The sequence below is a fragment of the Ursus arctos genome, chromosome X, assembly GCF_023065955.2.
Source record: "Ursus arctos isolate Adak ecotype North America chromosome X, UrsArc2.0, whole genome shotgun sequence".
NCBI lineage: Eukaryota > Metazoa > Chordata > Mammalia > Carnivora > Ursidae > Ursus > Ursus arctos.
The window spans coordinates 14,633,200-14,921,557 of record NC_079873.1 but is presented as its reverse complement, the minus strand read 5'-3'; the positions used below and the strand labels follow the sequence as shown (position 1 = coordinate 14,921,557).

Sequence of the window (288,358 nt, the reverse complement as noted above, 5' to 3'; positions counted from 1 at the left end):
TTTTAGAAAACTGGATTTCTGAGTATGGTAGGAAAAATAATGGCTCCTCAAAGACGTCCCTGTCCTAATGCCTACTATCTGCAAATACGTTACCTTATGTAACAAAAGGGACTTTGCAGGTGTGATGGAAGTTAAGGACTGTGAGATGGGGAGATTATCATGGAATACCTGGGTGAGCCCAGTCTAATCCTGGGAGTTCTAAAAAGTGTTAAGAGGAAGGCAGAAGAGTGAGTGAGAAGGATGCCCCAGGTGAAGGAGTCCCCCCTCCCACCCCATCCCACCGTTGCTATCTTTGAAGATGGAAGAATGAGGCATGAACGAAGAAATGTGGGTAGCTTCTAGAATCTGGCAATGGCTCTCAATTTATAGCCAGCAAGTAAACGAGTACCTTGGTCCTACAACTGCAAGGAACTGAATTCTGTAGTAACCCAGATCAGCAGGACACAGATTCTCCCCTAGAGCCTCCAGAAAGGAATGCAGCCTGTTGACACCTTGATTTTGGTCTGGTGAGGCCCATATTGGACTCCTGACCTACAGAACTCTAACATCACACATTTGTGTTGTCTTAAACCACTAAGTTCATAGTAATATGTTACAGCAGCAACAGGAAGCTAATACACTGAAATTTCCATCTTAAATTATTTGACTGCTGTTACCAGCAACACCACCAAATTTGGCAACTCAGCGGTATAAAAATGATGTGGGGTGATGAGGGAGGAGTACTGGGATATACGGAGTTGGAGAGGCAAAGACAGTAAGGCGTTCACATGGCAGTGCTCAGACCACACTTGGCCTCGTGGGATTGGGGTTGAGGAGGTGGTGGCAATAGCTGAGAAAGAAAGTGCCAGGGAGGTGACGGAGGGTAAGAGACTGTTGAGGAGGCGGGTTTCTTGAGTTTCCAGTTTCTGTTTGGCTTTCATTGTAAGCATATGCATGCCAACTTCCTACTCTTTGTAATTGGAATATGTGCACTTTGTTTAAAAAAAAAAATCATTAGAGTCATATTGAGTGAACTTTATAGACAGATCATAATAATTTTATTTATTTATTTATTTATTTATTTATTTATTAAAAGATCTATTTATTTTAGAGAGAGAGAGAGGGAGCATGGTAGGGAGGAGCAGAGGGCAAGGGGGAGAGAAACTCAGGCAGACTCCCTGTTGTGCATGGAGCCCCAAGTTGGGGCTCGATTCCACAACCCTGAGATCATGACCTGAGCAGACACCAAGAGTTGGACGCTCGACTGACTGAGCCACCCAGGCGCCCCCAATAATTTTATTTATTGACTTAAATTGAGACTTTAATAAATGAATAATGCTTTAAAATGTGCTCTTTGTAGGTTTCCAAAGGAAAATCTGAAAAATTTAAATGTTTTTCCTTTCTTTGTTTATGAATCCTTGTAACAATGGAAATGTTTTGTCTCCTAAGAATGGCATGGAGCTCAAATGTATGACTCAGTGGAAATGACGACCACCTCTGTGGTTGTAACAAATGGGAAGTGAGTTCGGAGAGAGCCCAAGAGAAACAGGCAGATAGGAAAATGCAAGGCCTATGGGGACATCTCTATTTTGGACCAGGAGGAGTGATGGGGAGGACTGTAATGAGAGACAGAAAAAAATGAATAAAATGTTAGTCACTAAGCAATCAGGCCCCCAGAAGAAAAAAAATGCCAAGAGGAAAAAAAGTGGACAATAACGATTTAAAAATCTCTGGCTTTTATTAGCCGGATTTCCTCCCTTCATCAGTGTAGATCGTTGCTGGGAGCCCTGCAAGATTCTGAGATGGAAGAGGCCAGCTCTGCCTACGGGTCAGTGGATTTGGCAGTGGAGGAGGTTTGAACCACTGGTGGCTATGGTCAGCCCCTGGGCAAAATTGTAGAGGCAGCAGTATAAGCCTCTGTTGGACTTAAACATCACTCTCTACCCCTCTTTGCTGGTATTGAACTCTTCCTCAGTGCCTTCGTGCTCTTCCATGCCTGTGCCACATTCCCGGCCCACTCCACCTCACCTACCCACACTGATAAGTGTCATTCTCAGAGTAGCCCATATTGAATGTTGATTCTTCCCATTACTTTTCAACATGACCCAGTATGGTAGGTCTTTACTACATGATGGGAAGAATTTGGCCAATTGGAGGTAATTCATACTAAGGTGTGAATGACTGATTTTCCCTTAGTGCTCCCAAGAGTATTTTAAGTAATTAAGCTCCCGTTAATAGACTCTTTAATTGGTGGAATATTAAAGTAGCCTGAGGGAGATATTGAAGGACAGAGATTAAGAGGGGGCAATTCCAATTAAATTGGGGCATCGAGGCGCTAACTACTCTGCATACATTTGCCTTGTTGTCTGCAATTGGGAACTTGTGCAATCATTCAGTCTTGCTTTCAAGCTGAATTGCGTTTTAATGATCCCAGAAAATAATCATTACCCTACCACTTCAGGAAAACAGGCTTCTGGAGCCTACCAGGTATGTTTCACTGTGCAATTTTAGTTTCCAAACATACATACTCTTTTTTGTTAAAGATCAATTTATTTATTTTAGAGAGAGAGAGAAAGAGAGCACTTGAGAGAGGGGCAGGGGGAGGAGAGAGAATCTCAAGCAGTCTCCCCACTGAGCAGGGAGCCCGACACGGGGCTCGATCCCACAACCCCAAGATCATGACCTGAGGCGAAATCAAGAGTCAGATGACCAAACGACTGAGCCACCCAGGCGCCCCCAAACTTATTATTTTTTAAATTGTATTTCAAGATACCACTATAGAAATAATCTTTCCTTTGTAATTAAAAAAAAATTAAAAATTTTAAGATAATACTCCACATGGGTGAGAGTTTGGGGAAGTAACACTCATGTGCTGTAGAGGGTTGCATAAATTGGTTTGTTTTCTGTAGGGCATTTTTGGCAATCAAAATCATGGAATTTCTGACGGAAGCAGCCAAGTACGTATTGCAAAAATTTAGCCAAAGATATTTATTACAACATTGTTTATAATCATGAAAAATTGTGCCACTAAAATGAAATTGGTTGTGTAAATTAATGGTACATCCAGTCAATGAAATGCTATACAGTGATCACAAGTTAGGTATCGTGGAAAATTGTTTAATAATATAGAAGAATATTCGGGATATAGTGCCATGAGAAAAATCAGGATACAAATAGTTTATGTGATATGATCTTTCTCACACACATAAATACATATATACATATATATTCATATATCTATATATATATGGATAGGAAAATGAAGAGATAGAGAAAGCAAAGCATATATGCCAAAATGTTAATGTCATTTATATCTGGGTGGTGAAATCATAGATGGTTTTAATTTACTTTTTTGTGTATTTGTAATTTATCTGAAGTTGTTCGACGAAGTGCATATTGTTTTTTGGAGAGAAAAAAAATAGAATTTCTTTTAAGGACTCTGAGCATCCTCTGAAAGAGAGTGACAGCAGTTCTTGTAGTTTATAAACCCAGAGGCATCAGATGTGGTTTAACTCCTAAGAATGAAGTAGCGGCTTACTAGGTATAATACGAAGGCTGTGCTAATAGATACACAAAGAAGCAGAGTTCATGGAAGTTTCATTTACGCAGATCTATACCTTTACTTTTACAAATTCTTTTCTTTTTTTACAAGATTTTTACTTAGAGAGAGGGAGAGCACAAGTGGGGGGAGGGGCCAAGGGAGAGAGAATCTCAAGCTGACTCCCTGCTGAGGGGGTGGGGCTCGATCCCACCACCCTGAGATCATGACCTCAGTGGAAACCTAGTCCGATGCTTCACCAGCTAAGCCACCCAGGCGCCCCTTTCCTTTTACAAATTTTATTGAATACTAGCCAACAATTGAAGTTTTCAGTCATCATTTTAAGTTTCAAGTATACTAAATCATTGTATAACAGAATAGAGAGAGTACCATCACCAGTTAAATTGGAAGAATTGCTTCACCGGAGATGTGACTAGAGAATTGAGTCGAGAAGTACTGATGAGGCTGTTGAAAATAATTGTAAATTAATACACTGCCCTCTTTTGGTAGCTATTTGCAATTCATTTTACATTCGCTCCTGTTAAAGATGTTCATCTACAAATTCATGCACAAACTAAACTAACTTTAAATCACCTTTTTCCTCAACAGAGAATGCCGATAATTCCAGTTTGTTATCACCATCTGGTAAGACTGTTATTTCATGGCTTTGGGGAATTTCAGGACAGTATTCCAGAAGTTCTCCATGCAGTACAGCATGTAGTCAGATATAGCAAAATTGCTTTTCTCCACACAGGTTGATTCAGTTGTGTCATTAAACCTACACCTGCAAAGTCAATAAACAAGAGGACAGGCAAATTGGTCCCCCCACATTTATGGACAAAGCTGAAGAATAAAGTGTGGGTTTTCATCTGGGGGACTGCTTAGGTTCTTCACCATTATTTTTAGTACTCTAGTTCGTAGGTCTCCTGTAGAGTATTGAGAACACAAACCTGCTGAATGTTCCTATATATTTGAGGCATTAGATGCTCTCTTCAATATACTTCCTCAGTCACTTTGTAAATTTTATTTATTTATTTTTATTTTTTTAAAGATTTTATTCATTTATTTGGCACAGAAACAGCCAGTGAGAGAGACAGCCAGTGAGAGAGAGACCAGCAGGGGAATGGGAGAGGAAGAAGCAGGCTCACAGCGGAAGAGCCTGATGTGGGGCTCGATCCCAGAACGCCGGGATCACGCCCTGAGCCGAGGGCAGACGCTTAAGGACTAAGCCACGCAGGCCCCCCCTCCTCAGTCACTTCTAAACAAATACTTTTCCAAGGACTTCTGAGGGCTTAGCCCTCTTGAGAACGGGAAGGCAAATAAAGAGACGTTTTTAACTAAGACCCTCTTGGCAGGAACCAGGAATAGAACCCACATTCGAGACTGCTAGCTGGAACCGGAACTGGAACTCAGGGATAAAGTGGTCCAGCCCCATATGGTGCGACTTGATGAGATAGTGAAGCCTGAGTAACTTACCTAAGGTCGCACAGCTCCCTGCCCCCATTATGCACAGGTGGCACGTGGCTTTTCTGCCTCCTCCTTCTGCGTTCTTTCTGGTATACCATATGTTGTAGAACAATCTTTTATGGTAAGGAGTGAGTCAACTCACATCCTATCCTTAGCTGTATCAAAATGAGCTGCTGCTGTCAATTCATTTAAATAAAATTAATAACGATAGCTATAACTTCTTGTGCACATACTACATGCTTAGGAGTCTCTAGACATCCCACTCAGCTTCCAGTCTTGCAGTATGGGAATTATTATATTCACGTTCTAGACGAGGAAACTGAGGGTCAGCGAGGATAAAACTTGCTCATGTTCACACGTTCTGTGGACCCAGACTCCTTGTGTTTGAACTGGGCCACTACCCTTCCACCCTGTTGCTAGCTGTGTGACTTTGGGCAAGTTTCTTCACCTTTCTGTGCCTCAGTTCCTTCATCTGTAAATCGGGGAATAAAATAGTACCTGCTTCATAGAGTAGTTGGGAAGATGAAATGAGATAACATATGCACCTGACCCAGAGTAAACCCTCAATAAGTAATAATGATCATTATTATGAGTAATTAAGTAATGGGGCAAAGATTCAAACCAGAACTGCAAGCCTCCAAAGCCCAAGCTTCTTTGTGCCAATTTGCCCCCTTGCTGTTAAGCTCCTAGGGTAAAATGAACCACTGTATTTGTCTCCTAGTACAGTAGCCATCATCTGACTTAATCATGGTGATATCTTAGCAAAATCCTGTTTGCATGGAAATAGGGGGCATGGACATTTGGAGGCACGCACTGGTTCCAGTCTAAGCCTGAGTTCTGGGTGCCCTGGGGGAGAGTGGCACTAACTGTGCACATCCAGGGACCGGCAGGGGGGTGTGCACTCAGGCCTCTCTCACCGTTCATCACCTTTCAGAAAAATTAATATTTGCTAATTAAAAACCAGCTTTTGCCAATGATTTTGTTTTGCCCCAACAGCAAAGGATTCCATATCCACACTTTGAATCTTATTGCTCAGGAACTGTCTTATTTCTCAAGAAATATCCTTGGTGGGGCGCCCGGGTGGCTCAGTCGTTAGGCGTCTGCCTTCGGCTCAGGGCGTGATCCCGGCGTTCTGGGATCGAGCCCCACATCAGGCTCCTCCGCTGTGAGCCTGCTTCTTCCTCTCCTACTCCCCCTGTTTGTGTTCCCTCTCTCGCTGGCTGTCTCTCTCTGTCAAAATAAATAAATAAAAATCTTTAAAAAAAAAAAAAAGAAATATCCTTGGTAATTAAAAAAAATGTAGTAAATGATAAAATATGGAAGCAATAATGTAGGACAGACAGGGTGTGTGTGTTTCAGCCAGCGCATGAGCAGTCTAAAACAGACAGGCCTGCCAAGCGCCTTGACACACCCAAGTGTTGTCCTTACCCACTGAATATCAGTCTGCCTACTGTGAAGCTTGTGTTACTTGTAAAATGTTTGTGTTAACTTTTCCTGTGTATACGTAGAAGTCAAGCCATAGGATCTTTTTAATATTTAAACATGCAAAATGTGTGTAGTAGCTTGACCTCTTAGTGTAAGTGGATTTACTCCATGGAAAATTTATAACTTGATTGATTGTCTTAATAGCAGCCATATTTTAAAATAACTTACCAGGAAATTGTGTTAGGTGGTACTGTACTGAGTGATAGCAAAGTTGTCGGTTTTTTTGTTTTTTGTTTTTGTTTTGGTTAAATCCTCAATTCACGATGGTAAGAGTTGCGGGCGTTATTATAACAGAATGGAGCCAATGTGCTGATATGTTTCATAATTGTAGTTTGACAATTATTCAAAGTATAAAATGTTTTCTAGAATTCTCTGGCTGAAAAAATTTGAAAGTGGTATGTCACATATTTTGCTGTGGTTTCTGAACTTATTTCCATAATATTTCATAGGTAGGAACAGGCTTTGAGGGATGAGTCTCAGATTCTTCGTCTGTAAAATGAGACAACTGCACTCTTTTTATTTCTTGAGTTCTTTCTCTGTAATTGTCTGGTTAAGTGTATATTCTCTGAGTGATTATGGGGCTTGCAGATTCATATTGGTCTGATAGCATGTTGTCTACTTCTTTCCATAATTCTATCTCAAAAGTCTTAACTTCTTAGAATTCAATAAATAATTGTTTCAAAATATTAATTTGAAAATTTTGTTGTTTTTTTCCTCTTACAGTTGAATCATCTTTTGTTGGTTTTGTCCCCTACACCAATGGTACTCCAGGCAAGATTTTGAAAAAATTCAAACCTAGATTTAGCCCAATTTGTTAAATTTTGGATTTAATTATACCTTTCTATTGTTTTTTTTTCCCCCTCGGGACAAAAGAGGTTGAAACTACAAGCCTAAATGGTAAGAATTTTTCTGAAGCGAGTGAAAATTGATAACCCTTAATATGAATATAAGTGTAGTGAGTGGTGTTGAAGGTTTTCATATTCAAATAACACAAAAGAAAAAACACCCCAAATCAAACAGAGCCTCAGAACTGTCGACCCTAGAGAACACCCTCAACTTTCCGGTTAAGTGAAAACATTCTTATTATCATGGAGGGAGGCCAGCCCCCCACCACGCTAACTATTCTGTGAAAAAGAAGAAATATTGATGACACTTTGAGCATTCCGTTTCTTTTGCTTTCCAACACAATGCCAGCACATTTTATATGACAGATTCTTTAAATGTGGAAAACACATCCAGTGACTTCAATACGATTCAGCATGGATTTGGAGGCACAGAGTGTTCAAAGACAGCCTTTTTACAGATGATTTTATCAATTTTTAAGGAGCACGCCATGAAGGAAAAAACCTGGCTTCTTTATCCTGCCGGAGAAGTGGGCTGTGTTTGAGGGAGGTGGACAGGGCACATTCTGTGCCTTCCACTCTGTGGGTAGACAGCCTCCATCTTTGTGCAGCCCAAAACCAATGCTTTTCACAGTCCTTCACTTGGTTAAAATAAAAATCTCACCATGTTGTTGGTGGTTAAGGAACTAAAGAATCCTAGATGGAATTCACACTGATCGAAACGGGTTTAAATTCATATTTGGTCCAATGGGAAAGGCTAGATATTATCGTTTTTATGTTTAATTACTTTTTCAAGTGAAAGAACATCTTCAAAATAGCTTTGGCATTAGTTTTTGGATCCATTGTATGTGGGTTTTTAAGTGTGATAATATGTGCCTTTTCCCCCTAAGGTTTCATCCAGAATAATAAATTACAGAATGATTTTTATTTAAAGAAATAACAGAATAGATTTTCAATTGAATGTTAAGGGAAACGAGATAAAAATGAGATTTTTTTTTCTAAAAGGTAGTGAAATATAATGTTCAAGAAGTTTAATTTTAAGCTAGAACTGCTTAAAGATTGCTTTATAAGAGTGTACCATTAAGCATCCACAGGGCTATATATTAAAGTTGGTATTAACTGGAAATATATCCCTTAGGGGCTTGCATTATAATGGAGTATAAAAGGGACAAAATATTAAACAACATAAATGGGTTTATTTAAATCTAATATTATAGAAGTGTTGCTATGTTTTAGACACATCACCTGTGTTCAGGAAACACATTTTATTTTATTTTATTTTTTTAAGATTTTATTTATTTATTTGACAGAGATAGAGACAGCCAGCGAGAGAGGGAACACAAGCAGGGGGAGTGGGAGAGGAAGAAGCAGGCTCATAGCGAAGGAGCCCGATGTGGGGCTCGATCCCATAACGCCGGGATCACGCCCTGAGCCGAAGGCAGACGCTTAACCGCTGTGCCACCCAGGCGCCCCAGGAAACACATTTTAAAAGCACGAATACTTGCTCAGGAATTGTGTCTGGGGTTTGGAGCATGGTTAGTGTGTGGCTGGGTGGGCAGCACATACATTTGACAGTGTCAGTTGGCTTTTGCAGAACTCTCTAGCTTCTCTAGGACTTGGGGAAAAGTGAAATATTTAAGGAAGCTAGAAGATGCATGTGTTTGTTAAGCATATCAATAATTAGGCTAAATTTTCGTTACTTTATTTCAGATGCTACTTCGAGTGTATTATCCACTTTAAACAAAACAGGTAATATCAAGTTCTTTCTAAATATAATAGCTCGTCTTCTGTGCCTTGCTGGGTTTCTCACTGTGTGGTCAGTCTTCTGGGTTGCTAAAGGTTATCTCCTTGCCTACTTCCTGTGCCTTCAATTGTTGATTTACTGCTCATTTCACTTTGACCTTGTCATTCTGGAGTTATCATATTCCTGAACTTCCAAACTGTTGTGACCATAGCTCTGCATTTAAAATTACATTTAAAAAATTGTAATAGTAATATATCTTAGCTCATAACAAATGGATAATATAGAAAAATAAAATGAAAAAATACAAATCATCTCTAATGTTACTTTTCTAAGACTATTACTGTTAATAATTTGATATATTTCCATTCAGGATCATATATACATATACACTGTGTGTGTGTGTGTGTGTGTGTGTGTCTTTTACACAATAGTCGTAGTGTATATAGATTTTTATGTCTTGCCCTTTTGACTTCATATTAAATTATAAGTATTTTCCACTGTTCATTAATATTAATGACTTGATAATATTCCATTGTGTACCGTATGTTGAACATTCTTAAAGCTGTTTCTATTTTTTAATAGAAATTGTTGCAATGAACATCCTTGTGCCAGCATTTTGCATTCATTCCTGATTTCTGTAGGATGCATTCTAAGGATTGGACTTAATGGGTTAGCAGTATGAATATTGTAAGGTCCTTGATATACCTACTGCTCAGTTACTTTCTTGAAAGCTTGTCCCCAGTAACATCCTGTCAGCAGTGATTGAGGATGTCCGTGTCACACTGTACCTTCGCTGAGAGCTGAGACTATATCATATATTACTAGATCTTTCAATTCCATAGGTTTTGTTTTACATTCTTGATTAGTGAGGTTGAACGGTTTTCCCCAAAAGCACTTTTGTTACTAGAACCGGAAGTTCATTTCACAGATGTGTTTTGTTTGCTCTGGGAAAGAAAGTAACAGGGCAAACCAAATAATATATTTAGAAGATTCTTAATGATAATGCAAAATACTGTCAGCCTCTATAATTACCACCAACCATTGCCCATGAGTCAGTCATACATTGAAACGGGAACTCATCAATAACACCTGACACAAATGAGGTTTCAGAAACTGTTGGTATAATGTCATCATTCTTAAGTGCTTCTCCAAGATCTGAGCTTTGTGTTTTCTTCAGAATTTGCCACTCACCCTAGCAGACAGAACTTTGCAAGTCTGTGCCCCAAACGTAGCCTCTTCTAGTTGTCCATCCCTAAAGCAAGGATTTCTGAACCTGGTTCTCCATTATTTGAGAAATGAACCACGGGCTCTGTCCCCAGAGTGTGTTGGGAAGATATTTCTAAGGTTTGCTTCTTCAGAGTGTGTTCGTATTTGCCTGTGGTTTGAACTGTTCTGTCCAGATTCTGCTGTGAGCTTATTGTACAACTGTAATTGAGTGTTTCCAACCTTTTTGAGAATAATTTTATCTACTGACATAATAGCGATAATATTATGTTAGCTCTTAGAGAAAATAGCAGGACACTTTCTTGATTATAGAGCATGCGGTATTTTAGATCTTGTGTTTCCATTAAGTTTTATTCTGAATCACCTTTTCTTTATAACCTGTCATCTGAAGGTCCTGATAGTGACTCAATTCTACATTAATTTGTCCCCTAGCAGCAGCGCGTGGAAACTGCAGTAGGATGATACAAACAGTGGGGTGCGTGGTGGGTGTGAGATAACTGGGTAAACATGGGAATACAAATCCCAGACTCACCCTATTCCAATGATACATGATCTGGGTATGCGATTCCCATTTATTCAGCTGCTGGGATGACCAGTAGTGTCTGAAAGGTGTCAATAGTATGATTTTCTTAGCACTTCACTAAAATGATACTCGTGGCAAATTGTTTTTTAAAAAGCAACAATTCTGCTCTAATATTTAAATTGCTTCTTTGCAGAAAAAACTAAAATCACTATAGTAAAAACCTTCAATGCATCAGGTATGACTTACTATCAATATCCAGACTTTCTTTTTTATAACTAAAGTAAAATGAAACAAATGGCTGGTTTCTATGTTTTCTTTCTCTTTTTTCCTACTTTTCAAAAATGAAATCTGGTCTTAATGAATAGATGTTTGTGCACTGGGTAACTGAAGTTGTGCTAAGTGTTTGGGGCTATATAGTCATGATGAGACACAATGCCCACTCTCAAGAATGTTCTAGTTCGGGGGAGAGACAAGGCAAACAAAGAAATAACTAACATGAACATGTATGCAGATAAAGGCAAATGATTACACAAGTGTTTCTGACATGGTTAAGAAGCATGGGAGATAAAAGGGCTGGTGCTAGTGGTTATCAATGGGATTAAATTTACGAGGGAAAGATTCTTAGAGGAGTCAACCTCAAACTCTTTTGAAATCAAAAAAAGGGATGTACTTTTAAGTACCTGGTGCAAGACTAGGAATACGTGATATGCTTAACAAAGGCTTCTGGTTGATTTAAAGCAGGGGTTGACAAACTGGCCTGCAGGGCAAATATGGCCCACTACCTATTTTTGTAAATAAAGTTTTATTGGAACACTGCCATGCCCATCTGTTTACATGTTATCTATGGCTACTTTTCTTGTACAACGAACAGGAGAGTTGAGTAGTTGTGACAGAGACTGTATGGCCCACAAAGCCTAAAATATTTATTATTTCACCCTTTACAAAATTTTCTCACTCATGACTTAAAGGATGACCTGTGGCCATGTACTTGGGGGAAATTACAGATAACAGCCCTAGCAACGGGAAAGAAAATTCTCAGGGTTAATGAGCAGCAAAAGACACACATCACTGGAAACAAAAGTGCCACTAAAATTTAGAGAAAAATGAGAGATGATGGAATGTAATACTTAGTGAACAGTAGACTGATGGTTGTAGAGAACATTTAAAGCATTACTACCCACCATCTAAAACACGTGTATTTAAGATGAAATCTCTCTTTTGGTGTGGGTAACATTGCTGTGAAACAATATAGAATTCTGCATGTTGGGTAACTTTTGGCACCTAAATTCAGTTTGCTCACAGAATCAAAACTCTTTGTTGAAGCATGATGCCCATTCAGCAAATGTCACCCAGATCATTCTGGCAGAAACCATTTCACATGCGCTAACACAAGTCCTAATTTGAGTTTGTGTCCGAACTTGTTCTCTTAAGAAAAAAAATTAAGCACTCATAAAGTACTATGGAAATAAAATAGCAATTAGGCATTGCATACATAATTCTAAACAAGCCAGACCTAACAAGGACAGCAAAATATTCCTTAATATAACAATCTTTTCCCCTTGGCCCTTTGCTTAAGACATTATCAGCATTTGCCCCTGACATTTATTATAGATTTCTTATACTTCGCCAAAAGGATGAAATTTATGAAGGCGAGATTTTTAGGGGAGTAAACCTTGAGCTCTCTTCAAATCAAAGAAGAGATGTACTTCTCCTTTCACCAAAGGAGCAAGTGTTTTTTAGATGAATATGTGTGAAGTTTTTTGTTCTAACATGGCTTGTTTTATCCCCCATTTGTCTCTCCCTCCTTTGTATGCCTGTGTAGTCTGTTTTGCTGGCCGTCACTCCATTTTGCCCTCACTATAACTTTTTATTTACTGGCCACTATCACTAGATTGCACGCTCGTTGAGGGCAGTGTCTGTATCTGGAACCTTCTAAAACCTGTAGAATATGGTAGTTGTTCAGCAAAAAGTTTTTGAATTTTGTGGGTTTTGCCTAGGTGCGATGACATCATGACATTGATGTTATTTCTTAACATATATTTGCATAAGGAAATCAGACCAGCATTAGAGCGTTCATGAATGCTCAGGACAGGAAAGAGCATCTATGAGTAAGGGCTATTGCACTTAAAGTCTCTATGCTCGATTTGCATTCACTCTGTTCTTTTTGTGTTAGACAAGAGAGGGATTAATTGGGAACAGGACAACAAAAATTTTGAGGGAGGAGTAGGGGATTAGACAGTGACATACTAAAGAATAGTAAAGAATCAAGTTCTATAGCTGACCAGCTAAGAAATGAAACCTCTCTCATTCCTTTAGTCTTTGTGGAATTCATCCAGCCAGTTATATCCAACTTACAATATTTTTGGTCCACGTTTGATGCCTAAATCTGTGAATTCTCTTGACAATGTAGGATATAAATGTAGGTGTTGACATGTTTAACCAGCTGGGTTGTTTCCTTTGCAGGAGTCAAACCCCAGAGAAATATCTGCAATTTGTCATCTATTTGCAATGACTCAGGTTAGTTCTTCTGTACATTACACATTAGCAGATAAATGAGCTCCAGAGAGAGAAAAGGTTTGTTTTTCTCCTGTTGAATATGTGATGTGTATCTCTCTGATCTGTCTCTTTTCATATCGCCTGGCTACTAAGAAGTCCCAAATGAAAACAAAAACAAATTTTAGATCTGCCTGAAATTATCTTCCCGTTGCTTAGTGAGATGATGGATTAACTTCCTTAATATGAGAACACGAAGCTCTACACCAAATATTTTTCGCCATAGCTTTAAATCCGTAAGGAATACCCTTAGAGTTGGTCCATGAATATAACTAGTAATGAACTTAACTATCGAAAGCCACTTCTGATATACAGATCCCTCAAGCTTTTCCATAGGATCTTAAGTATTATAGACATAGGGTGTCATCTTTTGCTAAAAGTAAAATAAACCGCTCTACTAGAATGTTGAAAACCTCACGTACACCTAGTTTAATTGGATGCTAATTCCAGTAGTGCCCAGAGTGTATTTTGCCATCTTTAACCCAGACTGTCCACTATTTTTTAAATTGAAGATGGAAATCTCTTGAGAACACGCTATTTTTGAAAAGGGAATATTTTTGCTGCCAGAAGGAATGAAACAACCATTTTTCTCACGTTGGTTTGGCTCTCTGGGTTCCCTTCCTTATTAAAACCAATGAAAGCAGATGTGAAAAACATAAAAACATGGTGTGGCAGGTCAGAATTGGATCACAGGAAGAGAGAGGAGGAAGGTAATGAAGTATTTTGTCATTTTAAAGTCTTAAAAAAGAATCCTTATAGGAATGTTTTCCGTTTCTTCTGTGCCTTTTGTTCTGTTTCTTTTAATAATTTGTTTTAAAAACATAGGAAACAACTTCAAGTAAAAAAAGTTAAGGTTGAAAGGTATTAGAAAACAAGAAAACTTTGTATTCAAAGAATGGTCCACAAACATTTTCTACTTGTGTGAATGTGAGATTTACATATATGAGCATTCTGCTGATAGCATGCGCCAGGTAGAGTATAGTAGGCAAATATTAGCTGGCTTTGATTAAAGGGAAAAAAGACTTGTTAGATACATTTCACTTTCACATATTGTGTAACTCGTCCTTCTTCTTCTCTCCCTCTTCTCTTACCCTTCTCTTACTGAATTCTCCATAATTTCATTATTTTTACGCTTCATCTGTGTTTTGAACTGGTGACTAATGTCTAGTTTAGTGTTATGTCTACATGATGTTTGATAACTTTGAAAATTGAACATTTAGTTAAAAAAAAAAAACAAAAAAAACTATGGTCATCTTGAATAACAGATGCCAGGAAGCTAGTTGCAGTAATGTTTTCCCCAATTAAGTGACTGAATTGACCATTTGTTTTAGTGTCTGGTGAAAACAACCTCATCAGGGAACCAAGTCTTTTGGCACCAGAAATTCCACAGTATCCTGCCAGAAACTAGAAACCTTCATTGCTCGCAGGTTCCAATCTGAGTTCATTAAGGGAAACGGAGGCTGGTGAAAAAACTGGGAGCTGACCAGGCAGTGTTAGGCTGCGGGTCAAAAGCTTCCCTGTTGCTCTTCTACTATTATGCTCCCAGCACATTTATGAAATGCAACGTGCATTCCACAAGACTGAAGGATGAACTTGGAGAACAGACTGGTGAGGGAGAGAAGCTGTGGGTGTCGGCATGTGCACACACGCGTGTGCATGCTAAATACATTTTTAATAGCTAAGGGTTTTTTTCCAAAATGGATAAGTAGTTCTATGCATATATCAAGTATCTTTACTTTTAATAATTGTGTACTGCATTAATTGAGATTTCAGTATCGATATGCAGAAGTTGACGTTCTCGTGCTCGCTTCGGCAGCACATATACTAGAAGTTGACGTTCTCAGTAGCAAAGTTGCTAAAATAGATAAATCCTGTTAGTCACTGGGCCAGTGGCTTTGTCGGCCATTTTAAGTGAAAGTGGACCATTGGGTACTTGGCTGTGGGCATCAGTTGTACTTTAGGTTGCTATAAAAGATGAGCTTAAAAGGCATTCAACCCTCTAGTTCAGGAGTTGACAAACTACTGCCCATCGTCTAAATAATGCCTGCCACGTGTTTTTGTAAATAAAGTTTTATTGGAATATAGCCATACCATTCGCGTACATATTGTTTGGCTGCTTTCCTGCTACAAATGCAAATTTGAGTAGTTCTGACAGAACATGTGGTCCACAAAACCTCAAATATCAGATCTGATACCAAAAAATGGCTGACACCTGCTCTAGTTTGTATGACCTCTTTGCCTTCTGCCCAAGAGGCCGGTTTTCTATCTCTGCAGATTATGAAGTGCACACAGTGTACTTCTGTTAAGCAGTGTCTATTTTCTTTTTTTCTGATCGAGTCGGAGCCCCTCCAAGTGTATACCCTGTAGGAAACAGGTTGACTGAAATTGAGTTCTGTATTTCCTGAAGTGAGCATTTTAAGAACAGAGTTTTCTGGCATTTCTGAGATGAAAGCCACAATGAGTTGTTCAACTGAAGAAAGGATTCTCCCTGCATACTAGTCAGGTTTCAAAAGCAAAATCTTAACTTTGTTCCTAGGGGAGAGATTGCACTTGGTAGCTATATTAAAAAAAACAAAAACAAAAACAAAAACAAATGGCCAGGAATAAATAGACTCTCATAAGGCTGCTTAATTTCTGAGAAACACTTTTTCTCTCCCTCCTTTATGTATGTAACTGCAACTAGAAAATCCAAAAAGTTTTTTTTTAAAGATTTTATTTTATTCATTTGAGAGAGAGAAACAGAGAGAGCATGAGCACAAGCTGGGGCAGAGGGAGAGGGAGAAGCAGGCTCCCCGCCGAACAGGGAGCCCAATGCGGGGCTCAATCCCAGGACCCTGGGATCATGACCTGAGCCGAAGACAGGCGCTTAACTGACTGAGCCATTCAGGCATCCCCCAAAAAGATTTTTAATGTTAGAGCTGGTTCCCCAAGTTAGCATCTTCATGAGAAACAAAGCTCTGATGAGCAGCATGTAGTATTAAAATTTCTTGACAAGGAGGCAAGTTTTTTCTCTTTCCACATTTCCACACAGAGTTTATGGTTCGCATTTTCTGAAAGTTGTATTGATGGTCATTGAGTACCGTTCTAATAGAAAAGACAGTAAATGTGAGTAATTGCAAAGAATTTGATGAAACCATTTATTTTATTAATTTGATTGTTCACTATTAATCTGATAATCTTTTCTTGTGTTGTATTAATCCTTAAGTTCTAAGGATGCAAGTCTCAAATTTTGTTTTGCAAATTTATTTTTAGCATTTTTTAGAGGTGAGATAATGTTTCCATATGAAGAAAGCAATGTTACCCAGGTAGGTTTTAAAGATTTTTTTTATTGCAGTCTTAGAAGAAAGCAAGTGCTTGTGCATTTAAAGATTTGTTTAAGGTTCAGATTATTCATGGTATTTGGCATATTTGCTTTTATGACCAAATTTAAATAAAATATCTGTTGTTGAAGTACTAGCTTTGTCAAGAAGGTTTGCCTTCATAATAATCATGGTACTTTGTTAATAAGCATATTTCAGTTTTCACTAAGCTTGCCTGCTAAATGTTTATATGATGGAATCCTATGGTTAAAAATTTTTTTTAAAGATTTTATTTATTTATTCGACAGAGATAGAGACAGCCAGCGAGAGAGGGAACACAAGCAGGGGGAGTGGGAGAGGAAGAAGCAGGCTCATAGCGGAGGAGCCTGATGTGGGGCTCGATCCCAGAACTCCGGATCACGCCCTGAGCCGAAGGCAGACGCTCAACCACTGTGCCACCCAGGCGCCCTGCTTTAAAAATTTTTAAATTATATTAGAAACTTGTAGCAATAAGAAATATCTTGAATCTAACAATAGTCTTATGAATGTGATCCTGTTCCGCCCCATGGGGTTTTCAGATGCAGTAGTCTCACACTTCCCATGACTTATATTGGTTCAGAGGATCCCAGCTAAATGTGGTTTGTTCATTCACTATTTCCTGAGCACCTACTATGTGCCTGGCGAAGAGCGAGGTGCTAGAAATGCAGTGAAGTCTGCTACCAAGTTCCCTCTTTACACTGGGATCTTTGCTTAAGTCTGGGACCTTTCACGTGGAGAGCTTTAATTGTATTCTTTTGGGGGAACCCTTGGAATAATGGAATTAACTAGCACATTAGACTTGCTGATTCAGAGTATTTTTGAAAGGAAATATAAAGACCAAAACTAGCTCAGTCAATATGGATTTGATCGTTGGCTGGGTAATACTCCATGCCTTCAGTCTTTGGGCTGTAGTTCTTTGGGTGGCCAATGAAACTGAAGACCAACTTCTTGTTAGAGAGTGTAAAAAACCACACAGTATTTGTTATATTCTTAATGATTTTGTGCTCCTAACAGAACCAAAATACGGCTAATGGCACCTTATCTGGAGTCCTGTCTCTAAGGGAATCGAAGTGAGTAATCTGCTGCTTGATGTAAAAGTTAAGACATCAACTATGGAAAGATACTTGTTGAGCTATCTTTACTTTTGGAAACTGAGAATAGGAAATAGACCCAAAGCTTATAAAGAATTGGTTCTTGAGTTCTTAGCAAATAGACCCGTCAACTAATAGCCCCATGAGGCTGTTCTCTTTGATGCTCTGTAGCTATGTAAGGGGTCAATTTGAATTGGTATTTGAGCTTTAATATGATTTGGTAGCCAGAAAGGTTGGAAGAGAGTTCAAGGTGGGATGCCATGTATTCCGTTCGTTCATGCTTTCATGAAGAGTCAGTCATTCAAAAGTCAGAGAGAGGTCTTCGTGAAGTAGGTACCAGCTTCCAGGGACAAGCACAGACAATGAGAAATGCATTACAAAAAATAGATGCTCCCAGTCAGACACAAGGTCAAAATGTCAGTCTAGGCCCACAGACAGTCTTACCTGAGTGTCCCTGGGAGGGGAAATGTCAGGTCTTCTTCACCCTCAGGCCGGGAAACAGCATGGGAGATAAAATCCATCTACTCTCAACCTGGCTACTACCCCTCAAAGGAGATTTTCATCAGCTTTTGAACCAAATCCAAAAGCTCCAGCGAGTATCTGTGATGACATTGAAGAAAAAAAAACCTTTCCTAGGTCAAAACAAAACAAAACAAAACAAAAGAAAACTCCTCTTAAGGGTCATTCTTTCAATTAGCATTTTGACCTCCCACTGAGTCAGCACTGCCATAGATGGAGGGGAATTTTCGAGGGGAATCTTCGGATTCCTCCTGGGGGCTATCACACATCTCTAGGGCTCCCTGGAGTGTGTAGCGCAAACAGTTAAACTAGTGAGAACTGGGATGGACAGGAGTGGTATTTCTGTCCTTGAGGCCTATTTTTTGAACTCCTGATAAAAATGTAGCTTTCCTAGCTATTCAAAGTATATGTGTGAAATAAAAAGCAGAAGATATCAATGTCCTAGAAGTATCTTAAACTTTAGATGGGAAACAATATTGATAAGATACATTTTTAAATTTTTTTACATTTTTAAAAAAGATTTTATTTATTTGAGAGACAGAGAGCCCGAGAGGGAGGAAATCAGAGGGAGAAGCCGACTCCCTGATGAGCAGGGAGCCCGATGCAGGGCTCGATCCTGGGACTCCAGGATCATGACCTGAGCCAAAGGCAGACACTTAACTTGAGCCACCCAGTGCCCCAAGATAAAATTTTTTAAACTCACAAATTTATAAACAGAAAACAAATTCATATGCTTGTAGTTCATCTTAATTACTAGACTTGAAATATAGAGGAGTTCATTTAAAGCCACGAAGCATTTGTTGAGCACCTTAATATGTGTTTGGCCTTGGGGATAAACCCAACTCTCAGGAAGGAAAACTGGTTCTAGAACAATGGTTCTCTACCCTGGCTGCATGTTAAAATCACCTGGGGAGCTTTTAAAAATCCTGATGTCCAGGCACACTCTATAACAATTAGATCAGTATTTGGGCCTGGGACACAGACGTTGGTATTTTTGAATGCCCCCCAGGTGGTTCCATCATGAGGCCAATTTCTAGAACCAGTAGTCCAGGGTCTGGTAGGATAGACCTAGGATGCAAACAAATAACAATACAGTACAATCCCTACAATGAATGTGATGTATCCAGGGCACCAAAGATGTTCTACATATCTAAATATAGAGCAGGCAGAGTGGTTGGACTTGAACCCAGGGGCCAGGGAGACCCCCGGAAAGGTAGCCTCTGAGCACAGTTGAGGAGGAGCGGCTTCTGCCAGCTAGAAAAGCTAGCTGACTGCTTAGTGTTGCCATAGTCCTTCTCTTCTTTCCTCCAGACCTTCCCTGGAACCACCTAGAATTATTGCCCATTCCGTGGAGCTGGGTTTCTCAGCCTCCGCACTATTGACATTTTGGACCTGATAGTTCTCTATTATGCTGGGCTGTGTTTACACTGTAGCATGTGTAACAGATCCCTGATCTCTATCCACTAGATGCCAGTAACACCCAGCCCCCAATTGTGACAATCAAAAACATCTCCAGATATTGCCCAATGTCCCTTGGGGGGTAGAGTCCATCCCCTCCCACCCCAGTTGAGAACAACTGCCTTAGAGTGAATTCTTCTCCTCCTCCTTCTCTTCCTCCTCCTCCTTCCCCTTCTCCTCTTCCTCCTCCTCCTCCTCCTCCTTCTCCTTCTCCTCCTCCTCTTCCTCCTCCCCCCCCTTCTCCTCCTTCTTCTCCTCCTCCTTCTTTTTTAAAGATTTTATTTATTTGAGAGACAGGGGCAGAGGGAGAAAGAAGCAGTCTCCCCACTGAACAGGGAGCCTGACAGAGCCTATCCCAGGACCCCCCGATCATGACCCTAGCTGAAAGGCAGATGCTTAACCGACTGAGCCACGCAGGTGCCCCTAGAGTGAATTCTTTAACTAGATTTCTTTTATCCTAACTTCCCATGAAGCTCTTCCACACTGAAGAAATAAAAGTGTTGTTTGAGTGGGGTTGGAGGAGAGGAGTGAGGGAAATCCTGGAAGAGAAGTGGTGAGGAGGGGAAGGGGGGCTGGAGAGTGCTAGAGGGCAGGTGGGATCAGGTGGAGAGGGAGTGAGGAAGAAATCAGGGGTGCGGGGCCCCATGGTGAGTGGTGGGCCCCTCTCAGAAATTTTGCCTCGGGCCATCTCTTCTTTAGGCCCTCTGCCAGGAGAAGCTGTCTGGGAACCCAGGAGCCTAATGAATGACAAGAGTGTTCAACCATAATTTATATCTGGCTGTTGGCTAGAACTGATACACTTCTGTCTGGTTAGTTTCCCTTGTCATATAAATAATTTATTTTTCTCACATAGGAATCTCTTAGTATACCCAGTGTTTCTTCAAAGTGAACACTGGAAGCAATAAATACCACAGGCTTAATTTAATTGCTAAAAATCTAACTTGTTTTGAATTTAACATCACCAGTGATCTCCTTCATGTCAATTTCTCTCGTTTTTTTAACAGACGATCAGAGCTAAACAAAACCCTGCAAACCTTAAGTGAGGTAATCATAGTACATCCTATACCTTGTTTATAATTACTGTTTCTTTTTGGGGGGAAAGCATGGAGTTCTGTGTTCCTGAGGAGAAATGTATTCGAACTTCCCCAAATCTGTCATATGAAAGATTGACTAGCCTAGTTCCATTACTCCAGAAATCAGAACTGCATGGATCCAGAGTCAGAACTGGAAATCACAGTGGATGGCTGTTACAAGGGGATAGATTTTCCTTCATGAAAACCAAAAGTTTCTTAAAATGAGGGCTCCAGAATGAGCTCCCTTGTGTGGTAGTGAGTTCTTGACAGTAGCAGGATGCAAGCAGAGCCTGTTTGCCCTGAGTAGCTTTGATGATACGTCAGGAATCTGATAGCAATGTGAATTGAATGATCCCTAGGGGTTATTGTGACTCTAAGATTCTGTGGTGCTGTGGTAAGTCCTGGGTTGTTTTGTCTGACATTCTCAACTGTCATATATAATCTGTTTGTTTGTTTCAGACTTATTTTATAGTGTGTGCTACAGCAGAGGCCCAAAGGTCAGTCACTTTTAATACTTTTATCCATATTATTTCTCTACTCATGAAAAATAAAGTATTGAGGGGTATTAGGTTGTAAATTCAAATGTGTTCCTCTAAAATAAATACATATTCCTGCCATTGTGGATACACATTTTTATTCTCTGAAACACTCATCACTCTGTTACATCCATCTTCCCATTTCTTTATGAATCACAGAGGGGTGGTTGGGACTGAGCCATTTGCCTCTGGTGCGGTGATGCGAGGGACTAGCAGTGTCCTTAGCCCCGAGGACCACCAGTATAACCAAGAAATGGCTCCCAGCGGTCCAGTCTAGTGAAGGCCAGACAGAGAAGAAGGAATATAATACAGTGCTTGGGAGAAGAAGGAGAGGGGGGAAGAAAAGATTGGAAAGAAAGAGAAAAGAAGATAAGAAGTGTGCAGGGATGAGTCAGAGATTGCCCGACAATTATTTGAGGTTGCGCAGATGATCATGTTAAATTGTATCCATCAGCTGTCTTGGCTGCAGAAGCTAATGGCTTACATAGGTCAGTAATCTCGCCACCTGAATCCTGAGCATTCTGTGAGAGTACAAGTCCTCAAAAATGACAGTTTCTGCTCGTCAAGCTATTCACTGGTGCACATAATGGCAATTCTTCATGAAATCGTAGATTGAATCCCTGTCCACTATATATATTTAGTTCATTTCACTTATCCCTTTGGGTTGTTTGCAACATTAATATTTTTTCATGTAAATCAAGACTAAAGTAAAAAAAAATGTCTTAAGTTGCTAGTTATCTGATAATCTAGATTGAATTGCCAGAGAGGTTTTGGATTTAAGAGACCTCGATGTTCTTCCAGTATGTGACAGGGCTCCCATGATGGAAATTCAAATGCCTACAGATACCAGGCAAGTAGCCAGCTGGGGGTAAGACTCTGGATGTTAAGATGCTTGTCTTTGCAAACAAGTTGCACCCCAGCCAGTTCATAGTTCCCGCAGGCAAAATGAATCAGCAGTTGTGTGTGGTCACAAGGTCTCTGGTTTGCAACCTCGCCGACTGTCAACCTCTATCACTGTCTCATCGTCAAAAGTCGTGGGTGTTCACAGGCTTATTGCGCTGTCATTCCAAGTTCACAGTACCAGTGTCTCCTTTCCTCACTCCCAAGTTTGAAAAAGCATTTACAAATATGTAGGCAGGTTTCCAGTTTAATAACATTCTGATTATATATATTTCTCTTTACAGCACATTAAATTGTACATTCACAATAAAAATGAATAAAACGATGAACATATGTGCTGTAATGGTTGCTTTGAAAAAAGTAAAGATTCAACCGATGGGTAAGTTGTCTCTCTCTTTATTGCTGTGTTCTTTTGCACATGACTTTGATGTGTTCTTTTTAAAACTGAAAATAAAATCAATAAATTTAAGTATGTTATAGCTTTCTGTTTTGACTCTTGGACAGTTTTTAGAAAGCTCTAAAAGGTGATTTTTTTCCCCCGCTGCTTTCTCAATAAAGTTCCAGTATACTATATTTGAAAACAAGATAGGAAAAAACCCTACTGAGAGAGGGGGACTACTATTTGGAGTGTTAGATCCATTGCTGCTGGATGTATTTCCTTCAGAATTCTAGGGAGCTGCTGAAGAGCAATTGATATAGCGTGCATATAACCTCCCCCAAATTATTCACTCAGTAGATACTTCTGAGCATATTATGTATGTATGATTGTCAGTATAATAGTATCCAGTTGTATTTTATCACGTGTTTTAGATACATGCTCTTTAAAATGCAGCCAGTGTAGGAACCGTAATACTTGATGCATCTGAGCTTCTGCCTTGCCTTATTCTTGACCATGTATTCTCTTCTTTCTTTTCTCTTGTCTCCAGAGCAGTGCTGCTGTTCTGTCGGGATCCCGTGCCCTTCCTCCCCGGAAGAGTTAGGAAAACTGCAGTGGTATGTAGCAAACATGTTGACCTTTTCCCTAAAAGTAATAATGATAATGATAATAATAATAATATTTAATCGCCATGCTGGCTAAGGAATTTTGGGATTTTGACAGTGAAGAAGGGCTTTCAATTTTAGGGGAAATATGGTTTTCTCTTGTATCAAGTTTCCATTTGGACCGTTGCCTTGAAATAATGGTTTGCAATCTTGGCTACACATTAAAATCACCTCGGGAGTATTGCAAATATAAATATTCTGGCCACCCCCCCCAGCCTCACCAACTGAATGCCATCATATTTTTAAATTTTTCTAGTGTGGTAGTTGAGAAAATGTATCTCAGTGGTATTTTAATTTGCACTTCTCTTATGAGGACTGTTTGAACATTTTTCATGTATTTGGGGGTCATTTTTATATCTTTCTTGTTAATTGTACATTCATGTTCTTCCCACTTTTTCTGTTGGATATCTAATCAGTTGGGTTTTTTTCTTTAAGATTTTATTTATTTATTAGACAGAGAAGCGCGCGCGCACACACACAAGTGGGCAGAGCGGCAGGCAGAGGAAGGGAGAGGGAGAAGCAGGCTTCCCGTGGAGCGGGGAGCCCGATGCGGGGCTTGATCCCAGGACTCTGGGATCATGACCTGAGCCAAAGGCAGAAACTTAACCGACTGAGTCACCCAGGTGCCCCGATCAGTTTTTTTTTTTTTTAAAGATTTTATTTATTTGAGAGAGACAGAGAGAGAGCAGGGGGAGGAGCAGAGGGCGAGGCAGAGAGAGACTCTCCAGCAGACTCCCCGCTGGGCACAGAGCCCAATACAGGGCTCCATCTCACCACCCTGGGATCCTGACCTGAGCCGAAATCAAGAGTTGAATGCTTAACTGACTGCACCACCCAGGCACCCCTGTTTATCTGATCAGTTTTTAAGAGTCTTTATATAGTGGGGATATTAACTCTCTGTGGTATATATGTTGCAAATATTTTCTCCTAGTTTGTCAGTTATCTTTTGACTTCATGTTTTTGTCACGCAAATTAAATTTTTTAAAAATGTAGTTAAGGGGCACCTGGGTGGCTTAGTCGGTTTAGCGTCTGCCTTCGCTCAGGTCATGATCTTGGGATCCTGGGATCCAGCCCCACGCCGGGCTCCCTGACCAGTGGGAAGTCTGCCTCTCCCTCTGCCCACCCCTCATGCATGAGCATGCGTGTGCACACACACGCTCTCTCGCTCAGATAAATAAATAAAACCTTTTTTAAAAATGTAGTTAAATTTGCCAGTCTTTTCTTTATTGCCTGTGGATTTGAAGCCTTAGTTAGAAAGCCTTTTCCTATGCCTAGGTATTATAAGGGAATTCACCCTTGAGTTTTTCTGGTATTTATATGGTTTCTTTCTCTCTTTTTTTAAATATTAAATCCACTTGGAATTTATTCTTGTGTGTGAGGTGAGGTATGGATCTAATTTAATCTTTTCCAAAATGTCTAGCCAGGGGCTGTGTATCATTTATTGAAAAGTCTGTCTTTTCCTGGGGCACCTGGGTGGCTCAATTGTTAAGTGTCTGCCTTTGGCTCAGGTCATGTTCCCGGGGTCCTGGGATTGAGCTCCCTGCTCGGCGGGAAGCCTACTTCTCCTTCTCGCACTCCCCTTGCTTGTGTTTCCTCTCTTCGCTGTCTCTCTCTGTCAAATAAATAAATAAAACCTTAAAAAAAAAAGTCTGTCTTTTCCTCAGTGATTTGAGATGCCATCTTTGGAATGTGTTAAATGTTGATAGCTGTTTGGTCCCAGTTCCAGACTTTAGATGTTAACATTGAGGGAAGCTGAGTGCGGGGTATAGGGAACTCTGTATTATTTTTCCAGGGTTTCTGTAAGCCTAAAATTAATTCAAAAATCCTGATTTCCAGTCTTCTACCCTCAGCAATTCTGATTTAATTGGTCTGGAACATAGCCTAGGCATTAAGGGTTTTAAAAGCCCTCTTGGTGATTTTAATGTGCAACCAATGTTGAGAATGACTGCCTCAAACTCACCACCACAATGGAGGGAAGCTGGGAGGCAGATGACCCCAAAGTCATGGATGATGTGATCACAGGTGTATACAAATATAACATAGAAAAAACTAGGAAGTGAATGAATGAAAATACTCACAGGGGTTCCCAGTGATTGGCCTGCCTACTGTCATCATAGGTGATATTTTGATTACTATTCCTTTTTTTTTTTTGCAGCATTTTCTATACTTTATTATGATCAGATAAAATTTGTATTTGAACAAAAGGACATATATTTGTCAATGTAGAGCTTCTCATATAGGAACAAAAGGGTAACTGTAGCCTGTCTGCCCTGTGTGGGCCATATTTCTGGGATATATTAAAACATTGGACCTTGAGGAATTGCTAAAGGACTTTAGTTTGGGATTTATAGCATATTCTGTAATAAAAAGTAAAGAATATTTAAGTTTTAAGCTTAACATGCCCCATTAAGCTGGAGGGTTGAGGCCCATTTGAGAGATGGAATTTCTAGAAGTACCAGGATCAGATGAAGAGATCATAGCTCTTTTGAGGCAGCCCCACAGACCTCTGGCTGCCCATTCAAAGAGCTGTTAGGATGAAGTAGCAGGACACAGAAAAGCGGGTAGAATATTAGCTCATTGTCTGGCTAGAGCTCTGTCATCAGCTCGCTGTGTATCCGAATGTTGCTTCTTTATCAATAGAAATAAGTCTCCGGTTCCTCCTCTGTAAAATGAGGAAGTGAGCCCCATCAGCACTTCTCCAAGGTTACTGTGCATGTCAGTCACAGAGGATCTTGTTAAAATTCTGACCCAGTAGGTCTGGGAAAGACCTGAGATTCTGCATTCCTAACAAGTTACTGGGTGAAGCCAGTGCGGCTGGTTCATGGACCTCACTTTAGGTAGTGGGGTCTAGTCCATAGAGCAGTGGTTCTCAACCCTGGGTGCATGTTGGAATCATCTGGGGAGGTTTAAAAATGCCAGTGCCTGTCTCCCACCCTCAGAAATGTTGATGTCATTGGTCTGGGGAGCAGCCCAGGCTTCTGGATTTTTCAGGATTCTTGGGTGGGGTGATTCTTCTTCTTCTTCTTCTTCTTCTTCTTCTTCTTCTTCTTCTTTTTCTTCTTCTTCTTCTTCTTCTATTTAAGATTTTATTTGAGAGAGAGTGAGAACATGAGCAGAGTGGGGGCAGGGAGGGGCAGAAGCAGACTCCCTGCTGAACGCAGAGCCTGACGTAGGACTTGATCTCACAGCCCTGAGATCATGACCCAAGCCAAAGGCATACACTTAACTGAGCCCCCCAGGTGCCCTATTTTTTATTTTTTAAAAAGATTTTGTTTATTTATTTGAGAGTGAGAGCACGAGCAGGGGGGAGGGGTAGAGGGAGAGGGAGAAGCAGACTCCCCTCTGAGTGGGGAGCTTGTCATGGGGCTCGATCCCAGGATCCCAAGATCACGACCTGAGCCAAAGGCAGACCCTAAACTGACTGAGCCACCCAGACGTCCGCTTCAGGCCCTTCTAAAACCTACTGACTTGTCAAAGTGGCTTTCTGGGGTGCTGGAAATACTCTATTTTGATCTGGGTGGTGATGATATAGGTGTATACAAGTATCAAAATTCTTCAAGCTCTAAATGTAAGATTAGTACAGTCTACCGTATGGAGGCCGCACCTCAGTGAAGAAGCCTAGTAGGACAAATATGGACGCCTGCGCCCACCCCAGAGATTCTAGTTGAGTGGCTTTGGGATGGGAGCCCTGCACCGGAGCTGAAGCGCTCGGAGGGTTCTGATATATAGTTGGCCTTGCCCACCACTGTTCTGCCTCTCCCGGTGGGCCTCTCCCAACGGATGGAGGGCTCCGTGTGGCAGAAGTGCCCAGAGCATTAGAGAGAGGGTAGCCTCTTCACGGCGGAGCCCAGTGAATGGGAGCCTTCATGCTGGGGGATTTGGTGGCTGCAGACCCCCAGATGTAAGAAGGAGATTTAATTTATACTTTGCAAAGCACCTTTGCGGTGACTTGGCCTGAGGCGTTGCTGCAGCATACAGTTCAGAGAACTGAGTCTCCGAGAACGGGGGTGGATTGCCTAGAAGACTAATGAGAGCAGGAGCCTCAGCCACGGCTTCTCGACTCATCAGTTTTCTGACTGTCTGGTGCCCCTTCGTCCACACTGCCACCCTGAACCTCAGGCCGTGTAGAGAGGCCTCTGGCGGGTGTCTGGCCAGACTAGACTGAGCCAGCATTTCTTTTTTGTGGGTATGACCCGCCTCGGGTTCCTCAACCTAATATACTTGCCTCCTCTCACCCAAGAGAAGCTCTAAAGACATATTATAGTTGGTGCTCTTAAGTCACCATCTAAAACTGGATCCATCAGAGGCTTCTCTAGGTAATAGTTTGTTGCCCCCTCTGGTTGCTCTTCCCCCTCACCCCAAGACTGGTAGATCTTGATAGCAGGTGAGTTCCTCTCAATCTTCCATGCCGTGAAAATATATGGGCCGGGGGGCCTCACCCCTGCACCAAGACCAACTGAAACAGATGCTGAGGAGTAGGCCACAGAAATCTCTCTATATTTTTTAAAAGTCCTCTGGGTTTTCTCATGCACGGCCTAGGTTGAGAACCACCGGGCTAAAGCAACACTGAGGTCGTAGCTGATTTACAAGCTGGGAACCCCTATGGCCCCAGCTTAATTTGTTTTTTCATTCAATAAACATTTCCTGGTCACTTACAATGTGCCACTTAGCATCGTGCTGTGCTATAGTGGTATAAAATTGATTCAGACAGATTCCTATGTTCATCAGTTTCAGAAAAATTTATGTATTATTAATTTCAGTTCAAGATTTTCTTGAAACAAAATTCAGTAAGTCAAAGAAAAAAAAGGCAGTGTTATTTACCTATCCCAGCCAATATCACACTGCATGTGAGTGAGCTAAATTTGAGGTTTCATGGAAAGGAAAGGCTTACTTGTAACTCACTAAGACCAGTATGAGAATATGCTGAAAAAAAATTCCCTTATCCAAATCAATAATAATGATTTTTGCACATTTTTCTAATGCGGATCAATACACAGAAGATTGTAAATGTAGTTGACAGAATTATTTACTTTGCAAAAACTACGGGAAAAATCTGAAGAACATTTTATGGTCATTGGTAAATTTAGAGCTGCCTTTCAATTTTTGCCATAGCCCCATGTTAATACTGAGTTGACATAAAAGTTTGTGAATCCATTATGGACAGATATAGTTTTGAAATGGATATACTTTAGCTTCAAAGTAAAATCAATTGTTCTAAAAATGATGAACCAGTTTTGTTAATGTAGATTCGAATATTCAAAGAAGATGATATTTTGGTATCCAAGTTTTAAGAAAAATTTTTTTAAAAAAATTTTATTTATTTGATTGAAGGAGAGAGAGAGAGAAAGAGCACAAGCAGGGGGAGCAGCAGAGGCAGAGGGAGAAACAGGCTCCTTGCTGAGCAGGGAGCCCGATGAGGGGCTCAATCCCAGGACCCTGGGATCAGGACCTGAGCTGAAGGCAGGTGCTTCACCCACTGAGCCACCCAGGCACCCAATTTTTAGAAAACTTTACAGTACATTAGGAACAGTTTGGGCATGTGATTCTACTTTTTTTGAGAATACATTTTGTAAAATCTAAAAAAAAAATAAGACGGATTCCTAATATATGAAAACCAACTAGGTGGGTAACAGCATGTAACAGCTCCCCCTTCCCCCAAAAGCACATAGAAGTGTTACAGGATCTCTTCAACTGAGTGATAAGTGATAAAGCACAAGAGCCTGAGAGCAGTGGTGAGTGAGTGACCCAGAACTGGTAATTTATCAAAGAGTGTCCCTTCTGGCTAATTCCTCTCCCAGGGAGGAAGTGGTGGAAGTGGGCAGGGGGCCAGTGGCAAGGGCACAGAAGGTGTGCAGGGGCAGAGGCTGGGAGTGGCAGGTCCCTGATGAAGCCAAGTTACCTTGGTGGTGTTGGATGGTTGCTAGAGGAAATCAGCCTCTCTGTAACTCCTTCGTGTCTCACGTACATCTCTGATTCTTTCCTTTAGTGACCTGCAGGATCCTGTTGTATGTCTTGCTGGTCATTCAGATGGCTCACTATTTTCTTCTAGCAATTCCATCCCAGTTGTTCCTCGGGCCACCATTCTGTCCCAGGTCTCCAGTGCCATCTCTTTTGCTGAACCTCTAAATCATCCACCTGTAACCCAGAGCCCTCCCTCTCCAACACGAATGATTCACCTTCCTTCTCCCCAGCCTTCAGCTCCCCTAGCTTCCAGCTCTGCCATTGATATGCCCCCTAGTTCTGGAACTTTCTCTTCCCCTATGCCCCAAACTGATCTTTCGCACACACTGCCACCTGTGAAATCCTCACTTTCCTCTCCCACCGCGTCTGCCCCTGTGAATGTCATCAAGACCAGCACGCCTCCTGACAAGACAGGTAAGTTGAGGAGCCACGCTGCTGCTGTTCGTTAACAATCTGGCTTCCTGAAACGCAGGTGCTAGCCTGCCAAATCAAGATATCTGTAATAAGACCGTGTTGAACCTTTCTTTTTATGATGTCTGCTTGATTTCGAGAGCTTTCCTCGAGACATTCATAGAACATAGATATGGCTGAGTTGAGTATGATTGTTTTCACCAAGACAGTGGAGAAATAGCTCTGAGGCAAACAGATCTCATTTTATCAAGATGAGTTATTTTACAGGTTTCTTTCTCCCACAAAAGGTTATTAGGTCATTGTTTTCAACATTCTGAAGAGGAAACTTCTGAGCTTTTTTTTTCAAAGATTCATTTATTTATTTTAGAGAGAGAGAAGGGGGAGAGAGAGAGAGAGAGCGTGGCGGGGGGAGGGACAAAGGGAGAGGGCAAGAGAATCTCAAACAGACTCCCTGCTGAGATCGGAGCCCCATGCTGGGCTGGATCCCATCACCCTGAGATCGTGACCTGAGCCGAAACCAAGAGTCGGATGCTTAACCGACTGAGCCGCCCAGGCACCCCAAGAAAACTTTTGTACTGTTAAACACAGTAATTCCATTTAGGAAGATGACAAATGAAAAATTTAGCCTTCTTGAAAAAAAGTCACGGAGTGACAGAGATGGGACTGAGCCAAGGTTGCCTTGAGGAAGGGACAAACGTTCAGAAGACTTAGGTGTGGGTCTGCAGGGGTCCTCACCCGCGGTGTGATCTGGGATAAGCCATTTAACTCCTCCTGACTTCAGCCTGTGTGACTTGAAGATGGAAATAATCACACTAGCTGCACTAGGTTTGGAACTGTGGTTTACAGGAGAATGCCATGGAACCTGCAGAGGGCTCCCTACACACAAAGCAGGCTTAGGGATAAAGACAAGAGCAGAAGATGCAAGAGAGAATTCTGGATGCTTTGAAAGTTTGATTCAGCGAGTAAGAAGCAGACCTTCCTCTAGATTTTGGGGGAGTGGGAGGCAAAACCAAGTTCTTGGTGATGTAAGATTAGAGCTCAGGTGTGGTCTCCGCCGCTTCTGCTCCCTCACCATGTGAGTGTCCCCAGGAGATTGGAGCAGCTGCCAAATGACTTGATATTTCTTTCTTCTTTTTTCTTTGTTTTTTTTTTTTAAGATTTTATTTATTTGAGAGAGTGAGAGAGAGCACAAACAGGGGGAGCAGCAGAGGGAGAGGGAGAAGCAGACTCCCCGCTGAGCAGGGAGTCTGACACAGGGCTCCATCCCAGGACCCTGCGATCGTGACCTGAGCCGAAGGCAGACGTTTAACTGACTAAGCCACCGAGGCACCCCGTGACTTGTTATTTCTTTGAATTTGCACTGCTCTCTCAATTTTTTTTTAAATAAATACGGACATTTTAAGCCACATCATAAAACCATTGGGACTTCAGTTTAGAGAAGGTTCAATGGCTGATGAAGAATAAAGTAAAATTGAAGTTTGTTGACCTGGGCTTAAAATGCCCACCTTTGCAGAGCTATCCCCATTGACCATTACAATCAACCTGAGCAGCTCCCCAGAAAGGCCAGCAACATGGCCCCCTGCATCTGCGTTTCCATTTCTGGGACTCCAGTTCCAGCCAACGACACAACAGGAGCGAAGTGACATACACATAATAGCTGTGTTGGAGTATTACCTGGTAGCTTAAAAGGACATACAACCTAACAGTTCCACAACAGAGGAGTAATGAAATACAATAAAACCACGTCAGCACAATGACTGTTTGCAGCCCTACATGAGAACAGCTAGACGAAACTCGGGGCATCTTTCAAGTCTTGAGTGAAGTGAAAATCACACAACAATAAATAGTTCGTACACTGCGTTTACAACAGTATGTGACAACACATGGATGAAGATTAGAAGGGAATATGCAAAATAAACAATAGGATGTTTGGTGGTGGAATTACGAGACTTTTTCGTTGCTAGACAGGTTTGTATCATTGTTTTCCAATTTAAAAACATTATTGAAAACCAGTTTACAGCTGGTTATCTAGCTATTAATTTCATAATGTTCTCTTTTTCACAAAAAGAATTTCTTGTTACCATGTAAAATCCTGTACACATGATAAAAATTAGATAAGTATATTTATACTTAGACAAATATACACTAACTACACTGATGCGCTTTTACATTTTTTTTCAGTTAGGTTTCTTTTATTATTTTAAAGATTTTATGTAAGCTCTACACCCAGTGTGGGGTTTGAACTCATTACCCTGAAATTAAGAGTCGCATGCTCGGGGCGCCTGGGTGGCACAGCAGTTAAGCATCTGCCTTCGGCTCAGGGCGTGATCCCGGCGTTATGGGATCGAGCCCCACATCAGGCTCCTCTGCTATGAGCCTGCTTCTTCCTCTCCCACTCCCTGCTTGTGTTCCCTCTCTCGCTGGCTGTCTCTATCTCTGTCGAATGAATAAATAAATAAAACCTTTAAAAAAAAAAAAAAAGTCGCATGCTCTTTTAGACTGAGACAGCTAGGTGCCCCAGTTGGCTTTCTTGAAGTATAATTTACGTCTTGTAAAATTAATCCAGATCTGTGGGTAGATGAAATTTTTATAGTTCCATGAGGTTGGATTACACACCCATAGCCACATAATCACCATCACGATATATAACATTCTCACCACCCCCAAAGTTCCTTCGTGTTCCTTTGTAGTCAATGCCTATCCGCTACCCCCAGCCCCTGGCCACCACTGACTGATCTTTTTGTTTTCCTATACTTCTGATTTTTCTAAAATGTCATATGAAGAGAATCATACAATATGCAGCCTTTCGAGTCTGGCTTCTTTCAGTTAACATAATACATTGGAGAATTGGAGATCCATCCATGTTGTTGCGATTATCAGTGTCTCCTACCTTTTAATTACTGAATAATAGTCGGTTGTACAGAGGAATCACAGTTTGTTTATCCGTTCTTCAGTTGACAGACAGTTGGGTTGTTTCCAGTTTGGGAGTATAATAAAAAGCCTCTATAAACATTCACGAACAAGTCTTCTTGAGACATGTTCTTATTTCCCCGGGGCAAATACCTAGGAGTAGGTTCGCCAGGTCATAGAATCTATGTGTGTTTCTTTATTAGTGATTTCTCCATTATGTGTTCATAAAATGATTTGGCTCTGTGTTACAGAAATTGTTTATACCAGCAGCGTCAGTGGTTCTGATCTTGAGAACCAAGTGTCCCAGATGGAAAAGGCTCTGTCCTTGGGCAGCTTGGAGCCTAACCTCGCGGGAGAAATGATAAACCATGTCAGCAAACTCCTTCATTCCCCACCTGCCTTGCTGGCTCCTCTGGCCCAAAGGTATGACTTGGGAAACTGATGTGGTCAGGAGAGGGGAGCCTCTAATGAGAGCGATACTTCTTATCAGAATTAATTACAGCCAAGTATTTTTCTCCCACAGAAGAGGTTCATAATGACTTGTTAAATTGCTACTGCATATTCTGCTTCGGATGGGGAAGACAAAGTGGGAGTGCTGAATTTGAACTACCACTTGTCTTTACAGATTGCTAAAAATAGTGGATGACATTGGCTTACAGTTGAATTTTTCAACCAAGACCATAACTCTAACCTCCCCTTCTTTGGCTCTGGCCGTGATCAGGGTGAATGCTAGTAATTTCGACACAACCACCTTTGCTGCCCAAGACCCTGCAAATCTTCAGGTACATCCTAATATATCGTGGGAAAACCTTTTCTTGTCTATGGTTGTAGTGTCCATGTACTTCGTGATGGAGGCAATTCCTGCTTATAGTCAGGGGTGATACTCAGAATATTTAACATCTAGAACAGTGAGGCACCACAGAATCAGAAACAGGACATTGATCTTGGCTGGAGCAGGATCTGAGAGGTCCTTGTGTCCAGTGTTAACCCTCTAGCAGCTAGGTTGTGGAAGTTTTGCAGGGAGGTGGGGTGCTCAGGTGGGGAGAAGTGTCCAGTGGTGGGTTCTAGGCAGTTGCAAGCGAGCAGGGACATCAGCTACTTAACCCATTTCAGTATTTTAACAAGTGTTTCGTCTGTACTGGTGTCAGTAGTGGTGCTGAGTATCAATCCTGCTTCCAGTGTTTTCTATCCACCTAATGGAGGGATTAGGGGCTGGAAATACCCAAGTCAGAACAAGTCTTGCCCTTTTTGCCTTTTAATTTCATGTGTATGGTCTTCCCTTTACAAGTTTAGTGCATGTGGTTCTACGAAGACTTTGCCCTAACAGGTGGTTGAGCTGGTGTGTCTGCAGTTACCCTTTCTGCACTTCCCCCCCAGTTTTGTTGAGCTATAATTGACATATAGCATCCTACACTTTCTGAAGGTTGCTGTGTATCTTTCAAATGTTCCCTTTCCTGCTCTGAGGCCTTGTCTCTCTATTATACATCCTCTCCAATTTCATAGTGATCAGAGAAACAAGAACAACCGATTTGACAGAGGTTACCACAAATAAATGCCTTTACAAGATCCTCCATCTTAATTAGCTCTTGTGTTTTCCATCTCTTCATTATCCTAGCCCCAGGCATTTTTATTATCTTTTACTTGATTTTCAGGTTTCTCTGGAAACACGGGCTCCTGAGAACAGTATTGGTGTTATTACTTTGCCTTCATCACTGATGAGTAATTTACCAGCTAATGATGTGGAGCTTGCTTCCAGGGTTCAGTTCAACTTCTTTGAAACACCTGCCCTATTTCAGGTAAGGTTAATGCTAACTGCTTTTGGTTTAGGTTTGATTTTGGAGTGGGGCTGTTTTGTTTCTTTTAACTCTCACATGAAAGCTGCAGTTTATTTTGATTTATTTGTTTGTGGGTTTTTTGCAGTTTATTTTGATTTATTTGTTTTAAGATTTATTTATTTAATAGAGAGAGAGAGCATGCAGTGGGGAGGGGCAGAGGGGGAGGGAGAGAGAAATTCTTAAGTAGACTCCCCACTGAGCACAGAGTCCACCGCAGGGCTGGATCTCATGACTCTGAGATCAGGACCTGACCGGAAACCAAGAGGCAGGTGCTTAACCGCCTGCATCACCCAGGTGCCCCTCAGCTTATTTTTAAATAGGATCTAGGGATACTGGTAATGATAAATAACAATAACTGACATTTGTATATAGCATTTACCAATTGCCGAGCGCTCTACTAAGCACTTAGAAATGTTTAACCCTCTCAACAACCCCGTGAGGGAGGAACTGTTCAACTATTATCCCAATTTTCCAGATGGGGCTAGGAGGTGCAGAGAGGTTAACTTGCTCAAGAACACACAGTCTAAGCGGCTTAATGCTCTATTCTCTTTTCGGTTCCTGAGGGTCCTGTTGTGTCGGTCTGTGAAATTTCAGTCAGTAGTTAGAGAATAGTATAGTGGAGCCGGCTGTTTCTAATCGTGGTCCTTGGGAAAGTCACTTAATCCCTGACCCTCAATTTCTCACCTAGATTATAACCTCAACAGTGTGGACTTACTGTTCTTTAGGGTCCCTGCGAGCTCTAAAATCCATCTTGTTGATTCTTTGGTGTGCTAGGACCCTGCGCTGGAGAACCTCTCTCTGATCAGCTACGTCATATCGTCCAGCGTTGCAAACCTGACTGTCAAGAACCTGACAAGAAATGTGACGGTTACCTTAAAGCACATCAACCCGAGCCAGGTACGAGTGGCCTGTCTGGTCTGTTCATGGACCAAATACGCTTGCGCAAACCACGTCTGTCAGACTTGGCCTGAAAGAAGGAGAACCAGCAGAACCTCGAACTCGGTTAAGGCCGTGTGTGAGGCCAGGATCATAGAGTCACTCTGTCGGGTTTTAGCATGCCTAATCACTGACCACCTAACTCCCGAGAAGGTGAAGCGCAGAAGGCCAGCTATTCTCAATTGCCCAGTTTTAGTGCATTTAGATCTGGCTACAGGTCTGTTTCTCACTCCCAAAGAGAAACCACCTCTCCGTTCAGTTCAGGTTGAGCGTTACCTGTGACCATACTACTCCAAGTCTGGTCTGCAGACCTGTACCTTCAGCATCACCTGGGAGCTTGTGAGAAATGCCCATTTTTAGGCCCTGCGCTGACCCCCGGAATCAGAATGTGCATTTTAACAAGGCCTCAAGGTGATTCCTGTGCACAACTGCTGAGTTTAAGGAGTGCTGAGCTATGTAAGACTCACTTGCTTCTAGGGACTGGAGGAAAATAAGAATTCTCCCAATATCAAGAATGAGATTCTGAAATTTAAAAAACTCATATATTTTTTCCAATTGCTTTTCAGTTTTTTCAGTCCCATAAATTGATTATTTGTCACTTATTTTCCACTGCAGGATGACTTAACAGTGAGATGTGTATTTTGGGACTTGGGCAGAAATGGTAGGTTCCAGTCGTACCTTTTTCAGTTTTGAGTGGGCAGGGGCGGGGATAAGGGAGGAAGGGGCAATCATTGAGACGGCCTTGCTGATGGGACAGATACTCTTCCCAACACCAACAGGTGGCAGGGGCGGCTGGTCATCGGATGGCTGCTCTGTTCAAGACAGGAAGCCCAATGAAACCACCTGTGCCTGCAGCCACCTTACAAGCTTTGGCGTCCTACTGGTAATAACCCCACACCACGTGGCTTTACAGTCTGCATCACACCATGATGTCTAATGTGATGGATGACTTTGATCAGCAGATAGGATGTTGTGGCAAAGTTACAGACCAATGAAATTACTCTTCCAATGAGTAAATGCACTTGAAAGACAATACTGGAACATGGAAAGTTTTTTTCCCCCCAGTCTATTTTTACACATAAGTTTTCTACTTTTAAATAGCAAGGCTTAGGGAATTCAGATTAAAATGGGTAAGAAAAATTGGTTAGTTTGCATTGTACTTTAAAATCTTTTTTTTTTTTAAGATTTTATTTATTTGAGAAAGAGAGAGAGCACGAGCGGGAGCAGGGCAGGGGCAGAGGGAGAAGCAGACGCCCCGCTGAGCAGGGAGCCTGACATGGGGCTGGATCCCAGGACCCCGGGATCATGACCTGAGCCTGAGGCAGATGCTTAACTGACTGAGTCACCTAGGCGCCCCACATTTTAAAATTTTCATAAAATGCTCTGTCATAAGTTATCTTATGTAATCTCTCCAATAAGATAGGTGGAATGGGGTGTTGTTACTGTCATTTTTAGAAGTTAGAATGAAGACTCATTTGTTAGGCCATTGTCCACAGTCATAGAACTAAGAAGTATAAGAGCCAAATTCAGGTTTTTAGGCTCCTAGCCCAGTGCTTTTCCAGTGCACCAGAATGCAACAGCCTTGCTGTTGAGATGGATACTCTTCCCAACACCAACACGTGGCAGAGGCGGCTGGTCATCGGATGGCTGCTCTGTTCAAGACAGGAAGCCCAATGCAACCATCTGTACTGATCATGTACGTGGGCTTTGGAGTCAGCCAGACCAGAATTTAGATCCTGGCTCCTCCATTTCATACTGTGTGACCTTGGGCAAATTATTTAACCTCTCTGGGCCTCAGTTTCATTATTTTTACTTGATGATAATAATTGTGTCTACCTTGTAGGTTTGTTGAATGAACAATGGATGGGCACTTAGAACACTCCATAAATGTAAACCGTAGCTCTTTTGTTTATTTAAAATATTTGGTCTTGAAAGCAGTATTTTATTTTCCAGGACCTATCTCGAACATCCTTGCCACCTTCTCAGATGATGGCTCTGACGTTTATCACATATATTGGTTGTGGGCTTTCATCAATTTTCCTGTCAGTTACTCTGGTAACCTACTTAGCCTTTGAGTGAGTATCTACACTGGAAACTTGGATTATAGGACGCAGTGCTCACCTCCACTGCCAAAATAGATTAAGTGTGCTCGTTGGCCTCCGTTATCCTGTACACCATCTAGTGGTGCCACCTATATGCAAAACTTCATGGGACTTTTTGGTTAACATACCCATTTCCTTCTACTCGTTTGTATACTCACTGAAGGCAGGGGTTGTGTCTTAATCATCTTTTTACCCTAGAATGATGCCTGCTATGTAGCCGACAGTAAGTGTGAAATGAAAGATGGGTGCAGACCTTGAAACCTAAGAGCTTATGATGTGATGTAGACCATAGCTTCACGTACAGTATGAGAGCTATGTTTAATTTATTAAGTTTCTAAGTCACACCGAGCAAACACAAAAGATTAAAAACAGTAGCAGGTATGGGGATGAAGGAGAATAGAAGGTGTAAAGCCTCACTGAAAAAGATATTTCATGAGTGCAGCTTTGTAAACCAAAGCAAGAATGACATTTGAAATAATAGCATCTCCTTCTTGGCTTACCCTTTGGTCATTGGGGCGGGGGGGTGGATTCCAACAAATTCTGTTGGAAAAAAAAGAAAATAGGCACTTTTATTACATTAACTAAATTAAACAGTATGTAAGTTCTGGGATTTAGATTTTGGACACTGCTCAGGAAATGCACAAATTTACTTGCAGTGCCAAAAGTAGGGTCCAGTTGTGACTACAGATCTTCTAGTGGACCTTTGGAAATATGATTAATGAGACTAAATTACCATCAGGCCAGCCATTACTCAGAATGATTTCACCAGGTCTAATTTCACACATGTAGACATGCACATGTCATCAATTAGCTCTAATTTCCTCTGCCTGTTTCATTCGGCTATAGTTAAAACTCTTGTTTCCATGATCTCATTTTAACTAATAACATAATAGGGGATCTGGCTAGGTTTTGAAGATCTGAATATAGGAGCCTATTGTATGAGAAACAAGAGCAATGCTTCTCGAAGTCGTTGGGGAGAAATGAGGGTGGGTGCTCGGTAGATTCTACTACAAATTATTTAAAAGGACGGGTCAGTCGGCAGCATGTAAAAGGTTCCGCAGAAATGCGAATACAGATTTTCCGTATTGTTATGACAGAGGATATTCTGTTTTGATTTTTTTAAAAGATTTTATTTATTTATTTGACGGAGAGAGAGACAGCCAGCGAGAGAGGGAACACAAGCAGGGGGAGTGGGAGAGGAAGAAGCAGGCTCCTAGTGAGGAGCCTGATGTGGGGCTCGATCCCAGGACGCTGGGATCACGCCCTGAACCGAAGGCAGATGCTTAACGACTGCGCCACCCAGGCGCCCCCGTTTTGATTTTTCCTTTGTTGTTGTTTTGGTTGTTGATTTTTAATGCCTGACCTCACCCCCACCCCCGGCACACACACACAGAGAAGAAATTGATGCATATAGACATTTACCAAAGAATACAAATAAATTCCTTAGATATGCTCACATACGGGTTGTCAGAATGTGATGCTAATTCTTGTCTCGTCCTTTCCTTTTAGAAAGATTCGGAGGGATTACCCTTCCAAAATCCTCATCCAGCTCTGTACAGCTCTGCTCCTGCTGAACCTGGTATTCCTCCTGGACTCGTGGATAGCTCTGTATGACATGCGAGGCCTCTGCATCTCGGTGGCTGTATTTCTGCATTATTTCCTGTTGGTTTCATTCACATGGATGGGCCTGGAAGCATTCCATATGTACCTGGCCCTTGTGAAAGTGTTTAATACTTATATACGGAAGTACATCCTTAAATTCTGCATTGTTGGTTGGGGTATGTATAATTTTGCTTGCACATGGCCTGGGCTTTCTCCAAAAGTTTTCTCCAGTATTTTGGTTTTTCATCAGGTAGAGACGATGATAAAGCAGGTCATACTTGGCAGGTTTCCAAGACAGCTGTATGTCCTCACATGTTGCACTGCCCAAAGGGCAACCTTGTCCAGTCTCTCTTTTTTTTTAAGATTTGTTTATTTGTTTTAGAGAGGGAGAGGGAGAGAGAATCTTAGGTAGACTCCGTGCTGAGTGCGGAGCCTGACGCGGGGCTCGATCTCATAACCCTGAGATCATGACCTGAGCCGAAACCAAGAGTTGGATGCTTCACCGCCTGTGTCACCCAGGCACCACAACCTTGTCCAGTCTTTTTCTAGAACACCTGTATATTGGTTATGGACATAAAACCCTTGATGTTAGGGCTATGAATACTCTCTGTGTCTCCAGTACCCAGAGTTAGGGCTGGCACAGAGAAGATGCTCAATACATTGAAGAGGTGAGCTTGCTGATAATGAGGTCAAGCTCTCCGTCCCCGACCTCCCAGGTAGCCTCACTCTGTTCTAGATCTCCTAGATATCACACACACGCACGACACTATGCTCAGAAGGGCAGAGTGAGGTGAACATACAGGTGAGACCCGATGTAACTTCATTGCCACACTGACAGAATTTTCAGATCATGCCACCTGTTGGTGGTGGTCACAGAGTCTTAGACACCGCGCATATCTTGAAGGTTCCTCCATTCAGCTCTCCATCAAATGTAGGAGCCTCATCAACCTGACTGGACTTATCTTTGACTAAAGGTAATCTAACCTCTGCTTGAACTTCTATTATTAGGGAGCTCATTATCTTTATCAAAAAAAAAAAAAAAAACCAAAATTCAACTGACTTAATTTTAAAGATCTTATTGGCTCTATTCAGTGATTCGTGAATCAGCAACATCCAGTCTAGCAGATAGAAAGGAGCTGTACAAAATGAAAGATACTGATAGGCAGAAGAGAACAGGATTAAGCAAGTTACGCTAGGCAAAACCGGTTCGTTATTGCAAGGTTACTCTCCTTTAGGGGATGACAGAAGTGTCTATCGGGCAGATTACCTCACTAGTGCTAATAATGTGATTCCTGAATGACTGGTGTAAGATTCCATTTCTGGGAGAGCTGAAATTGTAATTAAGTCAAGTCTCAGTTTCGTGACCTGGGGCTTTCCATAAGTGACTCAATTTTAGGTCTGTTGTCTTGGTTTTAATACCTTACAAGGCAGCCAATAACCATTTTCTAAAGCCCTACAGCTCTGATTTCCCATTAAGTTCACTGGGCTCTCTGGTGGCACTTACCCAGTGGTCTTCTTTTTGCTTTCTAAGGCAAAAAAATAATAAGCTGACACCTCTCTGCCAAAGAGCTCTTTAAATAATCTGCAAGTAATATATAACATTATGAAAAATGCCATGTTTTCCCATGTATTTTCACACAAGTGACCCCATGAAAGACAAGCCGGTGAGGTTAGCACAAGGCCGTTATTGCTAACACCAGGTGAAGAAACCAGCTCAAAGACATGACATGATTTACCCAATTCACACAATTTGAGAACAGCCCAGCCTGGCTTTCTGATTTCTCATGCCTGTCCCTCCCACTGAATTACAGCCACCATCCCTCTCTATCCTCTTTTTCAGGCTAAATATTCCTTCAGATATTCCCTACACAACAGTACTGCAGACCCTTTACCACCCTTGTCACCCCACCTGTCATTATATCTCTGTCAAGAATAACAGAACACCTTTCCAGAGAGATGAGTCACTTCTTCCTAGAAAGATAAACCACCGCTACTGACATTGAGCATGGATTCTGTCTTTGTGGAATACCAAAAGGTCACATTCTGTGTCCTGGACGAGCGCCACAACCCCAATATTTTATTTTTAGGAAAGTGTTTCACTTAGGAAGTCATCATATGGCATCATATGTCAGTGTCTCTGGAAGGTACAAATATAAAAGAATTAAATGAAATATTACGTTAGATTGTACCAGGCATCCCAGCCTGTGAAGAACAATTGTTTTTTATTTACCAGAGACTTGAGATTGGAAGTCAGGCTGGTCTTTGTGTACAGAGTGTGAGTTGTCTGCTTGGAGTGGGGTGAGGGGTGACGGGATGGGGGCTAAGAGGGACTCTCTCCCAGCCAAATGCCATTTTAAGCTGGGAAGAGCCTTCTCATTGCGCTGCTTCTTAGTGGAAGTGCCAGTAAGCCCTTGAGAGAGCCAGTATAGTGGCAGTCAGCACCCCCAGATCAACCAGGTCCGCTCCTCCATCCATCAATGGGTTCCAGCTAATCAGTTGAGGATTTGGGGTTCATAATGAAAGATTTGCCAGGGGTTGCTGATAACCCTACCGTGATGATTATTTGGTCTACATTTTGAAGTCCTTCACTTTGCCTGCCACCTGAGCCTCAAAATTACTTTCCAGATGTGTATAAGTTAAGGGTAACTCTGGCTGCTGTAGCCGACAAAAAAAATCCCAGGAGAAGATAATTTCTCACGCACAGTCCAGTCAGCAGGAATAGAGAGGTCTGGGGTCTTGCCATTATTCAAGATCCAAGCTGTTGGAAACTCTGCCTCAAGACAGGACTTCCAAAATTGCCCTGAATTTGGGAGAAAAAAAGAGTAGAGGATCTCATAGGAAGTTTTTATGGGACAAGCCTAGAGGTAGAGCAAATCGCTTTTTTTTCTTTCAAGAGTTTATTTATTTATTTGACAGAGAAAGAGGCAGCGAGAGAGGGAACACAAGCAGGGGGAGTGGGAGAGGGAGAAGCAGGCTTCCTGTCGAGCAGGGAGCCCGATGCGGGGCTCAATCCCAGAACCCTGGGATCATGACTTTGAGCCGAAGGCAGACGCTTAACGACTGAGCCACCCAGGCGCCCCAGAGCAAATCACTTCTGTCCATATCTCATTGACCAAGACCTAGTTACGTGGCCACACCCAGCTAGCTGCAAAGCAGGCTGGGAGAGGTCTAGCCGTGTGCCAAGGAGAAGGAGAAACAGGGTTTGGTGAACAGCTCAGCAATCTTCTACCAAAGAAAATAGAATGTGATCTCTAGTCTTTCTTCTCACCACCATGGTTATTAGAACTCCGTGTGACTGATGTTTCCCATCTTCCAGGGGTACCAGCTGTGGTCGTGACCATCGTCCTGGCTATATCCCCGAATAACTATGGCCTTGGATCCTATGGGAAATTCCCCAATGGCTCACCTGACGACTTGTGAGTACAAAGCCCCCGAGGGAATGTTAAGTGAACAGGAAAACAATTCTCCAAGAAAGTGGAGTATGTAATCAGCATATCGACTGTGGCTCTCATTCTAATAAAATCCAGTCACATTTATAGCAGTCTTCTCAGTTACGTATGTGGTGAGATAAACTAGTCGGAAATGCTGCACTACTACTTAAGTATTCAAAAAAAGGAATTGGAAGTATTTTGAAAATACTTTTCTAAGCCTCTGATAAAAATGAAATACCAGCTACATTATATTAGTAAAGACTCATGGATAGAGTTACTAAGATTTAAAGGGGGTAAAATCCTGAATGTTTTCAAAGAATAGTTTTTAAATACTTCTAATCACCAAGTGTCCTAAAATAAACTCTTCGGTTTTTTTTTTTTCCTTTGAGCCTTAAGTAGTTGTTGGAGAACAGCCGATTTTATCTTTTTTATTTCTCTTATATTTTTAGGAGATGTTTCAGTAAAATGATATAGATTCATTGTATCACTTTGAACCGTATTTCAGCACTGTAATATGTTCCCCATTGTTTTTCCCCCCAAATTCCAGTTGCTGGATCAACAGCAATGCTGTATTCTATATTACAGTTGTGGGATATTTCTGTGTGATATTTTTGCTGAATATCAGTATGTTCATTGTGGTCCTGGTTCAGCTCTGTCGAATTAAAAAGAAGAAACAACTGGGAGCCCAGCGGAAAACCAGTATTCAAGACCTCAGGAGCGTTGCCGGCCTTACATTTTTACTGGGCATTACTTGGGGTTTTGCCTTCTTTGCCTGGGGACCAGTTAACGTCACTTTCATGTATCTCTTCGCAATCTTTAACACCTTACAAGGTAAGCTGTACAGCACTAACTACACATGAATGATCCCAGGCGAACTAAAAATGTCTCATATTTAGAGTGTCTGCCAAGTAGCTTATTTCGTAGCTTGAAACTTACTTGTTGAAAAACAGATTCATCTTTGAAAAGGGGTGCTTGGAGATCCTTGGAAGAAACGGGTCCTTTTGTCCTCCTTATCCATACTGTCTCCTCAGAGAGAACATATTGAGGGGAACCCGCCAGGAACTCATAATGGGAGTCACTCTCCTTCACTTGGTTCCTTGCCCTTTTTTTTGTTTGTTTTTCATCTTTTTACGGAGGTAGAACATGCATAAAGCAAAGTGCGCATGACCATAAATGTCCTGGTGACGTCTTGCCGCGCCCACCTTCTAGGTCTGTTTGATGTGAAGACGATGAGAAATGTGAAGTCAATACGTAGAGCCGAGTGTCCACGGCCCGGCCCAGGGGCTTTTTGTGAGAAGTGGTGGTGACCGAGGCGGGAAAGGGGCAGGCTCTGCTTCCTTCCTCTTCACTCCTTTCCATTTGTTCCTGAAGCCCAGCTGCAGTCATTTCCCAACCCATCAAGTTGTGGTGTTCAGAAAAGCAAATTACTAACTCTTTTCGGATCAGCATTATAAAGGACTTGTCAGCTGTAATTAATTTTTAATGGACGTACTTTGGCATTAAATGCCAAGCAGGCTAATAGGTTTACATAACAGTAACAATAATTCATGTCCCTTGGTTTCCTTCTATTCCAAATCCTCTGTTGGGGTACCTTTTAATTTGTTCTCCTCTGCCCGTTTTCATCGTTCCCTTCCTGTTGCTTTCAGCTCCCATAGCGTCCTCCCATAGTTCTGTCAGGCAGCAGATCATTTTGCTGGTTTTCCAAGAAATCCCAGCCTGAGGTTGAATTCAGATGCCTGATTTAGCTATCCGTTCTTATTTGGAGGAAGCCAGTTAATATACTTGTTGGTTACATAGTTTGTTAAATGTTTTAAAAAAGATTTTATGTATTTAGAGATTGATTTCTTTATTATTTGCAGGGGGAGGCAGAGGGAGAGGGAGGAGAGAAGTGGAGCCCAATGCGGGGGTTTGATCACAGGACCCTGAGATTGTGACCTGAGCCAAAATCAAGCGTTGACGCTTATCCGACTGAGCCACCCAGGCGCCCCTGTTAATTTTAACTTACAATGTACTAGTTCCTGAATTGGTATATCCAGGTGTTACACCACATAGTATTAAACAGAAGTTTTATTTGCCTTAATGGCATGCTAAAAGAAAAAAAAATATGCCCAAATCACACTAATCACAAACACGAAAGCAGGTTACCTATCCTCATATATTTAATGTGGGAACTGAACCTTCCTCTGTCTTCATTTCCCCCAGGATGTCTTCTCATTAGAATGTGAATAGATGAAAGGAACACATCATTTCATTTACAAAAGGGAACTAATGCTTAATTCACAGGGCTTTGGGGTTGATTAAAGTAAAGCTGAGTTGGGACTTTGGCAGGCCCATTTTGATCTCTCTCGTACATGCTGTTTCTCCTCTTATGCAACCAAGGGGAGCCACCCAAGGGTGGCAGATAAACAAAGGTGTGCAGTAGTCAAGATGGCAGTTTTTAGGATGGGCATGTGTACAGTACTAGAAATAATCCTGATTTGTAAAAGGAAGATTTTAAAGATCCACTGGGGTTTCCAGAGAGGGAGACTTCAGAAGTCTCATTGATTCAGCAAATATTCATTGGCAAAAGCCTTGAGGCGTGGTAGCAGCGTGGAGCCCCATGCCTGCAGGACCAGGAAGAAGATGGGTGGCAGGCAGAACCCCAGCGCCTCTTCAGGTCTGTAGTGTTGCTCTCTTCGTGGCCAGGACGCCAGTGGAGAATTTCCTTGAATAGATTAGAGGAAGGCTGGAAGGCAGACAAGGACAGCAGTGTGTGGGGGGGTGCGGGGCGGGGCAGCGCAGGCTTGGGAGGAAGAGGGAGGGGCCCAGGCAAGGGACTCTGCCACGGGCTGGAGAGGAGGGGGAGCGAGGGATTTGAGACAGAGGAGGATGTGACACTTGACAGAACATGACGATGGATCGTAACTATGGAAGGGTGGGGAAGTAGGAGCCTAGGTCTGAGCTGGCATCCTGAGTGGAGTGGATGGCTTATACGTCCAAAGACAGGGAATGCCAAGGATGGGATGTGAGAGGAGAGACAGTTTAATTTTGGAAATAGGGAGTTATCATTCCTCTTGTAAGTATTTTTTATCTTACAAAGAGTCCCTTCAGGCTGCCTTTCAATAGCAGACTTTCTTAGGACTTTGGAATTTTTATTTTCCCATTTGCAAAATTTCACTTTGCCTGTAGCTGCCAAAGATTTTATCTTTTGCAAAGGAAGCTCATGACATTCAGGTCTCAGTTTGGAATTATGTTACAGGTTTTTTTTTTTTTCTCCATAGGATTTTTCATATTCATCTTTTACTGTGTAGCAAAAGAGAACGTCAGAAAACAATGGAGGCGGTATCTTTGTTGTGGAAAGTTACGGCTGGCTGAAAATTCTGGTAAAGATTGACCTTTTTCTCCTCTTAAATCTTGAGGAAAAGACATAAGTTAATATCTAAAGCAATCAATGCCAAAAGGCTGTCAGATCTGGAAATCAATGAACGGATCCCAATTATGAACGTTAGGGGAAAAAAACCGTAGTGAATTAAAAAATAATTGCTCATACCTGGGAATTTCGTGAACAATAGGACTAATGGGCTCATTGCTTCTTAAATGAAACAAGAGTGCCATTTTTCCTTTTGAGCTCAGGTTTTCCATTTGTCCGAAGTAATTTTTCATATTTACCTTCATAACTTGTTAAGTCTTGGCTCAACCTGGGGGATGGGGGCAGGGGTGAAACAGGTGATCGGGACTTGGGAGGGCACGTGTCGTGATGAGCATTCAGCACGTGTGGAAGGGCTGAGTCACTACGTGTACACCTGAAACTAATAGTACACTATATGTAAACTAACTGGACTTCAAATAAAAACATTAAAAGAATTCTATAATTCTTTAATAAAGCATATTATTTTCTTATTAAAAAAAAGCCTTGGCTCAACCTTTTTTCCACAGGTCCTGGTTGTCTGTTGCTTAATTTGTTAGTGGGCCAGATGTTGTATATAAGCTTTAGCATACCTTCGGTTATTTTGAAGTTGTTTTCAGGTGTGCCCTGCTGTGTTGCAGAGCAAATGGCTCCTTTTCAAGAAAATAAGAAAACTGAAGTACTGTTTGGAAACCTAAATTCCTTTTACATGAATACCACCTATGAATACCACCTTTGCAGTATGGCAGACACCTGTGTGCATGACATCTGTACTCAGAAATGGCAGTACATATAGTTTGGTCATTTTAAGTCATTTAAGAGCCACCCGTCACCACAACGCGGTTCTCTTGTGTTTTTGTTTAAAGATTTTATTTATTTATTTGAGAGAGAGCACAAGCAGGGGGAGCAGCAGGCAGAGGGAGAAGCAGACTCCCCGGCTGAGCAGGGAGCCTAATGTGGGGCTCGATCCCAGGACCCTGAGATCATGACGTGAGTCAAAGGCAGACGCTTAACCATTTGAGCCACCCAGGTGTCCCATCTTGTGTTCTTGTTAAGACAGTCCTTGGCTCTGGAGTACTGCCTAATTCGGTGGATATCTATAGACACAATCAAATGAGCAGGGCCTTTAGTCCAAGAGAATATAGGTTACTTTTAACCAGGTGGTCCTTTAAAGGACAAAAGGCAAATAATCTTAAATGAAAATACATTTTATCACACCAGCTTATGAAATCTGTGCCTTCTTTGTAAGAAGTGGAAGTGGGATCTGGAAGTGAGATCAGTTGCTAGAACAAGTTCCACTGTGATCTGTCTCTTGCATTTGAGCTTCAACATTCTGCCCTGTTTTTCTGAAATGCTCATTCTGCTGTAGATTGGAGTAAAACTGCTACTAATGGTTTAAAGAAGCAGACTGTAAACCAAGGAGTGTCCAGCTCTTCAAATTCCTTACAGTCAAACAGTAACTCCACGCACTCCACCACGCTGCTGGTGAATAACGATTGCTCAGGCCTTGCGAGTGGGAATGGTACGTATCACTAAACATAGTACTTCTCAAGCTGGTGTTTGTTTTATTAAAGTAGCTTTATCCTTTAATGGCATTTTTGCTAAGCAAAGAGAGGAAGTACATATGACTAGTGGATCAAAATGTGGCTCCCTTATGGAAGAGAAAGTTTATTAATCCAAATGTATTCAGTTCAGAGCAAATACCAGAAAAACATTTTTTTGTTTTTGAGGTTTAGTTTTTCATGATGGGACTTAATGATGACCTAAAAGGTTTCACGTTGCAAACCCTGATTTAAGGACTGCCCAAAGACCTCAGTGCTGTGCTCCTGCTGTGTAAGCTGTACCAAAAATAGTTAAGACCATAACGATTTTTTTAGTACATCTATAATCATACATATTTTCAACACTTTTAAACCTTCCTATTTTTTGCCTGTCGTATTTGTTCCTTCTTTTCCACAGCATGGTGGCCTTGTGGCAGTGCCCAGATCCCCATTTATATATCAAATACTGCCGAGATGAATTGTGACCAGTACTGGTGACCATGTGTGTCACCAGTATATGAATAGATTATTGCTGTAACGCCTCCTTATTACTAATTCTGACATTTCTAGCTAAAACTTCCGTTACGTTTTCTTTCTTTCATACACTTGGGCTGTCCATTACTCGTAAAAGCTTATGTATTTCATTCTTCTTTGGCTTCTTAATACATCTTTTGCATTTTCATAAAAATTTATATTTCTGTTTGGATACTTTCTCTTTCCCTGGAGAATTTGCCTTTATTCATCGTTTTAGGATATTAATTATTTTCATGATGAATTCAAATAAATATGTGAGAAGGTTCATAAACCTGTCAATTTTCCAACATCCTAAAGATGGGAGGTCCTGCTGGTTTACATAGAATTTAAAAATACAATAGAATGCCTCTAAGTCAAGGTTTCTCAACCTTGGCACAATTGACATTTGGAGCTAGGTAACTCTTTGTTGGGGTGGGGGAGGCTGTCCTATACAGTTGGGGACGTTTAGCAATATCCCTTGTTTCCACCCACTCACCCCCAGTTGTGACAACCAAAAATGTCCTCATTGTGGAATGTCCCCTAAGGGGTAAAATCACCCACCTCCCCTTCATTGAGAACCATTGCTGTAGAAGATGAAAAACACCTACCATCTGGCCTTAGCTCCTTACCCTAGTTGCCAAGGTAAGAGCTCTGGGTTCTAGGACAAATGGCTCTATCAGGAATGACTCAATGTAAGTAAAGAGAATAGAGACAGGAGCAGTCGAGACGGACTGATAAGTTAGTGTAAAAAAGCAAGTTCAAAGCAGAGAAGTCAGAGGTGTGAGGTAAGTCTTCTTGAATCCTCAGAATCACAACACATCAGAAAGCCTGTTGGCTTGGACAGAACGGTTTGGAGCTCTTAAAGCCAGATTTTTCCATGTTCTAGAAACAACTCACAGATGAAGCCTCACTTGCCTAGCCTGTGTTGCCACGCTTAGGGAAATCAGATTTGACTGAAGCAACACGTTTTGCACAGCTGTTTGACATGGCTGATTTGACACAGCTGTTTTTGATGGCCGACAGTGGGGGGGGGGGGGTACATTTTAGGCCACCCGAACGGCCAAGTTTTTAATACCACGCAACATGCTCATCAGATGGACATCCCTGACTCCTCAGGCTGCACACCAGGATCTGGGGTGGATGAGGGATGGGATGGGCAATTCCAAAAAAAGAAGCTGGAAGTTTAATGGTTTATTATACTAGGTCAAATTGTCCCTGCACCAAAATGTCCTCAAACTAAAATGCCTAAATCAAGACAGCTGCCTCAGATGGGCACGTGCCCTATTTGGGCTGTGTTGACCGTATCCATCACCTAGTTTGTGTGAATGCTACATATTTGGTTACGCTTTAGAGGCTTGGGCACCAGCAGCCATCTCACTCAATATATGGGGGGGCCACAAGCTCACAGTCTGAAAGAAACATCACATGTTGACTCCATCAGTTCTGAGCTGCATAACCTTGTACAAAGCACTTGATTTCTGAAACCTTAGTCTCATCATCTGTGAAATGGGGATGATAATAGCACTCAATATGTAGTATAATAAATGAGATAATACTTATAAAGTTCTCAGCACTGTTAATCGTTATGATGATGATTATAGCATGAACTAAAAAATGGGCATATTATTTAGCTTTATTTTTTTTTTAAGATTTATTCATTTATTTATTTTAGAGAGAGAGAGGGAGAGTGCACAAGTGAAAGGGACAGAGCTAGAGGGACAGAGAATTTCAAGCAGACTCTGCACTGAGCGCAGAGTCCGGCACGGGGCTCGATCTTAGGACCCTGAGATCACGGCCTGAGCTGAAGCCAAGAGTTGGTCACTCGACTGACTACACCACCCAGGCACCCCGTTATTTGACTTTCTATATTGTCTTCCAGTAGTAAAATGGTCAGGGTGGTACCAGGTAGCCAGAGGGTCTCAGCTGCTGTGGCTCCGTACTGCCTACACACACAGTTGAGGGCCTGCTTGCGGGGTGGGAGGACCAGATCCAAACTACGATGTCTCTAGAATGCCCAGCTGCACCCTGGCCTGGACTCTGAGGCCGTAATTAATCGGCGCTTTCCTCATGGGAATCAGTGGTGTCCTGATTTAGTCAGAGGGGCCGGTTTAATCTACCAGAGATGGTTTGTTCTTGGCCATGACTATCGTTGCTCTGGTTTTCTCTGGTACCAAGTTTTATTTTATAGGAATCTTAAGGAACCAAGAACCTTGTAAGGGCACATAGGGGGATCTCTGCTAACCTTAATCTTTTGGGGGAGACCAGAATATTACATTAGGTCATACTACACAGAAGCTACTTCTCGATAACATGATCAACCAGAGGTAGGAAATGGGCCTTTTCAAATCAAATATATTGCTTTGCTTCATATTTTGACCGTTTCATTGAAGAAAAAATTGCCACAGAGCACTGGTTTCTGACGCATTCTCGTTTGTTTTGCTTACTTTGAGTGGTCTCAGGGAAGGAACAAAAAGTAAAACATGACAATGTATCATAACTGTATTTAAAAACAATCCATGTACTACCTGCGTCTACTTCAGAACAAAGTCATGTTTACCTGTGTTTATTTTTTAATTGCTTTCTGTGGAAACTTCATGACCCCAATTTTGTTTTTCCTTATATAGGGAATGCTTCTACGGAGAAGAATGGTGTTTCTTTCAGTGTTCAGAATGGAGATGTGTGCCTTCATGATTTCACTGGAAAGCAGCACATGTTTACCGAGAAAGAAGATTCGTGCAATGGTAAAAGCCGGATCGCTCTCAGAAGGACTTCAAAGCGGGGGAGCTTACACTTCATTGAGCAAATGTGATTCCTTTTTCTAAAATCAAAGCATGATGCTTGAAAGTGAAAATGTCCAATTTTACCTTTTACACAATGTGAGATGTATGAAAATCAACTAATTTTATACTCAGCAACCTCTGGAGGAACATATGCTAATTGAGGGCAATGGTTATTGGAAGAGGAAACCCAAGACATTATACGTGGTTTTTAGACATTTGCCATTTGGTTTTTTATCCTTCATTTTAAAAGAAGATTGGGTTTAAACAACACAGTAAGAATAAAGACTCGTTTAAAATCAAAGTAGTTCATTTCTAGCCGCATTTTAAAGAGGCTAAGTCATCTATGATGAGGTCCTATAAAGCAGCTGTTGGCTTCAGCCTGTTGGTGAGTTTAGTTGTGCATGCCTTTGTTGTAAATAAGCTAAATTCTAGGGACCCACATGTCAAATATCTTCTACATTTTTTTGTATTTATTTTCTACTGTGTAAATTAATTTCTTTGTAGAACCGTGGTTGTGTTATTGTGTCTAATGTGATAATTCAGAAAATCCTTGCTGGCTCAGTGAATTCTAAAGCTCCTTTTGGAGATTATATGGGATGTGAAATACAGAAGCTTCACTGAAATCAAGAAATAATGGTGCCAGCCAGACTGGAAAAAATGTACGCAGACAGTGCCACAATTAGCTCATAGAGTGCCTTTGAGCGAGCCGGCAAAAGGTGCCCCCACTGGGCAGACACAGCCCGAGAACTCATGGTTTGGCAAACAGAGTGGAGGCCCTATGTTAGCCCCACTCATCCTCTTGGGTGTACCCTCGTGCGGGGCCCGATGTGTACAACCATATGCGGCATCCAGTCCCAATATCCATCTCTTGACCTCATCCCTAATCACCAGATTATGGAATCTGCACCAAGATGTTTCGCTTAGTACGTTGGCCACGGAGAGGGATGGAACTGTAATCTAGACCATCTGTCAGGAAAATTGTGAATGTGGAGGAGATACAAACACTGCCACTTCTCAAATCCCCAGAGCCTTTCCGAAAAGGGGAGTAGAGTAGGATTCCTTTTTAAAGGAGATGCATATGAGGGAAAAGAATCATATTGCTGTTCTTTAAAAGGTGACTGCATAGTACTTTCGTTGTTATGACTGGTACACTCTGGCCCAGCCAGAGCTATAATTATTTTTAAAAGGTGTCAAGTCTTGAAGAATGTATAGTGACAAGGGGGAGCAGCTGTTGGGAACGTGAACTATCCCACAATGCTATTGTTTCCATATATATCAAACCCTGATTGCTCCTAGTTATAGAGGGCTTATCTTGCTTCCCACCTAAGCTGCCTGAGCGATGCCTCAAGTGTGTCCTGATTAGGAACCTCGCAAAACCCTGTAGTTAGGTCCTTCACTACGGTTCCCTTGCATATATTTCAAGTGAATGTTGTATCCCCGACTAACCACAGTAATAATGTAATACACCTCTGTGAGTGCTGATTTGCCTTCGCAATATTTCTTCTCCGATCTATTTAATTGTCTTGTATTTATGTTAAAATTGACAAAAATGTTAAGATCGCCGAAATAAATTTGTAGTTCAGTCCTTTGAGTTTGAAAGCTTTCACTGAGAGAAGGCACCTGCGATCTCTTTCCCTGGCGGTGTGACATGTGAGTGGCCCGATTAAGAGGAAAGTGACGGTAACATCTTTTGGCAAACAGCAGACACACAGTGACTGTGAGGTTAGAGCAAGGTTCCTCCCCACGAGATCAGTTTCTGAGGTCTCTTCTTCATTTTCCCCTTATACTCTTTCAAGATTCCCTCTTGAACACATGTTGGCATTGGCCTGCACAGCCCCAGATTTGGATCCCCCCTCCATCTCTCTGCATCCTCAGCATTGAACAGTAGGATTTCAAGAAGGTGAGGACAGGATTAGGGATTTCTGGGGAGCTGATTAGTCCAGGAGAGCCACAAATGAGGGAAGCTGGCCTTGGTTCTAGTAGAGGGCTTTGAGCAATCTCTCCCGTGATGCTCCACTGCCTCCAAGAGGTTGAGGATTGAATTGAGGAGGAGGGTGGTGAGATACCTGAGATCCGCGTGTGAGATCTCCGAGACCAGATCTCCTGGAGACGATGTAATCAAAGTGTACACCAAAGGGTGCACCGTGTCCCGTGTTCTTAGAGCCTGTCCGTTGCCCCCTCATTTTCCTTACTGTGTTTTGTGTCTGGGCTGTGGTTCTTAAGCCAAATTCTCTTGTCTATTTTTTTTTTTTACTTCCCACAGATAAGGGGCAGGACAGAGAGAATGTTCCCGAGAAGCATCCTTCTTTGAGTTTAAAATTGGTCTCACAATCTGAGACTCCACTGAAGGAGACAGAGGAAGTGCTAGGATGAGGAGGCAAGGAGCATCACAGCAATTTTTTTTTGAAGAAGAATTTTCTCAGGACATTCGAGAAGTTTTTCCCCAAAACACACTGCAATCATTAATCCCACAGAGTAACTCTTAACTTCAGGGAGCAGCATCAGGACTAGTTTCAGCAAAAATGGTGAAATGGCTTCATTCGTATCTAATGAGGTCACCCAGGGAGCAGGTTAGTTTGAAGGCCATTTTGACAAAGGGCTACTTCACTAAACGAACAATTTACTGAATGGACTAGTGTGTTCTCATTTTTCTCCATAACAGCATTTTAGGGACTATTCAGTTTCTCTCTGCCTCAGCTCCAACTGATGCAGTTGGAGTCTGAAGGACAGGAAAAAGGAAAGACTGGGTGGACATAAAAACATAATTTGAATGGGCAGAATTCTCGTCAGATTCTTTTTTCTTTTCTCTAGGTACAGCATCAAAATGTTGGGGCAGTCAAAAATTGAACCCATTCTTCCAGAATATATTCTTTTATACATATCTGTATATTCTTCATTGAGAAGAAATCTTACACTCCCTGATGTTTCTACTCTTTACCTCTTAGTCTCAAACTAGCTACAGGAATCTGGAACAGAGACAAATTGTACATTCTTTAAAATATTGCAATGAAAATGATCTCCAGTCAACAAAGATTTAATTGTTATAGAAATAACAAAATTTGGCAAATTGCCTCTTTTCAGAAAATTCATTCAGAATGGACCCTCTCTTTTGTGTCAAAGATGGGGTGCTTTTCCTTAGGGTCAAAAATTTGAGCCTTCCAGAAGAAACACTGGATGGTTTCTATCTTGGTTGCTGACATGGGGCTCTCTGGGAACTTCGTTGACCTGAGCCCCTATGGCAGGACCTTGAGGCAGACCCTCTGGATGAGATCAGAGAAGTCCTGTGTGGACCCTAGAGTCCAGTTTTGGCCTTTCATATCTACAAAGATCATGAATCAGCTTCAGAAACAACAACATACCCCATCATGTTCCATATCTGACTCTTGACAAATATTTGAGAAATGACTTGGGGACAGGTTTCTGTCTATTGGATCATTAGCCAGAGAAAGGCTTCTTGGATATAGAAACCAAGATATGGAAGTTTTGTATCTTAGGGACATAGGGATACTAAGATACAAGTCTGATTTTTATATTGCACAGCTTAGGTCCAAAATATGCATGGAAATTTAGAAGCTAAAAAGTAATAGCTTTCCTTCTTGGTTTTATCCTTGAATTTCAAGCTTATGGAAAAATATAGCTGATACGATAATATTCATTAAAGCATAGACCAAAGCTTAAGAATGTAGGCTAGCTATACACCAAAAGGGGTATATGTGTGCATAGAAGAATTTACTAAGAATGAGATAAACTGAGAATGTTTCTATACTGGATGGAAATGACAGGTAATGAGCAAAGGTTATCACTTATTTCCCTCTATGGCTGCAAAATAGACTCTTGAAGAAGCATTCAGTGTGAACAATAACAGTAAAGAAGCAATGATCCCATCCCAGCTTTTTGATGCAGAATATGAGTTCTAGTAAGAGTACATATCCCGATTCCAGAAGAGATTGAATGGTGATAACTTAATGTCTAATTTTATTTACCCCTTGACCATTGCAAATTCTGCATGGAGGCACATCACATGGATTGCTGCATAATTTAAGAGCCAATAGTAAGAAAAAATGTGACATGATGTGGGGTTTGGTGCTTTAGTTGAGTGACATAGATTTGTGGTATGGAATTTCTAAAGTGAATTCAGTTAAGGGGACCCAGTTAGCGGGACTGATTTTCTTTCATTCATTCGACACTCAGCTACAACTACATGCTCAGCACTGTTCCAGACATGGCAGGAGATTTCAAAGACTTTTTAAAAAAAAATTATTTATTTGGGAGAGAGAACACAGGCAGAGTGGCAGGCAGAGGCAGAGGCAGAGGCAGAGGGAGAAGCAACCTTCCCACCAAGCAGAGAGCCCAACACAGGGCTGATTCCAGGGCCCTGGGGCCATGACCTGAGCAGAAGGCAGACGCTAAACCAACTGAGCCACCCAGGTGCCCCAAAACTTTTTTTTTTTTTAATTTTTATGAGAGAGGGCGGCAGTGGAGGGGGAGGAAGAGACCGTCCTAAGCCGACTGTGAGCTGAGCTCCGAACCCTACGGAGGGGGGGGAAGGGCTGGATCTCACCACCCTGAGATCACCACTGGAGCGGAAAACCAAGAGTCAGCCCTTAACCTACTGAGCTACCCAGGCGCCCCTCAAAGGCTGTTTGAATGAGTATCTTACAATCCAGTTAGAAAAGCATGCCTCATCTGAAAACGAAAACACGAGGCAATACATTGTCAAATGATAGATGAAAACAGCTGTGATTTATGAAGTACTTTTCTGTGAGCTAGGCATGGTGGTAAGTGCTTTACATTCCTCCCCTTGATGTTAGCCACCCTAGGAAGTAGGTGCTATTATCCCCATTTTACAGATGAGAACCTTGAATTTCAAACTGCTGCAATGGCATGCTAAAGTTCACAGCACTTGTCAATGGCAGAACCGGAATTTGAATTTGCATTGACTCCAAAACCTAAGTTCTTACAAAGAAATTACATGGCAATTCAGAGAATGGGGAGGGCTTTTAGGAGGGAGGAACTGAGTTGGCTCTTAAAGGATAGGCTTCAGGGGCGGCTGGATGGCTCAATTCGTTAAGCTGCTGCCTTCAGTTCAGGTCATGATCACGGGGTTACTGCATCCCCCTGGCTCAATCTCTCTCTCAGATAAACAAATAAAATCTTAAAAGAAAAAAAGAGGCTTCAGATAGGCGAGGAGGAGGAGTGGCCTACTAGGTCAATCATACAGTAAATGCATGGAGACTAGCAGAGGCCTTTTGAAAATTACATTAGCCGAGCTGTCCAGTGGAACAGATTTTGTTGAAAAATGAACACTGGGTCGAAGACTGTGAACTGTAGGTAATCAGCCGCTTTGAAAATGCCAATTTCAAGTTGTAGGCCTGTAGGAGGTGGACTGTAGGCCTGACTTACAGAGGGGTGATCAGGGCAGGGGCTACAGGAGCCGAAGGGCGGATGGGGGGGTGCGGCTGGGGGACCATGCCCCGACCGCCCCCTTTCCTTCTCTGAGGGGCGCCACTACTCGGCTTCTGCTCGGCGGTGGAGACGCAGCCAGGTACAGAATTCTGATCCTGGCCAGCGGCCAGCCCAGGCGGCCGCGGTGGGCGGGCCTACTTCTCCCGCCTCCGGTGAGGCTGGCTGCCCAACCCCGGGGCCTCATGGCAACTCGGGGAGGAGCCCTGGAACCCGTTCTTTATCTCCCTGACTCCGGGGTTCCGCTCCGATGCGGGGGCGGGGCTGGAGGGCGGGGTCACGGACGCGGTCGTGAGCTCATCTCAGGACCTGGCAGGGCCACAAGCGACCGTACTAGGGACGTTCTGGGCGTCTGGCGAAGCGGTCCCCTTAACCTTGTTCCTCAGGCCCGGCTCCGCGGGTTCCGCTCTGCAGCGGGGGCGGAGCCGGAGGCGGGTCCAGAGGTGGGGCCTGGGGCGGGCCCAGGGCGTCCAGGTGGTCACCGCGGAAGGGCCTGTTTCCCAGCCTCCCCTGGGGTCGGCGGCCGGCGGCGAGGTAAGGGGCTCAGGGAGGCAATTTGGTTCCCACCCGGAGCCAGGTGGTCCGCTACTCCCGTGGGCCACCCCCTTTTCTTTCCCCCTCGAGCCACGACTCGGAGGGTTCGTTCCTCGGCAGGGCCGGGGGCGGGTCCGGGGGCGGGGCGGCCAGTTGGCTGCGGCAGGAGCGTAGGCTGGGGTTGGCGGGCCGCCCCGGGGCCTCCTCCAGACCGCTCGAAGACAAAAAGGCCCGACGGGGTCGTCGCGGTCTCACGTCCTGAACCGAGTTCCCGGCTTCTTGCGCGGGGCTGCCCGGGACCAGCGGCTGTCGAGAGTGCGGCGAGCCTGGTCAAGGAGGGGCCGCCTTAGCGCCAGCCCCCATCACCGCCCCCGCGCCCTGCAGAGGAGGGAAACTCTGGTTGCCTTGCTTTCCAATCACACTTTGGTTCTTTCATTTTAAAAAGTCTCGACCTCCCAGCGCCGGGCACTGTCCCGAGAACTCGCTGGGGCTGTGAGTGTTTGGGAACCAGGCCCGCTCGGCAGCCGCAGTTCGGGCGTCCCGCCTCTGCACAGCCCGTCGGGCGCTGCGGCCCCGGCAGCACGCGGAGATGAGGAGCAGGAGCAATTCCGGGGTCCGCTTGGATGGCTACGCACGGCTGGTCCAGCAAACCATCCTCTGCTACCAGGTAAGGAAGGACCACCCGAGCTGCCGTCTTGTGCACTTATTCTCCTCCTCAGTCCCCTCCCGGTCCTGGGACTTGGCATTTAGGAGGTTTTCTCTTTAAATTCAGTGCTTGCTGCCCAGTGATTACCCCCAGCCCCATTCCACCCCGTCCTCTTTCAGGGGACCGAAGGGCTGTGCGGCCACTCTTCGCAGAATTCTTTAACCTCTGTTTGGGATCGAAGACAGAACCCCCCCCCCCGCCCTGGGTACCGAAATGCGTCTTTTTGCATCGACTGTTCTTTTTTGGGGTGAGAGAGGATGTGTGTAGAGGTTGGACAGAGCACACTGAATGGGGACGGTGAACTCAGGACTGCCAGGGCAGTAGACAGGAATGAAGAACGTCCTGAGGTTTGTATCCTGCTCCTCCAGAGTGTGGGGCAACTGCTGCTGCCCCTCCCATGAGTTACCTTGTTAGAGACGCACCTGCGAGGGCCTTAGGGGTTACTCTGGTTGATATTTTACAGATGAGAAAACTACAGGCCAAAAAGGTTACCACATGTAGCAGGGTCAGAGCCAAATGCAGGTCTTCTCCCAAGTTCAGGGAGAACCTGTGAGGCTGCCCGTGTGGTCTGAGGTATGAATATGCCTGCTGTTCTGTATTACTGGGCTAAAGTTGTATGTGGGCCCATCATGTAAGACCACTGGACTATTTTTATTCCTAGCGAAGACAGCAGCTATGTCCCTTTCCCTCAATCAGCAGCAACTATTAATAGGACTTCCATGTCCGAGAAGGAAGTAGCATTCCATGGTTAGAGGCTCAGCCTAAAGTCAGGAACCATAGTCATTCCCAAGCCGCTGACCATTTTCCCTTCTTAGCCAATTTCTCAGTCTTATTTCTTCATTCATGAAATATTTGTGTCCCTATTATGTGGAAGACACTCTGTCAAGAGCTGGGCTTACAAAGAAGAATAAATGCTTGTAGTGCAATGAGATTTATGCTTTAGGGTATAGTTCTGGAGTCCTTTGAGATCCTTGGGGCCAGATGTGGTTTGCAAGTCAGAAATGTTTGGATTTTAGAAAGGTGTAATATGCATATGTATTCTATAATAACTGCAATGGGCAGCGTCCCTTAATCAAACACATTTTTCTCACATCTGAACGTGAATATTCACACTGAGTAGGAAAAGCAAAGACTTAAAATAGTTTCATGTCAGTTCAGGTCACCTTTTGTCACCAAGCTTGCTGCAAACTTAACGAAAACACTTTAGATTTTCAGAACTTACTGGCTTTTAAAATTGCACATGAAGAACTGTGGTCCTTATTTGGGGAGCTTAACCCAGTTTGGGGAGCAGGGGTGGAATCCTGGAAGAGTTGACATTAAGTTGAGAATTAAAGAAGAAGTAGGCAGGCAAATGGTGGTTGCTTTTTGCCTTCCTGTTGGGAGTATATTATAATTACATCTACAAATTGTTTTAAAATTCAAGTCGAAATGTTTTTCCCTTCCTTACTGTGAGGGAAGGGCTGTAAGGAGAACTGATGAAGCTTGGTTCTTGTGTCACACCTGTGTTTGTGCCCAGCTCTGCCTTGAATGACATGTTAGCCTTTACTCAACCTCTCTTAAGTCCATGGCCTCATCTGTAAAATGGGAACAATAACACCTACCTCCACTGAGGTATTGAGAAGAAAAAATTAGTGCCTAGTACATTGCCTGGCACCCAGTAGGCAATCAGTAAACAGTGCTGTTGGTGGTGTTGTGACTTTGACATAAACCACACATACCTAGGCCACGCGTCGTCACCTCACCACCGTGGGCCATGTTACTCCCTTTCCTGAAGGCCTTGGTACAACCACCAATTGCTTTCTGGTCTATAAACATAATTATGTCTCCCCATTGATGCAGTGAGGTCCTTAAGCACAGAGGCCTCATTAGTTTGTTCCTTTTGTGTTAAGCAGTGTTCCTGGCACGTGAAAGGTACCGTTAGGTCCTTGTTGATAAAATACTTCCAGCAGGCTCTGAGCCATCCTAATGACCCAGCCATTGATCCAGGCTTGTCTTCTCTCAGGAGTAAAAGGACTGTCTTATTAAAGCAAATTTGCAGTGTTGGACTTTCCTCTCCAACATTTTAATGATTAAAAAAAAAGGTGTCCCAGCCTTTAGTTGGTATTTATTTTGGGGGTAGTTGGTGAGAAGCTCTCATATTTGCCCTCTTTACTCTTGTGGCTAACCAGAATCCTCCAAGGACAGTCCTGCTGGGAAATCCCATGAGTCTGCATTTGTGGACTCGCACTCCTTACCCCCTTCCCCCACCCATTCTGCCCCAACAGCTAGTCTTCACAGTTGTAGATCCTTAATCAATTTAGGGTCTCATCATCTTTCTGAGTGATCTTAGGTCACCTAACCACTCTAAAAATGAATGGGCAATTTTATGCATATTCTACCATAAAAAAGTGAATGAGCTGGACTAGTGATTTCTAAAATTTATGCTGTGTCTCCCCATCTCCTGTAGATGTATGCAGATGTTTATGAGGTATTTTTCAGTGTCAGCTGGTACAAGCTCTGAACTGTTTCTGATTTGCTTTTTATTTTTATTTTTTTAAAGATTATTTGTTTATTTGAGAGCAAGAGCAGGAGGGAGGGAGAGGGAGCATGAGCACGAGGGGCATGAGCGGGGAGAGGGGCAGAGGGAAAGGGAGAAACAGACTCCCTGCGGAGCAGGAGGGGCTCGATCCCAGGACCCTGAGATCTTGACCGGAGCCAAAGTCAGACGCTTAACTGAATGAGCCACCCAGGTGCCCCTGATTTGCTTTTTAAATTGATTTCACTTGTTAGAAATCGTTCAGTCTTAAATATGTCAAACTCATAATTATTCTTCAGTTAGAGACAATAGCGTGTCAGTTCCTTTTCTTATATCTGTGCAAGAGAACTTTTTCCATTAGTCACTTGCCAAATATATTTGCTACTAAATATTACTTAAATTTTTAAGGCAAAGACGAAAAGAGCTATGTTTACAAAAGGGTCCTTTTGCAGATATGATTTTGCGTGTACAGAGAATATAATTATACACTCCATGGATTACCTTCAAATAATTATTGACTGAAAAAAAAATTCCTAGATTTACTTTGGTCCAGATAATACTAACTTTGTACATTTTTTGAATGTCAGTTCTGTTTGAAAGCTCATAAAAGTGTGAAGTACAAAGTAGCGATAAGAGAATATGGATCAGAAATGGTGATCAAGGCAGTAATTGTAACTAAAGATTATTTGGTATAAAAAACAGATAATAAAGACACCAGAACAGTAAGTAAGTAAATATTGCTTGTTTAGTGGCAATGGAATTTAAAATGAAAAGGATGGGATAATTAAAACATGGAGTAGGGAACAAATAGTAATAATAAAGACTGATTTAGGGCAAGTTTAAAAAAGATATAATTAAATACTGTGAAATAACATGGAAGGAGAATGGGAGGTGGGTTAAAGCATTCTTAGGCCTTTAGCACGTTGAGGGGAGAGGTATTATATATTTAAATCAAGAATTTATATGTAATGCTTGAACACGAAGGGCATATATAGCTTTAAAAAAATTTTAAGCATAACTTTTTTTTTTTTACAGTATTATGTTAGTTTCAGGTGTACAATACAGTGATACAACGCTTCTACACATCACCTGGTGCTCACCGTGACAAGTGCACTCCCTAATCCCTATCACCTATTTCATCCTCCCCCTACCCAGGAATATATAACTTTTAAAACAGTGGAGGAATAAAGAAAATTTTATCACTGCTAGAGAAGGAAGGAAAAAAGTGCTTAGGGAGAGAGGGAAAAAAAAAAAAGTAAGCAAAGGGTACAACAAGGAGATGCAAATAAGTCCATTTATGTTAGTAATCACAATAAATGTAAATGCTTAAATTAGCCAGGTAATAGAAATTATTAAAAACATTTTTAAAAGCTATGTGGTTTTTATAAATTTTAATTGTTAGAGAGCTTGTGCACGAGTGGGGGCAGAAGGAGAGGGAGAAGCCCACTCTCCACTGAGCAGGGAGCCGGACATGGGGCTCCATCCCAGGACCCTGAGATCATGACCTGAGCCAAAGGCTGACACTTAACCAACTGAGCCACCGAGGCACCCTAAGATATATGTGGTTGATAAGAGACACAACCTGGGCCAGCTGAGTGGCTCAGTTGGTTAAGCAGTGGAGTCTTGGTTTCAGCTCAGATCATAATCTCTGGGTCGTGAAATTGAGCCCTGCATCAGGCTCAATCTCTCTCTCTCTCTCTCTCTCTTTTTTTTTTCTTTTAAGCGAGAGATACAACCTTAAACAGAATACTCAAAGGTTGGAAGTAGTTTATTTTTTTTAAAAGATTTATTTATTTATTTAGAGAGCGAGCGAGCAAGCAGGGGTCGGGGCTGAGGGAGAGAATCCCACGCAGACTCCCCACTGAGTGTGGAGCCTGTGGTGGGGCTCGATCTCACCACCCTGAGATCATGACCTGGGCGGAAATCAGGAGTTGGACAGTTAACTGGCTGAGCCACCCAGGCGCCCCCAAAGGTTGAAAGTAGTTTAGTTAGACAAGATATATAGGCAGATTCTGAGCAAGAAGAAATTGGTGTGAGCATACTAATGTCAAGCAGTAGATCTTGAAGTTTATTTATTTAAAAAATTTTTTTAGATCTTGAAATTAAAAAAAAAATTCATTATTACGGATAAAAAAATGTTATTACTAAATGATAAAAGGATAATTCACCAAACAAATAAAGCAATTTTAAATCAGCAGAGTACAACAGTTTCCAAATGTATGAAGCAAAATTTGACCTAACTGTAGAAGTTAACAAATCCATAATCATACTAAGAACTTTTGTACTCCCCTAAGATACTAATAGAATAAGCAGAGAAATAATTAGGACATAGAAAATTTGAGCACCGTAAGAAACAAACTCAATCAAGTGTACATACATAGAACTGTGCACCCCACCAATAGAAAATACGTATTTGTTTCAACCTTGCAAAGTCTTTCAAAAATTGATGACAAATTAGGGTATAAAGAAAGTCTCAAAAATACTGAAGAATCAACTTTATGAACACTGGAGTTTTTGCCAAAATGCAAGAAAGTTAGCAATAACAAACAGCTGCTAAATCTCCTCCAAGTATGTTTGGAAAATCTTACTAAGCCCACTTCTAAATACATCTAAATAGATCATGGATATATATGTCATGGATGTGTGTGTATCTCTAAGAAGAAATTACAGTGGAAATTATGAAATATCTAGAACCGAATGACAACACAAGCATTCCAAATACAAATGAGCTGCAGCTAAAGTGGGATTTGAAATTTATATTCTGAAATAAATATTAGAAAAGAAGAAAGATTTGAAAATTAATGAACTCATTGAGAAAAGGGTAAGAGTGTAGCCAAGAAAACAGAAGAAAGGAAATAATACAGGAGCAAAAATTAGCATAAGATAGCACAATAAGGATTGACAAAACCAAAAGCTGTTATTTATTTATTTTTAAAGATTTTATTTACTTATTTGAGAGAGCAAGCGTGAGTATGAGCAGGGGGAGGGGTAGAGGGAGAAGCAGACTCCCTGCTGAGCAGGGAGCCCAATGTGGGTCCCAATCCCAGGTTTCTGGGATCATGACCCAAGCTGAAGGCAGCTGACCAACCGACTGAGCCACCCAGGTGCCCCAAAAGCTGTTTTTTAGAAAAGACTAACAAATAGGTAAACTTCTGGAAGGGCTGATGGGAGCCGGGGAGGAGGGACAAATAAACAATATTAGGAGAAAATGGAAAAATACCATCAGTACTTTTTGGCAGTACATTTGGAAATGTTAACTGGACAGTTTTCTAGATTAATGTTAGCAGTGTTAAGAAAAAATTAAATCCTAATTCGACCTGTAACTATTGAAGAAATAGACTGAGTCACAAAAAAATCTTAGTCCAAAGTGGGTTTACAGACAAGGAACAAGGAACATTCAGAGGTTTATTTACTCATTCATCTTCGAAGGTGAAGGAATTTGGCTTTTATTCTCAGTGGGAAGGGAAGCCATGGAAGGGTTTTGAGCAAATGAGTGACATCTGAATAATGTTGGAAAAGAATCACTCCATCAGCTGCATAGAATTTTGTCTGTAAGGGGTCACGAAGCAACGCGGGGTGACCAATTAGGAAGCTTCTGCAGCGAGAGCTTGGTGGCTCAGACAAGGGTGGTTGCAGTGGACACTGCTGGGAGTGGTGGAATTCGGGGGAAGTTTTGTAGGGACAACAGGATTTACTGGTGGATTGGGTATAAGGTGTGTGGAAAAAAGAGAAGTCAAGAATGACTCCAGGATTTTGGCTTGAGCACCTGGTAGGATGGAATTGCCATTTGCTGAGATGGGGAAGATTGTGGAGGAACAAATTTGGGGAGAAAGATAAGGAGTTTTTATTAAGTTTGAGGTGCCCATGAGGCATCCAAGTAGAAACGGTAAGTAGGCAATTGAATATATGAGTCTTGAAGTAAGGGAGAGGTCTGAGCTGGAGAGAAAAATCTGGGAGTTATATTGGTATATATGTGGTATTTAAAAGGTCATGAGGCTGGATGAGATCACAGGAGTGAGTGTAGACAGAGAAAAGATAATGTTCAAAGAGGAGCTTTAAAAAAATGGAGAGATCCAGAAGATCAGGAGCAGCTGCCAAGGAAGACTGAGGAGAGGCGGCGTGAGAGTCATTGGAGCGAAGTCCTTGAGTGAGAGGGATGGAGTGTAGCGTGCACGCATGTGGTACGTGACTTTAAAGAGGAGCACAGATAGTTTATCCATCCAAACGAGAAGGAAAGCTGGGTACATGGGCGCCATGTTCTCTTTTGATTATTTCTACTTTTTCAGTGAAACGTAAGGCACAGTCATCAGCTGAGAGTACAGATAGGAGTTACTGGAGTTTTAAAGAGAGAGGAGTGGTATACAGTAGTCCTTCTTTCTAAAAGAAACCAAAGATTTCTAATATGATTCTTGGACAGCACTGGGGGCCAGTAATTTCCAGTGAGGTCCATCAGCATGACTGTTTTTCTCCAGCCCCAGGTAGCTGCACAGGTGCACCCCCAGAGTAGGCAAAGAGTCAGATTTTTTTAAAAAGATTTATTTATTTATTTGACAGAGAGGCAGCACGAGAGGGAACACAAGCAGGGGGAGTGGGAGCAGAAGAGGGAGAAGCAGGCTTCCTGCTGAGCAGGGAACTGGATGCTGGGCTCCATCCCAGAACACCGGGATCATGACCCAAGCCAAAGGCAGACACTCAACGACTGAGCCACCCAGGCGTGCTGGCAAAGAGTCAGATTTAACCAGAGCTGGGGCTTTGCCCAGTGAATACAGTGGAGTGGGGGGGGGGTGTTTTAAAAGATTAACAGATAACCCTTATCTTAAACTGTTTCAGATAAAAGATAAAGAGGGATAACTCTTAACTGCTTTTATATGGCCAAGATAACCATAGGCAAACAAGATATAATGAGAAATAATATTTGTGGAGGAAATTTACTTACGAATATTGATGTGAAATATGAAGTAAAATGCTAATAAAATGAATCCAGCAATGTCTAAAAAAATGCATCATAATCAAATGGAGTTTACCCAGGAATACAAGGAAATTTGCTATAAGAAAATCTAATGCAATTTATCACGTTAATAAAGGAGAAAATAGTGTGATCATCTCAATAGGTGTAGAAAAGCATTTGATAAAATTCAGCATCTAGAATGATTTTTTAAAAACACCTCTTAGCAAACTAGGCATTCTAGGGAGTTGCATTACCTTGATAAAGGATAATGTTTAAAAAAAAAATCTACAAACGGGGTGCCTGGGTGCTGCAGTTAGTTAAGCGTCCGACTCTTGGTTTTGGCTTGGGTCATGATCTCAGAGTTGTGAGATTGAGCCGCTTGTGGGGTTCCATGCTCAGCATGGGGTCCGCTTGGGACTCTCCCTCCCTCGCTGACTCTCTCTCTCTCAAATAAATCAATAAATCTTTTTTAAAAAATCTACAAACATAACTAATGTATTGTCAAAAGATCAGAAACAGTATCTTTAAAGTCAGGGACCTCAAGGGTCGCCGCTATCACTCCTTCTATTCTGCATTGTAATTGTGACCCGCATAAAAGACCTGAAAAAAAAAATGAGCAGGATAGAGAATATTTGGAGAAAGAAATACCATAGAAAACCCAAAACTCCTGTAACTAGGTTCTTACTTTTTAGAGTAAGTTTTGGGGTGATAAATAAATGGCAAATACAGAAGCTTAATCCTAAGAGTCTTTGGAGAAACCCCACTTACAGTTGATTGGATTTAAGTTTCAATTTTACTGGAGAGTTTGTTTCTGTTTGATTAGATAGCAGGTGATGTCATTGTTTAGCTTCTGGGTTTGTAAATATTCTCTTTTCATTGCTTCTCTTCATAGCAAAGAGAAGTGCCAGGGTAACCAAGGAACAGTTTCAGTCCAAGTGTCCTACTTCATTGTTTCCCGTTAGGTGACTCCCTTTCTCATTTATAGTAATTTTATATGTTATATTTCTGTGATTGTATTCTACAATATAAACAAGCAGTCCACAGATGAGGAAGTTCATAAGCATGTAAAATGATGGCTTAACCTCACTAGTAACCCGAGAAAGTAAAGCAGATCAAAACAATGAATTCAGACTGACAACTGGGCAGCAGTTTCAAAGCATAATTCTAAGTGTTGACGAGGTTGTAGAAAAGAGGCAGATCTCACAAACTATTCATGGGAAGAGGTATTAGTTAAGAAGGCTAACTGCTGTAGCTAAGTCCAAAATTTCCTTGAATAAACACACAAGTTTATTTCTCACGCCTACAACAGCAGTGTGTGGGTCCAGGTCAATAAAGGTGTCATCTAGGGATCTGGGCTACCAGTGGCTCTGCCATCTTCGGTGTGCAGCTTCTGAGATCACCCTGGATGTCGACATCCAGCTGATGGAGCAGGAAAGAGTACAGAAGATTGTTTATGGGAGAGTTTTATGGCCCAGGCATGGAAATTGGGTACTTCACTTTCATTCACATCCTTTGGCTAGAACTCAAACACATGGTCACATCTGACTGCAAGGGAGGATGGGAAATGTAGTGTAGCTGAAGGTCTAAGAAGAAAATGAAATTCAATTAGTGATTAGCTAGTAGTCTATGCCATAGAATGTAAGTTACAGACTATTAACTGGTACAGTCACCTTGGAAAACAATTGGGAGATAGTGGTGAAGCTGAAGCTCTGCGTACCGTATGACCCAGGAGGTTTCTATGTAGTTATATATACTAATGATGTGCTCTTACCCATTACCCAAGGAGACAAGTACAAGGACATTTGTTTGTAAAAGAGAAAAATTAGAAACAATGGAAATGTTCATCACTTCGGGAATGGACAAATAGAGATCTGACCACACAATGAATACTATATAGCAGTTAAAATGAGCGACCTAGACTTACATGTATCAAATTGGATAGCACTCAGAAATTTAACGTTGAGAGAAAAAAGCAAGTTATAGAAGAATAAGTACAGTATGCTACTAAATGTGTAGAATTTTATTTATTTATTTTAAAGATTTTATTTATTTATTTGACACAGAGAGAAAGCACACGAGCAAGGGGAGAGGCAGAGGAAGAGGGAGAAGCAGGCTCCCCACTGAGCAGGGAGCCCTACGCAGAGCTTGATCCCAGGACCCTGAGATCATGACCCGAGCCGAAGGCAGACGCTTAACCAACTGAGCCACCCAGGCGTCCTGAAGTGCATAGAACTTTAAGAACACCCCAAATAATATTCTTCCTTGCTTGGAGACACCCACTTGTAAGGATTTAAACGCATGGACAGGAAAAATACATTCCAGCTTTGAAGTAGTGTAGCAGTTCTCAGGAGTGTGGTCCCCAGACCCCTTAGGATCCCTGAGCCCTTTTGTGGCTGAGAGATGGTTGTCTGCTCTGTGTGTTGATTGGAGAAGGCAAGCGCTGAAACGATAACATTTTTTCCTTCCTGATACACTTCAGTGCCCTGCCTTTTGCCACCTTCTACTTCAACTCTTTTAGGTGCCAGGAGGAGGGCTTTTGCTCTGCCCGTCTCAGGACAGCTTTTAAATATTTTAGTGCCAGATAGAAACATTTGAGTAATTGAATGAAAAAAGTCCTTGAATCTTCTGCTTACAAATAGAGGACTGTAATAAGCCATACAAGGGAGAGATTTAGAATTGTTTCAAGTTTTGCAGGGATCCAACAGATCGTCTGGTTAGGTCACCTCATTTCCTTTTACAGTTAAAGAATTCAGCCAAGAGAGTTGAGGGGACCTTTTACAAGGTCATCCTTCTGGTGAGCTGACAGCGCTGTGATAAGCACTGTGTCTTGTTGGAAACAGGCCAGAGCAGTGGAGAGAAATACTTTAGATACACCAGATTGCTGTGAACACCAAATAAACTTGTATTTTTGTCTGTTAAAATAGTGAAACTTTAATAAGCCCTTTCTTTAAATACTGTGAGGCAGATGTGATGTTGATTTCACTCTATTAGTAAAAGTCACAGAGTGAAATCAATATCACATCTGCCTTACAGTGGATAGGGAGAACATAATTTATATTCGTAAGATACACGTAGAGTAGTGGTTCTTAATCAAATGAGTTACAGACCCATTTGAGAATTTGATGAAAGCTGAGTGTTTTATTGTCTCCCGAGAAAAATGCTCACACCGAAATTCCAGGAGTCTCACCTCCCTCCCCACCCCCACCCCCACCCCCACCCCCACCAAAGCCCATCGGTGGACTCTTAGTAGATCTCCTAGTGACAGTCCGGATTCGGAGTGACATGTGTGGTCCTTCCGTGCTCTGACCCTGAACCTAATAGAGTAAAAGACAGTCTTAGAGTTGAAAATAAATAGTGATGCCCACAGCTCTCCTGTTTGGGGGAGACATTACTAGTGCGGCTGTCAGTAATCCCTCAGACTTGAGGTGCTGGCCAGAGGATCCTAGCAACCCCACTGAGTTTGTGTTCTGTCGGTTTTCACAACCCCAGGCTAAGGGCAAACATCTCAGTAATCCCCCACCTTGCAACAGGGATTGGCGAGAGAGGCAAAGAGATAAAATGTCTTAAGAGAGTGGTGAAGTCATTTGTATGTTTGATGGTAGCTAAGGGGCCCACATAGTTTCTGTAAGTTTCAAAAGTGAAAGGTGAGCGCTGGGTCCTGGGGTGAAGCTGGAACACAGCTGGACTGGAGTGGATACCTGCAGTACTTTCCTCCTGACCCACTTTATTTCGCTGTAAGCCATCCTTCAGTCATATGAGATGGTGCAAACACCTAGGCCCAGGGCACCTTGTAATTTGTGCATTATTTATAAATCCAGAGGGGGAAAATCGGATAAGCAGGAGTTTAGCAAAAGACATCATTCGAAAGTGAAAGTTGTACACCTGTGATCTGCTTAGGTAAAAGACGTAAGGCTGCTGCATGTTGGAGCTGAAGTCTTCAACAGCATTCTCTGAATGCCCAAGGGTTACATATCAAATAATACAAAGCCTATCTTTTAAACTAATAGAAAAAGAAAGTGTTACTCACATAGCCCCTAGTTGAGATTACAGATGTAATTGTTTAATTTTTTTAACATTAAAAAAATTTTTATTTTAAGTAGGTTCCCCACCTGATGTGGGGCTTGAACTCACAACTGGGAGATTGAGTCATGCTGTACTGACTGAGCCAGCCAGGCACCCCAGGTGTAATCATTTTAAAACAAAGGCTAGGGGTGCCTGGGTGGCTCAGTCGGTTAGGTGTCTGCCTTTGGCTTAGGTCATGATCCTGGAGTTCTGGGATCTTTTTTTTTTTCTTTTTTTTAAGATTTTATTTATTTATTTGACAGAGCGAGAGAGCACAAGCAGGGGGAGCATGAGAGGGAGAAGCAGGCTCCCCACTGCGCTGGGAGCCCAACTTGGGGCTCGATCCCAGGACCTTGGGATCATGACCCAAGCTGAAGGCAGATGCTCAACCGAGTGAGCCACCCAGGCACCCTAAATAAAATCTTAAAAAAAAAAAACTCAAGTTCAAGGCATTGCCCTTCCCCATCCCCTTTAATACTTTAAGTGGTAGCTGCTAGAATAAAATTTCAGCACAACAAATGAATTTAACCAGTTTTTGGAGTTTTTATAATAGAATTTTCCACTTTGTTTTTTGCTTTACCAACATGGGGGTGGAGGGAGGTGATGGTGAGTAATCCTCTATTTTCAACATTTGTCCTAGTCTATCTTGTAGGTATGTCATTTGGTCGATTGAGTTGTACGTTCCTCCCTGGGAGCTGAGCAAGGCAGTGAGTGTACTTAGGTGTTCTTAATCTAAAGGAGAAAGGGCGGAGGGTAAGGGTCAGCTGGAGGCCTCTGACCTCTGTATCCTGGAGTATAGGAGAAAGGAAGCCAGGGGAAGCTTCACAGAGGAGCAAGCGTGTGGAGAGGCATTTGCCACGAGGGCACTACAGGCACACAGGCTCGGAAGTGCGAGAGCAGAGCCTGTGCAGGAAACTTGAGTTGAGGTTTTGGGGCAGGGGCTGAGGAGGGTGTGTGTGTCAGGTGATGCGGCTGGATGTGCACCTGCTGAACCTTGTACGGCGATCTAAGGACTCAGATTTTGTTATATAGGATTTGAGAATTCTGAGCAGGGCAGTGAAGTCTTGAGGCTTCCTTTGTGGAGGATGGATTGGAAGGAACCCGTATTTTTTTTTTTTTAAAGATTTTATTTATTTGACAGAGAGAGAGAGACAGAGCATAAACAGCGGGGAGGAGGCTGAAGGAGAGGGAGAAGTAGACTCCCTACTGAGCAGAGAGCCCCATGCAGGGCTCGATCCCAGGATTCTGAATCTCACAACCAAAACACTGAGCAAAAGCCAGACACAAAAGAATATAGTTGTGATGTCATTTATATTAAGAAATATATATTTTGGGTGCCTGGGTGGCTTGGTCGGTTAAGTGTCTACCTTTGGCTCAGGTCATGATCCCAGGTCCTGCAATGGTTTCCCTGCTCAGTGGGGAGTCTGCTTCTCCCTCTCCCCTGCTTCAACCCCCTGCTTATACGCTTGTGCTTTCTCTCTCCCCCACTCCTTCTCCCCCCCTCAAATAAATAAATAAATCTTAAAAAAAAAAACCACACACACACACCTTGCAATCAGTGTTGTACAATTGAAATTTCTTGTACCTAAGTGTTGGGACCAGATATGGCAGGGCCACAGGATAGCTGCTGGGGTTAGGGAGAAGGGGGTGATTTGGAAAAAAGAGAAAAGTTCTGTTTAAAGATGTGTTGTGGCCCTGGGGGTGGGAGTGTATGTGTGAAGGGAACTGAGTCAACTGAAATGTGTGGAAGTGTTGGCTAGTAAAATTAGTTCGGCAAACATTTATTAAACATATGAGCCTAATAAATAAATTTTTGTTTAATTCTGTCTAGTTTGGTTCGACCTACTGTCCAAGTCTGTAAGCATTCTGCTGTTCCAGTATTGGCTCAGCATCCACTTTGCAGCTCTTACCTCCCATTCCTGTTCCCCACACATACCCTCTAAGGAGCAGTGGATATCACCATTTCAATATCTCTGCTCTCTACTGTTAAAATCTGCTCCATCTCCTGCTTGCTCTGAGAGTCATCTTTGTACTGCCACCAGCCAAGAAGATTGTGTAGGTGTTCTTTCTTGAGTTTGTATGAAGGCTTTAGCTTATATCTTTTTCATTTTTCGGGTAGATAATTAAAATGTTGAGTATGTTTTTTAAACTACACACACACCACCCTAGGGAGTCAAGTATACTATTTTTCTGGTCACCCTCCACCACTGTACCCCTTTCCCCACTGAAATTCACTGCCCTGACTTCTGCCGCCTTAACTTCACCTCTATCCTGTGAGGTTAGTATTCTTAGTTTTACCCATTTCATCTGTGAGTCTAGCAATAAGCTATTTCCTATGCTTGAAGGAGCTCCCCTATTTTACCCACTTTCCTACTTTTAAAGCAAATATAAGGCTTTACTTTCTGTTTGAATCATTACCAAATTTCCTGCTGTGCATAGCTGAGTTGCTTCTTCAGTTTCCTAAAGAAAGACTAAACAGAAGAATGTGTGTAATAATCAAACAAGCTTTCTTAAGAGGAAAATTACTTACATTAGCTATGCATAATACAAATGTATATAAATAGATAATATCTACAGTCTTAACTATCTTTGAAAAGATATTTTAGGCTATAAATCAGTAAAAATATAATCTTTATTGTACATTCATTCATTTATTTATCTAAGTAGGACCTTTAGTTAGAGAGGTGAACAAAAAAGACAGACTTTGCCCTTAGGAAGCTTAAAGCATAGGAACAATTCTTAAGATTGTTCCAGGAAGATATCCCATGTTCATGGATTGGAAGACAATATAATTGAGATGGCAGTACTCTCCAAACTGATCTACAGATTCAATGCAATTCTATCAAAATCTCAGGCGCTTTTTTGCATAAATTGACAAGCTGATCCTAAAATTCGTTTGGAAATACAAGGGATCCAAAATCTTGAAAAAGAATAACAAAGTTGAAAGGCTCACACTTCCTGATTTCAAAACTTACTAGAAAGCTAACAGTAATGAAGATAGTGTGGTGCTGGCCTGAGGCTGTAGACGTACAGATCAATGGAACAAAAGGGAACAGAATTGAGAGTTTAGAAATAAACCACCACATTTATGGTCAGGTGATTTTCTACAAGGGTGTCAGACAGTTAAATGGAGAAAGAATACTCTTTTCAATAAAGGGTACTGGGACAATTAGATATCCACATGCAAAGCAATGAAGGAACCCCTTCCTTGTACCATATACAAAAATTAACTCAAAATGGATCATAAACCTAAGTGTAAGAGCTAAAACTACAAAACCCTTACAAGAAAATGCAGGAATAATCTTCCTGACTGTAGGGGAAGCAAAGACTCCTTAGTACAATAACAAGAGCACAAGCAACATAAGAAAAAAAAAATAGATAAATTGGGCTTTATAAAAAAGTAGCTGTTGCACTGCAAACCATACCATTAAAGTGAAAAGACAACCCACAGAATGGGAGAAAATTGCAAATCACATATATGTTGAGACTTGTTTCAAGAATACATAAAGAACTCTTAAAATTCAATATTAAAAGATGAATAACTCAATTTAAAAATTGGCAAAGGATCTGAGTAGACATTTCTCCAAAGGTGATATACGAATGACCAATAAGCACATGAAAAGATGCTCGAATCACAAACTGTCAAGGAAATGCAGATCAAAACCACAATTGAGATACCATTTCACACCTACTAGGATCGATGCAATGAGAAAGATTAATTTTATTATTATTAACATATAATGTATTTGTTTCAGGGGTACAGGTCTGTGATTCATCAGTCTTACACAATACACAGCGCTCACCACAACATATACCCTCCCCAATGTTCATCACACAGCTACCCCATTCTCCCACCCCTCTCCCCTCCAGCAACCCTCAGTTTGTTTCCTGAGATTAAGAGTCTCCCATGCTTTGTCTCCCTCGCTGGTTTCATCTTGTTTCATTTAACAGATACATTTTAACAAGGATGTGGAGATATTGGAACCCTCGTACATTGCCAGTGGAAATTTAAAGTGGTGTAGCCTCTTTGGAAAAGTTTTGCAGTTCCTCAAAACATTGCACTTCGAGTTGCCATATAGCCCAGAAATTCCCCTCCTAGGTATATACCCAAGAGAACTGAAAACACACGTCCATACGAAAACTTATGAATGAATGTTCATAGCAGCATTATTTATAATATCCCTAAAGTGGAAACAACCAAAATGTTCATCAACTAATGAGTGGGAACACAAAATGTACTCTGTCGATACAATGGAATATTATTTGCAATAAGAAGGGATGAAGTACTGATACATCTATGACATTGACAGACCTTGGACACATCATGCTACTTGAAAGAAGCCAGGCATATAAAAGATCACATATGGTACGAGTCCATTTATACAAAATGTCCAGAACAGGCAAATCTATATGGACAGAAAGTAGATTAGTGGTTGCCTAGGCCTGGGGGATTGAGGGTTAGGGACAGATGTGGAATGACTTTTAGTGGGTGTGGGGTTTCTTTTGGGAGTGATGAAAATATTCTAAAATTAACTGTGATGTTTCTGTTAGTATGTGACTATAGCAAAAACCATTGAATTGTATCTGGTAAATGGGTAAAGTGTATGTTATGTGAATTATATCTCAGTAAAACTTTTTTTAAAAAGAATGTGCTAGAAATCACATTTCCTTTTTTATATATTTAGTGTACAGTTCCATGAATTTTAAAACATGTAGGGTCATGTAACCATAACCATAATCAAGATACAAAGCAGCCCCTTCAACCCCCCAAAATCTCCTTCCTGCTATCCCTCTGTCACACCCTCTCCTCACCCCTAAGCCCTGCAAAACACTGATGAGTTCTCCATCACTGTAGCTTTGTCTTTTGGAGAATGCCATGTAAGTGGAATCGTGTGGTATGTAACCTTTAAGAGTGGCTTCTTTTACTTAGCTGGAGGCCTAAGAGATTCATCCAGGTTGCTGTGTGTCAAGAGTTTGTTCTTTTTCGCTGCTGAGTAGTATTCATTATAAGGACATATCATGGTGTGTTTATCCATTTGCTATTGAAGGATATTCGAGTTTGCAGTTTTTGGTAGTTAAGAATTGAGCTGCCTTAAACATGCGTGTAGAGTTTTCTATTTCTCTGGGGTAAATATTCAGGAGCAGGATTGCTGGGTTGTAGGATAAGTGTTCAAGTTTATTAGAAATGGTCAAACTGTTTTCTAGAGTGGCAGCACCATTTTGCATTCCCACCAGCGATGTATGGGGTTTCTGTCAACACTCAGTATTGGCAGTGTTTTTAATTTTAGCCATCTTAGTAGGTGTGTAGTGGTATCTCATAGTGGTTTTAATATGCATTTACTTAATATCTAATGATGTTGAGCTTTTTATGTACTTATCTGTCAATCATATATCCTCTTTGGCGAAACGTCCAAGTTTTTTTGTTTGTTTTTACCAATTTTTAAATTAGGTTGTTTGTTTTCTTACTGTTGCGTTTTGAGAGTTCTCCATATATTCTGGATATAGTTCTCTTGTTGAGTATGCAACTTGCAAGTAGTTTCTCCTAGTCTGTAGCTTGTCTTTTGATCTCTTAACATTGTCCTTCACAGAGCAGAAGTTTTTACTTTTGCTAAAGTCCAATTTATTAGTTTTTCCTCTGTGGATTGTGTTTTTAGTTCCGTAGCTAATTCTGCCTGACTGTAAGTCATGAAGGTTTTTCTTCTATGTTTACTTATAAAAGTTTTGTATATTTCCATTTAACATTTAGATCTGTGATTCAAGTTAACTTTTGTATGAGGTGTGAGGTTTAGATTGAGATTCATATTCTTGCACATGGATGTCCACTTGTTCCAACACTATTTATTAAATTTTTTTCCATTATGTATCTTTTATTTTACTCATTACTTTTGGTATTTGCTTTGTTTTATAACCATGTTAACAACTATTTTGACATCTGAGGGTGACTGTTTTTGTTTACTCACCTAACATTTTAAAAAATATATCTTTTTATTATTTTCATTCCTTCCTTGAGTGGCTGTCATATTTGAGTATTTGTTGACATACAATATTATGTTAGTTTCAGGTGTACAGTATAATGATTCAACAATTATATACATTACGAAATGCTCACCACAATAAGTGTAGTTACCATCTGATGCCATACAACATTTTTTACAATATTGCTGACTGTATTTCCTATGCTGTATTTTTCACCCCTGTGACTTATTTATTTTATAACTGGAAGTTTGTACCTCTTAATCCCCACCACCTGTTTCACTCATCCTCCCACCACCCCCGCCCCCGCCCCTCTGGCAACCACCAATTTGTTGTTTGTATTTATGAATCTATTTCTATTTTTGTTTTTTAGATTCCACATATAAGTGAAATCATATGGTATTTGTCTTTCTCTCTCTGCCTTCATTTAGCATAATACCCTCTAGGTCCAGCCATGTTGTCACAAATGGCACAGTATCATTTTTTATGGGTGAGTAGTATTCCAGTGTACGTCTGTACACCACATCTTCTTTATCCATTGACTTATCAGTGGACACTTGGATTGCGTCCATGTCTTGGCTGTTGTAGATAATGCTGCAGTAAACATGGAAGTGTAGATACCTTTTTCATTAAGTGTTTTCATTTTCTTTGGGTAAATACCCAGTAGTGGAATTACTGGATCATAGGGTATTTCTATTTTTAATTTTTTGAAGAACCTCAATACTGTTTTCCACAGTGGCTGCACCAATTTACATTCCCACCGATGGTGCACAGGTGTTCCCTTTTCTCCACATCCTTGTGAACACTTGTCATTTCTTGTCTTTTTCATACTAGCCATTCTAACAGGTGTAAGGTGATCTCACTGTGGTTTTGATTTGTATTTCCCTGGTGATTAGTGGTGTTGAGCATCTTTTCATGTGTCTGTTGGCCATTTGTATGTCTTCTTTGGAAAAATGTCTATTCAGATCTTCTGCCCATTTTTAAATCAGATTATTTCTTTTTTGTTATTGAGTTGTATAAATTCTCTATATCTTTTGGATATAAACCCCTTATTGGATACATTATTTGCAGATATGTTCTCCCATTCAGTAAGTTGCCGTTTTATTTTCTTGATGATTTCTTTCACTGCAAAAGCTTTGTATTTTGGTGTAGTCCCAATAGTTCATTTTTGTTTTTGTTTCCCTTGCCTGAGGAGACCTGTCCATAAATATGTTGCTAAGGTCAGTGTCCACGTGATTACAGACTATGTTTTATTTTAGGAGTTTTATGGTTTCAGGTCTTGTGTGTAAGTCTTTAATCTATTTCAAGCTAGTTTTTGTGTATGGTGTAAAAAAGTGGCCCACTTTTATTCTTTTGCATGTAGCTGTCCAGTTTTCCCAGCACCATTTATTGAAGAGACTGTCTTTTCTGCATTGTATATCCTTGTCTCCTTTGTTGTAGATTAATTGACTATATAATCATGGGTTTATTTCTGGATTCTCCATTCTGTTATATTGATGTGTCTGTTTTTGTGCCAGTACCATACTGTTTTCATTACTGTAGCTTCATAGTATATCTTGAAATCTGGGGTTGTGATACCTCCAGCTTTGTTCTTCTTTCTCAAGATTGCTTTGGCTCTTTGGGGTCTTTTGTGGTGCTATAGAAATTTTAGGATTTTTTGTTCTAGCTTTGTGAAAAATGGTATTGGTATTTTTAAAAAAGATTTATTTGAGAGAGAGCAAGAGAGAGCACAAGTGGGGTAAGGGCAGAGGGAGAGAATATTCAAGCAGACTTCCTGCTGAGAAGGGAGCCCAATGCGGATTCAATCTCATGATACATGAGATCGTGACCTGGGCCGAAACCAAGAGCTGGACGCTCAATCGACTGAGCCCCCCAGGCACCCCCAGTGCTATTGGTATTTGGATAGGGATTGCATTGAATCTGTAGATTGCTTTAGGTAGTATGGGCATTTTAACAATTAATTTAATTAACTTAATTCTTCCAATCCATGATTATGGTGTATCTTTCCATTTGTGTGATTCAGTTTTGGAAAGTTGTGTGCTTCTAGGAATTTATTGATTTCTTCTTGGTTATCCAATTTATTGGCATATAATTTTTCATAATATTCTCTTATTTACCCTTTGTATTTCTGTGTTCCAACACCATTTATAAAAAGGCTTTCCTTTCGGGGCACCTGGTTTGCTCAGTCAGTAGAGCATGCAACTCTTGATCTCAGGGTTGTAAGTTCGAGCCCCATGTTGAGTGTAGAGATTATGTAAAAATAAAATCATTCAAAAAAAAAAAAAGAAAGGCGGTCCTTTCCCTGTTTGTCTTTAGACTTTTATCAAAAATCAATGTGTCATATTTGTATCTATTTCTGGACTCTCTATTCTAGCCGCTATGTATGTATCCCTTAGCTTCTTTTTAGGTACAGGCACATTTAGGATTGTCATGTGTTCATGGTGAGCTGACCGTATCATTTTCATAACATTTCTCTGTATCCCTGGTAATATTCTTTGCTATGAAGTCTATTTTGTCTGATTAGTATCTCAATTCCTTTTTCCTTTGCCCCCATCCTAAAAAGTAGGAATTTCATCTTATATGATACCTTTTTATAAGCCAAAAAGCAAAATGCAAGTGGTTCATTACCATATAAATCTCCGATTGCTTCAGATTCACTTATGGATGGGCTGTGGGGGGGGGCAGCCCATCGTGGCTAGCGGGTGAGATCATCACGGCAGCATAATTGTTCATATAAGAGTTGCTCACAGTTATTGCTTCTCATCCTTAGGGGAGGATTTCACATCTCTACCTTGTTGAACTCAGAAATGGCCGTGAGACTTGCTTTCACGGATGAGATAGGAGAAGAAGTAATGTGTCAGTTCTGGCTAGAGCCTGAAGAGGCAGCTTGTGGTTTGCTGTGTGTTTTTTCTCCTTTGCCATGAGCTGGGTAGTGTTGTGGGTATAGGCTGCTCCAGTAGCCTGGTTCCTAGGGGAAGGACGACACAGAGCAGAAGCATAGCTGACCAGGGTTGGACACGAGGCATGGAGGAGAAATGAATGTTCGTTGGTATAAGCCACCAAGATTTTAGTGGTGTTTGTTACCACAGCACAGAAGCCAAGCCCTGGGCGCAATTTATTCTAGGCCTTTCTCTCATAAACAGGAGCCGAAAAGGGCACTTTCTCTAAATTAGAAGTGGAGAAGTGGTGGACAAGGTAAGCGGGGCTGACAAATGACTGAACCTGAATGACAAAATTACCAGCTCTTGGCCCCTTGCCCTTAGTGAGACACAATTTATGTTGGGCTCCTCTGTCTCGGGCCTCTTCTTCTAGAGTTTAAGGATGTCATTGCCAGTTCCCTTGCAGCAGGGGTGCTGAGCCCCCTGGCTCTGGCCTGTGCCATCTCCTCTAAGACCTCACTGGGATACTGCCATCGACTCCTCGTGGCTCTCCTGGTAGCTCTGTTGTCTGCAATCTGCCCCATCCGCTTCCTTCATGGCCGCACACCTGTCACCTCGGGAAATGGTTGTCGAGTGGTAATGGCGCTTATTACAGAATTTGTCAGTGATATTTGTTTTTTCAGGGGAAGTACATGGAGGGTTTAGTAAAATAAACAGGGAAGATTTATTTGAATGAGCAAAATTCAGGGCCAAAGAAGAGGAAAGGCAAGGACCCGAGGGTGGAGAGGGTATAGAGTTGCCAGGATTTTTGTCTCAAACATATCAATGGGATAAATATATTCACTAGCAGTATTTACTGTAAAAATAAAAGAAGGCACCAGGCCTTTTCTTCCCCTAACAAAACTAATGACGGTTACATTAAGCTAACTTGTAGATTCTTCCCCTAACCACTGTCTCCGTCTGATTTCCTAAAATAATTATGTGAAAAGGTGAATGAAATTTGTTCAACTAGGTAAAAAATATTACTATAGTTAGCAGTTATTGAGCACTAATGTGTGCTAGACATAGTCCAAAATGCTTGAGATGAATTTACTCCTATAATTCTCACAAACAGCCCTAGGACCTCTAGGTACTGCTCTAATCCCCTTTAGGCAGATGGAGACAGGGAAGTAATTTGCCGCAGGTCAGCTCCATCATGCTAGAGCTTTTCACACAGGCGGTCTGTTTCTGGAACCTGTGCTCTTAAACACAGTACACTGAAGGTTATGTGTGGGTATCCATAGAATTAAATTAGATGTTTAAAAGATTGGAAAGCAGCATATGGTTAAAATGATCCTATCAGAGGCCATAGGCGTAGCCTGAACAGATCTACCCACTTTCCTCCTGTCGTCTGTACTTTGCTTGTTTCTGTTTAGTTTGTAGAATTTGCATCTGCAGAGAAGGCCTTTTGTTCCCCCTGCAGTTAATTAGCTAATGCAAGTAAAAGGCCCCAGGGCTGTAAACAGATGGACCTATTGGGGGGTCACAGGAGACAGCGAGTGAGAGCTGGCCGTGCAGCATAAGCCGCCCCCAGGTAGGGGAGGCACGCAAAGCACGACCATTGGCTTGGGCTTAGAGGAAGGGCCCGCAGACCAGCCATGGCGGCACACTGTTTCTCAGGCTGTGCTCGTTTCAGTTGTTCTGAATTACATCAGAATGGAACCTCCCACATCTTCCAGCACAATACAGTGTTTTTTATAGACTTTAAGAGAGAAGCAAGTCTTAGCTCGGGCTGCCATAACAAATACCACAGACTGGGGTCTTAAGCAACAGAGATTTATTTCTCATGGTTCTGGAGGCTGGGAAGTCCAAATCGGGGGTCCAGCGTGGTCAGGTTCTGGTGAGGGCCCTCTTCCAGGTTGTAGATAGGCGGCTTCTTGTTGCAGCCTCACAGGACAGAGAGAGCAAGCTATCATTCTGGCCTCCTCATATAAGGACATTAGGTCCCCTTCGTGAGGGCTCTACCCTCATGACCTAATTGCCTCCTAAAGGCCCCACCTTCAAATAACATCACATTGGGAATTAGAGTTCAACATAGGGATATGGGGAGACAGGGGCGCCCCGGTGGCCCAATCAGGATCAGGTCTTGATCTCAGGGTTGTGAGTTGGGGTTCATGCTGGGCGTGGAGCCTACCTAAAAAAATAAATAAAATAAATAAAAATAAATAAAAGGAATATGGGGAGACACAAACATTCAGTCCATAGCAGTAAGTCTTAGTCACTGAGTGCAGTAGCACCCCAAGTTAACATGGTTTGAGTATGCAGTTTTGAATGTGGGGATCTCCAAAACACCTAGGCTGTGTCTCTGTAGTGGAACGAGGGGTTCAGACCTTCTAGCTCTGGGTGGGGCTAAACTAATCCACCTCAACAGTTAAGCCCAAACTGAACAATCAAAGAAGGAAGTTTCAGTTAACAGGACGGTGACATTTCATAATCCAAACCACACTTGGCACTGTGTGTAAGCGGTCACTGCTGTGTCGTTAGAAGACTGTTTGTCTCAGTGGACTCACAGTTGATGGGTACGCCAGGAAGGGGCTGATTTCTTTCCCTTGATCTCCTGATGAGTTGCTGTCCTTGAATCATTAGCCAGCTGGCCTCAGAATAGTTCGAGTTGCTAATGTTAGACATTGTTGGTACATAGTGATTTCCTTAAAAACTCCAGTCGTCCACTGTTGGAATAAGGCTTGTACCTTCACTCAGCCATTTCTAGACTTCACTTCTAGACTTTAAAATGATTGATTTGTAATTGTTGGCTGTGGAACGGTGTCAAAATACAGAATGCTGTTGCCCCTGAGGGCAGTATCAGTTGAGTTTTAGATGTTTTTGAAGAGGGCATAGGTTAGTTAAAGGAGAAAGTCAAATATTTAATTCCTTATGTGGGACCATTTGAAACTATGCCAAGGTTTTTTCACCTAATATCCATGGCAGTATCATTTTGAAAGTACCCAACTTTTTTCATGAGCCTTCTTGTAAATAATTAAGTACCCTTTTGATTAATTTTGTTCAAGCTGGCAAGGCTCTGTATTTTATTAGATGTATTTTATTAGGTACATATTTCTTTGCGTATTTTCAGGAAAAGTCAACAAGGTTTTGTCTTTATGTGACTCTTTTTCTACCTTACCCATTTTATTTCTAGGCACAGAGTTTATTAGCACTGGCTTTTAAGAAAAATAGCTTTATTGGAATACAATTTACTTATCATGTAACTCATCTATTTTTTTTTTTTGTAACTCATCTATTTAAAGTAGACAATGTAAGGATTTTTAGTATATTCCCAGAGTTGTGCATCGTCACCACTATCAATTCTGGAACAATTTGGTCACCCCCAGAAAGGAAGAAACCTGTTAACAGTTACTCACTCCCCACTTCCTCCCATCCTACCCCCAACCCAGCCCTAGACAACCATTAATCTACTTTCTATCTCTACAGATTTGCCTGTTCTGGACATTTCTTATAAACGGAATCATGCAATATGTGGTCCTCTGTGACCAGTTTTTTTTTTTTACTTAGCATAGTGTTTGCAAGGCTCATGTGTGCTGTAGCATATATTAATACTTCTTTCCTTTTTACTGCTGACTAATATTTCATTGTTTGTAGAGACCACATTTTGTTCATTCATCAATTGATGGGCATTTGGGTTGTTTCCACTTTTGGGTTATTATAAATAATGCTGTTATGAATATTGTGTATACTTTTTTGGTGTGAACATCTGGCTTTTTAGTGACTCAGCTGCCCTTTTAAATATCGTAGCTAAATAGGACCCCCGATGTTCTCTTGCTCAGTGCCTTCTTTTCAGGCATATGAAGTGTCTGGATCACAGACAAGGCCGTGGAGGCCCAGTTAGGGTAGGCGGCTTCCTCTGGCCCACAGAGCTAGACTGGTGGAGTGGGACTTTTCATCCGGGTGTCTTGCTCCCAGGTTCAGTGCTTCACCAACTGGTGCGGAAACATGGAGGCAGAAGAAGACCTAAAGCCTTCAGTACACAGATTTGTAAAAGTCTTGTCGGCTTTTTGCATTTGTTGTTTCTTCTGTTTGTCACAGCAGTATGATCTGTTTTGAAAGCAAAGGAATAAGAACATCAGAGTTAAAAGGTTCCTTAGAGATTTTCTAGTCTCATATTTCCATTATATGCATGAGGAAACCAAAGCCCAGAAAAGTGATGTCCCTTCTCACCCGAGATCATGCTGTTGGTGGCAGAGCAGGGACTAGAACTCCGATTTCTGCTCCTCACCCCAGCCTTCATTTTGCCCCCTGAGGGTGAGCATTCGTTTGCCAAGAGCTGGGTGAAGGTGGTGCTGAGTCATTTTGTGTCTCTTCTCTAATAGAATCCTGTCACAGGGCTGCTGTCGGCCAGTCATGAGCAGAAGGATGCCTGGGTGCGGGATAACATCTACAGCATTCTGGCCGTGTGGGGCCTGGGCATGGCCTACCGCAAGAATGCCGACCGTGACGAGGACAAGGCCAAAGCCTACGAGCTGGAGCAGGTAATGCTGACCGGCAGCCGTGTCTGGGCTGCTCAGCGCCTTTTCCTTAAACTGAAAAGTCTGGAAGTAGCTGTACAGAACAGTTTGGTGTAGGCATCGCCTCCGTTTCTGCTATAGAGTATTTTATGGAGGCACTTAGGTGGTTTCCTTGGTCGTTCTCTTTGAGATTTTTTTTTCTCCCCTCCTTAAAAAAACAACCAAAATCACACTATTCTGAAAAGGAAAAGAGAGCATCCAAATTTCTAACTAGCTACGTTTCTCTCACACGTGCCCTGTCAATTTTATATATACTTATATACAAAGTGTCATTGTTTTTAAAAAACCAGCACACCAGCAATAGACGTTCCAAAGTGTAGTAGTCTGGAGTAGTCATGTTGAAAGGGTATTTATCCAAACAGTATTGCTACTGCTTAAGACATTTTTGGAGTTGCCCTTAGAAACTCCTGTCTAGGCTGAACCACTCCAAGGCAGTTTTTTTTGAATTTATAGTCAGTTGACTCTAGTCAGTCAGTTGACTATCGAAAGCAGTTGAATTTATAGTCAGTCCGCCTTTCATTTTGAACCACGTTGGTGGTGTCCAGTATTCATGCCTGTGTTACCGTATGGCACAATGAAGTCCTTTTCTTGATTTCCAAAATCAGAAACCGACATACTCACCAAAGCAAAGATTGACCATCACTGAGTATGTCAGAAAATAACGTGCGCTTGAGCACGGGAGGTATTTTCACAGTGTTTTGAGTGAGAGCATTGAGGTAGGGAGCATTGACATAGAGCGCTGTAGTTCTCTTAGCATGAGAGCCTTGGGGGTTTATGTTTGATTCATATGTTCTTCATTGACCCTCACAGCCAGTGGGTTATCAGGTCCAGGGAGAGTTCTCATAGCCCAGTCAGTGCTTGTTACAGCAACCAAAGTGGGCAGCAGCGGCAGGCAGCCTTGACGGCAACAGGGAAGCTAACAGAGGAAGCCGGTCTGTGGGAGCAAGGGAAGCGCTGTTTGGATTTGACGAGACATGCTGAGTGTAAACTGATAAAATCACCAAGTCTTGGAGGTAAGGCAAGAGGAAGTTTTAAAATATGCTTACCACAAGCACTGAGTGCCCCTCCAAGAAGTTGGATGGTTATTATGTAAGTGAATCATTCTTTAGCCGCATAATAATTTAATGTAGATGTTCATCAAACTTCCTGTCCTCCTTTGACACAAAACCAAAGTAAAGCTTGCCTTTCTATACACACACGCACACACGCACATACCCTGTACCTCTCCTCTGTAAGCGTTTTCTGATGCAGGCTGGAGCTGACTGATCCGTTGTGCTATGACTGACAGTAGTGAGGCACGAACAGGCCACATTGTTGTGTCGAGTGTGGCTAATAACTAAAGAGAGATCTTGCCCTTGATTAGGGACGATAACACAGGATCTTCCCGTGATCTTCAGCAGGGCTGCTATCGCCCTTGGGGTGTAGGAAGTATAGTTATTCGTTGTGTAAGACTGTGCCACGCATTGCAGGACACTTAGGCTCCCTGGGCCCAACTCACTAAATGCCGGTAAGCCCCACCTTCATCATGGTGACAATAAAAATGCCTCCAGTCCCACATTTCCAGATGTTCCTCCACCCCTGGGGGATGGGAATGTCACCCCCAGTTGGGAATCACCGTGCTTCTTCATAATGGAAAATAACTTTATTTGAGGGGAAGTCATTTGACAGATATTTGTGCTATACACTGTGGAAAATGTTAATTATAACAATGTTAGTTATACCTTATTATGAGGTAACATTTTCTGCCTCAGAAGAGTTTATGTCCTAGAGTGAGATTGTATTCTAGAATCCTAGGATTTTAGAGGGAGAAGGATCTGAAGAATGATTCATTCCAGATTTTTCTCTGGTAATTAACTTTTGTGGCCTTCCACTATTTTCCTCCGCTGCAGACCACGTACATTCTACAAGAGAAGAGACGCTCATGGTCCTGGGGGGATCGGATCGTCTTTCAGCCGGGCTACTTCGACCTACAGAATATCCCATTCTGTAGCCACTTGTGAATTAGTTTTATAATGTTTTTAATAGGATGGATTAAGACCGGTCTTTTGATGGGTCTGAATTGCAGAGGAAGTGGGAGGCATTATAACGAATTGACTAAGAGCTCAAACTCTGGAGTCTGATCCCTGGGTGTGGGCTCTGTTGTTGCTCCACCCCCTGCCTGCTGGAAGACTTTAGCAATGTTGCCTCATCTCTCTCAGCCTCACGTTCCTCGTCTATAAAGTGAGGTGATAATAACACCCACCTCATAAGGTTGTTGCGAGACTTAGACAGAATCCGATCCAGGTCAAGGGTTTTGTACAGTGCCTGGAGAGAGCATCTGATTATCATAGTACTATTGTTATTATTCATAATGATAATGGTAATAGTTGGTTGCAGTACATGTTATTAAGAAACCTTGGCGGCTACTTGCATTTTGTAAGAACTTTACTTAATAGTCTTGTGATGGTGTCACAGAAGACTCTTGGTGAAGCATCATTACTGTGGGGCAAACATGGTGGACTCAATTCATCTTTGGCATAACAAAAAAAAAGAATTGTGACATCAGAATTAAGCATCAGGGTACTAGGCTTATAAAAACTGTCTTGCCGAAATACCAGTGAGGAGTCACTGGGTTTTAGAACCAGAGGTGTCATCTGGTCCAACCCCTTTATTTGAGATAAGTCACTGCATCAGGATTTTCTTTCTTTCTGATGGCATGGAGACAATCTCAACAGTCAGAACGCTTGTGTATGCTCGGGGTGTGCCTTCTCAGGGAGGTCTGTGGGCAGCCCTGGCTTACGGGCCATGTGGTGAGGAGGTGGTTTTCATGGAGCAGGGAAGCCGGCCTTGTCACTGATCCCACTCTATTTCCACAGAACGTGGTGAAACTGATGCGGGGTCTTCTCCAGTGCATGATGAGACAGGTAGGCAGAAAATGACAAATGTGTTTTCAGGTCACCTGGGTGGGCATTTGTCACTTTCATGGTGACAACTGACATTCCTAAAGCGTTTTTTGTTTGTTTTGTTTTTTAAGATTTTATTTATCTGTGAGAGAGAGAGAGAGAGAGAGTGAGCACTCGAGTGCACAGGCAGAGGGAGAAGCAGGTTCCCGCTGAGCAAGGAACCTGATGTGGGGCTCGATCCCAGGACCCTGGGATCATGACCTGAACTGAAGGCAGACACTTAACCGACTGAGCCACCCAGGCGTCCCTCCTAAAGTGTTTTGAGCTTTTCTTCTCAAGTGGAAGAGAAATTGAGAATACTTTTACTTTGTCCTTTAAAATTATCTTCAGTAATCTTATTATACTATAAAACCACAGACTCAAAGGACCCTGTTTCTCACAATCTCTTTTGAAGAGTTACTTGTGTAGAAGGAGAGCGTGCCCTTTTTGTTAAATGGGGAAGAAATCATTGTTTTTAAAAGCCATTCTCAGACAGCCATGAGTATTGTTTATTCTGTCAAGTTTATACAAGGGTTTCTTTTCATTTGAGTTGAAAGGCTTGAGTGTTTAAAACTTGACATTACTATCTACTGGCATTTTCAGTGAGGGGTAGATAAAATAATTCATTGAGCTTGCACTATGCACAGAACATCGTACTAGGATCTGCACAGAGTCCAAAGTGAATGCTACTGTCCCCACCCTTCAGCAGCCTGTGCCCGGTTACTCTTCAGAGCCCTAGGTGCTCTCTTCCTTTTGACCTAAGGAACCGAAGCTGAAGTTTAAATATGTCCTCTTTCTTCCCTCTTCCTCTTGCTGAGCGCCTACCATGTGTCACAGCTGCTGCTGGGCATATGCGGACAAGGAAACCCTTTGGCTTGACCCGTCGCCCTGCAGAGCTTGTTAAAATCCCCCTGGACTGGGCCGTTTCTGGTGTGGGCACGAAGGATCCCCCGCACAGCCCCTCCGTGTGGTGCTCAGTACTGAACATACGCTGCCTTTCATCTCTCTGGCTCCCAGAGGCAGCAGCTAAGAGGGCTAGACCCAAGGGATTGACCCTGGGTGTGGCCTCTGCCAGCCACGAACCCCTTAACCGCGTGAAGCTGGCTTGCTCTCTCCCGCAGGTGGATAAAGTGGAGAAGTTCAAGCACACTCAGAGTACCAAAGACAGCTTGCACGCCAAGTACAACACTGCCACCTGCAGCACCGTGGTGGGCGACGACCAGTGGGGCCACCTCCAGGTGGATGCCACCTCCCTCTTCCTCCTGTTCCTGGCCCAGATGACTGCCTCTGGTGAGCCAGGGCCCCTGGAGCCCGTTGCACAGGGAGTGGTAATCCAGAAGAGGGTGGGGAGGGGCAGGCATCGATCCAAATTCAAAATAAGTTATTTCTGTAAAGAAAAAGCGTGTGTCTTCATCATATCATGTACATTGACTCTGTGACCTGCCGATGGCCAGCTTTCTGAGGACCTGTAGGACGAAGGGCTGTCAAGCCAGCTCTGGTAGCATCTCTCTGGTTGATCCCAAAGCTGGCCTGGCCCCTCACCTTTTCCTCTCACGCCCTCTTCTAGACCCAGCCTCATTAAATCCGAATTATATTCAAACAACATGACTTCTGCCCAGAGTGGGCAGTCTGTCCATAGCCTCCATGCTGGGAGTGGGCCCAGAACTCCCTGACTATGAGCATTGTTCCTCAGCCGTGGAAGCTGTTGGCTTCATGGCAGCTTGGACACCAGGCCTCCTGAGCTGCAGAGTGCAGCCTGTTTCTGACCAAATGGTCTCTTGCACACTACAGTCTGCTGCGATGGCCCCCGGGGGTCAGGTCGTTTAGCTGCTGTGTCTCAGAGTTCTTATCCCCAGTCCAGTAAACTGACCTGAGTTAGAGGCTTCCCATGAATTTCAGTCTGCAAATGTGAAACTCTAAAGACAGCAGAAATCAGTAAATGATATTGTTATAGCTTTGTGAATAAACCAAACATTTATAAAAAATATTTTTTGGTTGTGAAAATTAATATGAGCTCACTGTAAATAGTTTGGGAAATAGAGCAAAACACAAAGAAAAAAATTCCACTGCCAATTTATTTATTTTCCTTCTTTCCTTCTTTCCTTCTTTCTTTCTTTCTTTCTTTCTTTCTTTCTTTCTTTCTTTCTTTCTTTTCTTTTCTTTTCTTTTCTTTTCTTTTCTTTTCTTTTCTTTTCAAGATTTTATTTATTTGACAGAGCACAAGTAGGGAGAGCGGCAGACAGAGGCAGAGGGAGAAGCAGGCTCCCCACTGAGCAGGGAGCCCGATGCGGGGCTCAATCCCAGGACCCCAGGTTCATGACCTGAGCAGAAGGCAGATGCCCAACCAACTGAGCCACCCAGGTGCCCCTCCGCTGCAGACTCTCTGTTGAGCGTGGAGCCCAATGTGGGGCTTGATTCTGGGACCCCGAGGTCATGACCCAAGCTGAAATCAAGAGTTGGCTGTTTGACTGAGCCACCCAGGTGCCCCACAATATCAGCTTTGACCCCATCTCTACTTGGCTTCTGTTGGATATCCTTCAGAGGCTACTTATATATATTACCAAATTGTTTTTTGAACAGTTTACTAGTTAAACTTCCCCTATTGATGAAAGAGTTCAGATCGTACCATACCCCTACCAGCTTCAAAAATCCATACTTTTAAAATATGTATATTTGCCATAATCACCTAAACATTCAAGGGCCCAAGCAAAAATCCAGCTCTCTTGATTACAACCTACTTCAGCGAGTCAATGCAGCCCCCTGGGGAGGTCCGGGGAGCTCACCTTCCCACAAGCTCAAGGGCTGTCTCTTGAACTTGGGGGCTCTACTTTACCTATCTGCCACAGGGGAAAGGTACCCACCCTTTGGCTCACTCAAGAATAAGAATAGTGTCTGGTTGCTCTGGGCTAAAATTTGTGCTTTTTGAAAACGTCTTTGCGCATATCCAACACTACCAGAAGACCCCACACCTCTTTCAGCCTTTTCTACCCGTAGGCACACCCGCCTGCCTTCCTTCCTCTTTCTGAGATTAGACACTAAGTGTTTCAATTTACTTCAGATTTAATTTTTGATGCCTAGTAAGAAAGATGAAAATGGGAAAAAAAAAATGAAAATGGGGGTACAAGAATTTCTTTTCTTTTTTTTTAAATTTTTTTAAAAAAAGATTTTATTTATTTATTTGACAGAGAGAGAGAGAGAGGCAGCGAGAGAGGGAACACAAGAGGGGGGAAGTGGGAGAGGAAGAAGCAGGCTTCCCGCTGAGCAGGGAGCCCAATGCAGGGCTCGATCCCAGAACGCTGGGATCACGTCCTGAGCCGAAGGCAGACGCTTAACGACTGAGCCACCCAGGCGCCCCTAAGAATTTCTTTCCTGGTGTGATATTTGTAATTTGGGATTGGCAGCTCACGCGTCTCTGTTCACAGCATAACTCTGTAACTTCATTGTTTGTTTCTCTTCACTAGGTTTACGTATTATATTTACACTTGATGAGGTGGCCTTCATACAGAATCTCGTTTTTTACATAGAAGCTGCTTATAAAGTTGCTGTAAGTATCAACCCTGACAGGTTTTCAGGTGTCCCAGTTCAAAAGAACGAAAATCCTACAGGTCTTGGAGGGCCAGGCTATTTGGAGCTGATCAGAAGGTCGGCAAGATTCGAGCTCTAAGATTGTCACTTCTGCCTACAAAGGACACACTTTTGTCCTGGGACCCAGTTGAGGAGTTGATGTTTTTGGAATGCACCACATGCTCTGAATCCTTTATGCTTATTTTATTTATTTTAAAAGATTTTTAGTTGTTTTTTTGCCACAGACAGAGAGCACAAGCAGGGGGAGCAGCAGGCAGAGGGAGAAGCAGGCTCCCCACTGAGCAGGGACGCCCCCCCCCCCCCCGCCCCGCCGCCAATGTGGGGCTCGATCCCAGGACCACAGGATCATGACCTGAGCCGAAGTCAGACGCTTAACCGACGGAGCCACTCGGGCACCCCGTGCTTGTTTAAATAAGACCCTAACATGTCCTGTGGCAGGTACGGGGCCAGCCTGAGTCGGGGTGACGAGCGGCAGCAGCAGCTTGTCAGTAGGAGCTGCAGTGCCATGGGGACACCCCAGGCAGCCCCCAGGCAGAGGGCCCAGAGCCAGATGTGTGCCCCAGGCCGGGTATGGGTGGCTGTAAATGTGTATAAAGCCCAGTGCCTCCAGGCTGCTGTCTGTACGGCGGGTAAAGCCTCATGCCCTTCTGGTTCATCTAGAACAACTGACCTGTGCAAAGCTGACTGTAAGGGCAGTAAAGGAAGGGTAAGGTTTGGTTTAAAAAAATAAAATAAAATAAAAAAGCCAGTATGTTTGAAAGCCAGGGTCAGCAAACATTTTCTGTAAAGGGCCAGACAGTAAATAGCTTTTTGGCCTCTATGGTCCCTGTTGCTTCTCACCTCTGCCCTTGTTGCAGAAAGGCAGCCATCGACAACACGGGAATGCGTGAGCGTGGCTGTGTCCCGCCCAGATAGACCTTCTTTACAGAAATAGGTGGCAGACTAGGTTGGGTCCAAGGGCTACCTAGGTCTAAAGAGGCGATTTTCAACGAGGGGTGGTCTTCCCCTCCCAGGGGACATTTGGCAACGTCTGGAGACGGTTTTGCTTGTCACACTGGGGAGGGGGCTACTGGCGGTTAGCGGGCGATGGTGGGGGAGTCTGCTCAACGGCCCACGGTGCACAGGAAAGCCCCACAACAAAGAATGGTCTGGCTCAAAATGTCAGTAGTGCTGAGGTCTAAAGAACCCCGAGGAGTGGAAAGGGTGGGACTTTGGTTGGACCTTGGAGGATGAGCAGAAGGGGGCGGGAATAGCAGGAGCTGTGCCAGGCAGGAACGGGCTCTGAGTGTGGGAGGGGTCCTTGGGGCGAGGGGATGCGGAGGGAAGGGAGTAGACTTCGCCTGCAAGCAGAGTATCAGAGACTTAGAAACCAAAGTCTGCTTGTGGGTGTGCCGGGGTGGAGGGCACATAACGGAGGTGTAGCCGGACGCAGGGATTTGACAGGCGCCACTGGGGAATAGCAGTTTGTCATTTGAGATTCTTGCACAGTAGAGTGAGCTGATCAGAGCAGTTTTTGATGAGTCACTTGGGTCCAGGTTTGGAGTGAGAATGGGTTGGAATGTGGAAAGGCCCAGATGTGAGGAGTACTGAAGGAACAAGTCCTGGGGCTCAGCTAGGAGGCATGCCAGCAGGAAACAGTCTCACGCCGCTCTGATATGCCTGAGTTTAAATTTGCACATTTTGGAAATGTTCATCTTTGCAGATCAAGTAATAAATACTGAAATTTTGGCACTGGTCCTGTTCGTTCGTTCATTCATTCATTCATTCATTCATTCATTCATTCATTTATTTAACAGAGAGACAGCCAGCGAGAGAGGGAGCACAGCAGGGGGAGTGGGAGAGGAAAAAGCAGGCTCCCAGCAGAGGAGCCCAATGTGGGACTCGATCCCAGGACCCTGGGATCACGCCCTAGGCCGAAGGCAGGCGCCCCCGGCAGTGGTCCTGTTCTTGTTGGCTTGTAACTTTTCAGTAGTGCATGCAGCATTATTTCAAAACAGTATCCAGTGCTTGCCTTTCTTCAGTGAAAATAAGAATTATAAAAGTTAGGTATGCACGGATCACATCTTCTGTATGGATGGAGTGTTCTGAGCCACTTCACAATAATTAGTTTTAAAAGACCAAGAAAGTTCGGTATTCTGTGGCTCAGTTTTGATTTTGGCCTCTGTTACTTGCTCAGCATTTTTCCCCAAGAGGTAACCCTAGAAATAGGTATTAAATGATATTAAATGGTTTGGTTGGCCTCCAGTAGTTATAATACATTTGTTAAAGTTTCTTTTTTCTATCTTACAATTTAAGTTCAAAGGAATCAGCTAAATAGAGGGGTAGCATTTCATTTGATTTGAAGATAAAACATTTTGTTCTCTACAAATCAAGAGTTTCTTACAGATTGATAACTTTCAAGAATAAGAAAATCGAGAGTGTTTTTGCATGCATTTTTGTTCCACTTGAGTATTTGCAAAATTCTGCATGGAGGTCCAATGAAGTGAAATTGAGGATGAGCGCAGCCTGAGTATATAAAGCCATGAATTCAGTAACCTCGGAGAAGAGAGATTCATGTTTCGTTGTGCCTGTGATAACATAAAGAAATTATTTTTCCATAGCACTTCTCCTATACCTCTTTTTCCTGCTCTGATTACTACCTTTTTCTTCCGCAGGATTATGGAATGTGGGAACGGGGAGATAAGACTAATCAGGGCATTCCGGAATTGAATGCAAGCTCTGTAGGAATGGCCAAGGTGACCCTCTTCACCTCTTTATTCTTCCTTCTGTGCATTTCTACTGCTTTGATTTGGTTCTCATCTTTAGGGGTTTGGATTTAATCTGATAGCATATCTTTCAAAAGTCTGCCGCAAATATGAAATTCAAGTGGCACATACACCCCAGCTGACTGAGATTATAGGTAAAGAATGTAGGTTTCCTACCCTGAAATGTGCATGAGCCAAATTAAGCGCCCTCCTTCCTCATTATCCATTATCATCACCCACAGGTCTAAGCTCTCGCTGTTGTCTGAGCACCTGGATGTGTGACGTCCAGTCTTCTTTTCTGGATCATAAAGAAGGCTGAAGAATATGACCTCTTTGTAGGGCAGGGCTTACAAGTTCAAAAGTCTGTGGGGTCAGGTCAGGCAAGTAACACAAAACAAGTGAAGCTGGCCAGATAGAAAAATATCGAAGGGTACTGGGGACACTGGGAACGTTCTCTAAAGGAATTCCAATTCAAAATCATTTTAAAAATTTCTTCAGGCCGAACAGAACATGGCTGTGGGGCAGATTCAGTCCTCCAGCCACCAGTTTACATCGGTTGTCCTAGACATTTCACGTGCCTCCCTCCCTCCCTCATGCTGAAGACTGAAGTGTATCCTTGGATAGAATACAGACTCTAGAGCTAGAATTTTCAAAGCAACGATAAATATGTTCTGTGAAGGTCAACTGACAGAAAACATGCTTAATACTAAATTAACTTCAAACGGCAGACATGCTAATGTTAGAATTAACACAAATAGGTGAAAGAAAGCTGTTCATGCACTTAGTGCCCTCCACCCCACCGCCAATGTTATGAACTTGTTAATATTTGATTTCTCAGTCGAGTACTGACTTCATTTGGGGAAATATTTGTCTATTTTCTCTTTCTTGTTTCTGCAAAGAGCAGCAATGTACAGGAAAGGCCTGATTCCACTGAAAATAAGGATAGAACATGTCTATAGGACACTTTAGCTGAATTTTAAAGATGTGTGTTTCATCCCCTTTGGGAAAACATGTATGCTAGATCGCTTAATGGGAAAGGGGGGAACTGGATATGCGAATGTATGTTTACTAGAAAGAAAAAGTGATTCATACCTGTGCTTGTAGGCAGCTCTTGAGGCAATTGATGAACTGGACCTTTTTGGAGCCCACGGAGGACGCAAGTCCGTGATCCATGTCCTGCCTGATGATGTCGAACACTGCCAGGTAACAGCCTCAGCTCTCACGGTCTGGACAGGAGAGAAGGAGACTGACGGAGTAGAAGACCTGGACTCCAGGTCACATTCCTCACCTTTCTTTTTTCTTTTCTTTTCTTTTCTTTTCTTTTCTTTTCTTTTCTTTTCTTTTCTTTCCTTTCCTTTCCTTTCCTTTCCTTTCTTTTCTTTCCTTTTTCTTTTCTTTCTTTCTTTCGATTTATTTTTAAGTAATCTCTACACCCAACATGGGGCTCGAACTCCCGACCCCGAGATCAAGAGTCTGTGCTCCACCGACTGAGCCAGCCAGGCGCCCCACACTCCTCACCTTTCTAGCTTGGTGGTAGTTGGCTTCTTGAGCTTCAGTTTCCTCCTTCATAAAATGGGCATACTGGCACCTTCCCCTCCTGTCACACAGGGTGGTTGTAAGAATCAGAGTAAATCAACTTAGTTCATCAGAACACTCCGTAAGCTGAGAAGTACTATGTAAACCTAAGACACAATGACGGCGAGGTGTATATATGGAGTCAACAATCACAGCAGCCTTGCTTGTCTGGAGGCAAAATCTGGTCGGTTTCTTGAGCATATAGGTGGTTTTCTGTCAGGCTTCTTTCGTGATGCCACCAAATTGAATGACCAGCAAGCAGTAGTTCACTTGGGGAGGGGTGGAGATGGGCTGAAAGGATAGTGGAGGAGAGATGAGATGGTTGAAATGGCAAATTAGTAGAACCGGCATGAAATACAGGTCAGAGAAAGGAGGGATTTGTTGCAGGTTAGGGGACTCCACTAAGCAGACAGTAGGTCACCCATTGCTGGTCAGTCAGCAAACTCTTACTTAGTGAGACCTACTGTGTGCCACGTCCCGTGCTGGGCTTGTGGGAGTGAGAGCCGTGTAAACTTGTTAGCAGACAGCTTCTGGAGGGAGCGCATGTTTGCAGGCAGAGAGCCTCAGGGAGAGCAGGTAGTTAAAGAATTGGGCTTGGAGGTCAGGTCGCTTGAGAAAATGAAGCTTTATTCAGAAGCTGAAGGGTCCCCCATCTTTACCCCCTTTGCAACTCCATTTTCCCACATTAAATTGTCCTTAATGGGGAATCTGCTGTTTCTTGGGCTACAGTTTGATAGAGTTGAGCTGATCTGCAGCTTAATAATGGCTGTCCCTAGTGGAAACTGAGCTCTGTAGCCAGCTGGGCCTGGCTTAGAATCCTCGCTCTGTCACACGAGTCTCTGTGTCTGCGTCTCAGCCCTCATGTGTGAACTGGACATAGTATCCAAATTCCTTCTTTACAAAATGGAAAAAAATTTTTAGCATGACCAAATGGGGTTTATTCTAGGAATGCAAAATTGGTTTAACATCTGAAAATCAATTAATGTAGCTAACCATGTTTATATGAGATTTAATACGTTTACGTTTCCAGGGCTCTAGCCCCATATCTGTACACGTTAGATCCCAATGTCAGCTCCCTCCCCATCCCAAACTTATCATTTCACCTTCCCTTCGTTTACACTGTCTAATCCAACCACCTTATAATTGAGGCTATATTATAGAGCCACTAAGTAACCCTAGTTCTAGGACTAAAGTAATTCTGTTATTTACTGTTTTGCCTAAGTGTTGGTGTGGTCTCTTGGCTTTGACTCCTTCACATGGGTTCTGGATCACCCAGTCACGTTCCACATAAGCCAGACATTTCTCCGTGCTGGCCCTGTATGTGTATTCTTCTCTGTCTTTACCTTCACAGCCAGGATACCCTGGCCTGCTGATGTAGTAGCCCTTAGTTCCTCCCCTGCCTGTCCAAAAGATACAGCAAGGTCAACAGAAGGCCCCCAAGGTAGGGAGACCAGCAGTTCTCAGCATGGGCTCTGAGCAATACCGTGCTCTTCCCGATCCTCTTTTCTCCCACAAGGAACAGGAATCATTGGCTGGGCAGGTGAGGTCCCCCAACAGGGGCCATATTGGTAGGAAAAAGCTCTACTCAAAATTGGCAAACTCATTCAAATGTTCCTTGGGGCTGAGGTCATGGGCTCTAGATACTGTATGCAACTGTTGATGCTTCCCAGGTTCAAGCCACATCTTTGTTTCTCATTCAGTCTATTCTGTTCTCCATGCTGCCAAGAGCATCAACGTCTAAGGAGATTGACGCTGGACTTCTTTCCATTATCTCTTTCCCGGCCTTTGCAGTGGAAGATGTGAACCTCGTGAATGTGACCAAAAATGAAATTATTTCCAAGCTCCAGGTAAGTGTTGGTCATGCCGGTGCTCTTCTGCCCTGTGTTAAGTGTCCCTTTCATGATGACACGGAGCAGTGCACCCAGGCCTCCGTTCTCCATGAGGTCCATGGCTTGGTTTATCTAAGTGGACTCAGAGTGCGGGATCGAAAGCTGCATACACGGGTGAGAAAGCAGTCTCAGAGTGATCAAGGGCTCTAGTTCTTTTTCTGACAGCAGAGCGTGAACTCAGGCCAGCACCTTTGAACCCCGATCCGTACCCCTCCTGTACTTCTAAAGCAGCTTCTTAACCCTTTAGAGACCATAGGCTTCTTTGCGAAGCTCTTGAAAGCTCGAAGGTCCCTGCCAGAAACAAATGCACACGCCCCAATATCCTCCAACCTTACACACAATTTCTGGGGACTTGGCAATCCCCAAGTTAAACTGAGCTTCAGAAAATTCCTGCTCTGAGGCGAAATGCAGGACCTATGACACAATATACCAAACTGAGAATGTTACTAAATAGCCCAGGCAACTGAACTTCTCAGTAAAATGATCAAGAAGGTGAGTTTTCTTAAAAAAAAAAAAAAAAAAAAAAAAAAAAAAAAGTTCCTTAAGCCAAAATCTTCGTGTTGATGATCTACTTAGATTCCGTTAAAAATGCTTTTAGCCCTTGGATATAAGGGGTTGAAGGGTCTCCAGTCATATCTCCAAAGAAGCTGTCTCACGGTTTAGTGGAGAAAAAGGACGCTCTTTTAGCTTGTCCCAGTAGGCAGGCAGTCCATGCAGGGAATGCAGTGTTTAAAGAGGAGCGGGTTCTTGGCCGGGCCTCCCCTGAACTCCCGGCACTCTATGGCGCTGGCCGCTAGCCGTGCGCTGGCCTCTGCAGCCGGTGCTTAAGGCACCCCCATGCACTTAAGAAACTGGGGAATGGACACCCAACACTGCAATCCAGGGACTAGGGAGGCCGATCGAGAGCTCAGTGCCTCTGCCCTGCTTTCTTAACACCCAGGAAGCTGGAGAGCAACACTGGAGCCTGCAGCAGGAAAACCTGCAGCAAGAGCCCTAGGCCTGAGGGAGCCCCACCCACCCCACCCCACCCCTGCCTCACCTCGCCGCCCTGCTTCTTTGCGTCCAGAGGCTAATTGTGAGGAGTCTGGAATGTCCTTTTGGCTTCCAGTCTTTCAAGTCCAAGTAGTCCTATCCAGGTATCTGCCCTGGTGGCTTCCGCAAGCAATGAGAGTCCCTCTGCATCTTTGCCTGACACAGCCAGTCGGGATGAAGGGCTGTCATTCTGTGAACTCTGAGCGATTACTGTCCCAGCCCTGATACTCTAACGGAAAGTTCTGGCATTCCCTCCGCAGCACTGGTCAACCCTGAATTTACTTGGCTTATTACTTAAAAATAACTTCTTGTATTGATCACAAAGAGCACTCGGTACATGTTTCGTTAAAAAAGATTCATGGGGGGGGTGCCTGGGTAGCGCAGTCGTTAGGCGTCTGCCTTCGGCTCGGGGCATGATCCCAGCGTCCCGGGATCGAGTCCCACATCGGGCTCCTCCGCTGGGAGCCTGCTTCTTCCTCTCCCACTCCCCCTTGCTGTGTTCCCTGTCTCACTGGCTATCTCTGTCAAATAAATAAAAAATCTAAAAAAAAAAAAAAGATTCATGGGAAGGGGGGTGAAGGGCCAACTTGAATCAACATAAAAAGACAAATTCTTCTCCTTCGTCAAATGCACTTTTTTTCCTTTATCTTCTTAGGGGCGTTATGGATGCTGTCGCTTCCTTCGAGATGGTTATAAAACCCCAAGAGAGGTTGTATTTAAATATTGTTTCTTCTGGTTCCTTAACTGCTTCATATTTAAATCAGCACTGTGGTGTTCTCCGTCTCTTGATTATAAAATTGCATGTTAGAGTATTGGACGGGGAAGTCTTAATTTTGGAGACAGCAAGGCTGGCGTTAGGGAGTACAATAATAAGATCGTCAGGACAGCAAGCTGGTGGTTTAAAACCAGCCTGTAGACAAGGACAAACGGTTCTGTGGCTCACGCGATGCGTTAAAGAGCAACTGTGGCCTCCCTCGCGAGTTTCTTTGCCATCGTAACTGACGGAGTGATTTCAGTGAAACAGATAGTCTGCTGAGCACTGTGATAGGCAAACTGCTATTTATTTGTTAGCGATCTAGGAAGCTTAATATAATATACCACCAAGGAGTCTTGTGTACATTTCTGATAGACTTTTCTGAAATTTTACCACGGAAAACTGCCAGAAATAGCATCTCCCCATTATAGCCGACTCCTTATCCTGGTAGCCACAGAGCTGTAGTGATTCAGAAGGCGAGGGAAACCCGGTGAGGCACGGTAGTATTATATATGTGATCTGACAGCACCCTTCAGAAGGTTTCCTGTTTGATTCCAGGACCCAAACCGATTGCATTATGACCCAGCTGAGCTCAAGCTCTTTGAAAACATTGAATGTGAGTGGCCTGTGTTCTGGACGTATTTCATAATAGATGGGGTCTTCACTGGGGACGCCATTCAGGTGAGAATATGCTGGGTGCTGTGCTGATAATCAGCATTTTCATTCCCTCCATGTGCTGAGTGTTATTAGAACATAAGGTTATGCAAGAATTTAGAGCACTGTATCAGTTATCTGTTGACGCTTAACAGGTTTTCCCAAAATGTAGTGAATTAAAGCAACAGCTATTTTATTTGCTCGTGATTCTACAATTTGGGCAGGACTCGGCAGGGACAGGTTGTCTCGGCTTCACTTGGTGTCAGCTGGTTCATGGGGGCTTGGAGGATCTGCTTCTGACATGGCCTCACTTACGTGGCTGGCAGCTCGATGCTGGCTCTTGGCTGGGAGCTCGGCTGGGCTCTTGGCTCAGGCCTTGCTTCGTCTCCATGTGGCTAACTTGGGCTTCTCACAGAATTGTAGTGTCTGAGTAGCTAGGCTTTTTACAGGGTGGTCGTCTTACCCCAGAATGCAAAAGCAAGAGCTCCCAAGCTTTCTTAAGGTGTAGGCCCTGAATTGGCAGTGTCCCTTCTGTTGCATTCTGTTGTTTAAAGGGCCATGCCACATTCAAGGGGAGGGGACTGCACGGTCGACCAAAAACAGATTTAGTTGTTCTCTTGCTTTTTTCCGACCAGCCTAGGCTTTTGTTTCTTCAGCTCTAGTATGAGGGTACTCTCAGCTAACATCTTATTTAATGTAACAGCATTCTAGTGGGTTCCCAGCCTCCAGCCTCACTCCCTGCTGTTTCTCTATACTGGTTGCCAGGGGCATCTTATTAAAAGGCAAATTAGATTATGCTACTGCCTTGCTTAAAAGCTTTGAAAGGCTCCTGCTTGCCTTGGGATGAAGTACAAGTTCTTCTGTTTTGTAGGGCCCCATAAAATCTGGCCGGATTTTTTACTGCCTACTTACTTCCTTGAGTTCTGTGGGGTGAGCGCCCTGAAACCCTTTCAGTCCTCCGAAAAGGCCATGCTGTCTCCCCTTCTCAAGTGCCCAGGCCCTGCTTTTCTCCCTCAGCCGTCTTTCTCTCCGCTTGATTTGCTGTAGATGTCTCATCTTTCAGAAAGCCTTCTCTGACCCTAAACACTGGATTGATGCCCCTTTTATCTACCCCAGAGCACTTACCACAGTATGGCACCTATAGCCGTATTTAGTCTCCCACTTACCTGTCAGAGCACCCTGGTAGGGGTGGTCTCTGTCCAGTTCACTACTGCATTCCCTGTGTCTAGTACGTAGTAAGTGTCGAGTAAAGATTTGTTCGTGTAACATGCATTTGTTCGAGACAGATTTCTTCAGCATTTGCTGCCGTTCATATGTTGGTAAGTAGAACAGACCCGTCCTCATGAAGCTTACGTGAATGACTGACAGACTCAAACACTTTAGTGTTTTCTTAACCTGTTCAGACCACAGGTACTGGGGTGGGATGAGCAATTCAAGGTTTGTTTTGGTTTTGAAACTTGCCTCTGCTCAGAAATTCTGAGAGTGGTTTCAAAAGTGGCTATAGGGGCCTAGGGCGGGCCGCCCCAAGATGGGCCACTTTGGCATGAACACTGTCTTGAGTTAAAAGTAATCAAAACCCAGTAGATTTGGGTAAAGCTTTTTACCTCCCGCTCAACCGCCTGTCTGTACCAGCAAGAGAGCTACTGACACAGATTCCTCTTTACTTAAGAAACTTATGTGCATTGCAGGGCCACCTTTGTTTTCCAAACGTCTCCTCTCACCTTCCTGCAAATACTCTTCCTTCCCTTTGTGTCTTCAGACCCCCACCCCTCTCCTGAGCTCAGGAGCTCAGGTAAGCCTCATGGTGCCTCACTGTCTTCGGAATATCCCATCTGTGTAGATTCCCCGTACATATGTAACTCAGTTTGATTTTTCTCCTGTTCATCTGTCTTATGTCAGTTTGATTCTTAGTTCAGCTAGAAGGACCTTGAAGGGCAGAGAAAATTCTTCCTCCCCAACATGGTAGTAAGCTTGAAATGTTAATGTTCTCCCCATTGTTGATTCTTACTGTTAAACGCTTTAGCAATTATCTTGGGTCTTATGTTTTTTGTCTATTTATCCCAGAACTGAAAGATTTCAAAAGGATTGAGTTAGAATTTCAATTGTGAGGAAACTTGGTAATTATTAGAAACAAACAAACAAAAAAGCTGAGAAGACAAAAAAGAATGTGTTTAGGACCTTATTTTCTCAGTCTCACAGAATTTACTACTCTTATGCTTCTTCTGTCTTTTCCACTTGCTGCCCAATGACCTTTAAAAAATGACGCACCCCTGGTCAGATTTTGCTGTCCACAAATTCCAAAAGAAAAGGAAATGAGATCTAGAAGGTGTTTGACTAGACTTTCCTAAGATGAAACGTGTTCAACAGCTGGGTGGCTGCTTAAGGGTTTTCCCTCTTTTGTCTGTTTCCTTTTCGTACGTAGGTTTTGTTGTTGTTTTTTTTCACCGCCTTTTTAATTGAATGGAAATGTTTACATCAACAGCTTTTATTATATCGAGCAGTGCGTCCCAAGAACCGGGGTACGTGCGTCATAGTACATACACTCTTTTCCTCACATCAGGTGCGTTTTGCAAACATTTCCTGAGCAATAAGTGCTCGAATGAGGGCCTTTTAAGTGGAAAACTACTGCCAGGTAGAAATGGGATGCCCTGCTTAAGGTCTGGCCTCCACTCTAGGAAGCTTATATAGTCTCGCTGGTGAGACAAAATTTACATATGTGAGAAGGTAAGGGTGAAATATTGAAGTCGTGAGTTAAAGACAACACGGAAAAGGCCAGTGCCTTCAGCTCCTTCTAACCTTGTTGTCAGCAGGAGTCCTAGTACCCCCTGCACTCCGTAACTGGAAGGAGTTCGTGCATTTCTTGACCCTTTGTCCTACTAAAAATCTGTTGCCAAGAGAGGTGTTTTTCTGTGATGTACTCCCATGGCAGTATTAACGACGCCTCTCTCGTGCTGTTGTGGGGATGGGGCTATTTTCCAGGTGCAAGAATACCGAGAGGCCCTGGAGGGAATATTAATCAGAGGCAAGAACGGGATCCACCTGGTGCCAGAACTGTATGCCATCCCACCTAACAAGGTAACCAAGCACTGCTATCTAGAACGAAGTGGGTTCATACTTGGCCTTTGGGTATTTTTAATCCCCCTTTCAGACCTAACGCTTTTTTTCCGGAAGTGGTTTCTAAAACACCAAGCTAGGTATGGGGCACAAAGGGGTTACAGTGCCAGCTCTGCCTCTGTGAGGTTGCAGGCTAGTGGGGGGTGGAGGAGCTGGTCTGGGAAATGGAAGGCAGGCACAGGAGTGGCGCTGCAAAGGCCAAGTGTGTTAGAGGACCTGCAAGGGCATCAGAAGTACGAGGGGGCTGGGGGGGGATCCCCAACACCGCCACAGGGAGGCAGGAGCCTGGCGCATGGGTCAGGGGAGGCCAGAGCCAAGTTGTCTTTCGATCCAGACACTTTGCCTTCTGTGCTTTGCGTCAGCTATTTCTCTTTTGAGGTCTTCGCAGTGTTTCTTAACACTGCTTACATTTCAAATAGCCTTAACAGCCAATCGGATTGTGAGAGCAAACTGTACACTGCAAAACACCCAGGATTCTGTAGAAAGAACATATTTTATCTCTACTCTGACTACCCGAAGACAACCAACTCTGACATTTTAGAGACTCTCCTGCCACCTATTATCCTATTTGATTATTTGATTGCTGACATGTTTTAATTCTCTTCAGTTTACGGGTTTAAGTTCTTCTTAACGTTTACTACTGCAGCACATTTTTACAGTCTATTAATAACATCACTGATTCATCCACAAGCAGAGTATGACTCCCCTCGCGGTGTGATTTTTCCCTTTTGGAGAAGGATTTCTTCAGTTACTTTGTTTTCCGGAGGGAAAAAGTGGTCACTAACATTACCCCTACAATGTTGTAATGGCGAGAAACCCAAAGGTCAGGAGCACCTGGCTGGCTCAGTCAGTAGAGCAACTGACTCTTGATCTCGGGGTCGTGAGTTTGAGTCCCACAATGGGGGTAGAGTTTGCTTAAAAAAAAAAAAATACAAAGGTCAGCGTGGAGTTAACAACAGAGAAAATTGCAGACTAACTTTTACAATGTGTAGCCAGTGCTGTCCATCCGAAAAACAGCTGTAGCTTGTTTTGGTGAGTGAGATGCCCCCAGTGGATCCAGCTTGTGGAGGCCCTGATGGAAAGCTAGTGGTGTGATAGTACAGTACTATTTTCCTCAATAAATAGTGCCACCTTCTGGTAATTTTCTTGCATAGGCACACAGAGTTTATGAGCCCCTGAGGATAACGAGAAGGGAGAAAGCCGACGTCGCTTCCAGCGATGCCCCGCGGTGGCTGTAGGGTGATGTTTTAGATCATTGTACCCACCACACAGACAAGTGTAAGCAGGAGCTGCGAAACCTCGTTGCCCAGAGCTGTGCTCAGAGAAGGCAGGCCAGGCTTCGTGCGCCTGTCTCTGCCTTCTGCCCTCAGTGTGCTTGTGGGCAGAGCACTGGCTGGACTCAGGCCTGGATTTGAGCTCCGCTTCCGCTGCACTGAGCCCTGTGGCCCCCACACAGAGGTCTTAGCGCCGTGGCCTCCCTGTCGCAGCTCTCACACAGAATTGGCCTGGAGGACCGAACGAGTGGCATTTTGCAAATTCTCGGTGCACTCCCCAACAGACAGGAACATTGGCCTTTTTATCCTCTGACATTCTGACTTTGGGTTTTTCTGTTTTTGCCAGGTTGACGAAGAGTATAAGAATCCCCACACAGTGGACAGAGTCCCTCTGGGAAAGCTGCCCCATCTGTGGGGTCAGTCCCTGTACATTCTCAGCTCACTGTTGGCAGAGGTACGGGACTTGGGGACTTCATAGGCTGGAAACCATCTGATTTGAGGTATAGGGGAGCCCAGAGGAGCATAGGGGCTCTCTGCCCCATGTGGCCGTGAATGTCTTTGGCACCTCATAGTTGTAAAGTCAGCTGGAGTGGGTCGTCTCTGAGGCTTGCCGCCTGGGCTTGTGTGTCTGTGTTTGCACTAAACCACTTCAGAGTCCGCTGCATGCCAAGCGCTCCCTTCACCCCCCGCCACCCCCACCCCTGTGTTCCTGGTCTGTGGCTGGAGCCAGGTTGAGTTGACCTTCAGCAGGAGACCAGAAGCTACCCAGTCAGGATCAGCACATGTGTGAAAGATCAGGTTTGTGGAAGCTGCTAAGTCTGCTTCTGGCCACCCCTGGCACAGTCCCGGCCACCGGCCGCAGAGTGACTCTGCAGTGTTCTCTACGTGGAGGGGCAGGGGCTGGTTTTTCTGCGGTGAATTTTGTGTCAGGCGTTCCCTCCGCCCACAACCCCCTCACGTAGAAGGTCTACTATCGCTGACTCATTTCTTCCTGTTAAACATGTTCTTGCCCCCAGGCTTAAGTTTTTAAAGTGGAAATGCTTTTGTGCCAAGTAAAAATGAATCCACCTCCCCGGTGGGGGATGGGGTGGGGCGATGGTGTAGACGATCTACGGTGATGTTATCAGATGGGTTCATCTGTCTTCAGAGGCTCTTCCCAGCTGACTACTCTGGGCCCCTGGAGAGAGGAGTGGACCAAAGAGTCCAGGAGCTGGGAGCTCCAGCCTGTTAGGCGGGCCCAGTCCTGTGTGTTCTGCCAGACTCTATAAGTGGGGAGCGTGGAGGGGTGAGTTGTGGGTCCCATACCACCGGGGTTCCCAGTGTGTAAAAGAAGACTGAAAGTACAGCTGTCGCAGTGGAAGTGGCCCTTAGGAGCTATGGGTGCTGAGGTGGGCCACTTGTTTCATGGCTGTGATCACCTCCTCGATTTCATGGTCATGTCCTTGGGGATAGGGGCTGTGTCTTCTGCTTCTGTCTTTATTAGGGAAAACTGCGTCTGTCTCTTGGAAAGCCAGCTCTGCCTCTGACTAGCTCCCTGACCTAGTGAGCCTCAGTTTCCTCATCTGTAAAGTAAAGAGGCTGGGCTTGATCATTTCTGCTACACTTTCTAGCTCTGATTTCTGGGTCAGTGAGATGAGGAACAAACAACTCTGCTCCCGTGGCCTTCTCTCCACTGGAAAGGCCTTCATCTAGGTCCGATTCCTTCTCAGAACTCCCAGAGCACCTTGATGCCCTCGCTGAGGACTCTGGTCATTTATAGCAGATGCGAGGCGATCCGTATTCAAACAGCACACTGTGCAAGCACGGAGGGGAGCTTTGTGTTTCAGGACAGTCAGCCCAGGACCACGTCCCTCTCTGCCACCTAGCTTAAGTGCATTACCTCAGTTTCCCCACCTGTCAAATGCTAACAGCCATGCCTCCCTGTCACGAGGCCTGAATGTGACCTTACACATACAGGGGCTCAGCACAGGACCCGGCCTGAAGTAAGGGCTCAGGAGGTAGGCGTCACCATTGTTCTTTTCAGTCACACGAGACGGTGGCGTGTGTGACTAGCCCCGGAGAGCTAGGTGCCAAAGGCACAATGTGTTTCTTAGTGGCTATCTAAATGGTGTACTGTGTTTCAGAGAGGATAAGCAATTGACTTGAAAAACATGAATAAAATAATATTTTGAGCCCTAAAGTATTTTATTTTCCAAGTTGGGTTTAAGGTGAAATTTCATTCAGTATTTTACAGTGTTAATGCCCCTCTTTTCCTAGGGATTCCTTGCCACTGGGGAAATCGATCCCTTAAACAGAAGATTTTCCACCTCCGTCAAACCTGACGTTGTAGTACAAGGTTTGTGAGTGTGTTTCCTATTCACTGTCAACTGGGTAAAGCCAGCGTTATCTTAACGCCAAAGACTCCCTAATTCCCTATTCTGTTTCAAAAGTACCTGTGTGTGCTTTAGCAGATACCCGTTCTGTGACCCCCCACTTCTAGAACTCACTAGCTCCCAAAGGCAACAGTATTCTTCCCGACCACAAAGTTCCTTTCTACCAAGCGTGTCCGCGTGGAGCGGCCCAGCCTGACTCCGTCCGCGGTCGGCGCCGACCCACCACACGTGCTGCCGAGCGAGCCCGTAAACCCCAAGGCCACTTTTCCCAGCACGGGCCGGGGCCCGTTGATGCGTCTTGGGCAGCCAGTTTTTTCTCAGCATAGCAGACTAGAACAGAAACAGAAGAGAAAATATGAGAAGGTCTGGCCCGGATGAAGGAGAAGTACATTCAGGAACTTGCCCGCCTATGGCTGTGTCAGATTGGAGGCTCACAGGTGGCGGGCAAACCACTGCTCTAGAAGGGTCACTGTACAGAGAGTGACCACTGATCTCCACGTGGCATTGGAAGCTTCAGAAGAGACAGATGTGAAGGGAAGCCACCCACCCGGTCCTACGTGGCTGATGTTCCCATTTGCTGGGATTGGCTTCCCCACAGGACCTTGGTGTGACGCTCAGATGAGATCATGGATATGAAAATACTTTGAAAAAGTATCATGTGCTATGTAAATAAGGAGGTGACCTTCAGGTCTCAGTGGCATTTATGTGTATTGTACATTCAAGGCCACCAGCCTGTGGGTCCAATGGTGGGGCTCAGTGGGCTGCCTTAACAGTAACCGAGTCGTCGTCTAGCCGGAACACCCCCACCCCCAGTTCCCCGCAGGCTCTACTGCAGCCGAACGCAGCACCACCCACTCTCTGCAGCCAGAGCTCCCCTCCACCAGTCCCCTTCCCAGGACGTGGGCCCTTTGCCAGGCACTATTCTCTTAAAAGCCACATTCAGAGCAGAACTGCTACAGGAGGCGCAGGGCTCGGAGTCCCTACTGAGGTCCCCACTGAGGCCCCGACATCCCAGGCCTGTGAGTTCCCTGCCTGCTGGAGAGCCAGATGGCCAGCCTCATTCACCAGAGATGGGGCCCAGGCCGGCCCATTCGGGGTGCAGTGCCCAGCTCCGGGGCGGTCCTTCCCCACCAGCAAGAGCCTGTGCGGGGCTTCTGGGCGGGCCAGGCTGCGCCACTGCCCACCAGCAGCCCCACTTGCCCTTCTCCCTGGAGAGAGCAACCTCCCCCGACCTCTCTGTTGCTCAAAGCGTCCCCTGCTAGCGCGCACCACAGTATTGTTCTTTTCTGTTCCTTGAGAGCAGGAGCTCCGGCTTCTCCTGGCATCCCCCCATGCAGAGCTCTTTCTGCTCCTCACCCCACGTGAAAAGAACACAAGACAGGTTTAGAATAAATGCAGACCCACTGGGAGGCAAAACATCATTTGAGATGGGGTAATTTGGTTCAGGACCAGCTGAAGACCGTTTCCAGAAGTCTCTTATCAGACTGTCTTGTGCATTGAGGGCACTTAATAAAAACACATCATGGGGGTTGGTGAGGTGAGGCCAGAGAGAACCGGGAAGAGTGGCAGGACAATTGCTGTCATTTTCAAAGCCACCCAGTGTGGGGAGCATGCTGATGTGCATGTCGTAGGCCAAAGGAAAGATCGGTCAATAATGTCTTCATGTGGGGGGACAAAGGGTCACAGTCTAATGCAGATTCTACGCTCTTGTTCACAGTTACTGTTCTGGCAGAAAACAACCACATTAAGGACTTGCTGAGGAAACATGGGGTAAACGTCCAGAGTATTGCCGACATTCATCCAATCCGAGTCCAGCCGGGCCGGATTCTTAGTCACATATATGCCAAGCTTGGTAGGTTTGGGGAAACAGCTGGGTGGTTTTGGCGAGGGGGCATCTTGGTTCTAGGTTTGGGGTCTGGGGGAGACGGATAGGTATAAATTGTGAAGAATTGGGCAAGACACCAAAGCACGTGGTTCGACCTCTTCGAAGTGAGGAGGAGTGGCAGACAAGCACGTTCTCGTGCTCGTTCGGTAGATGTCGCCCCAGCTTGGCTGCGCCCTTCGCCAGATCTGTTGTAAAATAAGGCGCCACCTTTGAAAATTCACAGTTGGAACAGTCATTTGTGTCTTGATACACAAATGCTTCTAATTTTTATCTGTGGACTCAGAAGATGCTCCTTTACCCATTAAAATGGGAGGGGGAGGTTCTCATTTTCTAAAATCTAACTTAGGCTCAATATGAAATAAATTAGAAGTAAACATCAATAAAGTTCTATCGGTAGCTTTATTCTATATAGATGTTGAACTGGGTACTGTCTAAACACGCATGAAGAGAAGGCGGTGGGCTTTGTTTTTAATTCATCCTTGTCCCATTTTAAAGAAGGATCGATGGTATTAGGAAACCCAAACCCCAGAGTGGGGTAACAGGAAAATAAGAAAGTCGCTTGGATTACGTGTTACCTTATTGGCTCTAACTCTCATTTCTCTTTTATTTTTCAAATAGGGCGGAATAAGAATATGAAATTGAGTGGGCGACCGTATCGGCACATTGGCGTCCTTGGAACATCTAAGCTGTATGTGATTAGGAACCAAATCTTTACTTTCACACCCCAGGTGAGCAGGCCAGTAGCAAAGCCGCACGCATCCTCTGATTAGGTTCCCTTTCCTTCCTGGTGAGCTGCTGTGAGTGCGGCAGAATGAGCATGTGCGTGTCCGAATAGCAACGGGTAGTGTGACGGCCAGTACCTGATACAATTCTTTACTCCCAGGAGGTGCTCAGTAGGTGTGGCTTGAAGCAGACTGAGTGTGCCATCACTTCCAGCCTCAAGGAGTAGGGAAATTCGCGCTGCTTTCCAAATTTGCCAGTGACCTGTCCCTTGACTTGCCGCCCTCGTGCCCTTGGTAGCAGTAGGCCCTCACCCTTGCTTAGGCTGTCCGGAGACCGGCTGCGGAACACACAGCCTGGCTGATTTTCAGGCCCCGACCCGCTTGTTGAGACCCCAAATATACTGACTATAGAACTTTTTTTCAGAGTTTTTGTTGACAAAGGAAAGTAGTCCTGTGGAACCCAAGCCAAATGTTTTCCATCCATTTGGCCAGCTAGGAAGATCAGCTATGGGCTCACTTTGTCACCATGGGCATGGCCCCCCCACCACCCGGGCACGCTGTCAGCCGTGGGGTCACGGGTCAGTAGCCCTAGTTGTTCTTTTTCACCCTAGCCAATGTTGCTTGCTTAACTCTTGTGAGTTATTTCCCTTTGTAACACATTTCCGACCAAAGCTGAGTGTGCACTAGTCCAGAGGCTAGAACGATTTGATTTTCATCCACACCAGGCGGTAGTGCCTTTAGTTCACATTAACCAGGCCATCCATCAGGTAAACACAGTCTCCATGTCTCGCCTGCTCCCAGTGCCCTCCCTTCCCTCACTTTGAAATCCTCCGAGCCCAGCAGCCTTAGAATGAGTAGTATTTAAGGAGTTATTGATTTCCTTTCAGGGACACCGGTGTTGGGCCAGGTGCTTAAATCCTCATCTGAGGAGCTGTAACTAGGTCTGGCCGTGCACCTTTCCCTTCCACGCTAATGTAGCTAACGGCTCCTGGGCAGGCGACAGATCGATTTTTTGCCTGATGGCAAGGAGAGCCCCATGATGGGGGCGGATTACAGCCAGGATTGAGCCTCTTCTCTGGAAAGAAAATGCAAGGATTAGTGCTGCCGTGAAGGACAGCTGGGGTTGTGTCGAGGGAATGAAGGACAGCCTTTTACTGGGCCTGATCTGACTTGCAGTTCACCGACCAACATCACTTCTACCTGGCCCTGGACAATGAGATGATCGTGGAGATGCTGAGGATCGAGCTGGCCTACCTGTGCACCTGCTGGCGGATGACGGGCAGACCCACGCTCACCTTCCCCATCACCCACACCATGCTCAGTAACTCCGTGAACTTGATCTGCCTGATTCATGTCTCACTGTTGCTTTGGGCCCTTTTCAAAATGTTTAAAACGAGTCCCATATCCAAAGCTAAGTACTGAAGGGGGTTCTTAGCAGTTTGGTTTCTGAACTCAGGAATCTTCCATAAGTATTTTATTTAGATTGTATTGACAAAAACATTTCCGCGCATGCCCCCCAAACCAAAAAGCATTCCCAGATTAAGTAAACTAATTTGTCTTTTTTTTTTTTTTTCTTTAGCAAATGATGGCTTAGACATTCATTCTGCAGTTCTTTCTACAATTAGAAAACTAGAGGATGGATATTTTGGAGGAGCCAGGTAATATGTGATTTTTTTTTTTAAAGTATCAGTGACCTTTCTTAGAAGTCTTTTGCTGCCCTTCTCCCACTTTTCATATCAATTGCTGAACATAGAAGCATGGAGCTTTAGACTAAAAAAGAAGTTAAATCTTACCCATTCACCCATGTGGAACTAGAATCGTCTCCAAAGCCGCTTTCGGTGGGTGTTCGTGAGGCTTTAACGGGTGCTAGGAGGGCTGGGGCGTAGATCGGTGAATGTACCTGGTCTCTCCGAAGTGACATTCTTGGATTGCATGTATGGGATGCTGTGTCTGTTTCTGGTAAAGGGCCTGGAAGAAAACACCTGGTGCCTAGGTCTGGCAGGTGCTCAGTAAACACTCCTTGAGTTGACTGGAGTGTGCTGTCACCTGAAGAATAATTCACAGAACTTTATAAATTCTTTAAATGGCCCTCAGAACAGGGCGCCTGAATGGGCTTGCCTAGACCATTGTCTCCTCATTCTCAGTGGAGCGATACATACTCCAGTTTGCAGGCCCACAGTACTCCGGATGCTCCCCGGTAGTACGGGTAAGCACCTTGAGTGATAGGGGACTCACCCCCTGGGAAAACGGTTTCCATTTTTGTACCCTCTGACTGTCGCAAGGTGAGATTTTCTCGATAGCATCTATGCCGCAATCTCTCCAAATCCCCTGGAATATGCGAGAAGGGTTCCCAGAGATACTCACCGTAAAGCCAGCCGTGAGTGATGTACGACCCTTCCTGGGTCCTGGAATCTTCCATTGGTTCCCTGATAGAATGCCAGTTGCTAAGTGGGCACCAAAGTTGGCCCTTCTCACACCGTCCCACACTAGGGACCTCGCTGCCATTGTAATGTTGTTTAAAACTGTGGTAAAATGCACATCACATAAAATTGACCATCTTAGCCCTTTTAAAGTGTACAGTTCAGTGATGTTAAGTACATTCACATGGTTGTGCAACCAATCTCCAGGACTCTTTTCAATTTGCAAAACTGAAACTCTCTCCCCATTGAACAACAGCTTCTCCGTTCTCCTTGCCCCAGCTCCTGGAAGCCACTGTTGTACTTTCTGTCTCTAGATGTCTCATCTAAGTGGACTCATCCAGTATAGTTTTTTCGTACCTGGCAGATTTCACTTAGCCTGATGTCCTCAGAGTTGAGTCACTGTATTTCTAAGTGCTGGGATTGGCACCTCTGCTCACAGAGCTTACTGCGGGTTTTGCTGCAGACACGAATGGCCCTCATTCTGAGCTGCTCCTGGGAGTGTCCGCGAGACTGTCCCCAGCGTTTTGCCATCCACATTTCCAGCGCTAGCGCCGTAACTGCACTCGGCACGCACTTTTGTGCGTTTCACGTCCAGTTGGGATAAGCTACCACCTGGCGAATGGCATCACAGCCAAGAGAAAATACCATACGCCCGTAATTAACTGCTTTTCAGAATCAGCTCTTGAATGGAAATCTAATCATTGTCAGAAAGGGTCCTGTCTGCAGTGCGTTCTGTGTTGCTGCGCGTGCATCGTCTGATTGAGTCTTCACTGTGTCACGTGGGCTGTGTTCCTAGTTTACAGACAAGGGGCCGTAAGCTCAGAGAGCGAGGGGCACGAGACGAGTAGGTGCAGGAGCTGTGTATGAACGCAGAAACCAGGCTCTGAGCCCCATGCCGAGCCGGACAAGGCTTACAAAACTCAGGAGGGCCTCCTGTTTTTACAGAGTATGGCAAACAACGCAGAGAACCGTGGAAAGAAACAGGAATGCCTAGGCTCCATGGGGTACCTTTCCTATGATTTTCTCGATAATTAAAACTGAATATCATTTTGGCTTTTCCTTACGTTTGAGGGTCTTTAAAGAGCTGAATTCACTCACCCTGGATGCCGGACTTTCCCTCCGGACCCATCTGGGGTAGCTTGCTATCAGAAGCCTTCGTAAATGACTGCCATTCCACCTTTGACCTGACTCCTTTCAACTTCCATCAGAGAGAAACTTTCCATGGTCTTCTTTTGCACACTCCACCACACCTCACCTCCTCCTGTCCCCAGTCTCAAGGCAAAAGAATCATTAGAATGGGCCCCAGGGCCCTAGAGGGAAAAAGATTTTACTTCATTAAACGGGAGGCTTTTCTTTCCTTCCCTCAGGCCGTGTTTCTTGCTGCGGCCCATTTGCCCACTGAAGCTCTCGCACCCGCAAGTTCATTTGCGTCGCCTCCTTCAGTGTGCTCCCTGAGCTGCTTCTCTCAGCCTTTTCCACTAGCTTCTCATCTGATGCTGGTAGCTCCGAGGGTCCTATTGTCTTCTGCCTCTGGAGCCACCTTTTTTTTTTTTTTTTTTTTTAAGATTTTATGTATTTATTTGAGAGCGAGAGAGTGAGTGGGTGCAGGGAGGAGCAGAGGGAGTAGGACAAGCGGACCCTGCACTGAGCTCAGAGCCCACCCCAGGGCTCGATACCGGGACCCTGAGATCACGACCTGAGGCGAAATCAAAAGTCGGACGCTTAACCGACTGAGCCACACAGGCACACCCAGAACTAACATTTTAAGAAGCACACAGTGGCGACTTTCTGTAGGGTGGCCCTTCCTCTCACTCCCTAAACCTGGGACCCCACACAGCCAAACCCAGCTTGCAGTTTTCAGTCTAACTTTTCTCGGCCTGAAAATGTAATAAGGCCACTCTGGGCACCTGTTCCGGTCTGGGGATGGCCCCCCATCGCATTCCTTCTAGAAACAACTTTGCCTCTGAGACTGCCTCTCCTATCATATACCTGTGCCTGGGTGACCATATTACATGGTAGGTTTTGTTCTGGTCCAGTTGTTTTAGGGCAGAAAAACCCCCAAGGCTTGGTTTTGTTCTGGTCAAAAGTGGTTTAGTCAATCTGTTTTGTAAAACTTTGGTTGGTTCAGTAAAATAGATTTCTGTTTGTGTTGGGTTTGGGAGTAAGAAATCAGCATGATTCATTTTGGCTTTTAATATGCTTTGTGCTCCTACTTTATACTTGGTATTGAATTTTCCTTTTAATTTCTTGGCTGACTACTTATGTGGGGCGATCTGCAGAGTGACGTATTTATCAATTCTGGCAGAAGCACCATCTGGTTGTTGAAAAGTCTCTCTCTGATTCATAGTGGAAGTTTGTCCACAAGCACCTGTATCTCTAACAGAGTGTCTCCTTGGCAGAGTAAAATTAGGGAGCCTTTCGGAATTTCTTACCACGTCTTTCTACACATATCTGACCTTCCTGGATCCAGACTGTGATGAGAAGTTGTTTGATGATGCCAGCGAAGGGAGCTTCAGTCCCGATTCGGATTTGGGAGGGTATTTGGAAGACACTTATAATCAAGGTACGGCTTGGAATGCCTTTGCAGGTGGTTCATTGAATTTATTTAAACCTTGGCATTGTGATAAAATTGCCCCAGACTCAAGCACAGAAAATGATTGGTAATTAACATAACAAAAAAGAGGCTTTGGAAACTTGCATCTATTAAAATGGTGAATAAAATGCTGGTTTAAAAATCTAAATGTAGAAGTGGGGGTTTTTTAAATCTAAAGGGACAAAGAGTTTCAGGAATCAGGATTCTTCACAAAATATATTCTAAAGACAGAAACACACTGCTTGAATTTTCAAAGGAATGGTAGAGTGATCCAGGTTTGGTTGGATATGAGGGATGAAATCCTATGTATATAATATTTCTCAAACTGAACAAGGTTTGGGTTGCAATGGCCGGTTTTTACTTTTACATATAGTTCATGGAATTGGGGCTGGGTGTCCCATAGTGCTTAGTTCACTTGTGACCAATTAAAACAAAAGATCAGAAGTCCGCTGCTGGTCCTCAGGTTTTCATATGCATTCATTCAGTTCCTCTTGGTATGATGTGTATCTATCTTGACCTGTATTTTCTTTTCCTAGGATGAAGGGCTTCCAAACAATCACTTTATAAACATGTACATTATCTTTGTAAATGTCTTTCCCCCTGGGCGTGGGGGTGCAAATACCTATATCAAAATGTTGGCTCCCACTACATCTCCTCAGTGCCACGCGCTACACGCCAGCGCTGTACACATTGAGAATATTTCTGCCGCCTGGTTTCACTGGCTCTTTCTCTTGTCTGTCCAGTGACAGAAAGCGAAGATGAACTTGACCAGTATATCAAGCACCTCCTACAAAGCACATCCTTGAAGTGCTACCTGCCCCCTCTCTGTAAGAAGACGGAAGACAGCCATGTCTTCAGCGCTATCCACTCCACTCGGGATATACTTTCCGTGATGGCAAAAGCAAAGGGTTTGGAAATTCCATGTGCGTTATTAACTCTTTTCTACCCACTAAAATAACTTCTCAGAGTAATGCATGAACATAATTTAAGTCAGAGAATTCTAGAAGACAACAAAGTGCAGAGGTTTCCTGCCTCCTCCCTCCCCTCCCCACTGACCCAGCCCTTCTACAGAGAGGCAACCACTTTCAACTCTTAGTTGTTTCTTCTGGCATTTTCGTATCTCTATTTTTCTAAAACAATGTGTGTATCTTGCTGTCTTTTGATGCGTTGACTTTATTCAGTATCTGTTGACTTTCTCTTAGTGGGTGAGGATTCAGCTGTCCTCAGTCACCACTCCTCTACTTCACTTCCCATAACCTAGTGATATCGTTGTATTAACTTGTAGTTAAATCAGTATTCGCTCTTTATATTATCGTGTGTATGCAAATATTATTCTCAACTGAGCATTAGAGTATACTGTGATTGTACTATTGTTTTTATTTTTTGGTTTTTCTAAAGTTAATACTAAAGTTAAAGTTAACTTTAAAAGTCAATAATACTATTAACTTTATTAAAAGTTGCTCTATCTTTTCATTTTGTTTTGCTTCCTTTCTCTCCTTCCCAGTAGCCCACAATACGAATTTCCACAGGGTCAGTCATATCCATGAGGCTGTCAGTTGCACTACTTAGTGTCCATGAGTCTCCCTCTGTCTGCTTGATGGTCCTCTAGGCCTGCTGCATACCTGGCGTCCTGGGACTTTGCTTTAACCTTCGCAGTCTCCATTGCTTATCTCTTCAGTTGGCCTCCCTGGTTCCTGAATCTGGCATCTTCCTCTTCCTTGATTTCTTCCTCTAGTGGAACACATTCTAGAACAGTTTCAAAAGGTTAAAAAAAAAAACAAAAACAGGTACAATGGCAGAGGGGCAGGCACAGCGATGCCAGCCCTCAGCCTGCTTGTTTCTGAAGTTCACTGCCCCTTTTGCCTGTTTGCCTCCATGTCTGGGTTGTCAGCTTTATCCTGGGATTTTCCCTCACCAGCATCCTGGAGAGTTTCTGGAGACTTCCTTGTCTCCTGGTTTGGCTCTCCTGTTTTCTGTGTCTCTACTTTTCCTGTTTCTTAGCTTACTCTCTTATTTTGGTTAAGACATCCAGTAGTTTCCTGAGAAACAGTACATCGTGGGGAGAATTGTCAAGACCTTGCGAGTCTAAAAATGTCTACAAATATTCTACATAATCCATTTGAGAGTTTGGGTATAGATATAGAATTCTAGATTGAAAATGAATTTTTCATCAGGATTTTGAAAGCATTGCTTCACTATCCTTTTGCTACCAGTGTTGCTGTTGAGAAATCTAAACCCTTTCTGATGTTTGATCCTTCAATATAAACAGTTTTTCTCTTTGAAGTTTTTTTAGGATCTTCTGTGTTTCCAGGTTGTGAGACTTCAGTGATGTGCCTGGATCAGGGTATATTTTCATCCACTGCGTGGAGGCTCAGTGCTCCCTTTCATTCTGGAAATTTATGTTTTTCAGTCCTGTAAAGTTTTTCTGAAAAAATTCTTGACTCATTCCCTTCCCTACATACTCTGTTCTCTCTTGCTGGTACTCTCGGATTCCAATGTTGACCTCCTGGAGAAGGCTTTACCGTTTCTCTTCTGTCTTCCATTTCTCTGTCTTCTGCTCTGTTCGGAGGGCCATTGCTTCAATTTTTGTTCCGCCCCCTCAGCTGAGTTTTTGTACTTTGGCTATTATGTTTTTAATCTTTGTTCTCTGGATTGCATCCATTCTTGTTTCGTGCATGCAATTCAATTCCTTACTATAAGAATATTAACAGCAGGGCTTTTTGGTTTGGTTTTTACATTTTCTTCTCCCTGAATGGTTTCCAGGTCCCCCAAGTCAGCCTTTCCTGTTTTGGTTTCAGTCTTCCGCGTTAGTCTTTCCTCAAATGCCGGGTGTTCCCTGGTTATCTGCTCGCGCATGCCCGTCTCTGGGCGTGGAGGTGTGGGGCCCCGGGGGTTAGTGGTGGAGGCTGAGTAGACTTCCTGGAGATACTCTACAATCTCTTTGGCGATCTCCTTTTTGACAGGTCAGGGTCTGGTTGCTTGGAACTAGGTAGTCACTTATGCCACCTGAGGACTGTGCCCAGTCCTGTAGACATGCCGCACGCCCCACCTCCTGCTTTTGCCCCGTCAGAGAGCCCTCTAGTCATCCGTCAGGGTGAGCAAGCCGGTTGCCGAGCTGTATGGACCGGAGGAAGGTATCTGGGGAGCTCTCTGCTTCTTACGCGGCTTCTCTCCACTCTTATTTCTGGATACCCCTTCCGGACCCCACAATTCCAGAGGTGTGTAGTGCAGCAAGCTCCTGAGCCTTCTAAGGATTCTCTGATCTAAATCGGACTGGCTCTTGGTTGTTCCCACTGCAGACTTGGGGTTCGGTTGCCTTGTGTCTGCTAAGTCCATTATCTTTCGTTCACCTTTCCCGCTTCCAGAATATCATTGCTACTATCTCCTCTCCCGCTTTAACCTATTCTTGAGGATTTGTCTTAAAAAAAAAAAAAAAAATTAGGGGCGCCTGGGTGGCTCAGTCGGTCGGGTGTCTGCCTTCGGCTCGGGTCATGATCCCGGGGTCCCGAGATCAAGCCTGTGTCGGGTTCCCCTGCTCTTCCCTCCCGCTCCTGCTTTCTTGCTGTCTCTTTCTCTCAAATAAATGAATAAAATCTTTAAAACATTTTTTTAAAAGCTAAAAAAAAATGATCTTCTGCCGCGGTAGTGGGGGTTTGAGAGGAAGTAACATTAAAATGTGTGTGTCCTTTTCTAGTGTAACCTAGAGGTCTATAACCTGCCTTTTAAATATGCCCCATCTCCATCTTGAAAGCCCCCTATTTTCCCAAGATGATATGATCTAGCCTGGAAGACACAGGTGGCTCGGTGAGTAAGTACTGATAATGATAGCGTCCCAAGGTAGTGCCGTGCCGAAAGTTCCAACATGTGACCCTGGCACAGTGAAATGCACACTGGACTCGGGGGAGCCAACGCCTCCATTACGAGAAGGCCAGTGACCAGCTCCCATGCTCTTCCTTCCCTGGTTCTCCGTCTCCTCGTCTGAAGGACAAAGGTCGGCCTCGGTCATTTCTAAGGCTCCTTTCAGTCCTCAGATGCTATGTCATTTCCCTGGAATTCCAGGAGGGAAAAGCGAAATTCAGCCCCTTTAAGCAAGATCCGTGTCCTGCTCAGTTCTTGTTCCCAGATTTAGCACACGATGTGGCTACGTGGTAAATTCTTGCTGAAATGAATTTCACTCAGTAATCGTCCCTTTAGTTGGTTTGTATTGGATAAGGAGTAGCCACCGTACCTCTCAAAAGAGGTATCTTGTCCTTTCTCCTCCTCAGAAGGGCTTTCTTTATTCTTTTGTTTTCCAGTTGTTCCCATGACTTTGCCAACTAAAGTTCTGAGTGCCCACCGTAAATCACTAAATCTTGTTGATTCTCCTCAGCCACTCCTAAAAAAGGTAAAGTATTTAGAATCACTTTTTTTTTTTTTCAATGCTTGTGTAGTCCCAAGAACTCTTTTACATGGTCAAACTTGAAAGAGCATATTTTTTGATATCTAGGACTTTGGGGATTGGAAGTTCCGGGTTTCAGTGGGAACCCCCTCACTTAGTTGTCTGCAATCTGCTTCGTGTCCGTATCCACAATGCATTTGATGCAAGCCTCTATATTTTGCATGAGGAAAAGGCTACTGCCTTTCTGCCCGGTCATCAGAATCTGTCACACTCGGAAATAAGCTGGCTTACTCCCTAGCCCTATCCTAGCCGTGCCAGCCAGCCACGGCTGGGCCATTTGCAGAGCAGGGTATAAAACTAGAAAAAGATCCCTAAGGAGAATAAAATCTCGGTGTTCTCCACCGGTTCCCATAATTTGTTTTATCTAGAAGTCTCCCTTGATTTTATCCTACATGAATAGAAAGATTCAGTGTCTACTGGAGAATAGTTTAACCTAACCTCAATTTTAGCTCATTTAAAACTTACATGCTTTTTATGTTTGTTTTGCTTTCAAAAAGATATTTTATTGCAGTACGGGCTATCTAGAGAAAGATGGACCAGGTAGAAGCAGGAGACCAGTGCTGGGGACTGCCCTTCATGCTCTCCCAGTGGCCTCCTGCCCTCCACTCGAGTGGGAGCCGCTAGCCTGAGTTCTAACACCAGGGTTTCGTTTCCACCTGTTTTTCAACTTCGCATAAATAAAACTTACACATATTTTAACCTGTTCAGCCTGATCTCTTGCAAACATCGAGTAACACAGTGATTTGCTGATCAGAAATAGTAAAACCTATAAATAAAAAGCTACAGGAGAGTCCCTGAAAGCCTGGAGCCCAGCAGTGACAGAGTTCCAAGACCCCACTGGTATGTTACTTCCTGGTCTTCTGGGAGTTCACACGCTCAGCCCCTCTCCCCTGCTTTTTGGCTTTTGTGTGGCTAGGCCCCCGAAGAGGACTTCCAGTGGCCCAGAGATGACCATGGTGACGTGGACTGTGAGAAGCTGGTGGAGCAGCTGAAAGATTGTGTGAACCTACAGGACCAAGCGGACATTCTATACATTCTGTATGTAATAAAGTAAGTTTATGGTCTTTGCTAGCTCGAGCTTGCTCCGTTCTCCTTGGCTCTTTTTGTTCTAGTTTTCTTGGCCTTCCAGCAAACCAGGTCATGATTCACCCGAATTATCCAGGATCACCATGAGCAGACTTCTATCCCCTTCTCTGCCTACTAGTGCTGGCCTCCTGGGATGAGAAGGCTGAGTGAGGCCAGGATCTCACTGCTTCCTGATGTTAGGCTTCTGTTTCAAATAGACAGAAGGGATGCTTTGGTAAGATGGAACCATCTCGGTGAGACTCGGAGGCACCGGGAGGGCCCCCAGAACTTGGCAGAATGTACGGTGATTCATTTCCCTCCCTGCCAAGTGAGGTCCGCTGCAAGAGAATCCGGCCTGTAAGCATTCCAGGCCATACTTCTGGGGTTTTCCATCTCTTGACAGGGGCCCCAGCTGGGACACAAATCTCTCCGGACAACACGGGGTCACGGTTCACAATCTCCTCAGCGAGCTCTACAGGAAAGCTGGCTTGAACCAGGAGTGGGGTTTGATCCGCTACATCTCTGGCCTGCTCAGGAAGAAAGTGGAAGTCCTGGCAGAGGTCAGAGCAAGCGCACTCAGGCCGTCTGTTTGTTCTTTGCAGCCCCGTGCCGTCTTTCTGTTATAAAGCTGGAGGCAAGCACCTCCTATTTATAGAGAAAACCCGTTATCGAATACACAGACGGAACAGGCCCTCCTCTCCTGACCTCTCACTGCTCTTGGAAGGCAAGCAAGGGAAATGAAATTCAAGTTGATTAGTTTTGTTCCTTTTTAGCTGCAGAAAAAGGTTCACCAAGAAATGAAATGAAAATGCTCTGTGGCCTGGCCCCCGTAAACAAAGCGTTCTTGTTTCTGCACATGTGCAGTACAATGATGATTAACATTTTAACCCCGAGGCCCTGCAAAGGCCAGAGCTGCTTTCTAAGACATTAGATTTCAGTGTTGTGGTAAGGTGATGCTGTTTGTTGTGTGTGAATAATGGGAAAACTGGCAACTTAAGACTGTAATGTGGTCATTAACCCTTAACATTGGGATCTTCCAACTCGTGACAGCTCCTCTCCCTTGTGGAAGAGCTGGGGATGCGGTGTGTCTGCTACACTGGGTGGGCACTGAATACCCTAGTGGGCCCTGCAGAGCTAGGCCCTGGCCCTGCCTGGGTTGCTCAGTCTGGGGTCTACATATGAATTTTCAAATAAATGGCAGCATGGGTCATAAAGTTCATCAAGGTGAATTTATGGTCTTATCGGTGGTGACACTTCCTTGTTGGCTTTGCTAACCTCCCACCCCCGCCTTCCTGCTGTCACCGTGGCCCTCACCCTTTTCCCTACGTGAGTAGGCCTGCACAGACCTGCTGTCACACCAGAAGCAGCTCACGGTGGGCCTGCCGCCAGAGCCCCGAGAGAAGACTATCTCTGCGTAAGTCTGCAGCCTGGTGACCTTACGTTTGTGGGGCACCGTGGGACCGTGGGGAAAGCATCTGTGCCATCCACCATTCAGAAAGAGGGTCTTTTTTTTTTTTAATTTAGTTGAGAGAAGAGAGAGCATGAGCTGGGGGAGGGGGCGAGCAGAAGGAGAGGGACAAGCAGACTGTGAGCTGAGCAGAGAGCCCTGTGTGGGGCTCGATCCCACAACCCCGAGACTGCGACCTGAGCCGAAATCAAGAGTTGGATGCTCACCACCCCCCCTCCCCACCCCGCGCCACCCAGGCACCCTAGGAAGAGGGTCTTTTTAAAAACACTGTCATTCGGGAGCTTCCCACAGGAAAATAAGGCTCCTCCGTAGAGGGCGAGGAGGCACCACTCCTTGGTATCTTTCATGGTGTTTGTTTGTGTCTTAATGCTTCTTCCTAGTCCCCTGCCCCCCGAGGAGCTCACAAAACTCATCTACGAAGCCAGTGGGCAGGACATCAGCATCGCCGTGCTCACACAGGTCAGGGGCTGGCAAGGGGCAGGGCCACAGCCTTCCTCCAGGCGCAGGGGCCTCTCCGGCACCAGCCAGTCTCTGAAATGCTGTCTCCACGTGTGTCTGCGTCAGGAGATTGTGGTTTACCTGGCCATGTATGTCAGGGCGCAGCCCAGCCTCTTCGTGGAGATGCTCAGACTCCGGATTGGACTGATCATTCAGGTGATGGCCACGGAGCTGGCACGGAGCCTGAACTGCTCAGGTACGATGCACGCAGCTGGACTCTCGGGGTTCCCACCCCTGTCACCCTGCCCCACGGGGAGCCTGCCCGAGTGTTCTGGGACCAGGGCTTCTGAGCCTTTGCAGTGTGCTCGCGCTTTACCAGGTGCTCTCGTTCAGATGCTGCATTTCATACGTCAGGGAGAGCGAGGCACGAGGATCTCGTGCCCCGCTCCTGATAGCTAAGTTCCTACGGTATCTCCTTGCGGTGAGAGGTCATCCCCCATTTCCTGGCACCTCCACTGGGAGCCGTCCTACCAACTTAAACCTGTCAGTCAGCGATGAGACGCATTCCAACATTGGCAGTCATCACCGTGTGAAAGATGGCCTGTCCGAGTATTTACAGCGCAGCATTTAGAATCACCGAGGAGCAGCGCAGTTCAGCCCTGAACCAGTAGTGACGTCATCCTGAGCAGGGAGACCTGCCACAGTGGCCTTTGTCACCACCTCCCCGAGACCCACCTGACTCTACATGCCACCAGCCCTGTGTCAGAGACGCTTAAAAGATGTGTGTTTGTAGGAGAAGAAGCTTCTGAAAGCCTGATGAACCTCAGCCCTTTCGACATGAAGAGCCTCCTGCACCACATTCTGAGCGGGAAAGAGTTTGGTGTCGAGAGAAGCAGTAAGTGAACGGTCCGTTCAGCGCCGCGGGGGCCGGCGGGGGCCGGACTGGCGGGCCCAGGGTTTCCTGAAACTGCAGTTGTGCACAGAGTCTACGAGGGTCACGTTCCTACTGTAGGGGGACGGCTAGTCCGAGGTTCGGGATTTCGGCTTGTCGGCCTCCGTGACCCCTCGTAGGCCTGCTGATAGTGCTGTTGTCGCGTGTGGGTATGGCGTGCGCCCCGGCCCGCCGCCTCCCTTCTTCCACCGTCACTGGCACACGTGTGAGGAGGGGGTGAGGTGCCCGGGGGGTCGGGATGAAAGGGCTGTCATTTCCAGGCACCGGAGTGCCCGCCTTTGGTTTGGCCGGAAGCACTCGGCAGACCCCCCCATACCCTTCGGGGGAGCAGAGTCTTCTACGTCCTCACGGCCCCTTCTTGCTGAGTTTGCTTCACTCCATCTTGCTCACTCGGTTTTGATCTGTACCAGAACCTTGTTTGCTGTGCTAGGAAGTATAATCGCCCAAGTCCTGGTAGAATTCTGTTCTCAAATGCTCCCTAATTATAATTGAAGCAATTATCATTTCTCCCCCTCATAATAAAGCGAAATGATTTGCAGACACATTGGCGAATTTATTTCATCAAGCCAAAGAAATGCTGTGTGTGCTGTCATTCTTTTTATTTAATAAGAAGGACATTGGGTACTTCGCATTTTTTCCCCAGAGTGCGCACCAGCCAGCAAACAAAGACAGCATCGTGCAATCAGATGTGCTTTGGTCGCTTTTCTCCTTTCCTGAAGGAGGAGTGCTTGAGATCCTTTTCCAAAAGTAATTTTCAGTTCTATTCAGATGCACAGTCCTTGAAATGTAAATATGCGAGATAAATATTTTATGTGTTCCTGCCCATCAGAATAATGTACGTGGTTTGACACAGATAATTACTAAAAATTTGTTATTAGGTCTAAAGCTATAGATGCTTATAAAATTGAGAACAGAGTAATGTCACTTGAAAGCTATAAATATGTCTAATTGCAAGCAAGGCTAATTGCCATCTTTTTACATATAACCTCATTTGTTAATTGTCTTTTGCCATTGTTCAATTTTTGTAAGTTAGGCAACTCCCATAGTCTTAGAATTTTGAATAAATCCTGAGATGTCTGAGATATTGCCATCTCCTGCCCCCCCCCCCCCCACGCAGGCCCTACTGTAGCTTCTGGCTTCCACATTCCTGGTGTCCTTCCTCCCTGTTATCCTTTAGCTGTTGGTGTCTGCTGGCTCCTTAATCGTCTTCACTGTCCTAGGCAGCGCCCTTCACTCTGGCTTCAGTGGGGGCCGGGTGGGAAGCCTGGGCACTCAGAGGAAGCTGCTCTGAGGACGTGACCATGGAGCTGGGTTTGCAGAGGAGAGGGTGGGATGGGAGGGAGCAGCATGTCCAAATGCCCAGCCCCATGTAGCTGGCCTGGAGTGCAGAGCTGAGGCGTGGGGAGAAGGGGACGGAAGTTGGGAGAGCTTTATCCTGAAAGCAGAGCTAGGCCTGGAGGGACTCCGAGTGTGTAGCGACGTGATCACACTTGCCTTTCAGAATGCTTGCTGTGATCCAAGCGCAGAGAAGTGGTTTGTGGGGAGGGGCGGGGCACAGACAGACCCGAGTCGGGGGGCTGCCGCAGCAGGTTGAAAGGGAGGTGACGGAGACCCCCCCGGCCCTCATGTGCCGGCAGGAGTGCGCCGATTCTGGGGCAGCCGAGTCTCCTCCTGCAGCCCTCGGTGGGCTTGTTCTGCCAGGACTTCCTCTCCAGCCGCAAGGTCCCTTAGTGGGGTGCTCTCAGTTTCCTACAAGGAAGGTGTGCTTTTGGAGAAGAAATTATTTTTTAAAAACCTAATTCATTCAAGGGTTCTATGGCCACTTGGTTTTTTTGTGCACTGCTCTCTGAATGTTCGCTTTTTCACCCGCTCACCCCGACACCTGTGGAGCCTGAGCTGTGTAGCAGGTGCCGTTCCGAGGGCTGGAAACCGAGCACGGGCCAGGGCAGGGGAGGCTGTCTTCTGGAGTTTCTCATCGAGTGGGAGAGACAGATGTGGATACAAATAAGCACAGGGCATAGATTCCTCCCTCAGGGTGGATGTTAGTAGTTTCTAAGAACACGTGTGTATTTCCCCTGCAGTGCAACCTATCCATTCCTCCACATCCAGCCCCGCCATCTCCATCCATGAAGTAGGACCCACCGGAGTCACCAAAACCGAGAGGAGTGGCATCAACCGGCTGAGGAGTGAGATGAAACAGGTAGGACAGGACTCTTGGTGGCAGTGCCGGCAAAGAAGTGGTTTTCATACCTGGGCTTACCTCAGAAAGTGCTAGAAACCCAGGGCCTGCAGGGTGCTCTTTGTAGAGGGTGTGAGATCCCTGCTGTCCTGAATCTGAACACACTCTACGCAGATGTCTTAGAGTTCTGTGAACATTCCAGAAAACACGCTTACCCGTGTTTGTCTCTGTTGCTGAGAACCACACGTTCTCGGCGGTGGGCCACAGCTATTCCAAAAGTAGAGTCGTGCAAGATGTAACTGACTCATGCCACCATGAAATGTGCCCTTCAGATGACAAAGCAAGGAGGAGGTAGAAATAGAACGGAATGCTCGTGATACTTGTGTTTGCCACCATCCACGGGTGTGTCTCGGTTCACTTTTTACTTCACAGTAAATTCCTTCTGAAGTGACCCCCCAGGACTGCAAGGCAGCAGCTCTCCAGTCCTCGTGTGCCGGGGACTGGGCTAGGACTTGACTGAGCTGTAGGAGGAAGCAGAGTGTCCTTCTGACCATGACCCCAGTGAGCGGTGCACTCAGATTCTCTTCTCCATTTCAGATGATGACTCAGTAGATTGAGCCCCTGAGGCGTTCGTGGGTCACACCCAGCAGTTGGGCCAATACTTCCCTGGATTTTCTAGAGGGTGATAGAAGCAGGGCATCCTTGATTTGAAACTGGCTTTTGTTTATATCCTGATGTATTTTTACTTTCAGATGACTAGGCGATTTAGTGCTGATGACCAGGTGAAACGTTGTCTTGTTCCGTCCTTTACGTGTGTGCTTTGTGTTCTTTCTGGCTTGAACGTGGAAAGCAAGGCCGCGAATATGGATTGTGATGGCCTGGGGAGTGGTTTTGCCCGTCAAATCCGCTTGGGTGGAGGTGACTCCTTGGGCTGTGGCGGGCAGGCAGAGCAGGAGAGAAGGCCTGACCACGTGCCTTTAAAAAATCCATTTATCAAGCTCTTGGGTTTATAGGATGCTTTGTAAGAGAGGTGGTTCTGGGCTCTGCCTTGTCAGGATTTTTTATTCAGAAAAAGGGAAGTAGGGAAAAATAAAACGTGGTCATTGATTATATGAATAGAAGGAATACTGCTATTCCTGTCCCCACATTGCCGGTGGGGGAGGGGGGGAATTTAACCCTGGAAGGAAAACGGTGTAAGGATCTCCTTTCCTCGCGCCTTTGGGACCCGCTTCCTCCTCTTTCCTCCAGGAAGTTGGAAGCACGTTCCCCATGATTCAGTGCCCTGTGACTGAGCGAGCATAGAGTGGTTGGAGGGAGTGACATGCAGATTTTGTTGTCTCTGCTGCTGCCTTAGGCTCTTTCCAAGTCAGGAACCAACTTTCCAGACATCTTCCTTTGCTAGCCACTCGGTGGCACCATACCCTGATGGTGGCTCGCTGTGGGTGAATATGGGTGGTTCCTTCGGCCTCCATTTAATACAGTCCTTGCATATTATGGGGACAAAATGATCTGCTTTGCTAGGTTTAGATTCTTCAGCCAGTACAAGTTTTATATTTGGCCACTTACATCAAGGAAATCTAGTATTCTCTCTCCAAAATTTTATAGATGCCGTGGCATTTTGAATTTTGACTCCCTTGTACAAGAACGCCTGGGTGCACTTTGTGCTCAGGCACTGTCCCCATGCAAGGTAAGGACACAGTACAGATTTTTCAATGAGGAAATACTTGTTTGGCCAAAGGTCATCAGCCTGCTCTTATTTGTTCATTTAATAAATATCTATTTAAAGCCAGTAGTTGCTAGATGCTAAATGCTGGTCATGGGGAGGTATTTTATTGATCTCTACAGATTTTCATAACTCTTAACATAAAAGATTAGCATTTTGTGGCTAGGACTTTGGAAAACAAATTGTGTCCTAATCTGATTAGGCAGCCACACATGGCACTAGAATGGGTAACATTGCATACTCCCGAGAAAGAGCATTTCCCAGGTCCTCCATGGCACGGAGCCCCGAGCTCTGCCTGGACGGTGAGTGAGAACTTCTGCCCGCCCGCCTCTGCTGCACCTTCTTTCCGCGGGGGTTTTCGATGCCGTTCTGTGTTCTTCCGCTCTGCTTGCGTCCTTTGGTGTCACTGCACTTGACTGAGCGGACTCTCTTTGTTTTGTAGCTGTTTTCTGTGAGCCAGGCCGTGTCCAGCAGTGCACACTCCTCCAAGTCTGCGGTAAACCACGCATCCCGACTGTCCTCCTCACCGCCTCCTCCTCGTTTGTGGTGTCTGAATCCTCTTGTTGCCCTTCTCGTGCACCCACCTCATCCCTAACTCCTACAGCTTTGAACAGGTTTAAGTGTTTTCATTGGACTGTCATTATGAAGAGGGTCTAGAAGGAAAGCCAAGAAGTTCTTGAATTGAGCTTTGTCCAGGAGCTTCTGGAACCTTCGAGGCGTTGGTTCTGTGCCTTTCTTCTGAGCTGTGGTGGCGAGCCACTGCCTGCACGTGCTGATGAGCTCCTTGTACTCACAGCGCCCTGGCTTGGCTTGAGGCCCCAGATCAAGTGGAGGAGTAGGAAATATTCTAATTGCAGAAGCGAGTCTTAATCGTCCTCTTGAAACTAGAAGGAGAAAACCAGCTGAGTCATTGATGAGTGTGGCTGTAATTACTTTTATTTGTATCTAATTGTTGCCGTATTTATATGGCAGTAATGAGCCCCATGGAATAACCCAGCCTAACAGCCTTTTCAAAATAAGATCCGATGAAGTCAAAATGAGTACATAGGGAAAACTCCTGCCTCCTGCCCTGCCAGCATGCTTACCATTTGGATTTCATTTTTAAACCTGTAAGTTTGATGTTGTGCACTGAGAAATGAAGGTACAAGATAACGGGGAAGGATGAAAGTTACCCTCTGCTGCCCTGTAGCTGGGCGGGTTAGAATCCATCCTCCAGCAGGAAGCAGGCTGGAAGCTCTGCTGTGGGGCGGGGTGCGGCATGGCCTCCCCCCCACACCGAGCCAGCTTGGCTTTCAGGCCCGGGCTCCAGGCCCCCATTGGGAGCCTCTCTGAGCTGCATCTGCAGTCGTGGGCGGGCCTGCTGGCTCCTAAAGCCCGAAGCAGAAGTGCTGGCCCTGCCCCAGCACTTGGCTCGCGAAGGCCAGGGTAAGGCCAACCTCAGGCCGGGAGGTGGGACAGAGATGACGCGCTCCCTCTGCTTCGGCAAAGCATGTGTGCCGGCTCTGCGGCCTCCATTGGCCCCGGTTAGGAAGGAGCCATGTGCTGAGGACAGGCAAACGAAGCGATTCAAAGGGACTGGTGGCTATACCGTCAGCTGGGAGGCCCCCCCTACTAAATAAGGATTCCCAGCCTCTACTTCTTGTCTTTCCCTCCAGAACAAGCCCTCTCCCCCTTCCTCCATATTATGTGTTGCATTGTCTGCGGGCCCTGTGGTACCGGGAGGTGACCACGGCCTCTGTGGGGCACCGCGGACGCGAGGCGGGCACTTCGGCATGTATCAGCCTGGGCGCGCTCTCGCAGCCTCCTGCAGCAGTGCCAGAGACCTTGGGGGGGACAGCTGCGTCCCGTGCGCACTTACCTCAAGCCAGGCGTGCTTTCAGGGTTTTGTGTGTCTTCATTCAGTGCGCGCTCACAGCTCTCCGAGGCAGGTCCGACTGTGACCCGTTGTACAGGGGAAGCCGAGGCCCGGAGTCAGTGTGTGGTGTTGAATTGGGAGTCAGAGCCTGACCCCAGGGGCGCACTCTTGCCTGCTTGGCTTCCGTCAGGTCAAGGTCCTTTGATGGCGCACGACCTCTTAAGGGCTGCGAGGAGTACACAAAAGATCAGTAACCAAACCCACACAGGAAAGAATTAATCCAGCTTCAAGAAACGGCCAGAGTCAAATCAAGGAACTGTGTTCCTTTCTGGGCATGTGGTCTGTATTTTGACCAGTTTGCTGAGTCACCCCTCACGATGGCCAGCAGTCCGTGGGGTACCGGCTCTGAGGTTTCTAAAGGCCGTGTGCGGTCTGTCTTGCAGAGGTCCAGCACCCCATCCTCGCCCACTGGCACGTCATCATCAGACTCAGGCGGGCACCACATTGGCTGGGGGGAGCGCCAGGGCCAGTGGCTACGCCGGAGAAGGCTGGACGGAGCCATCAACAGGGTCCCTGTGGGGTTCTACCAGAAGGTGTGGAAGATCCTTCAGAAGGTAAGCTTGGCCACTGTACTGCATTCCACTGGCCTTGTCGCTGGGGGCACATACTCCTAGGGAAACGAACCACCCCCCTAATTCCTTTGTGAGGCATGGGGACACCTGCAGCTAGCAGGTAACATATGGCTGCACAGCAAGCAGATGTGGCCCCTGAGCTTGGGGAGCCCCCAGCCCGGAGCAGGGTTTCTTCCCCTCTGACATTTGGCACCACTGACATTCGGGGCCAGGTAACTGTTTTTGTGGGAGCTCTTCTGTGTATCATGGGACATTAAGCAACATCCCTGGCCTCCACCCACTAGATGCCAGTAGCACCCCCACCCCCAGCTGTGACAACCAAAAATGTCTCTGGACATTGCCAAGTGTCCCCTGGGCAGCAGATTATCCCGGCTGAGAGTCCCTGGCTGAAACCACAGCAAGTCAGATCAGGGGGCAGCCCAAGTTTTGTGGCACCACCTTTGATATATTTCAGGAACATAGAAAAGTCAGAAGATAGACAAAAACTGCAGAAGGCAGGGGAAGGCTTTGGATGAGAACACGGACTTAGACGACCCGCAGTGGCCCCCGGGCGTTAGCGTCCTGCGTGTGCAGGCCGGCGTGCTGTCTGCAGGGCACCGTGTCAGGCCCCAGGTGCTCTGAGGCACAACCCCCACATACACCTGGGGCCGCCTCTGCCTCTCCACCTAGAGGATGGGGACCCCAGACCCATTCCCTTTATTTTTTTTTTTTTTTTTTTTAATGATTTTTTATTATATTATGTTAGTCACCATACAGTACATCCCCGGTTTCCGATGTAAGGCTCAATGATTCATTAGTTCTGTATAACACCCAGTGCACCATGCAATACGTGCCCTCTTTACTACCCATCACCGCAGACCCATTCCCTTTAGCCAGCTGCCCCCTATGCCTGTGGTCATCCAACAGAGCTGCCTTTCGCAGCGGCCTGGGGCGGTGAGAGTGTCAGCAGAGGTCATCAGAGGCCACAGAGCTGCGTGCGCACCAGGGACCAAGGAGGGGGCAGCGACGGAAGCCGCCCCCCTTTGCTCCACACACCCGCCCCCAGAGCACTTGTGTGTCCCCCAGGCCCCTGCCCCAGCTTGCCTTTCCTTGTACCCAGGCACGGACCGCCTCAGTTAAAAGCTTCAGTGCAAATTAAGAACGAGGGGTAGGACCGGCTTTTTTAAAAGAACTATTTTTGTTTTAGCTCATTTCACCATAGGAGAGGAGAGAAAAATCATCCCCAGTGAACACACACTACAGCCCCTCCCCAAAGCCACAGCATCTTTCAGCTGTTTTATGTCTGGGGCAGGGGTCCCTGGTCCGTGAGGGCGCTTCAGCATCTCGGCTTCGTGGAGACTGAGGTCTTCACGGAGCTGAGCATGGGGAGGTCAGAATGGGCCCTGGCCTCATGCAGCTGCTTCCCACCTAGAAGCAGAACCCTCAGAGCCCACGACAGCCTCCGTTTCTCCCTTCTCCACCCCCCGCTGCCACTGTGTCCTCGGCCCGCCAGGGCACTGGGATTTAGAAGGCAGCCGGTTCGAATTAGACTAGAACAAACTTCCTAGAAAATCTCCCCACTCTTCCTGGGGCATCATCCGCTTCCATCCAGACTTCTCCTAGTTCCGTACCAAGACACTTGTATTCTGGAAAAGCAGCATTTTGTGTTGAGCCGGCGCTTGATATTTATATACAAGGGTGTGCGTGTGCATGTCTGTGCATGTGCTCGGGTCTTTTGTGATTGGTGCTTATTATAGTAATCTCAAAAATAGATGCCTGCAAAGGCACAGAAGGATCACTTCGCCAGCAGGAGCCATGAAAGTCTCCCTTTATACGGCACCAGAGGGGGCCTCGCAGCCGCCAGGGCCCGGTTGCCAACTGCAATGCGGAGCTTCCACAGAGGAGGCCCCAGCAGCTCCCTGGGGGCACCGTTCGTGCAAGATCTGAAAGATGCCTGCTGCGTCCCTAGAATTGCCCCATCGCAAACACAGCCTGTGGGCAGTGAGAACAAGCTCTCTAAAAATAACTCTGGCAGCCTGGCGTGTTCGGCCCTCATGCAGGTTTCCAGAGCAGACGGACCTGAGTGTGCGCGAATGTGTGTGCACACTGATCAGGTTCTGGCATCTGACCGAACTGTGCTCTGTGTTCTGCCTCCAGTGCCATGGTCTGTCCATCGATGGTTACGTGCTCCCATCGTCAACGACGAGAGAGGTATCACGGGAAAAGCCCAGTGCTCTCAGGAGTGGTTCCCACGTTTGTCAGCATCACCTTTTCTCTGTCCCCTCAGAAACCGCATATCTGGGGCGCCTGGGCAGCTCAGTTGGTTAAGTGTCTGCCTTCGGCTCAGGCCATGATACCAGGGTCCTGGGATCAAGCCCCGCATCCGGCTCCCCACTCAGTGGGGAGTCTGCTTCTCCCTCTCCTTCCCACCTGTGCTGTCACTCTGTCTCTCTCTCAAATAATTAAAATTAAAAAAAAAAAAAAAGAAAGCGCCTGTCGAGAGCTTTACCTTTGCCCTTTGGAGCTCCGTTAAGAGAAGAGCAAAGCCGCGCGCCCCACATGCTGGACCCTCGTGCGGCTGCTTGCAGCCCCTCCACCGACAACAGTCACCTTCCTGGCTTCCTTTCCCTATGCATTCTTTCACAAACTCAGATTTTAGTTTTTACCCCACCCAAAACCCAGTGCTATATGCCACAAGTAGTGATGAAGAAGAAAGAGGAATAAGCACAGGGCCCTGTCCCCTGGATGTCCCAGTCCAGTGGGGTAGGTAAATCAAGTTAGGACAAGGCCAACTCACCCCCACCGTGAAGTTGTCGGCCTCCCGCTCCAGAGGGTTCCGGCTGGTGGTATCAAGAACGTGGCTAGAAAGGAGACAACATTTGGGCTGAGCCCTGGAGCCAGTGGGTGCTACAGCCAGTGCTGCGGGCAGGGCTGGCTGTCCTCGGCTCCTTCCTGACTCCCCGCTGGTCCCTTTGGCAGATGACCCCCCAGGAGATCAAATTTGCCGTCCACGTCGAGTCGGTGCTGAACCGCGTGCCACAGCCCGAGTACCGGCAGCTGCTGGTGGAGGCCATCATGGTGCTGACGCTGCTCTCAGACACTGACATGAACAGCATCGGGGGCATCATTCACGTGGACCAGATCGTGCAGGTGGCTAACCAGCTGTTCCTGCAGGACCAGGTGGGTGTACCCAGGCCCGTCCAGTCACCCCCCCCCCCCCGGCTGAGGTGGGGACAGAAGCAAGGTAGCAGTTTGGCTAGCATTTAATCTCTGTCAAGGCTGGGGATTGTGTGTCCAGGAGGAAAGAATATTCTCAAAGAAAATGTCATCACAGATGGTAAAAAAATATCCACCGTTTGGTTAGAAAATGGCACAGTGGCCACTTGTGAAATCTAAAGATCTTTGGAAGCGGAGAGACTCATTTTGGCATAGATTTTAGCGCGAACACCACTCTTGCTATGAGTGTGGCCCTTGGTAAACAGACTACTTACCCTGCACCGAGCGTGGAGGTAGGAGCCATCCTCTCGGTTCAGAGTCGGTGACAGGCTGCAGACGAGGGCATGTGGGAGCACAGTGTGGTACCTGGAGGAGAGGCTGGACGTCATCCCCGGGCACTCTTGACTCCTGCCCTTGGGCTTAGAGCTCTTCTCTGAGGGCTGCTGGCTTCCAGCACATACGGTCATTCCAGGGCCAGAGGGAACTTTATTCATTCTTTGCCTCGGTCTTTTCCTGCTGCAGATGTCAATCGGAGCCATGGACACCCTGGAGAAAGACCAAGCCACAGGCATTTGCCACTTCTTTTATGACAGTGCTCCAAGTGGGGCTTATGGGACAATGACCTACCTAACGAAGGCAGTGGCTTCTCATTTACAGGAACTTCTGCCCAATTCAGGCTGCCAGATGCAGTAGGGCCTTGGTGCTCTGAGTCTGTCACTTGCCCCCTAGCCTTGCCGGAAACCTTCTGTTCTCCAGGATCCCATGTGTTGGTGCAAAAGCGTGTCCCATCAGAAACCCTGGCCGGGAGGAAGTGGCAGCAATGGACCTGAAACCGGTGTCTGTCCAAGCCACAGAAAGAGCTGAGGAGTCCTGTGCTGCCCCCGGGAGTGCCATGGGATCGCTGTCTAGGTTCGCTTCGCTGTAACATTTGCCCCAACATCTGGTCTCAGAGTCTGAAGAGGAATTGGAAATTGGTCTCTTTTGAGTGCGGTGTGAACAGCGAAGCCAGCTTAAATTGGCTCTCGCTGAGAGTTACTGAAATCAGTCGGATGTGCTAGTGACACATCTAAAGATGGGAAGATCCTTCCAGCAGCAGGAGTGGACCTTGACAAGGGGAACATCTTAACAGGAGGCAGTCTGTCTATGGACCAAAATGTTTACTAAATAGAACAACTCTATCTTTCTGTGCAAGTTTGGTTTTCTTGTGCCTTTCTTTCTAGGGCTTTTGTTTTATGGGCATAGCTACCTTTGTGTGACAGAATCCTCTCTTGCTGAAATTTAGAAAATTGGTTGCAGTTAACTTTGGCTTGTGGTCTCAAGGATTTTATCCTGGCTTCTTATGAATTAGAGATTTCTTCTGCCTTATATAAAAAAAAAGCCACATCTTCTGGAATATAGCACATACACAAAAAGGGCAGGGGAGGTGCCAACTCTCCTTATAGCTGGGCTGGCTGTTGTTTGGGGGCTGGAGCAGCAGGGAGTCCCTCTGGAAGGCCCGTACCCCCTCCCCCCGCGTGGGGTGACCACCCTGCGCTCCCGGGAGCCACACGAGGAGTACGTGGTGCCAGATGCCCAGGGGAGGAGTGGTGTGCCCCTGCACACACAGTGCTTCTCTCAGCCCAGAGCCCGGCTGGCCACTCGAGCCCTTCCCCTGCAAGTGCGCCCTCGGCTCTCAGGTAGGTGTGCCTGGAGGCCTGGAAGATCAAGCAAGGACAGATCCTTGTAGGACAGGGCCTTGCTATCTTTGGCCAGTGTTTGGTGAATGGAGTTTCTCTCTAGGCACTGTCTTACCTTGGAGTGGCGGGGGGGCACGTGACAACAGGGAGCAGTTTTCTGTGAATGACAGACTTTGGACAACAAGCCATCCCCCGGTGGTTAAATGGTGAGCTCCAGGTGCTGGAGGGTGACAGGTTCGATTTGTGATGACTCTGCCTCTGAAGTGGGAACGTGGCCGCTGGATCGTTGTTGGCTCAGAAGTTTATGTGAAGGTGGAGAAAGCTGATGCTCCAGCTGCTTTGAGGGGACACGGAGGTGCCTGATGGCCCTCGGCGTCCAGATGCAGTACCGGTCATTCTCAAAGCAGGAGAGGCAGGGTGGCCTCGTGTTCCTGACACTTCCGAAGAGCCTCTCTTCAGGCTGAGCCCAAGGGAGAGAGAGTCTAGAAACGCACGGCTCAGTGCTGCTAAGCGGGGCTCGGTGGTGCAGGCACCCTGGGCACATGCAGCCTCGTGACCTCGTTTCCGATTCTTGAAACCACAATACTGTCTTTGCCGAGGCTGGGGGTGGTTACATAAAGAACAGCCTGGGAATCTGTCAGTTTCTGCTCCCCGGGCTTCTCCTCCCCTCTCTTCTTCCCGTCCCTATTAACGTCAGCACATGTTGCACACTTTCCGTGCCAGGTGTGGGAACACAAAGCTACAGGAGACGTGACTCGGCGCTCAAGGACCTCAGCCCGGCAGGGAAGGCTGGTGTGAAAAGATGCGCGCTGGAGTGCGGCGGGGGCGGGGGCAGACACACAACACGCTGTGCGACCGGAAGGTGGGGCCAGCCCGGAGCGCTGGCGGCGGAGCCGGAGCCGAGCTCCGAGCCGCGTGGGCGGCCTGGCCTCCAGCTCCTGCCCACGCAGCACATGGTGTGGCCTGGCGCCACGCTCCCCCCACGCTCTTGCCGCGCTTCCTGTTTGTGCCTGTCTTTCCCGGGAACCTGTTTGGTCCCGTGTGCTCTGAGGGTCCGGGGCTGGCAGGTGAGCACGGCCCGCCTGGTTTCAGAGTAGCATTTTCATAACCGTTATTTTTGGGTCTTGAACACATGCCTAGCGTGAGCGAAGCTCACGTAGTGCACGGATAGACCCCCTGGAGGATCGTTCCAAACGCAGACCGTGTGAGAAAGGCACAAGCTGTGACAGTCCCAGTTGCTGCTTGGGAGAAAGCTCAAGAAGAGTCACAGGCCTCCAGAACGAGCCAGACGCTAATTTAGAACATGACCTGCCTGTGGGCGACGCGCACAGCCACAGATGCCGTGTTTGGGCTCAGCAGCAGGGGTGCGGCCGGGGGGGGGCGTCATAAGCAATTCGACGGAGCCTTCGATTCACTCTTTTGAAGCCTCTTTCAAATGAAATCCTGAAATAGTATCGCATTTCCACAGGCATCAAGCTGTCAGCTTCAAAGAAGAACAGGCTTCTGAGGCTTGATCCCTTTCACGAGCAGCTGAGGCCCCCGCCGCAGAGAGGAACAGATGCTCAAGGGCGGTGGCAGAGGCCCCGTGCTGCCACCATCCCGGCCCTGGCCCACTGGGCTTCCACGCCAGGAGAGCACGGCCGGCGGCCCCTGCTGCTCGTCCCTGTATCCCTCCACAGAGCAGAAAGGCCGGTTTTGACCTTTACTGGGCCTGGGAGGTAGCATGTTCTTTCTCCGAGCCAGGAACAAACATTTCTTTTAACATCCATTGAAAATCTGTTGGCCACCCCACCTGCTGCTCGCCCTGGCATTGACCCAGGTGAAGCCAGCAGCAAGGACGAAGGTTCCGTCTCGGAGTCAGACTGGCCTTCCGGCCTGGCTCTGTGACCTGCGGGTGAGTGATGTAGCCTCCGTGCACCCCAGTTTGCCCATCTGTCAAACGTGCCCAAGGCCTGCAGACTGGCACGGGGCGAGTGTGAGGGAATCACAGGGATCCCCTTCTACTCCCTCCTCTGGCAGTCGGAGCCTGGAGCTCCCCGTTCACAAGAATCCAGATTTGCCCAGTGGCCACCCCCAGCCAGGCCAAGGGCCAGAGGAAGACGGGTCTCCAGGTCATGCCCGTGTCCAACAGTGCGGGCATCTGTCAGGAGGTCAGGTAGAGCTGCCACTTTTCTGGGGCCTAGTGAATGGAAGGAGATTGTTCTACATTAGCTGCCTAGATAGAATTTAAATGCTCCCTGTGTTTTTTTTTTTTTTTTTTTTTAAAAGAAAGAAAGAAAAAAGAAAAAAAGACCAGAAGATCCTGCAGGAGGCAAGAGAAACAGTTTGTCAGCTGATTGATGCCATTTATTTCTGGACAAGATGACAGGAGGCTCAGCCTCCCTTGATGTAAATTATAGCAGAACCATCGCTCAGTTCTATAGATGCACACGCAGGTCTGGCGATAGCTTTTGTCTTTCCTGCTTCCTTGTTGTCAGATGGTACAAAAGCTTCCCACCCCTTCCCTCGGTGCCATTATCTTTCAAGGTGACTCTCCTGCTTTTGAAGGCCCTGCCATCTGTTGTGTGTGTCTCTGCACTTTGCATGGTCCCAGAATGCCTTCTGTTCGCCCGGACTTGGCCACTGATTCCTCTGCTTGCGAGGGGAAGGTAAAGCCGCGCTGTCACCCTCGTAGAGCCCAGCGCCCCCTTGTCCTCCTCAAAGCCATTTAGGAAAAGCCATCGCCTTGAGTTACCAGAGCATTCTCTGAGGCATGAGAAGAACTGGAACCGCAAGAGACTATTCTGGAGTCTAACACATGGAGTGTTTGATGGTTTGGGAGAGGGAACAATTTCACCAGAAAACAACTGTGTGTGTTTTTAAGGAACATATGTGCGATTTTGGCAAAAACGCCTTCTCAGACGGAGTGGGATAATCGGAACCAATGAACTCTGAAGTCACGTGATGCATCCCTCTGCCTTACTGCAATATGTCAACTATGCTGAAAAACGAATTGCTCAGAAAGCATTCACTGTGGTCTACTTCGGGCCAGGCGGTGCTCGGCTCGCAGGAACGCGGACAAGGGTGGCGGGATGACAAAACGCCTCTCAGTCGTGAAGACCCCTGAGGAAGGCCACCATCCAGCGTCCCGGGACGCGTTCCCGGCACAGGCCTGCCAGGCCAGCCACTAGTTGTCAGTTCTGCCTCGGGAACATGTGTTCCGGAGAGGTTTGCTGTAGAGGGCGGCAGGGCCACGGGCAGTAGCCCAGGGCGGAGGGGACAAGGGTTCCGTTGTACAGCAGCTCTGGGGGGACCATGTCTGGGAAGCAGAGGGAAGGAAGCCAGTGCCCGAGGAGACGGACCTTTCTCCACTCCTCCTAAGATGCCAACAAGCTCCGGGAGCGTATCCCTGCTCTGCAACGGTTCAGGGACAAGAATCAGGTAGCTGCCAAGTGGAGGCCATCGCATGACGGAGGGAGCTGGTCCTGTTCCCTTCCCCAGAGCGCTGCCCCCATCTCCGGCCTCAGCCCCTCTTCCAGCAAACACTCACACGCGTGCACACAGCTGTCGGCCTGCCTCTGCCTGTGACGCTTCCGGCGTCTAGAGGGCGGCAGGGGCAGGGAGGCTGGAAACCGTCCCCAGGGCTCGCCTTCAGGCAAGCCTGTGCCTGCTCGCACCTGCCCTTGCAGAGACGCTTCTCCCGTCCCCAGCCCAGAGGGCTCGGACCGCAAGCACCCGCCTGCCTTTCAAGTCGGGGGCCTTGGAAAGCACGGGAGAGACTGGGGCTGAGGACTTCTAGGCTCTAAAGGCTTCAGGTTCTGCAAGTCGCTCAAAGGCTTCTTCCTCTGCGCTTTAAATAGATGTGCTGTGCTGAGTTTTAAATTTGACACATTTCTTTTTTTGAACTTAAAAAAAGCACAATGGAAAGCAAGCAAGCAAGCAACGTAGTGACTCATCCTCAGGAGGAAGGGAGCAGCTCCCTGATCAGAAGCAGTGGTCAGGGGAACATTCCAGGAGGCTGCCCTGGGGGTGTACCGGAAACGGGAGAGAGTGGAAATATGTTGGGAAGAGGTGAGGCCCACAGGACTGGCTCTGAGCAGTCCCTAGAGTAAATGTCCTCTGAGGTCTCATTTCAAGCCAGCCCCGGGTGTCTTGGAAAGACGGAGGAAGGTGGCAGAGATTTCCACCTGTACATCCGGTATATCCTTCAGATATCGGTAAAGAACGAACCTAGCTTCATCATACATTTGCTTAGTTACCTATTATTAGCACCAGGATTTTACAGACGGTGAAACTGAGGCTCAACAGGCATGTGGCCTGCATAAATTCTCCCACTTCAAATCCAGATTGAAGCCTGTTTCAAGACTCCATGTTTACCTAGATCTGGGCAAAGAACACTGCCCTACCTTTACAAATTTACCTCAGAAGACAGACTCATTTCCTTGGTTTACACAAGGCTTGGATGGTACATACGGAGAGAAGTATTGCAGGGGACAGGAAGTCTCAGTTTAGCATACAGGGATTTCAAAAAAACAAAAACCCAGCGCAGCCTAAGATGATCCAAATCGTGTTGCAAACGGGCAGCCTGGGCGAAGCGCTCCACCCAGCTCAGGAATCGACACACCCATCCGAGAGGCGCTCTGGGCACCGGGAGGGCGCGGCGGGGTCAGGGCCAGACTAACGGTGCTGTGGGCTTAGTCCTTGCCAGGCTCCCCAGCTAAAGCAGGGAGGCCAGGTCCCGCTCCATTTTCTCTAAGGGTTTCAAATCAGAAGAAATGCGGTCAGTGCTTTGGGAAGTGCAAAGCTCTTAACAACTGGAGTACCTGTTCGTGTAGTCCCTGCTCCCCGAGAGACCTTGACCGATGGTCAGCCTTCTGCCAAGCTGTAACGGAGGCAGTGTTTGGCTTACGGTGTCACACCGGCCCGTTCCCTGCCGGGTGCTCTGGGCTCAGCCGGGCCTGAAGTCAGGCCTCCACGCTGCTGCTTAGGGCTGGGTGTGCTCAGATGATGCAGTCTCTTGGGGCTGCAGTTCGATCCTCTGTGAAATGGGGTGGTGATTATATAAGCTGTCGTCACTGGGCGGTACCAAATATTGGATCGAGTATGTAATAACGTATATATAGTCACGTCTGATAACATAAGCCACTGGCGTATGGCAGAGGCTCAGTAGACAGTGGCTGCGGGTACCCCCCGCTCTGGTGGCACCCCACTTAGGTCTGCACACTCCTGATCGCCATGGGAGGCAGCCCAGGTGCTTCTGAATATGGGCTTTGGACTCAGGCTACTTTTAATCTGTGCAGCCGTGGGTGGACGTGAAGTCCCTTTCTGAGCTGCATTTTCCCGTGTGTCAAATGCACGTTAACAGTGCTTATCACGTAAGGCTGTGGAGGGTCACCGGCAATTAGATAACGGGAATGGAAAAAAAAAATCTTGAGAGCAGTCTCTCAGGACTGCCACCTGGCCAAGCGTGGGTTGGCCTAATTCAGGCATCAGTTACTAACACTCTAGAGAGGTCAAGGTTACTCTCCTCTGCTCTGCCCTGAGCTCTCTGCTGTGGCCCAAGGATGAAGCAGGACGGACGGAGGAAGGGGATGGCGCTTTTGGGAGGAGGACCGGAGAGCTTCAAAGCCCTATTTTCATCAACTTCTGAATTCCTTCCTCCTCTTAGAACCCTCACCAAGGGCCTGGTGTGAAAAGAGAGGTCTGGAGTCTGCTCCCTTGGTTGGGAGAGGTACTGAGGCCTTTGGAGAAGAAAGCGCCTGGGATGGGCACAGTCGCGGGGCAGGGCCGCGTAGGTGGCCCAGTCCACCCCACCAGAACGGCAGCCCCTGAGGGCTTGGGGCCCAGGAACAGGCAATGACAGGGCAATGACAAGCCTGAAACCATGACAGCTGCCTTGCATGCGGAACGGCTAAGAGCACTGGCCCGAGCTGGGGCTGGCGTGCCAGGCCCAAATCCTCTATAAGTTGGGGTTCATGATAGCACTTCCACCTCATATGGTTATTGCAAAGATTAAATATATTAATGTTCTTAAAGTGCTTAGGATAATCACTTGGCACCATAGTGAGTGCTTAATAAAAAAATTAGACAGTGAAGGTAACCATTCAATGAGTTCCTATCTAAACACGACCCCCAAATGCCTCCTCTCCCCTTCCGTCCTCACTCCAGGCGGTCTCCTATGTCCTCTGAGAGGCTCGGGTGGAAGTTTTAGAGGAAAACAGCCTTGCAGGCCCTTTCAGAGGCATATGCATTTCCGGTCCTACTGTAGTCTTAGCGAAAGCTCTCACTTGTGGAATTCTTAGCCTCTGGGCTAGACTGTGTGACAGGGAGAGGACGGGGCAGAGGAGAGGGGAGGGTAAAGGGCCCCCAACCTCCACCTGGAGTGTTTTCTGCCTCGGTGGGGCTGGCACTGCCCAGGGTTGCACTCTGAAGGCCTGTCTGCTCCCGGGATCCTACAAGCGGACAAATTCTTCCCTAATCTCTGGATACTTCGAGCTGTACATCGTAGGCTACGTAGCCATCAGTGGCTCAAACAATAAAGACATGGATCTACTTTAGCAAGAAGTCTGGCGCTGAGAAGTTGTGGGGTTGGTACCATGGTTCGGCAATGTCATGAAGGATCCACGCCCTTCCCATCTTCCTTCTCCATTCCCTTCAGAGTGTGGGGTTTTCTCTTGGGGTTGCAAGATGGCTGCCCACAGCTCAAGGCATCACACGCTTAAGACAACATCCCAACCAGGAAGGAGGGGCAGAGCATTCTTGAGCTTCTCTCTCCCTCTTCCCCCACCACCTTCCTCCCCTTAGCAGACTTTCCCTTAATTCTCATTGGCCAGAACTGAGTCACATACCAATTTTAGACTGATCACTGGCAAAAACAATAAGGATTAACCAGACAGCTTTAGGAACTATGGTAGTTTTAAATCTAGAACTATCGTGGATCTGGGAGGTAGAAGCCACCTTCTGAGACCTCACCTGTTGCAGCTAACACAAAGTTGAGGTTCTGTTAATGAGGAAGAAGGGAAATGGCTCCTGGACGGGCAACCTAGAGCCTGTCATGAGCACTTAGCCCCCAGGTCATCGTCTTGGCCTCTTTCATGCTTCTTGAAATTTCTCGTGCCTCATCCAGAGCCCTTTGCAGCTTGGGGAGAGCTGTTGTTCACTAAATATTTTGGATTCTTCTACTTGTTTCCATCAACTCTAACCACCACCCCCCCACCTTCTTAACCTCCCTACACGACGGGATAAAGCATAGAAACAGACAAGGTGAGACAAGCCCCAATCAAGGAGAGAAAGTTAGAAACAAGCTACAGAGAATGAGGATTACATGATCCAGACCGCCAGTTAAAAGACATGCCAATTGGATTCATATAGAGAGATGTGTGCTGTTTATCAGCACATGAACATGAAAGAGGGACAGCAAAAGGGTGAAAGAGGCCTTGTCAGGCAAATGGTAACCAGAAACAAGCTGTGGAGACACCGGCTAAAATAGACTTCAGGACAAAAAGTAGTATTAGGGATGAAAAGCCTGACTACATGATGATAAAAGATGAAATTCACCAAGAAGACATTTCCATTTTAAACACGGACATACCCAGTAAAACCGCTTCAGCGTATGTAAAGGAAGCACTATGAGAACTATGAGGAGGAGCTGATGGGTCTGTCTTCACAATGGGAGATGTGAACACATGTCTTGACTACTGCTAAGCCGAGCGGCCCAACAGGTCATCGTCATCAAGGACAGAAGATCCGAATGACATAATCGACAACCTTTATCTAACGGACGTGTAGACAGGCCTATGCAGCACTTCGAGAATACACATTTGGCTTCTCCAGGTACACTTGGAGCGTTACAATTTTGATTACATACTGAGCCGTAAAGAAGGAACTAGTTAAATACGCAGACCGTGGTCTCTGACCTTTTCAAAGGTAAATGATGCCATACATTTGGAAACGTTTAAATTGCTAAATAGCTCCCAAGCTAGAGAAGTCAGGAAACCCTCACAATATCCAAAAGTCAATGAAAGTGAAACTATCACGTACCAAAGCTTGTGAGATATGAAAAACCCAGGGCTTTGAGGGAAATTTATAACCTTAAGTGCTTATATTAGAAAAGATTCTAGAGCCTCCAGGTTAATGAGCGAGGTTTCCCTTTTAAGAAATTAGACAAAGAACAAAGACAACAAAAATAAGCACAGATTATTAAAGATACAAGAGAGATCTACAAAGCCAAAAGTTACCTTTTTAGGACAACATGGATGAATCTTAGCATCTTAGCTATATAACAGGATGTCCAAAAAGCCTGTAGACGGTGGGACACCCTTTTTATAACATGAAAAAAATCTATGTGCATACTTTCTAGGAACACGCACAGATGCAACGAACATAGAGAAAAGCAAGAGGGAGAACAAAGCGTGTGGGCCGGGGAGAGGGAGCGCGGTGGAGTGGGGACCACCTGACCCGGCGGAAGTTACTGTCAGGGTCCTGGCCTTTTGTTTGGGGTAGTGGGGTTGCATGTGCTTATTATTAAAAATAGCTAGCTAAATAAGTAAATCAAAGCAGGTCACGCAGACCCAATGAGGAATGAGGAACATAGGCTGACTGGAGAAAAGAAAGAGGCAGAAAAGGCAACGAGCGCGCAGTCGTCACTCTGCTTCCCCCGGAACCGAGGACACCCGCGGAGCGAGCGCGCTTGCGTGGGGCACTCTGGCTGGGCTGCTGCTGGGGGCGACCCGCTCAGCTGCCCCCTGCTGGCACCTGTGCGGCCGTGTGGGGGAGATGTGGCAAGTGAGCAGCTGGGGAAACAGCTTTCCGTTCTTACTGGAGAACCAGTTGCCGCTCAGGATTCTATTTTGGCCCTGCCTGATAGAAAACTAACTGCCGGAGAGGGGGATTTCTGAGACGGCAGGGTTGGCCTGAGTGAGGGTCAAAGGACAGGGGACAGGCCCCAGCGAGCCGTGAAAAATCATCTGGGCGTTGCTCAGCGGCCAGAGCCACACTAATAGCTGTTGGCCGCCAGCTAGGCCAGGCCGAGCTTCCGAGGAGGTCACTGTGGAGACCTGCTTCTTGCCCCTCTGAGGGGATGTCGGGCATCGAGGGCACAGTTGGTGGGGACCACACAGCCCAGCTGACTTCCTCGAAGGGCTCCAGAGGCGGGAGCGGGAGCCCCGGGGAGAATGCAGACCTCATCAGCCTGGGGGGCACCGAAGAGGCTGCAGGCAACAGGCCCCGCCTGCTGAGGCCAGGACAAGAGCGGCAGAGATCAGTGCGAGGACGCGGCGGGTCCCAGCGCGGACGGCAGAGTTCATGGGCTGGGAGCCTGGAGCTCGGCGCTGGAGTCTGGGCTTGAATTCCCGCTCTAACTCCAGGTTGCTGGGGGCCCTGGGCACGTTGCTCAACCACTTGAGGCCCTACTTTCCTAGGTCACTCCCCTTGACACACATTTAGTAAGCGCCCACTACATGCCAGGCACTGATCTGGGCACATGGGACGCATCAGCGACCAAGGCCGCAGCTCCTCCCTTGTGGGAGCCTGACTTGCAGCAGAGATCGACGATGAGCAATAACCGCAAGAAAGGAGTCTCTGATAAAGCATGCTGGACGGGCGGCTGGCTCGGAACCACAGGTTAAAGGAAGGCCAGAGTGTGGGGGCCAGGCCACAGTATTAAGTAGGGTGCTGAGGCTAGGGGTCATGGGGAAAAGGCGTGAACCAAGACGCGAAAGGGTTGCAGGAGGCTCTGGGGAGAGACAGCCAGAGCAGGGGCCTGAAGGCGGGGGCGCGCTGAGCAACCGCAGGGTCTGTGTTGTGACGGAGGCCGTGAGGCCAGAGAGTCCACGGGGGCAGATCACACAGGGCCTCAGAGGTCACTGGAAGGACTTGGCCTTTGACTCTGAAACTGGAAACCATTGTGGAGTTCTGTGCAGAGCCTGGACCTAATACAACTTCAGTCTCAAGAGGGTCAACCCAGGAAGGGGGGCGGAGGGAGGGTGGCGAGAGAAGCAGGGAAACCTGGTCCGGGGTGAGTGCAGTCATGGATGGGCAGAGAGGATGGTAGCTTGACCCGGGGAGGTGGCACAGGAGCTGGTGACAGGGCTCGGATTCTGGACGCATGTCGGAGAGAGAGCCAAGCCGATTTGCTGACAGACAAGGTGGCAGGGAGAGCACGAGGCGGGGCGGCCACGAGGGGTTTAGCTGGAGCCGCTGGAAGGGCGGCGCAGGGGTCACGGACAGCAGGGGATGTGGGGGGGGGGGGGCGTGTTGAATTTGACAGGATTCTGGGCCCTCCAGTCCGAGCAGCTCTGGTCCTGGGGGAGGGGGTGCCGCCGGGAAGAGGCGGCGGGGTCACGTCCGCGACGTGCTGGTGCCGCAGTGGCCAAGCGCGAAGCCCGAGGGCCTCGGAGCCTCGGAGCCGGCGGCAGCCCGGGCGGGCCGTCCACGCTCGGGGAGCGCTTCTGATCGGCGCAGGCCCTCAGCAGGAAGCACCCTCTCCACGCCCCAAGGACGTGGCGCGGGCTGCCGACTGGATCTGGGACCCACGTCAAGGCCGCCCAGCGCCCCGGCTTGCTGTGGCCCCGTAGCGGGGAGAGGAGCTGCGCGCCCGGGGCCGAGTGCGGATCCCGGTACATCTCCCACCAGAGTCACGGCGCTGCCCCTCAGGGGTCGGCCCGTCCACACTGGACACGCGGAGAGGTCAGGGACGTTCCGAAACGGAGCCAGGGGTGGGCTCGTCCCGACTCATCCAGCCTGTGCCGACAGCCAGCGGGCCGGTGACGGGCACCGCCCTGCCGTTCGCCGCCGAGGGAGCGCAGAGCAGCTCGCGAGCCAACCGAGGGAGCGATGCTAACTGTAACTGCCCGGCTGGCCAGGCCAACAAGGTCAAACCCCGGGAGATACACAGATGGCTCCGGGCAGGCCCTGGGTCTGGAAACCAGGGGCCGCTGAGGTCCAGAGCTGCCAAGGCGGGTGCCCTTCCAGAACCGGGAGTGCCCCTCCAGCATGCCCAGAGGCACTGTCCTTCTTACGGATGTGTCACTGGTGACACACGGGCTGTTTCCTCCCCCACTGGCCCTGGCAGAGCAAAGCGGCACATGTGCCAACTCCCTGGAAGGGACCAGGAGAGGAATCAGCCATGGAGGCCGTTCCCCTAAGGACGCCTGCCTTCTCTCCCTCCCAGGGACTCACGTACCGCCTGAGGGGCTGCCTCTGTGCCCTGTGCCACTCGCCCCACTCAAAGGATCCTCTTTCCTCAGAAAGTGATCCAAGGGTCACCACCTCCAGAACTCTGGCTTCCCAGAATGTCCATTCAGAATTCCAAACCTCCCAGCAGCCCGCAAAGCTCTGCCATCCTCCCTGATGCTTCCGAAGTTAGACAACCACCTGTTCCTTTGGCCACTAAAATTCAGCAACTGTTGTGTAAGCAGCAGAAGAGCTGGATTTCAAATGTCAAAATTATAACTTCGTTTTTAAGTGGCCCTCTCTGTATGTGCCCGACGATGTTCTTAACTTTTGGAATTCACGTTGAGAGAGTGACTTTCCGGACAAAGAAAATAAGCAGCTCTCGGTATCTCATTTGTTCTTCACCACAGCCCCCTGAGGAGACGCATTCTTGTTTCCGTTTTGTAGGAAGGAAACTGAGGCTGGCGGGGCGCCGAAGCTCCCGCTTCCAGAGCCCGTACGGAAGCGGCAGAGCTGAGATTCAAAGCCAGGCCTTGCTCTTTAAAATGTATACCTTCTCCTGACGAGCCACCCTTCCCACGGCTGCCTTTTACGTGTGGGACGGCGAGTGTGGAAGCACACAGGCGAGAAGGGGAGACAAGGAAAGCATCCGCACAGCACCTAGCGGAGCCCCTCAACTCATGTTGCTTTTCTGAATTTAATTGGGTCCTGACGATTTCCCCAGTCACTGTCCTGCCGAGGCCAGGCCTCCCCGGGGCCCGTGCGTGGCCTTCTCAGCCTGGCTCCAGGAGAGAAGGCGGCTGGGCCTCAGCCACCCACCCCAGGTGTTCCGTCCCACTCTGCAGAGAGGACTCCGCGCCGGAGGCCCCCCTCTCCACATCCCAACTTCCCTGCTGCCCACCCCAAGGACCACATGCCCCCCAACGTGTCCCCAGTGCCAGGGCACGAGCCATCCCTGGGCTCTGGCACTGAGAGGTCACAGGCTTGCGCGAACACTGTCATCCAGTGAGCCTAACGGTAATTCTGGTGCCGTGGCTGAGGATTTTCGTGCCAGTGATCTAGGGAGGGCGTGTGCTTAGGAGAGACCTGGAAGCAAGTGAGAGATGTGGAATCATAGAACAGGGGGATTTGCTGAGAAAGGATGTGCATCCGGATGGAGACTCGCTTTAGCTTGACCCGCAGGGAACCCTGAGGGTCCCTGGTGAGACAGCGTGTCCTGCCGTGAAGGGAGGGGGCTGGAACCATGTGCCCATCCATGGTCAGCCAGCCACTGGCTGCCGCTCCTGGCGTGGGGGCCCGGGGTCATGACCTCTGAGGCAGGTGCCTCCCCTCAGCCTCCGGTAACTTTGGGGAAAGGGTATGGCTGTGAAGGGTCAGTACCCAGCAGTCCCAGAAGCTGGGCGGTGGGGGCATCAGGAACGAAGGCGATGTGCGTGGCCACCAACAGTGGCATCCTGTGGGAGGCCCACCAGGTGCAGGACAAGAAACAGAGGCTCCAAATGCTCAAGTCATCCGTTTACAGAGTTTCACAGCCCCTGGGTGGCAGAGGGGGAGAAGGTCTGTAACTTCAAAGGCCTCGCAGGGTTACCAGAGTTAGCAAATGAAAAGCACAGGATGCCCGTTAGACTGGAGTTTCAGATCGACAACACATACATTTTTAGTACAAGCATGGCCCAGTTAATATTTGGGACATGCTGATACTAAACGATTCACCCCCGGGCTTTCCAAGTTAACCGGGCGCCCTGTATTTTATCTGGCAGCCCTGAAGTCAGCGCTGCGGCGGGTCCGTGGAACGGCGCACAAGGCCGGGTGGGGGCACACGCCGCTGTTCCCCCGAACGAACCGGCGGGGGGTGCGACAACTAGTTAGTGGGCGCATTGCTTTGCCTGTGAACCAATCCCCTTCAAATGTGGAGCCCGCGGAGCAGGCGGGGTGGGGGGGGCGCCTTCCCTGCCAGTCCCTGCACTTGGCAGCAGCCTCGGGCTTCCCGCCACCCTCGCGCCTGGGGAGCTTTGACGAAATCCTCTCCCTCCCTCCGCCCCTCACTCGCACCCACACAGCGGCACTCGCTCGGGAGTCTCAGCACCAGCCTCTGCACGGAGGGGAAACCCAAGAGGCAGACACCCCAGTGGGCTTGAGACCAACCGCAAAGCTTCATCGGCTCAAGTGAGGAAGCCGCCCTCCTTGCTGAGGTCCCCTCTGGGGCTGTCCACCACGTGGGATAGGGCAAATGGCCCCGCAGCAAGCCAGTTCCGGCGCCCCCCACTCCTGTCCCCCCCCCCCCAGCATCTCAGCTCATGCCGCATCGCCAAGGGAGTGAGGGATGGGGGCCCTCGGAAGCTCACCGAGGCAGCAGTGAATCGAGGCTATAATTAAATCAGACTGTGAACATATTGTTCGCGGAACCCTTAGCAGAGCTTGAGTCATGACGGTGAAGTGAGTCACACAGCCTCAGAGTTTCCGTTTATATCTTCTTCATTTGGGGTCTTCATACTTCGGCTCCAGATCCTGGGCCCTCTCCGCCTGCATTCCTTCTCCCTCCCTGGGAGAAAGCCGGGTGTAGCTAAGGGTCCGGGGTCCAGCGGGGCAGCCGGGAAGGAGGAGAGCGGGAGCGGGGCCTGGCCAGGACCAAGGCGGCCCCCTCACCAGCACTGGGGCTGGATGCCTCTGGGCCACTGGGAAAGAAAACGGGGGTTGGGGGGGTGGGGAATGCAGCCCTTCCAACCACTGCTAGTATGTCCAGAGTTGGTTTGGGCTTTTTGTTTGTTTAAGTAAAATTTGGTGAGAGTGAAGAGGTGGAAACTCCAGGTTAAAATGGAGTGTCCTATTCCTTGTGCAGCTGTTAGTTAACTCAGCTCCCAGGACGGTTCCCAAACAGCACAGCGCAGTGAGCACGCAGACCCCCGGGCCTGGCGGTGGGCTCGCCGCCCCATCCGCAGTGTCCCAGCGGCCCCGCTGTGGGTACCTGGCTGGGTCCGTGTCTGTACAATAGGAGTGACGAGAGAATAGTGAGAATCGAGAACCGCCCTTCCCACCTCGGGTGGCTGTGAAGATTAGGGAGTTAATACGCGTGAAGCACTTCGAACAACCTGGCCTGGAGGAAGTGAGAAACGTGTGAGCTTTCAGCACCCCCGGCAGACCTCTGGTGCCATCACGGAGAACAGAGCCACACCTGCTTTGCAGACAGCCGCAGACAGGATTCACAGGCTGCGGGAACTGCCAAGGGCCTGCCTTGGGTCCTGTCCCAGTCATTTTTGTCGCAGGAGAGGAAACCCAAGCCCCATCTCCCTCCCATTAGCAACAAGCCGGAGCAGAACTGTCCTGACACCCCTTCCCGTACTCTGTCACGTGCTGTCACACGGCGCCCTGCTGCACTGCCATTCTCGGAAAGGGGAGGTTTCCCCGGTAGAAGACGCGGGGTGGTGATGAGGGACCGGCTGCCACTCGGAGCCGCGCCAGGCTTTGTTAGCAGGGCCCCCACAACCACCACACCTCATCACACACGTTCAGGCCATGGCAAGTTCCAACACTGTCCCCTTTTTTTTTTTAAAGATTTTATTTATTTATTTATTTGACAGAGATAGAGACAGCCAGTGAGAGAGGGAACACAAGCAGGGGAGTGGGAGAGGAAGAAGCAGGCTCCTAGCGGAGGAGCCCGATGTGGGACTCGATCCCGGAACGCCGGGATCACGCCCTGAGCTGAAGGCAGACGCTTTAACGACTGCGCTACCCAGGCGCCCCCAACACTGTCCCCTTATGCAGACCCTCACACGGGTCCCAGGAGGCTAGTGTGTGTGTGTGGGGGTGTTCTACCCTCCTTCGGATTCCCTGGGAGCTATTTAATCTCTCACACCCAACATGTACGTGGCCTCAGAAATCCCCAACTTTTTTCCAACAGGGATGTTTTCATTATCACGCCATGTTCCCTATGCTTTGAAGGATTTTATCTAGCAAGCTGCAAGTGATAAGTAAATTAATTTGTTCTCCTGTAATTTATTAATTGGAGACCAACATAATGGCCAAATGAGGTTTCTGTTCAGCAAGGATAAATGGTGTTCCCAAGCTGAGGGGCTGGGATTCCTGCCAAAAGCAAAGAAATGTGACATTTTTCTTGGCCCGAGATATCTTATTGAAGCTCCATGAACAGTCTCTGGAGAGCTTTATAAAATGACATCTTGTGGACTCGGGTTAAGATGACTGCCCTCTCAGGAGGCCCAGGGACCCCAGGAGGGGAGCCATGGGCTCTGATCCCACCATGGCAGGCCCCCTTAGGATAATGATTGGGCAAAGACCCAGGAGGCAGCAGCGCAGGACAGAAAGGGACCTAATAGCTGGCGCTGGGAATAGGCCTTCCAGCCTGTGCTTAAGGCCGACACCGCCCGCTCTGATGATTCCGGGTCTTTGTCCTTTGGTGACAGCCCCAAAAGCTGTAGGGACCCTCGGAATGCCACCTTCTGAAACCTCTGGACACAGCCCAAACATCTGCCCCTGCTCTGAGATGCTCAGAATTCAAAGGCTTAACTCTCTACTAGTAAAGACACATTCCTAAAAGGGCAGGAAATCCAGGACCTTCCCACAGGCCCTCCTGAACAACATAGCTAACAAGCCTGTGGTTCTGGCCACACCAGGCCCATGAAGCCGTGTGACACTGAGGACCCACCCTTCCTGAGATGCCCCAGGAGAGAGTGACAGACTCCAGCCCTAAGCTGACCTGAACATGAGCCGGGTCTATTTCGTTAGAAATGCTTGGCTTTGCTATGAATCCCCGGTATTGTGGAAAGGTCACTAGGATTAGAGTCACAAGGACGTTGGTTTGACTTTCAATTCCATGAATTTCTCTCTGCCCCTTTGTCACTAAAACTGTCACGTAAAAACCTGACAAAACACATACACATAAAACTATACACTAGAAGTTTCATTAAAACTACCTATAATCTCTATTAAAGCAGGTGGAAATGGAATGAATGCCAACTTAATCAAACTAGAAAAAATTGGAGGGTAAAAGCCCCAAATAACAGTTTAATAAACAGAGTAAGATGAGTAAAGTAAAATCAAGCATATTAGTTAATTCACCAAAATTGGCTAAAGTGAATTTACCCAGTAAAAAACAAAGACTGTCAGAGTTAAAAATAAAAATCTAAGTTTGTTCTGCTTAAAAGAAAAACACATAAAATAGACAAAGGAAGATTGAAAATAAAATGTTAACAAGAAGAAAGCAGGAAAAACAGAGGTAAAGAGAAAACTAATGCTCAGAACACTAAATAGGATCCAAAAGGACACTGAATAGGATAAAAATACAATTAAGCACATATAACATTCATAACCTTATGTGCATTCAATAACATAGATGCCATAATCATAAGGGGAAAAACCCTTTAGAAATGCAAATAGAATAAAATATAGATATTTATATGAATATAATAAAATATAGATTTATATAAATGTAATAAAATGCATATTTATATAAATTTAATAAAACAGATATTATATAAAATACATAATATATAAACTATAGTATATAATAAAAATACAAATGATGGAGGGATATTTTAATTCACCTCTTTCAGGATTGGATGTATCTTTTAAAAAATTTTTATTTTATCTATAGAGAGAGCGTGCGAGAGCTGGGGCAGAGGCAGAAGGAGAGGGAGAGAGAGAATCCTAAGCAGACCCCACCTGGTGCGGAGCTGGATACGGGACTCGATCTCATGACCCTGACATCATGACCTGAGCTGAAATCAAGAGTTGGACACTTAACCAACTGAACCACCCAGGCCCCCCAGAATTGGATATATCTAATAAGCAAAAAATCAGTAGAAGCACAGATGAAGTGATTGATACAACTAATAATTTGGGGTAAGAAATACATAGAGAGCCTGACTTCAGATGGAAAATGTACACCTTGCCGGTCCGTGAAATATTTACAGAAATAAACCAGGTACATGACCAAAAGGAAAATTTTATTAAATCTGTTAAAAAAAAAAAAAAAACACAGGCCCAAAGTAGTACCACTTAGGCCAAGTGCCCAAGCCAGGGCTTAAGATGTAATGTAAGTGCAGTTTCAACCTCCCCCAGAAATGTAGTCTTAACTGGTCAGCCAAGAACTTGCTGATGGGCGCCAATGAGTCTGCTGTGTGGGTCCTCTCCATCCCCCAAAGGAAAAGGACTTAATCTGCATGGTAAGATCCCTCTGCTCTTCCCCCTAAGGGAAAGTATGGGACTGGAGCAATCCTTTTACTTATGACTTTCTTATCCCCCCTCCTATAAACTCCTTCCATTATGTACAAACTCCTATGAGCTCCCCTCTGCTTGCTAGACGGGATGCTACCCGAGTCACGAATCATTTAATAAAGCCAATTAGATCTCCAAATTTATTCAGTTGGAGTTTGTTTTTTTAACAAATTTTTAAGGAATAACATAAGAATGAAATATTAAAATATAGAATGCTTTAAATCTGTAAAGACAGACCCTCCTAGAAACCCCTTAAAGAGGAAATTCAAAAAGAAATTACTGCCTTTAAGCTAATGAAAAGGAGAAAAGTTTTCCTGCCTAAAATTTACAGGACATAGTGAGAGCAGGTCTTAAAGGAAAATTAATAATTTAAATGTCTTATTATTTTTAAAAATGTCAGACCTATACCAAACTTAAGACATTAGAAGAACAGCAAAATAATAAGCAGAACACAGGAGAAAGAATGTATACAGATAAAAGCGGAAAGAAGTGAAAGAGACAACAAAGATCCCTCCTCCAAAAGAGCTCAAGGGAAAAACAAACATAAAAGCTGGTACTTAGCAAAGACCAGTAATAGAATCTTGCAAGCCCCTGGCAAGACAGATCAAGGGGAAAGGAAAACAAGCCCAAGTTCACAAGAGGAGGAATAGGAAAGGTAACCTACCCACAGATTTAGTAGAAATTAAAACAATCATGAACAGTTACAAGTCAATTTGAACAACTTAAAGGAAATGAATGATTTCTTTACAAAATGCAGGCCACCCAAACAGACCAACTTAAAGGAGACAAACTACAGCTTGGAAAGGAGAATGGCAGTCTACCGCGAAAAAGGCACCAGGCCCGCCCGCATGGGCCCACCACTGAGTTTTATCCAACCTTTAGCGGACAAGTGAGTCCAGTGTTCTTCCTATCTGTGTTTCTCAAACTGAATGTGGACACAGATGATACGGGACTCTTGTCAAAATGTAGATTGAGATTTAGTAGATCTGGAGGGGGGCTGAGAATCTGCCTTTCTAACCAGACCCCGGGTGACGAGGGTGCTGCTGGTTCATGGAACTGCCTTGAGTAGCAAGGATTTAACTCTTTCGGGCAGTAGGGGAAAACAGATACAAAATTCCCCAGTTCACTTTACAAAGCTAGCGTGACTTCAACACCAAAGTCAGCCAAAGCTCATTCTGACAATAGTAAGGTGCCCTCAACCTCATTTACAAATACAGATGAAAACTCTAAATAACAGTAGCAAATAGACTCTGGCACGAAATAAAAGATGCAGAAACTGCTTCGATATGAAGAAACCTGGCAATATGATTCTATCAATAAACGAAGACAGAAAATCATATCAGCAGCCCTGAATGCCAATAGATGCTAAAAGCGGCCATTCCTAATAAAAACTTAAAGTAAAATAGGAATAGATGGAAACTATGTACACAAAACTAAGAGTATTTATTAAAAACCAACAAATATTTTAAACGTCAAAACACTAAAAATGTTTAAAATCAAGCTGGAGACAGGGATGCACGCTAGCACCAGTATTATTTAATACTGTTTTGGGGCAGTAGTTCTCAACCCAGATGCCCATCAGAATCCTCTGGGAAGCTTTTCAAAAATATATACGAATTCAATCTCAGCCTAGGGGCCTAGCACTAGAATTTTTAGAAAAGCTTCCCAGCTGATGTTCATACACAACCTGGAGTGAGAACCAGTCTTAGAGGCTTCAGCAAATGTAACATAGGAAGAAAAATAAAATAGCGGATATGATCACTGTGAAGGAAGTGGGGTTTCCAGATAAAATACAGAATTTTAAATGAACAATGAATAATTTTTGAGGATAAGTATGTCCCAAGTCTTGCATGGGACATACTCATCCTCAAAAATTATTCATTATCTGAAATTCATATTTAACTGGGAATTCTGCATTTTTTTGCTATGTCTAGTAACCCTAAAAGAAAAGTTAAATTAGCTCTGTTTATTGGTGCTGTAATTGTCTACCTTGAAAACCCAAGAGACCCTATTAAAAAAAACCTCTATTATCAACAACATTTGGTAAGGAGGCTAGATACCAGATATAGAGTAAAAAAAAAAAAAAAAAAAAAAAGCTTTGTGTTAAACTAACAATAAGTACCTAGAAATGCAAATGGGGATAAGTTTTTCATTTATAATAGCGGCAAAAAACTAAAAAATATTCAAGAATAAATTTAGGGGCACCTGGGTGGCTCAGTTGTTAAGCGTCTGCCTTCAGCTCAGGGTGTGATCCCAGAGTCCTGGGATCCAGCCCCACATCAGGCTTCTCCGCTGAGAACCTGCTCCTTCCTCTCCCACTCCCCCTGCTTGTATTCCCTCTCTCGCTGGCTGTCTCGCTCTCTGTGTCAAATAAATAAATAAAATCTTTAAAAAAAAAAGAATTTAATATAAGAGACATAAGACCCATAAAAGAAAACCTATAATACCCAATTAAGAGACAGAAAACAATTTATGAACAAATGGAAGGTTATAATTGTTCTTAGATAGGAATACTTGATATAATTAAAAATGTTACATTTCTAAAATGTAGTATGTAAATTTCATTCAATTTCAACTATAATCTTAACAGGAGTTTTCTTGGAATTGTATATGGTTATCTTAAAGTTCATATAGAGAAATAAATGTCTGAGAATAGCTAAGAAAAGGACAAAAAGGATGGTGGAGGAGCCTTACCACATATCAGAAAATTCTGTAAAGCCACAAAAATCAAATTAACATCAGTATGAAAAGAGACAAAAATTAATGAACTTATCTAGAAAATCTAGAATTAAATATTGGCATATTTGAGAAATTAGTATATGACCAGTGTAGTGGTTCAATTCAGTGGCAAAGCATGCACTGTTCAATAAAGGGGACTGGAATGAAGGGTACCCATATGGAAGATCATACAAACAAACCATATAGTATAGTATGTAAAATAAACTCCTGCACATAAAGAATTAATGCAAAAATAAAAATCTTGCAAGAAAATCCAAGAGAGTAGGGGTGCCTGGGTGGCTCAGTTGGTTAGGCATCGGACTCTTTTTTTTTTTTAAGATTTTATTTATTTATTTAACAGAGAGAGACAGCCAGTGAGAGAGGGAACACAAGCAGGGGGAGTGGGAGAGAAAGAAGCAGGCTCCCAGCGGAAGAGCCTGACGTGGGGCTTGATCCCAGAACTCCAGGATCCTGCCCTGAGCAGAAGGCAGACGCTTAACGACTGAACCACTCAGGCGCCCCAAGGATCAGACTCTTGATTTTGTCTCAGGTCTCTTATGATCTCAGGGTCCTGGGATAGAGCCCCGCGTTGGGCTCTGTGTTCCACGGGGAGTCTGTTTGAGATTCTTTCTCTCCCTCTCCCCCATCCCCAACCCCCCCCCCCCCGCTCTAAAATAAATAAATCTTTAAAAAAAAAAAAGCAAGAAAGAAAATCCAAGAGAGTAAGTACATCATCTAGAGGGAATGAGACTTTCTTCAAGTCCAGAAGTTACAAACACAAATATGCAGGGTCCGTAAGCCCACACCAGCCCCAGTTGCGCTGGGGCATAGAAAATAAGCCATGGGGTCTTTTTGCCTTGTTTTGGTTTTGCTCTTTTTTTTATCCTTTTCTTTCTTTCTTCTTCTTCTTATTGCTTTCTTTCTATAAAAAAGCCACAGTTTAAAAGAGCAACTAGCATATGAAAGAGTCAGCCCTAGAACTCCACCCAAAGGTGGTGGAGCTCTACCGGAACATTCCAGGAAGGAGGGGCTAATGGACATAGTTTGTACTCCCCTTCTACCTTGAAAGCACAGACCAATGCATAATCTGGGCACCCTAACCAGCCTACCATTTCAGCAAACCCTGGGCCTCTACCCCACACCAGCTCCAGCTGTTCCACCAAGGTGACCACAGGGCAGTGCACACGGATACCCCTGGGTAGCACTCACTACAGGCCCGACCTTCACACCAAGGTGACATAGGTGTGAAGTACCCCAGGATACTCCAGGCCCACCCCACTTTGGCTTCAGATGGCTTGCTAGGGCACCCCTGATGTGGAGCGCTCCAGAACATCTCAACTGACATCTGCCTCTGACCCAGCTGCCCTACCAGGGTGCCCCCCTGCGTGGAGTGCCCCAGAACCCCAGGCCTGTGCCTGCATCAGTTGCAGCCACATCACCAGGGAACCCCCTGTGTAGAGTGCCCTGGAACCCTCCCACCTGCGCTGGCCTCGGCTTCAGCTGCCTAGCGAAGGCATCTCCTGCATGGAACGCCTTGGGAGACCCTGGCTTGCACCCAGTTGAGCTTCAGCTGTCCTGCCAGGGCACCGTTTGCAGGGGGAGCCCGGGGACCCCATCAGCCCATGCCCATTTTAGCTTTTGCCATCCTGCCAGGGTGCCCTCGATGCAAAGCACCCCAGGACCCCCTGGCCTGTACCTTACCTCAGTTCCAGCCACTCCTTCATTCAGAGCAACCTCTGCGCAGAGTCCAGGAACAGCCTGGTTTACATCCACTTCCGCTTCAGCTATCTAGCCAAGGTACCCTCTATTTGTAGAGCCCCGGGTCCCCCCAGCCTGCACTCACGTTAGTTTCAGCTATCCTCCTAGGGCACCCTCCACACAGAGAGCTCAGGGACCTCCCAGCTCACACACCACATCAGCTCTACCCACCTCGCCAAGGTACCCCCTGCACAGAGCACTGTGGGAACCCTCTGGCTTGCACCCATTTCAGCTTCAGCTATCCTTCCGGGGTAACCTCAGCAAATAGATCCCCGGGACAACTTGGCACGCACCCACTTCAGTTTTAGCTGGCCTGACAGGGCACCTGCTACATAGAAAGTCCCAGGACCCCTATCCCACGCCAGCCACAGCTCCAGCCAGCCAAAGTCACCAAGCACACACAGTCGATACAGGGAATGACCAAACCCAAGACCATTCCTTCACGTTTAGAAGGAGCCATTCTGCCTAATCCACAGAAACAAACGCAGAAAGTCAAGCAAAATAGGAAGACAGAGAAACATGCTCCAAAAGAAAGAACAAGAGGGGCGCCTTGGTGGCTCCGTCAGTTAAGCATCTGCCTTCAGCTCAGGTCATGATCCTGAGGTCCTGGGATCAAGCCCCACGTCGGGCTGTCTGCTCTGCAGGGAGCCTGCTTCTCCCTCTGCCTCTGCCTTCTCCCCCTGCTTGTGCCCTCTCTCGCTCCCTGTCAAAGAAATAGATAAAATCTTAAAAAAAAAAAAAAAAAAAAAAAAACTCAGAAAAACAACTAAATGAAATAGAGAGAAGCAGTATGCCTAATAAAGAATTTAAATGATCATAAAAATATTCACTGGGCCAGAGAGATGAGTGGAAGTGTTCAGTGAGACCTTCAATAAAGAGATAGAAGATACATAAAAAAAATCAGTATTGAAGAATATAATAATTGAAATAAAATAAAAAACACTAGAGAGAATCAACAGTACATCAGCAGACGCAGAGAACGCATCAGCGATCTGGAAGACAGGGCAACAGAAAGCACCCACGCTGAGCAGCAAAAAGAGAAAAAAAATTTTAAAAATGAGGATAGGTTGAGGGATCTCTTGGGCATCAAGCAAACCAACATTCGCATTATAGGGGTCCCAGAAGAAGAAGAGGAGAAAGGAGTGGAAACTTATTTGAAGAAATAATAGCTGAAAACTTCTCTAATCTAGGAAAGGAAATGGACACCCAACTCCAAGAAGCACTGGAGTTCCAAACAAGATGAACCCAACAAGGTCCATATCACTGCATGTAATTAAAATGCCAAAGTTTAAAGATAGAGAATTTTGAAAACAGCAAGAGAGAAACAAAAAGTTATCTTCAAGTGAAGACCCCATAAAGCTATCAGCTGATTTCTCAACAGAAACTTGGCAAGCCAGAAGTGGCAGGATATATTCAAAGTGCTGAAAGGAAAAGCACCTGCAACTAAGAATCCTCTACCTGGCAAAGTTGTCATTCAGATTTGAAGAAGAGATCGAGTTCCCCCAGACAAACAAAAGATAAAGGAGTTAATCACTACTAAACCAACTTTACAAGAAATGTAAAAGGGACTTCTTTAAATGGAAAAGAAATGTCCATTATTAGACTTAAGAAAATTATGAATTAAAAAATGTAAAATATGACAACATATACACAAAACCCAGAGGAGGAAGTAAACAGGAAAGAAGGGGAAAATTTTTTTCTGTTTTTTTAAGAATGTATTTGAAATTAAATGACAACAAATGAATATAGACCATTTATTTAGGACGTTATATAGGAACCACAAAAAATAAACAGAAAGAAAGCCATAACACTATAGAAACTCATCAATCACAAAAAGAGAGAAAAGAACACAGAAGAAATACAAAAGCAATCAGAAAACAAATAACAAAAGGCAATAAGTACCTACCTATGAATAACTATTTTTTTAAAAGATTTTTATTTATTCATTTGACAGAGAGAATGAGCAGGGGGAGGGGCAGAGGGAGAAGCAGGCTCCCCGCTGAGCAGGGAGCCCGATGTGGGGCTCAATCCCAGAACCCCAGGATCATGACCTGAGCAGAAGGCAGATGCCCAACCAACTGAGTCACCCAGGTGCTCCAATGAATAATTACTTTAAAAGTAAATGGCCTAAATGTTCCAATCAGAAGACATAGGGTGATGGAATGGATAAAAACAAAACAAAACACATCTATATGCTGCCTATAAGAAACTCACCTCAGACCTAAAGACAAATACAGACTGAAAATGAACACATGGAAAAACATTTACCATGCAAATGGAAGTGAAAATAAAAGCTGGAGTAGCTTTATATCAGACAAAATAGACTTTAAAACAAACACTGTAATAAGAGACAAAGAAGGGCATTACAGCGGCACCTGGGTGGCTCAGTTAAGTGTCTAACTCTTGATTTTGGCTCAGGTCATGATCTCAGGGTTGTGAGATCAAGCCCTGCATTAGGCTCCCCACTGGCCATGGAGCCTGCTTAAGATTCTCTTCCTCTTCTCTGTCCCTCCCCACTGCTTGCTCTCTCTTAAAGAAAAAAAAAAAAAGTAAATAATCTAATCTTATGCCTAAAGGAACTAGACAAAGAACAAAGCCCAGGGTGAGTGGAAGAAAGGAAATAATACAGATCAGAGCAGAAATGACAGAGACTTAAAAAAAAAATAGAAAAAAAAAAACCAATGAACGCAAAAGCTCGTTTTTTGAAAAACTAAACAAAACTGATAAAGCTTTACCCACATTCTTCAAGAGAAAAGACAAAGGACCCAAATAAATAAAATCAGAAACAAGAGAGAAGAACAATTGACACTACAGAAATACAAAGAATTATAAGAGAATACTATGAAAACTTATAGGCTAATGAATTAGACAATCTAAAAGAAATGGATAAATTCCTAGAAACATACAATCTTCTAAAACTGAACTGGGAAGAAATAGAAAATCTAAACAGATTGTAAGTAACAAAAATGAATTGGTAATCAAAAAAACTACCAAAAAATAAAAATCCAGGACCAGGTGGATTCACAAGTGAATTTGACCAAACATTTAAAGAAGAGTTAATACCTATTCTCCCCAAACTATTCCAAAAAATAGAAGAGGAAGGAAAGCCTCCAAACACATTCTACAAGGGCAGCATTACCCTGATACCAAAGCCAAAGACAACAACAACAACAAGAACAACAAATAGCAACAACAACAAAAAAAGAAAAGAAAAGAAAATTACAGGCTAATATCCCCAATGAACACAGATGCAAAAATCCTCAACAGAATATTAGCAAACCACATAAAATACATTAAAAAGATAATTCACCACAACTGAAATTTATTCCAGAGATGCAAGGATGGTTCAGTATTTGCCAATCAATGTGATACACCACATCAACACAATGAAGGATAAAAATCGTATGATCATCTCAATAGATGCAGAAAAAGGATTTGACAAAACTCAACACTCATTCATGATAAGAAACCTCTCAACAAAGTGGTATTAGAGGGAATATACTTCAACATTAATAAAGGCCATATTTGCAAAACCCACAGCTAACATCATACTCAATTGAAAAACACTGGGAGGATGTCTACTCTCACCACTTTTATCCAACATAGTACTAGAAGTTCTAGCCACAGCAATCAATAAGAAAAACAAGAGGAATCCATATTGGTAAAGAAGAAGTTAAAATGTCATTATTTGCAGATGACATGATACTATATATAGACAATCCTACATACCACCAAAAAACTAGAATAAATTAATTCAGTAAAGTAGGATACAAAATTAACACCCCCAAATCGGTAGCATTTCTATACACCAATAATGAAGTAGCAGAAAGAATTGAAAAATTCACAATTGCACCAAAAGGAATAAGATACCCAGGAATAAATGTAACCAAAGAGGTAAAAGACCTGTACTCCAAAAACTATAAAACGCTAATGAATTAAATTCAAGATGACACAAATGGAAACATATCCCATGCTCGTGGATTGGAAGAATTAGTAGTTAAAATATCCATATTATCCAATCTACAGAGTCAATACAATCTCGATCAAAATGCCAACAGTATTTTTCACAAAACTAGAATAATACTAAAATTTGCATAGAACTGCAAAAGACCCCAAGTAGCCAAAGCAATCTTGAGAAAGAAGGAAAAAGCTGGAGGTATCACAATCCCAGGTTTCAAGACATACTACAAAGCTTAGTAAGCAAAATGGCATGATACCAGCACAAAACAAGACACAGAGATCAATGGAATAGAATAGAGAGCCCAGAAATAACCTACAATTATATGTTCACCCCCTTTGTCCAATCTATGACAAAGGAGGCAAGAATATACAATGGGGGAAAGATAGTCTCTTCAACAAATGGTGTTGGGAAAACTGGACGGCTATATGTAAAAGAATCAAACCAGACCACTTTTCTTTAAGATTTTTTTATTTGCTCATCTGAGACAGAGCAAGACTGAAAACACAAACAGGGGAGAAGAGAGTCAGAGGGAGAGGAAGAAGCAGACTCCCCCTGCTGAGCAGGGAGCCTGATGCAGGGCTCGATCCCAGAATCCTGGGATCATGACCTGAGCCAAATGCAGATGCTTAACCGACTGAGCCACCCAAGCACCCCAAAACCAGACCACTTTTTAACACCATACATAAAAAATAAACTCAAAATGGATTAAAGACCTAAATGTGAGATGTGAAACCATAAAAATCCTAGAAGAGCGCACAGGCAGTAATTCCTCTGATGTTGGCCACAGCAACATTTTTCTAGGTACATCTCCCGAGGCAAGGGAAACAAAGCAAAAATAAGCTATTGGGACTACATCAAAATAAAAACCTTTATGCAGTGAAGGAAACCATCAACAAAACAAAAAGACAACATCCTGAATGAGAGAATATATCTGCAATTGACATATCTGATAAGGAGCTAATATCCAAAAAGTATAAAGACTTTGTACAACTCAACACCAAAAAAAGAAAAAAAATCCAATTTAAAAATGGGCAGATGACCAGAATAGACTTTTAAAGAAGACATACAGATGGTCAACAGACATATGAAAAGATGCTCAACATCACTCAGGGAAATACATACATCAAAACCTCAACGAGAGATCACCACACACCTGTCAGAATGGCTAGACTCAAAAACACAAGTAACAAGTATTGGTGAGGCTGTGGAGAAAAAGGAACCCTCATACACTGTTGGTGGGAATATAAATTGGTGCAGCCACTGTGGAAAACAGTATGGAGGTTCCTTGAACAATTAAATTAACCATATGATCCCAGAATTCCATTATTGGGTATTTACCCAAAGAAAAGAAAAACACTACTTCAAAGAGATACATGCACCCCTATGTTTACTGCAGCATTATTTACAACAGCCAAGATATGGAAGCAGCCCAAGTGTCCACTGGTAAATGGATAAGGAAGATGTGGGATGTGTGTATATACATACATCCAATGGCATGTTATACAGCCATTAAAGAGGATGAGATCATTCCATCTGAGACAACACGGATGGACCTAGAGGGTGTTATGCTAAGAGAAATAAGTCAGACTAAGACAAACATCATATGACTTCACTTCTAAGTGGAATCTTCAAAAAAAGACAAGCAAATCAACAAACAAAAGGCAGAATCAAACCTATAAATACAGAGAACAAGCTGATGGTTGCTGGGTTGGGGGGGAGGGGACCATGTTGAGCAAAATGGCTGAAGGGGAGTGGGAGATACAGGCTTCCAGTCATGGAATAAGTCAGGGGAATAAAAGACACAGCATAAGGCATACAGTCAATGCTATTGTAATAGGGATGTAACAGGACAGATGGTGGCTACACTTTGTTGAATCACTACATTGTACGACCAAAACTAATGTGACATTGTGTCAACTATACTCAAAAAAATTAAAAATTAAAAATAAATACATATTATGAAAGTAAAAAAGCAAATATGGATATATTTACTACATAAAATATAAAAACTTTTGAAAGGCAAAGGTAACATGACAAAGTCAACAGACAAGAGATATGGACAAAAATTTCTAACACAAACTACAAAGGGTTAATTTCTATATTATACAAAAGTATCTTACCAACTGATAAGATGAAGAGCTCAAAAGAAAAATGAGCAAAAAATACTAATATACAACCCACAGAACAATATGTCCAAACACATGAAAAAATGCTCAAATTCTCTAGTAGAGAATATAAGTTAAACTTATGAGATCCTTTTATACCCATCAGAGTCACAAAACAGAACTATAATATCTAATGCTAGTAGAAATGAGGGAGAAGGGACTTTTCATACATTACTGATGGAAGTGACATTGCCACAGAAATTTAGGAAGACAATACAACAGCTCAGCTCTTAATTTTAAAAAACAATTACTATACTAACAAGCAATTCAACTTCTGGCAGACTGTTCCATTAGTAGGGACATACATTCAATATTTATTGCAGCTTTGCCTTAAGGGTCAAGAGCTGGAAACACAGTAAACGCCTATTATAAGCAGGCTGGCTGAATGGAGGATGGGCCTCCGTAGCACTGAATTATTATATGGCCATTAAAAAGAAAAATTAGTGAGCAAAAATGTTCATGGTAGCACGGTGCATAATTACCCTAAAGTCTCTCAGTAGTAGAGTAGATAAATAAATTCTGGTATAGTCACACAACAGGGTATTAGAGAATAACCAGAATGAACAAACTACAGCTACATACAACCTTATGAACGTCATAAATACAACGTCGCACAAAAAAGTGGATACTGAATGATTCCACGTATACAAAGCAGGCTGAAAAATATCTATGTTGTTACAAATCACAGTGATAGTCACACTTGGATGGGGGATGGGGGAGAAACATGGAAGGAGGCATGAGGGGGATTCTGGGACACTGGTCATGTTCTATTTCTTGATCTGGGTGGTTCCATGGGTGTATTCATTGTGGAGATTCACCAGGCAGTACACTCATGATGTGTACTAATTCAAAAAAGAATTAGAAGCATTATAACTTGTAAGGATTTCAACTAGGTATTATTACTTGAGAAAAGCAGAATGCAGAAAAATATGTAGAATAGAATCTCATTTTTGTACAGTATGCAATAAAACCACCTTATGTATTACTGTGAATGTAAATAGATGCTTGTACGAGGACAGATAAAGGTCTGTATAGGTTCATATGGGACAGATAAAAATATGGAAAGCCATATAGTGGGTTCATATGGCTTCCCTAGGTGAGGGAGAAAGGATGATGAAGGCCATGATTATGTTATGAAGGAAAAAAGGGGCCCTGTTTCTTTAAAAAATACATTAAAAAAATTTCCCATTTATGTAAAAAAAAATTTTTAAACATTAAAGAGGGAAATTATTTAGAGAGAAGTTCTACCGAAGTTTAACAATTGAGACTCACTAAATGACAATATTGCATAATTCCAGCATCATGGCATATTGTGAACATCGATCATTGTCCAAGTAAAAATATGAAGACTCAAGATTACTAATGAATAGCAGTAGATACCCAAAAAATCTATTTATTGGCTTTTAGCAATATGGTGGACTCTGACAACTCGAAAATCCTTTTACCGTAATCACCTGAAGGTACTGAGTAAAATGTAACATAATTATTTTAAATGTGCAGCTAAGCTCACAAATAATAAAAGCAAATCCCCAGGTGCCAGAAACAAAGAGGGAAGTGAGAGCACAGGGGTGAGTGCTTGTGCTAATGGGGGAGGGTATTTGTCTCCAGAACCTAGGGGTTTGGTGTTAATTCCCACACAGGGGTAATAAATGAAGCTTTGGGAGGTAGGGAATTGGAACTGAGTACTTTGCATAAAGCCAAGACCCTTAAAGGACTCTTTTATTTATGAAAAGATTTAAAAACAAGAGAGACCACAGGACACAGGGCTTTGGGTGGGGAAAAAAAGAAAAGCTCTCTGAGAATTCAAAACCACAGGACCACAATTCACATTGCTTTTACTCTACCCACATAGTTCAGAAACTCCAGACTCAAAAGTAACAGAATTATTCCTCAAGCAGTGAAACTACCATGGCCCAAGGCAGAAGCAAACAAAAAACTTCTCTGAAGAGTTGCGCCCACATCCCAAATATCACAGGATTTTACCCAGGGAAAAAACCCACAAGCTCTGCTAAGGAGTTCACAATAAAAAACGGCAGAGCCCATGAGGGAACAAGCCAACCCGATCAAGAGTTCGCACATAGAATTATACCCCCAGGAATGCTAAATACAGAGAGATAGCCAGAAAGAGATTATCAAAGAAATACATATAAGATGAAGACTAGAAAGGAAGAAAACAAATCCTAAAAGAACTAAACCCTATGAACAAAAGAGCCAGCAGAATTGAAAAAAAAATAGGAGAAAGCCCACCATGTATCTTAGAGTAAATCTTTTTGAAAAGATTGTAATGATAATGAAAAATTCTTTCTTAAAAGACAGAGAAGACTAAACTAATTGGAAAAAACAATACACCATGTTTATGGATAGGGAGACTCGATATAGTGAGGATGTCAATTCTCTCCAGCTTAATCTATAAAGTTAAGGCGGTTCCCAGCAAAATCCACCAGGAGATTTCACAGAAATCCTAAAATGTACAGACCTCGTTTTGTAGGCGTTTCTGTTCCAGGACACCTCGCTTCATACATGCAGCTGATTCATGAACACGGACCTCGGGCCGGCGCTCTACCTCAGCCTGAGGAAGCTTATCTAACACACCTGTTTTCTCCCAACCACTTCTCCCCGCCCCCCATCCCACCCCCGGGCCTTTTCGCGCTTAGGAACAACACAGAAAGCACTTCACACTACGTTTGAGGATCATTTTAAACAGTAAAATCACCAACACCAAGCACACAAATATCAAAAAGTGGGGCACTAAATACAGCACGTGAAGGCCGCTCGTTTACAACATGACAGCTGAACTGGCTAGAAAGGATTTGCTTATAGAGGTTCCTGCTTTCACGGGATTATTCCCCGCAATTGCTGTGCCAGGGTGGTGACTTCACAGGTCATCATGGCACCAGCCGCCAGTCCATCTACGGGGAGAAATTTGATGAGAATTTCTGAAGCACACGGGTCCTGGGATCTTATCCACGGCAAATGCTGGACCCTACACAAACAGTCCCCGGTTTTTCATCTGCATTTGCCAAAGCCTGAGCGGTCGGATGGCAAGCATGTGGTCTTTGCAAGATGAGCGAGGGCAGGAATACCGTGCACGCCATGGAGCGCTCTGGGTCCGGGAATGGCAAGACCGGCAACAAGATCACCATCACCGACTGCGGACAAACCTCATAAACTTGACTTGTGTTTTATGTTAACTACCATACCGTGCCTTCTGTAGCTCAGGAGGGTACCCCTTCACCCCCATCTGCTCAAAATCCCCAATCTTTGGGCTCTCGCTGCAGCTCTATGGGTTCCATATTTTCCTTATTCCCCTCCAAGCCTAGCTGGATAGCAGTTTAGAATTATGAAATAAAAACTAAACAAAGACTTCTGCTTAAAAATACATGTCAGAAGGAAACTTGAAAAAAACCTGAATCACTCTATTGTCCACCTGAAACTAAGATAACACTGTATGTTAACTAACTGGAATTAAAATAAAAATGTAAAAATATACATATGTCAGAAAGAAAGTGAAAAATAAAGTCACAGACCGGGAGAAGATAATCTGCTCCCCAGATAAACAAAGGATTAGTATCAAGGAGAGTTTTAAAGTTCCTAGAAATCAATAAGAAAAAGACAAGTAGCTATTAGAAAAATGAGCAAAAGAACAAGCATTTTCTTAAAAGAAAACAGACTGGCCAACAAAGATGTTCCATCTCATTTGTAATAAAGAAATATAAACTAAAAGTGAGATTTCACAACTCTATATAGTGTACGCATATACTTTGTAAAATTGAAATGTGGCTAAGCACCACTCATGTTTCAAGCAGAAGTTTTACAGCATTAAATAAAAATCTTCAGTAAAATCAAGTACATTTTTAGGTAAAATTTCCAACAAGGCATATAATTCCAGCAATTAGAAGCCCAAGGAAGAAAATGAGAGTTCCAGAAAGAACCCCGATAACAGATAACCAAACGATATTCAGGAAGCAACAAAAAAAGACTCATCCTCGACTGCCAGGGATTGGACATTTCTTAAAACCACTATCCTGGGATTATCGGTGGATTTTCATGTGAGATAATGGGGCAAAAGCTCTACATACATCAGGTTGTACGCCTTCGGAGCACTCATCAAGATTCTGTTCTTTTGGGGTGCCTGGGTGGCCCAGTCGGTTGAGCGGCTGCCTTCGGCTCGGGTCATGATCCCAGGGTTGTGGGATCGAACCCCACATCGGGCTCCTTGGTCAGTGGGGAGACTGTTTCTCCCTTTGCCTGCCGCTCCCCCTGCTTGTGCTCTTGCTCTCTCTCGAAGAAAAGAAAGATTGTTTTTTTGGAACCACTCTCAGTACGAAATTCTGTATCAGTCAGGGTTCTCTCTCTCTCTCTCTAAAACCAGTAGAAGGGGCTTATGCAAATGTGGGAGCTGGGTAAGGAGGCTCTGGAAGACGCCATACCTGGTGTTGGAGCTCGAAGTCCACAGGGCCGGTAGTCAGAAGGGGAAGATGAAAAGCGGCTCGAACCCACAAGTACAAGCTGGCACCCCACAAGAACGGACTGCAGACTGAGTCCACTCTTACGGTCTCTGGCATCGGTAATGAGGTCATCCTGCGGAAGCCACGGCCCTTCATCACGGAGATTACACACACCTGGCCCAGGAGTCGCCTCACAGAACTAAGCACACACCTGGCCCAGGAATCAAAGAAGCTGACAGAGGATCCGGGGGAACTTAGAGCAATTTTGGGCCACTTCACACCAACAGAGTGACTCAGCAGCTCAGCCACGGTGTGTGTGAGCTGTACTATGGCAGCTACTTCCCTTTGCCTTCCCGATCACTCAAGAATCTCCCCGGCCCCCCACTTTAACCAGAAACATACAAGAATGGAAATTCTGAGAAATGTAGTTCAGCCTGGCCAAACTGACACATCGCAAAGCCATCATATTCTTTAATGGTGTGTCTCTTCAGACCCTCCTTTTGTTTTTGAGTTAGCCTTAGAAAATCACATTTTTCTCTAAGAAACAGTCCATTCACCTATTTTTAAAAATGGCTACTCACAGTATTCTTGTGAACTAGTTTCAGCAATTTCTGGTAGAGCTATAGTTATATTCCTTTTCACTCATTACTATGGTTATCTTAGGTTGTTTCTAATTTAATTGCATTATGATCAGAGAATGTAGTATCTTTGTTTTGTTGGTTGGTATTTGAGATATGTGTTGTACATGGTCAATTTTTATAAATGTTCCATGTGTGCTTGAAAACAATGCATATTCTCTAAAACTGATTCCAGAGTACACACACACACAATTAGGTGGATTAACTGGGTTGTCCAAAAGTCTATACACTATTTTTTTATGTACATGGTCAATTCCTGACATAGGTATATTTAGAATCTCCATCAATTTCTCCTAGTAATGTCAATTTTTGCATTATAAATTTTAACATTCTGTTATTAGATGCATATATGTTTATAGTTCTTCTATCTTCCTGGCAAATCATTCCTCTTAGCATTCAGTAATGACCCTTTTTATCCCTAATGATATTTTTTGCCTCAAAGTCTACATCCTGTCCGACGTTAGTATTGCTACCGTTTTAATTATGCTCTTTTTTTCTTGCCTACTGGGGGTTTGTTTTACTTTCTTGCCAGCTCTGCTATGCATTTGAAAAAGATATTTGTTATATTTTATCCATTATTCCTGGTGTGCGTACCAGGTAGGGTTGTGGATATCTAACCTGGCATATTGATAGATCTTAAGGTTCTGAAAATTAGAAAGAAATGAAACACATACTTGCCTTTAAAGAGAAATCTATTATGTTTGATATGCAATTGGAATAGCAGAATAAATTGCACAGTGTATGCATAATCAAGGCCCAATGAAGGTGTCAAACAATATTAACTATAGGGCTCAATCTGAATTGTGTTCACTTTGTATCTCCAACAGACAAGAAAAAAATAGGATTTTTCAAACAATTCACTTCTGCAGCTTCCCCCAAGAATCTGATATGGCCCCCATCCCTCAAGCGTGGTTCCCCCAAGATTGAGAATCACTGGTTTTATAGTCTCCAAAGAAGATTCAGTTTAAAGATGGACATACTTTATTCCGTTAATAGTTTGGTATTCCTCCTCCCATCCCTCAGTCACTCACACTTGTTGTACTTTTCTCTGGTGCTCTGCGGGTTTCTTTCAACATGTTTCCAAACTTCAAGAGGCCAACACTAGGCTCAAACCCAGTTTCTGCCTGGCAATGTGTGAGTCCTAACACTGGAACCAAATCCTATCAGCTGTCATTTAACCTAGTCTTACCAATGACCGCTTCCTGGGGACTTCAAAAACCCACACTATACATCTGCTCATGGCATGAACGGGGGTCTACTTTTCTCTACTACTGATTATGAATTACAAGGGTTCTGGAAAGATGGTGTCAGTGATTTGGGCCCAAGAGTTTACAAGGAGGGAAAGCCCTAGTTCTTGTTAAGGAAGGTTGCCATCTGATTTGCTCAACTTATCCAATTTATGCACTACATAGAAAGCCTTTAGAAACTCATTAAAGTCAATGCTTCCATCTTTGTTTAAGTCCATTCTTTCAGCGAGCTCATCAACTTGAAAATCATCAATATGAATGCTGTAGTGACTATTGAAGAGTTTCCACATGGCACGAAATTCTTCCATGGAAATCAGGCCTAAAGGAAGATAGAAGAAGGCTGTGAGTGTTGGTTTTGAGACCCACCTAATGGAGGTGTGGGTAAGTTATACTGATTGAATAGTCCTAATGAGAATCTCACTCACATGCCTGACCATCAAGACACTGAAGGAAATAGAAAAGTCAGACTGTCAATATAAGAAACAATATGTCACTTTCAATTACCAGGGGATCCTGAGATTATTTCAAACCTGGAATGAGTATACACTGAAGGGATGGGAGTAGATTGTGGACTGGGGACTCTATGTGGTATAGAAGTTGCAAGATCTAAAATCTAAGGGAAAGGGACATGAAAGTACAGGGAGAAGATACCCTGGCCCTTTATAAGAGGATTGCAAACAGTGGCTCTGCCATGTTTTATAGGCAATGGTTTACTTTCATATTTTGATTATTGACTTTTGGTATTCAGTGACCTCTGCACTTGGGCATTATCCGATGAATTTTTTTGGAGTTTGAAAATAAGTAATTGTGCCTCAAAGCCAAGCAGAAATGAATTTTCATGGCCCTGAGTCCCAAAAACAGAATCAGAAGTCCAGGAATGATTTTTATTGCCTGGAGTAACCACTGTGTTTAATGGCCAGGAAATTATCTTTTCATCTGTGCTGGTGACTTACAAAGGGAGTTATTCTTGTCTAATAGATCCAGAGGCCTATAGGGACCGTAAGGTCTTGAATACAGTTTTTGGACAAACTAAAACAATAATAATATCAAACATGAGTTTATTCCCTGCTCTGAGTTAAATCAAGTTTGGGCGAAGAATGCAACAGATGAAAACAGAGTTCTGCTTTCTGAGAAACAGATTAGCCTTTGTTTTCTACTGCTACTGAACTAATCAATGCTCATTTACCTGAGTGATCAGAGTCAATGACATTGAAGATGATTTGCAGGTCAGAGCGGTATCTGTACAGAGTTTCAATTAGAGTAGATTGAGCCTAAAATAAAGATGTTCTAAGTGTTAAAACACATAGAATTACTAATACAGGTCAATTTTAGTAAATGGAACAAACACAAAACATTATCACCAGTTCAAAGGATGTGATTTAGATAGAAATTTGAGAAGGCAGGCCTTCCTTGGAAAACCAACCGTCTTTCAGCAAAGACAAGACCACGCTCTTGTATGCGGAAGCAAGTGCAGCCTGCATTCGTCAGAGAGCTGGGCCCACGCCAACGAGGAAGCGATGAACAACAGCCAACATTAACTGAGAACACTTGAGTGCGGGCTCTGTGCCTAGAGTTTTCCATGGGTCATTTCATTCTGTCCTCGATAAGAGCCCCAAGGACGAGAATTATTATTATGTCCATTTTACAGATTAGGAAACAGAGAGGTAAAGTAAGTTTCCCAAGGTTCCCATTGCTGGTAAATGGGATCCGACTCTCAGCTGCCTGAAGCCAAGGCCTATGGGTTTGGTCACCGTGGTAAACTGTGTCTTAGGTGAAGCCAAAAGCCTCCTTGGTGTGGGTATTTTACTCTCCCACCTACACTTTACTTTTCTCCTCTCTGCTCTTACCTTCTCATCTCCCCTGCAAACAATCACCCCATTCTTAGTTCCCATCAGCTCCCTTTTAGCCCGGTGTTATAACTAATTGCCAAAGGGTTGTTAATTAATAAGTATGGGCGGTGGTGTCTGATAATCCTCCCTGGGGTATTCCCATTTTAATAAGAGATTCTAAAGTTTACAAATCTTGAAGGCATAAAATGTCATGTCAGCAAGTCTATATCCTCACAGTTTAATAGGGAGTCTGTTGAGGATTTTAAGGGGGAGCTGAATGAAAGAATGGATGCCATATTTGCCCTTCTGCTGGACAGCATGTCAGAGAAGAATCACATATTTGACATGGATTTGCTTGCAGAAACTTCTTCTTTTTCCATCTTGCATGTTCTTAGAAGGCACAAATTTCCTGAACAGATCACAATGTACCTGGGAGAGCCCCCTTAGGACTTTCCCAAGACTGCCACGCCCATCCACCAGATGATTCCCACTCCCCAACTTTTCAAAGGACAGAGTTCCTCTTATAGGTTGCCTGAAGGGTGTTTCCCTCCAGCCAGGTTTTTTTGTTTGTTAGTTTTAAAGAGAAAGAGCACATGTGTGAGGGTGGGGAGGGGCAGAGGGAGAGAGAGAATCCCAAGCAGACCCCACACTGAGCTCAGAGCCCGATGCGGGGCTCGATCCCACGATCCATGACATCATGACCTGAGCTGAAACCAAGAGTTTGATGCTTAACTGACTGAGCCACGCAGGCACCTCATTGCTCCAGCCAGGTTTTAGGTGGGGCTACGTTTCACTTGCCTCTTTCACAGGTTTCTGAATGTGGATATCCTGGAAGCTGGACATGTAGTTAATATTTCCATTTTTGTCTGTGGTTACCAGATGTGAACTCAGGGATCTCCATGGTAAGTTCAGCCCCAAAATGTTCTCCATGGAAAAAGCCCACTGGCCCATAGAAAGTTTTCCTAACAACAACAACGAAAAACAAAGCCCATATCATTGGTTGATAATTTGGTAAAGAAATGCAACCTATTTGGCAGAGCCAGTGAGCAGCCTGGCGTTTTGAGGCCTGGGTGCCTCCTGCTCCCCTTTGTGATTTGTCCCAATAGGCACCACAGTTCTGGTGTATAATATGGTAATTCCACACTTCCATACATCACCCTGTGCTCATCACAACCAGTGCAATCCTAATCCCTAGCACCTCTTTCACCCATCCCTCACCCACCTCCCCTCTGGTAACCAGCAGTTTGTTCTCTAGAGTTAAGAGTCTGTTTCTTGATTTGTCTCTCTCACTCTCTTATTTTTTCCCTTTGCTTGTTTTGTTTTTTAAATTCCACATGAGTGAAATCATATGGTAGTTTTCTTTCTCTGGCTTATTTCACTTAGCATATACTCTCTAGCTCCATCCATGCTGTTGCAAATGGCAAGATTTCATTCTTTCTTATGGCTGAGTAATATTCCATTGTGTATGTATACCACTATTCTTTATCCATTCATCAATCAATGGACACTTGCGTTGCTTCCATATCTTGGCTATAGTAAATAATGTTGCTATAAACATAGGGGCGCGTGTATCCCTTTGAATTAGTGTTCTTGTATTCTTTGGGTAAATACCCTGTAGTGTGATTGCTGGGTTGTAAGGTATTCCTATTTTTAACTTTTTGAGGACCCTCCATACTGTTTTCCACAGTGGCTGCCCCGGTTTGCACCAATAGGGCACAAGGGTTCCTTTTTCTCTACATCCTCGCCAACACCTGTTGTTTCTTGTGTTGTTGATTTTAGCCATTCTGACAGGTGTGAGGTGATATCTCATTGTGGTTTTGATTTGCATTTCCCTGATAATGAGTAATGTTGAGCATCTTTTCATGTGTCTCCTGGCCATAATTCTTTTTTTAAAATTAATGTTCAACACATACCGAAAAGTTCACAAAACAAATACAGAGCTCAGTGAATTATCACAAAGGAAGTTCCTATGTAGCCACCATTAAGGACAAGAAATAGAACATTGCCCAGTACCATATGATTTCACTCGTGAAATTTAAGAAACAAATGAGCAAAGGGAGGGAAAAAGAGAGGCAAACCAAGAAACAGACTCTTAACTGTAGAGAACACACTGAAGGTTACCAGAGGGGAGGTGGGTGGGTGGATGGGCGAGACAGGTGATGGGGATTAAGGAGGGCACATGTCCTGATGAACATTGGGTGATGTATGGAAGTGTGGAATCACTATACTATACACCTGAAACTAATATTACACTGTATGTTAACTAACTGGAACTTAAATAAAAACTCAAAGTTAAAAAAAAAAAAAGAAAAGAGAGAGAACATTGCCAATATTCAAAAGGCCCCCTTGTGGCCTCTCACAATTACTACCACCTCCCACTTTACTAAGGAGAGCTGCTATCCTGATTTCTAACACTATAATTTACCTTTTGTCTTTTTTGATCTATATGTAAATGGAATCATGAAGTATATATCCTGGGGGGAGTCTGGCTTCTTTTGCTTAACACTAAGTTCATGAGAGTCACCCATGTTGTTCCATTCAGTTTCAGCATCTTCATTGTCATTGGTGTATGGTATTCCATGGTGTGAATACACACAATGTATATATCCACCTACTGTTGGTGGACATTAGGGTTATCCCCAGTTCGGGGCTATTACAAATAGTGTTGCTAAGAACATTTCTGTACATGCCCTTTTGGTGCATCGAACCTACAGCTCAATTTGAAAAGAATTTATATCTTGACAACTTCAGCCCTTGAACACAGTAATATCTATCTATTTATTTCAGTCCTTTTTAATTTCTCTTAATAATATTTTAGAAATCTCATACATCAGTCATTAGGTTCCTTCCTCAGTACTTGCTTATCTGCTGTGAATGGTATCTTTTAAGATTTTCATTATCTAAAAGTTAATTCCTAGCTATACCAGTTATCAGTTTATTCCTGCTCAGCTCCAAATCTACCCTTCTTTGCCCTGTTTTGTGACACTGGAACTGAAACCTGTAAATATTTCTCTTTTGGCAGCTGGTATAATGTCAGTAGAGGGTACAGGAAGAATGCTCTAAGACTTGGCAGAAGAAACGCTTCTGGTATGCTTTCCTTCTTGCTTTTACAGCACAGCATGGTTGCCAGAGGTATGTGGGAAATGCATTGGCACCCACTATCTAGTCAATTTCACTGGCACCACAGTGAATGCCTTCCTTGCCAGGAGTGTGTGGGAGACTCAGTGGTACACAGTCCAGAGGGTTTTGCTGGCACCCCAGTGGGTTGCTCCATCCTCTTCAGTCGTGGCCCCCAGCTATAGACCAGCTTTGACATGGGATGCCTCAGTGAACTTCCACCCCATCTAGTGGGCTACAGTCACTCCCTCTTCAGTGAGGTCTGAATCTTAGCCTTCGTGGGGGTAGGGGACTCTTCCAAGTTTGTTCCTTCCTTGGGTACACTCTCTCAGCCTTAGAGATAGCAGCTGTTCCCTACAATTTCTATTCCTGTATTCTTTAGAGTTCTCTTTTAGCCATTTTAGTAATTAATCACCTTTTACTAGTTAGTAATTCTTTATATTAAATTTCTCTGTTCAAATTATTGCTGTGGTTTCTGTCTCAAGAGACTCTAACCAATATACTAATATATGGAAATGCAATCAATTTCTGTGTATTGACTTTGTGTTCTACTTGTTAAATTCACTTATTAATTCTAATAGTTTTTCTGTGTCTTTATTTGGGTTTTCTGAATACTCAGTTATGTTGTCTACACATAGTAACATTTTATTTCTTCCTTTTTAATTCTTATCATCTTATTTAACTTGCCTTATTGCAGTAGCTAGCATCCCTAGTACAATGTTGAACAATCTTGAGAGTAGACATCTGTATTAGTTTCCTACTACTGCTGTAACAAATTACCACAGACTTAGTGGCTTAAAACAACACAAATTTATTCTCTTAAAGTTCTGGAGATTAGAAATCCAAAATCTGTTTGCTGGGCCAAGTCAAAGTGTCAGCAGGGCTAGTTCCTTTGGGAAATTCTGATGGGAGGATCCATTTTCTTCCCCTTTTCAGCTTCTAAAGGCTGCCTATATTCCTTGGCTTGAGGCATCTTCCTCTATTTTCAGGGTGTATCATTTCAATATTTGCTTCTATCAGCACATCACCTTCTCCTCCAACTCTGACTCCTCTCACATCCCTCTTATAAGAACCATTGTGATTATATCAATTCCACCTAGATAATGCAGGTTAGTCTCCTTAGGTCAAGATCATTATTTTAATCACATCTACAAAATCCCTTTAGCCATATAAGGTAACATTCAGAGATTCTGGGAATTAGGATGTAGACACATTGGGGGATAGGAATTATTCAGCATCTTTCTCTCATTCCCAATCTTAGAAGAAGAGGTTTCAACATTACTCCATCAAGTGTGCTATTTTCTATAGGCTTTGTTAGATATCCTTTATGAGATTAAGGAAATTTGCTTCTATTTTTAGTTTTCTAAGTGTTTTCTAAAGCCATGAAACCAAGGTAAAATACATCCAACAAGTTTTTCTTATTTTGAGAGAATCATGACTTCTTTAATTTAGTTAAAGCAGTGAATTACACTGATTAATTTCTGAATATTAAAACAACCTAGAATTCCTAACATTTCTAGAATAAACCAAACTTTGTTGTGCTCTATTAACCTTTTGCTATTATTTCATTTAGGATTTTTTTCATCTAAATTTATGAGTGAGATTACCCATTAATTTTCCTTTTCCATAATGTTTTTGTTACATTTTGGTATCAAGGTTATGCTGACCTCCTAAAATAATCTTGGAAATATTCCTTCTATTTCCATTCTCTGGAAGAGTTTGTGTAATACTGGTGTTATTCTTAAATGTATATTGTAAAAGCTAATGAAACTATCCGAACTAAGGTTTCTTTGTGGCAAGTTTCAAAATTTCAGATCCCATTTTCTTCAACAGTTATAGGATTGTTCAGATTTTCTATTTTTTGGTGTGTGTCCGTTTTGGTAAGAGAGAGAGAGTGTGTGTGTGTGTGTGTACATATTTTAGGAATTTGTCCATTTAATCTAAAGTGTCAATTATTAGCATAAGAGTTTTTATAATACCTCTTATGAGCTTTTTAATATCTGTAAAGTCTGTAGTAATATCTCCCCTTTCAATTCTGGCATTGGTTATTTCTCTCTCTCTTTCTCCTTACCAGTGTTTTATCAACTTTACCAGTTTCTTCAAAGAATCTTTATTTTTTTACTTTGTTGATCAGTTTCATATTTTAAAATATTAAAATATATGCATGTTCAGTGCTTCTCTAACTTGCATCTTATAAGTTTCAATATGTTGCATTTTCATTATCATTCAATTGCAGAATTCTAATTTCCACTGTTATTTCTCCTTTGATCTGAGTTACTTAGAAGTGTATTTCTCATTTCGAAGCCCCAGGGAATTTTCTGGCTACCTTCTGTCAATTCACTATGATAGAAAATGTATTCTGTATATTTCGAATACAAAATTTGTTGAGATTTGCTTTCTGTTCCAATTTATAATCAATTTTTGTAAGTGTTCCATTTGTGCTTGACAAAAATGTATATTCTGCAATGTTGGGTGCAGGATTCTATATACATCTTTTAGGGAAAGTCTGCTAATCTTTTTGTCAGTTAATTCTTTTAGTTAAAGGAGTGTTAAAATCTCCCAATATGATGGTAGATTTTTCTACTTCTATTTGTTCTGTTCATTTTTTTACATATTTTTGAGGCTATATTAATCGGTACATACACATTTAGTATGGATTCAACTGGCAAACTGAATATTTTATCATCATAAAGTGTCCCTTTTTATTTCTAGTAATGTATATTTCCTTAGAGTCTACTTTGTCTAATATTAATAGAGCTGTTCCAACTTTGATTTTGTTAGTATTTTCATGTTATATCTTTTCCTAAATTTTATTTTCAGTGTTTTGTGTATATGATTCCACTGTCTACTGGCTTCTATTGCAACTATTGAGAAGTCTGATAACAGTCTAATTGTTTTCTCTTTGTAGCAATGTGTACTTCTCTCTGCTTTTAAGATATTTTTATTTGCTGTTGGTGCTCTGTAGTTTCTCCACAAGTGTGTATAGGTGTGAATTTAATTTTTTTATCCTGTTTGAGAAACACTATACCTCTCTACCTGTGCATATGAATTGCTCATCAGTTCTGGAAAAGTCTCAGCCATAATCATGTCAAATATATCCTCTCTTACAGTCTCTCCTCCTGGGACCCTGAGTAGATGTATGTTAGACTTTTACTGTCCATAACTCTTAATCTTTCTAATTCTTTCTTAAGCAATGTCTACTCTTCTGTTTAACACATCCATTATGGTTTTTTTTAACAAGTATATTTTTATACCTATTTGGTTCTTCAAATCATTTTCAAATGCATGTCTGAAATTCCATCTTTTATTTCTTTAAACATGTCTTAGTTGTTTGTATTTGTATTTGATAATTCTAATATCTGATATCTTTAGGGAACTAAATCTGTAGTTTGCTGTTTCTACTGACTCTTACTCATGGTAGCTTGTCTCCTTGTTTGTTTCATGATCTTTGGTTATGAACTCGTGGTTGATCTTACTCTCGGGATATATTAGTGGCCAAAATTACGGATGCATCCCTTGAACATGGGTTTGCACTTGCTTGCCAAGAGTCAGGAGGCACTACAAACACAAGCCTACCATAGCCACTTTGAGGGCCCAAGCTTGATGTAGAAGTCTCAGATCCAGCTTATCCATCTTTCTGTTATCCCATGGTTTAGTCTCAGGATTGAATGTTACACCAAAATTAGCATTTGCCCTCAGGACAATCTACCATTTTGGGCTTGCTTGCTGCTCCATGCTCCCATATGTGGTTTCAAAAAACCTTTCAAGAGGAAAGAAAATGTTTCCTAGATATTTATCTTACTGTGAGACTAGTAGATGCATTAAAATTCTGTATCCTCTAGAATATAGCTGTTTCTTAACAGGAGGGCCTTATAGAGTATTTACTCTGAGATACGACCAGAAGAGAAGGGTTGTTGTTTTAAGTTGAAAGAAACTTACTGCAAAGGAGGAATGTGGCTTTTTTCAAGCACATAATGGATTATATTTTATTTTTATCTCTATCTTTCCTTGCTAGTAAAAATAGAAAACTGAAATCTTGAGAACCAAAAAAAAAAAAAAAGAAAAAAAGAAAACTGATTTGTATGTAAGCTGGTATGTTAAGAAATGGTAAGCATTACATAATTTTATTACCTGATTTACTGCGGTCTTGAAGTTGGAAAGCACGAATGAGGTCAGTTTTTCTTGAAATCATTCTCTCTTTCAATATCCTGATGGCACTACTCTCAATAGCATTCACCCTATGTCAACGAAACAATTATTAGGTGAAAGACACATAAATCATCCCACTGTGTCTTGTTTTAATGTGTTATGTTACCACTTACCAGTTTCTACATCAAATGAATTGCCTAATTTCACACACGCCCTGTTACTAGGTGGTCAGTGTGCACGTATTATGAAATTTTAAAAGGATTACCACTGGCGTTTTCTTTTTTATTTCAAAGATTTACACAAGCAATTGATGTCTGAGCATATCCAAGATAATTTTTAAAAACAAGAAAAATAAAGAGGGACTTGCTATAGCAGACACTACAATTTCCAGTGAAGTTGCTTAAATCAAACAATAGGTATTGACAGAAGAGAAGACAGATGCACGAGCAGAACATAATAGCAACTGCATAAACTTAGTGAACTATATATGGCAACAATATATATGACAAAGGAGGTATTACAATTCAGTAGAAAAGGGCAATTTTTTTTAACATGGTGCTAACATAGTTATCTGTCTGGATGCTAAACCACCTCGACCATTTACAAAAATAAATTCTAAATAAAGGAGGAAGAGAGAAATAAAGTAGCTATGAGTCATATACCCCCTCCCCCCAAAAGCAAAATGGCAGAGGTAAATCCAGCCATATCAATAATAACATCATATGTGAATAGATTTTAAAAAATCAAAAAGCAGAGACTGTGAGACTGGATTTTTACAAAAAGACCCAACTGTATGTTTTCTACAGGAGATACACTTTAGCTTCAAAGATACAAAGAGCTTGAAAGAACAACAACAAAAAAGATGTATTATGCAAACATCAACCATAAGAGAGTTAGAGTGGCTATACTCATAGTGACAGAATAGACTTGAAGACAAAATATATTACTAGAGATAGAGGGATATAAAATATAAAAGAGTCAGACAAGAAGATAAAACAATTGTAAACATATATGAACCCAACAACAGAGCCAAAACTATATGAAGCAAAAACAGACAGAGTTGAAAGGAGAAATAGACAATTTAACAATAATAGTTGGGGACTTCAATATTCTACTTTCAATAATGGATAGAACAATGAGGCAGAAAATAAAAAAGGATATAAAAGACTTGAACAGCACTATAAACCAACTGAATTTAACAGATACGCATAAAACACTCCACCCAATAACAGAGTATACATTTTTCTAAAGCACATGTGGAACACTCTCCACAATAGATCCTATGCTAGGCCACAATATAAGTCTCAATAGATTTAACATGATCAAAATAATACAAAATATCTTTTCTGACTATAAAGGGAATAAATTAGAGATTAATAACAGAAAGAAATTTGGGGAAATCACAAATACAAGGAAATTAAACAACACAATCCTAAATAACCAATGGGTCAAAGGAGAAATCACAAGAGAAATTAGAAAATACTTTAAGATAAATGAAGATTAAAACACAATATGTCAAAACATATGAGACACAACCAAAACAGTGCTTAGAGGAAAATTTATAGCTATAAATGCTTATATTAAAAAAGTTCTCAAATCGATAACATAATCTCTGCCTTCAAAAACTAGAAAAAAAAAGAGTAAACCAAAAGAAAGCAGAATGGAAAGAATAAAGAATAGAGGAAAACTACAGGCATAAATGTTTTACAGTACTTCACAGGTATTTTTCCATATTGAAGGTTTGTGGTAACCCTCCATCGAGCAAGTCTATCCGCGCCATTTTTCGAATAGCATTTGCTCACTTTGTGTCTCTGTGTCAGATTTTGGTAATTCTCACAATATTTCAAACTTTTCCATTATTATTTTACTGGCTATGGTGCTCTATGATCAGTGATCTTTAATGTTAGTATTGTAATCTTTTGGGGGTGCCACAAACTATGCCCATATAAGACAGCCAACTTAATTGATAAATATTGTACCTGTTCTGACTGCTCTACTGACCAGTCATTCCCCCATTTCTCCCTTTCCTTGAGCCTCCCTTTCCCCCGAGACACAACAATATTGAAATTAGACTAATTTATAACCCTACAATGGCCTCTAAGTGTTCAAGTGAAAGGGAGTCACAGGTCTCTCACTTTGTATTTTTTTAAGTTTTTTTGTTTTTGTTTTTTTGTTTGTTTTTGTTTTTGGTTTTTTTTGTTTTTTTTTTTAGTAATCTCTACACCCAATGTGGGGCTCAAACTCACAACCCCGAGATCAAGAGTCATTTGACTGAGCAGCCAGGTGTCCCTCACTTTAAATTAAAAGCTACAAATGATTAAGCTTAGTGATGAAGGCATGCTGAAAGCCAATAGAGGCTGAAAACTAAGCCTCCTGTGCCAAAAAGCTAACCAAGTTGTGAATGAAAGGAAAAAATTTTAAAGGAAATTAAATTGCTATTCCAATAAACCCAAATGATAAGAAAGTGAAACAGCCTTATTGCTAATATGGAGAAAAGTCTAAGTGGTCTGGATGGAAGATCAAACCAGCCACAGTATTCTCTTAGACCAAAGCCTAATCCAGAGCAAAGTCCTAACTCTCTTCAATTCTATGAGGGCTGAGAGAGGTGAGGAAGCTGCAGAAGAAAGGTTTGAAACTAGCAAAGGTCGGTTGATGAGGTTTAAGGAAAGAAGCCATCTCCATAATATTAAAGTTCAAGGTGAAGTAGCAAGTGCTGATATAGATGCTGTAGCAAGTTATCCAGAAAATCTGGCTCAAATAATTAATGAAGGTGGCTCCACTAAACAACGGATTTTCAATACAGATGAAATAGCCTTCTACTGGAAGAAGATGCCATCTAGGACTCCCATAGCTAGTGAGAAGTCAGTGCCTGGCTTCAAAGCTTCCAAGGGCAGGCTGACATTCTTGTTAGGGGCTAATGCAGCTGGTGACTTTAAGTTGAAGGTGATGTTTATTATTTTTTTAAAGATTTTTTTAATTTATTTGAGAGAGAAAGAGGGAGCACAAGCAGGGGCAGAGGGAAAGGGAGAAGCAGACTCCCCACTGAGCAGGGAGCCTGACAGGAGGCTCGACTCCAGGACCCTGGCATCGTGACCTGAGCCGAAAGCAGATGCTTAACCAACTGAGCCACCCAGGCACCCTGAAGGCAATGTTTATTTACCATTCTGAAAATCCTAGGGCCTTTAAAAATTACGCTAAATCCATTCTGCCTGTGCTTTATAAATGGAACAAAGCCTAAATGACAGCACACCTGTTTACAACATGGTTTACTGAATATTTTAAGCCCATTGTTGAGGCCTACTGCTCAGAAAGAAAGATTCCTTTTAAAATATGCCTGCTCAATGACAATGCACCTGGTTATCTGAGCGCTCTGATGGAGATGTACAGTGAGACTAATGTTTTTGTGACTGCTAACACCACATTCATTCTGCAGCCCATGGATCAAGGAGGAATTTAGACTTTCAAATCTTATTATTTAAGAAATACATTTTATAAGGCTATAATTGCCATAGATAGTGATTCCTCTGATTGATCTGGGAAAAGTAAATGGAAAACATTCTGAAAAGGATTCACCATTGTTGATGCCATTAAGAACATTCGTGATTCATGGGAAAAGGTCAAGTATCAACATTAACAGGAGTTTGGAAGAAGTTGATTCCAACCCTCATGGATGACTTTGAGGGGTTCAAGACTTCAGTGAAGGGAGCAACTGCAGATGTGGTGGAAACCACAAGAGAACTAAAATTAGAAGTGGAGCCTGAAGATGGGACTGAATTGCTGCCATCTCAGGATAAAATTTTAATGGATGACGAGTTGCTTCTTATGGATGAACAAAGAAAGTGGTTTCTTGAGATGAATCTACTCCTGGTGAAGATGCTGTGAAGGTTATTGAAATGACAACAAAGGATTTAAAATATTATATACATTTAGTTGATAAAGCAGCAGCAGGGTTTGAGAGGACAGACTCCAATTCTGAAAGAAGTTACTGTGGGTAAAATGCTGTCAAACAGCATCCCATGCTACGGAGAAATCATTCATGAAAGGAACATCCAATCAATTTAGCAAATTTCACGTTGTCTTACTTTAAGAAATTGCCACAGCTACCCCAACCTTCACCAACCATCACCCTGATTAGTCAGCAGCCATCAAGATTTAGGCAAGACCCTCCACTGGCAAGATGATGACTGGCTGAAAGCTCAGATGATGACTAGCATTTCTTTTAGCAATACAGTATTTTAAAATTAAAGTATATACATTGTTTTTTGGATATGCTATTGCACACTTAATAGACTACAGTATAATGTAAATATAACTTGTATATGCACTGGGAAACTGAAAAATTCTCCTGACTTGCTTTATTGTAATATTTGTTTTATTACAGTGGTCTGAAAATGAACCTGCAATATCTCTGAGGTGTGCCTGTAAATGAAATAGAAAACATGAAAACAATAGAGAAAATCAATGAAGCCAAAAATTGGTTCTTTGAAAAGATCAATAAGACTGACAAAACTTTAGCTAGACTGGCCAAGAAAAAAAGAAAGAAGGACTCAAATTTCTAAAATCAGGAATGAAAGAGGGGAATCACAACTGATCTCACAGAAATGAAAGATTATAAAGGAAGACTATAAGCAATTGTACACCAACAAATTAATCCAGATAAAATGGACAAATTCCTATAAAGATACAAACTACCAAAACTAAGAAGAAATAGAAAACCTGAACAAACTTGGAACAGATAAAGAGACTGAATAAGTAATCAAACAACCTCCCATGAAAGCTCAGGATGAGATGGCTTCACGGTGAAGTCTACCAAATGCTTATAGAAGAATTAATACCAATCATTCACAAACTCTTCCAAAAAAGAGAAGAGGTGGGCGTACTACCCATCTTATTATATGAAGCCAGTATTTTAGCCTGATACCAAAACCAAAGATCACAAGAAAACTACACATCACAACATCTCTTATGAATATAGATGGAGGGGCATCTGGCTGGCTCAGTCAGTAGAGCATGTGACTCTTGATCTCAGGGTTGTGAGTTCGAGCCCCATGTTGGGCGTAAAGATTACTTGAAAAATTTTTTTAATTAAAAAAAATATATAGATGGAAAATCCTCAAAAAAATACTAGCAAACTGCATCCAGCAATATATAAAAGGGATTATATAACATGAACAAGTGGGATTTATCCCAGGAATGCAAGGTTTGTTTAATATCTGAAATAAACAAATGTAATACACCATATTAATGAAATAAAGAACAAAAACCACATGATCATCTAAATAGATGCAGGAAAAGCATTTGACAAACTCTAACACTCTTTTGTGATAAAAACACTCAACAAATTAGGCATAGAAGGGAACTTCCTCAATCTGGTACACTAACGGTGAAAGACTGAATGTGTCCCTCTTAAGATCAGGAACAAAGCAAGGATATCTGCTCTCACCATGTCTAGTCAACATTAGTCTAGAGGGTCTAGCCAGGACAATTAAGCAAGAAAAAGAAGTAAAAGGCATCCAGACTGGAAAAGAAGTAAAACTGTTTTCATTCATAAATAATATGATCTTATATATAGAAAATCCCAAGGAATCTACTAAAAACTAATAGAACTAATAAACGAGTTAATCAGGATTGTACAACATACAAAAATCATTTGTATTTCTATACGCTAGAAATGAACAATCCAAAAATGTATATTAAGAAAGCAATTCTACTTACTATAGCACCAAAAAGAATAAAATACTCAGAAATGAATTTAACAAAAGAAGTTCAAGATTTTTACACTGAGAAACCAAAATTTTGTTCAAGAAAATTAAAGATCTAAATAAATAGAACAATATCCCGTGTTCATAGACTCAAAGACCTAGTATTGTTAAAATGGCAATAGCCAGGGTTACCTGGCTGGCTCGGTCAGTTAAGCGTCTGACTCTTGGTTTCAGCTCAGGTCGTGATCTCAGGGTCATGATCTAAGAGTCATAAGATTGAGCCCCATGTTGGGCTCTGTGCTCAGCAGGGAGTCTGCTTAAGATTCTTGCTCTCCCTTCCCCTCTGCCCCTCCCATCCAGCAAACAAACAAACAAACAAATAAATAAATAAATAAATAAATAAATTTTAAAAAATCTTTTAAAAAATAAAAATAAAATAAAATACAATGGCCACCAAATACACCTATGGATTAAAAATCCCAGCTGGCATTTTTGTAGAAGTTGACAAGCTGATTCTAAAATTCATATGGAAATGCCAGGGTGTCAGAATAACTGAAAAAGTCTTAGAAAACAAGAATAAAGTTCAACTCACAGTTCCCAGTTTCAAAACTTACTACAGAGCTATAGTAATCAGGACCATGTGTTACTTGCATTAGGATAGACCACAGATCAATGGAATACAAGTTAAAGTCCAGAAATAAACCTATACCTTTATGGGCAATTGACTTTTGACAAATGTGCCAAGACAATTAAGTGGGAGAACAGTCTTTCCTACTGATGGTGCTGGGACAACTGGATAGCCACATGTAAAAGAATAAAGATAGAGCCCTACCTTACACCACGCACAAAAATTAACTCAAAATGGATCAGATACCCAAATGTAAGAGCTTAAGCTATAAAATTCTTAGAAGAGAATATAGGAATAAATCCTCATACCTTTGGGTTAGGCAATGGCTTCTTAGATACAACACCAAAACCACAAGCCAAAAAAAAAAAAAAAAAGAGAGAGAGAGAGAGAGATTGGATTTCACCAAAATTAAAAATTTTTGTGCTGCAAATAATACCATCAAGAAAGGGAAAAGATACCCTGCAGAATGAGAGAGACTATCTCCAAATCATTTATCTAATATGTGATGTGTACATAGGATATATAAAGAATTCTTACAACACCATAATAAAAAGAGTAATAACTGAATTAAAAATTGAAAAAAGGAGGGGTGACTGGGTGGCTCAGTTGGTTGAGTGTCTGCCTTTGACTTGGGTCATCATCCCAGGGTCCTGGGATAGAGGCCCGCATCAGGCTTCCTGCTCGGAGGGGGAGTCTGTTTCCCCCTCTCCTTCTGCCCCTCCCCCTCCTTGCTCTCTCTATCTCTCTCTCAAATAAATGAATAAAATCTTTTTTAAAAAATTGAAAAAGGATCTGACATAGACATTTCTCCAAAGAAGTAAGCAAATAACCAGTAAGTACATACAAAGGTCCTCAATATCACTGGTCATTAGAAAAATGCAAATCAAAACCACAATGAGGTTCTCTCTCACATTCATTAAGATGGCGACAATAAAAAAGATCATAATAAGGGTTGACAAGGATGTGGAAAAACCGGAATCCTTATACACTGCTGGTGGGAATGTAAAATCATGCAGACCCTTGGGAAAAAAAAGCTTAAAAGTTACTCAAAATGTTAAAAATAGTGTTACCATATAATCCAACAATTCCACTTTCAGGTATATACCCAAGAGAAATGAAAACATATGTATGCAGAAAATCTGTCCACCAATGTTCAAAACATTATTATTCATAATAGCCAAAAAGTGGAAAAAACCCAAATATCTATTGATGGTCTGATGAATGGTCAAAGAAAATGTGAACTATTCAAGCCAAAGCAATCTTGAAAAATAAAAATAAAACTGGGTTATTACAATTCCAGACTTCAAGCTATATTACAAAGCTGTAGGAATCAAAACGATATGTTACTGGCACAAAAATAGACACATAGGTCAATAAAACAGAATAGAAAACCCAGAAATAAACTCACAATTATATGGTCAATTAATCTTCGACAAAGCAGGAAAGAATATGCAATGAGGAAAATACAGTCTCTTCAACAAATGGTGTTGGGAAAAGTGGACAGCTACATGGAAAGAATGAAACCACTTTCTTACACCATACACAAAAATAAACTCAAAATGGAACAAAGACCTAAATGTGAGACCTGAAACCGTAAAAATCCTAGAAGAGGGCACAGGCAGTAACCTCTCTGGCATTAGCCATAGCAACTTTTTCTAGATAGGTCCTCTGAGGCAAGGGACACAAAAGCAAAAATAAACTACTGGGACTACATCAAAATAAAAAGCTTCTGCACAGCAAAGGGAACAATCAACAAAACTAAAAGACAACCCGTGGAATGGAAGAAGATATTTGCAAATGACATATCTGACAAAGGGTTAGTATCCAAAATATATAAAGAACGTATCAAACTCAACATCCAAAAAACAAATAATCCAATTAAGAAATGGGCAGAAGACAAGAACAGACATTTCTCCAAAGAAGACGTACAGACGGCCAACAGACACATGAAAAGATGCTCAACATCACTTACCATCAGGGAAATGCAAATCAAAACCACAATGAGACATCACCTCACACCTCTCAGAATGGCTAAAATCAAGACAAGAAACAACAAGTGTTGGCAAGGATGCGGAGAAAGGGGAACCCTCGTGCACTGTTGCTGGAAATGCAAACTGGGGCAGCCACTGTGGAAAACAATATGAAGGGTCCCCAAAAAGTTAAAAATAGAAATACCTTACAATGCAGCAATCGCACTACAGGGTATTTACCCAAAGAATACAAGCACACTAATTCAAAGGGATATGTGTACCCCTACGTTTATAGCAGCATTATTTACTATAGCCAAGATATGGAAGCAATGCAAGTGTCCATCGATTGATGAATGGATAAAGAATAGTGGCATATATACACAATGGAATATTACTCAGCCATAAAAAGAATGAAATCTTGCCATCTGCAACAGCATGGATGGAGCTAGAGAGTATATACTGAGTGAAATAAGTCAGAGAAAGAAAAATACCATGTGATTTCACTCATATGTGGAATTTAAGGAACAAAACAAATGAGCAAAGGAAGAGAGAGAGAGAGAGACAGAGAGACAGAGAGAGGCAAACCAAGAAACAGACCCTCAACTATAGAGAACAAAGTGATGGTTACCAGAGGGGAGGTAGGTGGGGAGATGGATTAAATAGGTGATGGGGATTAAGGAGTGCACTTGTGATGAGCACAGGGTGACGTATGGAATTGTTAAATCACTATATTGTACACCTGAAACTACTGTAATACTATGTGTTCACCGTACTGCAATTAAAAACTTTAAAATTTTCGGGGATGTACTGTATGGTGACTAACATAATATAATAAAAAATCATTATTAAAAAAAAAACTTTAAAATTTTTTTTAATTAAAAAAAAAGAAAATGTGGTTTATTCATATAATGGAATATTATTCAGCCATAAAAAGGAATGAAGCATTCATACGTTACAATGTGAATGAACCTCAAAAACATTGTGCTAAGTGAAAGAAGCCAGTCACAGAAGACCACACATTGTGTGATCCCATTTACATGAAATGTCTAGAATAGGTAAATTTATAGAAACAGAAAGCAGATTACTGGTTGCCTAGAATTGTGATGGGGGAGGTGACTGGTGACTGCTAATGGGTTCAAGTTGTCTTTTTAGTATGGCAAAATGTTTAAAAACTAGATTATGGTGATGGTTGCACAACTCTGTAAATATACTATCAGTGAATTGTATATTTTAAATTGGTCAACTTTATGGTATGTGAATTATGTCTCAACAAAGCTGTTAAATTGAGATTAACTTACTAATATAAGAAAATACAACATATATAAACTTGCTGTGGAGCCATTTTTCTAACAAAGATGAAAATCCGAAAGATAAAATGAAATTATACATATAAATGTGATTTCATAGAACTAAAGTAAAACGAAAACACCAACAAAACAGTTGCAATGTAAGTATAAAAATCCTCAATCGCTCATTTGCAAAGAACTCCTGAAAGTTGATCAGAAAATGAAAACCCACTATAAAATGGGGGAATAATATAAATAGGAAATTCAAAGAAGAGAAAAATGCAATGTCCAAAAACATAAGATGGGCAAACTCAGCTATGTAAAAAATGCTAATTAAAACAATGAGATTTACCGTTTTGATCCATCAGCTTGGCAAAAATTAAGAAGTGTAATAATATCTAAGACTAATGAGGATGTGGAAAAATTGGTATGTTGTTTTTCAGACTATTGTTAAAATTCTTTTGGAGTATCTAGCAAAATTTTAAACCATAAACCATAAATTCCACATTTTGAAATTTCATGTAAAAAAAGCACTAAAACTTATGGCTGTATGTATGCATGTATGTATGTATGTATACACACACACAGAGAGAAGTGTTTGTTATATATAGCATTGTTTTCAAGTGCAAAGCCCTAGAACCAATCTGGATGGCTATCACTTGAATAAGATTTAGTCACTCCATAATTGTTACAGCACATCTACTAGAAAGATTGAGTTAGGTCTATGTGTATTAACTTGAAGTGATGTTCATGATATCATCTTTAGAGAAAAAGTCAGTTGTAGAATAGAGTGTGCTGTGAGATTCTATCTTTGTTAAAAAAGAAAAAAAGTATGTATGTTGCTGACTGCCTTTCTCCTCCCCCTGGGAACTGCATTTGATGAGGGAAAGGACTTTTGCCTGTTTTGTTCATTGCTATATTGCCTGTGCCTAGAACAGTGTGTGATACACAGTAGGTGCTCAAAATTTTTTAAATTCGATGAATATAATGGTTTGTCTATTTCTGTAGGAGCAAGAAGAGGGAAAAAATGTCCACTCTAGGCTATCAATTTCAGTTCCCTCTGGGGAAAAGGATTATTAAGAAGGTGGGCGAGAGAAGATCATTAGCATTTTATGTATACATCTTTGTTTGGTCTCACTTGTTAACAACAAACATACTTGTTTTATAATGAAAACTTCTTAAAAATATCATGTTGAATGGAGAAAAGGAAGAGAAGCTATGGATGCCATCACTTGGAGAGACACTCAACTCCTGTCATCATACACTTCTGGATAGAAAAGAGACCAAGAGGCAAGAGCACACAGGGCTGTTTGGGGGGCAGGGAGGGTTGTCGGCTGTGGGGCTGTGGGACTGGGTGGATGTGGGGACCTTCTTAACATTCAATTAGAGGCTGCTCGTAGACACTGATTGCTTTACCCATTTAAAGAGACATATGAATTGAAAATTGCTCCTCTTGGTTTCAAATATGAATGCGTTCAGCACTTGGTGTCTGGAACTAATTCTACTGTGTTTATACCAGTGAGTCACCAGGAAGTGGTTGTCTTTACTCTCGTGGCCACTCTTAGTCACTCTGGACTGGTTCTACTTGGTCACCAGTACCAGCGCTCAGAATTCTCCTTAGAGCATACACACCTTTGGTAAAGAGGCCTTGAGCAAGTTGTCCTAGTTACTTGGTACTGGAAAAATCGAGGGGTCATATCACAACACAGTTTGATGTAAGCTCCTCGATTGCTGCCTTCTTCATAATAATTAGAAGCAGAAAATACGGTAACAACCTGATTAAAGAAAAAGAGGGCCAGGTTCACAGAGAGTTAGTTCTCAAAAGGTCCTTCAATAAAGGCAGAAATAGCTCAATTCCTAAAAAAGCAAAAACCAAACAAAGATCCAAATCCATACAAATTATCCAAGTCTGACAGGATTTTCTGTGACTCCACTGGAGAGCAACAAGACTTTAAATCAGTGGCCCCGGGGATACTCACTTCTGGCCGCAGAGCCTTGCAATCCTGTGTACAATTTCATTTCTGTATCTTAGAATTCCACTTAATGCTTGGTTTTGCAAATTCTAATTTTCCAAGCGGGTAAAGCCTTTGTTTTCTTTCCTTGTGATATCTCAGTGTTCAAAATAAAACTCCTCTACTATCAGTCTTTTTCTTTTTCTTGAAGCTGACTGATGTAGGAGGCTTGGGACCCTCCACAAAACCAGTCCTTTAAGGGCAGAGAAAATAGTGGCCAGGATACAGAGTGTCCAGGACCACCCTGCTGGGAAGGAACCAGCCTTGGTGCCATGGTGGGGGATGGCAGGGTAACCCTTGTCATTGACAGGCCACCTGGCCGGGGCCCAGTTCTGCCCTCATCAGCCTGCTACTTCAGACAAGCTATTTTCTCTCTGTTTTCTTAGTACAAAGAAACCTTAAATAATACTTGCCTTCACTATCTCTCAACATTAGCAGGAGCCGAAAATGAACTAACGGAGCTGAGAAAAGTGGAAGTCTTGAAATAGAAAGAGAGGCCACACAGCACTGAAGGAGCACAACGCACTCCGTTCTAGCGGCTGCCGCCCAAGTGACCACGGCGGGGCCTGGCTAGAGCTCACCCACGCGGCGAGGGGAAGGGAGGAGAGGGGGGTTTTGCGGCCGTGCCCTGCACAGGGAAAGTACAAAAGGTGAAAGACAGTGACCTAGATTCGCTGCTGCGGTTGATGTGCTCTGTGACGGGAAGTACGTTCTTAACCGCGCTGTGCTGGAGAGCCGCCTTTCCATCAGTAAAGAAGGCAGGCTGTCTGTGGGTGAACTTGGAGCTACATGTCAGAATTTCTGTCTCTGGGATTCGGGAGGATCAGGGAAATAAACCAAATATCTCTTAGGGTGCGGCACAGTGGGGCCCCTTCAAACAACCTGTGTGAACCCTGTAGTCTCCTGTTTCTGCCTACCAAAGCCCAGCCTCCTGTTTCGGTCCTGGGGAAGACACCTTCCCATGGGTCTCTGGGTCAGACGCATCCTGTGAAGAAAGGCTGCTTGGGGCAAGGATGCGTGTGATGATGTCACCAACAATGTCAGCTTACCTTCCCATCGTGGCAGATTTCGTACCCTTCAGGCTTACATTCATGAGACCTAATGAGCATCTTCAACTGGTATTTATTAAGAACCTTGGAGGTAATATCTGGTCCAAAATAGCAGCCCCCTCCTCGACTTGTGTTTGGGTAACAGCCTCTTTTGCCTCTGGGATCACTCCACAGAATATCGATAACCTTTGAACAACAAACCAGATTAGGCCCCTACTTACAAGCGAGAGTCTATCTTTCTAGATTCCAACTTATCTGTCAGAAATATTAACCCAAGTTATCCCAAAGTCTGTTTCTCATTCCTTCTTCAAACTTGTTTCAGACTCAACTCCTCCATGAACCTTTTCCATAATAATTGTAATGCCCACAGCCACCACCATCCCTTTCTGCTCATCCCCAATAACCAGTGCGGCCATACTTCATAATCATGAAGAATCAGCCCCTACTTTTGTCTGTCTTTAAAAATCTCATCATGATTGTTTCACAATTGCTGAATCTACCAAGGTCTTTTCTCTCTCTTTTTAAAAAATACTTATTCATTTATTTAAGAGAGAGCAAGAGCAAGAGAGCACAAGCAGGGGTGGGGAAGCAACAGAGGGAGAAGGAGAAGCAGACTCCCCGCTAAATAGGGAGCCCAATGTGGGGCTCGATTTCAGGACCCCAGGAACATGACCAAAGGCAGACACTTAACCCAGGCGCTCCTCAAGGTCTTTTCTCTTAAAAGAACTTCATTGTCATGTTCCAAGGAGAAAGCAGCTCCTCACAATGAACACACATTAGAGGTTCTTAATATGTTCAAAGAGATAAGGTAGGTCTCCCAGCTGTGGCTATGGCTCTGGTTTTTTTTTTATTTTTTTTAATGATTTTTTATTATATTATGTTAGTCACCATACAGTACATCCCCGGTTTCGGTAAGGCTCGATGATGGCTCTGGTTTTTGTCCTGTTGAGCAGATAGCATGAGGAAGACTTTTTCCCACCACAAATATAGACAAGTGTTCATCCAAGAATACTTCCTAAGTCATCTCCTTCCCTTTCTGTCCCATTGATAAGAACATTCTCAGTTCCACTGACTGGTTTCCACAATGTGCCCTCCTAAATCCACAAGTATTTTATTTTATTAGCATAAATTTTCCTTTTGGGGCTGAAAGAGGAAAATGCAGGCTACGTGATGCCCAAGACTGAAGACCCAAGTTTCTAAGAATATTCTTCATCGCTCTGATCCACATATAGTATTTCTTTATCTAAACTCCTATAGGAATTTAAGCAGTAGTGAGAAAAACAAGCTTTGTCACTAAAGCTGGGCATCCTCGAGAAAACTCTCTGGGTCTCAGTTTCCAGATCTTTAAAATCAGGGGTTTGGGCCAGGTGATCCGTAAAGTATCTCAAAGTTCTAACAGACTACAGTTCTAAGAGTCTGTCTTTTCCACGTTTCTGTTCTGCAGGCTTGAAGGACCATGCATTTTAAGGTCTGCAGTTACTCAAGTGGGTCCAAGTCAGATCTTAACAAGAGAATCAGAAATGGTTGTCCCAGTAAACTGGACTGTACACCCATTTATAGGTTTGGTATTGAAGGGGAGCTAGAAGTAAGTGAGGAAGAAGACAGTGAGGTGGAGAGAAGAACAGAACTAGTAGGAGAACTCTGGAATGATAAGCACCTGGTCAGAACCTGCAGCAACCCTCCATCAGGCACGAACCAGACACTTGGATAGTTTTTGATGATTGATTACAGTGAGAGTTATAACCACCCAAAGAAGGTTCAGCCCAGGATTCTCCTTTCTCCCCTACTGACTTCCAACATTAGCACAATCCTACCCTACAAATAAATACAGTGGAGCCCATTTACCTTGCTGCTGTTTATGACAAAACAAACACTTGCATTGTCGTATCTGGCTCTTACACCATGAATTCATGTTTGGAGGTCCTGATTTGACCTTTAGTATAATGAAGGCAGAAACATGGAACACAAGGAATTGTGTTTTATAAAGAGGAGATTAAATTTTAAATTCTCACATGAAATGCAAGACATTTAGAGCCAAAATTACCCCCGGAAAACCTCTTAAATTACCCTGAATGCAGACTATACATGATTTTGCATATACAATCCTATATAATAATATGGATTGTGAATATTTTATATATGTGATAATGTATAATGGGATTTTTAAAAAAAAATTTTTGAATTTTATGAAAATAAAATTTTATATACTTTTCTTTTTGTCATATACACATAGTTGAAATGTACATAAATTCAATGTATATGATGGACTCTGTTAAACTAGAATAAGCACTGACCAAGAAGTTAGTTCCTCAAGTGTCACCTTTGTCACCTTGGGCAAATCATTTAACCTATTTGAGCTTTAGGTGGCTCGTCGATGAAATGAGAAAGATATATCTAACATTCTTTTTGCTTTGACTCAAAGTCAAAAAGGGTACGAGTTTTATAGAAATGTATATCTTCAGAATTATCCATTCCACAAGTCTGCATTTCTTTTTTCTGTCTAGAACTCATTTATTTGACTCTGTTTACCCAGACTGTGGCTATAATACAGATTTGATCCTGAGACCCCTTGTTGGTGAAAACAAATTCCTCAGCAGAGACAGTCTCTTTCCTTCCAACAACGTTCTCTCCTCCGAAATGCAAGGGCCTTGTGAGTGGTAAGTGCATGAAAGAATAGTTATTTACAACATTCCTTCCTGAAATTTTTCAAACCAAAAATTGGAAAAGTTTTACTGAATTCAGTTTTTATACGACCTGGTCAACAAAAATCTATTCGTGTCTCAGCCTTTAAACCTCCTAAATCCAAAATAAATCTAGCAAGAAGTGCCCTGTGCTCGCCTGCAGCTCTAAATAATCCAGTTCCCGAACGTATGCTTTGGTGGAGAGTTAATAGCTCAGAAAGGTGTATCTAAATGCTTCTCTTCTAAAACACAATACTATAGATTCTCTATTCTTTTGTATTTTCCCTTGGTGATGTGTCCTCTTTCCAGTTTTTGAACATGTTGTTTTAAAAGCTGTGCTTGACCCGAACCTTCCAGCAATACCTAAATTGCTTTAGATGCCTACTCGTTTACCCATTGCCTCACTGGATGAGGAGAAACTAGAGCAGTTCATTTCCTTCTTGAGACCCCCTATCACTCTGAAGTCAGCCTTCCCTTCGGAAAAGGAGCATGGGCCTTAAAGGCGGACGTGGAATCGCATCCTGCTCTAGGCCGACTACCCTATTTAAAATTACAGCTCTGTCCTCTACCTCCAGTTCTCCTGATACTCTTAACCTTGTTCTAGTTTTATTTTTTTTTTCCCATAGAACTTCTCACTTAACATATTATATAATTTACTTGCTTTTTGTTATATTATTATTTAACTCCTCCCCCTAGAATGTAAGCTTCATGAGGTAATAAATCTTTGGTCACTGACATTCTCAAAAGTCTAGAACAGTGACTGACGCATAGCAGGTGCTCAATAAATACTTGTTAAATGAACGAACTAAAAGAAGGGAGTCACTCAGGAAATAAATAATTAAAAAGTTTTTTAAACCTCTCTGGTCTTCTTGTTGCTAGTCTGTCCTAAAGGAAGGATATCACGCTTGTCTCTATACAGTGACTTAGCTATGAGTATATATATCCCCCACATCTCAGTGAACATAAGATAAAACTGAAATTATAGCACTCTGCCAAGAATTATGCTCTCCTGTGAGTAGGGGACAAATAAAGAGCCTATGACCTTCAGTATAACATAGCTCATAGTTATTGTGAAATAAAGTATGAAATCTGGTTTTATTTGGCAATTTCAACTCTAGCTAACTAAAGTATGCATACCCACTTTGTACCAGCAACTGAGAGAAGAAAACTAAGGGTACAACTGAAATTATTAAAATATTGGGAATGAGATTCTGGTCCATTTTACTCTGTCTCAGCTCCAGTTATGTACATGGAGCCTGCAAGATGCCTATATGTCTATATTGTTGGGGTGGTAGGAAGTCCTATTACGGAATAATAACCCCCAGTGTCCTCCCTCCCATTTCTTAAGGCTCCATCTCTCTAGAATTCTAACTTATGGAGGTTTCCAGAGGCCAGAATTTTCTTTTTGTGCAACTCCAATCTCCATGGCATCATCCTTATCATTCACCATCCTAGAAGTGCTTGTTCTAGCCTTTGGTCTTTGGAATTTGGATGTCAGAATTTACGGAGGCATCCTTTCCTACTTGCTCTAGGTTGTCTCTTGTACTTAGGGATTTTTGAATACTGTGGACGCACAAGCCATTGATGAATTCTATTTCTCTCTTACTACCTCTTCTCCCTCCCTCTCTATCCCCCCACCTCTCTCTCTCTTTCTCCTCATTGATTAGAGGATATTTTACAACAGAAATCACATTTTAGTCAACATTTTCAGCAGTCACGGTATAAGAGTACAGAGTCAAGAAATAGAGGCTCCTTAGAGGTAAGCAATTAGAAGAAGGCTGATGCTTCCACGATACTAGTAGCAAGAGCAGACCAGACAAGTTTCACAGACCGAATCAGGGAAAGGGGCAAATGAGAAGAGCCCTGTAGGGCCAGAATCAGCCTCAAAGATTGTCATACCCTGCCCCGAAAAGGAGGCCGACTTTAATGGGATCAGATTGTAGAGCTATTTGTGAGCCCCAGGGCATTGTTAAGAACAATAGCACAATCAGCTAGCAATTAGTGAAGGCTAACAGCTGGGTTTGATACAAATAGAGGCAGATGGGCCAAAGCTTAAAGGGGAAGTCAGGCAAAGAGACAGGCAAAGAGAGAGCCGACCTAAAATTACAATGACCCCCGGTAGTCAGGGCCATGCTCAACACAGCACCCTGGGAAGAGTGACATCAGAGAGTATACACTGAGAGGTCGGGCACAGACTTGACTGAACTAGTCAAGACAAGCACTAAACAAATAAATGAGTGAAAATGCAAATAACAATAAGCCCCAGAGGAGCATGGGAATAACTATCTAGAGTTACTACAATCTATTACTCAAAATGCCCAGTTTTCAACAAAAAAGTTACAAGACATGCAAATAAAAAAATACACAGGGAAAAACAAGCAGGCAATAGAAATTGCCTTTGAGGGGAGTAGATGTTGACTTAGCAGAAAAAGATTTCAAAGCAACTATTATAAATATATTCAAAGACAGATAAATATATTCAAAGACAGATATATATATCTGGATATATATATATAGCACTCCCCTCAACAGGAATGGAATACATTTTCTTCTCAAGAGCACATGGAGCGTTCTCCAAGATAGACCATATACTAACCATAAAAAAAACCTCACTATGTTTTCAAAGGATTTAAATCATATAAAGTATGTTCTCCTGTTGGGGAAAATAAAAATCAGACCGGTGAGAGACCAAGTGACACTTGGAGAAGTAGAACTCAGGTTTATTTTACGCTGGCAGACGCTTAAAATTCTGGGCCCCCATCAGCGGGGTTATCGGGCTTTTATAAGGGACTGCAGTGGATCAGGTTACAAGGGCTGTGCCGACCGCTGGTACATGGGTTTAAACTGGGGGAGTGTTGCTTTAAGCGGGAACAGCGGCGGTGCAGGGAGCTTGTGGCAGACCCCGCTGGTTATCTCGTGATCCCAGTGGGGCTTCTGGTTATCTCTTGCTCTTAATAGTAACTTTCTTTCTACTGGGGCCTGCCGGCCTGGGCCTGCTCTGGGTAATTTTCCTCTTCACTCCAGCCAAAATTGAATTCAAGTAGAAAGCGATAAGAGAAAGAAATATGAGAAATTCACAAATACGCAGAAATTAAATAACATGCTGCTAAATAATATATGGGTTAAAGAAGAAATCACAAGGGAAATTAGAAAATACTTTGAGATGAACGAAAATGAACGCACAACACAGCAAAAGTTATGGGATGGAGCTAAGTAGTAGTTACAAAAGGCAAGGGGTCTCAAATCAGTGGCGTCACTTTTCACCTTAGGACACTAGAAAAAGAAGAGCAAACTAAATCTAAGGCAAGCAGAAAGAAGGAAATAATAAAGATTAGAACAGAAATAAATGAAGGAGAGAATAGAAAATAATAAAGGAAGTCAATAAAACCAAAAATTGGTTCTTTGACGAGATCAATAAAATTAACAAACCTTAGTGAGACTGACCAGAAAAAAAGAGACTCAACTTACTAAAATTAGGAATGAAGGAGGTGACAGCACTACCGACTTTATATATATTTGAATATATACATATTACAAACAACTTTAGGCCAACAAATTAGATATATTAGATGAAATGGACAAATTCCAAGGAAGAGAAACTATCAGGACTACCAAGATACAAACTACTCAAGAAGAAATACAAAATCTGAATAGAACTCTTAGACAAGAAAGAAGATTAAATTCATAATTTTTAAAATTCCTACAAAGAAAAGCCCAGGCTCAGATTGTTTCACTGATGAATTCTACCAAACGTTTGTAGAAAAATTATTATCAATCCTGCACAAACTCCTCCAAAAACCAGAAGAGTAGCTAATGCTTCCCAGCTCATTCTATGAGGCCAGTCTTACACTAATACCGAAGACATCAAGACTATAGAACAATACCCCTTATGAATATAGATGTAAAATCCTTTAAAAAAAAATCAGCAAAGTGAAGCCAGCAACATATAAAATGGATTACACACCATGACTAAATGGGATTTATCCCAGGAATGTAAGGTTGGTTTAAATCAATCAATGTAATACACCATATTGATAGAATAAAGGGCAAACACCACACGATCGTCTTAGTAGATACAAAAAAAGCATTTCACAAAATCCGAAACTCTTTCATGATAAAAAACATTGAACAAAGTAGGCACAGAAGGGAACCTCCTCATGATGAAGGGTAGCTAATATACAAACAAACAGCTAATATACTTAATGGTGAAAGATTGAATGCTTTCCGCTAATACCAGAAATAAGACAAGGATGTCTACTCTCACCACTTCCATTCAACACCATACTGGAGGTTCTAGACAGGGTAATTAAGGAAGAAAAAGAAATAAAGGCAGCCAGTTTGGAAAGGAAGAAGCAGAATTATCTCTATTCACAGATAACATGCTCTTGTATATAGAAAGTCCCAAGGAATCCACCCAAAATCATTAGAATGAATAAATAGACTTATCAAGGTTCACAACATGAGATCAGTATACATAAGTCAACTGTATTTCTAAAGGTAATTTAAAAAACAATTCTATTTTACAATAGCATTGAAAGTACTTTGGAATATTTATTCCAAACTTGAGCAAAACAAGTGCCTCAGTGTACATTCTTACAAAACACTGTTGAAATTAAAGATCTAAATACATGGAAAGACATTCCATGTTTGTGGAATTGGAGATATAACATTGTTAAGATTACAATAAGAACACAGATTCAAAGCAATCCCTACCAAAATCCCAGCTATTTCTTGGTAGAAATTGACAAGCTGACCCTAAAATTCATATGGAAATTCAAGGGACCCAGAACAGTCAAAACAATCTTGAACAAAGAACAACAAAATGTAGAACCTACATTTCCCAGTTTCAAAACTTTCTACAAAGCTACAGTAATCAAAACTGTGTAGTGCTGATGTAAGGACAGACATATAGATCAGGGAGTAGAATTAAGAGTCTAGAAATAATGGGGCGCCTGGGTGGCTCAGTCGTTAAGCGTCTGCCTTCAGCTCAGGGCGTGATCCCGGTGTTCTGGGATCGAGCCCCACATCAGGCTCTTCTGCTAAGAGCCTGCTTTTTCCTCTCCCACTCCCCCTGCTTGTGTTCCCTCTCTCGCTGGCTGTCTCTCTCTGTCAAATAAATAAATAAAATCCTTAAAAAAAAAAGAGTCTAGAAATAAACGTTCATATTTATGGTCAGTTGATTTTTAATAAAAGTGCCAAGAAAATTCAACGAGAATAGTCCTTTTAACAAGTGGTATTGGGATAACTGGATATCCACATGTAAAAGAATAAAGCTAAACCCTTACCTCCCACCATACACAAAAATTAACTTGAAATGGATTACTTAAATGGAAAAGCTTAATCTAGAAAATTCTTAGAAGAAAATATAACAGGGGTGCCTCGGTGGCTCAGTCGTTAGGCATCTGCCTTTGGCTCAGGGCGTGATCTCAGCATTCTGGGATCAAGCCCTGCATCAGGCTCCTCTGCTGGGAGCCTGCTTCTTCCTCTCCCACTTCCCCTGCTTGTGTTCCCTCTCTCGCTGGCTGTCTCTCTGTCAAATAAATAAATAAAATCTTTAAAAAAAAAAAAAAAAGAAAATATAACAATAAATCCTCATGACTTTGCGTTAGGCAATGGCTTCTTAGATAAAACACCAAAAGCACAAGCAAAAAAGAAAAAAAAAGAGAATATTAGATTTCATCAAAATTAAAAACTTTCGTGCTGCAAATAATACCATAAAAAAAGGGAAAAGATAGCCTACAGCATAGGAAAGACTACCTGCAAATAATATACCTGATAAGGAATTCATATCCAGAATATATGAAGAACACTTACAACGCAATAATGAAAAGATAAATAACTCAATTTTTAAAATGAGCAAAGGATCTGAATAGATATTTCTCCAAAGACATACAGATGGCCAATTAGCACATGAAAAGATGCTCCACATCATTAATCATTAGAGAAATGCCAAAACCACAACAAATCAAAGCCATAATGAGATTCCACCTCACACCCACTAGGATAGCCATAATCAAAAGGAGAGACAATTTCTTAGTGAGGGTGTGAAGCAATTGGAACCTTCACACATTGGTAATGGAAATGTAAAATGGTACAGCCATTTGGGACAACAGTTCGGTAGTTTCTCAAAATGTTCAACTTAGAATTATCTTATGACTGAGCAATTCCACTCCTAGGTATATACCAAAGAGAAATGAAAACATACGTCCACAGAAAAACTTGTATGTGAATGTTTATAGCAGCATTATTCATAATGGCCAAGAAGCAGAAACAACTCAAATGTCTACCCACTGATGAATGAATAAACAAAATGTAGTGTATCCACACAATAGAATATTATTTAGCAATAAAAAGAAACAAAGTACTGATACATCCTACAACACAGATGAACCCCAAACCATTGGGCTGAGTATAAGAAGCCAGACACAAAAGGTCACATATTGGATGGGCCCATTTCTATAACATGTCCAGAACAGGCAAATCTATAAAGACCAAAAGTAGATTAGTGGTTGCCTAAGGCTGGGGGAGGGGGTGGTTGGGGAGGGAATGGGAAGTGACTAGTAATAGGTACGGAGTTTCTTTTTCAGGTGATGAAAATTTTCTAAAATTAGATTGTCATGACAGTTGCACAACACTGTGAATATACCCAAACCATTGAATTATATACTTTAAATGAAGGAGCCTATCTCAGTGAAGCTATTAAAAGTATAGTGATGAATTCAGAAACAAGAGTATGATCTGCTTATAAAGGTAAGTCACTTGTTATGTACCTAAGGGACAACATCATTTATGCGGCATCTTCATTGCCAGTTTGGTGAACACTTTGATACCTACCTGTTCCCATTCATGCTTTGTTAACTGTTCAGAAAGGGATCCATTTGTTTTGACTTCCCGAGGTATAATAGTTGCACCTACTTTAGTTTTCAAGTCAGTATCATGGTCTTCACCATCTAAGGGAATTGGTGGCATCAGCACAGATTTCATCTACAAAACAAATTCACACTTAAGCCAAACCCTATGTTTCATGTGCCGCATGCAGAAACTTCAGTGCCAGTTGCCACTCTGTCTCTATTGCTGTGCCTCAACCTGATGAAGAACACGTGTTTTTCCAGGCCACTTAGGATCAGGATACTTTGCCCACCTCCCCCTCTAAAGTACCACACCGTCATTTTCTCCTGGGAGCCCTGCTAGCCATTCTTTCCCACACCCCCTGCCAGGGAGTTTAAAGAATTCTAAACCAGAGTCTTAGTCTTATAGACTCTTCCTCTGCATTGACACCCCCCAACCTACCCACCATACACAATGCCTTTAATGAACCTAGAAGGAGGTTGTCGTCAGGTTCCCCCACCCTACTCCCCGCTGCCATTAACAATCATACTACAACAGCAGGCATAAACCAGGAAGCGTGGTCATCCCAACACTTAGAGGGTCCTAAGGGATGGGAAAGTGGAGGAAGCGGGAAAGTTGTAAAATTGGACTTGAAAATCTACTTTTATATTTCATTTGGTAGAGTTCCAAAGGCTTAAACCTACTACTTTTGCTACAGTTCAATTATATTTAATACAAATATGTGCTGCCAATTCAACCTCACTCTAGGAGGGGTAGAAGATACAGAAAGTACACAAGTCAAATTTCTATCTTTAAAACCAGGCTTGTGAGTTGGTGGAATGATGACCCCCAGAAGAGGTGAAATTTGGTTTCCTGGGAAAACTCCTGGCCCAAAAACTTCTCAGGGTGTGTTTTGGTGACTAAAATTCAAACTTCAGTTCCAAGTATCAGGAAAGAGAGGAGAGAGTTTGAGGGAGAGCGCTTTGCGTTCAGAGCTTACTCTATGCTGTTTTCTTCATCTAGGTAATTTATTTAATCCTCCTAACAATTCAATATAATAGGTATTTTTAGCTTCCATGCACAAGCACAGAAACTGAGGCTTAGAAAACTTTAGTACCTTGCCCAGTCACCCAGCCAGGAAGTGGCAGAAGTAGGAAGTAGAGCTGACTATGTCTGTTTGATGTCAGAGCTTCACGGAGTTTATTCGGTCAAGGTGGCTCTCACATTTTGGGCTCCACAGAGATAGTAATAGGCATTCCAGAGACATGCTTTTTTTTTTTTTTTTTTTTTTTTTAAGTAGGTTCCACGCCCAGCATGGAACCCAACTTGGGGCTTGAACTCAGGACCCTGAGGATCAAGACCTGAGCTGAGATCAAGAGTCAGATGCTTAACTGACTGAGCCACGCAGGCGCCCCAAGACATGCTCTTAATAGCTCAAAGAGCTCTAGAGAGGGCTGGCTGCTCAGGCTCACTTCAGAAAAGGAAAAGTTTTCAATCTGATCAATTGGTAGTGGCTGCCATGGCTGATTAATGCTGTTGTCACAGGGCGGGCGGTGGCAGAGCGCTGCATTCCTGCCATGTGCTTGCCAATATTTGACTGACTAAAACATCATGTTCCCTTGCTCTTGGCTAGACTCACATCCACTCGTTATGTTAACACTGACTATCTTGTGTTGATCAAAATGTTTTACTGGCTTGACTATTTGCTGATACCACGAGAAAGAGGCCTTAAATGTAGGGTGACCTTAAAATTTATTGCAATTGGAGTACTTCCGAGAGTAAAGGGAGGTACTATTAACAATCATGCCAGGACAACAGGTGCAAGCCAGGAAATATGGTCATGGTTCAGTGAGGTTGGAGAGGAGGTATGTAAAATCACCACAGAATCAGAAAAGGGGTTGTAAAGAAGTTTCTGTCCAGTTTTGTCTTAGGTCTGCCCTGCTTTGGTCTTAAATCTCCTAGGACATATCCAACAAACACTGATTAAGTATTTACTACATCTTAGGTGCTGGAGTTATATCAGTGAATGAGAGAAGCAGGGGAGGATAGTAAATAGCACCCCAGTTCTTTACTCAGTGCTGGTAACTGTAATGAAGGATATGTACAAGGGGCTTGAGAGCCTACAGAAGGGCACCTGACCTAGTCTGGAGGACATGGAAGGCTTTCCAGAGGAGGGGTACATTTAAGCGGATATTAAAAGGATGAGAAGTTAGCAATAATACTATCTTTTATATGTATACAAAGGTATAAGGGCTCCAGAAACTCAAGGTGAATAGGGGTCACATTTCTGTCTATATCAAATTAAATTCCAGCTCTAGACTTGACTTGCCTAGATTGGCTGGAAGTTGACTATCATATCAGTCTTGAGGGGTAAGGGTTCAGCTTTCTCACTAGGACCATATACGATCATCTGGTTCCAGAGCTGTTATTGGTCCTCACGTTCACATTGCACCTCCTATGCCCCTAGTCTGGGGCTTTGGCTGGGCTCTGGTACAGGACGAAGATAATTCCAGTCACTCCGCAAGGCCCAGCCAAAGGCGCCCTTCACTATGTATGGGAGCTTTACAGGCCACACACAGCCTCTTCCCTTAGAGGTTCTATACAGGTTCTTACTCTGCTTCTGTTGTACTTAATATGATTACTCAGTTTAAAATATTTCCCCCAAAAATACCCTGAGCCATTTAGAGTATTAGAGAAGTCGTATCAATTCCAGAAGTAAATTGCTGTATGATTCCATCTATATGAGGCACCCAAAGTAGTCAGATTCAGAGACAGAAAATAGAATGCTGGTCACCAGGGACGAGGGAGATTGGAGAATGGAGAGTTGTTGCTTAATGGGTAGAGTTTCAGTTTGGGAAGATGACGAGTTCTGGAGATGGATGTGGGGACGGCTGCACAACAGTGTGAATGTACTTAACGCCACCGAACTGTACACTAAAAGATGGTTATTTAAAGTGGTCGATTTTATGTTATGTATATTTTACTACAACATTAATTAGACATTTTAATTTTTAAAAATCAGGATTTTCACTTTTAGAAACTACATGAAATGCCAACATTTCCTCATTTTCCACTTTCATCATGAATTAAAAAATATATTTGCCATATTTAAAAGTTACCCATTCAGTTCTTTATCTTGCAATCACAGATTTTCCTAAAATTTGTACTAATTTTTGCAGAGTTACAACTACTAAAATGCAAATGAATACAAAATAATAACTTAGAAGGTATATATCCCCTTATAAAACTCACACAAGATTTAAGTAAACATTGCTTCTTACTTTGTTTCGTTCTATATGGTGGAGCAAATTCAAGTCTGTGGACTCTGATATCCCACCGTGTATGACCAGGATTTCATTGTCAATGATTGTACCAATTGGGAGCCAGGTATAGACGTCTTCTAAGATTTGTAAGATTTTCTTTCCATGCATCTGTAAGTAAGATTGAGGAACTTTGGGGTTTTTTTGAAAAGTTCAAGTTTATCACAAAAAGCAAGAACTTTCATGCCACACAAAGGAAGTCAGCATGGAGTCACTAACCCACCAGCATGCATTAATCATGTCGTTTTATTCTATGTTTGTTTGTTTCTTCTATGTTTTTGATACTTTGACATCTTGGTGCCTTGCTGACCCTGGAGGAAAGCTTGCTCCTCCCAGAGCTAGCCAATTCCTAGAAATCGTAGTTGATTTGCCTTTCATGTGCAGATGAAGTTCCTTTAATATGCAAACAAACCAATCCAGAGCCCAGCGAGTAAAAAATCTCTTCCTTTAGGATAGTCATTTCTATGTCTGCATGTTTTACCATAAAACAAATCCTGGGTACCTTTACAACAATAGAGTATGTTTGTATCTGTGCTGAAACTTACTGGTTTGGTCCAGGAAGAAAACTGGACTTCTACCCTGGCCAGGGCTTCCTGCTGTGCTTTTGTTTTTTACCCATCACTCTGCCCGAAGGCTCTTTTTTTTTTTTTTTTTTTTTTGGTAGTTCTATGTATAAACAGCAAAGAGAATGCATTAAAAAAAAAAAAAGTACAAGTCTTACCTTATATTTATGCAAAATTTCTTTTGTGAAGCCATACCTGAAAAAAAAAACACTGGTATTTAAACTAATTAAATGTTGATAATTCCAACTTACGTGAATCATGCAAAAAGGGGACCCATTGATCTCATTATCACAAGTATCAAGAACTCAAGAAACTAGAGCTTAGTTTAAACTATTAGTTACCCAAGTTTTTGCTAGGCATGATGGGAAAGAACAAAAGCAGCCAATGATACCATCCCTACTTGGAAGGAGCTTATAGCATAGTTGGAGAAAGAAGATAAATTTTCATGAAAAAAATCACAAGGCAACTTAAGAAATATGTGCTAGGTATGGGATGTGTGGATGCTGCAAGTACTCAGAGAAGTGGGGGAAGCTGTGTGGGAGAATGTTTTTCATTTAGATAGAATTTCTCAGACATCCTAACTCTTATAGTAAATGAATGAGGGCGCGGGAAGGGGGGATGGGGGAAGAGACTGAACAGAGACAAAGAAAAGCCTAGAAGACAACAAGCTGGCCCTTTATACTCTCTCTGATATAGTTCATGCAATGGTATTCAAGATTTTAATAGAAAGAGTCAGGAATTTTCATGCCTGAATAGCAATCATGAAGGGAGCTTTAAGGATGGAAATTTTTTTTATTACTTTTCCTTGCCTTAGGATAATAATATATTCTTAAGGCCCAACTAGGGAAGTCAGAACACAGCATATTAATTCCAGGTTTCCATACAAACCATGTCATGTCAGGCTTCTACAGTGCAATGTTATGTTTTCTGAGATGAATTCAGTCTTGCACTCACCAAAGGTGAGTTAAATGTTGTTAAATCAAATGGACACCTTGCAGTCCTCATCTTTCTTACCCTCTCTGAAGCACTAAATATGGTTGACTACATCATCCTTCTAGAAGACTTTTCTTCTCTTGGATGCTGTGACAATAAACCCTCTTGGTTTTCCTCGTACCTTTCTGGGTATTCTACATCTCCTTTGCAAGTTTTTCTCTGCCTAGCCTTGAATGGTGGCGTTCCTTCAGATTCTGCCCTAGGCCCTCTTCTCCCCTCACCTTCTCTCTTGGCAATCTCCTCCTTTGTTTAGGGCTTTGGTTACTATCTACATGCCAATATTGCAGGACAGTACTGCAGGCCACACTGCATTTCTGAGCTCTGGACACATACATTCAACTACCTAATCAAAACCACTTCAAATCACCTTACCCCAAAATGAACTTACCATTCTCTCTCATCCCAACCTTTTCTTCTTATCATGTTCCCAGTACCAGTGAATAATGCCAATGTACTCCCAAATTCAAGCTGGGAACCTGGAGGTTATCCTTGATTCTCTCCTCTTTCAAGTCCCCCATATCACATTACCATGCTTTAAACCATCATTGCCTAAACTCCTCTTGAATCTGTCTACTTCTTTGCATCTCTATCCCTACTACCTTGGTCTACATGAGAATCCACCATCTATCTCTTCAACTACCTCCTAATTGGCCTCCCACATTCAAATATTTCTTCCTGCTGCATTTAAAACACAAATTTTATGATACTCTTATATGATTATTTCTGTTGTCCTTAGAAAAAAGTCCAAATTCCTTTGCACAATCCAACCATGTCTTATGTCTCCAGCCCTATTAGGGACCATCCTGGACCTCAGTCTGTGCTCCTACCCTCCTAAAGTTCTTTCATATCTAAAAAGTCTTGTCTCAAGCTCTCCCTAAGTTGTCCCCTCACTGTGGAATACCATTTCTCATCCACCACCATGGCTGTCTCTGAATTGCTTATGGTCTCAGGCTGATCCCATACTTCTATGGGAGAACCTTCTATCACACCCCAGACAAGTTCGGTCCCCACTTTTTAAACTCATCACGCTTGAAAAACCTGTTCAACGTAAGTCTTCCCTGCTAGATGTAAACCCTGTGAGGGCAGAGGCCATGTCTCTTTCATTAACCATCACAGACATTAGGTAAATATGATTGGCTAACTGAACAAATGGAAGGGTAAGTAGGCATGTCCAAATAAAAGTGTTGAGCTACATTACATATAAAGGACCTCTGATAACAGTCTGGGATTTTTTTCATCATAGTCTTAGCATCTGTTTCCGTACCTGAAAAATTAGAATTGAAAGTCTATACTCAAGCCGGGGGATGAAACTGCCCCAAAGACAAAACTAATCAGTTGCTGAGCTTTGATCAAGGCACCCAAAAACCTAGAACCACAAACATGAGACATGTCATGCCTTCTACTGCCCTAGAGCAAACTGGTAAAGGAGGGGTGAACGTAGAAGAAAGAAGGGAAAGGGGAACATTTATCACCGACTGTGTCTTTCAGCAAAATTTGGTAAACCATTTAACCAATCTTTATTCCTCAAATCTCCAGTGAGTCAGATAGTTGAAATGCTATGTTACAGCTGTTCTCAAATATGTTTATGAACAATTATGCCAGAAGCAATCACCATGTCGTAAAAAATATACACATCAGTGAAAAACACAGTACTAGTTTCTGAGACAACATCTGAAGCAAGCCAAAAGAGTAGCAACAGAATGATCTCATCTAAGCCTGCTCATAGAACCTACCACACCTCCAAAGCTGGCCTAACACATCCATCCAGGAAACAATTTGGCCTGTGACGGGAGGCATGGGAGGAAGAGAAAGAACATAATAAAAGGGAGAAGCAAGGACAGAACTGGAAGAAAAGATAGGAAGAAGACGTCAGAGCAACATATACTCATTCAGTAGAAGACTGAGGTGGTAAATAGAGGTAAGAATTGAGGTCTCCCTTGAGATTCCCCTCCTCCCTACTTTTCTACACTCACCTCTAACTCTCTGCTAGGAACTAAACATGGCAGTATTTTTCAGTATGGGAAACAAAAGAGGAAATCTAAAGGCCTAGGTTACCTCAGATTCATCATAAAATCTTCATGGTTCCCTCTGTTCAAGTGCAGGTCATTGGGGTAGACAAGAAAACTCACAAACAGGATCATTAGGATTTCTATGGAATGTTTTCCTCGATCTACAAAATCACCATTAAAAATATATGAGTTGCCCCCTGAGGGGAGACCATTCTGTGGAAGGAGGAGAGGGGGAAAAACAAGCAGTTAAAAGAATGTACTTTTAAAGTAAGGCTTTGTACTTAATGTCCCTGTGAACATGGAGAAAAGAGGCTGAGTCAGTTCCTCCACTGGGAAAAAACTCCTAACTTGAGGTAGTTTCACTCTTCCAAGGCAGGCATTTCCTGCAAGGGACCTTGGAAATGAAACATTAGTTTGGGATAGGAAGATTCCAGGGGGATTCTACCCACTACCTACTATGAGTTTTCTCTAAAAGGAGCTGATTTTTATCCTATCAAAAATGGCTAACCTTGGGCACCTGGGTGGCTCAGTCAGTTGGGTGTCTGCCTTCGGCTTGGGTACCGAGTCCCACAGCAGGCTCCCCGCTCAGCGGGGAGTCTGCTTCTCCCTCTGCCCCACTCCTAATGCTCTCACACATGCTCTCATGCATGCTCTCTCTCTCTCTCAAAAATAAATAAATAAAATCTTAAAAAAATTTTTTTTAAATAGCTAACCTTATCTCTTCTTTCTCCGTTAAAAAGAGGGAAACTTCCACCCAAGGAAGAACACTGAACCAAGAGCCAAAAGTCTTTCCTAAGACTTCCTATGTTTAACTTCTTTGGGCTGTGGATCGCTCAATTTACAAAAGGGGAATGATACCATACTCACCCCCTTCCCCAGATCAAACAAGAGAATGGATATGAAAATACCCAGCAAAGCGTAAGGTATCAGGCATCCGTGAGCAGGGCTGATATGTCACCAGTGCACTCTAATACAATTGCACCAGGTGTTGATAGCTGGCAGATACTGTGACTGCTCACTGACCAGGCCATATTAGTTGTTAAAGATCTTGATTATCACTCCTGAGTATGAGATAATACTTTTAAACACAGTGTTAGTAGGAAAAAAGAACTGGGCTCAGGGCAGAGGTCTGGTCTTTATAACAGCTATTGACTCATTTACTTCTGTACCACTAACCTCTAAGACAAAACAAACATGCCAGACCCACCGGGCATATCAGGCCTGGTAGGGAAATGGTCAAGTGCATTTCTATTGCATCATAAAATAAATTCGAATGTTTAAAAAACACATCACAAAGAGAAAAATTTAAGTACTCGTATATCCAAATGTATGTCCCCCTTCAAAAAAGTTACCTTCAGGCAATAATACACATATTCTAGTTATATTAATCTATTTCAAACTATTTTCAAATTCCTCTTTTTTTAGATTTCAAACTACAAAAGAAAATCTTATCACCTTATAGTCACCATCCTAGTATTTATGTACATTTAATATTATTCATACCAATATAGTAGATGTAGTTGAAAAAATATATAATACAGGTTACAATATATAACTCAGGGATTCCACAACTCATCATGCAATGTAACATGTTCTGAAGACAACTGGAAACAAACAAGCAAGCAAGCAGTAGTATAGTGTCCTGGGCCAGGAATAAGAAGACTTATTTGCTAGTCCAGCTCCACTATTATCCATGTGTCCTTGGATAAATTATTTAATCTTTACGAGCTATAGTTCCCTCATCTGTAAAATGGGGATGATAACTCCCATACTTACCAGACAGGGCTACTCTGGAACTCAAATGAGACTCTGTGTATAAAATTGAATGAAAACCATAGAGCACCATACAAATGAGAAGATTCATTTTATTATGACCTCCATGTTATTTCTAATTTTAAGATCCCATTATTTTATATTTTCTTATACATTAATTCACATACCTTTATCACATTGGGCTGAAATAGTGTGAGCCAGTTGCAAAAACACAGGCTATTGCTTATCAAAACTTAAAGAAAAAAGGAGGGATTCTGCATCTCTGATATTCTTCCTTCCCCCAGCCTTCAGCTGGCTGGGATGAGTGAACCAGAGGAATCTGAGGGGTGTTAGAGGCTATAGGCTCTCTTGGGATTCTAGGCCTGGAGGGGGCTAGAGGAGCAACAGTAGAGAGCCCTGGGGTGAGAACATGGAAGAACTAGGCCTGAGGGGACCTGTGCACCCCTTGATTAAGGGGAGACCCTGACTCAGAGCATTAGTGCGGTTCTTGTTTGGGGGAGACGGAGCTGGATCTTATAGAAAAAGTGTAGGGAACTTCATCTCTGTTTCTGAAGCTAAAAGAAAACTAACACTTGCATTTAGGGATAACTAGGAACATAGAGACTTCCTCTCAGACTCTTGATGCAGGAGTAGCAACTGTTGTGCCTTCAAGTGTAGACAGGCCTAATCTAGCTTAAGCAGAGAATAGAAAATGAAAATAACCTAACACTTAAGGGGATCCGGTAACCAGAGAGAGACAGACCAATTAGATCTGCTAAAGTTCTATCCCCTAATGAGCTAGAACTGTTGGAGGACAAACGAAAACTTAAAAAAAAAATGAGAGGACCATAAAATAAAGAACAAAATGTTAATAATTCTTGCCATTTAAAGTGTGCTATCCAAATTTAAAATATCAATAGATTAGAGCTGATTAAAAGAAACAGTGATTGGAAAACACATTATTGACCCGAAAAAGCAAACAGATGAAAAAATCTCTCACACAGATTAAAAAGCAAAATGTTGGAAATCATAAGGAATGGGTAGGAAATTAGAGTTCAGAGCCAAGAGAACTAATTTGCCAATAATCATTCCAGAATCAGTAAAAAGGAACAGATGGAGAAGAGGCAATAATTACATAATGAAGAGAGGGAGATTTCTGTGGTTAAAAAGGGACTTCAGCCATAAGTCTGAAAGAGATCCTGAATCCTATGCACAATTGATAGGGGAAAAAATATCCCTATTACCTGGTAAAAGTCTTAGAAGCTGCTAGACAGAAAGAGCAAGTTACAAAGGGAAAAGAATCATCCTGGCATTAGACTTCCCAGATGCAGTAGTGGGAGGTAGAAGAAGGTGGAATAAATCTACAAATTAAAGACAGAAAATGACTATGAACCAAGAATTCTATATTGGCCAAAACATCATTAACTTCTTAGGGTGATAGATAATATTTAAAATGTGTAAAGGATCAAATATCAGCAACAACATAAAGGATCATCAGGGTGGAAAAAAGACAGGTGAGTATGCAGTGATCTAATACCACAAAAACAATGAACACGTATCGATTGCTTGTTATATGCTAAACACAGTTTAAGGTGCTAAAAACACAGAAGTAAATAATACAAAGTCCCTGCATTCACGGAGCTTTCATTCAGAGAATATAGCACCCACATGCCCCATAGAGGAAAACACTCAAGGAAATATTCTAATGAAGTAAAAGCCAAGGAAAGACCCAAGTGGAAAGAATATATTATATAGAATACAGATGGGAACAATGAACCCTCCAGTATATAAATAGAAATATAAATCAATAATGATAATGTGGAACTTGCGTTTAAGTACTAAACAAGGATTCTAGAAATAGAAGACACATACTATGAAGAAAAACCTAATAATGGTCAAGAACTAAAAATATGGCATGAGCAGTAACTAGAATTTGCAGGGGGAGGTTAGGGGAGAAAAACAAATTCTCCACAAATCTCATTCCAATGGGGGACATATATGGAAAGCATGAAAGTAAATACATTTATCTTACTGGAGGAGAGAGAGGATAATGGTGGAAGAATAAAGTTATAGCTATCTGAGAAATATACACACACAATATTTATCAGAAATGTCAGGAATGGGAAGATAACCACTACTGAATGGAAAAGGACAGTAAAAACACCAAAGAAAACAATAAAGAAAACTTCACCAAAATAGCAAAAAGAAAAGGGAGAAGATGAAACATAGTAAAGTAAATAGTAAGCAAAATAAAATAGAAGAAAACTTTTCAAAAATATATGTTGTTATACTAAATGTGAATGAGTTCAATTCTCCCATTAAAATACTAAGAATACTAGACTATATTAAAATACAAAACTCAGGTATATATAGTTCGTGAGAAATTAAACATTAAAAAAATAGGTAAAGAGAGGTTGAAAACAAGGTAAATATAACAAAGAGAAAAAAATGTAAATATTGATACACGACAGTGGAATTTAAAAGTGCTAAACATGATCACAAAGCAACATGTACATAATAAAAGACACTTAAGAAGATACAATCCATAAACTTGTATTCAATAAACAAAAGAACAAGTTTTTGCTTCATATATTTAACTACTATAAATGCAAGAAGAAACTGTTTAAAAATATGAACACAAATACAAAATTCAGATTAAATTATTGGTTTAAAATAATGTCTACAAATAATGTCTACAAATTCTTGACACTCCCTTTAAAAGCTGAAGCCTAATTTGCCTCCTCTTGAATGTGGGTTGGATTTAGTGATTTGCTTCTAGTAAATTGGAAAAATAAAGCAGGTGGGGCGCCTGGGTGGCACAGTGGTTAAGCGTCTGCCTTCGGCTCAGGGCATGATCCCGGCGTTGCAGGATCGAGCCCCACATCAGGCTCTTCCGCTATGAGCCTGCTTCTTCCTCTCCCACTCCCCCTGCTTGTGTTCCCTCTCTCGCTGGCTGTCTCTATCTCTGTCAAATAAATAAATAAAATCTTTAAAAAAAAAAATAAAAAAAATAAAGCAGGAGTGATAGTGTGTATCTTTGGAGATTAAGTCACAAAAGACACTACAGCTTCCTGCCCGCTGTCTCTTTTGCATTACTCACTCTGGGGAAAGCCAGCTGCTATGTCATGAGAACACTCAGGTACCCTATGAAGAGGAACCAAAATGTCGTGCCTATAGCTACATGAGTTAGCAATCTTGGAAATGGGTCCTTGAGCCCCAGTCAACCTTTCAGATGAATGCAGCCCTGGCCAATAGTTTGACTGCCACTTCATGTGAGACTCTAAGCCAGAACCATTCACCTAAGCTGCACTCAAATTTCTGGCCCACAGAAACTGGGAGATACTAAACGCTTATAGTTTTAAACTACTAAGTACTGGGGTAACTTGTTACACAGCAATATATAAAACACATATTTAGACAGATACATTAGAAACTAAATATGTGGAAAACTGAATACTTAATCAATGAACTTAATTTAATACGTAGATATAGGAAGAAATTTACAGCCCATAGAGAGTACAATTAATTTTTCATATGTCCAAGGAGACTTTATGAGAATCAATCATGTATTTGATTTCAAAGAAATCCTGAATAAATTCAAAATAATAAACATTTCATAGGATATATTCTCATATCATAATCCAATAAAGTTTGAAATAAATAATAAAATATGATTCAAAGAATTCCAGCTCCTTTAATTAAGATCCTTGGAAATTAAAAATTGTCATCTCAATAAGCATTAGATCAAAGGGAAAATTACAAGTTTGATAGAAGGCTCAATTAAAACTAAAATTAGAAAAGATGTGTAGGGGGGAACCTGGGTACCTCAGTCGGTTGAGTGCCTAACTCAGTTTCAGCTCAGGTCGTGATCTCATGAGTCATGAGATTGAGCCCCACGTCAGGATCCCGCTGACCAGGGGGGTCTGCTCAACTAGAGATTCTCTCCCTCTGCCCCACCCCTCACTTGCTCTCTCTCTCGTGCGCTTTCACTTTCTCAAGTAAATAAATAAATCTTAAAAAAAAAGAAAGAAAAGATGTGTAGCTTTAAAGCCTTCATTATTAAAGAAGATGCACATGAAAGACTATTCATCTCAGGAAATTAGAAACAGGACAATAAAGTCAATCAAATAAAGATAAAAGCTGAAATTAATGAAATAGAAAGCAAACAAAGAAGAAAAAATGCATAAATCTGAAAGATGATTCTTTGAAAGAATGAATAAAATTGATAAACTCATCATGAGCCTGATTGAGGATAAGTGAAAAAAGAATTTAAAAATATGTAACGGGGCACCCGGGTGGCTCAGTCAGTTGGGCATCTACCTTTGGCTCGGGTCATGATCTTGGGTCCTGGGATTGAGCCCCGAGTCGGGCTCCCGGCTCAGTGTGGAGTCTGCTTTCCCTCTCCCCCCTGCTCGTGCATGCTCTCTCTCTCTCAAATAAATACATAAAATCTTTAAAAAAATTTTTTTGAAAAAAAAATATGTAAGATTAGGGGTACCTGACTGGCTCATCCATAGAGCATGTGACTCTTGATCTCAAGGTTGTGAGTTTGAGACCCACGTTGGGTGTAGGATTACTTAAAAATAAAATCTTTTAAAAAATATGTAAGATTAAAGAGTAGAAAGAAAGACACAGAGAACTAGATAAAAGAGTTACATATATGTAAACAATATAATATCAACATCTAAGGCAATGTAATTTTATAGACTAGAGAAACGGAGGATTTCCCTGAAAATAAGAAACTATGAGAACTGAGAACTGATTCAAAAGAAGTAGAAAACTTGGACAGTACATCTTCCTGTGGCTTTATAGCAGAGCTCTATCTCAATTTTTTTAAGAGCAAATAGTTTTAATGTTATTTAAAGCAATGATTCCCATCCTTGGCTATACATTGGAATCATGTGGGGGGCTTTTAAAAGTCCCTAGGTGTCCATCCGAGTCTCTGAGAGTAAGGCTCACATATTAGTATTTTTTTCCCCAATTCCTTACGTATTTACAATGTCAAGTTTGAGAACGAGGGCCTTTAAATATTCCAAACCATAGAAAAAGATGAAAATCTTTTCAATTCACTTCATGAAACCAGCATAACCTTAATATCAAAATATGAGGAAAGCATTCAGTGGTTTAAAATTTTATTTATTATATTTGAATAGTAAACATGTTTTCCACTGTGATGACAAATTTTCTTGTATTAGAACTTCTCATCTCCAGTTAAATCAGACTGTAGGTACTTCACTTCTACCATGGGCAAAGAATAATGAATTCCTTTAGTCAAACCTAATTTTAAGCCCAAAATAGTAATGCTCACCTAGGCCATCCACCTTATATGGCACCCTTAACATCCGGTGAGTTCCAACCTTTTCAAAAAATTGCACATGTTGTCAAACGACTAAGATTGGTGATAATGAAGCTCATTCGATAGAATATGTCACAGTCTCTGAAAGTGATTCTAAAAGGAGTCTTAAATGTCTACTGAACTCCTGTACACGTTAAGCCTCTCAGAACAGCCACTTTAAAAGAAGGCAAGACTTATATGACTATATCAGATCTGCCCTATTGGTTCAGGATTAGTCATATTACTTTATGCAGTGTGAGTTCAAATATATTTTTGTCTTAGAATAATAAGGAAACTAGAAAACGGATGAGAAGTTGAGGAGCTAAGTGTCCTTGTACATAAAGTGTTTAGGACACTTAGGCTTCTGGCTACTGAGATTTGACGGGGTTTCCTTCAAAAAACCAAAAACTTCTGCTACAACCCATCCTTCACTCAGTTCCAATAACCAAACTCTCTGGCTTATTCTGCAGCCGATACACAACAAACCATCTATGACATGGAAATGAAGTTGACAAATATAGAAAACCCAGGGTAACTACAACTCTGAACAGCATTCAGATGACCTGAAGGGCAAAAAATAGCAGACCACAATGAATTAACTTGAATAGAGAAAAAACAAGATGTTTCCCTATATATATTCTCACCTACTTCCTGCTGAAGTATTTTACAATAAACATCTAGATGTTATACCATTTTTTTGCACATTTTCCCAAGGCACATCAAGCAATAACCTCTGGACCACAGCTCCACAGTATGTTAATTTTTATTTCTTTTGCAAACCCTGTTTTAGAGACCTGTTCTTTTGATTGCAACATACTGCCTTAATCTCCAAAGAAAAAGAATTGACTACTGTGTCATCGTGCAGTGTATCAGCAATACAGAAAAAAGAAAATATTTAATGACCTTCTCAAGCAGAAAATCATGGGCATGGAGGGTGGAGGACAGTAGGGAAGAGAGAAAGAAAAGGAAGACAAGGTGGCGTGGCTTCCAATGGACAGCCTCAGTGGGACCCCCACAGGGTTAAGAGTTAATTAGCTTCTCTCCATCCATGTGTACCTCTTTTTCAGCTTCAGGAGGTCTCCACTCACAGCATCAATTTAACAAACCAGTTTGCCAATACTTGATCTAAAATTTTGAGCTTTCCATTCAATGAGGAAAAAATGTCTTATAATTTTAGCAAGGCTGATTGAGGCTCTGAATGAAGTATTTCACAATGGTCATTCTAATTCAGCAAAAGTGGCTGATTAAAATTAACCTTTTCAGAAAATAAAATCTAAAAATATAACTTAACGAATGCTATGTAAATTGCTTCATTCAATGGTATTTGAAGCCATATAATGTTGAGATGCCCTTTTAGCAAAGGTCTGTCATGGTTAACAATGAGGAAAGCATTCTTTTCAAACCCAAATAGGATCGTAGCTGAAAATGTCTAGCTTAGTCTTAAGGTGTTAAATGATACAATTTGTAAGGACAACCAAATATGAAAGGAACCAAAATCTCAACACAAATAATCAAAAGCAATCACTGGTATGAATCCCATTATTTATTACAGGGCACCGCAAAAAGTGTGTGAGAATAAAATCTTTTCCAATCCTCCAAAACTTCCCTTCATGATTTAGGCACTTACTAAATGACTAAAATTCCTTGAATGGGTTGTCTTAAATGTCACCTCCTCCAGGAAGTCTTCCATGAGGTGAGGTGCCCCTCCAACGTGCTACCTTGGAGCCTTGTGCTTATCGCTATCATCAATACGTCCACCCTGACCTGTCTTGTCTTTTTACTAGTTGACCTTCCCCACTAAACTGTGATGTCTCTGGGGCTGAAAAGTGCATCTTAGTCTTACTGTCTTGCCAACCCTTAGCTGAGTACCTCATTCATAACGGGGGTTTAATAAATACATGTGAAATGAAGAAACTTCATATTCAGCTTTGTATCTTCTCAGTTTTCATAGAGTGCCTTGAACACTGCAAGGACCAGATAAAAGTGCATTAAATGAATAAATTTGTGGACAGACTCACTGTTGTATATGATTGGTTATAAGGATACCAGTCTTGAACTAAACCGACCGCTTAGATGAAAAGAGTAACATGGCAAGACATCTCAGGGACCCTCCACTGTAACTCTCCTTCTCAGGCTATGCCTTTGGTCGGCCTTGGGCCAGCCCCAATTCTGACAAGGAAGAAATGGCCTAGCAAGGCACCCGCTGAAAGATGAATAACAATTTTGCCTTAATTCAAAGCCTGGGGGTTTCCTGGTTTCTCTTTTGGGTTGACGGAGAGGAATCAGTCAGAGCATAAGAATATAAACTTCAGTGATTTATAGCTCCATAGATCTCCAACACCAGTTTGCCAAACTATTTCCTGAAATTCAAGTTCAATCAGAATGTGAATAGAACACATTGTGAGAAATTAAATAAGAAAAAATAAGACAAACATCAGTTGATGATTTTACTAAATAAATAACAAATGAAATAAGGGTAAGTGAAAGCACGGCCGCTAGGTGCTTCTAAATAGAGGACAGAGAGCCTGTGGCTTACACTGAGGTGCCTCAGTCCCGCACACTCGTGGATGAACCAGAGCAAAGGGCTGCACACGGGGCGTTCCATGTAATCGGGAATCAAAAACGCACTGTTGATGCATTGAGTTTTGCAGTATGCATCATCCACCATGACAGAAGCCCTACCACTTCCTGAAGCAATTGAGAGATGGCTTAGGTCAGAGTTGACACCTGCTGTCAACCCCCTGTGAGGCCACAGGGAGAAATCCACCACTCCCTTTTCTCCTGCCTTGTTCCAAAGCTGTGCTTTCTTTCCCCCTCATCTACTTCCCAGGCCCATTATGCTTCTCTCAACTAATCTCCCTTTTTTAGTCCCCTCATATTCTTTTGTCCTCCTATACCTAAGACCCAATAATGATACTCACTCATACTCTTAAGTATTGCTAAGATGAATTTTCCAGATCACTGAAGCTTACTGCTTTAAAAGCTAAAATGCGTTTTTAAATTACTTTAACCATTTTAACTCAGGGTTTTGAAAATGTGCCATTTGTTCTCTCTACTTCTTAACAGAATGTGCACCAGAGCCCTTGACACTTTCTTGACCCTGCAGGCTTGTCAATCTAAGCATCCTCTCAGGTACTTCTGAGAAATATAGAACTCTCTTCCCTGTACACTTTTCCTATCTCATACTTACTTATAGGTCTAGATCTCCTCTGTCAGTAGGAGCTTTACTTTTCATGGTTGTCCTCATTTCTCACTTCTGCCTGTCCCCTTCCACTCCCTAATCTGCCGGGGTGGGTAGCAGACAGGCCAACTTGTAGCAAGAATGTGTCAGATAGGATTTTACTGACACAATGTTCACTGGTCTTTGAGTACGGGCCCGGGGCCGATGCTGTGAGGAATGTTCACTGGATCTGTGAGAGCGATTTCAAGAACTCACAGACCCTTTCTCCTTAATTGCGTGGGTGTGGCACCACAGAGGAGAGCAAAGCGAAGGTAAGTAAAGTACCCCGGAGTCCGCCCCCTGGATAGGGGGGTGTCACTGTCCTTTGTATTCTGGTAGAAACATCGTTTCCCGAACAGTTTGTGTGCCTGGTTTCAGGCCGCACTGTACCCTTGCAATCCTATTATCATTCCTCATTTTAAACTTCAGATAAAAAATGAAACAGAAAAAGGCAAAATGCTGACCCTCGCAACTGAGACCATCATGTGAAGGAGCTTACTCAGACATCCCTGAGTGGCTGCCCTTTCCTCTCTGGGCCTGTAACTCCGGACCATCCGTGGCCTCGCTGTCCCTAAGCTGAGTGACTCACCATCATCAAGAGCCCATCAGCTCCTTCTCTCCTCTCAGACCCTATTAATGACAGCACCTTCTCAGCTTCTGAGAGTGGAACCTTACTGTCTTCGGTGGCTCTTCCCTCAGTTTCCCCTTTCAAACCAGGCAACTTCAAGATTCTGGTGCACACGGTTTATCCCACATCCGAGATGCACTTCAGCTGCTTCAGGCTCGTGCCTGTTAAAACTTGAATTCATGTTTTCTAAACATCTCTCTCACCTCCCTCTCCCCAAATCCCTCCCAAATAAGAGTGCCCTACTCTTCCACTGCTGGGCTCTCGGTCTCCACTTTTGGAACGCTGTCGTTGGTTAACTCTCAAAATACTTCTTGCTTCCATGTGAATGCTATATTTTCACCTTTAGTTCTTTTTATGGTACTTCTTACCACCCACCTCCTCCTGCTCAGTCTTTACGTTAGCACTTTCCAGTTTTATATGTTCCATACTGCTCTGCCGATAGAATTAAAGAAACATGTTGCAATTCTCTTTTCTCATCTGTCTACTCCCAAGTCCTTTCCCTGATCACATCTTAATATCTTCAACTACCTCTCAAGAAATTTGTGTTTCTAAATGCCTCAGAAGTCATTTTCCCCACCTAATTTACTCAACTATTTTCCCTTTTATATATCTCCTCAAGCCTCTAAAAACATAATCTCTGGATTTTTCTCTTGTGGTTGTTCCCCACATCCCCCTGCCCCTTCTTCCTGCCTCTGATTGTCACTGTCAACAGTAGCAGGACTGAATGTTTAATATGGCGCCATGAACTGGGTTAAGTGAATCTCATTCCCCAAACTGTGTAACTCCTTAGTGTCCTCTCACCAGTCCATTCTCCCACCTCTCCCACAGCTTTCCAATTTGGCCAGTAGAATCCCCGTTTCATGGTAAATAAACTCTCTTCTGCCTTCAACTCATTCAGAAGACGTCCCTCTGGAAATCTGGGCCTCCCCTAAGAAGGCTGCCGGACTCCTCACATGCTCCTCAGAGCCACTAAAAGACCAACATTTTGCCAGCCTCGGCCAAAAGCCCCTCCTCCTTTCCAGCCCACGACCTCTCACTAGCCTTCCTTCCCCTGCTCCTCACCTCACAGTCCTGTGGGCAACTCACTTAACACACCTGCTTTCCACATCCTCGACCCCCTCATCTCCAATATTCTCTTTCACTCATTTCAGCCACCCGCATCCTGGACTCCACCTTGGACACACTCATCTCCCAGGACTCTTCCCCATAGAATTTCCCACCCTTCCTGCCTCCCAAGGCCCTTGCCCCAGCCCGTCTGCTCCCTCACTCAGAAAGCATGCCAATCCTGCAGTCCTCCTGTTTCTCCTAGTTGACTGGCCCATCCTGACTTCTCTTCCTTCCCTGCCCAGCTTGGATTCTGTGCTGGATCTCAGGAATCTCTCTTTTACTAGCACTGTCAGCTCCTTCCCAGAAAACCTTTGGCTGCACTTCCTGGCACCAACTTAACTTCCTGCACAGCCTCCTACTTCCTCTGCTCCCACTGTCTGGCTACCAGGCTCTGGATCCTTGCTTAGGTCTCCTGCAGTCCTAAGCGTCAGCTCCATGCATCCACTCCTGGTTTGGCCCACTCCATTCCCTTCTAAGCTTCCACTCCAAATGAATGAAATTAAAACCTCGCATTTCTGTTGTAATTTATTACTTTAAAAAATGCTTTTGGATATTTGTTATTTTATCCATAAGACAACCTTTTGTGGGGTGGAAGCTCAAGAATATTACAGCCAAAAAAAAAAAAAATTGAGTTTCACGGACGTTACCTGGCTTACTTAAGCTCTCACAGTCTCCAAAGAGTAGAAATGATTGGCCATGATAATAATCAGAATGTATTTTCTTTCAACCATCTGAGACACCCATGCTGTGCCCAGTTATTCAACATGCTAGCTGTGGGGACTGGCGCAGGGATCAACACGAGACATCAAGGGATGAAGGCAGAGGTCACCTCAGGATCAGTTGTCCCAGAAGCAAATATTCAGGTTGTCACTGCTGGCTCAGAGAGAGAACTGAATCCCATTGCAGAGATGCAGAGAAACCCCCTGCCAGCCCCGCTGCTCTGTGCCCTCTGTGTGGGCCCCCACAGCCGAAACCCAACAAATGAAGAGGAGTCACATTGCTGAGCTCAGTGATGGTGAATCAGGGTAGAGAAGAGAGCAATTTGGAACTTACGAAGTAGGGCACTCCCTTCATACATAATACGTGTGCTTCGGAAGAGAAGACTGCTATGTGACACACTCATTTCTGAACAAAATAAAAACAAAACAGATGGCTCCCCTCCCCATCCTGTGCCGTCCAGACATTTACAACGTGATAAAGACCATAGATACAATCAGGTACAAATCCCAATGAATATATAGATAACTAATATCAAACAAAGACCCAGATTAAATTTTTAAAAGATTTTTTGGTGAAATACGTGTTACAAAGCCAAAAGATAGCCCTCTACAGCTATTTTGGCTTCTTAGGAAAAAAAAAAACAAACCTGTTACATACATCTGTATTTGTCCATATCCCTAATAAAACCAACGTCGTTATCTGCCCTAGGACCGCCCTTCCACAACAAAAATGCCACTATTTAGCAAAGTAATTATTTACCTTATAGAAGATCAAAAAAAGATCATCCAGTTTCCCATGCAAATCACCTGGAGTGCAAATGAAAAATCACTATTCAGTAGGAAGCAAGAAACGCCCATTTCATTACAGAATTTTGAAACTGAAATGCTGCTGATATTCTCCAAGTATTCTCAGGGCATTGGGGTTTTACCCTATGATGGTATTAATGCAACAATTTGTTTTCATAGCTTTCTTTTTGTCCCCTTTCCTACGGGGGGGGGGGGGGGGACAGCGTTTAACGTTACAATTACCTGTTCGCTCCTGCCATTTACGCAGCGCTTAGCTTCCTCTATGCCAAGTCCTGCATTAAGTAAAGGTTAACATGAATTATCCTGTTCAATCCTTACAACAGCTCTATGAGATGGGTATTATTTGCATCATTCTGAGGTTACAAAGGAAGCTCAGAGTAGTTAGCTGATGCAAAATTACCTAGCTACCAAGTATCAAAGCTGGAATTCAAACCCAACTTTATCTCATTCCAAACTCAAGCTCTTAGCGACTATTCGGTATTGTTTACACCGTAATCTGCAGGAGAGCAGCAATAATATCTGTCAGTTGGCATTAATCCCCAGCGCCTCTCGTAGTACCTGGTGCATAATCGGCACTCAATAAATACAGTTAATTGCTAAATGCACAGCGTTTTAAAGCCATGTATTTAAAGCCATGTATTAGAGAATATGCTCCAGCAATAGCAGCTAAAATTTAAAAATTATGAGTTGACATTCTTTTGATGAGACAGTTATAGGAAATAAAAACGAAAGCATGGCTTTATAAAACTCAGCCAACTAAGGGAAACAATATGAATATATGAAGTCATTAATTAAAAATTAAGAGTGAGTATATTAGTCAAAAGCCCTATTTGGATAACTATTTCTAGGTAAAATATCTCTCTTTCATAGGCTCTGATCATTAATTTTTATTCTTTGCCTCCAACTTGATTACCAAATAGAATTTAATATAGAAATACCTTTCCTCAGTTTGCTTGAAATCCCACAACCAAAAATTAACCAAATATATGCAAAAGAAGACTCCGATTATAATGAGAATAATAAAAGTCTTGCATCACCAGCACTTATTTTTAAAATGACTATAATATTAAGAGCATATTAATGCTATTGAATACTTAAATCTCATCGCCTTCATATGATCTTACTCCAAATCTAAGGAAATAATAAATGGAAGGACTTCTTACTTATCAATTAAATATATATTCTAAATTATTTTATTTTCCTAACTTTCCTCAGGGTGACTTGTCTTTCAAAGATTTAGGCAGACAAAATTGTTGCAGCTGGCAGGCTAAAAAATGAATTGGTTTCAGCATATTAGGAATTGAGCTATATAAATATTTTTAACTTCTAGCTGGACAGTAATAGATAAAACTTGATGTATTGTGGAAAGACAGCCACAGAGAGATATTTTGACCGCAAACAAAAACATGAGTTCAGAATTAGTTATCTTTTATAACATAACTAGAGACTAAAACACCTTCTATATTGCATGCATGTTGAGAACTATGTAGCATGTTGAGATGTTCATGTAAAAAAAATGCATCTGGAAATTAAAATAATGGTAAAATTTCATCACACTTTCTCTCCCTCCCCTAGTACTGTCTGAAACAGATGCTTTTGAACATACAGCCCCAATTTTGAATTTTAAATGATAACCAAATTTATCTAAATTTAATGGGGCTACAAAGACCAAAAATAATAATTCCTATGCTAAGGGAACCTACTGGCCTTTGCTTTTCCCTCTAGCAATGGTGCTACATGGAAAAATGTCTGGAAATAAATGCCCAAGATGTGGAGATCTTTAAGTGACTGAACTGACCAATCAACCCATTCCCTTGTCTTTGTCTCATGATGGAAAATGAAACATCAGTCAGTGAGATGCATGATGGGAGTTGGGATAGCAGATATGGGCTTGGCCTTAACCTGGGATGCAAAGGACCTGATTTTTGATTCTGACCCTGCCACTAACTAGCTGAGTGAGTCTGGGGTTGGGGGGGAGAGTCACCACATAGAAATGCATAGAAATGCAGGGAAGGAGTAGTGCCTGGCTGGCTCAGTCCATGGAGCATGTGACTCTTCATCTCGGGGTTGTAAGTTTGAGTCTCACGTTGGGTGTAAGGATTACTTACAAATAAAATCTTTAGGGGCGCCTGGGTGGCTCAGTTGATTAAGCAACTGTCTTCAGCTCAGGTCATGATCCCTGGGATTGAGCCCCTCATGGAGCTCCCTGCTTAGCATGGGACCTGCCTCTCCCTCTCCCTCTGCCTGCTGTTCCCCCTGCCTGTGCTCTCCTGCTCTCTCTGTCAAATGAATAAATAAAATCTTTAAAATAAATAAAATCTTCAGAAGAAAGAAAGAAAGAAAGAAAGAAAGAAAGAAAGAAAGAAAGAAAGAGAAGGAAGGAAGGAGGGAGAAAGAAAGAAAGAAAGAAAGAAAGAAAGAAAGAAAGAAAGAAAGAAAGAAGAAAGAGAGAGAGAGAGAGGAAGGAATATAGGGAAGGCAATACACTTTCCTTTTCCTCTCTGGGGTCCAATTTCATCTACAAGAACAAGTGATAGACTAGTCCCAGTAGGAACCATTCGGTTCTTACACTGTATGATGCCAGGACTCCCTTGCCCTCTAATTCACGTCTTCTTCTAGATCCTTTTACCCAAAGATAAATCTACAATGGCAACTGCAGATATACTGGAAACATGTGGGAGCAGATGTCACTCTCTGGCTTTTTATATACACCCTGATGGCGTATCTAGTCCTGGCTCTTCGGGCTCCATGGGTGGGCACGGCTCCCTGAGCTTCATGACCCCCAAGTCTTAATCTCTGTGAAAAGTTAGAGCTGGTGAGGCCTTGGGTGAAAGGCCCCCACTGCTGAGATGCATCATCTGTCAGGCAGAGGAGTGTCGGCCTGCTTCGGTTGGAATCGAACCAGTGAAGAAGCTTCAGAAGCCCGAGTCTGGGCGCGCGGCATGTACCGCTGCACCAAGTCCCTACCACCACTATCAGATGCTAGCAACGCAAACGGTTTTACTAGATTGTCAAATTCACTTCTACCCGCCAGCGGAAAAGAAACACAGGCTAAAAATTGATTTGGAAAATAACAATCACTGTTTTGTAACCTAAAGGCCTAATTAGAAGTTAAGGGAATTGCTGTTCCTTCCACGCACCCCATTCTCAGACAGTTGCAAGCCTGCTGAGCACCAACTGTGTTGAATTTCAATGTGTACTGTTTCTTGAAGCAATATCCTGCCAGCCTGGCCTAGACGATAACAAAATCTCAAGTCTTGTTATTTAGAAGAACAAGGAACAGATTTCTGGGACATTCCCACTCTTCTAAAAGCTGCAGAGACCAGTTGGAAAAATCTAAAACAGCAGCCAAGGGCAGAGAAGAGTTTAATCTCTAGCCTGCCTTGGGCTCTTCGCCTCCCAGCATAAGCGGCACGCAGAGGCCCACCTTGGAAAAGTAACACGGAACGAAGATAACGCGAGCTAGACGGAGGGCAAAGACTGCTTATGCCACCCATGGGGGGGTTTCCGTATTAAAAGGCTGCCTGCCGTTATAAAAAGCTATGAGTTCTTTAATTTCTCACATAATTAATTCCTGCCAGCTGGTATGCAAAACAAAGACAAGATGGGGAACGGTATTACCATGATAGATAACTCTATATTAACGCTTTTCCTTTAATACAGTCCAATTTACACAGTTTTCAAGTTAAGCCAACGACGTAGAAACAAGACGCTCCTAAATATTAATTTGGCAGCTCTGCTCTGACACTTACCACAGATTGTTATCTCTTTGGAGGGAGAAGTTTTCACGTGAGTGAAGTTCGGCATGTGCTTCAGGACTTTCTTGGTTTCAAAGAGCACCTCTAAGACATAACGAGCATGAAGTATCTGTGAGGGCGGAGCAGAGGAAATACACACAATGAACTAGCAAGAAAGGCTTGACTACGCAGAAAGCTATAACAGTGGAGCATATGAGCCCATTTCAGGAAGCTGTATTGCAGGATAATCTCTAAATGAATCTCAAATAGATTATTCTAGCACTGTGTCTGGCATACAGTAAGCCCTCACTAGAGATTTGTAAATGGAATGAATGAATGGTTCCTAGGACATTTACACTTCCCTGTTCATAACTGACATCACCCATTCACAGAATGTCTCCGATTATTCTCGGTCCTTAGTGCCCAAGAGAAGTGACAGGGGAAAAAAAGAGACTCCCTTGCCCCAGGGAAACAGGGAGACAGAAAGAAATAAATAAAAGTGAAGGAAGGACAGGAGAAAGAGAGAGAAGGAGAGAGCGACTGTGGAACGGGGCTGCTTTGCGTGTGTTTGGGACATCCGGCCACCTGGGATGGCAACCAGGTGGTGGCGCTGGGTTCGCAGATCTCACAAGACAGCCAGAGCAGCCCCAAGGAACCCCTGAGCCAAGAATCCCAGGTGGCTCAATGCTGGGTGCACAGACGTGAGAGTATACAGAACAGCAAGTGCATTTATATACTAGTCCAAATATAAAACATATTCCAAACCCAAATAAACCATTTGCGTTACCTCCTATGATGACTATTTATCCAATTGCCCTCCTCCAGTTACAGCGTTGATGACTTCATTGTTTTGGACAGATTTACTCCGCTTTCTCTGCTGCACTTTTGTTTGTTTGTTTTAAATCCAGTGTGTTATTCTCCCTTTTTTAAAAACTACAAAATATTCCAAATACATAACCCCCAAAATAATATAGCCGATACAAATTTAACAGATGCTAACACCACTTCATGGGTCAGGATTGTTTGTGCCGCTTGACACGGGGCTAGCCGAAATCGAGATGTGCTAAAACACACACTGGTTTTCAAAGACTCAGTGTATGAAAAAAGAAAAAAGTAAAACGTCTCATTAAAAACTTTTAACCTGAGTACATATTAAAATGATAATAATTTCACATGTTGGATTAAATAAAGTATTAAAATTATTTTCACCTTTTTTTACATTTTTTAAAGTTTGTTTTAGTAATCTTTACAGCCAACGTGTTTTTAATTTTTTAATGTGACTACTATTGGCTCACATTATATTTCTACTGGACACCACTGGTTTAGATTATTAAAGGATGAGAGGGCTCATTTCTACATATTGTTCAGATACTGCTTCGGTTACAGGTTTCAGGACAGATGGAATCCTTTGTTCCTTTGGAACAATCCTATCTGATGGTGTCTTAAAATTTCTATTTGCATAGCTATTAAATTAATAAAACTATTTCCTATCCCAGACCCCAAAAACATGATTTAAGTTTAGAGAATTTTCATGATTAAATATACTTTTTCTTTTCTTTTTCTTTTTTTTTTCTTTCTTTTTTTTTTTTTTTTTTTTTTTTTGAGAGAGAGAGAGCGAGCGAGCAGGGGTAGGGTCAGAGGGAAAGGGAGAGAGAGAATCTTAAGCAGCCTCCATGCCCAGCACGGAGCCCAATACACGGCTAGATTCCATGACCTTGAGATCATGACCTGAGCCGAAATCAAGAGTTGGACACTTAACTGACTGAGCCACTGGGTGCCCCTTATTAAATATGCTTTTTAAGGACAGGAATCAGGATTTGAAGCAATGTGAGAATTAGGAGGAAAGAGAAAGGCCCCTGGATGTAGGTGAGTAGAGACCCATATTTCCTGGTTCTCCAAGACCTAATGAACTGCTAAAGATTTTTCCCACAAAAGCATTTTAAATCCATTTCAATCCACAACTTGAGTAAAATCTTGAATGTGAACTTTCCTTTAGCCACATTTTATTTTATTTTTTATTTTTTAAAGATTTTATTTATTTATTTGACAGAGACAGAGACAGTCAGCGAGAGAGGGAACACAAGCAGGGGGAGTGGGAGAGGAAGAAGCAGGCTCACAGCGGAGGAGTCTGATGTGGGGCTCCATTCCATAACGCTGGGATCACGCCCTGAGCTGAAGACAGACGCTTAACGGCTGCGCCACCCAGGTGCCCCCTTTAGCCACATTTTAAAGGAACAGGCAAAAGGAACCTTAATACAATGACTTATTTTGCTTTGCACATTTAGTCAATTGATTCCTAAGACTGGCTTCATTGTTACCTTAACTTGCCACTGCAGATTTTCTGGTCCATTTGTAGCACTAATCAGAGTAACTGCTGTCTGCTGTCTGAAAAGGCAGTTTCGTTTTGTTTTGTAAGTTAAAAAAAAAAATTCACTGAGAATATGTACAACAGAAAATTTCTATTATTAAAATAGTTTTTCTTGGTCCTTTCTCTTTTCCTTTTTTCTTTTTCTTTTTCTTTTTTTTTACAATTTTTTTGTTATTATTTTTTTAAAGTAATCTCTACACCCAACATGGGGCTCGAACTCACAACCCCAATATCAAGAGTCGCATGCTCCAAGGACTAGCCAGCCAGATGCCCCTGGCTCCTTTTTCAATAGACAAAAGCACATGGCTAATATCAGTACTTGCTTACAATGCTCTTTCAATAGCATTATAATTGTGTTTACAGTTGCAGTATTAAATACTTAAAAAACTTAACTTAGATGTTGGTTTCTACATTTATAGAGATGGTCAGAGTAAATAGCAACTTAAAATATTCATATTCTTTTAAAAGCAATGAGGTAGGAAAATCCTGCTTTTAAAGGATATTTCTTTGTATGAAATAACGAGTTTTCAAATGAAGAAAAATCTCATTTTTTTTTTAGTTGAAATAAAAAGTTAAATAGTAAAAAGGAGTATAACTGAAAAGCAATTTTCCTTCTTCCCCAGACCTTGGTCCCTGTCCCCAGAAACAGTCACTGTTAAGAGTGTCTTCAGTATCTTTCCAAAACATATTCTATGTGTTTGCAAGCATATAAAATTAATATAACCATATATGAATATGTAATATTCATATATATTCTATTCTATAAACATATAATCCCTTAAACAAAATGTGGGGTGAATAACATTCTAAGGAATGTTATTCAACTAAAAGTAGGAATGAAATACTGACACATGCTAAAACATGGATGAATCCTGAATACATTTAATGTCCAGATTAGGCAAATTCATAGAGACAGAAGGCAAATTAGTGGTTGCCAGGGGCTAGGGAGAAGGGGCAATGGGGAGTGACTGTTTGGTGGGTACAGCGTTTTGTTTTGGGGTGATGAAATGTTCTGGAATTAGTGGTGATGGTTACACAACACTTTGAATATACTAAAAACTGCTAAATCGTATACTTTTAAATGGTTAAAATGATCTGTTTTATGTCACGTGAATTTTATCTTAATTTTTAAAAGTCAAAATATATATAATACATAATTTTTTTTTTTTTTTTTTTTTTACAAATGGGAGCACACCATACTCTATGTTGAACCTTTCGGTCTTCCTTTAACAACTTAATTTTCTCATTTTTATAAAGTCAGAATTGTTGATCTTTTCTGTTATAGTTCCTTGGATTTTTGTCATATCTTTTCTCTCTTTGAACATGTTAAGCATATTTATCTTAAACTCTGAGTTTGATAATGCCATTATCAAAATATTGGTCTGTTTCTGTTGTTTGTTATTTGCCTCAGTCTTCTGTCATGAATCTTGTATCCTTCTATGCCTAGCTAATATTTGTGTTAAGTTCTGGACATTGTACATAACAATTTGAAGAAATAATTTGAGACCTATTTCCTTCCAGAGAGGATTTACTTTTTCATTTGGCAGGTGGCTAGGAACACCAGCTACCTAGGATAATCTCAATTCAATTTCAGGAATTAGATGATTGCAAGCTTTGCTTCAGTCCCTACAGAGACAGTCTACTTATAGTTCACTCTTACTCCTAGGGTATGCCCTTAGGGTCCAAACCTGAGAATGAGGGTTTTGGAGTAATGTCAGAGAAAATAATGGACTAGGTAGCTCACAGGTCCTATCCCTGCATAGAAACACTGAAAACTCAAGCAAAAAAACTGCCAAAATAAACTTTCACAGAACTTTGGGAAAAAAAGTTCACAGCAACCAAGCAAAGCCTGAATCAAGAAAAAGGTAACTTCAAAATGGCTCAGTGGAAGCAGAGTAAAGGTTTGTAAACATCTTAGCTAAACACAGAGCCCATCTGCAAAAACTAGGCTTGTCTTTGCTTTGCTTTGCTTTGCTTCTGTCTCTCTCCACTCTCTCATTGTCTCTCTCTTTCTCTCTCTGGCTCCTGGTGTTCAAGGAAATCTCTGTCAAACACCAGCTGAACACAAGCTAAAACAACAGAGACTTCAGAGACCTCGCACACAACTAGACCTAGCATACATCTATAGAACACTCCACCCAACAACATCAGACTATACATTTTTTTAACAAGAGCACATGGAACATTCTTCAGGATAGACCAGATGTTAGGCCCCAAGTCAAGCCTCAATAAATTTAAAAAGATTGGAATCATGCAAAGTATCTTCTCTGATCACAATGGAATGAAGCTTGAAATCAATAACAGAAGGAAAACTGAAAAATTCACAAATACATAGAAATTAAACAACATACTCAAACAATCAATAGGTCAAAGAAGAAATCACAAAGGAAATTAGAAACTACTTTGAGATGAACAAAAATGAAAATATTACATACCAAAATATATGGGATGCAGCAAAAGCAAAGCTCAGAGAGAAATTTCTAATTGCAAATGCCTACCTTAAAAAGAAGAAAGATCTCAAATGAAAAGCCTAACTTGACACTAAGGAACTAGAAAAAGAACAAACTAAGCTAAAAGCTAACAGAGGGAAAAAAAGGATTAGAGTTCAGATAAATGAAATAGACAACAGCAAAGCAATAGAGAAACTCAACAAAACTCAAAGTTGGTTCTTTGAAAATATTAACAAAATTGACAAACCTTTAACTAGACCAACAAAGAAAAACAAAGAGAGAAAATGCAAATAACTATAATCAGAACTAAAAGTGGGGACATTACCACCAACCTTAAAGACATAAAAAGAATTATAAGAGAATTCTATGAATAATTACAATTAGATAACTTAGATGAAATTCCCAAAACTGATTCAAGAAGAAATAGGAAATCTGAACAGATCTAGGACAAGTAGAGACTGAATTAGTAATCAACAACCTCCTAACAAGGAAAAGTCCAAGACAGATGCCTGCATTGGTGAGCTCTACTGAACATTTAAAGAACTCATACCAATCCTTCTTAAACTCTTCCAAAAAATTAAAGAGGAGAAAATAATTCCTAACTCATTCTATAAGGCCAATATTACCCTAATACCAAAGTCAGACACCACAAGAACATACACATCAATATCCCTTATGAGTAAAATAAGAAAAAAAAACCACAAAACTTCGACAAAATACCAGCAAACAAAATCTAATAAAATTAAAAAAAAAGCATAGACCATGACCCAGTGGGATTTATTCAAGGAATAGAAGGTGGTTCAACACACACAAAAAATTAATCAGTGTAATATACACATTAATAGAGTGAAGGAAAAAACCACAGGATCATCTCAATTGGTGCAGAAAAAGTATTCGACAACATCTAACACCTTTACAAGACAAAGCCACTCAGAAAACTTGGAATGGGAGAAAACTTCCTCAACATGATGAAAGGTATTTATGAAAAACCCACAACTAACATCAAACTCAATGGTGAAAGACTGAAAGCTTTTCCACTAAGATCAAGAACCAGACAAGCATGCAACGCCCTCACCACTGCTATTCAACATTTTACTGGAAGTTCTAGCCAGAGCAATTAGGCAAGAAAAAGAAATAAAAGGCATCTAAATCAAAAAGGAAAAAGTAAAACTATCTCTATTTACAGATGACATGATCCTGTATATAGATTGTCTCAAAACACACACACACACACACACACACACACACACACACACACATATACACTACTAGAGCTAATAAATGAACTCAGCAAAGCAAAGTGGCAGAGTATAAACTCAACCCACAAAAATCAGTTGTCCTTTTATACACCAACAATGAACAGTCCAAAGGGAATTAAGAAAGCAATCCCTTTTACAATAACAATCAAGAGAATAAAATACCAAGGAATAAATTTAAGGTAGTAAAAAACTTGTGCACTGAAAATTAGAAAACATTGCTGAAAGAAATCAAAGAAGACCTAAATAAATGGAAAGACATCCTGTGTTTATGAATTGGAAGACTTAATATTGTCAAGATGGTAATACTATACAAAGTGATCTATAGATTCAATGCAACCCCTACCAAAATCTCAATGGGCTTTTTTTTTTTTTACAGAAATGGAAATGTCAATCCTCGAATGCATTGCAAGGGAACCCAAATGCCAAAACAACATTGAAAAAGAAGAACTAAATTGAAGGATTCATACTTCCTGATTTCAAAAAACTTAACTACAAAGCTATAGTAATTAAGACAATGTGGTATTGGCATAAGGATAGATACATACACAAATGAATAGAACTGGAGAGTCCAGACATAAATCAATACATCTATGACCTATTAGTTTTCAACAAGGGTATCAAGACCATTCATTGGGGAAAGAATGGTCTCTTCAACAGAAAGTGCTAGGACAACTGCATATCCATGTGCAGAGAATAAAATTGGATCCCTACCTCATACCATATACAGAAAGTAACTGAAAATGGTTCATGAACTAAATGAACTAAAACTACAAAATTCTTTTTTTTTAAACTATAAAATTCTTAAAAGGAAATATAAGGGGTAAATCTTCATGCCCTTGGATTTGGCAATGGATTCTTAGATATAGCACAAAAGCACAAGCAACCAAAGAAAAAAATAAATACATTGGACTTATCAAAATTAGAAACTTTTGTGAATCAAAGGCCATTATCAAGAAAGTGCAAAGACAACCTACAGAATGAAAAAAAAATTTAAATCATATATCTGAGGGGCGCCTGGGTAACTCAGTTGATTAAGTGTTCAGCTCTTGGTTTCGGCTCAGGTCATGATCTCAGGGTCCTGGGATTGAGCCCCACATTGGGCTCCTTGCTCAGCGGGGAGTCTCCTGGAGATTCTCTCTTGCTCCCTCTCCCTCTGCCCTTCCCCCCATGATCTCTCTCTCTCAAATAAATAAATAAATCTTTTTTAAATAGATTATATATCTGGTATCCAGAATATATAAAGAACTCTTATAACTCAGTACTATAAAGACAAATAACCTCATTTCAAAATGGGCAAAGCATCTGAATAGACATTTCTCCAAAGAATGTATACAAATGCCCGGTAAACATGGAAAGATGTTCAACATCTTTAGTCATTAGGGAAGTGCAAATCAAAACCACAATGAGGTATCAGTTTGCATACAATTAGGATGCCTATAATAAAAATACAATTAAAAAGAATAAACAAAAGCAAATAACAAGTGTTGACAAAAAACATGAATAAATTGGAACCCTCATGCATTGCTGGTAGGAAGGTAAAGTGGCACAGCCACTGTAGAAAACAGTTTAGGAGTTTCTAAAAAAGTTAAACAGAGTTACCATATGACCCAGCGGTTCCACTCATAGGTATATATACTCAAGAGAACTGAGGACACATTCATACAAAAACCTGTATATGAATATTCATAGAAGCATTGTTCATGATAGCCAAAAGGTAGAAAAAAATCCAAATGTCTATCCACTGATGAATGAATAAACAAAATGCAGTATATCCATATAACAGAATATTAGTCAGACAGAGCAATAAAGGAGCAATGAAACATGCTGTGACATGAATGTACCCTAAAAACATTATGCTAAATGAAAAAGCCAGACACAAGAGGCTACATATTACATAATTCCATTTGAATATGAAATGTCCAAAACAGACAAATCCATAGAGACAGAAAGTAGAATAACAGTTGCCAGGGGTGAGGGAAGAGGGAATGGTAATGAGTATGGAATTTCTTTTTGGGGTGATGAAAATGTTTTGGAATTAGATATTGGTGATGGTTGCACAATTTTGTGAATGCACTAAAAACCACTGAATTGTACACATTCTTTATTTTTATTGGAGAATTGTTGACTCACAATGTTACATTAGTTTGAGGGGTATAACACAGTGATTCGACTATATGTTAGGCTGCGCTCACAAGTATAGCTCCCATCTGTCACCATACACCACCATTACGATACCATCGACTATATTCCCTATGCTGTAGCTTTTATCCTGATGACTTATTCATACCATAACTGGAAGCCTGGATCTCCCACTGCCCTTCACCCATTTCACCCATCCCCCACCCTTAAATCACTCACTTGAAAATGATGAATTTTATATGTGAATTATATCTCAGAAAAAGAAAAAGGAAATGCAGTAAGCCTATAGATAGATGGGAAGTTTCTGTGTGTCTGAGGAGACTTCTATTTCATAGGTTAAGTAAAGCAGAGGGTAGCTCTCACTTATTATGAAGCTTTTCCCCAAGGGAATGCATTTCCACTATAGTATTTTCATTTATTCATTCAATAGATAGTCACTGAGCACATGCTACGTACAAGAATCAGGGCAGTATCTGCTTCCACTTGCCTGTTGTTGCTTGAAGGCCTCAACAAGTATATCAATATCAGTAAAAGTGAGAGGAAATTGCAGCCGAGGACCATTATAGGAGTCTGGGACGTCTATGCATGAGACATACTCCTGTCTATCCTTGCAGTCCTGGAGGGTGCTACCAAAAAGTCGAGCAACTAATTCTGGAAAAGAAAAGACAGAAAGGATGGGGGAATCAACATTCCCATACTTCAATTCAGTAAGTACTTTCTTGAATATCAAGCCCAGGTAAGACACTGTGCTGTACGTTATGGATACCAAGCTATCCCACATACAATCATGAGGAAGGATTTGTTCTCAGATCATCAGGTACGTTCACATGAATCACCCTCATCCCTTCCCGAGTGGACATTGTACCAAAGCAGTGAGTTCATTGGTGGGGAGGAGAAGGAGAAACACAGGGAAAACTGGTCAGTCAAGGTACTTGGAGGCTCTGAAACTCTACCTCTACATTCTTTGCCTACTCTTACATCTCAGATTTTTACGAATCAGGCTGAAAACATAACAATGTATTGCATTTGATTCAAACATCTGTGCTACTCAGGATCTACAGAAAATTAAACTGCACCATTCAATTTTCCCCCTGTTAAACGCTTCAAATTTTACTTAGCTGTAATAGATTTCTCTCTTCACGTAAAAACAGATTTTCTGGCATGATTTTCTTTTTCTTCTTGATAACAAAGCAGATGAAGTTAGATGATGAACCACAGGCAGAAATATCCATGGGGCCTCTCTCTCAGAGAGACATTTCTGTGTAACAGATCACCTGCACTGCGCATTTCAGGAGGTGTTGAGATCCAGGGTCCCTTTCTTGCTAGGCACCGATAAAACAGTCAGCCCGAGAACAGAAATCGGGCCCATTCGGGTAGAGAAAGATGAAAGACTGATTGCAAAAGTGACCCTGATTGTCTATCCCAGCCTCTAGCCTGGCTCTTTTTAATGTGATTTGCAGCTGCTCTCATCAAGAGTCTATTTTCCCCCAGGCTTCAAATCTGGATTGTTGGGTTCACGACTTGTGTTGGCCTGAAGAATGTGGTGGAAGTGTTACATACCATTTCCAAGTCAAGACCTCAGAAGGCCTTGTACGCTTCCATGCTCTCTCTTTTGAACCCATGCTCCTACTTCAAAGTCCAGACTAGCCTAATAAAAGCTCCAAGACTATGGGGAACAAAACTGAGTTACCCGGCCAAGGCCATGGATCAGCCATTAGCCAGCACACCTCCAAATACATGAGTGAACTCTCGCCAAGACCTGAGAAAAACTGCCAAATCAAGCCTGCCAAGATCAGCAGAAGCACTCAGATAACCTGTAGACTTGTGGGCAAAAAGAAATGTTTATTACATGCCACTGAGCTATTGTGGTTGTTTATTACACAGTATTATTTCTTTAACAGATAACGGATACAGAGGATGGTGATGTATTCGTCAACTCATTAACAGTGAATTGCTACCAAGCCAATGGGAATCAGAAGTTTTCTGCAAGCAGTTTCTATCTTTTTGAATATTTAGAGTAGACATGTTTGGAAAGCGCGACGTTAGCAGATGTTAGAATTTTTTTTTTCATGATCCAGTTATGCTGAGAGATTACTGTTAAGAACTAAACTTGAAAAAAAACTTTCTAAAATAAGTCACAATATTTGGTAATTTAAAAATGCTTTCTAAATTCTTGTGTACCCACCCCAACACTTCTTTGGTGGTGGTTGATGATGTTTTATAAGAAGTTAAATTTAAGAATAATAATGTGTGCCTTCAGTGTGGTCCAGCGCAGTGTATTTTTCTCATTTGGATTTGGTTTGAGATTTGAGAATCACTTAATTATTCCATTTTATGTTTGAAAACTAGAAATGCAGAGCGGCTCGGTAAATTTTATCTCAGGTTCCATTGTGCAAGCAGTAAAGCCTAAATACTCTACTTAACTGTCTTAATGATCATACCATTCCGTTCTTAGAGATACATCTTCCTGACTCTCTACACTGAAATATTGGGCTCCTCTTGGGAAAACAACAATAACAACAAAGAAAGACAAAAACAACCCCACCGGTCTCACTATATCATCTTATAACTGACTTGTTGAGTAATCCCAACTGTGTGAGGTACAAGCATGACATGATTTTCTTTTCCCAATCACCGCTTTCACCCGTGCTCTGTCTGCTCTCTTTTTCTCATCAGCTCACACATGAAGTCAATCCCATCAGTTCCAGTCATTAAAATGCAGTCCTGTTTTTTTTAAGAACAAAATTAAAATAGTGTTTTTCTTCTTTAAAACAAACGAAAAAAGCTTAGCCTGGCCTTTCTTTCCATATGTTTGTTGACCTTCATTTCTTGTAAGTTCCGTGATAAATATATGAAAAAGCACCATTTCCCTAAGCCATTTCTTAGTCAAAGCTACTCATTATGAAATATCAGTAAACATCAAATCATAATCCTTTTGTTGACTTCTAGCCACATTTAAAAAAAATAACATAGATTCTCTTCCTAATATGGGTAGCTACTGTGGGTCATGTATGAAAGCAATCAAAAGCTGTACCAATTCAAATGCAAGTAGTGTGGGCTGTAACTATTATAACTAATAAGAATAATTTAATGAATTCCAATGATATGTAAAGATTTGTGCAACATGTAATTTGAATGAATCTTTACCTATTTGGTTTACAATTCTGTCAACACGAATTTAAACTAATTAAATATAATGAAATCTTGAATTATAACCAAATGATACCTTTACAAGTTGTTCTAAAGAAAATATCTCAAAACTACCCCCACATATAATCTTTTCTTTTACCCAGTACAAACTCAAAATCTGGACAGGAAAAATGTTAAAGCCCATAATTAAAAAAACAAAAAACAAAAAAAACACGCACACACATACTTTCTGCCTCTACCACCCACATGCCACTTTGAAAACAAGCTCCAGATATGGCTGGGAAAAGAAAAACACCGATTGAACTGCATTTTATAGTTATTTCATTTCTCGGTTATGAATTTGGATTCAAACTATGAGTGTCCATATAATAAACTCAATAAATGGCAAAATGGCATTTCATAAAGTTCAACACCTGTTCCTGATTATTTAAAAACTCAGAGAACTAGGAATGAAAGCCTACCTCCTTAAAAGAATTTTAAAAATTTAAATCAACAAGAATTGTTTTTCCATTAAAGCATTAACAAAACAGGATGCCTAGTTTCACTGCTTCGTTTTCACATTGTTCTGTAGTTCTAGCCAATGCAACAAAACACAAAGCAGTGACAACCGAATAGAAAGATGTAAAAATAAGTTACTTGTGGCCAGTGAGATTAAATATCCATACTCAAGAAAATCAACTGAGAAACTCCCAGAAAACTGATAGGAGAATTCAATACTACAGAGGTTTGAATTACAGCTTTACTACTGCTGAGACAAATAACTTTGGGAGGTCACCTTCTAAGCCCCAATATTCTCATCCAACAAAAGGGGATGATAATAATACTAATCTCGGTGGTTTGTCATGAAGACTAAATGAAATATCTAAAGCACTTAAAAGACATGGCACATGGCAAACATTTAATAAATAATAGCAATAATAATAGTAAGTTCATTCATGCTATTGTTCAATAGTAGCACAATACAAATAGGTATAAATCAAAGGCTTGTTAAATACTACCAATAATCACTAGGGAGATATCATGGGGAAAATGACTTACTGACCATAACCACAAAAAAATATAAAATACCTGGGTCTCATAGGACACTTTGGCTGATGTGGGAAGCAGAAAGAATAGTCAAAACAGCACTTGCACATGCTCCGCCCCACTCCCCACTTCCACCAGTCTCTGTTGAAACCTATTGCTACGTACAGCAGCTTTGGCTTTCTACCTTATAGGATGGATGTGTGGAGTCTCCCCATCAAGTCCTATGAACTGGTTTGAGCAACTAAGTAGTAGGACACAGAAACGAACAGCTTCCAGGTCTCCTTCCACCTGTGGAACACCCAGGAAGTCTCGACTAACCCTGTGCCTCAGAGTTAAAACCATTAGTCCGGCACTGATATCTGGAAATGTTAAGTGATCTTCTGGTCCCTAAATATACCCTGCTTCAGGGTCATGGCGCTTCTGCCAAACAGGCCTAGGTGGAGGTTGTATGGAACCTTCCCACCAAAGAAGGCCATCAGAAAGCAACCTGCAGTAATGTACAGCACGGTGATCATTGTTCACACTTCTCTCACTGTATGCTTGAAAGGTGCTAAGAAAGTACATTTTTAAAGTACTCACCACACACAAGGACTTGTAACCGTGAGGTGATGGATGTGTTAACTAACCTCGTTGTGGTAATCATTTCATAATATACACATATATGAAATCACTGTAGTGCGTACCTTAAACTTCTACAATGTTAAATGTCACCTATATTTCAATAAAGCTGGAAAACATTTTTTAAATGAAATCAACCTACAGAAGTCATCTGTAAATTAATTTTTCTGTTACACACAATAATCAAATCAGTAAGATTCTAGTACTCTATAATAGAGAGATGTATAAGAGAAAGAAGCCTAGAAATATGCCCTAATATACATTTTTAAATGAATACATGATGAAGGAGGCACTACAAACCATGGTAAAAAGATACATTATCAAATAAACATTGTGGGGAAAACTGGTTAACTATTTGGACATTTTCTTTTTAGCTGTGCTTTTTAATTGTTTTCAACCATGAGGCATAAAGACTTCCTTTTTTTTTTTTTTTTGGTTTAATATAAAAAATCCCAAATTTATGAAGTGTTAAAATTTTAAAAAGTTAAACCATAAAAAAATCTAGAAATCCCGGCATAGCGATCCACATTTTAAATATTTCAAGGCCTTCTAAGTTTAAAAGCAGGGATTCACAAAGAAAAAGATATTTAGATGTGAAAGATATTTTAAATAATTAATGGGTAAAAACTTCCTATACCTGATAGAAAATATCAACCTAGATATCACAGAAGCTCAGTGAACCTCACAGAGGATACAATATAAATGAAGCATCATCAAGGCTCATTATAGTTAAAACTCTATTTTCCAATGTTGCTTAGGTTAGTTTGTTTCTTCTCCAACTCCATCAGGTGATTCTGTTATTTGTAATACAGTTAACTTCATTTGTCACTATGTGTATTCTATTTTGGAAATACACACACATTCTTCTCCTGTTTGTAATAATATTTTTATGGATGTAAAACATTATCATGGTTCTAAGAGTCAAAACTACAAAAAGGTACATTCAGCAGAGTGTTATTCTCCCCTCAGCCCTCTACCGAACTCCATTCTCCCATCCTTTCTTTCTCCCCTGTTCCCACCTATCCACTCACCCCCTGTAGGTAAACAAGGTCATTAGTTTCTGATTTGTCCTATAGGTTTCTCCTGTATTTATTTTTGTGCATGTACACACACACACATCCATATCAGGCAAAGATTTCTCAAACAAGATGTAGAAAGTACGAATCACAAAGGGAAAAAAAATTGTACTATATTAAAATCAAGAATGTCTGCTATCATCAAGAGGCAGCATTTAAAGACTAGGGAGATAAAAGCCCAAGACTAGGAGAAGATATTTACAATACGTTTATCTAACAAAGATTCATATTCTCATATATAGAATTATTTAGAGCACTCTTAAAAATTGGTAAGAAAAAAGCAGCTAACCCAATAAAAGGATGGCAAGAGACCTGAATAGGCAATTCACCAAACAGGATGTTCACATGGCCACTACATAGACAAAAAGGTGACCAATTTCCTTGCTCACCAGGGAAACACAAATTAAAGCAGAAATGCAATACTACTACATACCGGGCAGAACGGCTAAAATGAAAAGGACTGACAACTCCAAGTATTGAAGAGGATAGAGAACACTGGAAATCTCATCTACTGGTGGCAGTATAACTTGGTACAACAATTTTGTAAGACGGTTTGTCAGTACCTAATAAAGCTGAACACACGCATGCCCTGTAACCCAAAACTTCCACACCGGGGTCGTAGTACATCTTTATAATAATGGTCCCCAGTGAACCATGCCCCTTTGTATCCACATCCCTTTACAATATAACACTGCTGCTCCTCCCTGCAAGAGGTGGAGCTTTCCTAATCCCTGTGAATCTGTGGCTGCCCTTGTGACTTGCTTTGACCAACAGAATACGGCAGAACCGATTTTGTGTGAGTTCCAGAGAATAGGCCTTAAGAGGCCTTGCAGCTTCTGCCTTTTTTCTCTTGGGATGTAAAGAAGTCGGGATATCCTGCTAGACAGAGAGGCTGCATGAGGAGAATTGAGGTATCTAAGCTCATAGCCAACAGCAAAGCCCCAGACAGGTGAGTAAAACCATCTAGACCTCCCTACCCAGCCCAGCGAGGTTGAGTGAGCCCAACTGACACCACATGGAACGAAGTCAAGCCATCCCCACTGAGTCCAGTTCAAATGCCTGATCCACAGAATCACGAGCAATAAAACGGCTGTTGTTTTTAAGCCACTAAATTTGGGGGTGGTTTGTTATGTAGCAATAGATAACCGGAAATGAGACTATGGCAAAAGAAAAGGATATATATGTTCACCAAAAAGGATATGTACAAGAATGTGCGTAGCCGGACTGGAGGAGATAATGCTAAGTGAAATAAGTCAAGCAGAGAAAGACAATTATCATATGGTTTCTCTCATCTATGGAACATAAGAACTAGGAAGATCGGTAGGGGAAGAAAGGGATAAAGAAAGGGGGGGTAATCAGAAGGGGGAATGAAACATGAGAGACTATGGACTATGAGAAACAAACTGAGGGCTTCAGAGGGGAGGGGGGTGGGGGAATGGGATAGGCTGGTGATGGGTATTAAGGAGGGCAGTATTGCATGGTGCACTGGGTGTTATACGCAAGTAATGAATCATCGAACTTTACATCAAAAACTAGGGATGTACTGTATGGTGACTAACATAATATAATAAAAAATCATTAAAAAAAAAAAAAAAGAATGTGCGTAGCTGGATCATTCAAATTACTCAAACTGAAAACAACCCAAATGTCCATAAACAATAGAATGGATATGTTTTGGTAAATTCGTAAAATGGAACATCATTCAGCAGTAAGAATGACCGAATTGCAACAACATGGATGACTCTCACCATTGAGTAAAAGACTGCACACTGCGAGCTTTCATTTATATAGTGAAGTTCAAAAACAAGCAAAACCAGTCTAGGATGTAGAAGTCAGGAAAGCCGTCATGGAGGAGTTGGGAGGTGACTGCAGGGGGACAGGGGAGAGGCTTCGGTGGTTCTGACAGGGTTTTCTTTCTCACTCTAGGTGCGGGTTAGGAGGGCGTGCTTACTTCAAGAAAATTTACTGAGTCCTGTACTTACAATTTGTGTGCTTTGATGTACGTTCTACTTCAAGAAAAGTTTATGTAAGAAGATTAAACCACGTCCCCTTCTCCGATAAAATTTTTTTAATATTTTTAAATTACGTACAGAATTTTTTGACATGCAGATTTTTAAAAATACAGATCCTGAGTAAACATCTCCAGGCTGGAACCCAGCCATCTGTGGCTATGAATCTCCGCAAGTGATTCTGATGGACAGCCCCGATCGAAATATTAGGTCATTAGCAAAAACAGCGCTGCTTCATTTCATCATCATTATATTTCCTCTCAGAAATATTTTGCCAAAGAACATGAAGCACAAACAACTATCTTCAGATTGCAATTAACTAAAAGAAAGAAAATGGCAAAATACCCACTTCCTCCCACTCCCCACTCCTCAGGTTTGGCTATTCCACCATTTAGAAAGCTTCTACAGATCATTAAATGCTTTAATTAGTTTCATACATATGTGCTCAGCTCAAAGCACACCATTAAAACACCATTCTTTTGCCACTGTGAAAGGGGCTCGCTGGATGACTTCTAAGAAGCTCTTAGATGCCATACACTTTTAATTAGAACAAAACATGGTCAGCCTGAATTAAAGAAAAATAAGCTTTTCAGTCTAGCATCTACCTTGAAGATAACAACAGTCATCTTGATTTTGCAGAGAAACGCATGCCTCGGGAAGAACTATAATTTTAAAATCATTTTAAACCATACCTGTATTGCCTGTCCCTGAGATGATTTACTTAGCCATTTCAGAACGACTACATACATGATAGACAGAGAGACAGACAGCTAGCTCTGCAGAAAACAGAGAACCGTGTTCAATCCACCATTTCCCCCCAGATTTGTTTCATGAGATACTCAAGATATTTTGATCTCCTGGCATGAAAGTTCTGTGGATAAAAAATAAGATCCTCTTTACTAAAGCTACTATCGTACATCAACAGATTGCGGTTCAGAGAAGGTGTTCAACAAATAAACATTGAATGAAATCGAATTCAGCTTTGTGAAAATGACAAAACTAAACAGTCAAATTTAGTCAACAACAATCAGAGAAAAAAGCCACTTAAACTGATTTCAGCAGTTGTTTGGTGTCACAAAGACAAGACAGGTGGGCATCTTTTTAACTGCTTAGTGTCCTCCCATCTTCAGAGTTTACATCCCTTGATGAGGACAATTCAATATTTAATGACTGCTTTTCAAAAGACTAAACAGTTGACTTACCTGGGTCTTTCTCGTGTATATGTGTATAGTTTTCCAACATGAAGGAAAAGAAGTTGGATAGCTGGACAAAACAAAAATACATTAGTCAGTGAATGATCTCCAAACAGCCACTGTGGCCAATACTGTTGGCGCGCTCTCCCAGCTGCCGTAGGTGCTGCCAGGTCCCACCTCTACCTGCCTCCCTCCTCCCTCCTCCCTCCTCCCTCCAGTGCTCCTCAGCAGGTGGGTAGCACCTCCTGCAGAGCCGCATAGGATATCATATACCCTCCCTTTCCTTTATGGTTAAAAAGGACTTTTTTTTTTCTACCAAGAAGCATTAAAGCTGGATTTATATATCATTTTTGCAAGCTTGAAAAAGGCCTTCCTTGCCCATCTATATTTTCTTCTAGAACTCTCACGGGTTTGTTCTCAGGAAATTCTTTCATTTTTTAACTCCTTAAAATATTTTTTCCTTCATGAAGTAACAACTTTACTTCCTCCTGGGACACATGCCCAAGAACAGAATAAGACTGTTTTTTATTAGTTAACTAGACATCTGGCAGCCCTCTTCAAAATATAAACTTCAGAAACGAAAAATACCATCCTCTTCCCAAATCCTACTCTCTCTCTCCACAGCTACTTGGGAGACAATGTCGCCCTCTATTAAAGCTTTCACCAAGGTTCCTCAGCTTAAAATGGACCCAAACTTTCCTTTTCTCACTTATGAGGGGTCAAGAGAAGCATTTTACCAAAAGAAGAGATGAGCTGGCAAAACAGACCTGCAACTGGCCTTGTTCATCAGCATATTCGATGGACTGGAAGATGGTGAGGGCATAGCGTTGTCTGGCCTTCAGCCGAGCACTGTAACCTCGGTACCAGTTCTGGATGACCAATGCGGCTTTCAGTGCTGCAGACCCGCAGGGCATGAAAACCAGAGGGAACCAGTTATTATGCAGCTATGGGACAGGGAAATAGGTGCTTCAGAAAAAAATCAGTCCACCTGGATTCCTAGGTTCTAAGAAAATACACACTACAATGAGATTTACCTTTATGTTTTTGTAAAATGTCCTCAAGTCTCAAATACTCAGAGAATAATGACGGCATAGCCATTAACAGTAGGGTTTCTGGGGGGCGCCTGGGTGGCTCAGTTGGTTGAGTGTCGGGCTCTTGATTTTGGCTCAGGTCATGATCTCAGGGTCATGGGATGGAGCCCCCAGTCAGGCTCTGCCCTCAGCAAGGAGTCTGCTTGGGATTCTCTCTCCCTCTCCTTGTGCCCCTTCCCCTGCCCTCCTGCTTGCACGTACTCTCTATCAGGGGAGTAGAGTTTTGGGGGCAAGAAGGTCTGAATTTGAATCCCAGCTATGCTAGTTACTGTCTGTGTGACTCTAGTAAGTTATTAAAACTCTCAAAGCCTCAGTTTCCTCTCCTGTAAAATGGAGAAAAGAACAGCACCTACCTCCGGCACTACTCAGGCATATTCGTACTCTCTACCCTATGAAGTAGCAATTCCATTCCTCACTATATACCCCAAAGCAATCCTCACACAGCCCATAAGGGAAGATGTATGGATATACACTGTTTCTTTGCTCGTGGCAGTAGGGAGTTTGACACCAATGCAATCTGGCTGGCCATTGCTGGGAAGGAGAATGTATAACCGTGGTGGGTACACAACTGGAAGCAATCGATTAAATAAACCCATAGCAACATGGATGGGGCTTAAAAATACAGTGCTTCAGTGAGAACAGTTTTAGAGACAGTGAAATATACATGATATCATTTTATATAAATTAAAAACACACATACACAAAACCAAAATATACATTTCATAAGAATATATACAAAGGATAAGATACTAAACAAATAGATTAGTTATTTATGGGGGCGGGTGAATGAGTATAGCGTATGTGGGTAAAAGAACAAGCAAATTAATTACCTAACATAAGAAAGGGTCTCGCATAGACCAGTGATGACAACGCACAATGAATTAAAAAGTATGATTCACTCCGGCTTCTGTACCTGAGATTCAACTGATAAAAGACAGATGGATAAATGAACACACCTCCCTCCTTCGTAGCTTTACAATAAGGATGGAATGAGCTAGTACAGGTGAAGCGTTGACCCCCACGCCTGGTTAATGAATGGCTAAACAAACAGCTATACAGTGACAAGCATCCTCTTGTTCGTGGATTACTCAGCACACTGACTCTCTTCTGGGGCTTTAAGCCTTTGAATCATCCTGTAGCTTCATGGCTTTGAAGAAAGCGATCAGGTGAGAGATAATGAGATTTAAAATATAGTCTCTTATGCCTTCCTCAAGTTTCAGAGCGAAGAGCAATCAACACCAGCTGGCTTCTTTTATTCATGCTATAATTTTTCCCAGTTAGCGCATAAAAATTAAGAGTTGACTATAACAAGAACAAGTTGAATTCTAAAAGCAGGATTCTAGCCTCCAGTCCCAGTATCCCTGGCTTAATACTGCTGTGGTACACTAGCTATACTCGTCATCTGCGGGTATTTATTTATGAGTTTCTCCAAGACGCTCTGGTTCCAGAAACACTCATTTCATTATTCAGCTTCCAGAAGACCCCAGGAAATAGACATAAGGTCAAGTATCACGGTCTTTATAGGGGAACACCACAGGGAGAAGAAATAAGAACGACTTGCTCAATATCGTAAAGCAAATGATAAGGAGGCTCAAAATCTCAAGTGTTCTCACCATATCATTACAGAGAGCCCAGGCTCACCGGCAAGGTCTGTTCTATGGGACTGTCATTGTCACTGTCCTGACCAGCCAGCCCTCACCTCAGGGGCTCTCTGTTCCTCAAGCGCAAAGGAATTGCCCCTGGGCTATTTACGAAGCACTTACTGAGGGCCAGGCGGTGGATTCACCTCCTCACCACACCCAGAAGCTGAGACAGACTATGTAAGGTCACTTAGCCTCACTTAGCAGGTAAGTGGAAATGCGCAGCGCGGAATGGAAGCCAGATCTCACTGAGCCGTAGCCCAGGCCTCACTGAGCCGTAGCCCAGGCTCGTAACCCCCGTAGAGCTACTGGCCGTCTGCTGCGTCTCAGTTTCTTCGTCTGCTGAGTGATGCAGTGGAATAAATGACCACTAAAGTGTCTTCTACTTAGGGTTAGCACCACTGATAAGAAATAATCACGCTTACTATTTCTATAATTAATAATGGGACAAAACAGTTACCATACGCTAAGGGCCTGCTAGAAGAGATTTAGCCCCCACAAGTATCATCTCTATGTTACACATAAGGAAACCTGAAAGGTTCACAGAGGCAAGTATCTTGCTCCAAGTCACTTATCTAGTATGGTCTCAGGTCACTTATCTAGTATGGTCTCAGGTCTTCTGAGTCCCAAACTGTGGGCTCTCTCCACTATAGCCAGTTACTTCTTTCCCTAATCTATGTGTCCCCTTCCTTCCTTTGAATAACAAGAGCCACCGTTTGTGGAATGCCTACTCTGTGCCCGGCACTAAGCTACACACGGTACATTCACTACCACTTCTACTCCTCCCCCACGAGGGGAAATAGGTGATCGAAGCCCCCTGTCCTCTCTCTGCCTTGCTTCAGTCCAGTCCCTTGCCGGGATCCCGCCCCACTCCCCAGGGGAGGAGTTGCTATTTTATTTGATAAGCACGTGGTACTTTCACGGGCTGTATTTCGCTAGTAGGTGTGCTAGGTGGACCACCACGCTCAGTTCCCCGGCTCTTGCCTTTCCTCTTCTGCTCCAAAGGCAGGAAGCTGAGCCATGCCCTACGCCTGTGCCTGTTGGCCCTTGCATTCCTCTCTGGAGCGACTTACTAAGCTATCACGTGTCAGCCAGCACCCCACACTTCTCTAATCCACTCGCATGCTGAGATTGGGGCTCTGCAGGCCACATTGTGATCAGCCAGGGGCTACCTGCTTGGCTCTGCCAAGGGGGGCAGTAAAGGCAGATGGTGAGGCTGGAGGAGGGATGAGAGACGCACTCCTTCCTGTCTGCTTCCTGTCCCTCTTGGTGTCGCCTAGCAATGGCTTCCACCCCCCCCCCCCCCAGGTTCTCCTTGTAGCGGCAACTGGATCCAGTCTGCAGTTCCTCCGCGCTTGCACAACCAACCTCAGGGCTGCCCCTCAGAGACACCAGCACCAGCTGGGCGCCCCGATTGTCAAAGGTCTACTCTCAGTTCCGCAGGAACCCTCCTCCAAGTTTCTAGATTTTAATAACTCCAATCTCTCCCCTTTGTTCTCTCAGCCCTAGAGATGGGAACTGTCGTATCTCTGTATGCCTTAGAGCTCCTTCAGAGACCTTTCTGTTACCTAGAAACAGTTTGATACCCAATGAACAGCTCTTTCCCTTCATTTCTCTCGTCACATCCCTCTCTGGTTTCTGCCCCCTGACTAGACCCTGCCTGATGAGCCAGTCTCATCGGGAGGGAAGAGCAGGCTCAGGTTAGGCCTCGAGCGTCCAACTTCCTGGACACTCCAGCTCAGGGCCTTAGCAGAACCCCACATCTGGATTTTGACTACTTAGGCAGCAGCTGGCAAAATGGACTTTGATCCACATCCTGCTATTGCTTCTTTGGGCTACAGTTCCCCCAGCACCTCTCTGGCACAGGGAAGGAGACCAGCAGGGCAGGGTTGAGTGTACCCACACCAGACCTCTAAAACCTCACCTGATTCCTAAGAACCCCCACCCCCACCCATACACACACCGCAGGGCCGCTCTAGCCAGCTGAGGGCTCTCCTCTGGAGCAGAAACCTGCAAAACGGCAAAGGGTAGAGCCCAGATAGGATAGACCCTACCCGAGGGGTTGCTGGCTCCATAACCCCCAACCCTGCCTGTAGAGTTGAAGATCTGTGTCGTCCAGTTCTGAACTTGTTGGACAGCTTAGATCCGCTTCTGGTCCTGCTGCTTCATCACATAACAGGGCTTGTCGTCCCTGTCACATTAATTCCATGCAGGAAAAAAAAACAAAAATAAAAGCTATTGCCATATGTGTCCCAAGGGCCTTCTATTTTTGTTTCTAGAAGGAAGCAACAGCATAGGCTTAACAAGTTACCTGGCCAATTTCCTGTACCCAGCACAGGTGGATTCTGTATTGCCAAGCTGGGGTGTTTTTTGTGTGGGTTTGTGTTTTTTCTTGGTGTTTGTTTTTGAATGGCTTCTTTTCTATGGTGGCAGTCATTACCATGGCATTTAGAAATTCAATATTCATGGAGGAGGTCAGTGAAGAAGGCAAATAATAAATTCAGAGCATTTGTTTTGTGCCAGGCCCTGTGCTTAGTGCTTCATGTGCATCACTCAATTCGATTCGATTTAATCCTCCCAACAATCCTATGAAGGGTCATTATCCCTATTTTACACATAAGGAGACTGAGGCTCAGAAATAACTTGTATTCTGGAGAATATGGAGTCAAATCCGGATCTCTGTAATTCCAGAAACTGGGCTTATTACCCTTATGCTGTACAACCCAGTGTGGCGTTGGGAATCAGCCATAAAAAATGAGACCGTCTGTAGAACGGTATGTCCTCCCTCGCACACCTACCCTACTTCCCGTTCCCTATGCTTCTCGCCTGTTCTGTTGTTCTCCATAGCACGTTTTACCGCCTGCCATTCTATACAGTCGTATGTTTATGTGTTTATTGTCTACCTCCCCCTATTAGCCGAGCTACATGAGAATAGGGGCTTTATTTTGTCCACTGCCATATCCCCAGCACCTGGGGTAAGGCCTGGCCATGGATATTTGTTGAACAAACGAACAAATATTGTCTAGGGCTGTTAAAATAACGGTGTATTAGTAATGTATAATAATGTATTAGTAATGTGTCAATACAGGTATTCATAATATGTTAATTGATCAATATAAAATGCTTAGCACATTGCCTGGCACATAGGAAGCACTCAATAAATAGTAGATGCTTTTTTAAAAAAGTAAGGGGGGAATAACAGATAATTCTCTCCCAGCTACAACTTCTAGCGCCCACCCCCCCAGATTCCTAATTATACGTAACAGTTTATTAAAAATTTCACAAGCTACTGTAGACAAACACACCCCATCTCAGAACCCAAGAGTGAGGAGCAAGAAGAACCGTGCCAACCAGGATCCATAGGGCTCTCCCTTAGAGACCATAGTCTTGGCTCAAACGCCGCCTTCTCAGCGAGGCCATTCCCGACCACCCTTTTCAAAATGGCCCCCTGCCCCCGCCCCCTGCCTATCTCACTTCCTCACCACAGCACTTAAAGCTATCTGATAGAGCATGTCTTTTACTCCTTTGTCATTATCTGTCTCCTTCCACTAAAATGTCACCTCTATAAGGGCTGGGATTTTAGTCCCTTGGGTTAACTGCTATATCCCCTGGGTCTGGAACAGTCCCTAGAACACAGTAGATGCTCAGTAAGTATTTGTTGAATGAATGAAATTGCTCTTTAGTTAAGACTTTCTGTCTTGTGTTTCTCTTCATGCTGACAGGTGGAGTCTTAGGTTTGGTTTGTTTTTTAAATAGGAGTTTATTTGACAGTTCTTTAAACTAGAAGCTTATATTCAGAACAATAAGGCATTTAAAGACTCTCTGCTTTTAAAATTCTGCCAGCAGAGGCCTCCTGAGGAGGCATCAGGATGAACAAATATTTCATGTAACTTTAAGGGGCCTGACATCCAGTCAGGAAGAAAGAGAGGCACAAGTGTGATAGAACTCATTAAAATGAATTCAAATGAACTGGAAGGAGTATGAACCGTCTAGTAGCAAAAAGCTTTAAACAAGGGGGAGAAACTTCTATTACCTTAGCTCTTCAAAGCATGATGAGAATAGTCTGGCCCAGCTCCGGGACCACAGTTTTCCTTGCTATTTTTGTTTACAGTTATTCTGTATCTGCCATCTGCTACAGTGTGTGACTGTCACAGTGAGACTTCCAACTTCACTGGAAAAACAGCTCAAAGCACATGCCCAGTGGGCATGAGATGGTCACAAAGTCTGCTTCTTGGGCAGCAAGCGAGACAAGAACCCAGGAGGCTCGCTCATCCACAAACTGTGGCAGCCCCTGGAAAGCATTTTTCTTTTTAAGATTTTATTTATTTATTTTAGAGAGAGAGAGAGAGAGGGAGGGGCGAAGAAAAAGGGAGAGAATCTCAAGTAGACTCCGTGTTGAGTGCGGAGCCCAATGTGGGGCTTGATCTCACAACCCTGAGATCATGATCGGAGCCTAAACCAAGAGTCAGAAGCTTAACTGTCTGAGCCACCCAGGCACCCCTGCAAAGCATTTTTCTTAAACAAGAGGGAAGTGAAAGTAAAGTACGAGGCCCAGACTCCAGACACTGACAGGCCTCTTAAACAAAACTATCACTTTCCCTAAATGACGAAAGAAATCATAGTTTGATCATTCTTGGAAACCTCTGGTATTCCAGTCAGAGTGCGGCAAGAATTAGAGGACATTTCTTTGACTTTTTATTTACTCATCTACTCACCCACCCAGCAACCCATCCATATGGGATAATAAAAATAAGTTCTGAATTTGTAATCTAGAGACTTCCATTTTGATTCTGACTCAACCAGATGCCAACCATGTAACCTTGGGCAGATTGTTTAACCTCTCTGGTCCTCAGTATCTCATGTGAGCAATGTAAAGTTGGAATTGTGTGATCTTTAAGATTCTCTCCAGTTATAAAATACTCTAATTTATCCTTCTATTTTTTTTTAAGGCCACAGCAGCAGCCTACCTATTACTGCATATAGCAAAGCTGAAAGTAATGATGCAAAGGACAAAACAGGACATGTACCTGTGAACACTCAAATCAGAAGCTTCTGGACAAAGAGGACAAATTCTAAAGGCTACCAAAAAAAAAAAAAAATCTGAATCATCCCTGTAGAAAAATCCAAGTCAAGTCACTAATACCCTTGGCTTTCCCATCAAGGTATTGTAGCAAAGTTTGCTAGCAAGTAGTCTAGGAACATTAAACACTTCACCCATTACTTCTCTTTTAAATTGCCTGAAGTATGATTACTGTGTATGATCTGTTAACTGGCTCCAGTGATAGCCAACAGAAGATGGGGAGAGATGGATGGGGAAGAAAGTGAAGACAAGAGGGGGCTGGGAGACAGACACACATGGGAAGAGGCTAAGGTCCAGAGGTTTCAATGAAGACCAAGAGATCAGAAAATGGGATAATAATCATAAAGACTGCAGAGCCAGAGCTGATCCGAGTGGCCACAGGGGCCAGGAAATGGGAGTGAGTAGCTCAAGTAGAGTGAATAAGGGGATGCTGGGGCTTAGGAGGTCAAGGAACTGAGACCCCAGCACATGTGCGGTTGTTCATGGGTACAGTGAGGCTGCTCAAGCTGACGTCAGCAGGTGGTACACAGGGTCTGCGGTGGATGGGGAAGGTGGAAGGAGGCAGAAACAAGGAAGAGCTAATAAATGGCCCTCCCGAAGGGCAGAACCCTAGGCTGCAGCCACCGCAGACTTGGCAACAGAGCCCAGGTTGTACAGGACTGGGATATTCTTACCTTTTTATTCTGAAACATTTTCAAACATATGGGGAAAGGTAAGAATAGTACAGTCGTTAATATTTTGTCACATATGCATTCTCCTACTGTCTCTCTCCACACATAACAACATCGTTTCTTCAGTCCCCTTTATTCTAGAACAATTCTTTAGCCTTTCTTTCTCTTTATCGACACTGAAATTTTTGAAGAGTACAGGCTAATTATTTAAAATATCCCTCAATTTGGATCTGTCAGCTACTTCCCCGTGATTTGATTCCGGCTATGTACTTTGGCAGGGACAAATAGTGCGTCTTTCTCAAGCGCGTCCCATCAGGACGCACATGATGTTCATTTGTCTCATTGCTGACATGAACTTAGATTATTTGGTTAAGGTGGTGTCTGTAGAGGCCACTTTTGGGCAGAGGGCTTGAGCAATGGGAACCTGAGTAAGGTTAAAAGGGCCCACAAGCGACCACCAGGATGAATGCAAACTGGCTCATTAGGCGACCCACTTCGAAACAACCTAGGCTAGGCCCTAGCTGACCAATGGGTTACCTACAACCAGGCACGGGTACCAAAAAAGTAAAATTCCATATGTTCCCATATCTCCTCACCGTCCCCCCTTAACTACAGCCCCTTATCACCACCTCTTGGCGGATAGTCTCTCCTCTGCTGCCCTGCCCGCTGCCCCCTTGTCGTGTATCCAATAAACCTCTATCTCCTTTGTTCTGCTTTGGATGAATTCTTTCACCACCCACGCCGCAGGCCTCTACCCGATCAGGTCGCCCCATAGTGTCTACCTAAAATTCTCTACTGTAGACATATTTGCTTCCTCTTTAAGATTAATAAACAATTTGTAGGAACATGCTTTAGGACTCTGTATACATTCTGTTCTCCAAAACATCCATGGATAGTTTTTGCCCAAATAAATTCTTTTGACAGTAGTTGCAAAAGAATGATTTTCTAACTCTTTCTCTCTACATTTATTAGGATTCAGATTTTTAAATGCCCCATTTAAAGCCTTCTTTTATTCAACAGGGCAATGGAACAAGACAAAGACTACATAAAGCCCATTTTACGGAAGTTTCCCTAAGAACTGAAATCCTTGGCTACACCATAGTTCAGGAAAATATGAAGCTTTATCTATACAACACCGAACTAATAAGCTAAATCAGTGAAATCAGGAAAACAACAGTTTACAATTAACTGTGACCTCTCTGCCTTACGAATTTCTGCCAATTTTCTAAAAGAATCATTATCAGGAAGATCTCAATTTTTAAAAACTATTATATTTTTAAGTATGTAAGAAATTTAGCTATATAAAAGTATTACTAGCATTTTAAATTATTAAAATATTTTCTCATAGGAAATATGTTCTATTCAACAATTCAATAATGACCTTTAATCCCCACTCAGAATTTTAAAAAATTAAATGTCTTGACTGCAATTCTGTTTTATGTCTCCCTTGTTATTAATTACTAATCTGAGTTCTATTGCCACATTCATTCACCCAAGGTCAGATACAATCAGCATTAAATTTTGTCTTTTGCAGCTGCTAAAAAAGATAATGCCATATAAAGCCATAATCATCTAAGAAAAGTGTTCTGATTACGGGAAATAACTGGCAATTGGGGCTGAGGTAATGCCCTTTCTTAGACTCCGTTGAAATATGTCTCTTTGTAACAGGATTTTCTAACAATTAACAGGATCCAACTAAAAGCTGGCTTCTTTGTGAATTGTCTAGTCAAGGCTGGAAGCTGGCAAAGAGCATTTAAATGGGGAGGTGGGACTTCATATCCTTTCAGCAATACTTTCTACTGCCTAAAGACTCATGATTCTAGAATGGATATCTAAACAGTCCATGGCGGAGTCTCATAATACGTAACATTTCTAAAGCAGAAGTGGATTAGTCACACAGCAAATAAAGAAAAATATGAAGATGCATTTAATGGGTATAAAGAATAAAAAAGATGTTTCATTTTTTGTGTGCCTGTTTCAGACAGGCAACAAATGTGTTTGTAAGAAGGGACTACAGTCCTATGTAAACCTCAAGGCCAACACATTAACATATCAAAAAGTGAATGATTAACTACAAATTACTATTGAGAGGGATCATGATTTCAGATGAAGAAAGTGGTCTCCTTTTATAAAGAAAAGTACTCTTGGGGAGCCTGGCTGGCTCAGGCAGAGGAGCATGGGACTTTGGATGTCAGGGTCACAAGTTCGAGCTCCATGTTGGTTATAGAGATTACTTAAATAAATAAACAATTTTAAAAAAGAAAAGTACTCATTTAAAATGATTCCCAGTGTACCTGGGTGGCTCAGTCAGTTGATCATCTGATTTTGGCTCAGGTCATGATCCCAGGGTTGTGGGATTGAGCCCCACATCAGGTTTTGTGCTCAGCACAGGGTCTACTTGTCCCTGTCCCTCTGCTTCTCCCCGTCCCCTGTGCTCTCTCTCTGAAGTAAGTAAAATCTTTTAAAAATATAATATAATATAATATAATTCCCTAAGAGTATTCTTATCATGATGAGCACTAAGTAGTATACAGAATTGTTGAATCACCATATATTGTACACCTGAAACTAATATAACACTGTATGTTAATTATACCAGAATTAAAAAAAGAAAAGAAAATGATTCTCAACTGATGCCAACAAACCAGGAATATAATATATGATATGGGCCCAAAATAAAGGTTTGGCAGTTTTGATGTACAGATGATAATTAAAGCCATTAGAGTAAAGTCACCCAAGGAGAGCATTAGAGTGACAAAATAAAAGGACTAAGAGGAACACAGAAGAATCCTAATATTTAGAACTTGGGAGAAAGTGGAGCCCTTATAAATAGTTCAGAGACACAAGGAAAACCAGGAGAATGTGCTGTCACTGAAGCCAAGGGCCATTAGTATTTTAAGAGGGGTGTGTGCAGAGTGCCAAGTACTACCAGGAAGCCAAGCAAAATAAGAACTGAAAATGGTCCACTGGACTCCAAGGTCATTCAAGAGCTTGTCAAAATCATTTTCCATGGGATGGAACAGAAAAAGTAGGAGACAATAGTATGAGTGCCCCTTTCGACAGGAAGCTCTGAGAGGAAGGAGAGTAACTGGAGGGAAGAAGAGGGTAAGGGAAAGCTTTTCTTCCAAAGGGAAGGAAAAACAGTTACAAAGGGCCATTTTGGACAATAGGAAAGTTCTGAATATGAACTCTGTTAGTATTAATCCACCAATGCTGAATTCTTTTCAGTGATATAGTATTATAGTTATATAAAAGAATATCCTTCTTTTTAGGACACTCATACTGAAGTATATGGAGGGTAACATCATCCTGTCTACAACTTACTTCCAAATGGAAAGGGAAATAGAGGAGAGAGGGAGAAAGACAATGGTCAAATGTTAACAAAGTGGTGAATCTCGGCGAAGAGGATGTTGAGTGTTTGCTGTATTCTTCTTTCATCTTCTCTCTGTAGGTTTGCAATTTTTAAAAATAAGAAGTTGGGGTTAAAGCAAAACAGAATGGCATGAGAAAAAAAATGTATCCAAACCAAAAGAAAAGGAAAAAAGAGGAGAGACACTTGAGCGTGTTAGAATGTTAACAGGGTGGGGCACTTGAGTGGCTCAGTCGGTTAAGTGACCGACTTCAGGTCATGATCTCAGGGTTGTGAGGTAGAGACCTACATCAGGCTCTACACTGGGCGGGGAGCCTCCTTAAGATTCTCTCTCTCCCTCTCCCTCTGCCCCTTTTCCCATTCCCCACCCTGCTAGCAGTGCTCTCCCTCTCTCTCTTTAAAAAAAAAAAAAAAGGAATGTTAATGGGATAACAGCTGAGGGAGCGAGCAAGAGAAGTAGAAGGGGGAAATCAATGTCCCCCACCACTCCACATGCACTTGCAGCTATAGAGCATTCTGATAGACTTTTGAGTGGCAAGAATGTTAAAGAACATCTTATCTGATGTTCCATTTCACTGAGGAGGAAAATGAGGGAGATCCCAACTCATAGGGATTTCTGCTATACCCCACAATGCCAGTAAAGATTGCTTGATGGCAATTATAAAGGAAAATCCTCCAACAATAACAAGAATGCCAAGGGCCCTTCTAAAGTTTCAGAAAATTTTTCCAAGAACAACAAAGATAAAGGAAACAATGGCATTCATTGTTTTTCCATGAAGGTCCCAAATTTAAGATACAGCATTGTAAAGGACTTAACTTTGGGACTGAGGAAGTGGGGATATGGGGCTGAGGATGGAAGGAGGGGATCTCTCAGGCCACTGTGAATGGCTTAATCATTAGATTTTTAAACAACTAAATGAACTAGATGTTATTCCAGGAATTAAAGAAATATTTGGTTTACTAGTTAGTATTTTTAAACTTTTAAGTAAAAATAAAGAACAAATTTTTTTTAAAGAACAATCTCCATTAGAGAAAATTTCCATTTCTCACAGCTTAAAGCATCTAACTCCAAAGCCAAAAGCCTTTGTAGACTCCTCAGCACTTAGGGAAAATGAATAAATGCATTTCTAAATGGTCTCAAGGGAAGAAATAAAAGAAAATATATCATCGTGTTCTCAAAGTTCTCCATGGGGAAAAAAAAGTGCAATAGATTATTAATTCAAAATACATCAGTATAAAATTTTAAGTATAAAGTGAAGTTCAGGAGAATGAAATTACAATGTTTAATTTCTATTTTTGGATAAATTCCAATTTTACAAGTCAGGGCAGCATATCAAAAAGAGCATAGACTTTGGAATCTGTCAGAGCCAGTTCCAATCCAGGTCAACATGACTTTGGGCAGTTCTTTAATTTAAGTCTCAGTTTCCTCATCTAGAAAAGGAGGCTAATCAAAGCTTCCTCCAAGAGTTGTTTTCTTTTTTAAGATTTTATTTATTTATTTAAGAGAGAGCGTGTAAGTGGGGGGAGGGAGAGGGACAGACAGACACCCCACTGAGTATGGAGCCCAACAACATAGGACTCAATCTCAGGACCCTGAGATCATGACCTGAGCTGAAACCAAGAGTCAAACCTTTAACCAACTGAGCCATCCAGGTGCCCCAGAGCTTCCTCCAAGAGCTTTCCAGAGAAATAGAAATAATGAATGTAATAGGCATGCAATATAAATGATATCTATGATTTTTCTCTTCCCTGTGGCATATCACAAAAGAAGCAAAAATAACAATAATAACACAACATAGATGCTACTTCTCAACATGAAAGTAGATAGCCCACAAGAAGGGGATAGCCTCAATTTTATATGTAGGCTACTTTTCTTAAAAATGCCATGATAGGGGCACCTGGGTAGCTCAGTCAGTTAAGCATCCAACTCTTGGTTTCTGCTCAGGTCATGATCTCAGGGTCCTGGGACTGAGCCCCGCTCCACACTCAGTGGGGTGTCTATTTGAGGACTCTCTCTCGGTCTCCTTCTACCCCTCCCCCTGTTGGCTTGCGCACTCTCTCTCTCAAATAAATAAATATATTTTTAAAAAATACCATGATAGGGGCGCCTGGGTGGCACAGCAGTTAAGCATCTGCCTTCAGCTCAGGGCGTGATCCTGGCGTGATGTGATCGAGCCCCACATCAGGCTCCTCTGCTAGGAGCCTGCTTCTTCCTCTCCCACTCCCCCTGCTTGTGTTCCCTCTCTTGCTGGCTGTCTCTATCTCTGTCGAATAAATAAATAAAATCTTAAAAAAAAAATACCATGATACTCTAGAGGCAGAGTTTTGTATTGTGGCTGAACGACCAAAGTGGGGGGGAAGCCCTTCACACCACTAAGACCATGAGAAACAGGAAGCGAGCCCTAACTCCGGCTCTGCCACTTACCAGCTATGCATCCTTAAGCAAATCACTTTGCCTCTCAAAGCCTCCATTTCCTTGTTTACAAATTGAGAACAATCCTTCACAGGATGTGAAGATCAAATGTATATGAAAGGGCCTGTACAACTGTGAAAGCACTATGCAAATAAAAGGTACTTTACATAAGTAAATTTAACTGAAGTTAGTTTCCAAGAGCAGTAACATTGGGAGGCACTGTAAAAGGGTGTAATGGTTGTTGGCAAAACAAAAAACAAAAAGCAAAAAAACCACAACACTGTACTCAGAACTCCTTGGATTCAAATCCCCACTCTGGCAGTGGTTACTAATACGACCTTGATAAGTACTTACCTCTCTGAGCATGATCTTCTTCAATTATACAAAAAAGGAGTAACACTTACTCAGGTTTACTGCAAGGATTAAATAAAAAGTATGCAGGATATTTTGAACACTCCCTAGAATATAGTTAGTAATCAGGAAATAGAAACTATTATTTTTCTATCAAGATCTTTCAAAACATTCATAACCCTTGACACAATAAGTTCATGTCTAATCACCTGAATATGGGAATAATCCAAAGTAAGGAAAAAACTACACAAAGAAATTCTCCCAAGTATTGTCTATATTAGTTAAAAAAAAAAAATTCAATATTAGAGGAATAATTAAGACTATAAAGGTCTATCCATGAAGTAAAATGTTTAGTAATGGTTAAAATGCTATTTACAAAGCATTTATAACAACTTGAGAAATGTTTATATAATAATGTCTTAGTGCCAAAAGCAAGGCTACAAGAAATTAATTTTTAGGATGATTAGAAATCTATATTATACCAAAAAGATTTACCAAAATGTTAACAGTTGTTGTTTCTGGGTAGTAGAATGGTGAATATTATTTCCAGCTGTTTTTCTATATTTTATAATATTTCTAAATGAGAAAAACTTTTTATGGATAAATGTAAGTAAATAACACTGCTTCAGTTTTCAGTAGGTTTATAAACATTAACTGACATAGTCAATAAGAGATAATGGAAGAATAAAAAGAACTATAACGGAATACTCTGACAAGTATATGCTGATAAATTAAATAGCTTAGATGAAACAGGCAAATTCCTAGAAGGACACAAACTACTAAAAATGAATCAAGAAGAAATAGAAAATCTGAATAGACCTATAACAAAAGCAGAATAAGTAACCAAAAAACTACCCACAACAAAAGGCCCATGCTCAGCTTCACTGATGAATTCTACCAAACATTTAAAGAATACCAATTCTTCACAAACTCTTATTCTAAAAGGTAGAAGAGAAGAAAGACTTCGCAACTCATTCTATGAGGCTAGTATTACCCTGATAGCAAAATCACACAAACACATCAAAAACCACACAAGCACATCACATGAAAAGAAAACTACAGACCAATATCTCCTATGAATACAGATGCAAAAATCCTAAACAAAACTCTAACAAACTGAATCCAGCAACATATAAAAAATATTATACACCACGACCAAGAGGGATTTATCCCAGGAATGCCAAGTTGGTTCAACATCTGAGATTCAATTAACTTATCATAGAATAAAGGGCAAAAACTACATGATCATTTCCATACATGCGGATAAAGCATTTGACAAAATTAAACACCACCTCTTTTTTTTTAAGATTTTATTTATTTGAGAGAGAGAGAATGCACATGAGTGGGGGGAGGGGCAGAGGGAGAGGAAGAAACAGACTCTCTGATGAATGTGAAGCCTGCCTCGGGGCTCAATCCCAGGACCCTGGGATCATGACCTGAGCCAAAGGCAGATGCCCAACTCACTGAGCTATCTGGGCACCCCTAAACACCACTTCTTAATAAAAAACAACTGATAAACTAGGAATAGGAATGAACTTCCTCAACCTGATAAAGAGCATCTTGGAAAAAGCCACAGCTAATATCATACTTAAAGGTGAAAGATTGAATATGTTCTCCCTGTGATCAGGAACAAGATGAGGATGTGTATTCGTGAATTTCTATTCAATACTAAGAGAGGTTCTAGCCAGGATAATTATGCAGGAAAATGAAATAAAAGGCATAGACTAGAAAGGAAGAAGTAAAACTATATTAGCAGATGACATAGTTTGTAAATAGAAAATCCTAAAGTATCAATCAAAGTCTTGGGACACAAGATCAATATACAGAAATCAATTTTATTCTTTTCTTTTTTTTTTTAAGATTTTATTTATTTATTTGACAGAGAGAGACAGCCAGTGAGAGAGGGAACACAAGCAGGGGGAGTGGGTGAGGAAGAAGCAGGCTCCTAGCAGAGAAGCCTGATGTGGGGCTCGATCCCAGAATGCTGGGATCACGCCCTGAGCCAAAGGCAGACGCTTAACGACTGTGCCACCCAGGCGCCCCAGAAATCAATTGTTTTCTATACACTTGCAATGAGCAATCTAAAAATGAAATTAAGAAAATAATTCCATTTTATAATAGCATTAAAAAGAATGAAAATACTTGGAGTAAATTTAACAAAAGAAGTGTAAGTCTTAAACTCTGAATGCTACAAAACATTGTTGAAAGAAATTAAAGACCTAAACAAATGGGAAGATATTCCATGTTCATAGATCAGATGATTTAACTGTTAAGCTGGCAATACTCCCCAAATCAATCTACAGATTCAGTGCAACTCCCATCAACATTCCAGATGGCTTCTTTTGAGAAACTGACAAATTGATCCTAAAATTCATATGGAAATACAAGGGACCTGGAAAGCCAAAACAATCTTGAAAAAGAGAAACAAAGTTGAAGAACTCAGACTCCTAATTTCAAAACTTTCTATAAAATATGATAATCAAGGTAGTGTGGTACTAGCATAAGGATAGACATATAGATCAATGGAATAAAATTCAGAGTCCAGAAATAAACCTTCATATCTACAGTCAATTGATTTTTGACAAGAGTGCCAAGACCATTCAATGGAGAAAGAATAGTCTTTTCAACAAATGGTACTGGAATGACTAGATATCCACATGCAAACTATAAATTTGTTCCTCTACCTGATACCATATATGAAAACTAACTCAAAATGTATCAAAAACCTAAATGTAAGAGCTAAAAATATAAAACTTTCAGAAGAAAACATAGCCATAAATAATCTTGACTTTGGCAATGGATTCTTTGGCAAGATGCCAAAAGCATAAGCAACCAAAAAAATAAATAAATAAATTGGACTTCAACAAAATTAAAAACATTTCTGCTTCAAAGGACACCATCAAGAAAGTGAGAAGACAGCCCACTGAAAGAAAGAAAACATTTGCAAATCATATATTTGATAAAGAACTTGTAACTGGAATATATAAGGAAAATCCTTACAACAAAATAATATAAAAACAAATAATTAAAAATGGACAGGTGATCTGAGTAGACATTTTTCCAAAGATCAGCAAGTGGCTAATATACACATGACAAGATGCTCAATATCATTAGTCATTAGGGAAATGCAAATGAAAACCCTAACGAACTACGATTTCACACGTGCTAGGATGGGTCTGAGCAAAAGGACAGACAATAACAAGTGTTGCAAAGGATGTGGAAAAATTGGAACCATCATACGCTGCTGGTGGAAATGAAGAATGGTGCAGGCACTTGGGAAAACAGTTTGGAAGTTTCTCAAAATGTTAAACATTGAGCTACCATATGACCCAGCAATTCTACTCCTAGGTATATACCCAAGAGCACCAAAAACATGTGTTTACACTATAACTTGCACATGAATGTTCATAGTAGCATTGTTCACAACAGTAAAAAGGAAGAAACAACCTGAATGTCCATCAGTTGATGAATGGATGAATACAACATGGCATATTACTATAATGGAATAGTATCCAGCGATGAAAAGGAATGAAATTCTGATTCACGCTACAACACGAACTTTGAAAACATTATGCTGAATGAAAGAAGTCAGATAGAGAAGACTCCATGTAGTTTGATTCCACTGATATGAAATGTCCAGAAGAGCCCAAATCTATAGAGACAGAAAGTAGATAACTGATTGCCTAGGCCTGGGGAGAATGGCTTGGGGGAGGTATATGAAAATGTTCTAAAATTGGTAGTGGTGATGGTTGTACAGCTCTGTGAATACACTAAAAACCAATGAATTATGTGCTTTAAACTGGCGAATTATGTGGTTTGGGAATTATAGCTCAATAAAAGAGAGTGATCCAGGAAAAGAGTTTGGCATTTCCTCAAAAAGTTAAACATAGAATTATCCTATGACCTGGCAATTTCAGTCCTAGGTATATACCCTCAAAGAACTGAAAACAGGGACTCAAACAAGTACACATGCGCTCATGTTCAAGCAGCACTATTCACAGTAGCCAAACAGGTAGAAAGAACGCAAATGTCCAACACCAAAAGAACGGATAAACAAAATGTGGCCTATACATACAATGGAATACTAGTCAGCCTCAAAAAGGAATGAAGTATGACCGATGCTATAACATGAATGAACCCCAAAAACATGCTAAGTGAAAGGAGGCAGCGGTTACGCTGTATATGATTCCATTTACATGACATGTCCAGAATAGGTAAATTCACAGAGACAGAATACAGCACTGCTGGTTGCCAGGGGCTGGAAGGAGAGGGAAATAGGGAGAAACTGCCTAGTAGATAAGGGGTTTTGCTTTGGAGTGATGGAAATGTTTGGAACTAGACTAGAAGGGGTGGTTACACAACTTTGTGAATGTATCAAATGCCACTGAATTGTCCCCTTTAAAATGATTAATTTTGTGTTATGTGAATTTCACCTCGGTAAACTAAAAGAAAAACCAATCCCAAAATCTAAGATAATATTTCCATTTACCTGCAACATTTTAAAAGTTGAGAAGTATTTCAAAAAGAGAGAATTTACTTTGACAAGTTGGGTGTGGCTTTTTTTTTTTTTTTTTTTTTTTGGTAACCTGAGAAATTTGGCTGCATTTAAAGAACTCTGGATAGTCCTAGATATAAAAAGAATATTACTGCCTTTGCCCTCTTATAATAAATCAGTACCATGGAATTAGCTCAGTTGGAGCTTTTGAAAGATTTAGAGATTTGAAAGAGTTAGTACATCTCCCGTGTCCCTACTGTGGGAGATCAGCTTTGCTAACTGACCAGCACAAGTCAGCTGGGAGGCAGGCAGAATAGCATTTGATTCCCAAGACAAAACATCACACGCTAATTAGTATAGAATACTCTGCATCCTGAACTGTTCATCTTAAGCCTGCGTAAACTTCCAAAAACAAGACGTGGAATAGAAACCGGGAAAATTATCTATAACCTAGATACGAAAAGAATAGAGTTTAAGAGCAAATTATTCACATAATCATTCCAGTTTTTTAATTTTGATTTGCTTTTAGAGACTATGTCCCTTAAACACTCAAGTGAGCTGTAACTAGATTTTAGTAGGTACGAGAAAGAACTTCGGTACAAAACAAACAAAGGAAATATTTAAGCCTCTAATTATTTGGGGGTTGTGGGGGGCATGTCATCTATTTAGAAACCACACACTTTTTGGGAAGCAGATGATCTTGTGTTTCCCAAATTCTACCTGCAATAGTTTAAAAACGTGGGGCAAATCTCATGAAGTTCTGTGTTGAATAGCTATAAAAAATAATCCGATCACTGAGTTACAAAATCTAATAAAAAGTCAATGATGCTGCTAAACGCCACATAGGTATGGATATAGCTATTTATAAGCATATTGAATAAACAGAGAAATTTACAGAGGCTTTCTTGTTCCCTGCCACTGAGTTTGAAATTGAGATTTTTATAGTGGTACATTTTCAGCTGAAATCAAGTCAAACATAAGCTCTCTCTTAGATAATACTTTATGGTACATCGTAAATTCAAAGCTACACCTTCCTAAAGGTAGTTTCCCGTGTTATGCCAATATTCAGCCTTCAGCTCAAGTGACGGTGCCTTGTGCACAAGCGCACAGGGTGGCTGGAGAAGCAAGTGACTGCCCGGGATAGGGGAGAGGGCGAATCTGGCTCACTCTGGCTCTGCTCCCCGTTCATTCAAGAAGACAGGCACCCCCGCTGGCACTCACCTTTCTCAGATTTCCTGTCTTTCGTTGAAGACGAAGTGCCACAGCCCATGTCTTCTAAATCATGTGTGCTCATGAATTTAACTTCTCATTCCAAAACAGAGTGTGAAAAGTGCCTCCCTTTATGCTGCGAGGAGCCACTCCTAGCTGATCCACCTCAGTCATAGATCCTGATGAGGAAGACACAGGAGGGAGGGGGCAGGAAAGCACCCGTTAACAGCAAGGTATCTAAGGGCTGCTCGGCAGGATTCATATTATCCTTCTTCTCAACTGCTGTTCATCATGTGATGTGGAAAGTGATCAGACATAATCTAATCCGGGTGCATTTTCCAAAACACAGCAGCAGCACCCGAGCAGCTACAGATTGCTTTTCCGCTACACATAAATTATATTTTCCCCGTGTCTAGGTCAGATCAAGGTCTGTCTAAAAGAAAGCATTAAAAATGAAAAGAAAAACGGAAATGTAAGAGCATACAGTTTTCTGATTGAAATATAGGGAATGGGATATGAAGGACCTGATGTAATTTAACTGTTTGGGTTGTAAGCACAAAATTATTCAATCTATCTGGGCTTTTAAAAACACAGATTGGAGACGGACTATGAGACAAAACAACATATTTAAACAACTCTGCCAAAATTCAAATCAAAGTGAGTTCCTCAACACTATTTCTCAGAATCAGCTGGAGAGCTTGTTTTTAAAAAGGAGGCTCCAGGCCTCCCCCCAGACTAGGGGTGTCACAATTGGGGGAGGGGGCCGAGTGCCCTTTTTGTTTGTTTGTGTTATTTTCTTTCTTTCTTTTTTTTTCAGTAAACTCTATGCACAAAGAGGGCTTGAACTCACGACCTGAGATCAAGAGTCCAGTCGGCCCATTTTAAATAAGCCACGTGTGTTTCTGAGACACCCTCCCCACCCAGGTCAAGCCTCACACTCATCAGCCGAAACTGCTAAACTGGAATTTAGTATTCTACCTCGTGGCTTTTTGGGGTGATGCTTCCTTTATTTTGTATTGCTCCAAACCAGCCTGATGTAATCTATTTGCATTTCTGGATAGGAACCGAGTCAGAGGACAGCTGACTAGGGACCCTACCAGGCAGGGCTGTTTTTCCATTAGCAGTACACTAACAGGCTCAAAATTTTGACTCAACTAAAGAAAGAGAAGAAATTGAATTATGGAAATATTGTTAAAACAATAATAACCTTAATAAACAGATATTCTGATCAGAGCTAGACCTGATTCTTTTATGTATGGTAGGAATTAACCCTCCTAAACATTGGGTTATCTCCAAATCTGATAGGCATTTCTTTCATATCTTTCTTACCTACATCCTGGATAAAAAATGTTAACAAGGTCAGCTCCAAGGGCACAACAGCCCCTGAAGCATTCCACTCCGGGTCCATCCCCAGGGTTACTGCAGATGCTTTATATTCACACTCTGAGCAAGTTCGCTTCTGTCTATCATACATCTTGGGGAAATTCTGCTAAATATTTTTGTGAAATTAAGGTACATACTTTGACGACTTGACTATCCCAGCCCCCAGAAGAAGAAAACGAAGAGGAGGAGGACAGAAGGAGGGAAGGAAGGAGGAACTCAGTTTGGCATGACTTCTAATAACAGAATCATAGAAGTTGAAAGGTGGGAGAGACCTTTAAAATTACCTAGAATTTACACAAAGTGCAAGGAAGTCAAGCAACTTGCCTAATGTCGTATACAGAAATTGGTTGTCAAACTCTGTTGCCTATTACCACAGCCTGGGGAGCTTTTAAAACTCCCAGTGCTCAGACAGCACTGCATTAAAAGAAAATCTCTGGGGGTTTAAAAAAGACTGATGCCTGGGTCCCATCCCGAGATTCTGATGTAACTGGTACCGGGTGGGGGTTGGGCATCAAGATTTTTTTTAACTCCCCAGATGATTCTAATGTGCAGCCAAATTTGACAGTCTTTAACAGTGACGATGTTTTAGCAAATCCATGATGACACCTAAAGATCATCACATTTTCCTCTTAAATGCGTTGACTCCATCTGTTTGGAACAGAATTTTTCCAAAGGTCATGTCAGGCTTATAAAGCAGTAGTTTCTGGCATCTATTCTTTTCTCATTTTTGAAGTTGGGGCAGTATTTACCCATCACCTGCCTTCTCTCTGTACTCAGAAATGTCTTTTTTTTTTTTTTTTAAGATTTTATCCATTTATTTAGAGACAGAGAGAGGGAGAGAGAGAGAAGGAGCGGGGAGGGGCAGAGGGAGAGGGAGAGGGAGAGAGAGAATCTCTGCACGGAGCATGGAGCAGATGGGGGCCCCATCTCATGACCCCGAGATCACTACCTGAGGCAAAACCTAGTTGGACGCTCAATTGACTGAGCCCCCCAGGAGCCCCCATACTCAGAAATTTCTTATAGGTTATCTGTAGCACCTCTGAGAACACATCGGTTGGGGTCCTTCATCACCCTTTGAAGTAGTTCACCTCGTCCTGGTGACCTTCTCCACGGGCCTAGATCAGTGCTCTCTGACGTAAGTATCACAAGACTCACCAGAGGAGGTTATTACAAAATGAAGACGCTCAGGCTTTGCCACCAATTCTCAGTCTGGAGGGTCTGGGAATCTGCAATTAGAATGCAGCCTTCAGGGGACTTTGACACAGGCGCTCCCAGATCTCAATTGGAGAAACACTGTTCTCCATATCTCCTTTGGGCTTTACTTTCATCTTGATGTTACTTTTCCTACCCCTTTTTGTGAATACAGAAGAGTTGGGCACTGAGTAGACAACACCGATTCAACAAGAAGAAGTAAGACATTACAATCTTGATTTTCTTTTTCCAGAAAAAATAAATAAATAAAGCAATATCTCTCCAAAGGCATTTTGTTCTCAGCCACCCCTCAGTTCATTACACTACAAACAAAATTCCATATAAAAAATTCACTAGGAACTAAAAAGCATCAAACTTGAGTATGTTTCTGTTAGACTGTAAGCTCCATGGGTATCTTTCTTTCTAAATACTCCTTGAATCTCTGGCACCTACACAGTACCTTTCACACAGCAGGTGTTTGATAAATGCTAAATGCATTAACAGAGCTTTCTAAGCCAGGGTCCTTTATTTTCTTTCTAAGATTTTATTTATTTGTTTGAGAGAGAGAGAGCAAGAGAGAGAGATAGAACGAGTGGGGGGATGGGGGGGTCGAGGAACAGAGGGAGAGGGAGAAGCAGGCTCCCCGTTGAGCAGGGAGCCCAATGAGGGGCTCGATCCCAGGACCCTGGGATCATGACCTGAGCCAAAGGCAGACACTTAACCCACTGAGTCACCCAGGCGCCCCAGCCAGAGTCTCTTAAAAAATTAATTGCTGGGGTGCCTGGGTGGCTCAGTCGGTTGAGCATCCGACTCTTGATTTCAGCTCAGGTCATGATCTCGGGGTTGTGGGGTCGAGCCCTGTGTCAGGCTCCACGCGCAGCACAGAGTCTGCTAGAGAGAGTCTTTCTCTCTATTAGTATTAGTATTAGTCCATGACTCGGTGCACAGATACATGCTATTTGATTATACAAAAGCCCTTTACTAAACCAGAAAATGGGTAGTACTTACACATTCATTTTCAAAGAAGATTTGAAAATCATGATGGAGAAAAACTGAGAATCGTTCTAGAATTCTTTGGTTATTAGGAAAAGATCTGCTATTGACATTTTGACATTATTAAGTATTAAGCAAGTTATTCTTAAACTGTTTTTCTCCTTCAGGTAAGAGGTAAAAGAAACAGACCAAAAAGAGCTCATTTTGAGGCTCACCAAAACAAGAGCTGGGTAAGGCCAGGGACCACTTCCTACTCCCACGCACTGCCCAAAGTAGACTGCCATCATCCACTTAAAGGCAGAGAGGAAAACAAGTTTTTAAGCAGTGTATGTATCTTTGAGGCCATCTCTAGCTGGCTCTAAAGCTGATAAAAATGATTTGGGGATTTTCCATTATTGAGAAAAATCGAAGCTCCTTCCATTTTCAGCCCTCTGTCAGCATTAGAAAAGCACTTAATGTGCCAAGGAAGTCTCTGGAGAAATGATTCCCTAGGGCCTGAAAGGGATCCTCTGGCTCAAGAGGTGGGGAGCCTCTGCAGTGTTCGCAAAGACCCAAAGATGCCGTACTCATTGACATGTACTCTGAAAAGGTGGATCTTGGCAAAAAACAGCTTGAATCTTGCCCAGTGCGGCTGCCCCTACCAATATTTATATATTGAGGACGGTTTTAAAGCACAAACACGAAACAGTGACTCATCATTGGCACTCACTTACAATCTGAAAAAGAAAAGGCTTCTAAGGCTTCTGCTGGAAGGCTTTCACTGTATGAGGAGGCGGGGTGGGTAACTGAAGGGACGAACTATTTGAGGTCCGGCTCTTTTCAATCCAACCACTTTTCATTTCCCAAGGTGAAAAGAACATGGAAAGAACAGATGACGGCCCTTGGAGCCCACCCAACCTCCGCCATCAAGCAGCCTCCAAGTGCTAGCCCAGGCTCCCCGAGTTGTTGTGATTCATTGTTTTATTCTGCAGTACGTTCTTATTGAACTCCCGCACCTCCGCTCAGCTACGGGGACCTTGATTCTGTCTCTGGTATTCTAGATGTGAACTGTGTGGTTTCCCATGCTAAAAACTCAGCCTTTCTCAGAGATGCTGCCTTTTACGAGAAATTCCTACTCTAGCTCTGGCCCTGAGGAACCCAAATCCAGAACCCGAAGTCATTCAACTGGCACCGCGCTCCCACCCTCCAAAGTGGGAGTTAAGTAGGCCGGTCTAAATCCTCCCCCTTGCACTGTGGAGACATGAACACAGAGGACAGACATCTCTTCAGGCTCACCTTGCTGCATTCTCTTTGGTGGTCACCAAAACAGGCGTTCTGTAGCCTGATGTCGATGGGGGCCTAAGCATAACTAAGGGGTGCAGAGTGGGATAGAGGAGTCCCTGGCAGATGGCGCGAGAGAGGCCCCTTCCACCACTACCTTTCCAGTAGAACACTGGAGCATTTCCTTGTTCATATCCTTGTGTCTGAGGTCTTAAATGAGTAAGGGGAGTCTGTGAGACCAACCCAGTGACTCTTCCCAGGTCTGATCAGATGAAAGGATAAGAAGAGGGAGGAAACTACAAGGACCTCCAGAAGGTGTCTGAAGGTATCTGTTGTTGTATCAGATAGGATGGTCATCCAGAGGCAGCTTGGCCTGGTGCCAGGTTTTCCAAAATATGTTTGTGGAAGAGTAGTTCTCCGTGCTTTATGATTTTAGGAATAAGGCAAAAAAAAGGTCCCACAATCGAATAAGTTGAGGAGTAATAGGATTAAACAGATTTCTTGACTGCAAGATTCCTCAGAGCCTTCAACATGTTACTATGCATCTCTAATAGGAATCTCTAAGAAAGAGCCAGAGTGTCCCCTGTTTCCCAAACAGCCCAGCAGAGGACCCTTTTGAGGTAAAGCATCTCAGAGCATCTACTGTTCCTAACGGCCTAATGATGGCTTAGTAGAGCGTGAGGTTTAGAAGTCAGACAAACTGGGGGAATCTGGCTGTCTCAAGTCGATAGAGCATGTGACTCTTGATCTCAGGGTGGTGCGTTCAAGCCCCACGTTGGGTGTGGAGACTAAATAAATAAATAAAAATTAATTAGCTAATTAACTAATTAACATTAATTCCTCTGCACCTCCGTTTTCTCTTAATAGGAATAATAATGCATACCTTATAGGCTTGTACTAAGGACTACTGAGGAGCTCAGTGGTGGAAAAAAACAGCTTGAACAAAAAGCAATTCTTAGCTGAATGAATCAGGAGGGGCCATGCACAGGTGGGTGCCCACCATAGCAGAAGGGCTGAAACGAGACTGTGTTTGCTCAGATCTCTTCCTTCAGAATGCATGGTCTGGGACCTCCAGAGACTAAAACCCTTGGGTATCTACTCCTTCTGGGGTAATTGTAGATTCATAAAAAATGAACTCTCTTCCTCTGAGAGCACTAAGATCTAAAAGAATGTTATGCCAGCAATAATAGCTTAAATCGCTACTATTTATTAAGGGACTACTGGTTACCCAGCACAGTGGGTGCTTTATATTTCTCTTACTCCAGTTAATCTTCACGGCAACTCTTAAGGTGGCACCATCACTCCCATATTACAGATGAAGAACTGAGACTCAGAAATTAAATATGGCAGTCCGTAGCACAGTTGACTAGTGGCAGCACCGAAGACCCAGTCTGTTCAATGGTTAAAGAACAAAAATGTCCACCAAATGGTTAGCTACACCTTGGTTTCAGATCCAATCTGAAGCACTAAATCACTAAAGAGAATTCTCGAACATTGCAAGGAATTCTGTTTCCCTTTCCTACAGAGAGATGGAAACCCAGTGATCCTCTAAGATAGCAAGAGGCCAAGGGAGTTACAGGAAGATTTCTGAACATGAAGTTGTGTAGTGGGCTTTGGGGAATGCCCCCATGAAGGGCCTAGAAGTGTTTCTCAGACTATCTCTTCCCTCATTTCTAGTTCTCACCCAAGTGACCACAGAGTTTTTCCAAATATCAAGTTCCTTTGAAATAGGTTGCAACACTTCAAATTGCAAAGTCATCTGTACACCTTTTTAAGATGAGGACAACTGATTTGGAATCAAAATCTTTGAGAAAAAAATCACTCTGAGAAATTGCAAAGCAATAAACTCTAAGGCCTGCACGTTTCCTGTCCCATCGCTACACAATAGATGTTTATAATGCAGGCTTCTGCTTGCTCAAAATACCTAAGAACAAACAAACATATTACCTCTTTCTTCTGCTTGGCCAATGCGGAGGTTTTTCCTCACCCCAGGTGTTTCGAGAGACACAAAATCAAGAAAATAATCTTCTCTGTGAGGGATGCAGAGGTCTGAAAGAAAAGAGGTACAATTCCAGCTCTCTCTGGAGCACCCACCCCCCCCCACCCCCCCCACACACACGCAGGCTTGCACACACTCCACATCTCACATCTCTGCAGCTCTCTGCAGGGAGAACTCTCGCTTAAATAAATCAAGAAATAAATACACACGCACACACACAAAGAAATAACTCGAACAGGCCACGGCTGCTTTGCCTGTCAGCCTGGAAGGCGAGCCCAGAGTCACAGATCTGGGAGAGGCTGGGTTGGCCTGGGAGCTGCAGCTGTCTGCCCCAACCCTGCCCTGTTCCCGGCTGCGCTGGGAGATCAAAGGACACACTCAAGTAATGGGCTGCGGTCACATGACTGCTTTCAAGGGGACCCGGCCCTGGACAGGCAGGGCCAGGCCTGTTGGCATAAATAATCTGCATCAATACAAAACACACGATGAATTTTACTAAGCAAGGGCGGAAGAGCATGCAGTGGCTAACTCTTAGGTCCACCGAGGCTGATTTTTAGGCAACACTGCAGCCACCTGGGTATGATTAAGAGACGTGGGAACGCTACACATTCCTTCCTGGGACTTGAAGAGGCATGGGTCGAAGGGAGCAGGCCTGGGTGCGGTGCTGCAAATTCGTCTGCCCGACAGTTCTATTTCTCTAGCTCTTTTAGCTGCGTGATGGAGAGCCCATCTGTGAGAGAGAGAGTCACCTCCCTTCCACGGCAGAAAAGAAACTGAGAGTTGACCTGTAATTTTGCTGATTTGGGGAAGGAAGAGGAGGGAGACACATTTGGGAAATGAGGCACCGATACAGGACGGGGGCCGCCAGCCACAGTTCCGGCATCTTTCGAGGCCATCCGGGGTGATCTTGCTCCCACAGGCTCAAACTGACTGCAGCTGCACCCACAGCAATTCTCCTCCCCAGTCCTGCCTGGCTGGTTACCCAGCATCTGTTTCTAAGCTTCCTGGCCTTTGGCATCGCAAACTAGCATTTACAGGACTCAGGCCAAAATCATTTCATAACCCCACCCAAGCTGCTGTTTAGCCGATTCCTTTCTGCCCTTGAGAGCCATAGGCGATCCAGGGAAGCGGTTACCTAGCTTGCTATTTACTCTAATGGAGTCACTTTAAAAATAACTGGAAAGGCAGCTGTGGGCTTCTGTACTCCTATTAGCATATTAAATATTATCAGAGGGCCTCATTATGAGGCAGTACAACCGTATAGGTTTCCATGGCAGGGACTCCAAGACTAGGACCTGATGAGGCTGCCATATGCTTTGTAAATGATAGCGTCATTACCCAGGCTCTCCAACAAATAGTGGACAATGTCGCTCTATGGCTGTGTTTCCGGCCAAATGCCTATTCAATCCACAGTGATTAAATGATGGCTGTGTCTAGATACGGTTGTTCAAATGTCACCTCCTCTGTGTGAAGCCTTTCCTAAATCGCCAAAGGGGAGTTGGGCACTCTGTCTTCTGGCTCTCAAAGCCATGTGCGTGTCCAATTAAAGAGCTGCCCAAAGTGAGCTGTAATTTGTCCTCTTACATGTGAAATCTTGAAACGACAGGGTCCATTTCATTCCTCCTGGCATCCTCGGCACCAAATGCATAAGAGGTACTCAGCAAATATTTGTTTCATCACAGAAAGGAAAGGAGGGAAAGAACTTGTGATTTAGGTGGTTATTTTAATGGTCGGCCTCTGGACCATGAATTGCATTAGTGTACCCTTTATGTGACCTATCTAAAACTTAGAATTTGCTTAAAATGAAGACTTTCACCATATTTTTTTCCATTGTATGAAGAATGCTGAAGTGTGACTCTGAGCACCACAAAGAGTCTTATAGCCAGCCTCCAACTGCTGAATGAACTAGCACTGACGGATGTGAATAAATCATAACAACGATAATAACATTTATTGAGCATGTACGAGGTTCTATTGTTAATTTTATATGTGTTCATCTTATTTAACCTACACACCATCCTATCGGGCATATACTATTATTATCATCCCTATTTACACTTTAGGACCTAGAGCCCAAAGTCAAACAGCAAATGAGTGGCAGAGCTGGGATTTGAACCCAGGCACTTTGACTCGCGAACCCCTACTTATGGTCCTTACACTATACTGCCTCGGTCAGCACCTTATGTGTTTGCAAAATGAAGGTCCCAGCCTCTTCTCAGATGCTCTCTGACTTTCCTCCAGCTGAGCAGCGATGTGTTCTCCCAGCCTGAAAACAGAAAAAGTAATTGGCAAAGTAACGTTCACAGTTTTAAATTCACTTGTTAACAGACTTGTGCCCCAAACAGTCAAGGTCAATGTCTCTCTCAGTGGGCACATTATTGTATGAAAACAGCCAACAGGAAAGGCTGGAAAAGGCCATGGCAATACCAAGTCATCCTGAACTAAGGTGGCTTGTGCTCTTTGACACAATTCAACACAACACTCTGAGCCCCCCCTACGTGGCAGGCACCGCAGAAGGACAGGGACATAAAGGGTCAACAAAATGGACATGATTAGGTGGGGCAAACACATAGGTAAATAAAAAATTAAAATGAAATCACAAATTAAAATCTTTCTCTCCTATTGGAATATAAACTCCAGGTACGTAACACAGCACCAGGCACATAATAGATACTTATTACATGAATAAATAAAAGCAATACGGTATGACAGGATCTCTAATAGGACAGGGACGGGGCACAGAGAAAGAGCCCCATCCCAGAAAGGGGGAGGAAGGAAGTCTTTCTAAATGAGGTGCCGCTGGGGTGCCTGGCCGGCTCAGTGGGTAGAGCAGAGAAGCTAACTCTTGATCTCAGAGTTGTGAGGGCAAGCCCTCTGTTGGGCATCAGGCTTAGTTAAAGAAAAAGGAAAGAAAAAGAAAAGAAGTGATGCCCCGCCCGAGACCTGATGATTGAGCAGCCAGAAGTTAGAAGTTAACTGAAAAGAAAAGAGGTGAGGGAGAAAAGAGGGTGTTCTTGTAGATAATGCGTGTTTCACGGTGCTTAACAAGGATGTGAAATGGGAGAGGTAAGACAAAAATCAGAAAGCACTGACTTCCTGATTATAATACCGCAAGTAGATGTACAAGTGGGTAGAGAAAAGTGCCCATCTGCTATGATTGAAAAATGGAAGCCTCTTCACCCCTACAGGCTGGACTTACTCTTTCTTGGCTGTCTTGGCTGTCTCTCCTTCCTTTCTCACTTCCCCATTTCCCTACTGGGTTTGCCTTCGCCTTCCTTGCTCTCCAATGCTTGTCTCAGAGTCTGCCTCTGAGGGAACCCAGACCAGGACACTTGGTTAGTCTATGATGGGAGCAAGCTACGGAAAGAGAACGAGGAACAGAGAGGCTGGTTACCTCACAAGGGAGAGACTGGGCATTGCAGGCAGACCTCTCCTACCCCACAAGCATCCTGGAGTTGGCCACAGTTCCATCTTCTACCAAGGAAAAGTAATTCTAATGAGCAGCTCCTATTATTGGTCCTGACACACACTGGGGAATATGCTAGAGTCTAGACAGAGCAGCTGGATTTGGGAAGAGACTGAGAAAAGAAATAATGTGTGCAGATCTATTTGGTGGTGAGTATTTAAGGTGTCTGTCCGCTCATGGCCCCTGATACATCAATGCCCAGTAGCACCCCTTTGGACAGTAGAAAGCAAAATATTAGAACTCATATTTTTATCTATTTTTTTAAGATTTTATTTATTTATTTGACAGAGAGAGAGACAGCCAGAGAGAGGGGGAACACAAGCAGGGGGAGTGGGAGAGGAAGAAACAGGCTCCCAGCGGAGCGGGGAGCCCAATGAAGGGCTCGATCCCAGGACCCCAGGATCATGCCCTGAGCCGAAGGCAGATGCTTAATGACTGAGCCACCCGGGCGCCTCATATTTTTATCTATTTTTTAATTCTTTTTGAATTTCCTATTTTCATGTATGTTTGATAATGTACACAACATATGAACTCAGTAGTATTAGTTATAAATACATTAATATACCCATATTAGGGGTCCATTTTCAAAAAGCTTGTACTGTGACAGGTTCATAATCAAAAACATTCAAAGAATCTTGATTTAAAGAGCCTACTTCCTTTTAAAGAGAAGGAAGGAATACCAAGTTTCAATAAAGAGAAAGGATCAAGCATATTTCCAGGGATGAATCCTGGGTATTGAAAAGCCACACTAAGTAAGAGAAAAGAGAGGCCAGATTTGGCAAGTCATTAGAAAGCCATTAAAAGAAATTAAATGTGGGTAGCAATTCACTATCAAGGGAAAGAAATTCATAACGTCCAGTGCTGGCCAGATATATCTGTTGGGGTCTCCTGGTCAGCAGCCACAATGACAGGCTGAAACAGCTGTCATAATGTGTTGGAATTTACAAGGTCAGCTTTGAAAAGGCTACAAAAGTTGAGCTCTCCATGGTTGTAATTTAATAAACAGAAGATTGATGGTTATGAGAATTTAAATTTTTTTAAAAAGATTTTATTTATTTATTTGATAGAGAGACAGCCAGCTAGAGAGGGAACACAAGCAGGGGGAGTGGGAGAGGAAGAAGCAGACTCCCAGCGGAGGAGCCCGACGTGGGGCTCCATCCCAGGACCCCGGGATCACGCCCTGAGCTAAAGGCAGATGCTTAACGACTGAGCCACCCAGGCGCCCCGAGAATTTAAATTTTGACCACTGCTTATTCTAACCCTAGCTTGGTCCTAGATGGCTTACGTCAAAAACAACAAACAAACAAACTCCTAAAATTAACCCTGAATGTTCAGAAATCAAATCAAAAAGCTTCATAGAGTCGCAGTCTGGGTAGACTAAGGGCACTCTACCCACTTCACTTGTCTCTCCCACAGAATGAAGTTGTAAGACACCTGGAAGGATCCATGAAGCAGCTATCTGAGGACTATGGCAGACAGACCCAAGATGGCCCCCAATAATCCCCACCTCCTGGTATTCATGCTCTTGTGTAATCCCCTCTCCTTCAGTGTAAGGCTGGACCTAGTTAGTGACTGACTTCTAATCAATAAAATATGGCAAAGGTGTTCAGATATTGCTTCTGTGACTATGTTATAAGAGACTGTGACTTTCTGTCTTGCTAGCAGACTCTCTCTATTGCCTTCACAGCTTGTGTGCTTTTGATGAAGTAAGCTGCCATGTTGGAGAGGCCTACACGGCAGAGAACTGAAGGAAGTCTCTGACCAAAAGCCAGCAAGGAACGGAGGCCCCCGGTCAAACAGACCTCAAGGAACTGAATCCTGCCAGCAACCACGTGAGATCAGAAGTGGATCCTTCTCCAGTTAAGCCTTCCAATGACGGTGGCCTAGCCAACATGTTGACTGCAGCAGCTTGTGAGGACCCAGGTAAGCCATGCCCGGACTCCCAACCCACAGAAGCTGTGAGATCATAAATGTGCATTTTAAGCTTCTAAGGTTTTTGGTAATTTGTTACATAGCAATGAACAAGTAACACAAGGACTCTGAAAAGTAAGTAGCAGAAGGAAGACTGAGGAAGAAGATCAGAGTTTGAAGTACCACAAAACTGGTGGTGAGTTAGCCATTTTCTTCCCTCCAGTTCCCCTGGCTTGGATTTGAGGAAGCAAAAATTCAAATTAAAGCCACAATGAGGTAACACAGTACACCTATTAGGACAGTTAAAAACAATCTAATCATACCCAGTGCTGGTTAGGGCGTGGAGCGACTAGAACTCTCATGCTTTGCTGGTGAGAATGCAAAATGGTGCATTCACTCTGAAAAACAGTTCAGTAGTTTCTTGTAACGTTGAACATACATTTTACCATACGACACCACAATCCTACCCCTGGTTATTTACTCTAGAGAAAGCTTATATTCACACGAAAGCCTATACACAGATTCACACGGTCAAATACTGCAAACAACGCAGATGTCCTTCGGTGGGCGAACGGATGCACAACTGTGGGACCTCTGGACAACGAACTACTACTTAACAAGAAAAAGGAACAGGTTCTTGATACACACAACCTGGATGAATCTCAAAGGCCTTATGCTGAGTCAAAGAACCCCGCTTAAAAGGTCACATACATTTCTCTGACATTCTTGGGAAGACAACACCACAGTGATGTAGAACTGCTCAGTGGTTGTCAGGGTTTATGGGTGGGGGAGGGGTGACTACAAGAGGATAGCAAGAGCGAGTTTGGGGGGCAATGTTCTGTGTCCTGATTAGGGTGGTGGTTACACTAATCTAGCCATGTGTCCAGATTCACAAAACAGTACAAGTCGATTTTACTATACACGAATTTTAAAATAAAAAGCTTCAGATCTGGCTCTGGTTTAGTGCCTTGGGGTCTGCAAGATACAAAAGTCCCTGCGGGCTGATTTTGCCAAGGGCCTCCCTAAGTCCCAGCCAGAAGCAGCACCTTCTACTGTAAACTACAAGCACTAAGGAAAACACTGGCCCCTCCCTCCGACGTCACCGTTGGCTCTCTAGCCATGGGCAAAACTCAAAAAACAGAGATCCTAGCCACAAAACACACCCCAACCATTCTTCATGCAACCGGCACTTAACTGAGCATGTCCTAGCTACAAGGCAGAGATCCATCTCCCTTCCAGGTTCATGGTTGATCGAGGGACACAGGTCTGTCCACAAGTAATTTCAAGACAGGAGGTGCAGGTACAGAGGTAGCTCTTGAAATTATTTGTGGACAGGCCCGTGTCCCTCGCCATCCCCTGCTCTATTACGCCCCTAACCCCCCAGTCTCAGGAAACATTACTCAAATATAACATGCTCCCACGCTCCCTGGAATGCCTTTTCCCTCCTTTCATGTTCTATGAAGTATTTCCCCACTTGCCCTGGCAGAACTGATATCCTTCTAGACTCCAATAGTACATGGGCGAGGTAGGTTGGTGCCAGCTGTGATCATTCTTGTAAACCATAACAAAGAATTCACATTTTAACTCATCAGTCAGGGATTACAATTTCAAATGCTCGCATGGGCTGGGGCAGGTAAGATAAATGAATAAAGCAGCCTAGGTGGAAGCGATGGGACATTCTAGAGAGTTCTCGTCTAAGTGAGGCAGCTGCTACTTACTGGTAGCTCCCTCCTAGGCTGCCATGCAGAAATCCCGGCCCAGCGTTGCCCAATGTAATTTTTCAAGAGAAGCTGAACATATTTTTATGTAAAATCTCCCTACTTTTAAATGTCAGTATATTTCTGCAAATTTAGGGTGCCATCGATTATAAGGTACATCATTATTTTACGTACCAAGAAGAAAGAAAAAAAGCCACCCATCAAACCATGACAGTCTATCGATTTTAAGACACACTCCAATCTCAGAGGTGCGAAAATGTGAAAAACATGGACATCTTAGAATCAACGAAATGGAGTCATTCTCGTCTTCTCAAAACACCATACAGGCTCCAAGGACTGGATTCGGTGTGAGGCTACCACTGCGAACTGGATTTCTAAGCGATGGGAAGCCTGAGGGTAATCTGATTAGATTCAAGCTTGAGGAAGATCACTCTGCCGGTCAGATGATGAGGGACTGGGGAAAAGCCAGCCACAGGAAGACCAACAAGGAAGCCCTGGCAACAATCCAGGAGATGAGAAGGGCTGGATTAAAGTGGGTGGGGGGTTGCAGAGGAGGGGCCCAATGTGAAAGGATTTCCGGTAATAAATCCCACAGGTCCCGGACTGGGTATAGGGAGTGAGGGACGTTTCTAGTTTGAAATAATAGAGGGGTTAATCACTTCTTCGATATTTACTGGGTGTCTACCATATGCCAGGCATGATGCTGAGTGCTGCGTGTACCGTGTGGACAAGACAGACACCATCTCTGCCCTCTGGTCATTTACTGTCTAGTGGGCAATGCCATTAACTGTGGGAGAGTGTTAGCGGGTCCAGGGGTAGGACAGGAAGGGGAGGTGGAGAAAAATAACAAGTTCACATGTCCGGGCGGCAGCAGAAGCCTGAGTGTAGAGCCCAGGAAATAAATCAGGTCTACAGATTCTCATTAAGAGGTCATCGGGTTATGGACGACAATCAAAGCGGTTGGAGAAGATGAAACAGCCAGGGAGAGCTTGTAGAGAAAGAAGGCAAGAGGGGCGAAAGCAGAAGCCTGGGGAATGGAGACATTTAAAGGAAAGGAGGAGGAGGAAGGAACAAAGGAGACTAAAAAAGCAACAATCTGGAAAGGAAGAGGCCCAGGAGAGAGGGGTATCTGTAAACCAAGGGAAACAGGTATTCTCATATAATCCAATATACTTGCATCTATAATTACCGTGTAGAAGTAATTTACCTTGGCAATGTACAATTCAGATTCTTCAGAGTTATGGGTGTTCTGCATGAATGCCAAATAGGCTTATCAGAACTGTTCTTATTTAGAGAGTTGTGATATTTTTAAATATTGCCACAATCTGTTCCTTTAGCTTGTATGTGCTTGCGTTTTGCATGTATCTCAGTTTGACATCTAGCATGAGTCAATGGCAGAGTAATGGTAATTTCTTACTTCTTCTTATTTTCCCTCTGCAGGAGCTATAATCTGCCATTCCAAGACAAAAATAAAACAAGAATATACATTTATGCAACTGCCTTTCATATCCAGGCCCTGGAAATTGGGCAAAACTGATCTAGGCACACGGTGGAGTCCCCTTGCAAGATCGTCTTGAGCTTCTTGGCCTAGAGCTCTGTCGCAGGTGAGCCTGTGATGTGGTAAGACGCTCTGGTCCTCTGGAATTGCTCAGAAAGGTCCTTCATTTTATAGGAGAGGACACGAGGCCCACAGAAGTTAGGTGGCCTCCCCAACATTACAGTCTTACGATTTGGTGGCCAATACTCCTTCTACATCAAGGTGACTCCCCTCCACCCTATAAAGATCGCCCAAATATAAATTACAGTAAAGTAAATAAAATACATATTAAAGTATGATAAATTCCATACACAAAGCATAGAGTTTACCAGGGTTCGTTAAACAAACAGAGGAAGAAAGCTAACTTTCAATCAGATGGTTCCATGCCTACCCAGATTTCATTCAACTCATCTGCTCCATTAAGCATTCTTACCCTTCTCTCTAAGTTTTATCAGTTCTGCACTGGTTCAAGGAAAATAGACCCTAGATCTTCACTTTGTTGGTTGCTGAATCTTTCAGCCTGACCTGCAGGCTCAGGATACTATCCATTGTCACACTTATAGGTCTTACTTAAAGAGAATTCCTCAGCTTCACCTGGAATTTTCCAGAGGTAAATTCTAGAATGATTCTTTAATAGGTTGCCTTAGCAACCCCACAATGTCAGATGCAGACATGACAGTACCTGCCAACAGAATGTGAACAACACAAGCTGGATGAGAGAACCACTTCCTGTTTATCGGAAAGACAGATTCCAGGTTCCTCAAGCTTTCTTTCTGCCACCATTTGCCTTCCTCAACCATTTTTGCATCATGAACACAGAAAACAAAGAACAGTTGGTTTCCTGGAGGAACGTCGAAAGTATTAGCTAAAACAAGGCCTGGGAAAGATCCATGGCTTTCTTTTCAAACCCTTGCTGTTATTGCCCGAGAGGACTAAGTGCTCATTGTGAAGCCTTCAAAAAAGTTTTCAGAGAATTTTCTTTAAGAGCACTTTTTCTTGTCTTGGTTTCATTCATTTATTTATTCAACAAATATTTGTTGAGCATCCAAGGTGTGCCAGGCGCTGTTCTAGACCCTGGGGATATACCAGTTAACAGAACTGACGAGTTCCCTTCCCTCATGAAGTTTATAGCCTAGTGGGGGAAGTAAACATTAATTAAATACTCATAAAAATAAATGTGAAATTGCAAAGGAAAAGTACATATATTATGAGAGTGAGTCAGGAGGTCAAGCAAATAAATGCTTATCAGAGAAAGTAAGCTTTAACCTGACATCTAAAAGACAACTATGGATGAGTTAGGTGAAGGTGTTGATAGGGGGAAGGAGACAAGCATGCCCTTAAGAGTAGTGACCTGGAGTAAATAACTGAAATCTATGATTTAGGAACGTCCAAAGGAGAATCTAGGGTTTAATATAGGTTTTAAGTTTACCAAACATGCAGTTAGTATTTTTGCCAATATTCCAAAGAGTACAAGATCTGTGAGTCTCATTTACATAAAACTCCCTAACGCTTCTCACACTTTAATGTGCTTATAAATCACCTAGAGATTTTGTTAAAACACAGATTCCTGGGCCTGGCCCCTAGAGGTTCTGGTTCAATAGGTCTGGAGTGGTGCTCACGAATCTGTATTTCTAATAAGCTCCCAAGTGATAGTGAAACATGCTTTGAGTGGCACTGCTCTCTAACACAGTATGATTTTTATTTGTTTAAATCTCCATTTCTTTGTGAACCCACTCCTTCATAACTTTTAAAGTCAAACTACATTCTACAATGTTCTTATGATTTTTCTGATCAATTCAGTAGTATTACCAAAACAAAAAATAAAAGTGTTGTGATATATAAATAAAATAATGCCATAAGCTAAGGATCTCAAATATTTGGAAAGAACGAGAGAAATAAAAATTATAAGCAAACTGAGGTATTAGTAATGTCGTGACATTTCATTGATTTACCCAAGTGAGCTGGATTGTTATTCTTACAGAGTGAATTTCTGATTTACAAAGCAGTTTTAAGGAAACGTCATATAAATTAACCTGATGTAACTGAGGATAGGAAACTTCTACATGTGTAATGACTCTTTAACAGGTTCACTTTATTTTTGAATGAAGCTCTGGATTTTATATCACATGAGATGAAAATAACCTTTGCAGGGGACAGAGGCAGGCCACCCCAAAATGTGCCCCTTTGACACACAGATTATTTCCAGCTAAAAACAATTGGGGCCCCAAAAGACACATAAAGAAACTTCAACCTTCCCCCTAACTGCGTAAAAGAATTTAGATAGAGGACCTGCTCCAGGAAGAGAGCTGTCACCATAGCTAACTGTATCATGATGTGAACCAGGTACAGTGGGCACGAAGGAACCTAGCAAGGCCTGTTTAATCAAATTCCTCTCTATGTCCCATTGTTTCCGAGCGGCCCAGCAAACATTTGTTTGCCCAGCATTTACTCTTTTCATCTTCCTGTGAATTGCTTCCCTTCCCTTTGAAGTCCCAAGCTCCTGCCCCCTTCTCCTTGGTTCAGGATGACATATAGACCTCATCACGCCTGTCTTTGGGATCTCACGTCTGTGTGGATTTCCTGCATGTACATAATTCAGTTTTATTTTCTCCTGTTAATCTGCTTCATGTCAGTTCAATTCTTAGACAAGCAGGAAGAACTTTGACGGGTATAGAAAGATTTTTCCTCCCCATTGCCTCCCTTTTAGGTCTGCTTCTTACTACCAAACACAATTCCTGCTGATATGTCATGTTCCTGTTGGTGTGGCTATGTGAAAAAGACACTACGAAAACAAGTTGGTGAGAGATCCAAGATTTCTATGGATTATTTTTCCTGAGAAGGTTGTGAAATATAGGGCCTATTGTCAGTTTTTAAAAATTAAAAATGAAGTCTTCTGTGCACGGAAGAGTAGGAGGATTAGGAAAGGGAACCAGGAGTAAGTTCTTGTTATTTCATAAAAATATCAGCTCTGCTACTTAACAGCTGCGTGTGAATTTGAGGAAATTACATTACCTCTCTGTGCCTGTTTCTTAGAAAACTGGGATATAAAAGAAAGAAAGAAAAGAAAAGAAAAGAAAAGAAAAGAAAAGAAAAGAAGAGAAAAGAAAGGGAAGGGAAGGAAGGGAAAGGGAAGGAAGGGAAAGGAAAAGGAAAACTGGGAGAGTAATAGTACCACCACACTGGTTTAAAGTAAGGAATAAATGAGTTAATATATATCATGGCAGCCTAGTTAGTTGCCTAACCAATATCCATTCTCCCTTTCTTCCTTACAAGTAAAATCTCAATTTTGTTCTAGGTGGCAATGGGCTTAGCCAACAAAATTTGATTGGCTAGGTTCCCTTGCAGTTAGGGGTGGTCATGTGACACAGATCTGGACAGCAGGATGTAAGCAGAAATCTACTGGCTGAGGCTCCCAGAAAAGCTATTTTCCTGATTAAGAAAAAAAAAAAAAAAGACAAGATTCAGTTGACATGAGCCCTTTCCTCTTTGCCTGGAACCAGGATGCGAAGTCTAAAGGAGGAGCAGCCTTCTTGTGAACATTAGGAAGACAGCCTCATGGTGAGAATGATAATGCAGAAAGGTTGAAAGATGAGCTGGAGACATGGTCTCGTGACTTCATATCACATGGGATAAAAACGAACTGCTCTGTGTTAAGTCCTTGCTATTTCACTTACCTTATTACCTGAAGCCACACACATTCTCTAACCAGTATACCTATAAAACAGTTTGAGTAGTGCCTAGCTCATCGTTAGTATTCAATAAAGGTTAGCTGTTGTTACTATTATAATTTGCACAGCATTCTGTGCCCTAACCAGATGGCTAGCAAGTATTCCCCTCACTTCCTTGCAATAGTACCCCAATTTTCCTTTTTGAAATCAACCCTCTCCCTCTTCTCAGCCCTGTGGTTTCCATGGCATTGACATCACCCCGTACTCTAAGTATAGGCCCTGGGGGCGCCTGGATGGCTCAGTTAGTTAAGCATCTGCGTTTGGCTCAGGTCATGATCTCAGGGTCCTGGGATGGAGCCCCACATCGGGCTCCCTGCTCAGCGGGGAGTCTGCTTATCCCTCTTTCTCTCCCTCTGCCCTTCCCCCAGCTCATGCGCACGCTCGCTCTCTCTCTTGCTCTTAAATAAATAAAATCTTAAAAAAAAAAAAATGTATAGGCCCTGATGGGCTTAAGCCAATCAGCATGAGCCCCCTTCCCAAATAACAGTGATTGTCAAGGGCTGGGCCCTTAACTCAGGCCTCAGGCAGTGAGCACCTCAATTTTACTTGGCAAAAAAGAGTGTTCAGGTGGGCATGTAGCTGAAGACTGGCAATATAAGTGAATCTCGGGGCTCCTGGAGAGAGCGCTGGGACACAGACTCACTGTCACGCCCCAGGTGTGGTGCTCTGAGCAAGGCTGTCACCATGAGGACAGCGGGTGTGCCGGTGTGAGGGGTACAACTGGCACCTGGAGAAGGGTGACCAGTAGAGGGCAGGGAAACGGGGCTGGAGCCTTCCATCGGAAATCTCTGCATGAAATTTTACCTTACGAATTTTCAAGTCACATTCATTTGAGACTGGTTTTGCCAACTTGATTTGGATTCAATCCTCTGTCACTTGCGACCACAAGATTCCTTCTGACACTGTCAGATGGGGAAAGAAAGAAAAAAAAAAAAGAATAATTTAACATAAGGATTATAGACTTTAAACTTTCCAAACTCTTGCCTGCTGCATCTATTTAATCGAATCTAAGGTCAAGTACAATGTAAATTCATATCCAAATCGCCTTTCCGAAAGAAAGGAACCAAGCAATAAAATCTGCAATTTGCAACTGTGCAAATTCTTTCATATTTGTTTTCCAAAAGAAAAAACCCAGGTAATTGAAAGTGTTTTATTTTTGTTTTGTTTTTTTTAAAAACATGTCCAGGACAACTCCTTTAAGAATAGATGTGTATTTGGGTTTTAGAATGAACGTTGGACCCAGAGACTGACACTGGAAACCTGTAACTAATACTGAAATAATATTCACAGACAGTTGTCATGGCAGCCTGCTCATGCTGCACAAAATAGAACCCACTGCATTTTAACAGGATTTATCAGAGGAAAGCTGCTGGCCTGCAGATAGCCTCTAACTGAGTTAAACAACCTGCTAATTGGTTTTATTATTACATTAGCCCTCAGACTATACCCTAATTATATTCCCCCTCAAATCACAAATATTTAAAATCACTAATAAAAACCCATAATTTTTGTTTAACACCTGCATCACTCTTGAAATCTTTCCATCGGACTATGAGGAACAACTTAGAGTCCCATTGTACGCACTGTTGAATCACCTTGTAAATCTAAAGAAGACAGTAAGTGTTGGGCAAGTGGAGGGAATAACCGATTTCATTTCTGTCAACAATTAGCACTGGCTAGATCTTGCTACCAGATATTTCCTTTTAAGTGGGGTTCTGTAGGAGAGGGGAGTGGCCAAATTGTTCTGTGCTCAGTTACAAAGTCCCAGGGGAGTGACTTTAGAAACCAGTGGTGTTTCAAGACATATAAAAGAGGGAGGTGGAGACAAAGTATTTTGATCTGATCTATTCCTCTCCTGGGTGGCCATCTCTACCAAATTTAAGCTCATTGGTTGTGATTGGATGTGACTGTGGGTGATTTTAGAGATAGCTGGTGCTGAGAGGAACACCAGGTAAGGCCATCTTTACTGTTAGGCTTTTCACATATCACCCTGTCCCCCTCTCCCCTTTGTCTTCTCTTGAGTCTCTACTTTAAGAGAGAGGAGACAGGGTCTATTAAAATTCAATAACTTCCTGAGTTAGGAAAACAACATCAAACCATTATCATCCATTAACAGCTTGGAACAAATCAGTCCTTTGGGTGAATTAATGTTCTTCAAACCCCTTGAGATGGGGCATGTCATACACTTAAAAAAAAAAAAACAACAAAACCACCTCCCACACTACCCAGTGCTGTGCTCCTAGACATATTGCAGACATGTAATAATAAACAACTTCTACCAAGAGACTGCAACACAGAGCAGTCCCTCAGTAGCTGGTGGGCAGATTAGAGACATTGCCAAAATGATACCGGAGACATCTGAGGGTGAGAAATGTGGAAGTGTTGAATCGGTAGGTATATATTTCCCCTTCATGTAACTGAAACTCCTACTAAACAATGGCCTTACAAATTAGGGGTTTTATTTTTCACATGAAACAAAGAATCTGGAAGTATGAAATCTGGGGCTGGGACCCAGGCACCTTCTTTCCTTCAGCCAAGTCACATAGCTTTCTTATTCAGAATTGTCAACTCATGTTCACAAAGTGGCTGCTCTACATCCAACATCCACATTCGCATTCCAGGCAGAAAGTAAACAACTAAGGGCAAAATGAGGCATACCACCTGAGTCTACCTTCTTTTAAAGAAATGGTTCTGGAAGCCCCCCTGCTTCCAAACATCTCATGGCCAGAATTGTGCCTCGCAGTCTTTTTCAGCTGCAAGGGAGCCTGGGAAATCAAGCTGTTTTAGCTGGCTACATTGCCAAATGAAACAAAATCAGGCAGTGCAGTGTAGAGGTTAAATGCAGCCCATGGAGCCAGATGGCCTGGGTGTAAAGCCCTGCTCCTTTATTTACTAGCTGTACAACTTCCACAAGTCACTTAATTATTCTATGCCTCCATTTTCTCATCTGTAAGCCAGGCATAACAACCTTTTCTCTCAGGGTTCTTGTGTGGATTAAATGAGTTAATCTGAGCAAAGAGTTTAGAATGGTCTCTAATACATAGCAAGTACTATACAAGGGTTTATTCTTATCTTTATTACTGAGGAAAAGAAGAAGAATGAATTGGGGGTAAGCAACCAACAGTACCCCAGATGTGTTGCCCACTCTCGACCTCTATGTGTCCTGGCTACCGTGCTCCATGTGAGCAAGTACCCCGCTATGTTTGAGACCTGTTGGCTCCCAAGATGCACTGAAACCAAAAGCCTGCCCTGCCGGAAGAGGCTGTTTCCCCATTTCCTGGGAACTGAGGGCGACCAAAACTTCCAAGTATCTGAGACAGGACAGCACCGCCAGCCACTGTGCTGATGCCCACCCATTTTAGATGACTCATCAGGACTCCTTCTACTGCAAGTGTCAGTGAACCAATTCCAGCTGGCCTAAGCAAAACCAGGAATGCATTCTTCCAATAACTGAGGCGTCAATAGGCGTGTGTAAGGCTTGGCTTGCTGGAGGCCTGCCAGGACGGCATCCAATCGTTCTCTTTCTCAGCTCTCACCCCTTGCTCCGTGCTTGGGCTTCAGGCAGGCAGCAGATGTCTTCATGCTTCGTGTTCACTAACTTCTCCATTCGCCACATTTGACCCCCACCTCCTCAAAGGAGAAACAAGACGTTCACTTTCCCAGCCTCTCTCCGGGCAAGAGCACAGGGATGTAACTTAGGCTCCGCCAGAGACCTCACTTAAGAGGGCAGCACAAGGGGTCAAGGGGTTATGAAATCCATCTTGTGACAACGTTAGTGACAGAGGGGTTCAGTTTTCCGAGACGCAGGGCCCCATCACTGGCTGGAGTTGCTGCCTCTGTACTCAGAGGGAGAGCAGTGGGCGTCTTGGCAAAGTGCAGCCCCGCGGTGAGATTAAGACATTGTTCCCGGCTTTGGAGTCTCTGAGGCCTTTTTGGAGACACTCTGCACCACCGACTATCTTTTAATAAACTCATTTTCTTGTGAAACCAGCAGAAGTGTTGAATCCACTTAGATGATGTTAGGTTTTGGTAACAAACGACCCAAAACCTTTGTGGCTTACCATGATCAAGGTTTACTTTTCACTCTGGTGCCATGGCCAGTGTAGGTTGGCTGCAGTTCCGTCACCTGGGGTCTTTTCTCTAAGACTCAGGCCAACCTCTCTCTGAGCATTGCTGTTCCCATAGCAAAGGGGAAACACTGAAGTAGCCAATCACCAGCTGGCTCTTCACACTTGTGCTTCTGCCCACATTGATCGGCCAAAGCAAGTCACTCGGTCAAGCCTATGGCGGGGGGGAAGGGTGTAAAAATCCCACACGGGGAAGAGCAGTGAGTACTGGGAACAAGAGGGTTCTGCTCTATGCAACTAAGAGTCCGGTCTGACACACCGCAATAATCAGGCGGCAGCAGAACCTCCAGCCTCTGGATAACCTCACGTTCAAGTCAAGGATCGAGGAACAAAGAAATGTCTCTTCTCAGAGTGCAGGTAAAAGCCCCAGGATCAGCTCTGATTGGGGGTAACTGACCCCGCCTGAGTCATCCCCAACCCTGAAGAGATTCATTCGAGACGTATTTATTGGACCCTTACTATGTATCGGGCACTACTTGGGCTCTGGGGAACGTAACAATGAACAGAACCAAATCCACACCTTCATGGAACTTTCATTCTGGTTGAGGATGGCGGAGGACAAGCAACAGAATGAGTAAGTAAATATCCGGCAAATGAGATGGGAGTAAGTGTTACAAAGAAAAATAATGCAGGGAAAGGGGGGATACTGCATCTCCAGTATGAAGAAGGGGCGGAAAGAGTAATTATAAGTAGGGCAGCCAAGAGAGGCCTTGCTGACAAGATATTTGGGCAAATACCTGAGCAAGGTGAGAGAGTGAGCAATGGGCTGGCCTAGGAAAAGAGCACCCAAGGCTGACAAAACAGCAGGTTCAAAGGCCCTGAGGCAGAGAGGCCCAGTGTGTTTGAAGAACAGCAAGCAGCCAAGTGTGGCTGGAGTACACAGTAAAAGAAAAGGCAAAGTAATAGGATTTGTGATCCGAGAGGTAACGGACAGGGGAAAGGGCACACCACACAGGGCCTTGCGGGCCACTGTATGGCCTTGGTTTTCACTCCAGCTACGGTGAGGAGCTATTGGAGGGTTCTGAGCAGAGGAGTGACATGATCTAACTTACCTCTTAAAATGGTCACTCCGGCTACTGTGCAGAGAATAGTCCGTAGGGAGGAAAGGGCAGAAGCTGGGAGGCCAGGATATGAGGTGTTCGGCGATGACCCAGGCCCAATGGGATGAAGGCCTTGACTGGTGTGGCAGCAGAGGAGACGCAGAAAGTGACTGATCAGATTCTACCTAGGTCTTGAAGGGCAAGCCAAGAGGATTTGCTAATAGGATTAGATCTGGGGTATGAGGAAAATAAGAATCAAGTATGATTCAAAGTTTTGGGCCTCAATAGGTGGGAAAATGAAGCTGCTCTTATCTGAGATAAAGCAGAGAGAGGGGGGCAGACGGAAGGTGGCCGTCAGGAGCTTTGCAGCAGCTCTGATAGGCCATCCAGGTGGTGGGAACGAACAGAGAAGAAGTCCAGGTGCAAAAGTGACTGCGAAGGGAAACAAAGATCGGGGGAGGGCGGTATCCTAAAAGCCAGGAGGGGAAAGCGCTTCCAAAAGGAGAGGCATCGGAGGGAGTGCCTACAGACACATCTTCCTAGGAGTTCTGCTGCAAAGGAGAGCAACAACAACAAAAAACACCCCTGAACTAGCTGGAGGCAGAAAGGGGATCAAGAGCTCGTTTTAATGCTGAGAGACATTACGGTGCGCTCGCAGGTTCACCAGAAGGAGACGACAGGGAAGGTAAATAAAGACGTGGGAGAAAGGGGACTTGTTGGAGTGATTTCCTGGAGTAGGCAAGAGCAGGTGGCGGGCTGGATTTCAAGGGGAAGGCGGACAATTCGTCTAGGGCAGGATTTCTCAAGCACGGCACTAGGGACATTCGGGAGCGGGTAAGCTCGGCCGTGAGGGGCCGTTGCGTGCACGGCAGGGTATTTCACAGCAGCCCCGGCTCCACCCCCGAGACGCTGGCAGCACACCAACCCCGGCACCCACGCTGTGACAACGGAAAGTGTCTGCAGACATCACCAAATGGCCCCCAAGATTCCACCCCAACCAGGAGACATTTTGGGTGGTCACAACTGGGGGGACGGGTGCTGGGGCATCTAGTGGGTAGAGGCCGGGGATGCGGTGAGGCATCCTACGGGGCACAGAACGAGCCCCACGACCGAGAGTTACTCAGTCCCAAATGTCAACACAGCTGTTGAGAAGCCCTGATCTACAGAAGAGGCCTGGTGTAGATCTGTGATCACGCAGATACCAGCGGGTGCGCAGCGGTGGTGGGGACTCGTGGAAGTTCTCTTCTCAGGGCTTCCAACTCTTTACTGAAAACCAGTTCATCAGCTGAGAGGCTGGGGAAGGAGGTACAGGAAGTTCAGGGAGAGAAGATAGGAAACTGTCCTTTGGGAGAAGAGGAGAATGAAGGACATAGATGCAATTCTAGGCTACATTAAGGGTTCACTTGAGGTAAGTAGTCAAGAATTTAGTGTGAAATCAGTTGACCTGGATATGTGTTCGTCTCTGGGCCATATACAAGGGGAGAGTACAGAGAGAGCTGGACTTGACAGACTGTGGTTTTGTCAACAAGAACAAGCAACAAAAGGGCAAACGAGTGCTAAAAATGACCACAGAAGTTGAGCCGGGTGAGAAGACAGAGGAATATAAATGACTATGAAAAGATAGGTGGGCAAAGAGCAACGAATATCAAATATCCATTCCAATAAGCTAATTTCAAATGTTTCAAACTTGAGCTTCAAAAGGGAGAAAATTAAGGTGAGCTGACATTCTAAGGTAATGACTTATTTTCTTAGTAAATACTGGAGCACGATACTGAAAGACAGATTATAACCATTTCTAAATGCAATCAGATAAACAGCTTCCTAAGTCAGCTCAGTGTTTGGGGTGGTGGTTTCTTTGGTTGAGTTGCTCTCCATCAGTAAAGCCATGCGCTGGGGAAGCCACACCAAACGTCTGAGAAATCAGGAGACTCCAAAGTTTGAAGGGACTTCTAGTCCTTATTTACTAGTTTGTTGATGGATTTGACTTACAGTTGTTCAGATGCTTCTGGGCTTACCTCGGGGGAACAGGCCTCACAAATCTGAATGAACTGCCTGAAGTGCCAAGCAAAACTGTGGCCATCTGAAAGGCTGTCCATGACACTGACGCTTTCAAGGTGAAAGTCACCAATGGTTGTTTCCAGGTAGGCGTTTGTTTCCTGCTTTTGAGGACTTCATCTTAAAATTACAAAGGAGAGGCACCTGGGTGGCTCAGTCCGCGGAGCATCTGACTCTTCGTGCTGGCTCACGGCCTGATCTCAGGGGCGTGAGATCGAGCCCCGCTTCAGGCTCCATGCTCTCCAGGGAGTCCGCTCAAGATTTTCTCCCTCTCTCAAATAAATAAATAAATCTTAAAAAAAAAAAAAAACCAAAATAAAATTACAAAGGAAAAAAATAAAAGGTATCCATTATCTCCCTGAGTGCATACGAAATATTACAAGAAATCAAGGGCACTCTTAAGGGAATAACATGTAGCCTTTGCAGACATGGGCCTCCTGAAATCACTTAGGTAGCAGAAGACTGAGTAGAAGCGGAATGGTCTCAAGCAAGGCATTCAGACTCATCGGCTTTAACTGCCTCAGCTGAAACATGAAGAGAGTAATACTTTTCATGGCTACCTCACAGGAGTGTATGTGAAAGTGCTTGTAAACAATAGAGATTGTGACTATACTTTGAGGGCAGCGGGGAAGTGGAAGTGGAACAAAAGTCTCCCTCCTTGTCAGAACGGAAAAAAGGCACAGGAGTTTTTCACTAAAGGCAGGAACCTATGTGGCATGCATCAGAGGTGCACCAGCTTCTTTTCTACGTGGGGCGTGTGTGGGAACTTGGCCAAAGCTTGCACTCAGAGAACCCATCCTTTAGAGCAAGGGCAGACAGAAAGCTGGGGACAAGCAAAGCATTCCCTAGAGAAAAACCAAAACACAACTGTGAGTGTTATTTCAGGCCTAATTCGCGGCAGCCTTGTTCTGCACCGACAGAGGTTTGGAAACAGGTGGGATATACTTACTGTTGGGCATCCTGGGAGTCATTATGGGTCATGGACTAGCAGGAAACGTTGAGCTTTCGTGAATCCATCCTCCTGCTGGTGGCTATCCACTCGTGGTCATCTGCATCAAGTGCTCAAGAGGCCTCGAGAAAGGTATCAACAAAAAGGCATTTTGCAACGGGCCCCATGATGAATATTACGGGGAGCTCAGTAGGAGGTAGGAAGCCTGGTAGTAGAGAACCCAAGCACCAGCTGCAGGCCTGCCTCTACTCCTGCGGAAAACATACATGGCAGGTAACGGCCTCCATCTGCCCACCTGGAAAGGAAGGATAACATTTAGACCCAGAGGGAAAGTAGGGGTGTCTACTCCAACCCATGCATTTCTACAGAGGAGGTCACTGAGGCCTGGGAGGTGAACTGAAGAGCACATAGCAAATGAGTAACCAGGGCAGGACTAGAATCCAGATTATGCCTCCCAGATTAGTATGCCTTCCACCCACCTGTTTCTTTCAGGGGTCTTTTCAGGAAGACTGGAATTGGCTGAAGGGGATGCTTTCATACAATCAGTACCATTTCTCCGTCATTCTGCCGGCTTCAGGGGAAGACGCCAGGGAAAAAGACAGCCCCAGCCTTCAGCCATGTTCAACTCGGCACTTAAAAACGCCCGCCAAGTGGTTTTCGGTGGGTTTTCAAGCTTGAGGGTGGTGAGCAATCCTAGGACGATGACGAAGATCCACCCAAAAGCACTGGGGACGGCAAAGGACACTGACAATGAAAACTAAGAAGCGAGACCACACAGGAGCCCTTCGTAGTGGAGGGTTCCAGCACCTTACCGGGGCCCACAGTCCGGGAAGCACAGCCACAGGTTCGCGGGCCGCGGCCTGTGCAGTCGCAGGGTCCGGCGCTGGGCTCAATGCTCTGCTTATCACCGTTTTGGAGTTCCGAGTAACTCATGAACAAGGAACCTGGCATTTTCATTTTGTACTGGGCCCCTCAAATCTTGCGGCGGGTCCCGCTTCATCACCCTCAGCCGGAAAGGGGTGGCCCGTCTACACCGCCCTTCCCCCTCCCCCCCAGCCCAGACAAAGAGGGGCCAACTAAAGTCCTGCAACTTCCAGCCCCCGTGGGCGGCTGGGGGCGGGGGGGAGAGGAGGAATGCTGTGAAAATGTCAGGGAGCATTAGGAGCCTACATCCTCGGGCAAGGGGCCCAGCGGCCTCTTCCAACCCCCGCAACATAAATGCCTGTAAGACAGTGACCCCCGGCCCACACCCAAACCCAGCGCTGCCTGAATCTTTGGCTCTAAGTGGCACTCCTGTCCGCCCTGCTCCGGACTAAGGCCCCCAGCGCTGCGGGCAGCGGCTCAGGGTGCCCAGGGCTAAACGCGGGGAGCGCGGGTCCCTCCGGAGCTGAGGGAAGCTGCCAAGAGCGGTCGTGGCCGCGGCACCGTCCGCTTCCGCCCGCGGGGCGGGTCCCGCCGACCTCGCAGCTGAGAGAAAGTTTGGGACGGCTGACTAGCGGCGCGGCCCTCAGGAGGGTAACCCCAGCCCTGGCCTCGCCCTGGTCACAGGGGTGACGAACGTGGTGGGCAGGTTGAGCGAACCGCCCAGACCCCACAGCCAGAGCCGGGGACTTGGCCGCGAACACCCTCTCCGGCAAGTGGGGCGGAGCCACGGCGGAGGTGGAGCTCCGGCCGAGGGGCGGGTTTTGAGCGGAGGCGCTGTTTCGGATGTGAGACTATGAATAAGCTAATGATGCCACCGCTCTACCGGGAAGGTTCCATAGTGTAGTGGTTATCACGTCTGCTTTACACGCAGAAGGTCCTGGGTTCGAGCCCCAGTGGAACCACGGTGGCAAAGTTCCTTTTCTCTTCCACTTCAAATACTCTGAGTGCGCGGTCAAAAAAACAAAAAGCAAGACGAAGTTCATTTCTTCCTTCTTTAAAAATAACATCTGTTTTACTTTTCTATTTGGGGACTTTTTTTTCCATTTGGGGACATTTACATTTTTTTTCTTAGTTTTTAATTCTTTTTTTTTTGGGGGGGGGACATGTTTTTATCCCAGAAGCATAATGACAAATACCCTCTCCTCCCATCAGCAACCGCAGAGGTGGGCGCCTGGTCGTGTCGTAATCCCGAGGACGCC

The 288,358-nt window shown here is 43.0% G+C and overlaps 3 protein-coding genes and 1 non-coding gene across 28 annotated transcripts in view; 3 read left to right on the top strand and 1 right to left on the bottom strand.

Annotated features, from left to right (window-relative positions):
- Positions 1–52,303, top strand: part of ADGRG2 (adhesion G protein-coupled receptor G2) — a 126,955-nt gene extending 74,652 nt beyond the window's left edge. For 3 of the 13 annotated variants that reach the window (XM_057310392.1, XM_026480223.4, XM_057310386.1), the window contains 26 exons: positions 4,127–4,162; positions 7,193–7,231; positions 7,343–7,366; positions 9,022–9,060; positions 10,996–11,037; positions 13,266–13,319; positions 16,608–16,660; positions 17,708–17,763; positions 20,766–20,805; positions 21,294–21,331; positions 22,555–22,649; positions 23,197–23,263; positions 29,298–29,686; positions 32,845–33,016; positions 33,219–33,375; positions 34,246–34,389; positions 35,203–35,325; positions 35,980–36,025; positions 36,144–36,247; positions 37,318–37,439; positions 38,976–39,244; positions 42,385–42,484; positions 43,047–43,330; positions 45,760–45,861; positions 47,254–47,406; positions 50,563–52,303. In XM_057310392.1, coding sequence (XP_057166375.1) covers positions 4,127–4,162; positions 7,193–7,231; positions 7,343–7,366; positions 9,022–9,060; positions 10,996–11,037; positions 13,266–13,319; positions 16,608–16,660; positions 17,708–17,763; positions 20,766–20,805; positions 21,294–21,331; positions 22,555–22,649; positions 23,197–23,263; positions 29,298–29,686; positions 32,845–33,016; positions 33,219–33,375; positions 34,246–34,389; positions 35,203–35,325; positions 35,980–36,025; positions 36,144–36,247; positions 37,318–37,439; positions 38,976–39,244; positions 42,385–42,484; positions 43,047–43,330; positions 45,760–45,861; positions 47,254–47,406; positions 50,563–50,747 — 2,933 coding nt within the window. In that variant the 3' untranslated portion in view covers positions 50,748–52,303. Of the gene's footprint in view, positions 1–4,126; positions 4,163–7,192; positions 7,241–7,342; positions 7,367–9,021; positions 9,061–10,995; positions 11,038–13,265; positions 13,320–16,607; positions 16,661–17,707; positions 17,764–20,765; positions 20,806–21,293; positions 21,332–22,554; positions 22,650–23,196; positions 23,264–29,297; positions 29,687–32,844; positions 33,017–33,218; positions 33,376–34,245; positions 34,390–35,202; positions 35,326–35,979; positions 36,026–36,143; positions 36,248–37,317; positions 37,440–38,975; positions 39,245–42,384; positions 42,485–43,046; positions 43,331–45,759; positions 45,862–47,253; positions 47,407–50,562 lie in introns of all 13 variants that reach the window. The other 10 variants (XM_057310383.1, XM_044377551.3, XM_057310382.1 and 7 more) reach the window with 7 other exon arrangements.
- Positions 52,304–56,497: 4,194 nt separating this feature from the next.
- Positions 56,498–131,027, top strand: PHKA2 (phosphorylase kinase regulatory subunit alpha 2). 10 transcript variants are annotated; one of them, XM_026480224.4, is made up of 34 exons: positions 56,498–56,715; positions 57,161–57,382; positions 82,163–82,321; positions 85,213–85,260; positions 86,400–86,568; positions 88,740–88,822; positions 91,518–91,598; positions 92,712–92,810; positions 94,883–95,029; positions 96,759–96,812; positions 97,416–97,538; positions 100,491–100,586; positions 102,246–102,353; positions 104,156–104,234; positions 105,989–106,123; positions 106,775–106,884; positions 108,055–108,199; positions 108,458–108,536; positions 111,698–111,861; positions 112,635–112,814; positions 116,187–116,275; positions 117,246–117,379; positions 117,798–117,954; positions 118,729–118,808; positions 119,243–119,321; positions 119,427–119,556; positions 120,094–120,195; positions 122,334–122,452; positions 123,184–123,213; positions 124,597–124,650; positions 126,453–126,623; positions 128,778–128,831; positions 129,600–129,800; positions 130,359–131,027. In XM_026480224.4, the coding sequence occupies exons 2-34, from the start codon at positions 57,305–57,307 to the stop codon at positions 130,527–130,529; spliced, it is 3,708 nt and encodes a 1,235-aa protein (XP_026336009.1). In that variant the 5' UTR covers positions 56,498–56,715; positions 57,161–57,304; the 3' UTR covers positions 130,530–131,027. The 10 variants fall into 10 exon arrangements, 9 of the variants coding, with proteins under 9 accessions (XP_026336009.1, XP_048069407.1, XP_048069408.1 ...); XM_048213450.2 differs by lacking the exon at positions 124,597–124,650; XM_026480225.4 differs by lacking the exon at positions 56,498–56,715 and having other exon boundaries at positions 56,876–57,382.
- Positions 131,028–165,545: 34,518 nt separating this feature from the next.
- PPEF1 (protein phosphatase with EF-hand domain 1) lies at positions 165,546–287,860 on the bottom strand. Of its 4 annotated transcripts, XM_026480229.4 has the most exons (23): positions 287,048–287,860; positions 286,715–286,960; positions 286,236–286,530; positions 285,247–285,578; positions 278,869–278,966; positions 267,884–267,970; positions 265,653–265,754; positions 258,891–259,057; positions 239,326–239,453; positions 238,568–238,628; positions 229,974–230,137; positions 221,286–221,400; positions 217,487–217,533; positions 204,012–204,178; positions 201,122–201,158; positions 200,362–200,511; positions 197,087–197,236; positions 187,572–187,757; positions 186,143–186,285; positions 174,907–175,013; positions 168,457–168,620; positions 167,016–167,100; positions 165,546–166,148 (listed from the first exon to the last, which is right to left on the bottom strand). In XM_026480229.4, the coding sequence occupies exons 8-23, from the start codon at positions 258,961–258,963 to the stop codon at positions 165,940–165,942; spliced, it is 1,986 nt and encodes a 661-aa protein (XP_026336014.1). In that variant the 5' UTR covers positions 258,964–259,057; positions 265,653–265,754; positions 267,884–267,970; positions 278,869–278,966; positions 285,247–285,578; positions 286,236–286,530; positions 286,715–286,960; positions 287,048–287,860; the 3' UTR covers positions 165,546–165,939. The 4 variants fall into 4 exon arrangements, with proteins under 4 accessions (XP_026336014.1, XP_044233500.1, XP_057166336.1 ...); XM_044377565.3 differs by lacking the exons at positions 258,891–259,057; positions 267,884–267,970; positions 278,869–278,966; ... (2 more) ...; positions 286,715–286,960; positions 287,048–287,860 and adding an exon at positions 265,918–266,039; XM_057310353.1 differs by lacking the exons at positions 265,653–265,754; positions 267,884–267,970; positions 278,869–278,966; ... (2 more) ...; positions 286,715–286,960; positions 287,048–287,860 and adding an exon at positions 261,417–261,486.
- A 128-nt stretch (positions 287,861–287,988) lies between these two features.
- TRNAV-UAC (transfer RNA valine (anticodon UAC)) lies at positions 287,989–288,061 on the top strand. The gene has a single exon. It is a non-coding gene; the product is annotated as a tRNA-Val (tRNA).
- Positions 288,062–288,358: the final 297 nt, after the last annotated feature.

What these genes read in the sequence shown, in the direction of transcription:
- PHKA2 (XM_026480224.4), top strand. Translation starts at nt 57,305, where the DNA reads ATGAGGAGCAGGAGCAATTCCGGGGTCCGCTTGGATGGCTACGCACGG. An exon ending in GGAAGACACTTATAATCAAG is followed by an intron (nt 111,862 to 112,634) that starts GTACGGCTTGGA and finishes TTGTCTGTCCAG; the next exon opens with TGACAGAAAGCGAAGATGAA. An exon ending in CATCGTCAACGACGAGAGAG is followed by an intron (nt 128,832 to 129,599) that starts GTATCACGGGAA and finishes TCCCTTTGGCAG; the next exon opens with ATGACCCCCCAGGAGATCAA.
- PPEF1 (XM_026480229.4), bottom strand. Translation starts at nt 258,963, where the DNA reads ATGAGCACACATGATTTAGAAGACATGGGCTGTGGCACTTCGTCTTCA. An exon ending in ATGAACAAGGCCAGTTGCAG is followed by an intron (nt 238,629 to 239,325) that starts GTCTGTTTTGCC and finishes TGTTTTGTCCAG; the next exon opens with CTATCCAACTTCTTTTCCTT. An exon ending in TTCAGAAACCTGTGAAAGAG is followed by an intron (nt 167,101 to 168,456) that starts GCAAGTGAAACG and finishes TCTTTATTTTAG; the next exon opens with GCTCAATCTACTCTAATTGA.